The sequence below is a fragment of the Cheilinus undulatus genome, linkage group 15 (assembly GCF_018320785.1).
Source record: "Cheilinus undulatus linkage group 15, ASM1832078v1, whole genome shotgun sequence".
Taxonomy (NCBI): Eukaryota; Metazoa; Chordata; class Actinopteri; order Labriformes; family Labridae; genus Cheilinus; species Cheilinus undulatus.
Window position 1 is genome coordinate 36,150,706 of NC_054879.1, and position 267,493 is coordinate 36,418,198.

Here is a 267,493-nt window from a genome sequence, read left to right on the forward strand (position 1 = left end):
TATATTCTTGTCAGACTTTACCAGAGCTTTTTATAACCAGGATGCAAGAAAACTTGTGTTTTTCTTCAGGCAGGCTAGACTACTGTGGTATTTACACAGGTCGCATTAAGAAATCATTCAGCAGCTGCTGCTTGTCATACGCTGCTGCCAGAGTCCTCACAAACACAAAGAAAGTGGAGCAAATATCCGTCCTTAATCACTTCTTTGGCTTCCTGTTTTGGTTGATTTTTAAATCATACAGCTGGTCTTGAAAACACTAATTGGTGTTGGAAAGGAATTCCAACAACTTTACCCCTTAGATCACTTTGGACAGGTGCACTCAGTAAATCAGGATCATTTATGTTTTATGCTCCCCACGTTAAAAAGTTACTTGAATGCTCTGCTAAAATTGTCATCTCAGTGAAAAATAAAACATAACTTATTTCTAGGTTGTTTTTGTTTGGCTCTTTTTTCTATTTAATCTGTAGAATCTGGTTTTACTGGTATGCACACTGTTCTCTACAGTGAAATGGAGTGGTCATGTGGTGCCTGAGGAGGCTGGTATACTCCTAAAATGATCCCATGTTTTTTGAGTAGCCCATCCAGCAAAGGTTAATTTCCCTGTGCTATAAGAAAAGACATGTACAACCATCCTGCATATTGAGTTCACCTTTAGCACTTACTCGTTAAATTTACAGCTAAAGAAGAGCAGTTTTTACCCTCACCACTGGCCCACTGTCAAAGGCAGAGATAATTACATTAATATGCATTTTCAGGTAACTATTCCATATTCCTCAGCAGTGTTGGGGTAATGCATTACATAGCACTGCACGAATGTACTCACATTACTTTCTTGTTGCCTCTGCTGTCCAAAGAGACTATACTCTGTGTAGACTAAAGAATAAGTTGGTATTCTTATACCTGTGTAAAATCTGCACTACATTACTGGTGGCATGTTTTCCTAAATACAAAGTCAGATTAATTGAAAAAAAAAAAAAATCCAAACTCAAGGTCTGTTTAACTGCCTCAATTAAAAAACTTTTGAAAATTTCAGCCCAGCAGTCATGAAAGAAAGTCATTCTAAAACAGTAATATCCTGAGCACATCCACGTTTGGCTCAAAGATGAAGTACTGCCAAAGTCAAGAAACCATTGTTTTGCCTTGGTTTAACACCCCCACCCCCCATTATTCTTTTTATTAAGTGTGTCCTATTGATTTGTACCATTTTAATTGTTTTTCTTGATGTACAGTGCCTATTCAAAATATACACCCCCTTGGATATTTTACCCTTAAATTGTACATCTTGTACAGTTAAACACTGTAATTTTACTCCATTCTTCAACTGCTCAAGTTCTGTCAGGTTACATGGGGATCAGGCATGAACAGTCCTTTTCAAATCCAGCCACAAATGCTCCATTTGATTGAGTTCTGGGCTTTGACACAGGATTTAACTGAACTCTGGGGGCATTCAGTGCCTTGGAATTGGTTTGTGTCCGTCTTGTACTTTTCAGTAACATTTTCTCTGAGTTGCATGGTGTGTTCTTTTGACTTCATGGTGTAATGGTAGGCAGGAATACTGATTAACCAGTGACTGGACCTTCTAGAAACAGGTGTCTGTAGTACAATCACCTGAGACCATTCACTGTGCTGATCCCCATTTCACTGAAATAAAAAATAAAATTTGCATTTTAAAACATCGATAAATGTCATTTCAAATTACTTGTGATTATTCTTTTCAGTCTTTCACTCTACAGCAAAAAAAAGATCAAATTAGGATTAATATGAAAGGTATGGATGCATGATATTACCAGCACAATATTGGTATTGGCAGATATATAGATTTACAACCAATATTTTGGCTATAAAAATCGGCTTATATCAGCTGTAGCTATTGGTGGTATGGTAAGTTGGTGGGGTTTTAGGCTGGATCAACAGACCTATGTCAGCTGAAGATGTTTTTTTTTAATTTATCATCATTCCTTAAAATCTAAAGTGTGTTATAAGGACTGAAATTTGTTCATCCTAAAACATTAAATTGTATGTTTTTAGGACTGAAGTTTTAAGTCTAAACAACATTTGAATTTTGATATTAAAATTAGCATTGACTAAAATTAATTTGTAAATATCAGCATTTTGGATATCAGCAAAATCCAATATCGTACATCCCTAATGATGCTGTCTAACTTTACTAAACAGTCTGTTAAAGACTGTCACTTAAAGCTATTTAAACTGCCTTAGCTGCAATAGCAAATCACTGGTTTACTTAATAACACAATGATTCCTTAAATGTGGTCAATTAAAGTACTACAAACAGCCTGAGGTGAGTTACAATATATAAAGATTTTTTAAATCTTGAAATAAATGTTAGCTCTTGCTCTTGAAAGGTATTTTTTACATCAACGTTGTGGGTCAGCATGCACTATCACATATGTCAGTGTATAAATTGGGAAAAACTTGGCACTGGTCTCACGTGTCGATCAGAGATGAGTGATACGATGTTTGGGTGGGCCCCAGAGTATTTTTAGATCTCAAACTGGGTCATGGTGCTCTTAAATTTTAAATGTCTGTATTAACATATTACATAACTAATGGATTTCTGGCATTTCTGTAAAGCACCAGTCCATCTACTTAATTCTCAAACACGCATTATCAACATATGATACTTTCTGTAACCTTGCATGACCAGATGCTTGTTTTTTAGTTGTTTTTGAATAAAGAGAAGCAGTAGTGGCAGTGATTTGGAGTGTAATTCATGGTCACACATTAAGGTACAATCTTGTGACCTGAATGTTTTTTACCTTCACGATATACAATTATGTGATAAACATCTCCTCATTAAATTTCCATGGGAAACTGTTTGTTTTTTATAATGAATGGCTTCCCTGCTTAGTACAACTGTGATCAGCTTATGTATCGGCCTTAATCTCGATATGCATGGTTCTCATCTGGGCTCAGAGGGCAAGAAAATATAATCTGTCAGAAAACCACATGAACCACTGTTAACCTTTACTGTAAAAAACAGGGGTGTTTCTCTCTTCCTGTACGTGAGATCAAGTACTGCAGTTTAAAGAGGGGGATGTGCCAGATATTCCACTATGACCACACTTCAGCCTCATTAATTATAAATCAGCCATAATCACATTAAAGATAAGATAATCTTACACACATATTGCCTCTTTTGTGTAGATTAAAGGCAATAAATCCATGAATGGGGGGAATTAAACAAAACCACATCCCAGACTCTTATGTCACTATGCTGGGCCAACATGCTGCATGTGGTTGGTGGCGTGTAATCCAGATGTCAGCGGCTGGGTTTATACACTGGTGGAGGAGATAAGGATTTGTGTGATGAGGAGCCTCATCAGAGCAGCCACACGCCCAGACGCAAAAAATTATGAGAGGAAGGTTTGCGTTCCTCTTCCAGTGGCCCTCCCTCTCGCTGATCGTAGCCCAGTGGCCTAGATAGTTTGAGCTCCCATCTGTGGATATGATGCTGTGTGGATGTGCAGAAAGCTGGATTTGCTGTAGCAACACGAGGATCATTTTCTATCAGTGAAACCAAAGGGTGTGGGGAAGACATTTTTGTACCAATATTAGTTTCTTTTTGACTCTCTAACATTATTTTCAGCTCTTATCACACAGATTACAGTAGATAATTTGAGCAAAAGTGCATCAAAAGTCACTAACTGAAATGTTAACAATATTTAGTGAACATTTCAAACACTTTTATGTATTTCTGATAGATTTTGATGGAAATGGGTGGGCATGCAATGAACTTTGCACATTCCTGCACAAAATTTCTTTTCCACACTTAAGACATACATTGTGCATGCTTTATAAAATGTCTTTCTACATAAATATTAACTATTTTATTTTGTTAAAGCTTTTTTACAATAGAAGTGATCTTGTTCATTGTTTTATACTGCTTCAGTCCATTTTATGGTGACAAAAATGCAGCTTTAACTGAGAAATTCCCTGTATTCATAAACCTCCTTTAAAATAAACCCTGATTCTGAAAATGCAAAATTCATGTATTTTGCAACTGTAAAAGATTATTTTTAGCTCCACAGTCTGGTACGTGTATGATTTAAACTCTGGATTGCATGTGCAGGGAGATGCAATCCAGAGTTTGGTGTATGGTGTATTTCTGGTGAGTGGTTTCATTTTTTCCCCGTTCTTGACTTAATTTTGAACTTCTCAGGACACATTCACATACCTAGCCCACCCTGTGGTCCACCAGGGGGGTAAGCAACCTGGTGTAATGTATAAACACTTCTATGAGCTGTAATTCCTGTCCTCTTTCCAACTGGAGCTTTATTTTTTTCCCTCTACTCTCATTTCTGTGCCTAAAATCAGGTTAGCGTTTTATAAGGAGCTTAGCGCAGAGGGCCACAGTGTGCCACTAATGTAATAGAGTATCTCTCTCTCTCCAGCTCTCTCTCTCTCTCTCATTCTCTTCTGTCCTCTTTTCTCTTTGTGCATTTGCTTACCCTGTCGTGGAGTGTCCTTCTCTCTCTCTCCTTCTCCCTCTCTCTCTTTCTGTTTTTTTTTTCTGTCTCCTTCCACTTCACCTCGCTCCCTTCCCTCCGCATCTCCCTCCGTCTGCAGATGTGGACGACGCACGCCTGAGGTTTAAACATTAAGACACAGCCGGGACAAGACAGAGGAGGGCAAAGAGGAGAACGAGAAGCAAGTTGAACCTTGGGTAAGTTTTTTTGCACTAACTGGTGTTTAAATGAGTGTGATTTCACAGGTTTTCATGCTTAAAAATTAGAAATTTCTCCATGAATGTCAGGTGAATTTAATCCTGCGGTATGTGCGATGGGAAGTTTGTGCTTTAAGCTGTTGTTGTGGATTATGGTGCTGTGAAATCTTGCAAGGATCTCTCTGCAATGTTAATAATCCACCAGATTATCCTCCTTTTCTGCTTGACAATGCATGACAAGACTCAGCAGTATGGACTAATGTGTGATTCATGAAAGCTAAGTTGAAATGCATGCAGGGAAGGAGGCTGACTCCACCATGCATATTATTTTATACTATCCTTTCCAATAGTGTGTGCTTGCATTCTCAAAGCAGGGCAGGTGATGTGAGAGGTGATGGTGGACTTAACACATCCTGTCTTATTAGGTGCACACGCTTTACAGGACTGTGTTGTTGACAGCAGTTTTCAGGGATTCTTAACAAAAAGGGTGTTCCTTAAAGAAAACAATAGCACCAAGGAAGGCTGCAAAGCAAAGTATGTGAAACAAAAGAAACAAGCAGCCCATTCTGATGTTTGTCAATCAAGTGTTACACAAGTTAAGCCATCTAAAGCAAGATTTTAATACTTTACCCAGGATGCACTGCTTTCTCTTCATAAAACTTCTTCTTGTGAAATATTTTCTGGAAAGATAATGTGTTTTCTTACATTTAAATTGCAAGATACCCTCTTGCAACAGCCTGGAGATGATATAAGTCTGTTTTCTAAGTACGCCCCACCTAGTTACGGCTGAGGTTTGCACTGTTCCTAGCAATGCCAATAAACCTTTGAACCTCAAGTCCATTGTCACATCTTCAGGGCCTCACTTGTGTGCTTTGAGTGCATATGCGTGCCTGCTACAGGACTTACAAGTTGCTTATATTTACACCATGTTAGCAGCCTCAAGCATGTAAAGACAACCTAAAAATTCTGTCTGCCTGAGGCTCTTCTTGTCACAAATGATTGGTGTGTTTCTTCACACGCCTCTTCTGCACTTCTTTTAGGGATCAGACTGATGGCGTCCTTCTCTGGAGATGCAGAAGGGAACACTGAGGACATTCCAGGTGAGATTATCTGTCATTTAGTTTCAAACAAAAGTGTTCCTGTCAGAAAAGCTACCGGAAGCAATCAAATTGAAGCTCTTAGTCAGCAAAACATAGTCACACGTGACTGAGGACTTTTTATGGTCAATAATAGATCCTAATCTACATCAGCAGGTGTCTGATATAGATAATGAGAGTATATAGAGACTTTGGAGAGTACTTTGTGAGTTCTGCGTGTGTATGAGCTGCTGTGACCTGGATATGTCTTCATCTCGTTCCATGTGAAGAGCGTAAAAAGTCCAAGCTCAAGTCTCTGAAAACTCGTCTCTTTGGGAGGAGTAAGAGAGGAAGTTCGAAGAAAAACCCCAAACTCAGCCAGTCGGAGAGTGATATCACGACAGGGAAGGGACTTGGATCAGAGGAAGACTTGGTGTAAGTGTCCATATGAGAATAAAACCAGTAAATAATTGCTTTAAGACCCAATTTCATTCCTTTTAAAGATCTGCTTATGTGCTTTCATGCCTTTATTTTGATAGGATAGAACAGTCAGTAGAATCAGAGTTGGGGCTAATTAGGGCTGCAAATATCGCTTTACTCATACTCATGTAACACTGCAGATATGATACTCTCATCATTTAAAAGCATTATGTGAGTACGTAGACAAAGTTGGAGGCATGTTTTTGCAGTTTGGTGACATTTTGGTGTAAAAGAGAATGAAAATTATTCATTAATACATTTTCAAGAGGAGGGATGGGGAACATGAAAACACATTTTCAAACTAAACATAAGAAAAATTATGGTATTATTTACCCATGTTAGTAATCAGTACCTGTGATTACCCAAATATGAGCATTTCTACTTGTGTTTGGTGTGGAAAAATGTGGTATCTGCATCATTAGGACTAATATATGAGAAATGAATCACAGGCCAGATTTGAACTGTTTCTGGTCTATGGATTCACTTCTCCTTTTTCCCTTCCCTCGTCCACAGATGTTCCCAAGGAACAATGCCGTCACGAGCACTGTCCCACGACAGCATCTTTCTGGATGATCAGGCCCTGGAAGAAGCTGAACCAACCAGGGTGTCATCCCAGGAGAATGTTCAGAGCAAGATAAAAGTTTTGCAGGTATATCCTTGTTTTAATATTTGGGCCTTTAAAATGTGGATCTGTTTAAGATCTCCCATACTCTCTCATTTTAGATGAAGCTCCAACAGCAAAAGATGCACCTGGGTCCACCACCTCTGGTTCTGCCAATCAAACGACCAGAAGATTCAGAAAACCGCTCAGATGATGAAAATCTTTCCGTCAGCCCGCCTGATATCTCAGTAAGTACAATCCCTACATATATATATATAGATATATCTAATCGTACTGTTTAATTTATAATTGTTCTCACCACACAGTAACATGCAAATGAAATCTCTTCAAGCTTGTTCAGGAGTCTTTAAATGCACATTTTTCTGATTTGTGGATTCATAAGTGATTTTAGCAATTAGTAATACACATACTGTAGCCTCCTTACACAAACTCTTCATTTTGGCTCAACTCAATCATCAGTCAATCAATCTTGCCTCTACCACTGAGTTCTACCCCAATGTTTTTCACAGTCATGTCTATGGTTTGGGTGTACTAATTGAAATGGAAGTGTAGGGTGAAATGCTAGAGATGCATGGCTCTTCAAACAGATTTTTCCAGAGGTTGACTCCAAACCGAATTTAATGGGAAATCTAACAGTACGTCTTGCTAATCATCAGCAAGACAGTCCCTCAAGAAATGTATAAGTGTCATTAGTTTCTTCATAAATAATAATAAACCATCTAATATCAAAATTCAATGGCAATTCAATTAGGGGCCTTTTGATTCAAACCAAGAAAAAAGAAAAATGTGCGTGAATACTGTTGACAACTATTGATGATGTATCAGGAACTCGTCCCGTTTCGTAGGTGAAGCATTCACCACTACTCCTTACAGGGGGGACCTCAAAATTGAGGTAAAAGTTAAAAATGGGACTGAATGAAACAGTCACCAAGGGCACAAGCCCCTTACTGTGGATAAGTAGTAAAGAAGAAAAAGCTACATCCACTAGTTTGGTTCAATAGTCATGCACATTTCTTATCTACGCTCTGCAGTCAGAGCAATAGTGAATGTTGGGAAAGGTAATCTACAAGCTGGAAGAAGTTAAAGTACAACCAGGCTCTCCTGGGGGGAAATTTAGCTTGGTTAACTTAAGACAGTTTAAAACAGAAGGTATTTACTGTAAAGACAAACTGAAAATCTGAGTTTACTAGGGAGACTCCCTATCATATGAAATTGTAAGGTAGTTTAGATGGTATATTAAAAAATACACCTATTTTTTTTCTTTTGAAAGTCCAAACCTGTATATACAGTTGTTCATACAAATAGTTAAAAAAATACATACGATACTAGTCATGTCCATAAGTGACACACTGGCTGGCAGAAACTGGGGTTCAGGTTTGAAAAATAACAAGCAGGACCATTCATTTAGAGGGGAATTTCTAAAATAGCATGCAAGACATCTCAATATTTTTTAGTTGACCTAAATGACAACATTTTATTTTAGCGGGCTCCAATAAGCTAGTAATTCTATAGCAGTGAGTATAATCATCTAGAAATTTCTCACGAATAAGGTAGCATTTACCAAGTAATAGCTTGGAATGTTACCAAGCAGTAACTCAGAAGTCTAGTAAAATTAAGGAAATATTTACCTGTAATATTGTATTTATTATAAAGTAATTCTTCATAGATATTGTGCTAATTCTCTGTAATTAGTCAATATTTAACCAAGTAATTTCTTAGAAATAAGATGATAGTTTTTCTATAAAAGTTGCTTTATAATTACCAGGTGATTTCTTCGTTTTTGCCCACTGAAATGAAGTGGGTCTTTTCTGAATATTTTTTTGTTATAGAGGTAGGAGGCATTGTGTCTTAAATGTTATTCAAAGAAAGCCAGTTTTTTAGATTACATAGCAATTAGTTGGGAATTATGGGGTGTCATTAGTTTCTTCATAAATAGTAGGACTCTGAATTATCAAGCAACTTATAAAGAAAATTATCATCTTATTTCTAAAATTATCAGGTAAAATACCACCTAATTACCAGAGAATTGCCACAAAATTACTTGGTAATTATTTGGTTATTAGAGCCCATTATAATTTACTGTGAAAAATAAACAATACCCATAATTTTTCAGGTTTGAACCAATTCAGATCAAACAACTACAACTAAAGTGACACTTTTTTCACAGATGAACTGACAATTCAACATCTCCAATTCCTTTTGAGCCCTTAACACATCTAACAATCTGATCGAGGCTTTTAAGGAAGAGCGATAAAGGGAAACATTGTTTCTGTGTTTTTTTGTTGTAAACTAATCAAGATTTTGTATTTTCCAACAACAATGATGATAAAATGTTTAGCCTGCACCTTCATTTTTGTATTATGGCAAGAGTAGTACGTAGTTTCTGCAGTCTATTGCATAAGAAAGGACCAACGCTTTTTTTTTAACACTTACATGCCACTGCACAACCTACAAACAGACAAACCACCAGTTTACTTTCATTACATGTTTACTGCTTCTGCTTGTGTTATTGTGCTCATGCCTACTGTTCTGTACGCCTTTTGTAATTTCAAAAGGATGTTCTGCTGGATTGTCGAAATTTGGTCACAACCTTCATCCTGGAGGTTTAAATCTGAGATTAGAGGTATGATTGGTCTTAGTTTAAGGCAAAGGTTCAAAGAAAAAGTTGGTGATATATGGTTTTCTTGCTGTCAACAATTCTAACTAAAACAATGCATTAGTTTGTCTCCTAATATTTTCTGACGTCCTAACCCTGTCTGCAGGACTCAGCCCTAACAAAGCTCATTTAGTCCTACTTAAGGCATTAATCTTAAAAAAATGGGTCACAAACAAACGGTTTCTTCTTTTTAAAGCCATTGTAATCCCTAAACCTTTGTGATTGTAGTTTGGAGCGAACATTACAAAATACTAAATATTGCATTTGTGGAGGGCTATACATGCAGATTAATATACCCGTCTGAGTACTTGCAGTAGCAGGACTTAGTATGTGGGACAACTGAAGGAAAAACAGTTTCCTGCAATAGTGTGGTACATTGCTGTGTAAGAATTGGAGGTCAGTATCATAAATTAACTGTATAAATGGACAATAGTTGCTATTAGGGCCCCTAGTGTTTGTTAGGAGTGGAATTCACCTGGTAAAAAGTGAAATCAATACAGAGGTTCCAAAAAAGCTGCAGTTTCTTTAAAACACTATTTAGACATGTTAATTAGTGCATCAACAGGGATTTTTTATCAGTTTTGGACATTCAGATACCAGTGATCCTAAATGCTGGACTTGCCTTAATACATGCTGCAAACAATATGATTCATGATTGCTCAGACTGCATATGGTGGTGGTCTGGGATGACTTCATGTGAAGAAGAATGTTGTATAGACGCAACACATACTGGCACACATAAAAGACCATTAACTGACATGAGCTGTGGCTATAGTGAACATAATCATGGTGTTTTTTTTAATGACTGTTCAGCCATGCTTGGAATGGGAACTGTGCATCTTTCTAGAGATACAGATTATACGTCTTAGCTCGTTTGGTAACATTTTGCCTTTTTTTTTAAATCTTTACGGAATAAAAAAATGGAAAAAAGGAAACCCCATCTCAAGTGGTTATTTCTAACAAAACATTGCCAAATAGTATATTGCTGTGTCTTGTAGAGCATGTCTATGTCAAAATTAAGGAGACAAGCTGTTAAAGATGCACCACTAGCCTCTTAGTTTGTGGCTAATTCACCCCCGTTTATTTGTATTACCAACCAGCCTACAGGGATACCAGGCCACGAGAACAGAGCCATGAAAATTATACATGGGCTGTTTTTTGTATAACAAGTGGCTAAGTGAGATGTAATTTCAGGTGAAAACTGAAGTGATGTGTTGTTAATACACAGTATGGACACTCATACTGAAGGGCAGTCATTTGGTACCTGAATACCAAAATGGATTGTTAATGCAAAATGAAAACAAGGCCTGAGTAAATCCCCATTAGGCTCCATATCAAAATGTCTAACCCTCACAGCAGAGTTTTAACAAATTTGCAGGTACAAAAACCATGCAATTGGTCTCTGGAGTTTATTCTATTATTCATAACAACTGTGTGGGGGAATTTAATTTAAGTAATTGTCTAAATTATAAAGGGCTTAAAGTCCATTCAACCTTGAAGGTAGTTCAACACAGCCATGCACAATCAAGAATAGTCATGTGCAGACAAGGCCGACCACTGGGGGGCTTTCTGGGGCCCAGCCAAACCGGGATAGTAGAAATAGGGTAGAAGTGGCAAGAACTGACATAGACCGTGGTAAAAGGGGTTAACAGTGGCGATAGTGGCTTAATCCCGCCAGAAATGGTGTTGAAATGGGATTAAAAGTGGCCAAAGTGGGTGGAAAAGGTGGTGAAATGAGATTAAAAAGTGGGTTAAAAGAGACAATTAAAAAAGGCAGAAAGTGGCAGTAATGGGCTGAAGTGGCAAAAATGGCCATAACAATGAGTGAAATGCCATTATAATTAGCAATATGGATATAAGAAGTGGTGAAAGAGGTTAATTATTGGGGAATTATTTATGCAAATACAAAGTGATTCTATTGTGTTGCTGTATGATCTGCTTCAAACAATTCTACTTTTGTTAACCAAATGATTTCAAGAATAGTTATTTAATATTATTTAGTACTCATATTTGTACACTTGATCAGTGAGTACCCAAATTTAAGTACTTGTACTCAGTCTGGAATAATGAGGTATCTCTGCATACCTTGTAAGAACTGAAGTCTGGGCTTGCCAAACATGACCTTAACCACTAGACTAGCAATATAAAACATTTAAAAGCACTAGCAGGTGATGTGGTTGTGATTGCCAAACATGTATTCTTTAAAGTTGAAGAGAGTATTTTTTTAAAGAGTAGGCGCATGCCTACATGCACATGCACTGATATAAATATCCAAGATTTAAGGAGGGCCCTTACACTGAATCTTTCAAAGGCCCTGTCATTACAGGGGGCAAGCCTGTCAACCAAATGTTTCTCTTTTGAAATCAATATTTAACAAGATGATTCAAATGCCTAACTGAGTCTATTTTAGTTGATGATCAGAAAAGTTCAAGACTAAACGGGAAGATTTATGTACTCAGTGCGTACTGGGTACATAAATCTTCCCGTTCTACTAGTGTCTTTTGCTTTTGATGCATTTTGCCTGTACTACGTATGGATTGCGGGATGGGTTGGTTTAGGGGGCTGGGCGGCATGGGTTTGGGTCATACTTCCTGTTATCTTCTTTTAATTCAACTGTCTGTTTGTAAAGCACTTTGTGCTAAATTTTATTGTATGAAAAGTGCTTTATAATAAAGTTTGATTTGATTTGATACACAAAGGGTGTTTGATCTGCTCAGCTCAGGATTATGTGTCTGCAAGTGTTATATTTCATTTTTCATGTTTTTTTTCTTTTCAGACTACTTCTCAGCCACTATCACCCATCCCCAAACCTTCACCCACCAAATATGCGCTCCAGACTCCTCAGCCTTTGCCCGTCTCTGTTACTTCCAATTCTTCTGTTGACGAGTCACCATCAGACTTCAGCTCTCCAGCCCAGTTAACCCCTCGCTTAGACACCTCTGCTGCACGCCACCGGATGTCTGTCAAACCCAGAAACCAGCGGGCAGGCTCCAAGAAGAAAATCAGTGATGCTGAGGTGAGTGGACTATTATATTTTTCCACTTGATTTGTTGTTTATTTAAACAAATACAGACATCCCTCTGAACATACTTTCCTTTTATCTGTTTTTTAGACTGACTATAGCTCAACTTTAGACTCCGTGAACAACATTGACCATGACTCTGATAGCGATAAAGAGCAGCAGCCTTGTAAGAAAGAGGAAGTAACACTGGAATCACAACACGTAGAAACTGTCAGTCCTAATACAGCCCAAGTTCCTCCTCCAAAACCACCAGAGGTGTCAACACACATATCAGAGGTTGAAACCAAATCGGTGAGCTTAACGTCTTCCCAACTGGACCAAACTCTCCCAGAGACAGCCCCCCCTGTAACAACCCAGATACTCAGAGTGAAGACTCACACACTGCCTAATGAACGGCCACACTCCTGTTTTTTACCATCAGAGCTAAAGGACAAAAAAGACACAGGTTTTGAAATAGAAGCAATGTGCCATGACAAGAGAAATACAGGCACTCCTGCTGGCCCAGAGGTGGCGTTAAGATCCACCTCCGTTCAGCAGCAAGCTTTGACAGAAAGCACAACAATAATAAAAAGATCGACCCAAGGATCAGGGTCCTTCCACTTATTTGTTGGGACACCCAAAAACAGAGATGGAGAAAGACCTCGATCGGGAAGTTTTGCCGGGGTGCTTGAAAAGACAGAAACCAGGCACAGATATGAAAAGAAACCCATTTTAACCATGAAGGAAAAGGAAGAACTAAGAGAATTACAGTTAAGAGGGGCGAACGCTGCAAGACTTAGACAGGAGGGAACTCCACAGAAAAGCCCAGGTCTTCAATGGGACAAGAGGGAGAGTCTCAAAAAGGTGGAAACACAAACAACATCAACAAGTTCTACCACTGACACAGCTGCTGTGAAGTGGGAGGAAGTGAAGGAAGAAATGGAAAAACAGGAGGTCCAGGAGGAAGAAGGAAAGACGACATTTGGTGTCAAGCTACGCTCCACATCTCTGCTGGGAAGATCGAGGTCTGAAGCCCCTTCAAACCAAACACAAGCACCAGTGGGCGAGGAGCCTTGTGACAAACAAAAAGTACAGGATATGAGCAATAACACAAGCAACAAGCCTATAAAAATGTCTACAGACACCCATAGTACAGCCGTCACCCCTGGAGACAAACGACAGGCAGGTAAGTCCCTTACAAACCAAGCAGAAAGCTAGGATATGTAATAAAGGTGTACTTACTTTGTAAAAATGAGCTTTGTTCCTTTATCCTAAGTCCCCTATAGGGTTAAACATTGCACAGACACACACTGAAAACACATAGTAAATAATTTCTCTAGAGTGATAAGTTTTCTACTGATTACAGAGAACCTTTGTACTTTTTTAAAATTACCAGTGAGGCTAACTTTACAGTGTGGCATAGTGTATCTGACTGAACTGTCATTCCTCAGATCCAACCTCATCTGGTCTCTCCTCACCGTTGAAAAAAACCCCTCCACCGGCCCAGGATCCTCACATCATGACAACAATGGACATCCTAACAATCTCCAAATTGGAACCGTTTTCTATCACCTTCCAAGAAGTTGAACCTATCCCTGAACCACCAAAGGAGCCCCCGCCGCCTCCACAGTCTGCCTCATCTGAGGTGTCCTGGATGAGTCTGGCAATGGAAAAAACCAAAAGTATTCAGCAACTTTTTACAAGATTTCCCAGAGATTTGACAGGTGCAGCTCCCCGACCACAAGCACAATCACAACCAACATGTCCAGCACCGACTCCAGCTGTGGTGCAGACACAGACTGTGAAAATGCAACAAAGTGCAGCACAACCAGAGGCCACAAAACAGCAGCAGAGTACAGCACCAGTAGAGGCTGCAAAACAGGTGCCAGCTGATGCTGTCAAAGCGGAAACAGCACAAAGTACAAGTCAAACTCAAGCTGTGAAGCCATCAGTGGTGGCCGCACAACAGAGGGCATCTATCTCATCTCCCATTATATCAAACACTTCCAGGGAACCACTACCATCAAAACAAACCAGTCAACCACAGCCACAACCTACTACAACTCATCCAGCTGTAAAGACAAACCCAATGACAACCCAGCCCCCTGTGCACTCTGCTGCAAAAACTCAGAACCAACCTCAGACGTTCCAGCCCCCTTCATATTCTGCTGCAAAAACTCAGAACCAACCACAGACGTTCCAGCCCCCTTCATGTTCTGCTGCAAAAACTCCAGCCCCATCTCAGACAATCCAGCCCCCTTCATATTCAGCTGCAAAAACTCCAGCCCCATCTCAGACAATCCAGCCCCCTCCATGTTCTGCTGCAAAACCTCCAATCACATCTCAGACGATCCAGCCCCCTTCATATTCTGCTGCAAAAACTCCAGCCCCATCTCAGACAATCCAGCCCCCTTCATATTCTGCTGCAAAACCCCAGTCCACATCTCTGTCTGCACAAGGGAGTGCCACTCAGTCTCTTGCACAATCTTACCTTTCCTCTGGCCATCAGCAACAGCAGACCCCCTGGGGCAATCGGTCCACTAAATCCACAACTCCAGCTCCTACTTCAGTTTCTACAGCCCCATCAGTTGCACCAACTCCTCCAGATTTTGCACTAGAAGGAGGGGAAAAAGAAAAAGAAACCGCCCCCCAGGAAGAAGAGAACGTGCCCATGTCTGTAAGTGAGAGGGCTGCTTTTTTGGAGAAACGGGCAGAGCGGATGTCTTCACCAACCACCAAGGGGGTTCGTAGTGCTTTATTTCTACCACCAATACAGTGTGTGTCTGTAAGTAAAGATAAGGATATCAGCTACTTTTATTGTTATTTAGCTTTAAAAGGGGCTAATGGCACTTTTCAAATGTTTGCCACTGCCATTCTAACCAAAAACTACTGAAATTAGTATTTATGGCAATGTATTCAAGCCCTGGCTTTTGTTAGCTTGAGAGTTTTTACTGTAGGAGTGAATTCAAAATTCATTTCTGCTGTGATCATCCTAATGCAAGAATATATTATGAAAGTGGTGGCTTACCAATGAGTTTTTAATGTTTTTGGGACACTCTTGCTGATCTTTCTATGACGAAGGCTACCTCAGATTTGGCTAAACAGATGGTTTTGATAGCAGGATCATGTTGTATTTTGTCTTTCTAATGTTGCATGGAATAAAAAACAACTACTCTTTTCTAAATTGGCACACTTTCTCTGAATAAATTACTAAACTCCCAGCTTTTTGTTCAGGTTGAATTGAGGAAAGCTCAAACAGAAGCACAGACATCAAGTGAAACCCCAGCTTCAGCCAAAGCAGCATCTTCAATCAAAGACACTAAACCAGAGGGGAGACAGTTGGTCAAACCTGCAGGTATGTTTTTCAGTTAAATCAACGTTAATGATTAATTTTTTCCAGTCTCACCATGTGTAGCAACATGACAAGTTTTTGCTTTCAGAGTCGAGTCCAACCAAAATTCCAGACCGGCCACGTGAGGACAAATGGCTGCGGAAAAATGTGTCATCTCCGGCACGCTCAATGTCACCCACAATGCCATCATCATTACAGACCATGTCCGACAGTGGCCAGCCATCCTGGATGGAACTGGCCAAAAGAAAGTCAATGGCCTGGAGTGATAAATCCATGGACTGAGAGGGAGCACAGACAAATTGCCCTTCAAACAAAATGCAATGTCAGATTTAGTTGAGTCTGGCAGGAATGTGTTGATTCAACTCAACTTAGGCTTGTGAGTTTGAATACTGAATTTTATTTAATTTTAAGTATTAATATATTATTTAGAGTCAATCTGAGAGTATATATAGAAAGTAAATTATAATCATAAATGCAATGAATGGTACTTCTGAATAAAGTTTTGTGATTCAGCATGTCACTGCTGTTTATAGTGATGTTAAAAAATAAAATTTCTAAGCTACATTTTGTGTCAAGTGCCTTAAGGGGAGATGACAAAATAAATGGTGTAAAATAACTACAGTAAAATCTCCTTACACATCTCGATACATGTATTTTTAACCCATAAGGACCAATCGGGACACAGGTGAACTTAAAGCCCCTGAGTGACACCCACTGAACATCCTGATGTGGTCATGTGACTGCTCAGGTGAATTTGTGTTTCATAGCAACAGTTCCAGGATGTGTATATGCCAGGTTAGCACATGTGATGGCACTAGGACATTTAGAGCAGCTTGTCTGATGTTGCTAAAGGAAAGAAAGATGTTATATTTAGATAATATGTCCTTTAAAACATTTCACCTTTCTGACTACATTATTTCAGTAAATTGTAATCAGGCAAATATCACTGTGCATACATGTCACACTGGACCTGAACCAACAAAAAGCCCCCATGACTGTGTAACAGTGTGACATATTTGTCACAATAAGGAAAAATGTCAAAAGAGCTGGTTATTTAATTTAACCAAATCAGTTATATTTATTTTAAATATTTCACGATGTGTCATCCAAAGCATATTGAAAGAAAAATAAACAAAAAATGATGTTTTATTGATTATATTCTTATCGTCAGCACAGTGTACATTGTGCACAGGCAGCCATCCAAGTAGGTGACAGTGATTATAAGGACTGTAGAAGAGTACTCTGAGAAGAGAAAACTAAACCTGCTTAAAATTCCCTCAATTGATTACAAGCAATTGAATCAAGTTTTTTCAACACAAGTTAACAAATTAAAACTCAAGTCAAATTCATTCAACTTGAAATTTGAGTCAAAAATTAATTCAACTTCTTGTTACCAATAGAAGAAATCCCAGAGATCTCTTTTTTTTATTTTAAAGTGTAGACCCTGCATTTATTGGGAGGATAGACCACCTTGATGTTTCAATCCGTTGTCAAGTACAGGAGCCATATGAGGTCATGGAGGTAGTGACCCTATCTTATCTGGTAAACCAGAATGACACGCTGGATGTGGACTGTTCACTGCCTGATATCCGCGAACCATTCACAAGTAGGGCTCCCATTAAAAAGAATTAATTAAAGAAACCACTAGCTCCTGTGAGAAATGTGATGTGTGATTTTACTTCACTAAAAAAGAAGAATGTTTCAAATATTAACATTCGGCCAATACTAAACTTCCATAGGTACTGAAAATAGTAGTGCAAACCTGGCACAGATGGATTTATTTTGAGACTAAATGCTTTTCACTGTGTCATTTATCAAGTCTTCAGGTCTGGTGCTCAGTTTGCCAAAGACACAGTTACTTTTTAAGAAGACAGAGAACATAAACCAGTCATATTTATTTTTATTCAGTTTTCAAAAATTTGTGTTGGAAAAAAAACACTAAAAATGTTTTTTGTTGTTAAATGTAATTAGATTTGATCTATGCTGTATAAAAAGAAATAAAACACTAAAATTGTGTCACCAAACTATCAAGACTGGAAAGTAAATGTATTTTCCAAGAATAAATAAGGATAATAAATTACCACAAATGCCCATGTGAAAAGTATGTAACATTTCAGATCTTTGACATGGGGAATAGGTGTTCTGAAAATATGTCAGAAATGTGTTTGTTGTATGTGGTCTATTGAATCTGTGCTATGCTCCCCATAATTTTCTCATGAGGAGAAATGGATGCAGGCTCTTATGGGTTATAACATTTAACCTGCAATAAGGCGATAAAGAGTAACTTTGGAAAACCATCACAGTTTGAGTTATAGCCTAAAGGCTTTTTTCAAAATAGATAAATAAAAATTAAAAATAAAATAGAATTATATAAGAAATTGTGGGTGGACGCTAAAGTGAGGCCAAGGACATATGTCTGACTGTAGTCCCAGTTTTACCTTTGGTTTATCTCTAAATCAATTCACTTGTTTACAGGTCTGACCTCATTCAGCTGCACAACAACATACTATACTGGTCTTTAAATGTCAATTTCACCATTTATGGGGTTTGATTCATGAACGATTACAGTCTTTTGTATTTTAAAAGCTGCACAGTATCAGTTTGGACATACCAATCTGGCCATTAAAACAGATAACTTGTATTTCTAAACACAAGTGTTTGATAACTCCTACTTTCATTACAATGCCCTGTTAGTGCTTTAGTTATACATGTGTTAACCAGATTTCTCAGTAGGGGGCGCTGCTGTTACAAAATCCACTTGTGTTACAAAACCATTGTAATGTGCCGTAACTGTGCTTTACATCGTTACAGGAGGTCATTTGCAGGTAAACTGTCCTTGTTCTAGACGGGAAAATTCCATTTATCGAACGGTTCCACTCTTTCCGATAAGGTAGTTTTTTCATGTGCAGCCTCTCTAAGCAGGTCCGGATGAGTGCAGTGTCGCAGCACACGTGAAACAGTGGTAACAAACACGAGAGATTGTAAACAAGTCTGTGGAGGAGCTGAGTGGCCATTGCCCGAGCTCACTAATATGAGGGTCCCCTACGTCTCCCTGGCAGTCGTTGCCAACGTCCTCTGCCTGGGTCTGAGTTATACCCTGAGGAGCTCCGTGTCCTGGGTCGTCTCCTCAAACGATGTGGTAGAGCCCGAGGACGCCGACCTGTCGGAGGAGGTCGCCCCGGCTTTGCTGGTGGACAGTGCGGGGCTGTGGAAGCAGGCTTACCCGTCTTCGAACGTCCTCGGAGACGGCGTGGAAAGCCCTGCAGAGCTCGTGGAGCAGGAAGACGAAAATGTGGCGCAGCTCTCATCTCGTCTGTTTTCGTATCGGCTCGATAAGGTGAAAAAGTCCAGTAGTGGCGGTCCTCCACCGCACGAAGAGACCGCCAGGACTGCCAGATACATAGCTCATACAAGTGAATGGGGACATCTTGCCACCATTTCAACTCAAGACAAGGTAACATACTGGGGGGGGGGGGAGTGGTTCTTTTCAGTGACAACAGAAGCCAAGTAACCACCGACATGTTCGCAAAAATACCCTTAAAAATGATTCTTTGCAGTGCAGCCTATTTAAACCCTTTAACGCTTTTACATTCGCTGTGTTAAAACTAGTTGTGGCTGGCTTAATTGTTAAGAAACGACACACAATATCCTATAGTTTGAAATAAGAGGGAGAGTATAGTATGGAATTCCTTATAGTTAGTTAAAATAAGAAAAGCTTCAATTTACATGTTAATAGCTTGTATTAATGTTATGTCTACTTTCTGGTCAGCTATCAAATAGTAAATTAAGGCAAAAGAGCTATTTGAATTTATGTCGTTACACTTAATATAGTAGAACAGTCTGAGGGAAGGTCAATACACAACAAGCTGATGTTAATAGGAAAAGGGCCTCTGAAGTACCATGGCTGCAGTTGATAGTATTTATGGTGCTCAGACATTTTTGCAGTTTGCTTGAGTTTTTCTGACTGAAGCATTTCAATATGTATACTTCACATCACATGAAATGAAAACACTGAAGCCATTATTTCTCCTTCACCTATTTAGCAGTCGTTATTCTGAGCCAGACATTGTTTCTAAATGCTCTGATTCAAGCAAAGGTGCATTTGACATTTATAAAACATGATCTCTATGGAAGCTATCACCCTAAAACTATTCAAGAACCAATATACCAATCTATTCATTTCACTGAATAAGACTGGACAAAATTATTAATTTATCATAGCTGGATATTCTGTAAAATTGTATTTTTTGGTCAATATCATTGCACAGATCAAAGGTCTTCCCTTTGGAAACATCTTCTCTGTCAGTGATGGACCACTGGACAACAGCACTGGAGTTATCTACTTTTACGTAACTCCAATGGATAACACTGTAACAGACCTGAAAAATAACCCCCATGCCTCACTAACATTCTCTGAGGCTGAGGGAGAATTTTGCAGGTAAGCTCCAATGTTTTAATATAATGTTCTAATAAAGCTCTTTAGACTGATCCACCTGAACAGGGGGGCCCTCAGCTCCAGGCTGTACAATAGGTAAGGAAAGCAGGTGCTTGACTTAACACAAACTGAAATATGCACTGGTAGTGATTCTTAACAAATCCATTTCTGTAAACCAGTTGTCACACCTGGATGTTTTGGCCAAAGGCAGCTGCTTGCTTTGCCTGGTTGGTGATCTAACCTTGACTAAATTTGATGACTGCAGATTACCCTTAGGCTCAAAAAAGAAAGAACACCTGTGCACAGTTTGTTATAATACTTAAAGTCTTTTGGATTTTCAGGCAAATGGTGTATGATCCAGAGGATCCGAGATGTGCTCGACTCACATTAACAGGAAAGATGGTGGAAGTGGCCCCAGAAGAGCTTGCATTTGCAAAGGAGGCAATGTTCTCAAGGTAAAGTGGCTGTTGAAACCTGCAGGAACCCTGAAAATAAGCATAAACAAAACATATATTCATGTGTTCCCTCTTTTTTGCAGGCATCCTGTGATGGCAAAGTGGCCCGTGGGACACAAGTGGTTCTTCATGAAGCTGGAGTTGATCCAGGTCTGGTTGCAGGACTGGTTCGGAGGTGTATCACTCATTCCACTGGAGGACTATTTCAAAGCTACGCCTTATTGAGAATACCAGCTGCATCATATCGGCCTACCAATATGACCAGTTCAGCTGTGTACCCCTTAAAGTCTCTCTTATAAGGGGGAAGAAATCCCAAAGCAGAAATGTGCGCGGAATATTTTCAGTAATGTTGCTTTTTGACATCTTGAAGTTGAATATTTGTTACTTGGCTTGTCTCACAGTATTAGTTCATCAGATTCCTGTATCTGACGTTTGAATGTATTTTTCAGAGTTAAGATAGCAGTGATGAGATAATCACACCTGCCACTGAAAATTATTCAGCAAGTTTAATGTATTCTTTTAAAACTTTTATGACTATTTTGGGGTTTGATTTAAAGAAATTTGTGCAGATTGAAAAATAAATTTAAGTGAGCACACAAGATTGTTGCAGCTGTTCTATAAAGATTTTTTTTTTGTCATATAGTGCCACAAAAAAAGGCAAGCTTAAAAAGTCTTTTCTCATTGTCTATGGTTCCTTTTTGTCTGAGCGCTTGAGAAATTTCACTCCGAACCCCTTGCAATGTGACAGAACTGATTTGCAGAGGAGATTTTTTTAATTTTTAAAAAAGATTTACCATGATTGACTTAAAAACCAATAGAGGGGCAAAACCTCTAAAGGGGCTTAGAGGCACTGCAGGACAGCTACATTTATACACTTGCAAGTATTATCCACTAGATGGCGCGGTTCCCACTTGTATAATAAAATCACACTGCTTGAAAGCTAGTCCCTAAGACAGAAGTTAGTCCCTTTTGATGCTTCTGGTTATGTCATGGCACTTCAACCAGTTTTCTGTCTCATTTTGAGTGTTTGAAAGTATAGGAATCTGAACCTAAACTCTGGAGTAGCAGGCCCTGCTGTAGCAGACTTCAAGACAGTTCCTTCATAGAAAAAATCGAGTTGAAAAAAAGCACTTGATGTCAGATTACAGGTGTGCTGGAAATGTAGTTGCTTTATTTTGAAAGGATAACTGGAACACTAGCTTCTTAATGCAATTTTTAAAAAAAATGGCAAATGCTAGAGAAGAGTTTGAAACGTAAAACAACTAAAGACTAAATATTAACAGTCTGTGGCTTAATTTTCGTTACAGAGTGTGTTAAATGAAATGCATAGCCTTAAAACTCCGCCGAAGTTTTGTTCCTCTTGCAGGGTTAGCAAGCTGAGTTTTAACTGTATGCTAGCATTGTAGCTAACTAGTTTACGCAGTTTCAGTGTCAAACATGCACTTGTTTCACGAGTGTTACGGCAATTTTTACCTCAGTCTTTGCCATAGAAAGGTTAACAATGAAAGCGTTTTTACTGTTTTTATGGTGTGTGCCAGAGAAAACAGGAATCAAACAAGTGTCGATGTATGGTCATCTTAAATTAAAGCAACGTCACACACTACAAATGGATATGATTTGACCTTTTACGGCATTTAAAGTTAAAACTAAAGGCTTCAAGCGCCAATGAAACTTTAAATGCAAGAATTTATCTATCAGCAAAACGTGCAGCAACCAATAATGACAGAAAAACACCTGTTTAAAGCCATCGATACTATTTAAACTCACCGCTATTCACCGTCTTCACCCCCTCGAGCCACAGCACTGGTGCCAAATATCGCGCGAGCATGCTGTGTGAATCAACTGAAGCTGTTGAGAATATTGATGCATCACGGATAAAACATTGCTGCCTGTTGACGCATAGTTCAAAATATGTGTTTCACTTTTGCTATATTCACTGAAGTTTTTGTATGAACGAAATAAAGAGGTTAAACTAGTTAGCTTTTATATTTTAAACTACTCTGTTGCCAGTTGAAGTGGATTCAACGTGATGTGAGGCGTTGCCTTTCGGACACCGTCACAGACCAAGCAGCCTATCCCAGTAGATCAACCGTCACACACTCGAAATGCCTTCTACTTGTAACTTGTAGCTAACGTCTGGCTGCAAATAATTACAATGGCTTGTATCGGCAGCTAGCCTCTTGTTCCTTATCCCACCATGTAAGCTGTCTTGACACGGAAGGCAGTTGACTCGTGACTGAACGCCGTAGGACGACATAGGAAGACCCAGTCCTCCGAACAACGATAAGGAAAGACGCACGAAGACTGAGGGTACGTCCGAGCACTCGCCCCGCTCAGCACAAGACCGTGTTACCAGACCTGTTTACTGGAGCGTTTTCATTTTAACGCCTCCATATGCCGGCGCCTACGCCCGTATCGACACCCTGAAGGCAGCGAGAGAAGGAGGGAGGGAGGCAACGGCAGCTCCGGGGTCCCCGACACTCAGCCGAGGAGAGGCATCGCTGAAATGAGATGAGGCTCAGAAATGGAACTGTGGCCACTGCGATTATTTTCTTCACGTCTTTCCTCAGCCTGTCCTGGTACACAGCGTGGCAGAATGGCAAAGGTACGGCGAGCGTCACTGTTGTAACCGCTAACACACATGTAAAAGGTGTTATTGCCCATCAATAGCGACGTTATACAGGCCTGGTGTATGAAACTGGCTGGTACCAAGCTCACGGGGGTCCAGCAGCGTGTGGTGGGGCAGCAGGTGTTGGTGTTCAACTCGCACCCATCCTGTTTCCAAACAGTACGTTGTTTCAAAACGTAGTTGCTTCTGAGACTTCATCATACAAGATACTTTATATTCCGATTAGTTTAATTATCCACTGGATGGGGTGTTCTTAATTCTACAGCCTGTATTTCTGAGCAATGCCGCCAATAAGGGGGGATTAAAAGGGAGAGCTTTCAGGGGCCCAGCCAAATGGGGGGCCCATGGAGGTCAAGAACATAACTGTACACTGTAAAGTTAAGATGTGATAACCTTATTTTACATCTAACCTAAACAGCTACCACTCTTATCAATTCAACAGAACTTATTTTTATTTTTTTAAATGTCTTTATGCTAAAGTAAAATATAGCATTTTAAAATGCAAACCCCTTTTCTTAAACAGAACTGAGTTTTGATTTGTGATGGTAACAATGTGGATGGACACATTGCCTAAACCATTTGAAAAGTAATGCCTGACTTCATAGCTAAGCCATGATTTGCACAAACATCAGAATACCAGAGAATACAGTAGAAGGAACTGAAACAACTTAAAGGGATGAATAATTGAACAATGGCAATATAAAGGGTTAAAAGTGGCAAAAAATGGTCGAAATAACTGGTGAAAAGTGGGTTAAAGAGGGGCCAAAACGGGTAGAAATTTGCAGTAATCATTTAAAAGAGGCACACATGATACAAAACAGCAAATATGCAACATGCAAAGGGGTTGAAAAGTAGCAAAACTGGTTGAAAGAGGAAAAAGTGGGTTTAATGGGAAAACATGGCAAAATAGGTGGAAACAGTGATAAAAAGGTATAAAAAGTGACATTAATAAACACTTTGAACATCAGAACCCAAGTTTAGCTTGAAATGTAGTTACTGTTTGCTGTGGGCAGGCTTGTTTCTGAGCTAGTTATTTGCCAAAAGATGTTCCAGTACTGTTGATAGAGAGTAACCAATCAAAACACTTAGATTTTAACTAAACCTAACTCAGGGCTGGGCAATATACACAAAAAGTCACATCTCAGATATGTAGCTAAATGGCGATTCATGACATATTTTTAATGTATTTTTTGCAAATAAATAACAAATGCAAAGTCAGTTTCAAGTCAGATCAACATGTGATAAGGGCAAAATGTCACTGAGACACTTTTATTAACAGCTAGCTGCATGTCAACATATAAATAAAAAGAGACACAAGAGTAAACCTGATTTTAGAAAAAATGCTCCTTTAAAAAAATAAAATGAATGCAATAATAATTCCATGTTTGGACTTAACATTTCAAATAGATTGTCTCGTGGTTAATAAGCATAATGCTTTTAGTGAATCATAAACAATCTTTTACAGAACGTTAGGCCTTGTATCTGTATATTTAATCAACATCAGCCTAAACTATATCTTATATCTTCTTTGAGAAAATTGATATATCTTAAAAACTCAAAATATTTATCCTGGCCCTACTCTGTTGTATGCTGTTAATATTACACCATCTGTGCAGTTAATTTGATTGGACAAGAGGTGTGCCATTGCTGTCAATATATACAGTAGTAGAGTATCCAAGCATTTTGACTCTATCTGCATGTGTAACTCTACTGTAGTTGTTGAATTGCTTTATTTATTTCAATGAAGTTATTGAATAGTCACAAATGCCACTACATTAAACTCTTATTTCATGGCATGATAGATACAAACATACAGGTGAATACAAAACAAAGAAGATGGTCTGCAACAAAGAAAGTGTCAACAGAGCAGCACAGTATTTTGAGGGCTTAGCCACTGTTTAGTTCTGGGCCAGCCACAAAGCTAGCTGTGCTCTAGCCACAAAAATGAGCAGATAAACACAGTATAATCTTATAGTGTTGCTGATTGCCTTTTCAACTTGTAGGACCATTTTATAGAAGCAATATAGCACCTGAAGCTGTGCTGTTGTGCTGAATATCAGCACTGCTGCTCATTTATCTTCTGCAGTCAACTGAATCAGAGCTGTACTTCAACAACAGCACCCCTCATCATGTATTCCAACATTAATGGTCTCAGCTTTGTATCCTTGCATTTCTGGTTTGACAACCTAGCCAATCACCATTCAGTATTATCTCTCACTCCTCACTTGTCATTTCCACACTGTTTGATTTCCACCATGGCACAGTCAGTTAGGGATCATTTTGTATGTCCTTGACAGTTCTAAAACTCCAGACAGCACAATTTGCAGCCCTTCTCCATAAGTGCACCATTCAATGTTTTATTCCCCTTCTTGCAGAAACAATAGTATGAGTACCAACCACAATTTTACATGTCCTGTCCAACATCTGGGCTCTGGCATATTACACAAGTGTGGCTGTGTTTGAGTAGCACGCAAGGGTCGAGTGCTTACTGACTTGCCAGGGTTAACTCAATCCATGTTGGGGGCGGGGTCTTAGGGGCTGTTATCAGCTGAGTGTAAATAATTGCAGCCTTTAGATAAATTCCAAGCCAAGGCTTCATGTTGTGATTACCATGGAGCTTATCAGCTTGATGAAATATTTTCCTGTAAATGGAGTCCAGTGAGTGCCCCTACTTAGGCAGGGAGTGACTAGTTTTGGAATTGATGAAAGTGTCTGTGTGATAAGCAGAGGTCAAGTGTCGATGTCCTCTGTTTTGTTACTGTTGCACCTGTTGATCCAGTCAAACAGACCTGCATGCTGCACAGGAGTTTAGGGGGTATTATCATAATTATCAAAAGGCACTAACTGGATAATGTAAGGTAGTCGTTTTCTGTTGTTTGGATTAAGTTTATTTTATCTATACCTTGAAGCTGATTTTGTTGTTATATTTAATAATGCAACGGCATTAAATTTAGAATCTGTCAATATGGCAGTAATCATGTCATCAGGTATAAGTGTGAGAGAAATATGTGATGTTTACATTCATTTTGACCTTAGATTGTGACCTAGATATATCAGACATTTTTGTCCTACCACTCAAAACTACTTAGGTTCCTTAAGCTGGTCAATAGATCCCTTTCTTCAACAGGCAGTTTGACTTGTACGCATTGTGAATAACATTCACAGTGCTTCTGTTATACTAAAGTGTATTGACCAGCCTTGAGTGTGCTGGTGAGCCAGCAGCGCAACACAGAGAGTCTAAAACTGAAACAAAAATGGAATTCAAGCATTGTCACTTTTATTATTTATATGTGGTTTCCTACTGCAACGTGTCAAAATATCCTCAGTAGAAGGAGCCTATGAGCAAAGAAACACTAAAGCTCTATTTAAAATCTGATACGCAGACCTGTATGACGCCAGAGAGTGCATCAAAAAGGAAATCATGCAAATACCTCAAACACAAGCAAATGAAGCAAACTTAGGGTTTTTCTGAGTGGATTTGAAGGATTGGTATCAGAGCTGATCAGGGCATATTTAAGTGGATCAGCGTCAACTAACGTAAAACTGCTCAAAACAAATCCCTCCTTTACTCTCTTCTACCTTAACCTGCTTGTCTTGCAATGACATCAAGGCTGCTCTGCAAGAATTTGGCTCTGTATTAAAGGGAAAATTAAAGTTTAAAACTATCTAGTGGCTCTGATCTTTAATTGCTCTGACACTCGTGTTGGCAGGATGAACAAATTAGCTTAAATCCAGCATAAACAAATTGGTTTCCTTTACTAATACCAAAAAGTTGTGACAGCATCCTGTTTACTTGGCTCCTCAGCTCTCAACTGTATAGTTTTAGATCAGAAACATGAGCACTGGTGAAATCAATTGTTGGCCAAGCTTTAGACTCACAGCTGTTATTGTTGTTTCCTATATGCAGTAGTTAATATTGGATCAATTTTTAAATGAATAAAGATGTAGTCTTTTGTTGTATTTAAGAGCACTTTTACATGAAATGCAACATTTGAACTCGATTTAAATCCCAAAAGACCCCTTCAGAATCTTTGCAGGCTGCTTATGAGCAGTCAGTGTATGCACAGCATAAGTAGACATGCCCTTCATGAAGCTGCAAGTCATGCTCAATAACAAAGTGATGGGACATATGGATAAACTGGCATTAGTCAAGGGGAAACAACAGAAAGAGCGTGGACAAAATCTCTCAACGGATTCTCAAATGAGCATTGTTTCAATCATTTCAAACGCTATACGTTTTGGTAGATTTCTTGACTTTTTTTTGTGGTCATGTTTAGAGGCTGGGCGTTGCAGAATTGGGGGGTAGGGGGGAATGCTAGGGCTAGATAGCCCTTACAGTAGAGATTTTCCAAAGGCACACTCCAGACTAAGTATTATGGGAAACGTCCTAGAATGCCTTGTGAGTCATTGTCAAAAAATGAAAAGTACAGCAACAATCTTAAATTATTAATATTTAATGTTGTTTCAATGCATGATGGTCCTTTGTGTTTTAAACAAGTCTTAAACAAATTGCACATAGTAGAAATGTTTGAGTTGTCAACATGTTTACAGAAATGTCATTGACTGGAGCTAGTCGAGAATGGGAAAAACTACTCTTCCGGGGGTCCACACTGACAAACACTAAAAATCCATATAAATTACAACTATAAAAATCCAAACAGGAAAAGCATACAAGATGTAAAAATCCCAATGTGTAAATATTCTTTAAAAACAATATTAAACCCTTAAAAATCTGAGGGCCCACCTCCAGGCTGGCAGATTTTAAAAACTTTTTTAACCATTTCAGGATAAAACCACCACAGCAGCCATAATTAATACATTTGTTACATTTGCTACAAATAAACAATAATAGAATCGAGACAGCTCATCATGAGAAGCTATCCTGTTCTCTCCTGATCATAATATTCCATCAAAAACAGTCTCACTGCATCAGAAAGAGTCCCCACAATCTAAATCCAGCCAAATATTTAGTCTAAAAACAGGAATACATTGATAAAGATCCATGGACTGGTTTTGTAAAAATTCATATCTCCATTGTTTTTCTTAATAGTTGGTTGTATTTGCTTTAATAATGTCTTTTTCCAGGCAAATGTATGGAAAAAAGTCTGCCAATCTTGATCCTTTTTGGAGTCTCTGGTTTAAAAATTCCTGGACTTTTCCCTCATAAAACAGTGATCATCAACTGGAGTCCTGGGGGCCACATCAGGCCCCCCCCACAGCTTCCCATCTGGCCCACAGAACAATATCAAATTCAGAGCATGTGCAGAGAAAAAAAAATATGTTGTGGTATTTCAAGTATTGCTTTTTTTTTTTTAAAATAATCTCCCTACAGCTATTGAACAACTCCAAAAACAACTGAGATTGAAATAGTTTAATCAGTTTCATCATTTTTTTCAGAAATGATGGAGCCAGTACATGACTACAAATTCTTAAACATTTCTGAGATGTGACAAAATCAATGAGTAAAAATGTGCAACACATATAGCATCATAGTCATTTAACCTCGATTATCTTGATTTCACGATCGCTGAATGACAACATTTTAATTGAAACATAAACCGAGTTGATTGCACAGCACTGCTGTCGACAACTACAGACGACTTATCAGGAACTTGAAGGGCATCCCATGCCATAGAAGACTTCCCCACTGCCACTTTAACTGTTTCAAGGGACAAGAAGGCACTTGAAATTAAGAGGTAGGGGGGAACAGGATTACTTGTCACACTTTTTACTCTAGTGTGAAATGCTCATCATTGAAACATCCGTCAGTAGTCATTCCTGTATTGGCTTAGAATTTGTATCGCTTGGATTTTCAAACTTAATGAAACAAAGAGGTAGTTTACCATCAAAGACACTCTGACACAATGTGACAACCAACCCCATCGTAGAGATGGTTGTCACACACTATGGGGTTATATGTCACAATGTTATTTTAATGGGAAATATCTTAAAAAGAAGGCAGAAATAAATATGAAACTTTAATTGCATTGACAAGTTGACAAATAACATACCTTAATGCATCTGAACACAAAATGAGCAAGAGACATTAACAGGAACATCTTTAGGCCAGCCTGTTGGCCTGTAGCAACATAAAGAACAAAACAAACAGGCCTAACGATAATAGCCTACCCAACTAGGCTACATGCATTCACTATCTAAGTTACAGTGATGGCAAATGTAGGGTAAATGCCAACTAAGCAGAGCTTGTGTGCCCACTGGTTGCACATCAAACAATCCTTCCATACCTCCCCTGAATGGCTGTGAAAACCAACTCCAAAGAGAATGTGACGACCAACCTCAACTGGAATTTCTTGTCAGCATCAAGACTAACAATCATCTAACATCTTGTTAGCTAGCTAGCTAACAGCAATCTAAACTATAGCTTTCCCTTCTTTAAGAGTAACAATAGTGTAACAGCCTAGAAGAATAAAGGAGCAGAAATTTTTCAATTTGACATAAAAAAACACAAAAAGTCCTCACACCTTAAATTCAGCCGTCCTACTCCAGTGAAGACTATGGGATTTTTGGTCTCAATACTGGAAATTTCCATACCAGATTTTTTGAGACAGCGCCCTCTTGTGGTGGGATGTAATACATGTGACAACCAACCTGTGTGACAACCAACCCTGGTCTCCTCTATAAAGGGTAAAAGTTAAGCCTTTCAGTCTGGTAATCGACAGTTGGCTTTTGCATTTTCTGGATTTGTCTGTGTATGTAAACTAGAGCTGGGTGACACGGATTAAATTGATATCCCAATATATTTTTGCTATATCCCGATACACGATATATATCGCAACACTTTGAAATATCCTCTAAGTGGCTGTATAATGTTTAATTCAGCTCCAAATGACACCAGTTTGGTGATTAAAATAGACTGTTCTATTGGATTTTTAATCAAATTGTTTGCAGAAAAGGTAAAAATCAATATAAAGTCAAATTTAACACACTGTTTTATTTTGAAAAGGACTTCATTCAAACTTTTACTAATAAATCAAACATACATAAATCGTGAAATACTCAGTCTTTTATGACATATGGACAGTCCTGAAATGTTTTCTGTGTTATGTGCACTATTGCTGATTATAAAATGATTAGCCTATTTTCCTCATCAAGGGTGAAGCAAACCTTCAACAAAACTCACCAATCCTGCATGCAGCCAACGGTGAAAAACCCAGCTGTCTAGTCCTCCATTCAGGCTTACACCTGTGATTATATTAGTCCATTATCTGTGCTGATGAATGCTGGACCGGTTTCTGACAAGTTCATAACATGGGAGAATCTTTAGAGCTTACTGAAGAAACTCTCCTGTGTGATCATGGGGAAAAAGCTTGTTTGGAGGCAGGAACATTTTAACTCCTCGTTGTCAGTGTTTTGAGCTGTTAGACTGAGATAAGGCTAAGTAGTTGTGGAGAAGTGGGTCACATTTGTCCGCGGCTGGGCCATCTTCTCTCTGACATGTGCAACTCTGACAGGGAGTTTTTAGCACAGTGCTCATGCCCAGGCAAATCACGTATTCTGGGTTACGTGAAATTTTTAAATCCTGGCTTTTCAACAACACTGGGCTCACATCTTTAGCGGCGTGTTGTGTTGCTGCCACCGTTATCTCAGAGTCATCTTGCGGCATATTTTAACGGTTACCGTGTGAGTTCAACCTCTTCCTTTTAAAGCTGAACCCCTGGCAGATGACAGACCCAGGGCTGTTTCTCGTTGTCCGCCTCTGAACGCAGATAACTAGCCGCTAACTCGCCACGCTGCTCTGTTTACACATAGTGTTTACCTCTCTCTCCTCCGCTGATACAAAAACGGGCATGTGCGGAGGAGGGTTTTCTGGATGGGTGGGGGAGTGAGCTCTCTGCTGTGAGAGATGCGTTCAGGGACAAAGGGAGAAGCGAATCTACAATGAGAAATGCACGCTGACGGCTCAAAACTTCCACATAACTCATACTCGGAAGTCCGCGATATAGTCATATAGTCATATACATCATGCGTGGCAAAAGCTGCGATACATCGAGTATACTCTATATATCGCCCACCCCTAATATAAACTATCCCTACATATTTTCTGTGCTGGTTAAATAATCTGCTCCTTTATGAAGTTTTATCAAGCCTATTTGCTGCATTTACTTCCTAATTGCGTAATGCAGCCCATGTGTTGAAAAATGTGATTACTCTCCTATGAGCACTATAATGCATTTAGCAGCATAGTATTCTATACCAACTGTCAATTTGTTAAAGGTTAATTTCAGTTTCGACCACAAATGTTTCTCATTCTCTGTTGAAAACAGGGTGTGAGATGTAATAAAGGTCTCTTTTTGGCTTTATGGTGAATCATCCAATGTTGATTTCTACTGTAATTTAAATCTGCATTAGTTTCTATGAAGCCAAGTTACTGGAAAAGATCTTTTTCTTTCCTGTAAAGTTACATTCTCTTTACACCAGCTGTAACTCTGAAGTAGGGGGAGGGGGGCAAATAGAAGTGCAAGCATTTATTTCAAACGTCTCAGTGTTTGTTTACTTCAAGGAAGCAGAAACGTAATATGTTTAATTCTTCCTATGTTGTTTTGAAATCTGATAAGTGAAGGCTTTGCAAGCACGAAACATGTACTTTCTCTTGTATCACACATGCTCCTTGCCTTCTGTGTCATTCCTCATGTTAACAGGCGAGGTTTTAATACAGCCTTTCTTTCGTTCTTTCTTACACATAAGCCTCTTTTGTATCTTGTTTCAGTTCTCCCTGCAGTTATAGATGGCTCCTCCGCTTGATGCTGCCCAGCGTGGGTGTTTTCAGAGTGTACTTCGCTACAGGCAAATTTAGCCGTTCTGAAAATGAAACGTTTTTAAAACCTGTTCTGGTAGTTGTACACAGAGAACATTTGTGTTTTGGCTCATGGCTGTCTTTCATGATTGATTATCAGAGGCTATAGGACATGGTTTTGTTCAAAGAGCCCGTCGAGGTGGAGAGGTTATCTTGGGCAAAGTTTTTTTTAATTTTTATTTTTCATTTTAAACCCTTTGCTTCCGACAGCCTATCTTGTTCCCGGTCACTCGACTGCTGTGAATGAGAGCTGTGCCAGTCAGCTGTCCAAACACTCCATGTTGAATGACTCTCCAGAATGTGTACTTCTCTGTCAGAGTCGGCCTCGTCCCCTAGTGAGAGATGGCTCTCTGGTATCTTCGTAGTTAGATTAAAAATAGGCCTTAACAGTATTGACAAATGGTATGAATGTAAATAACAATTGTGGGGTTTGAACTTAGGATAGAAAAAATGATGATGCAGCCATACACTGACAAGCAACACATATCTTTATTCCAATGAACTTGTGCTATAAATACATCTTCTCTAAATGAGGCTGTTGCCTGTTAGGCTGAGCAAAGCTTCGTCCCATGATGACTCTTCATATCTGTATTTATGAGTGATAGTAAAGTCTAAATGTTCTTGTGGTGCACAAGAACATTTAGACATAAAGCTTATGAGTTGGTAACAGCAGGAAGCAGATTAAAAAACTGCAGTCTCAAACAAACTTGATTAAAAACCTACAAAATCTACAAGGCCTGATTATAAAGTTAACTGGTGGTGATGGCAAACATGTATCAGCAACCGAGTTATACTGAAGTAATACTACTGGCGCCACATAATTTTATTACAATTTATTTTATATCAGATTTTTTTTTCCAAGGACATGATTTCCTGTCTCCTTTAGGCAGTCAGAGTCGCCGAAGTCAGGCTGCAGGAGTTTTAAAGCATGCATTTCACATATGTACTCCTCTTTAACCTCAAGCATGTATACACTACAGGGTTTGAAAACAATGGTGCATTCCTCACCGCAGGATAGTATGAAGATTATCTTGTGTGCCAGCAAAGCACCACCTCACATGATCTCATGTGATCCTGCAGGAAAGCAGATGTAAATATAAGGAGAATTATGAGGCACTGAAACCGACCACTCTGCAGCGAGGGAAAACTGAAGCTGTGGGCTTTCATGTCTGGGTAAGAGAAGGGTCAGAAAGATGCAGTCAGCATGGTCAGCTTTATTCTTCAGAGAAAGCTAGAGGTGAGATTTTGACTTAACAGTGGGATGCTAGCTAACCGTAACAAGGGCTTTGATGTTTACTGTTGCTTGGCTTCACCACCAGCTACTCTTGGCTCTCTGTAGACTTCTTCTCTTATTTGTGGTGCTTCTTTCTATTCAGGATAAACTGATTTTATCATCCTGATCTTGAAATCGATCAAATGCCTAAAAAATAGTTGGCCAGGTATGTTTGCAGGCCTCAGGGGGTTTAGGGCCGGATTGGTTCAGCCTTCACAGAAAAAAAAAAAAAAAAAAAAAAACTGGCACAAGAAGTGGTACTGACGAAGATGCCAAACCAGATTTAGCTGAGTCTTTTGGGAAGGGTAAAGTAGAAAAAGTCCCAAATTAGGTCTGTCAGCATTAATGTAATAATTGTGATTGATTAAGGTCATGATCAGTGCATTGTCTGCTCAGAGGCTGCCAAAATTAGATTTGGAAATATTGACTAAAACCATGATAAAGTAGTTATTATATAGTTTATACAACAGTCTTTTGATAAGAAAAGAATGCATAGGCCTTTTTTAGGATTTTAATGTTTATTTTTGACTACAGTGTTTCACTTTTTCTTCTCTCTTGGGTCCTGGGTGGGCTCTGCTTTTCTTAGGTACATGTAGGGAGAGACTCCAAGGAGAAATGGTTTGGAAACACTGCTTTAGGGTACCAGTTTTGTTAACTTTGATATGATTCTTGATATGATTAATTTTTTTTTTTCAAATAATTGCCAGTAAGTCATTTTCTCTCATAGTTTGTTTGCTTGTAGCTTGATGGTAGCATGTCATGGAAATTGCCATTAATAGACCAACAGCTTTAACAGTGCAGCCATTGTATCTTTACTGTATGGTTTTATTAGTTTATCATATTCAAAATGAGCTGAACACAGGACAAACTCAGATTATTTGAACTTTCAAAAACCCCTCTTTGTTCATCCTTATCATCACCTGTTTCAATACACAAATAAGCAAGTGACATTTGGCACTTCCTTTTGCTGTTGGTTTAAAATAAGACAAAAGGTATCTGTTTTTTTAAATCTTTTTTAAATATCAAAAATAACCTAAATAAAAGAGGTTATATTTTTACAACACTACATATTAAACAAATGCAGTGTCACCTACTTTGCGTCTTTGTTTGACATATGGCAGTCTTTTAAAAGATAGCCTTGTGAAAACATATTTATACAGTATCATACCAAGACAGGTCAGAGACACAAGCAGCCTTCACAAACACAGACATTTATTCAAACAGTCATAAATATTATTCAAATACCAGGAAGAACCACCCATGGCGGTATGACTGCCTCTGTGTCCACTTTGTTTTCCGTCAGTCAGTCATGTCAGTGGAGTGTCTCTTACAGTTCAGACTCAGTATTAAGAACTGTTCAAACAAACCTGAACTGTGATTGGTTGTTCACTTTAACCTTGTCTATCGGTGTGCCCTTACAACTTAAATCACAGCCGAATGAAAACATGGGCACTGTATGTTAGAGTTCTATTTTTAAAGCATGTTGATCTGACCTCCTTTGTATAATCTGATAAATGACTGGGATTTTCAGCCCTAGTTTGCCTCATGGCTTTGGCAGATGTGCCAAACACTTTAAGCACTGAGAACTTCCTCTTTCCAAATGCAACTTCCTCCTTGCCTTCCTTGAGCCCATGTGTTCCCCTTCCTCTGTGTTAGAAGCCATGGTTTTCTTCCATCATCACATCATTCTCTAACACAATGGGCCAAAAATAGCAGCAGTGATTGCAGAGAAGGAGGGTGTCAATGAGGAGGCAGATAAGGAAGCTGCTAGGCAAGATACATGGCTTATTAGTTGGAAAAGGGACAGAATATGGCTTGCACATTCTCACTGATATGTCTTTTTATGCATGTGCGTACTGTTAGTTGGTGTGCATCCCGAGGCAGGGCAGTCTGCCAGACAAATCCTAAGTGGCCTGGAAGGAGGAAGAGAGTATAAAGGCCAAGTCTTAAAAAGAGAGAGGATGAGAAAAGCCTGAGGTGGGCTGCATGTTGCAGAGAAAGGATGTAAGTGCTGACATGGCAGGTAGACTGTGGGATAAGTTCTTATTCCAGTGTTTTGTACTGTGCTTAGTCAGACACATGCACACACCCATCTCCCTTTATACGAGACAGCCGTGACTCTCTCCAAACAGGAACAGGCGTCTTCAGCTGTTAGTGACCTAACAATGATTGTTTCCCTCCGCATGCTTCTGCTCACTTCCTGTGTCCCACACAGCTATTCATTCATTAATTCATGTATGTTCCTCTTCTACATCTGGACAGAGTTCCCCTGACGGCACACAGTTCTACAAGACGGTGATTGTTGAGCTCTATCTGCTCTCTGCTGATCAGTCTGTGATGCAAGCTTCGCAGTATAAAGACCTTTGTGTGCATTTTAATTTTTCTGCGTGGCCATGCATGATAATTCCTTTTTACTCTAATCTAGTTTGGGCTTTTTGCTTGTCATCATGCTTTATCCTTGAATGAAGGAAACCTTTATTGCACAGAGGGGAGTTTGCCTGCAAGAGCATAAAAACACAAGATAAAAAAACATGACTAACAAAGACAGCAACAACCACATATGATGTCACATGATAAACATCAGATTAAAGTTCTCTAACTTCCTGTTATTGCTGCCCAACATTAACCCAACATCTTTCTTCTTAAGTTACCTTTCTCTCAGCTTCTTCTCCAACATATAAACTCCATTCACATTACTCTCAGTCATGTCAGAAGCACCACTGTGATACAGTGAGTCAAAATGGCAGCAAAATCTGTATAGAAGGCAGTTCCTTTTGTTAAAATATTAGTATTTGGCAGCAGTTAATTGACAATTGACTAGTCAGGTTGACTTTAAATCATCTGCTTTTGTAGATTTTGTCCAACCTCTAACAAAGACCCTCACTAATGCTGTAACAGAATTTTAATGCATCATAAATATTTTTCAGTGTCTTTCTCCTTCAGTGTACTCCCCTTCTACATCAGCACACTGCTGCATTCATCTTTCACTGATCAAAGCAGTGCAGTAGGTCTTCGTCGGACAGTTGTCTCAGAACATCTGTCGTTCTTCTCTTAACTTCTGACAGACTTTAAAACGTGTTCCTTTGAGCACAGACTTGATCTAAGGAACAAAAAGAAAAAGTCACAAGGTACTAGAAGATCCTTCAGTTTGTTCATAAATGCTTTCATAAATTTGCTTGCGTTTTTCCTTTCGATCAGTCAAAAGTTTCGGGACAACTTTGGCATACACTTTTGTCATGCTTAAATTTTCGTGCTAATTTTATCCAACCATCTCTCTATCAATGGAGATTATTTCTGCTATCATTCTTACACTGAGCTGTCGATCATTTCTAATGATTTGTTCATTGAATTTTTTCAATAGGGATGCAAATAACGACTATTCCTATAGTCGACTAGTCACTGACCACTGGAGTGATTGGTTGACTTGTTGGTTGGCGCACAGTGGGATCCCTCGATGGCTTTGGCGGCATAATTTATTTATTTATTTATTTTTTACTAACAGCTGAAAAAAAGAACTTTGATGTACTTACAAACATGTATGAACTAAAAATGAACTCAAGAAATACTATTAAACTTTTATTTCAAGCAATATTTTTGTCTTGGCTTTTAACATAATTAGTGTTGAAGTAAGGTTGAATGGTTTTCTTTTACAACAAATGTAAAGCCTAATTATTGTATGTTGGTTAGAGTTAGCTCCACCGTTTAAGTGTTCACAAGTAGTGAAAAAGGTGCCGTGCATCACTCCCTATGTAATGTGTAAACATCAGAGGTAGAAAATGGGATGAGGAAAAAAAAAAAGCTACCGTAACGTTATAAGTAAAAAGGGAAAGGTGTCGGGTTCTGTCTGCAGCACTGTAGTGTTACATTAATGTTAAAAGCCAGGACAACATTGCCAGTGGATGATTTGCAAGCATAGAAAGTAAAAACATTACCTGGCTGAGCTCGCTGCATCACTCATGAGTCCCACGTACCGTCTCTTGAAATGCTTGTGCATTGCTGTTGTTCTCTCGTGATATTTATGGTCTGCTTTACATATTTTACAAGCAGTCTTTCTTGTTGAACTGTCAAGTGTGAAATATTCCCTGACTTAGCTTTTGATGTTTTAAATTTAAATTGATCTCCCTCACTAAATTTTCCATTTTTATCATAAAATTCTGCTGTTGTGAAAAATAGTCACTTGCCGTAACCTCTGACAGCAAGTGGAAATATACATCATTCAGTATGTCACTTCCTGCCCTACTATCGAGATCGTCCCATTGTAGAGGTCTGCAGTGAGATCTTCTTCCAGGAGTTTGCTTGCCTTTTTTTCGCAATTAAAAACAAAAATTTGACAAATAAAGGGTGCCCAGGAATTGCGTTTTTTTAATTACATTGAATAAAATTGTTGGAATTTTACTAGAATTGCATTAAAAATTTGGTTTTGTGACAATCCTAGTTTTGACTTTTTGTCGTAACATTTGATTACATTTAAATTTGGCTATATAAATTTTCCAGAGTCAGTGGTTGTGCTTTAAAAGTTCTGTTTTTATTTTAGCAATGAAAAATGTGATTTTCTTTTTGTTCCTTTAACAAGGACAGAAAATAATCCTCACATTGGACAAAGTCAACTGTAGGTCAACAATAAATTGTATAAATTTATGGAAAAATGACTGAGTATATAGTCTGATTGTTTCCCACTAATCTGTGCATCCCTGATTCTCTTATCTGTAGAATTAAAATTTTGTCCTGGACTCCCTCCAGACCACCACTGAATATCATTTGAAAATTGATGGGTGACATCCCGAAAAGCAGAGTAGAGATAGAGGGTCAAAAAAGAGCGACAGTCCTGGCTGATAGAAGCGTCACACGAGCCAAGTGAATGAGCCAGAGCAGTGGAAATGAGCAGAGTGGGGCCTCGCTCTCAGCTCAGTGCTGTCAGACAGCATGCGCCACCGCACAGTGACACAGCAGACTGCAGGAGCTTAGCATGACTTAGAGCACAGGCGAGGAGGAAGAGTGGGCTGAGGTCAAAAGAAACAGCGAGGCGACGGTGAAGAAGAAAAGTAAGGAATCTGAGTTGGCAAGTAGCCTATGGGGGGCAATTATAGGTCTGGTTCACTCTGATGCTATGCTACTTTTTGACTCTGCAGCCCTTTTACCTTATGGTTAAAGTGAAGTAAAGGTACAAAAGGTTGTGATGTATTGCACAGCAAAATTACAGAATGGGATAAAAGTGTGCATTTTTCTTTTTGCAAACCACACTGACGATCAGGGAGGGAGTATCACTCGCCTACTCATCGATCGACTTGCACTCCTCTTCAGGGAAATACCACAAAAAATCAATACTACTACTCTGTGCATATGCAGAAGTACTTAAATGTATTGGTGTGGTTGTTATAGAGTTAAGTGTTGCACATTGCATGCATGGACTGTTTAACCAAAAAAAGTCACTTAAAAGGAACACACTGATTTGACCTTTTCTGCTCCATGACTGTGCGTCATAGCACAGTATTGAGTTGTAATAATGCATTTATCAGTGAACAGCAACCATATAACCAGTCCTGTATTCATGCAATTAATCTAAAGTTCATCTTTCCACCGTCTGCCCTACTTAATTAGATAACAGTGTGGTTAAGTGCTTTATGTTGCACATAGCAGCTGCAGTGTGGGACCACGTGGCGAGCAGGTGCCCCACATGAGGGTCTTTATACATGCATAATGCATTTAGACATGTTTTGCATACATGTGCATATTATTCCCATGTCTAGCAGGTGGAATCTGTGGCTGTGAGTCCTAAGGAAAAGGATCTGTTACATGGTGTACCATTGCAGTAAAACCGTTAAGGTTGCAGGTTAAACAGTGTATAAGAAAAACAGCTGAGGTGCTTTGAAGCGCTGAAGGGCTTTCCGTCAGTACACAGAGACAGTCTGCTGAGGTTTTTTTCTTGTTTAAATGGTACTCCTGGCAGAGTGCCCTATTCACAGTTTAAATAGGATGCATTAAAAGGTAAGACAGAGTTTAAGCTGATTTGAACTCAGACGTACATATTTGGCTAGAGCCGCGCTTGTATGAAGAGAAAAGGAAGTGCAATCACTGTATACATTGAGAATACAGGTAGTTGTATCAAAATGCCATCAACTGTAATAATGACAGACTTTTTTTTTACATAATGCTAACAGCTTGGACTGTGATTCTTGTGACATGCTTTAACAGCTCCTCTTGACTTGTTTTGACTTTTTTTTTCCAAGTCGTGCCAAGTTGTGTGGTACATAAGTCTAGACACTTGGCAGGCAGATAGACTTTAAAAGAAAAGTTAAATGTTTTTGGCAGATAGTGAATATTCTTGCTGAGAGTAACTTGATAAGATTGTTAATACAGCATGTTTAAAAAAAATCACATTAAATCAAACCTTCCAGCTTCACTACTACAGTAACCAGGTAGGGATGTACGATGGGATGATTGTGGGTCATTAAGAAATAGAATGTACCAATGATCTGTCGAAGCTGGGGAATCGTAGAGTTCCATTTAATCATTGCATATCTGTGCTCACTCATCCCTCTCCTTCTGCTTCCTGAGAAAGCAGAGTTTCATGGCTGAAAATGAAACTGAAACTGAAGATTTTGTCCTTTTCTAAAACTCATTGAACCATATTGTGGTTTTCTGTGTGAAAAATATTTATTTGCAGCACAATCTACAGCCTCCTAAATGGTCTGCTGAGAGTGGGACAGGGGAAGGGAGATCAGACATGCTTCTTTGTCAGCAGAGGAGAGGGTAGCAGACAAAGAAGCAAATCTTTTTTTTTTTTTTTGTTGTTGTTACAGCCAATATTATTCTGCTCTCTCAGTGTTTTATACCACCTTATTTTTAATTTAGATTTTTTGGGGGGAGAAAATTGGGTGAAGACACACACCAAACATGCACCAGTGTGCCGTGACTGCATCCTCTGCTTATGGGCACCTGCTCTACCCACTGAGCTACACCAATGCCCAGTTTTATACCAAGTTAAACAAACCTCCTCAACTCACCACACAAGTCAGGGTAATGGAATCACGAGTAAAACTTTATGATAGCTGAGTGTGTTTTCACAGAGAGAGGTGGTGATGTCAGAGAGTGTCTTAAACAGTGCAATCATTGATTTCCAGCAGCTTGACCTCGGTCTGCGACTCTCTCTCTTCCCTCATCCAATGTACTGCAGGCAGGTGTGCGTGTGATACTGACGTCACCTCTCTGTGTCCATCAATAAACACTTCCCTGACCCCTTTATGAACAGAAATCAGGATTACATTAAAAATGAAACAAAGTCACTAATTCACTGCATGACCATGTGTCACAAAAATTAATCACATCCTGGATTACATTTGAATTTGTTCATTATGTCGTTTTCACCCGTCTTAAGGCAAAGCTGTCATATAAAATTACACAGGACCAGGCTTCTTGCAGCTGTAGGAATTCTCCTTACAGTTAATGTTTTAAAATGAATATTAGTGTGTAAAAATCAGAGGTGGAAAGAGTGAAGGGCTATTGTACTTAAGTAGAAGTACAGTTACTCTGGTTATAATTTACAAAAGTAAGAGTCTACAAGTTTACTCAAGGAAAAGTTACAAGTATTTAAAGTTTACTTTAAGTACTGAGTAGCTACTTGTGCTTTGTAATTGTTTAAGAAAATAGATGATATTGCAATGTGAGGTACTGCAATTTTGAAATTGCAGAATTGTTATTCTCAATCACTCTCCTCCTGCAAGCTTTTGAGAGTTAATTTTTTCAAAAAATGTGTGCAAAAAAATCCTACTTTTGTAAATTTTCATACATTTTTTCTCATTAAAAGGGAGTCCGGCATAAAAATGACCATTCTCTTCAATACAACAGTTCATTAGGAATTTGTGAAATGAGTCAATAGGTTATCAATTGATAGCCCAATTGATTATTTACCCAAATCTTTCAGCTCTAGTAGCTACTGAGGAGTTATAAAGTAAAAATATGATGTTTCCTTATTGAAAATAACAACATATAGATCTCCAACCAGGTTTCTCAGGTAAAGTCACACCTCTATATTAAAGTGAAATCATCTCTCTATGTGCTACTGTGTAGTCAACAGAGGTGGAAAAAGTACAAGAGTATTGTATTCAAGTAAAAGCACAATTACTCTGGTTAAAACTTTGAAATAGAAGTAATATTACTGATTTCAAAATATACTCAAAAAAGTACAAGTACCCAAAAAACACCACTCAGTTACAGTAATTTTAGTAAATGTGATTAGTTACTTTCCACTTTTGGTAAAAATGTGCCTCATGAACGCTGAATTTCAAAACGCAAAAGAGGACACACATTTAACTCAAAATTCTAAGGTGGTGCAGAAACGGCACATATTGGTTCCATAAAAAGATCATAACACACATAACACACAACATGGCTTGATTTTCAGTTTGAGTCTCACACGCCTGATATGCAGATGTCACGTGTAGAGAATCGAGAGAATTGAGGTCTGGCCTGTTTTTTTCCTGTGCAAAGAACACACTTATCAGCCACAATAAATCCTAAAAATGATAAAGAGCGTTTTTTTTTACCTTGCAATTATGGACATCCACATCAGTTAATACTGTATATTTGCAATCTGTATCTTGCAGACCCTGATAGAGGCCGCAAGCTTAAATGCAATTTTTTAATAAAGTTCTATAACCTCTTATTTGGGAAGCTCCACACCAGTATAACATGTCACAGGACAGATTAACACTTCAGTTGTGTGCTTTTCAAAGTAAAAACCTGTTTAGCATTTCTTTGGAGAAACTCCCTTTTTCTAGCATAGCTACCAGTATGGTTTAACCAGTAAATCAAGTCACCTGTAGGGATGTTTATTTAGGTAAAAATTGTGAAGCATGACAGGACTTTAATAGCTGAGAGAAACTGCACATTGCAGACTTTCCTAAATGTAATGGAAGTAGTTTCACAGGAAGACCGTTTAAACCTTTTCTACCACTGGGAACCCCCCAGAAAGAGACCACATTTTAACTCATTATGTGGATATTATGGTACCACTTGCCAGGCAAAAAGCAATGTAGACATGATCAGTCCATGTGCTGTTGGTTTTGTTTCCCTTTGTAGCTCATATAGAGGCATTCATTTTAATATCACTCAGCTTTATTATCAAACAAAGATTCCTCCCACAAGCTCTAAGAAATGTCCTCTTTTACAGTTAAATATACTGATAAAGGAAAAATATGCTCCAACAGGGACATCTGCATACATGCTGCAACTTTCTCTCTCCCATGCAAACATTAACATCACAAGCCCCTGATCAGCACTCACAAACGTGCAGTCAGCAGCATGCATCAGCACAGGAGAGGGAGGTCAAGGACAAGATCACTGAGAGAGCTTTTGATGAGCTAATGGATTGACTGATAAAACTCTTAACACTCTGGTGGATTCAGGGTTGGGTTTATGTGAAGTATTTCTCAGCACTTAGATCATTGTCATTCTCTTTTAAACGGTGAAGTTCAGAAGGTGGTCGTTTGAAGATCTATAACAGAAAAGCTCACACTGTCTGTCAGCTCTTCAGATTTACAAATGCTATTACTGAGGTCACAGAGAGTAAGTAGAGAGTCACAGTAAATAAAACTAAAAGTCATGTTGTCACCATGAATCACAAAGTGCCTTTGAACAAAGTTTATAAGAAGAGCTTTTAGTTTGAGAATGAGAGACAATAAATGACATCTTCAATGTAGCTCAGATTATTCTGGATCCTGTGCATTCATCAGAAAACCTACAGCTGTTTACAGTTTATTTCCACTAGTTTTCCTCTTTCCCTGGGAGAAAAACAAAAGCTTTCTACGGTGTTCTCTCTTATTTTCCGAGGACTTTTATGACTCATCTCCACAGGTTGAAAGTGCATTGGTCGATCTGCATAATAAATTCAAATTAACTGAAAAAATTCCGGGTGGGCACATCATAATACCTACTCAGTTCTTTGCACCAAGATTTATACGCACTGATGCAACCTCCGGTGTTCAAAAAAGAAGCCAATGGCAAAATGTAAAAATCAGCATTAGGACTGGCTCCAACCACCATGAAAGCAGACATTTTTACAGCTAAAATAAACACGCTTGCAGCTTGATTCAAAAACTGTTCTGGCTTAAGATTTTATTCTAGCATTTGAACAGGAAGTGAATCTTTATAGGTCATGCTTGATGATTGTAATAATGTTTAGGGTTATGTATAATCATGATTAATCACTTGCTAAATTGTCCCTTTCATTCCACTTTGATTAAGCCACTACTGCATGTCCCTGTAGCAGATCAGTAGATTGGATCCCTAAAAGAAAAAAGGTCTGTATCCAGTATTGGATTTTTGCATGTCTGGAAAAACCTCTCTGTTTCAGCCCTGCTCCGAACAAGCTGTTTCTGTGTCTGTGGCTTTAAATCTTACTGAGCTGTCTTAACCCGCCCCTGACTCCGCCCCTCTCAGGAAATGGATGTGGCTTAAAGGAAGCGGTCAGCTGAGAGGAGGATCAGGAGAGGAGGGCGGAACTTCCTCCCAAGTGGAAAGAGCCAGCCAAACGTGGGGGTGGTTCTAACTCCCCACATGACATCATAAGGGGAAAATCTGAGAACGGCTTGTTTCAGCACACTTTTTCTGAAAGGTGGAGAAAGAGACAGGGGAGGGAATTGATTTTTCTGATTTTTGGGGGGATTGAGGACAGGCCAGAGACACATATTTAAGCCTGAAAAAAGTATTTTGCATAATATGTCCCTTTTAAGACTGACAAAAATCCATCTGAAATAAAAAAAAACAAAAACAAAAAAACAGTTCAAATGCAAAGTAGTGGAATTTAAAAATGCAACAAAAAACAAATAATCCAGTTTATCAAAGACATTTGGAGATTAACTGTGATTACATATTTGATCAGTTTACTGCCTTAATAGTTTTGACTTACTAAATTTGACCAATTATGAATTTTTAAACTCATAATGATTTTTACCAGATATTTTTTTTAGAGCACAAATATTCCCTCATCTAACTTTTCACCGATTATAAAGCCTTAAATTTGACTTTCTATTTTGTGACTTTTTTTTTTTTAAATCAAATTCTGGATTTTTAAAAAATCTTTTTTTAATGCATATACTCTATATGGATAAAAGTATCTGGCTGCCCGGCCAGGGACTGTAATTCCATCGTATTCAAATGCATGTACTTTAATATGGAGTTGGCTGCAGCTCTAACAGACTCCACTCTTCTTGGAAAGCTTTCCACACGGGTTTGGAGTGTTTTTGTGGGGATTTGTGTCCATTCATTCAGTAATGCATTTATGAGGTCAGGCACTGATGTTAGACGAGAAGGCCTGGCTTGCAATCTCCGCTACAGTTCATCCCAAAGGTGCTCGAAAGGGTTTAGGTCAGGGCTCTATGCGGGCCAGTCAGGTTCTTCCAGACCAGACTCAAACCATGTCTTTATAGTTGTTACTTTGTGCACTGGGGCACAGTCATGCTTGAATAGAAAAGAGCCTTCCCAAAACTGTTGCCACAAAGTTGGAAGCGTAGCATTGTCCAAATTGTCTTGGTATGCTGAACCATTAAGATGGGTCTTCACTGGAGATAAGTGGCCTAGCCCAAAACCTTCAAAAACACCCCCATACCATTATCTCTTCTCCACCAAACTTAGTTGGTATAATGCAGTCAGGCATGATTCATCACTCCACAGAACACTTTTACATTAGTCCATAGTCTAGTGTCCGTGTGCTTTACACCAGTCTATCCAACGCTTGGCATTGGACTTAGGGATTTGAGACTTGCATGCAGCAGCTCGGCCATGGAAACACATCCATGAAGCTCCTGCCGCACAGTTTTTGTGCTAATATTAACGCCAGTGGATGTTCAGAAGTGTTGGCAACTTTTACGCACCATGTGCATTAGCGGCCATTGACCCTCTCTTCACTTCACTATAATATCACTTATAGTTGATGTGGAATATCCAGCAGGAATGAAATTTCATGAACCATCTTTATGTAATGGTGGCATCCATCACAGTAGCATGCTTGAATTCACTGATCTCTTCAGAACGACCCATTTTGTATCACGTTTGCAAATGGAGTCTGCATGGTGCTTGATTTTATACACCGGTGGTAATGGATCTGATTCAAACACCTAAATCTAGTAAATAACAGATGTGGCCAAATACTTTTGTCCATATAATGTATGTTTCTATTGCAAAATTTAAAAAATGTATCTCATAAACATGAATTTCAATGTCATAATTTTGACTTTTTCCTCATAATTCAGACTATCTCATAATATTTCATAGTTATGGCTTTTTATCCCACAAATTGAACATTTTCATAATTCTAGCTTACAAGGCTTTTTATTTCAATACAGCTTACCTTTCATAAATTTTCTTTTTTGTAGTCACAAATGGGCCTTTGTGTTTTTGCTAGTGGTCTGTATTCAGATGTCTTGTGTGTGTGAGGCCTGGTGGTGTTTTAAAGATCAATTTTGAGGGTCTGTATATATACACAACCCCCCACTTCTTCCATATATGTCATTAATAAATCAAAGAAAGGCAATGTATTCAGGCAGCATATCATGAGAAAGGAGGCTCGATAGTAACACAGAAAGCACAGAAAGACTAAAGAGCATATCAGAAACAGCAAAACAGTATAGGTTAGAAGGATGGAAATGCAAAATGTAAAATTAGTAAGTGGGGATGATACAAAAAAAGGTTTGATTCAAGCATAAGAAAGAAAAGGGGAGGTTTTCAAGCTTAGCCTCAAAGCATATCATCTTAGCCCCTCCCCCATTACTCATGCCTCTAGAGAGCAGAGAGGAATAATGTGATTGTATGGATTTACTCCAGACCTCAGGTAGGTGTAATTGCTTAATGCTGTTTGTGTGCCAATAGAGTCATCCAGCGGCTCTATGCCAGGAGAGTAGCTTAGACAACACATCTGAGGCCTATCACTTAAATTCTGAAATGATAGCATCAGGAAAAAATTTTTAAAATTTAGATTCTTGAATGTTTTTTTTCTGTGAAGATAAGGTCAAACTTAGTTCAAAATGACCTGCACATAAATGGTGACATTTACTCAGAATGTCGTCAGACTTGTGTAAACATTACCTAAAATATGTTCTGTTTAGGCAATCAGGGAGATTCTTGTTTGTAAGAGTGTGATGTCCAAACAACAAGAGGCCTAAGGATTCATCAACGGATACAGTACTGTGACAAAGTACTGGCCCCCCTCCTGACTTATATTTTTTTCCATCAAACAAATTTTGATATTAGACAAAGATAACCAGAGTAAATACAAAATGCAGTTTTAAAATGATGATTTCATGTATTAAGGGAAAAAAGCCATCCAAACCTACCTGTTCTATGTGAAAAAATAATTGCCCCTAAACCTAATTACTGGTTGTGCCACCCTTGGTGACAACAACTGCAAGCAAGCTTGTGCACTACCTGGCACTGAGTCTTTGACATGGCCACTCCCACATATGTTCCTGTTCTATTTACCCATTCAGCTAAATGCTCATTTCAATTGCGTTTAACCGACTTGTCCAAAGAGAAGAAAATACTTAGAAAACAGTCAAATTCATCACAGTATATCAGGCTCATATCACACTGCTAACATGACCAGCTAGCTCTGCCAGCCTTTGTTCCTCTTTACAGATTAATATCCTGCTTTGATATGTGGTTTTTTCACTTCAGTTGAGTAGTTATACTCAAGTTCAACCCTCGACAGCCTACATACCACTTTATTTCCATTTAATACTTAAAAAACTGTCATACCGCGCTGTTTCTACTACACGCAAACTGCTAAGCTTCTCATATTTACATCCGGTGAAGTGCCAGGACAAGTGTGTTTCAGATCATTGTCCTGCTGCATAACCCAAGAGCGCTTGAGCTTGAGGGCACGAACTGATGGCCGGACATTGGCCTCCAGGATTTTCTGTTAGAGAGTAGAATTCATTGCTCCATCAAACACAGCAAGTGGTCCAGATCCTGAAGCAGCAAAGCAGCCCCGGACCATCACACTGCCACCACCATGTTTGACTGTTGGCATGATGTTCTTTTTTATCAAATGCTGTGTCATTTTTACGCCAGATGTAACCGGCCGCACACCTTCCAAAAAGTTTAAATTTTGTCTTGTCAGTCTACAGAATATTTCTCGATAGGTCTTGGGGATCATCAAAATGTTTCTTGGCAAATGTGAGACGAGCCTTTGTGTTCTTTTTTGTCAGCAGTGGTTTTGGCCTTGCAACTCCCCCATAGATGCCATTTTTGCCAAGTGTCTTTCTTATCGTTGAGTCATGAACTCTGACCTTAACTGAGGCCAGTGAGGTCTGCAGTTCTTTGGCTGTCGTTATGGATTCTTTTGTGGTCTCCTGGATGAGTTGCCCTGTTAGAGTAATTTTAATTGGTGACCACTCCTGGGAAGATTCACCACTGTTCAACTGTTTTCTCCATTTGTGGATAATGGCTCTCTCCATGGTTCACTGGAGTCCAGCAAGCTTAGAAATGGCGTTGTAACATTCAGTAACTTTGTCTGTCACCTGTTCTTGAATTTCTTTGGATTGCAGTATGATGTGTTGCTTTTTGAGCCTACTTCACTTTGTCAGACCAGTTCTATTGAAGTGATTTATTGATTCAGCTAGTCTGGCAGTAATCAGGCCTTGTTTTGATGGCTTTTTTCGTTAATGAATGCAATCATCATTAAAAAAACATGCATTTTTTTTTCCTCAGGTTGTCTTTATCTAATATTAAAAACTGTTTGATCATCTGAAACAATGAAATGTAACACATATGCAGAAAGAAAGAAATCAGAAGGGGAAATACTTGATCACAGCACTGTAGATGTTTGTATGAGGAAGTTCTAAGTGGAATCCACTTCATGTTTTTGTTGCTGTGGTTCTCTGATGATCTTTGTTTCTTTGCACAGTGAGACTACAGGTGCGGTTTCATTTCATGTCAGCTGGCCAGGGGTCCTCCCAATCAAAGGACTGGTGTGAAGATGAAAGTCTGTTGTAGTTTGAAGCTGACCTTTCCATGAGGTTTTCAGGCCAAATGACAGCATCTATCTGTGTCTCTCAGAAATCAACATTCAGGAGGAAAAACACCAGGTCTGTGTGATCAGAGGAGCAGGGGCAGAGTGGACGGACAATAGTTCAGTCAGACAGGAAGAGAGAGAGAGAGAGTGAGCGAGCGAGAGAGAGAGAGTGATGGCAAAGGGAAGATAAAGGGAGTCTGGGTTTTGTTGTAGTGAAGGGCTCCTCGAAAGGGCACAATAAATCTCCCCACAGAGGAAGATCAGAGACCGGACAAACCCACAATCCCAACTCATACACGCACACATATTCACACACAAACAGTCTCATGTAAAAATATACACCTGAGATGTTCTTTGTGCTATTTTTTACCCTTGAATTTTGTAAGTATTGATAGTAAGACTTTACAGTGCCTATTAAACAAAAAAAAACCCTCTTTCTTGTCAAAATGGAAACAGATTTCCACAAAGTAATGTCAGTTAAATAAAAATATGTAAGGTGAAATAAGTGACTGCATAAATATTCACCCCCTTCAAGTCATTATGTAGTAGATGTACCTTTGGCTGCAATCACAGCACTGAGTCTGTGTGGATAGGTCTCAGTCATCCTTGCTCATCCGGATACTGCAGTTTGACTCCATTCTTCTTTGCAAAACTGCTAATGCTCTTGTCAGGTTACATGGGGATGGGGCAGTAAACTATCACCACAGCATGATGCTTCACAGTGGGGATGGTGTGTTTGTGGTGATGTGCAGTGCTTGGTGTCCGACAAACATGACGTCTTCTCTGACAGCCAAAGCACCATTTTGGTCTCAGACTAAAGGACTGTCTTCCACTTGACCATGGAGTCTCCCACATGCCCTTTGGCAAACTCTAGTTAAGATTTAATGAGTTTACTTCAACAGTGGATTTTTCTTTGCCACTCTCCCATGCTGAAGCTGCTGAAGCTTGTAACTCCTTCAGAATAGTCAGAGATGTCTTGGTGGCTTCTCTCACTAGTCTCCTTCTTGCACGGTCACTCAGTTTGTGTGGACACCCTGATCTAGTCAGATTTACGCATGTGCCATATTCCTTCCAATTCTTGATGATGGATTTAACTGAACTCTAGGGGATGTTCAGTGCCTTAGAAATGTTCTTGTATTCATCCTCTGACTTATAGTTTTCAATAACCTTTTCTCTGAGTTGCTTGGAGTGTTCTTTTGTCTTCATGGTGCAATGGTAGCCAGGAATTCTGATTAACCAGTGACTGGACCTTCCAGACAAAAGTGTCTTTATACTACAGTTACTTGAGACACATTAACTGTGCTCAGGTGATCCTCATTTCACTAATTGTGAGACCTCTTGGCTGAAACTCTGTTGAATTAGGTCAGTCACTTTAAAGGTTGGGTGGGTGGGGGTGCATATTTATGCAGTGCACTCTTATTTTACCTTACATGTTGTTATTTGGTTGATATTACTTTGTAGAAATCTGTCTTCACTTAGGCATTAAAGAATTTTATTGTCAAAAAGCCAAATTGTATTGACCATGATTGATTTATAAAATCAATAAAAGACACTGTATGAACCAATGAAAAAATCCACTAATACAGCTTTAGATAGCAAATATAATCCCTGTATGATATCACCTTGAGTCTTTGGACTGGTAAAAGGTTACCTGGTAATGATAATTTAGAATTAAAAGCACATGATAAAACTATTCATCTTGTGCAGGTTAATAATTGTTCATTCATCATCAGAGTCAGGTTGAAATAAACGTGCATCATTGCAGAGGACATGTATGCTTGTATTATACTTTACTCTGTGTCCATGATAACGTACATGTTGGTCGTTTTGTAGAGACATGTAGAAATCAACATGCTATTATGGTGAAAACAGCTTTGTTATACTAGTGAGATGAATAAGTCAAGGTCTTTGGAAATATAAAGCTATTAGTTTACGTGACAAATTGGATTAAAATAAAATGTATGTCCACTTCAGGCTTCCATACATTATTTACTTTTTTACACATTTTTTCCCCACACATTTTATTACCCACTGGAAATAGCTCTGTGAGCTCTTCTGAGTCTCGACTAGGGCTGGGCGATTATGGCAAAAATCAAAATCACGATTAATTGGGCTTTTTACCTCGATTACAAATAATGAACGATTATTCCACTCCCAACCTCCGACTCTGTTTGTTCTGTAAATATTTGTATAATTTCAAAACAAACAACTGAGAGGAACATGCAGAGATGAAAAATTTATGGTTATTTATTGAGACAACTGAATCAAAATACACAGCTAAAATGAAACTACCTGGCTGCCTATCACGAGACTACACAGTTACACAGTTAGTTTTTAAGGGGATGGTGCATTAGTAGAAGGAGATATTACAAGTGAAAAAAACTGAAATAATTTGGCTTGCAGGTTTTTGTCGGTTAAAGGCTCTAAATGTTGTTTTCGATTATTTTTCAATTAATTTCCAGCTTTAGTCTTGACCCACCAGTTGAGAACCACTCTTCTTGACGGATTTGTTGTTGAACGCCTATTGATAGCACTTATCAAAAAAGAAAAGGGGACAAAGTACATGTACTGTATTCTAATAAAAACCATAAAACATTCTGATTAGGCAAAATACAGAGATTAGATTACTTTCAAAGAACGAAATGTTGAAACTGTAAAAAAATCATCAAATAATGTATGAAAAACTTTAAACTGACTCATGTTTGGCTCATTTAATCCACCTATGATCTAACCCCATGAGCGCCGCCTCCCTTTTTCTTAGTATTCTCAGCTTCTCGTTTCTGACTCCTACACCAACCACTAAACTTCTGTTTCTTGATAAGAGTTCACCAAGGACAGTTTCACTGACAGCTTCGCTGTAAGCTGTCTCTTGACTTCAAAAAGTAATTTCCAGTAAGAACATGTAGCTGGTATAGCCGATAAATTCAGCGTTCCTCTGTTGTCGACAACACTGTCGTGTGGCACTGCAGTAACTCAGAAGGTTGAAGTGTTGTAAATGTCTAAAATATGAGAAAACTTTGTCGGGAGATTGTAAAAACTTGCTCTCTCTCCCTCTTTTGGCTGCTTGCTTTAAAGTTCCCTTCAGATGCCCTCAGCTCAAAATAGCTCTTTGAATATGAAAAGGATGAAATTGGACTTTCTGCGGTTGGAAACCCTCAGATGTTAATGTTTGGCACCATATGAAGAAAAATATAAAATCAATGATCAATTAACAACAGCAGTGAAGACATCTATATTTATCTTCTTGTATCTGTACTTAAGGTGCAGAATTAAGAAAAGTTTTCTCCCCTTTTAAGGGTATCCATGTGAAGTTCTAAAAAGTGGGCTTGATTTGCAAATTAAAAGAATACTAATCAAGCTGTCCTGATCCAGGTTTTTGCTCCTATGTTAGATGCAATCAAAGTCCTGACTTAAGGAGATTAGCATGCATCATCCTGGCTAAACCTCTAAAAGTGGAGAAATGATGAAATATAAGCTACAAAATCTGCTTGTGATTTCTCATATGAGTCATTGAAATTCAAACATCAAGATTTTTTTTTTTTTTTTTGCGTGATTCGGAACAGAACAGTACAAGTGAAGAGACATTACATTGATAGATACGACAAAACCAAGTGTAAAAACGTAAAACAACAGGGACAAAAACAAACAAACAAATTTTAAAAAAGATAATATTAATAATAATAAATATGATGAGTGCAAAGAAAAGAGAAATGAACAGAAAAATAAGATAAACTATTATTTTCAAGCACAGCTCCCATACACTAAACTGTACTGATAGACTTCTTACAATGTGTGTTTGACCTCTGAGTGTCTCTGATAAAGGGTTTAATGTCACAGGTCAGATTTCACCTTTTGTCAAATGTCTTTTCCACTCATTGACCCTTATGTTAATTTTTTTTATTATCTGATATACAGTCCATTCTATGGTAGTAGAGCTTGCAGTGATATTACTCATGCCCATTTACATAAGGCTCATAGCTCACTGATTTTTGTGAACCTGTTGGCTACTTACTTGTTTTAAGCAGAGTACATACATAAAGTACATAACTATTGTACTCAAGTATAAGTACAGTAACTCTGGTTAAATTCACCCAAAGTACTGGTCTATAAACCTTCTCGAGTAAAAGTGAAAGGTAAGTAGTTTAAGTTAACTTTAAGTACTGAGAAGCTATTACGTAATTGTATTGTAAAATGTGATCTTTCCTTGTCTGACAAAAAACCAACAAGAGAATAGATCCCCAATCAGGTTTTTCAGGTAAAGTCACACTCTATAATAAACTAAAATACACTGAAAAAAATGACGGTGTTAACAGCACTCATATAGAGTTGAATTAAAAACTTTAAAAAGTGTCTATATCGTTCCACATTAAAGCTGTAGTAATTGATTTAGTTTTATTTTCGTATGCCCACTAAAACAACACAACCTGTCAGAGTCTTGTTATTGAAGCCATCTAACAGAATAACACAGTTCTGCAATACCTCCTCGCACTGCACTCTTACTTGAGGAAAATTAGCAAGGGATGATGCTCCAGCCAATGAGGAGGCTAGTAAGTTGATAAAATTGCAGAGTAACTGGCAGTGTTTGGTCCTATGTAGAATTTGTTCGTGCTGTGACAAAGTGTTTTCTTGTCTGTGATTCGGCCATTGATTTCAGTGGAAAAGCAGAGCAAAATAACTCCATGAGAGCTTTGCCACCATCAGTAATCGTTTCAGCGGACATGCACATTCGCGAGGAAGTATGTGAGAAGAGGGGTGGAGCTACGGAGCTCAAACAGGGAGAAGAACAGGAAGGGTGAGGGAGTGGAGTTGATTCTACACGGTTCTCATCGAATGTTACATACTCAAGCTTTAAACTACACTCAAAATTTACAATATGACAAGAGCTGCAATAACTCCAGAAATATCTGTGGCAAGGTGGGTCTCCTCTGGCAGAAACAAAGCAAATACTCAGCCTCATTGTAAGGCAATGCATACTGATGACAAATTCATACTATGCAACCTTAAGCCTCACCTCAAGTCATGGAAGGGAACTCTAACTCAGTTGATAACTTTACTCATGGTGCAAATGTGTCTCACATCAAAAAACATACACCAGCTACATCATCTGCTACATTCAAACCCATTAGTTTTGGGGTTTAAAGTATTTAGTTAATGACTGAAACTTTATATGATGCATTTTGTCAAACTCCTCTATTCTTTTATTCTTACAGAGAAGCTGATAGCATACCAGCGTGAGTTTCATGCTTTGAAAGAGCGCCTTCGAGTGGCAGAGCACAGGACGCTGCAGCGCTCGTCTGAGCTCAACAATATCCTCGAACAGTTCAGACGTGCAATCGCCGAGACAAACAGCAGCAAAGATGCCCTCACAAACTTCTCAGGTAACTTTTGTGCAAAAGCGTTTTTTTTTTTTCTTTTTTTTTTTGTCTTGTACACTTTTAAGGTGTTTTTCAGGTACTTGTGTAAGAAAGATGTTCCGCCACTGCTATTGAGAATTTCCTTTTACACTTGCTCTCCATCATGTGTGTAAGATGAAGAACAGTGCTCCTAGATGTAACACATGCTTTTTAGGTTATTTCCTGCTTTGAGATTTGGAGGCTTTTTAACATGGTGTCATGAAACAGACCTTATCTTTATGAGTTCAAACAAAATACCACAAGGGGAAGTACCTTTACTAAAGTCAGGTCATTTCTAATAAAAATGAAATGAAACAAGATTTTTCCTGTTTATTTCCAGAGTGCTGGGATTCATACAAGCTTCTATTGTTAAATCTGTCTTATCGAACCCTAAACCTCTGGGTGGGTTATAAAATGAAATTGGCAGTAAAAGATTACGACGCTCTAAATAGCACAGAATAAAATCAGATCGTACAAGTCTAGTTTGCAATTCAGTTTTTAAGCTTATGGTGCACTTCATCTGACAATTTTAAAAATGAAAACTGCTTTTTATATTAAGCTTCATTGACATGATGGTGGTACTTCACATTTGAAACTGTTGCTTATGTCAATTTAGCATTATTACAATCTCAGCTATTACCACAATCCTGCTTTTTAAAAGCTCTTTTACATTTTCATTTTTCATTTATCATGCGCACACAAATGGGAAATGAAAAGCCAACATGATTATGTAATTTTATGCTATTACAGGCTGCAGTGGGCTGGTAGAAAAACATCCAGAACCCTGTGTAAGGAAATACTGTATTAACTTCACAGTGCAGTACGGTTAAACCCACAGGAATAGACAAAGCCTGCGGCAAGAGGGTACTTATATGGCTTGAAAGAAGCCTGTTTCTGTGCTGTGACTAAGTCAGCATATAGGTAAATATAACTCTCCTGTAGATACAGCATCACTGTTATTTCAGAGCATTTTAGAGTTAACAGGTGGTGCTTTTAAAAGTCAGCACAAATTTCACTCCTGTCATCACTTCACAAAGCTGAAGCTTTTACTTATTTCTGTGATTCTGCTTTCAGATGAGACACAGAAACTACTGAAGGAGCTGGCTAACAGAAAACCTCTCCAGGTGCCAAATATCTACCACCACCTGCCTCACCTGCTCAACAATGAGGGCAGCCTGCACCCCGCCGTGCAGGTTGGTCTCGGCCGCACAGGAGGTGAGAGGCACATTTTACACACACTGCTCATTCAGTACAACTGTAACGTCTCTGATTAATGAGGCCTCTCTCTACAATATGTATACTCATCCCACACAAACACAGTGGAACCTCCAGGGACTCTCATTACATTGGGGACAGAGTCAAGTCTCTACAAGTTTCAGTTGATGACTAGTTCACAACAAGAATCCCCCCTGGACTGAGTGTTGCAGTTGGATGATTCCAGAGAACATTTGCAAGAGAAAGATAATACCCGCATGTGTGCAATAGAGCTCTTTATTTACTGTGCATGTTGTGTCCTGTCTTGTAACTTGACTCTTTTTTTCAGTTCTCGATCTCACAGCTAAATATCCAGAAATTTAAAAAAATGTCAGGTCAGGCTGTATGTGTGCACATGGCATAGTTTCTTTCACCTTGACCTTCTCTGGATTTTTCAAGCTAGTCTCTGAGTAAAATTTCACCAAGTGGTCAGAGTGAGCTAATGTGTGAAAAAATCAGGAAATATTCAGAAAATTTCACCCAGAGCAAGTAACTAGGGTCAATGGACTTTATATCTCACTGTTGCTGCATGACCTGTTAGACCTATGTTCACATAATGATGCTGCTTCATTTTTCATGCTTGAAAGCATGCTTTTTCCACTGATACGTGCAGTTGCACATATAAACATAGCCCTGGACTTTGTTATGTGCGACATCTTGTTTATATTATAAAAATGGCTGTGCAACAAATCACACTTACTATCATCTAGGAGTATTCACATCTAATATTTGCATTAATCCTAATTTATTGTAGTAAATTAGAACGTTTTTACATCTTGAATGCTGGCTTGTCTATGGAGTCATTGCTCTCACACTATTTTGATAAATCAGTGCCTAATTGAAGGTGGGAAAAAAGATTTGGAGATTTTTTTTTTTTTTTGCTTTAAGATAGAGCTCAAACCTGTGTATAGAAACCCATTTCTGTATTTTTCCAAGCCCAGAAATCCAGAAAATTTGAGTTTATCAGTACTGCTATGAATTCTCACAGGTTCTGTGATGTTAAAGGATTTTGTCTTATCACTGGTGCAAAAACATAAAACAGTTTTTGCAAGGGGGGCCATGAGCTCAAAGCGCATCAGCATTGTGCATCGTCTTGAACCAAAATGAGAAACCTTCGACTATCACCATGAGGAAAAAAAAAAGACTCTGGTTGTGCTGGGAATAGCATGCACTTATCACACTGGCTTCGGACGAGACGGGACAATTTTCTTACCCGTCTGCTTAGATAAGGGCTGAAAAGTGCTCCCAAACTTTTGTTGCAAGTTTTGTTAATCAAAAACATTCAACCACAGCTGAATCGGCAGAATAATAGTTAATTAGCAGACTTAACAAATGGACAGGAGGTCATGATGTGTTCAAGTTAATCCCGTAAATACACTGTGATTAATCCTGATTATTTACACATTTAGAATACAACCATTTACTCGCATTTGGTTTTAATTAATACAAGTACAAGTATGGTGTCTGAATAAAGAATTATTACACAAACTGGAGTTTTTAAACTTTATTTAAAATCTCAGCTTAGTTGCACAGGTTGGTAAATTATGTCTTTAATTCTCTGAGTAATAATATTTATAAACTTTAAACTAGATCAGCAGGGAAAAATTAGATAAAAAATAATTTATTCTACAAAGTGAATGATTAGGTGTGCTATTACCCCAAGGTAGTTGTGATTGATAACTGATGTCCAGTGGTCTACCGCCATTGCAACTGCCTTTTCACTGCCATACAGTTCATGAATTCTTGTGTCAAGTTCTCCTTGTAAGTGTTTCGTAGGATGGGTCACCAGAGGTTGTCTGGATGATGTCTTGAAGCTGCTTGTCTTCAGCAATGTTATTGGGTCTGCAAGCTTTGGCAACACATTTAGTGATTGTTGTTTTTTTTTTTTTTTTTTTTTTTTAAAGATTTATTTTTGGCCTTTTTTAGATAGGACAGTGGATAGTGTGCGCCTTAACCACTCGACTACCGGCGCGCCTAGTGATTGTTGTTTTGTTAAAAATTCAGGTCTGCTGCACTCTGGTGTAGCTTGATGACTGCGGTTGATGCTTATGTCAACTTTGACTTTATCTAAACTTCCATTTGACAGTTTTTAAAAAGAAATTTGCCGTTAAGCAGACCTGGGTCTGTCTCCTCACTTATCACTTCTGGTTGCGTTTGACCCGCCTTTCACCACTTCACCTCCAGGCAAGTAAACAGTCAAGCTGGAAGTTTACGGGAGGAAGTTTTGGTCAAAATGTTATGTGACCTTTGCTTGTTTACAGGTGACTTTCAACCAAATGAGGTGTGTGAAGGCCATTTTGTGCCATCTCATTTGAAAGCGTTTAACAAAGAGATGTTCTTGTGGAAAGCTTCATATGCTTTGAAAGTGTTGCCTGTGTATAAGGAGGTGCATCTTACATTCCTTTCTTCACAAGTTTCTGAGAGCGCCGTTGAAGTGACTCATTCCATTTGACAGAGTCACTGACATCTATGTTAAGTAGGCTAATTCTATTTTGTCCTTTTTTCTTTAATACTCTTTTTTCTAGCACACCTTTTTTTCTCACTTTATCAGTACTAAACAATAATGCACATATTTTTTTTTCTTATACCATGCAAGCCTAGGACAGACATTGTGGTAAATTGATTGTAAGTTATGATTCTGCAATGTTAAATGCCCAATTTAATCCTACTTATACTGCATTTATTTGGAGAAACTTCCTGTTTTTCTCTTGTCACAATAGTGTCCTTTAGTATCTTTTTATTTACACTTTGAAGACCAGATTTACTTATCTGTGCTGAGCAGCACAAAAATGATTGTGAAAGTTTTCTTAGCATTAGTGTATCACTAGGCAATTTTCAACAGACCCAACACAACCATTTAACTTTAATTTAACAGCCTCTCATTACCCCACTCTTTACTGTACATAGATTAATCCTCTGCTAGTCACTCTCTTCTAATAAGTCCTATTTTCAGTTATCCCAGTTTTATTTTTAAATGTCTTCCTTTCACCCCCAAGCAGCAGCATACTGCGTGTGACCTCTGCCATATCAAGGTCACTCTAAGAGGATTACTTATCTGGCTTTGCTAGTGTGATAGGTCTGTAGTGAATTTGGGCCGCAGGTTTAGGGGTCTGAACAGCTTCAATTGTGTTTCCACATTCCTAATGACAAAGAGAGGGGCGAGGAACAGAGGCCCTTGACAAATTAAAGAAAAAGAAGGAGGGACAAGTCTGGAACAAGTAGGTGTTTCTTGTCCCTGGTCTGTTAGATCAATGAGTGCAAGGTATTCCCACGGGAAGCAGAAAAACATGGCCTATCATTGCCATCTCCTACTCACTGCCAGTCTGTCTGCTTTTTTGACAGGTGGGTTGGTATCTATTACATGCAGACAGGGGTTTGAGACTCTCTTTTGGCTTTCTTTTTGAAAACCTAGAGAGATTCCTGCCCCCAGATAATGAACAGTTTGCTGCTGCCTACGCCTTGTTCTCTCAAGCTTCCCACCCTTAAACACTATCAGTTGTGCTCACTGGAATGCACCAACAAGCTGGAGGTACCGCCACTGTGAAGTGATTGTGGATCTTTGGGGCTAAAGGTTACTGAGTCACAGGATCGCCTAAGAGGAGGTTTGCCCACCACCCATGCATGCCCCGTGACTCGCATAACCATTTGTGTCGGGGCTCCAGAAGTTCTTTTTAATACCCAGTCATGCATTTTTAATTCATTCCCCCCTATTTCTCTGCTGGTATATCTGACACTGGACTATTTATAGATGTGCAAATTAGGATAGAATCCTTCCATTAATTTGAAAAAGGATAGTTTAGACATTTTACACTTAAAACTGACAAAGAACATTAATGTAAATTAGGGCTGCTCAGTTCCTAACAATTTCATGGTAATTGTGATATGAGAATTCACAGTTAAAATGCAGCAAAGTTCTGATTTATTGTCACAAGGGATGGGAATTAAACCCCAGTTTCATAGGGGCATGCTTCCACATTTTTAAAGCCCAAAAATCAGTAGCATTTGAGCTTATCACCAAGCTTTGTGAGTCCTGTAACATGACATTTAAATTTTGAGTCAACATGTGCCTTTTGAACAAGATCACTGGAGAACAGTACAGTACATCAATTGTCTTAAAGCAGAAATGCACTTTTAAAAAGCAGGTTGAAGGAAGTCTGTTAACTCTAGCTGCTGTTGCAGGACACTTCCTTTCCTTATATTTTTACTTGAGTACAGTACTGTTGTACTTTTTCCACCTCTGTTGACTATACAGTAGCAAATAGTGAAGAGGTGTTTCCACATCATATCTGAAAACAGCTGTTGCACACAGCAAAAACTAGAGTGTTGACATTCTGGAGAGGATTTTAAATCCTAAAGTGTAAATTAAACTCAGTCAATCAAAGCTCCATCCACTGGAATTTTAAATCTGGGCAGATGTGTCGACTGAGTTTCCATCATCCCCTTGGACAGAGTTTTTAGGTGTGTTGTATATGTGAACAGTGATCCCTGCTGGGGTTCTTTTGGTCATGCTTCTGGTGGATTGTTGTTTTTGATGTTAGACACGTTTGCACCATAAGTGAAATTCTCCACTCAGTTAGAGGTCTTGTCTGTGACATTAATGAACATGGTCAATTGTTACTGTATATTTTGCTTTATCATAGGGGCTTGACTTTACCTGAACAACCTGAATGGAGATCTAGTCTCTTGTTTTTGCCAATAAGAAAAGATAATCTTTTATGGTAAAACTCTGCAGTTGTCACTCAGTACTCAGTTATTAAAGTAAACTTTAAATTAAACACTTTCTGTGTTTACTTGAGTAGATTTATGAATCAATACTTTACTTTATTAGGTTTTAACCAGAGTAACTGTACATGAGTATAATAGTCATGTATTATTTCCACCTTTGAATGCACCTTTAATCGGCAGGTTGAAGGAAGTCTGTTAACACCAGCTGCTTCTTCAGGACTCTTCCTTTCAAAGCAGCTGAGGTAAGAGTATCTTGCCTTACATGCCTGATAGACTGTTTCACATATCCATAGCATGATGTAACAGTTCAGGTCCTCAGGTCTCTTTTTTAGTAGTTGGGCTTCTGTATTACCTGGATTTGTCAAGGTTATTCTGTGTTTTTATTATTATTATCAGTGCTTATGTTTCTGTGTTTTTAAGATGCTTCCCTTAGGTGATATGTTTTTGAGTTTTCATAATGTGTCTTCTGCATTATTATGATGCTTGGCGTACAGTGCTGGCTGAATTTATTAGTTATTTTGTTGTTGCGGTTTTATCTTTCATGTTGTCTTTCTATGCTTGTGTTATGTTATTATGCTTTGTATTGTTTTTGATTCTGATTGTCCAAGCACTTTTATACCTCTGTTTTTAGAGGTGCTATGCAAAAAAAGTTATTGCATTATCATATATTACACAGGGTAACAACTCCTAGATAGGGATTTGAAAAGACAGGACATTTCAAAAGAAAAACCGTGGTGAATGTCTTAATGAACACTCTGTCAAATTAATTACAGGCAAATCAGAGCAGAGCAAAAACATTTTTTTTCCACCAAGAAAAGCTTTCAGTGAGGTTCTTTGCTCTCCTTTTAATAAAGAAATGGTGTCTCACTTCTGATAAAACTGCTGCTACAGCTGCATCTACGTTAATTTCTCTACCTGTTGCAGTGCTGTTAAATCACGGCAGTAGTTACTTCCTCTTTTTCCTCAAATGACGCTGATTGGTTCAGCTGGAACAAGCATTTCAGCTGGAAGCTTTGCGAGATGGATCCACCTGATGACAGGCTTGCCAATCCATTGGCTTTGCAAGGTTAAAGAGTACACAAACTTTGTTCCAAGTCCTGTTAGTTAAAAATAGTAATCCAGTGTTGAAATCGACAGGATAAAAGAAGTGAGAGAAGTTTGGTCAGGTTAATATAATGATTAATAGCCAAGTTGAATGAATGTCATCATGTTTTAAAATTTGACACCAAGATAATGAAAGCTTAGGTTGTTCAATCAAGTTGAGTAAACAAAATGGCAATATTGAATAAATATACCGGTTGAAAATAATTTCATCTCAACTTTCAACCAAATAATGGAAAAAAGTATTTATAGTGGTAACAATTAAGACTGGGATAATTAAGGAGTATATAGTGGTGTCAGTATCACAGTTGCCATCCCTAGTCTGGACAAACAAGAAAATTACGCTGTGTAAATGAGCAATGCTTCCACACTTAGATTGTCATTAATTTCATCATTGCAGTACTGAAAAATGTTATGGCATATTTCTCTTGCCTGTAGTCAATACAGCCTTGTGTGTTACAAATACAGCCCTCCAACTTTTGCCCTTTTACACAAAGCCATTACTTATTTTGTAGCCAAGCAACCCCAGCACTTGTTAACACTGTCACATGCTACAGTTGAAGATCTCTCTTTATCCCCTTTTTTTTTTCCCTCAGCATTCCTCGCTCTGCAGTCTTTGTCTTTGCTGACTCTTCTGTTAGCCTCAAACACAGTGTAGTCAGTCATGCCTCTGCTCAAATGTACGATCCCAGCTGCTGCTTTGCTCCTTATTGCTGAAAATCTCCCTGCAAAGGCCGGACACATGTGACGGTTCATTCTGTCTCTCTCAGATCCCACCTGTCTCTGTGCAGGTTTTCTGACTAACAAGTAGCAGTTGCCAGCGCCGTGTCAAGAATATGACCCCTGATCAGCTTCCCACTCACTGCTGCTCATTACGCTGCCAGTGGTGCTTTTTATTACACAATAGTTTTTTGTTTCTGTGGCATGAGTAGCTAAATTACGAGCTGACGGTTATGTGAGGAACTCAACATGTTAACCTGTGCTGTATTCTTGTTTCTGATATGATTGCTTATTCCCTCTCAGCAGAGAACAATGATTCTGCTTTACTCATTCAGTGTGATCGTTAAAAGTGTTTCACTTTATTAAACTAAACAATGTAATCGACAAGATCTAATCTGAAAGTAATTACTCTCTGTGGGCACTATGTAGGATTTGCACTGTCGCAGATGCTGGCTCACTCTTAAATCTTCTATGGAGCAGAAAAAAAGCCAAACAAACACGTAAGACTTTGCTATTTAAAATTTATCTGGGGCATTTTGTGTCTAGGAGACAGAGACATTTCTCATTTTTTTCTCATTTTTGTTGCATTTCTTACCCTTTAAATGAGTCAGAGCCAAACTTGCAAGATTTTGCTGCTGTCACCCATTAGTCCATGTTGGGTGACTTTGGGGAGGAGCTGTGGATCAGCGGTAGAGTCGGACATTTCTCAAATGCTGTTCAATCTCAGTTCAAGCTGCCGATATGTTGAAGCATCCTTGGCAAGTTGCTCGCTGTTGCATAGCCAGCAGAGTGTGAATGTTTATGAATGGGATAAGATAATACTATGGTAATGGTATTTGTACTCACCTCCAAACATCAAGGATTTCAACGTCACATCTGAGGAGAGACAAAAGACATATTCAGCGGTATTGTTTTTATATTGTCTTCTCATTACTTGTATATCATAACTGATACATGACATGATGAGGTTTGATTATAAGCTCTTCTTGGGTTTCCTTACCTCACCTGTACAGATTCACTTTTGTACTTTCCTTGTGAAAGTTGTCTATATTAACTGTAATTTTCTCTTGTGCAAACACAAAATAAATGAAAAAATAAACACCCCACTATAGATGGGAACCACTTTAGCTCAGTTGGTAGAGCAGCCAGTCAGCCATATTTGTGACATACAGGCCACAGGCTCCAATCCTGATTCTGGTCCTGCTTCATGCATGGGTAATGCTTGCTTGCAAAGAGCCTTTAACAACAAAGTAGAAGCAGATGCAACAAAACACAACATGAAGAGTCATAGTTAGACAAAATAGCCATTACAGGACCTCCCTGCATGATGAAATCAATTGCAGAGAGGGTCAATGAAGTCATGGTTTCTATGTTTTTATGGCTTTTCATGTATGTCCCATCCTATGCATACATATTCAAGTCTGTGGTTCATCTTATACAGTTTCCTACAGGCACATTTTAATTAGTCTTATGTTAAACATTTTATTTGTTTCTTTCAGATCAGGGGATGTTACTCATCTTTGTATTGCTTTTTATTTTTCATTGTTTTGTTTTGTTTTTCTCCCTTTTATCATTCACCACACACTTTATTTAATCAATAGCCACTTTAGATAATTATTTTGGGGAAGGAGGAAATTTTAAGCCATCACTTTTCATCCTCATTGTCAATTCCATCAGATGTTTATCAGATAGATATTTTAAAACTTGACATTTATCATGAATAAGTAAAATAAAATTAAATACATTTTAGTGTCTGGCGGAGCTGACAAAAATTAAGATCTGATGAGGGAAAAAGTCAAATCTTGGAAAAGATGTTGATGTAAAAATCTGTTCCTACATTCAACTGCTAAAACCTCAACTTACAAAAATCCACACTTACTATTATTGTAGTAAAGCATCAGTGATATTTGTCTTGCATTTTTTACTTCTTGCACACATCTGATGGAAATGCAAAAATAAAGGTTGGCAATTAAACTTGACATTTAAAGCTTGCTGTAGAAGTGTGGGATATAAATTAATGGATGTTACTTGCGATGGATCATTTCTGAGGTCAAATTTTCCCTTTTTTAAGGTTTTCTAGGGGAATTATTTCAAGCAAGACTTAAAGAGTGACAAGTGTCACAAAAGAGACACAAATGGCTCAAGAGCCACAGGTGAAGTGTCTCTGGTTAAAACCCTTCTCCTGCGTGTGCCACTCTTTCACTGCCATGTTTTCACCTTGTAGAGTTTGTGCATCTACTAACAATAATACGGGTAGTTGAACTCTTACCCTGTGCAGACTGTTGTGAGACAGACCCACGGCCCACAATTTACTTCAACTTCCTCTGCCTGAACAGTAGCTGTTCCTATACACATTCACATGCCACTGACACAGCAGTAGGAGGATAGTGGGTTTAAGTGTTTGCCCAAGGATACATCATTGTGTAACTGCAGGAACTGGGGATCAAACCCCCAACATTCCAACTGTAAGACTGTACAACTGTTCCAACTGTACGACATAGATTGTAAAAGTGGACAGTAGGGCTGAACAATTTATGAAAATAATCTAATTGCGTTTTTTTTTTTTTTTTTTTACCCAATATTGCAATTGCGATTTGAAATGCAATTATTCCTTAAAATCTTCATCTTATGTTTTTTCCAACAAACACAAGCAATAAAGCATTCTACATTACAACCAACTCACTATTAGACTACACAAGGGCTGAACAATTTTGAACAAATACCCATTTTTGATGATTTTTAATTTTATTGCAAATTGAACATGAATTGTTTTATTGCTATTCTCATATTTAATAAGAAAAAAGTATAGAAATGAAGTAAGTAAGATTTTTTGTAGACTGTTCTTAAAAAAGGCCCTTGAATGATTCCATAATTATGTAATGCATAACCCGTATTTTGACATGAATTTCAGGTAAAAGAAATATTGCTCCTTTTGCGATTTGAAAATTGCGGCAGGCCATAATGCGATTTAATCTAATTTTCAATTAATTGCCCAGCCCTAGTGGACAGTATATTTACTACAAACATGTAAAATAACTCTCATTGCAGTTCACTCATAAGAATACATGAAATGTGTAAACAAGTTAAGGAGCAGTCAGCTGAAGTTAAATGATTGTGTCTCATTAAATATTAGTCAACTGGAGCCAGCTCCAACTTGTAACCGCTTACTAAATACTCCTGTTCCTCAGCTTTGTACCCTTTAATACCTAACCTCACCCTACACCAAGTCAAAAGCTGTCAACAGTCTCTGGTTTCTTTAAAGTTTAAAAACAGCAATCACTTTACACTGCTTATTTGTAAGTCAAACAGCGTAGATAAACAAATCCTGGCTCTTGTTTTCAGCAGCAGACAACAGCACATGTCAAAGCACGTGAGCCATGGATGTTACTCTTCACCTGCTGCTGTCTGCTCTCAGGTCCAGATTGTGACCTATAGCCTACCAATGTTTACTTTGGAATATAAGAATAAGGTCTTTTGTTTACACATGCACGAGATGTGGGTGTTCTGGGACGACTGTCAGACAGTAAGTCACTAACAGGTCTGTCTTTATTCATCTTTAGGTGGTGGACCTTGTAACAGTTTTTGTTTTGAAATAGAATCGTGTGAATTTCTTAATTTATTGGTGAAGCAGCATTGTTTGGTATTCAATTTCACACAAGGTGGTTTTGTAATGAATATGTCTGTGTGTTGGTAGAAGCCCCCTTTGTTCAGATGATATTTATTGACAGACTGTACTCATGTAAAACGATACTGCAAAGGGAGTATGAGAGAAATATGACTGTTTTTCCATACCAGCTTTTAAATGGATCCTTTTTAACAGGTCCTCCTCTCTTGTCATTAGTTGTAGGACTTCCACTCATTTCAGACTTACGGATTTACTGACTGACCCTGTCACTTTTCTCACTTTTCTACAAATTCACTCACAGTCTCAGCATCCCTCCCCTCAGTCTTTGTAATGCCTTGAACTTCTAAATGTCCTTTAAAGCCTCAGTGCTAGCCACCACAATACCAGGTTAACAAGGGTCATGATTTCTGGCAGCAATCCATTCTAGAAAAAAAAACAGAATTCTCTGCACAGAAGTGGGTTTAAAGTTGACAACAAGAGATCCACTGATGCCTGAACTACCTCGAAGCGTTTAAATGAATCATTAAAAGAGGCTTCTTTTTGAAATTGTTAATTAAAAATCAAAAGCGAACATGTATATACAAAAATAAACCAAGACATCAAATATGCATCAAAGCTCTGCTTCAAACAAAAAAACAGTACAGACTCCCCAAACTGCTGTTTTGAAGGGAGCAGATGGACATAATTTTATATTTAATTCAAATAATCTTTATACATATGCCACAATGGCAACATTTACTGTTCTATTTCAGTATTGTTTTACATCATTATCATAATCTAAACTTAAAACAAAAAGTAAAGAAATTTGGGTTTGGTACATTATTTCTGTGTTGTAACAATGCTTCTTGGCAATAAAGTTTATACCGTTGGAGAGCCTGTTTATTACCCTTTTAAATAGTGCCACATTTGTAAGGATCATGCATTTGTGGGATGAGCAGCAGAGCTGAGTATTTGGGTTGCACCCATGAAAAATGTGCCAAATCTTCTCTGCCAATGCCAAACAGGTGATGCTGCCATTGACTCTTATTGGTTGTTTGGTGGATTGGATGATTGAAGTTTGAAGAAACAAGACATGTTGACAGTTTAACAATTTATTCATTTAACAAACAGGAGCCTCAGTAGCGTGTGGAAGCACCATACACAGCCAAACAACCTGGCACTTCCTCCTCATGCTGTTCACCAGCCTGGTCACACACTGCTGTGGGATGGCATCCCATTCTTCAGCCAGCATTTGTCGCAAGTCAGCCAGCGTGGTTGTGTTGGTCACTCTGGCACGAACAGCACACCCAAGCTGATCCCACAGTTGTTCAGTGGGGTTAAGGTCAGGACTGCTGGCAGGCCATTCCATCCTCTCCACTCCCAAATTCTGGAGGTAGTCTCTGATAAACCTCGCTCTGTGGGGGCGAGTGTTGTCATCTTGGAGGATAGAGTTCTTGCTGACAGGGTGAGAAAACAGTATTCTTGGGGTGTTGTCTTCTTGGGACGCCCACTTCGCAGCCTGCCTCTGACATTCCCCGCTATATGGAACTTGGCCTTCAGTTTGGAGATGGTACTAGGGTTCACTCCAAACAATGCCGCAACTTTGTTTTGCGGAACAACAGCTTGAAGTTGCCCAACCGACGGGCCCTATCCAGATCAGTCAAACATGGCATGCTGATTGTTGAAGCAGACATCTACTGACCACTGTAGCAGGGCCCATGCTCACAGGTGCTGCCAATCAGGTGCCTGATTGGCAGCACCTGGAGGTACCAGAAGCTCAAAACAAGAGTCAGGAGCAACAGCAAAATAAGCTGTTTAGCATTGGCAGAGAAGATTTGGCACATTTTTCATGGGCGCAACCCACATACTCAGCTCTGCTGCTCTTCCCACAAATGCATGATCCTTACAAATGTGGCATCATTTAAAAGGGTAATAAACAGGCTTTTCAACGGTATAAGATTTATAACCAAGAAGCATTGTTACAACAAAGAAATAATGTACCAAACACCAATTGCCTTATTTTTAAGTTTATATTCCAACTCAAACTGAGCAACTTTGTTGTCCCTCTACATTTTATAAAACATGATATTTTTTTCATCATTACTTGTAAATATAGTTATATTAAAGATTATCTAATGGTTTATTTTAATGTATTTTGATGTCATATGGTACACTCTCTGATGGCCAAAGCTGGGGGAATTATGTTTTCAGGTTGTCATCCATACAGGCCGTTCTTGTGAATGTGATATCTGAAGAACACCGCGATGGAGTTTCATCAAAACTTGCACAAATGTTCTCTCTAACCCAAAGATGAACTGATTTAATTCCAGAGATCACAGGTCAAAGGTTAAGGTCATGTTCATCCATTGCTTTCCAGGCCATTCTTTGAACATATCATTTGTATGCTTTGAAGGATATTTTTCCAACTTTGAACTGTTCACTCTCACAATAAACTGATCAGCTTTTGGAGGCTAAAGGTCAAGGCCAAAGGTCTAATGGTCAGTTGTTGCTTGTGAGGAACACTTATAAGGAATGCACTGAAGCACTCCTGACACACAACTAACACACAAGATCCTTTCTCCCAGGAGCCATCAGACTGTACAACACCATACTAGGGACAAACACAGTCAGACTGAAAATTAGCCAGACTTCCAAGTGGTCAAAAATTTGTGTCTGATTCGTCTGGAAATTGCATGGTGTATGCCTGGCTTAAGAGTCACAGGTGAACTGGTTAGATTTTGGAGGTCAAAAGTCAAGGACATTTTGCCTCATAGTCAGCCCTCACTTGTGCCTGTAGTATCTCAGTAATGCTTTGGGCAATTTCCTTCAAATATTGCTTAAATACCACTAAGACTGAAGGATTAACTTTGTCAAGGTAAAGGTAAATGTTGTTAGGCCTCATGGTCAGCCCTTGATCACAACATTGCTTTTTGATCTACTACTGCCCTTTCACTGTCCAGCAACTGGAAAACTCATAGAGACATAAAACTGCAAGGTGGTAGTGCTGGTTGAGAATGTTTTTTTTTTTTTTTAAATTTAGAGGATATGGCAGTGAGCACACAGCAAAATCATCAGTGTCATTTCAAGTCCCATAGTGTTTAAGTTAACACTTTATCAGAGTTTGTTTAAGTTTCACAGATTCTGAGTTAAATTAACTCTTTGGAAATTGTTAATATTTTAACTCTCTTGTAATGTTAGTTTTAACGAATCAGGGTTAAAAAAGTGTACTTTCAACACAATTTGTTATCTCCTTTCACTTTTGGTGTAAATATGAAGTATTTTCAATTTGAATTTTTGACAAATTGCAATGCACTTTAAATACTTAAGGATCGCCACCTATTTTGAACACCTATGGCAAAGGCTATTGTTGGACTAACTCAATGGATAACTTCACTCATGGAGCAGAAGTGTCTATCATTTAAAAAAACAATAACACAGTGATCACTGCACAGCAACTTCTGAAACACACATGAACACTCTGCCCAAGGGCATGATGGGAAAACGTCACGCTGATTCGAAATGCCAGTTAGCAGTTTAGATCAGTAAACTCTCTACAGAGTTATCCAGCACTGTCATCCTTTTCCGTGGCACCAACTTTAACCCTAAATAAAAAGAAGCTTTTGATCCTTTATCAGGAAAATGAAAAAAATTATCATGCCAAGTTCAAGCAAACAATCAAGTGACATTTTGTTGGACGTTAAAATTACAGCCTCTCTCTGTGTATAGCATCCTAAATTGGCTCTTTACAACAATGTGACAGAGACACAGACAGATATGTAGATTGTTTTGCCTTTTTTTCCCTGGATGAGATCAAAGGATGGCAGAGCGAAGCGGGCAGGCTGATCAAGGGACACGGGGAGGGGGAGTCTCACAGTCAGTCCTGCTCACGCTGCACTTGCATGCATTATCACTCACTCACTGTCTCGCCCCCCTCCTCCTTATTCTGTCACTCTCTGTCTCTTTTCCTTCCTCCCACATTCTCCTTTCATCCTCGACCTACTTTCTTGGTGGTGGTGGGTGTCGCTATACGACACGGAGCTCAGTGTGCGAAACACAAAGCGAAACTGGGACAGATTCTCCACGCTGCGTAGATCACTCTGGAGGATTGCACCCTCGCTCGAGTCCACTGCGCTGCTCACTCGTACTGCAACTTTGTTTTGTTCTTTTGTGCTGTTGGAGCCCCTTGTGTGCCCCCACATCAGCTCCGTCAGCATGGTAGCCCTTTTTGAAATGAACATGCACACACATAGGGAAGCACATGCACACAGTAACCTTGCTCCATGTGTTTTAGCCTTGCTCGCTTCTTGAGGAAAATTTGTTTGTAACTCATAAAGAATTCTGTTTAAGTTTTCTTTGGGAAAGAAATGTAAATTTTATGTAAAACATTATGCAAAATTGTCTTCTTCAGGCTACTTCACTAGGATTTAAAGTCAGTTAAGGGCAAATGCAGCCACATTAGAAGAAGAGGACTTAACATGGAAAAGTGAGCACACATTTGATATGTCTCACTACTCTGTTGTACAGTTGTCCTGATACTGGAATTGTAAAATATGCATTTTTAGTTCAAATTGAGCACATTTAAAAAAAATGGCTACAAAGAACTGTTCTAGGCCCCCAATTTATAAGAAAAGTCCTGCACAAAGACTAATTAAACAAGTGTACAGGTTAAGTTTCAGTACTGAGACAGAGGTTGCATTGTTTTTTAACACTTGGTACTGTAAAGTATCACGGTTTGGAAAATTTATCTGGAGGTTTGATTTCGTTGCCAGAACTATATGAAGTACGGAAGCCCTTGAAGGGCATAAATCTACTAGGAGTGTTATGGTATTCCTCATGCAAAATCAATCACAGTTTGGTCCATGAAGTTATATAACAAATATATAATGCAGAAAAAGGCAAACACAGGCCCTTCACATGGTGTCCACAGCCAATCCAGATTGCCGTAATTCTCCAAACCATTCGCTAACTGCCAGCAAACAAACAAAGAAGCAGACAACAAAACACACCAAGAAGAAAAGTTAACATGTAGTAGCAACTTGCAAGAAGATAAGACTTGCTGGCTCCTTGTCCCTCTCCACAATCTCTCTATGTGTTTTTAAAAGCTGCTGGATGTGAAAGCGGAAAATGTCAGATTTTACAGATCATAATTTTTTTTTAGTTTTTATTTGGATTTTCAAGAACAACAGATCCACCATTTAATTTACCTCTTTTTGTGGTACGTTTGGGGAAAATGTGAAAAGGAGAGTGAGCACAATATAAAAGAGTTATTAAGACCAAATAAAAAAGGGGAACATATTAAAGTAAAAGGAACAGAAAGTCAAATAAAACTCTCACAGCTGCCCACCTCACCTTCCCAGTTTGTTTATGCACAGCCAGCTCTCCATATCATGCTGTACACAGTTATTATTTTAGCGCTACACAATAATGACATCAGCTTAATTTATAATGGTAATATATCACATATAAATGTGTCACTGAGAGGTAAGTTAATTCTGAATTTATCAGGCCATGTTAAGAGGAGAATAAATAGATTTTAGAGAGGGACTCTAATGAGTTTGTTCCAAATGTGTTTGTCTATTTTGTAAAGCTTTGGCCCCTTAACACTAGCTGAGTGACTTGGGAATGCACAATCCTTGTGGCTTGGTATGTCAGTTGTAAATATCAACTGTACATATGAATAAGTTAGTGGAGTTTTACGGTGGACCAACAGATGTACACCAGCTTAAAATGCATTTTAAGGACTGAAATTTGTTAATTTGTTCATGATTACATTTTAAATTGTGTGTTTTAAGGCCTGATATTGGGATCAGCTAAAATGAATTAAATACTTCTCATTAGTCCTCAGTACTGCATTGATTCTTTTGTGTGGGAGAACCCACATACCTCCCTATACCACAATGTAGCAGTAGGGGGTTATCTTTGATCCAATTAATCAAAATACATTTTCTAACCAACAGTAGGTCCTAATACGTTTTCAAGGGGACGTGCGGGTTTACGACAGTAGAGGAGCCCTGCTTCGACTGTGTATTAAAAGTGCTAAAGCCTTATCAAAGTGTCTCTTCCTTTGTTTTCATAAACTAGTCAACAGTCTAGCTCACATAAGAGGTGATTTAGCATGAATAATCCCCACAGCTGCTGTTCTTTAACACCTATGTGACCACACAGAGCATCAGTCATAACATTAAGTTGTCTTTTCTGCTGCATTTATTCTATAACTTGAAATTAGTAGATGATGTTACCTAGCTCTGCGTTGCTGTTTTTAGTGGTAAGACACTAGAGACCGTACCAACTATCACAGGTAGTTCTAAACAACACAAGGCAGAACAAGTTGTTGACGTTATCCGTACTGTCCATACGTTTTATTTTACTTCATTTTGCCATAATAAAAAGGTAATTTATGTTGCTTTTTCAAGAACTAGACTTATTTATTTCATTTTCCTGATAAAGTCTCAAGATCTTTGGAGAAGAGTACGTTACTCAGTTACAGGAAAAAAAGTACTGTATTTCTCTTTTAGTTTAGTCATCAGGAAAAAAAAAAGTAAATCTCTAAAGCATCTGCACAGTTTCTGTTTCTCTCTGACTTCTGAGCAGGTAGCTGTATACCAGCAGAGAGTAGCCCATGGTGTCAGTGTGCATAACTAGCTAATTGAACCAGCAAGATGACAGAGATCGCAGCATTTACTGTTTTTGTGGTCAAATGTGAGAGAAAATGTTGGTGTAGTGGGAGTCTTACACCAAAAGCAGTAATGAAAATATTATCAGCGCTTGTTTTATCAGCTCAGAGCCCATGCTTTATTCTTATTTTTTTTAAACAACTGTTTAGTGTAATAAGTCAGAAGTGGCAAAACTTTAAGTCACGTAAAATTTAAGTTTCATTATGATGCCATTATTAGTTCCATCTTTTTGTGTAGTTTTTACGTTTTGTTCCATCCAAGGCCCAGACTGCAACATTTTTCACCAAATAAATCTAAGTGATTAAATTTTTAATTTTTATTTATTTTTTTTTTTTATTTGTTCTTTTTTTTAATTTTATTTTGGTCACTGTTTCTCATTAAGGACACGGTTGGTCTTGAGGCAAGACCAGTTGAGAACCACTGATTGCCACATTTCCTTTCACACAAGCATGGGCTCTGCGAACACCCGCCACTTTTCTCCCTTGTGAAAGTGATCCTTGTAATCCTTGTGAGTAAAATGAACTGGTTTTATGTCTGCAACAGTCTATGGGGCTCTTTCAGCCTGGTGTACTTTTCAAGGAATCCTCAGACAATAAAGAAGAGGCCGTCTGTTCGGCCACTCCACTCTGAGCCTCGTACAATGGGAGCGATAAGGAGACGACAATAGCCACTCTCTCTTTTCCTCTCGTTTTGTTGTCTCACTTCAGCAGTGCGTCCTCAGCTGAATGTCATTTGTTTCCCACTGGTGACCTTTGTTTGAACTTTTTCAATGATGCTTCTGAGCGTCATTTCTGCTATCAGCATGTTTTGTTGGACTGTAACTTTGCGCTGCTGACTGAGGAAATTAAGTGATGAGATTTAAGATTATTTGATGACTCATTTAGTCATTCTTTTTTTTTTTTTAAATGTCAGAGTTGCTGTTTTCTGGATGTACTATGCTGTGAAACTTTTGGGATTTTGCCCCATTAGACAAAAAAAACCCTCAGCTTACCAGTGTTTTTGGTTGCAAGATCTGCTCTGAGACGGTGGTGTTAATTTTCCTCATCTTGTTTTTCTTTGGCGTGCCTTGCTTTGTTTATTTTGGCTCGTAGCAAAAGCTCATAAAGGAGTTTTAATACCTTTGCTGGACAAAGATTGATGTTGAGAACATGCCAACTGTCATAAATCTTTTACTCAATTCAAAGTCCAAACATTGCACCACGTGATGAGCCACCTGTATCTCTGTTTGAGTCAGAGAGAATAGATATAATCACACTCATTATTCAAGAGTCTTTAAAGACATTTTCTTTAATATCAAGCAGAATGGTTTTGTAGATAGAGGCATTAAAAACTACCTCCTTCTTCCCACTGCCATCTGTGAGCCTGGGCATGAATTTCTTGTTCTTGTGGATTCAGTCCCATGTAATCTGCCATCATCCAACAGCAGAGACTATTTGGTTTTGGATCCATTTGATTAAACAGGCGCCCTTGTAGCCCACCACACTTCTTCTCTCACCTCACATTTCTTCTCTGTCTTCCTTTCAGTTACCATGGTGATGGGGATCCCCACAGTGAAGCGAAAGGTGAAGTCGTATTTGTCAGAGACGCTCCGTTCGCTAATAGACAAGCTGTCGCCAGAAGAGAAGCTGGACTGTGTCATAATCGTCTTCGTCGGGGAGGTGAGATCTCATGTTCGTCTTGTATGAGTCATAGCAGGATGTTTCTGGGCTGAGAATAAAAAGATAACGCAGAGGCCGCACATCTTATGTGTCTTTCTTGTGTGATCCCTGCAGACTGATTTGGACTATGTTCACAGTGTGGTAGCGGGCCTGGAGAAAGAGTGAGTACACTTCCTTGCTTCCTGACAGACTCACAAAATGGTTGAAAAATCTTGAAAAAGAGAAAAGGCTTTGGATTTGGGGATACACTCAACTCATTATATGATATGTATTACCATGCTTGGTTTGGGATATGATTTTATCATGATTTTCTTTTTCTTTTCTTTTTTTCCATCAATATTTTTATTTGTATTTAAGCAACATTAGTTGCATCTTTTACATTTACAACATACTTATCCAGACATGAAGGTGCTAATTTTTTGAATAATAAATGTGCAGCACAAATAGGGATTTTTTTACAACACCAAATCCAAAAAAAGTTAGGGTGCTGTAAAAAATGTATGTAAAATGTAAACAAAAACAGAATAAAATGGTTTGCAAATCTTAAAAACCCATATTTTATTCACAATAGAATATTAACAACATATCAGATGATGAAAATGAGACATTTTACCATTTCATTTACCATTGAATATCCCAAAATCTACAGTACGTGGAATCAGATTCAAAGAAGCTGGAGAAATCACTGCACAAGGAACAAGGCTGAAAGTTAATATTGAATGCTCATAATCTTCACGCCTTTAGGCAGCACTGCGTTAAACACAGGCATGATTCTGTACTGGAAATCACCACATGGGCTCAGGAACACTTCATGAAGTGTTCGCTTAACACAGTTGACCCCGCCATCCACAAATGAAAGTTAGAGCTGTATCATTCAAGAAGAAGCCCTATGTGAACATAATCCAGGAATGCTCCTGTCTTCTCTGGGCCAAAGCTAATTTAAAATGGGCTAAGGCAACATGGAAAACTGTTCTGTGGTCAGTTGAGTCAAAATTTGAAATTATTTTTTGGAATTTATTCCCATTTTACAATGCCCCTTAACTTTTTTGGAATTGCAGTCATAAATGGGGGGCGGCCTAACCGCTAGGTTATCTGCACTTCTGTTTTATTTTTGTATTTATGCAAAAACATGTCTCTCAATTCGAGCCAATATGTTTTGGTGTTGGCATGGTACCATTTAGCTCTTCATCAGTCACTTGTGACATTTGAACACTGTTTTTGTCTCATCTGTTATCTAATGTTGAATAAGAGAAGTCAAAAGTTACTTGCACCTTCTGGTATTTAAAACATATGCATCACAATTTATAATTTCTTTCCAGTCCATTTAAATTGTCCATGTCTGTATTGATTGTTATTGCGATGCCTCATTACATCCCTGAAAGACACTGTAACTTCCCTTTTTCAGGTTTTCTACAGAGCTGAATTCAGGCTTGCTGGAGGTGATCTCCCCTCCAGCCACCTATTATCCCGACCTCACCAACCTCAAAGAGACTTTCGGAGACTCCAGAGAGAGAGTCAGGTAAGCAGCTCTCTCAGGCATCACATCTGTGTTATCTGTGTTCAGTGCTCTGCCATGTAATTAGTGAAAAACTGTGATAGAAATCAGTATGGAAATGATGGAGAAATCAGCCCTGGGAGAAATGAAATGCAGGCGAGCTGTGATGAGGATTGCAGAAAAAAAAAGTGGAAGGATGAGTCAGGGGGAAAGTGGGAGGGAGCGAGAGAGAGCGGGAGCTTTTAGGTAGGCTGCCTGGGTACTTAGTATTCCACAGGCATTTCTCAAAGTCAGATCAAGGTCATCAGCAGCAGCACCCTCTATCTCTTTCTCTTTGTAATGCTCCCTCCCATTATCCTCTGGACTTATCTTCTCTTTATAGTCAGCTAACAACTGGATTCATTAGAAATCTGTTTATGGTGCAGTTTGTGACGACTCCTTACAGTATGTTCTCATTTAACAGCCTTTAGGCCCAGAGGAGTAAGTGTGATGTTTGTATGTATGAGCACAGATGCTTCTGATGGCAGTCTAAACTGTTAATATCTATCTTAATGTGGATATAAGGCTGTTATGTTTCCCTAACACAGAAAGGCTCACTATGTTTCCTCACCAGTGACTGGCTGAGTTTAAGTGCATCCATGCCTTCAAATCTGTAGAGTCTGTTCGCTTGAACGTTGAAAATTTGTGTGAGTGTCGGCATGTGCGTGTGCATCTGTGTGCCAACTTCCAACACCTGCCAGGAGCATCATGAACACCTGCGACCTGTGAGTCACACGGCAACAAGGGCAGATCATTCAGATCAAACAATTAGTGACAGCACTGCTTTATAAATTATTCAAGCAGCGCCTGCTGTTGTAACACTCAGTATACCTGGGAGGACCTCATTTGCACAATTTAGGTTTTGCATGTTAAAAAGTGTCTCTGACAGGCTTCTCAAAGGTGAAATACCCCAGAGGATACCTCAAAATACACAAAGATTGATTGTTTTTTGATGTTTATGATTTTTTCCCCACTTTGTTCAGATGGAGAACAAAGCAAAATCTGGATTACTCCTTCCTCATGATGTATGCTGTGAACAAAGGGGTTTACTATGTCCAGGTATGTGCATAAAAATGTTCTCATTAAAAGAATATTGTTCTTCACTGCATCAACTCAGAAATAATCAAGTGTTTTGTCAGTTGAAAATGAGGGAATGTCCTCAATGATTTCTCAAGATTAAATAAAGGTTGAATGAAATGAATGAATGAAAACTATAAAGTCATTTTAAATCCTCAATCACCTTGAAAATCCTGATAAAGACCTTATTTCATGGTGTAAAAGGCAAAGAATAAGGCCTTAATTGTTGGAAGTACATTTTTTTGCCACTTTTAACCCATTTTACCACTCTTAAACTATTTTTGCCCCTTTAAATCACATTTTACTAATTTTTGCCTATTTAAAGCCATTTTGACATCTTTATAACCCATTTTAACACTTTTAACTGATTTTTGCCACTTTATAACCCGTTGTCACTACTTTGCCCACCCATTTTTGCCACACCTCTGCCACTTTGAACCTATTTATGACACTCTTAACCAATTTTTGCCACTTTTAACCCTATTTCACTAATTTGTCCACCTATTTTTGCAACTTTTTTGCCTTTTTTAGTTCATTTTTGCCAATTTGTCCTCTTTTTACCACTTTTTAACCTTTTTTGTCACGTTTTAACCCCTTTTCACCAATTTTCCACACAGTTTTTGCTTCACGAAAGACCATATTTTATATTTTTATCCAATTTTTGACACTCTTTAAGCTCTTTTTTGCCAATTCTTTGCATCTTCACAATTATTTAGTAATTTTCCATTAAAATTTCAGTTTCCTCTACTTTATTTTCTGTCACCCTCTTGTTGTGTACAGCATGGCCAACTATGAATTCTGACATTCTGTAATTTTGTTTTGAGAAAAGGGGTTATCATTTTGTGAAGGGCTATATTGTACTAGAGAATAAAAAATGAATTAATTGTTTTTTGATTTGAGTGGTTATAATTCAGGTTAAATATGAAATGTGTTTATCATAGATTAACTTTACAATGGACCATGATTTTGCAGACCTCCGTGGGCCCCCAGTTTGGCTAGGCCCCAGAAAGCTCTTCATTTTATCCCCCTTTATGGACAGCTTAGTAGTACCTAATTTAGTCAGCAAAACACTGAACTTAAGCCAATATAAACTGCCTTTTAATGTGTTTAACATAATGCTGGTTATTTTAAAAAAATTTACACACATATTTACCCTTTTTCTGCATTTAATGATGGCTATAAAAGATATTTACAGCACTATTTACAAACAATATTATCTCTATTTTCTTACAAAGAACCAAAAATTTACAAATAATCAAAGATAATTTTTGAAATGTTTCTATTTGTTATGTTTCAATAGCAAATATTATGATGTTTTCTTCATGTTGATAGTTTATTGATTTTTTTAAATCTACTGGAAGGCCTCATTAATTGAGGAAGGGGGCTGTTCCATATTTCAAGGCTCAAAGAAAACTTTTGCTTACCACATTGGCCTAATTTTTTACTTACTACCAGCAATACAGGACTTATTATTTGCTCTTTCTTTCTTAAAACAAGATTTTTATCTGAACTTGACAGGCAGTTTCTTAGTAAGTGTGATTGGATATTTTTCTCAAAAAAAGAAAAAAACTTGCTCAGATTCAGTCTTTGCAGTGTTCTCATTAAGCTGTCTTTATAAACATTTGTGCCCACATATGTCACAGTAGAACAGTTGTTTCAAGCTAACCCATGTCTCAATTGAAAACATGGCTTGTGCTTGAATTAAATGTGTTGTTTCTGTCATTCATCAGAGCCACTTCCAGTTTCACTTATTCTTAGCCTAATCCTCTTAGACTTCTACAGCTCTTATCTGTCCTCTTGGCTAAATTAGGCGTCCAATTTGGGACTGTTGATATAAATGTTTACCCTCGGCAGATTTGACATTCACAATTTAGTTTCACTGTGTTTTTAATCTTCCATCTTTCTGCTTTACGCACGGGGTGTGTCATTTCCATTCTCTGCTCTCAGCCAAAGGAAGGAGGTATTTTCTTGTCTGACACCTACTCTAGTTTAGTGTAGCAGCACAGAAGTTTCCCACCTCAGTTCTGAAAGTTTCTCCTTGTGTGAACATAGAGAAGTCTCCCCTTTATTATCCCTGTATATCAACAACAAATGCAAACTCCCATACTTTCTTGTGTCTTACATTTAATTCTTTTTACGCCCTTGTTCTTGCAGCTGGAGGACGACATTGTGGCAAAACCCAACTACTTTGCCACTATGAAGAACTTCGCCCTGCAGCTGTCGTCAGAGGACTGGATGATACTTGAGTTTTCTCAGCTGGGCTTCATCGGTATGATCCATTTAGCCCTGATCAATTTGTTACATACAGTCTCATTACAGACAAAGTAGGAACAAAGTGGTTAGGGTTAGGTCAGAAACACTTTCTTGATAATTCTCCCCCATCATGACCAACGCATGAACAGTTTAAATGAAGATACAAAGGAAATGGTCGGGCCTTCGCACCTCAATCTCAGACTCCATGTACCACTATCTTCCTTAAATAGGGACATGGTGTGTCCTCTAGTAAAAATCACTCCCATACTGAATTGCTGGTGCAAACATAAAGCTGCGTAGGTAAAGAGTCAGCAAAGTAGGTCCACCCTAAAATGATCCAAAGCAGTTTTAGGAGTGACAAAAGTGGGAATCAGGCACCAAGGTGGAATTTAGTGTAGAGCAGTGCTTGTTTTCTTAGTCATGGGACCTTTCTAGGTAAACACAGTGAAGCAGTTTGCATATATTATCATGTTGTACTTTTTAGCATGCTACAATGCCTATAAAATTATTAACCTTCTTGGATGTTTTACCCTTATGTTGATTTTATAAATCAATTGCAGTCAATATAATTAGGCTTTTTTTGACAAAAAATACAATACAACTTCTTAAATGTCGAAGTGAAAACAGATTTCTACAATGTAAAGTCAATTAAACAAAAATACGGAATGTAAAATAAGGGGTTGCATAAATATTCACCCCTTTCAAGTCGGTATTTAGTAGATACACCTTTGGCAGTAATCACAGCACTGAGTCTGTGTGGATAGGTCTCAGTTAGACTCACACATTTGGACACTTCAATTTTACTCAAATTCTCTATTGGACTGTGGTTCAGGCTTTGACTCGTCCACTACAAAACATTCAGCTTATTATCTTTAAACCATTTATATGTAGCTATCACTGTATGCTTCAAGTCATTGTCTTGCTGGAAAATCAATCTTCTCCCACGCTGTAGTTCTCTTGCAGACTGAACAAGATAGTCCCCCAAGATCTTCCTTAATTTTTGTGCATTAATTTTGTCACCTATGTTTATAAGCCTTCACGCTGCTTCATAGTGGGGATGGTGGGTTTGTGGTGATGTACAGGGTTTGGTGTCCACCAAACAAAATGTCTTGTCTGATGGCCTAAAAGGATCATTCTGGTCTCATTGGACCAGAGTCCTGCATGCCTTTTGGCAAACTAAAGTCAAGATGTAATGATCTATTGATCAGTGTCTTTCTCTTTGCCACTCTCCTATAAAGCATTGACTGGTGTTGAACCTCTCCCATCGTCTCTCTCCCATTAGCTGCTGAAGCTTGTGACTCCTTCAGAGTCATAGTATCCTTGCACAGTCACTCAGTTTGTGACTTACAATTTTAAATAACCTTTCCTCTGGGTTGCTTGGAGTGTTCTTTTGTCTTCATGGTGTAATGGACCCTTCAGATGATGATTTCTTTTTATTACAATCATTTAAGAGAAATTCTCTACACTCAGGTGATCCCAGTTTCACTAATTGTGAGACTAGCACTAGTTGGCTGAACCTCTGTTGAATAAGGTGAGTCTCTTTAAAGGGGATGAATATTTATGCAATCACTTATTTTACCTTATATGTCTTTGTGTAATTGACACTAATTTATAGAAATCAGTTTTCACTTTGACATTAACTTTTTTGTCAGAAATTAGAAATATTATATTGACAGTGATTGATTTATAGACTCATTAACTGGCTAAACAACCAGGGGGTGAAAAATGTTTAAAGGCACTGTAAATTGCCAAATTTTATTCTGATTTGATTTGGATCATTCATTTTACATCTTGTGGAAAATAATTAGCAAAGATGGTGACTGCTTCTGTGTGGGTGGGCAGGGATGGAAAGAGTACAAGAATACAGTGTCCATATAAAACAAAAGTAGCTTTGATGAAAACTTACTGCTCTCTACTCAAATGAAGGTAAAAAGTAATACATTTAAAGTTTACTTACTGAGCTATAATATTTGATACCAGTGGGTGTTAAAGACTGAAATATAGTTTTGCCTTCATGTGCACTGCAAAAACAATATCTGAGTATGAATGTCCAAACAAGATGTCGAATTACAGGCACATTTTCTTTTAAATTAAAGGAGATGCAACAGAAAATTTTAGATGTGCTGCTGAACGCCATGTCACTGTTGTCCACTGGCCACTTTCATGTAGGGAACAGAAAGCTTGGGCCTCCTCTCTTTGCCTTGTGGTTAAAACAAAATCAAATTAAATGCAGGCTTTGGATTAATTTGTTGTGGTTAATCACATATTTTGATGATATGAGAAGGGTTGCCTTACAGGAAGATTTAATGCATAACCTTTTGTCTAGTTTGTTATTTCTAACTTTAAAGTTTGAATTGTATTCTGTTGTTCAGCCATTTAGAGCTCAGAGAAAAATGCACATCGGTAGGTGCATGATGTGGTTTGGGCAAACCTCAGCACCTCTCTGTGCACATGTTGTGTCTCACTATAGGCAGACAGGCAAAGGAGAAGGAGACGCTAAGGGCAGATTGTCCACCTATTGATTGAGCTCAGATGATGTTCATCTTTGGGATGTATAAATTAATAAAATTAAGAGCATGTCGGATTTTTGGCATGGTCTTTCATCAAATATACAATGCCACTGATTTTGAAAACTACTCAAGTTAGTAAAAGTACACAAAAGCTACTCAGTTACAGCAACTCAAGTAAATAAAATTTGTCACTTTCAACCTCAAGGACTGTCAAGGATATTTGTATCATCCCCAAGAGGCATAAATAGGATTAAGTAAAAAAAAAAAAAGTTCAGATACATTAGACAAAAATAATGGTGGATAAATATATTTAAGTTGAGCTATTCAAAGGGTTAATGGCAGTCAGGATAAAGGATTTTTCATTCTGTTTGTCTTACATGATGGAAGGACTTGTTTGTCCAAATGGAAGCAGAAAGATCTTAAAAAGTGGATGGTCTGGCTCATCCAGGATTGACTGGGCTAATCTAGACCCTCTCTCCTTTTCTCTGTCCTGCAGGAAAAATGTTCCAGGCTCCGGACCTAAACCTCATCGTTGAGTTTATCTTCATGTTCTACAAAGAGAAGCCCATCGACTGGCTGCTAGACCACATCCTTTGGGTCAAAGTCTGCAATCCGGAGAAAGACGCTGTATGTAATGCAATCACTGTGTAGATGCAGTATGGCTGTCTCTGTAATGTGATTTAATCTCACTGTTACCCTTTACATTTTTAAAGAAACACTGCGAGCGGCAGAAGTCCAGCCTTCGTGTGCGGTTCAGGCCCTCCCTGTTTCAGCATGTGGGACTCCATTCTTCTCTTGCTGGGAAAATACAAAAACTGACAGTGAGTCACACACCCCTACAGTCATTTATTTGCTACAGCAGAAGAGTCAACTTCCTGTGAAGATATACTGGCCTTACCTCTGTCTGTGTGTGTAGGACAAAGACTTCCTGAAGCCTCTGCTTCACAAGATGCATGTCAACCCTCCCGCTGAGGTTTCCACTTCAATGAAGGTGTCGTATCAGGGTTTCAAGAATATATAATCTCTGGCTCTTTACTTTGCATTTTCTTATCTATTTTTATGCATAGGAATTGATCTAAATGCAATTATAAAAGAACATAGAAATGATTTGAGCATGTTTTGTTCCAACAGGTTTATCAGGGTCACACACTAGAGAAGACGTATCTAGGAGAGGACTTTTTCTGGGCCATCACCCCGACTGCAGGAGACTACGTCCTCTTCAAATTTGACAGACCTGTCAGCATAGAACGGTAGGTTTTAATAGCTTTAACCATTGTATGCTCTGCTCCTCTTCTTTTACATTCAAATGATATGTTTAGCAGGCAAAGGAAAGTCTAACTTAAAGTATGTTTCGTCAGAAAGGTCTTAGCCTTCCCACATATAGACACATGCAAAAAATCTCTTTTCCTTTTCTTTCTGCTTGCTGCCCTTCAGTGATTCAGGTTTAGCTCCACTGTGTGTGAGTGTGTGTTTGAATGTGTGTTCGCTGCATGTCTTCAGGGATCAGGGTGAGCTAATGAGAGTGCTCTAAAATAAGCATTCACAGCCCAGCCTTCTCTCTGTGGACACCAGGGTAGAGAAAGGGCAAGGCAGTGAATATAAAGAGATGTGATGGGGAGACTGACGGCCTGGATCAAAGAAGACTTCAAAATGGATTTTTAATACACAGGAAAAAATATAACTCTGAATTTGGAGGTTTGGGCTTGGTGGAGCTGCATGTGATGTTTTGCTGTCAGGCAGGCTGGGTCATAGATATGCTGACACAGTGCACAAAATGACATTAGAGACACTTCAGGGCTGAGAAATAAACATTCAGCCGATTCATGGACATTTCCTACAATTAACATGCCTGTTACATGCTATCTGAAAGCTCTCATCGTCTGTAGCAGTGTCTTATACTTAAGCTATTAGGGGACAAAACATTGATACAGCATTATATCTTAGTCCTGACTTGTGTGGGAAAGCAGAATAAAGAAGAAAACAGCTGGATACTGTCAAACTACAGAAGAGAGGTTAAGATATAATGTGCGATATGAAGTGAGACTGTCACCAAATTGCTGTGAATAGATACAGGAATCCTCATGTTATCTTTTAAGAGGCATTTTTTTAACCTTCAGTTTATCAGTTGTCGTCATGTGTCATTATATGATTGTCTTGCAATAGATAAATCAACACAGAGTCATGGTATTATGATATTGTTATACCACTCATCCTAGTGTGTATCATATCCAGCATTTCCAACAGAATGATGCTGTACTTTTGCAGTCGGACTGGCCATTCTGTCCTGCCTAATTCTGGACATTACTTTTTTTTTTTTTTTTGTATTTCTGCTCTTTAGACTGTATTCATGAGTAGTACATTGTAGAGAGACACTCCAATAGGTTGTTTGCAATCACGTGATCCCGAATGTTGGTTTGGGGTCAGGAAGTTGGGGACAACCATTAGTAAGGAATGGTAACGGAGTAAAGATAGTACTTAACAGCTCTAAGTGGATTTGTATGCTGCAGTTATCAGCAGAAAATTTCAACATACTTTGAGTATGATCACAACACTTTACAATTAGGCAATATTGGAAACAGTGATATTGTATTAAGCGAATAAACCTCGTGTTATGAACAAGCCTGTGCTACAAAACGGCTCTTTAATGAGAACCACTGTAGCTTGCGCCCGCTTGATTGCCAGTTTCCTTTCCGTCATCCTTTTTCGTCATTTTGTCCACATTTAAAAAGTCAAACTGTGATCAAATAACGAGCTGGTTGAAAGCTAAACAACCAGCTCTACTGAGCTGAGCAAAATTATCAGGATCCCCTAGAGACTGATTTCCTATCGCAACGAGTGAGGCTGGGCAGACATCAGCTGAGGATATTCAGACAAGAAGTGAGTTTAATGTGCTAAACTGCAGTAAACTGCAGTGAACCAAACTAGACCGCTTTGTAGAAACAGATCATTGTTATTGTTGACATAGTGTATCACAGCAATCACCCTTGAAAGCAAGAAGCTGCATAAAAAATGTTAAAACATACAGTATGATTAAAGAAATAATAATAAGAAAAATGCCTTACAAATGTATTTGGGTGGCTGGAAGTACAGCTGGGTGGCCCACCCATGTACTGTTAGTGTCAGTGTGAGAAACAGATATCATGCATCAAAGCACATATGAAAGGGAAGGTTTTCTCGGTGATATAAATTTTAGGCCACATTACCCAGTCGTGTGTATCTCATATCAGATTGCCCATCATATTATGTTTTATCGTGTTGTGAGACCCTGGGATTCCCAGCCCTTTTAACCAAACATATTTATTGTAGTAAGGGGGTTGCAGTGTGACAAGTCCACACCTGTGAAACAACCATGCTGTTAATTGTGCAAATGAAAATATTTTAAAAGAAATTGTTAACAAATTTTAGATTTTGAGGACTAAGCCTTTTACATGCAAAAGATGTGACAAAATCATTATAGCATTTACAGTGTTTATTTACTGTGATTGTTGTATTCAGTTATATAAAGGTTCATTTTAAGTGGTCCGTGTTTCTCCTACTTAAATAAAGATAGTATTCAGAGAGCGTGACAAGCGTGCCAGACTGCAGGTCACTTCTCAATGAAGTGGCAGGGATTTGGACCGGTGCCACAGAGTGTTCCACTGTCTGACTCTGAAGTGTTTTGTCTGCTTTTGAATGACACCAATTATGTCGGCTTGGACTCTTTTAGCCTTGCTGATTAGACAACATCTCATCAGAAGTCAGTCAAGAGATACAGCACACTGTGTGATGTGTTAGTGTCACTGCTTTTAACTCTCTCTATGTCTCCTGATTTCTGGCTTTGAAACATTGAATTAGGGAAAACTTTGTACCCACTCAGAAGTTAAAAAACAACCTTTTATGGATAAAGTATGGAAACAGGATTATGTTTTTTCTTTAAACTGGTCAATCTTAAAGGTGACATATTTTACCCTTTTAATACAAGTTTATATGGTTCTCAGAGGTCCCTAAAGTATGCCTGTGAAGTTTGTTGCTGAAAAAAACACTCCAGTATTGGATTTTTGTGTCTCTAAAAACCCCTCTTTGTCAGCCTTTCTAAGAACGAGCTGTTTCTGTGTCTGTGGCTTTAAATGGTAATTAGCTGTCCGACTCCGCCCGTGACCACACCCCTCTCAGGAAATGGACACAGCACTTGTGATATTACGGACACTTTTTTTTCCAAAGTTCAGACTGGGATTCGAACCATCAGTCTCCCAGACCAAAGTCAGCAGGGTAACATACTGAACTGTCCAGCATCTCAGCTGGTAGCTGAGAGGATCAGTAGAGGAGGGCAGAACTTTCCTCCAAGATGTAAAAACTGAGAACGGCTTGTTTCAGCACACATTTTCTGAAAGGTGGAGAAAGAGAGGGGGAGAGGGAATGGATATTTCTAGTATTTTAGGGGATTGTGGACAGGCCAGGGACACATATTTGTGTTAGAAAAGCCTGAAAAAGTGATTTTTGCATGATATGTCCCCTTTAAATGTAAAACTTTCTAGCATGTGACTTTACTGATCTTATATAGTGCTCGGTGGATTTCTTAGAAATATGTTAACTATACAATTTGTATGTAGCTTGGGTAACAAAACCAGATTTCTACCATTTCTGCGAGTCACGACTTTCAAAGAGTTATAAGTCAAAAGCCAAAGGTTGTAGAGACTTGCAACCTAGTAACCTTGCAAAGCAGATGGATTTTCCAGACTTCATGTCTGTCATCAGACAAATCCATCTTGCAAAGCTGCAATCTGCATCATTAGTGCTGCACTGAAAGTGGTTTTACCAATCGCCGGTTGCTACAGGCAGGGTTAGGCCATGAAGCCGTTAGCAGTGGTTGCCACCATTGTAGAGATTAGCTTGGAGGAAGCAACATTATTGCGTCAGTTTTATCAGACCTCTATGAAAGAAAAAGCAAAGAACAGCGCTTAAAGCTTTTTGTGACAAAAAAAATGTTTTCATTCTTATTCCAGTCTGCTTCAGCACAAGTTTGTGATAGTTATGGGAGGGATTTAGTCGCACTACAAGCTGGTATAAATAGTGGCTGCTGTTGGTGCATCGATTAGCTTGGAGCAGTTTTTACAAAACTGGAGTACATTTTTTTTTACAAAACATCAGCAAAGAGTGACACTAAAAGCTTCTGAGATATTTTTGCTCTTTTTTGCTCCAACTGCTCCAACGAGCCCACATCAAGCTCCACTGTTCATTAACTACAGCAGCGTTTGCCTATTGAGCACAGGTTTGGGACAGTGCTGAGCATGTATACCAACTTATTTTGTCTTGTTGTGTTTGGCCCGTAATGAATGTGACAGACAGAACGATGCCCAAGCATTTTTTGACAAGTCCTGCCTACCCCAAATGATTTGTGGGGGTTTCCCAAATGCATTGGGAATATATACATACAATGGATATATAAACAGTCTATGTGGCTAGCAACCTAGATCAACCTGCCATAATTTGGAGCTGCTGAACACCCCACTCTTGGTCCCATGTCTCTACAACTTCCTTAAATTGTGATTTGATAACATTGTGTTATCAAACATTAACCGTTGTTTATTTCCTTTTCAATCGCACCAAGTTCCTTTTTCTGAATAAGTTTGTGTCGTAATCTTGGAAAGACCTGAAGTTCATTATTTTTTTTTTTTTCATAATAAAAGCAGGTCCGTATCCAAACAGAAAGTCAGTTACCTTCAGTTTTAAACAGTACAAAATTGAATAAAAAGAAAGTAGAACAGGTGTAATTACAAAATAAGGAAATTTCAACCTGCAAAAGCAAGGGAGCTCAATTGTGAGTAACTACAATTTTTTTTAAAAGTTGTAATCATTTTAGTAATTTAAAGTATCAGAAAGGACTATAAATTTTTAAAAACTGCATCCATTTCATCGTATAGCAGCATAGGAGAATATAAATCCATGACAAATTTCATGCAAACACCATGACACTGTCCCAAACAGCTTTTGGGGTCGCTGCAATTTTTACATTTTATCCAAGTTACTTTTTATATATTGAAAACAATAAGTTAGAAACAGAGTCAGCTTTTTTGTCCTAGGATGCTTATGTAACAAGAATTTTGACTCCGATTAGCTTTACTCTCAATATGCAGGAGTTACATTTAAATTTAAACCTAAAAGTTTGGGGGTGGGGGGTCAGCTTTAACATGTTCAAGCTCTTGTTAGGTGTTTTTTTCTATCAAATACAAGTTATTGAAATTTCCCAATATTGGGTGTCAGTGTCTTCTTTATTTGTGGCTGTGGTATCCTCACAGGTAGTGACATTGTTCAATATTTACTAGTGTCATATCCTAGTTTAAAATGCAGGTATTATGACAACCCTGGCCACATGGGAAGCAATCAAAATGTTGTCCTTGTAAAGTTTTGCATTTAAATTTGATCATTTGTATCCAGCTGCCAGAATAAGCTCTGATGAAAATGGATATGACTACTCAGATGTCCACAATCCACTTCTAAAAGTGTGTGTGGCTGTTGTCATCCAGTAGAAGGACACAGGCATGCTTTTACTGTAGATTCAAATGTTAATAAAGGCTCATTTTGATTGGCAGGTTTCTGTTTCGCAGCGGTAACCAGGAGCACCCAGGGGACAAGATCGAGAATACCACAGTGGAAATACTGCCTGTTTCGGTGAGGAAACACCTACACATGCACTCACATATCCACCCACACCCCTACCCCTACCAGCAGTCTGTCACCCCTTTGTGGTCTGATGTGCAAACGGTTTTGATTAGATTACATTGAGCGGTTGCTCTTAGGAACGTAGCATATTGATTATTGACAGGAATGTAAGCGTGACAGAATCGTTGCGGTGCCAGAGGCGATACATCCTCACTCTGTGATTCACACCACCAGTGCAGACACAGCTGCTAGCATGTGTTCAAGTGCTGCTGAAATGAGAAATCGTTAACATTTGTAGCTCATATTTAACTGTGCTGCTCATCGTCCTTTGTTGTCTCTTGTTAGGAAACTAGACTGCAGACCAAAGACAAGTACAAGCGAAGTGAAGATCGCTTTTACAGGATCGGTGAGTGGATCAGACAGTCTCACTTACTGTGTGTGTTACAGCATACAGACACACTAAAGCATCATGATCAGATTACACACTCATGCTGGTGGTGCCTGCAGTAAAAGACAGCACAAAAGTGTGTGAAATGTTCTCAGTCACAGTATTTTTACACTAATTTTCATCTGAAGTTGTCTGCTCTTCCTGCAGTCATTTCTTACTCTTTACACTTTAACTTTAACTGACATTTTAGATAAGCCTTAAGGGAAAAAAACACTTCCTTTACGTGTCAAGTTATGTTTAACATTTAGTCCTCAGCCCCGGAGTAATGGGTCATTTATTAGCAGGGACTTCCACTCTACAGATAGGATGTATTTTACTTCATGAATACATTTGTGTTTGCTGGAATTACAGGTCAGTTTGTGAAAGGAGTGGCAGAAGGCGTTGTGGATCCTTCTTTCAATCCCGTCATTGCACTTCGACTTTCAGTTCTCAAAGATTCAGCTGTGTGGGCCATCCTTAGTGAAGTAAGCCAATCACACGCCACACTTGTAATCTTTGTCCTCTCACATGATAAATAATACTCTCTCCAGATGCTGCCAGCTGTCTTCTTGTCTTTTTAATGCACGTGATGCTCTTCTCTCCTCCTGCAGATACATATAAAGAGGATAGCTGGCTGACTCTTCTGGCCTAGGGGACATGAATCACGGCCCTACAGGGACCAAAATCTCCTGGACTGCTTACGCAGGGGCCTCTGGCACCCAGCAACCAGCAGTGAAGTCATTAGAGTAGCTCGTCTGAGCTCGTCTGAGGAACGCCGCCTCTCTGTCCCTGCTCTTCCTAATGTACTTTATTTTGCTTCCCATCCATCAACCTCTCTCTGCATCTCTCCCTCACTCTTGTGCTCTTAATTCATTTTAGTGAGAATGTGAATACTACTGTCTAACAAACAACAGTGAAGTATGTGAAGACATCTGCTCCCAGCTCTGGCTCTCAAAGTGACTGTTTTTATTCAGCAACTTTGAACACAATCAGAAAATCGTCTGGGATGAATGAAGACAAATCATTACTTATGGGGAGAACCAGTCACCTGGCCACTGGTGTACATGCTGCCAAATCCGTTGTCTGTTACTCGATGCTGCCACCTCTGGGCGAGCTGGGGCATTGCACTGTCACTAGCGCCTCAGCTCAGCCTGTGATGACCAGGAATGTTGTCATCACTAATGGCCGGTCGCGCTCTGTTCTCCACACAGAGAGGTGACGGAGTTCTTGATCAACACCAGCCCAAACAAAACAAATGTTCCCATCACTTCCAGAGTGTCGCCAGCCACACTCAAATACTCCTGAAACAAAAAAACACTCAGGATGAGCCAGTCTGTAACAATGTTGACCAATAGACCAGATTCAGTGGCAACTATCCCTATCCATCAGAGAAAATATAAACCATGACACCTTATCTATTTCACCTCCTGTCTGACAGGCCGTGTATGACCTCAGTGTCCATCTATAGTAAATGAATCAGACATTGCCTTGGCGTCATTTTCCCGAAGGAATATATTGTTATATTGATATATTATTACAGCTATGACGATCTATGAAGGTGACTTAATTTATTTGAAATAAATCTTTAATTTGTACAAGAGGTAAAATATATTTTTATTCTATGAAGAGATGTTTATGGTAGTTGAGAGTCTGTTGTATTTGTTTGTGTTGGTTTTTTTTTTTCTAAATTGTACATTTTCTTTTCATTTTACAGCTACTTGTGAAGAAGCTGTTGGTGCAAGTAGCTGTGCCTATTTCTTTTCACTTAAACTGATATGTTACAACTAAAACAAATAATTTCAAAGCTAAGAAGCTGAATGGTTGGAGGTGTGATGAAGTCAAAAGTTAAAATATGTGCCTTACACCTAGGTCTCTTGATAATAGTCTCAACAATTATATTTCCAATCTGATCCCCTTCATTTTTCCTAAACTTTGATTGCTGGAAATACTAATATTTTTAACATACACAGTCATATAAGTGAAGGAAGAATATCTGTGTTCTCACCTGAGACGAGCTGATTTGCACTGTTTTTTTTTCACTATTTTTGTTACCATTACATCCTTCACCATTGTGCTTAATTATTTTGTCTTACCATAGTAGATGCTTATTCTGCTAATTCCTCCAAATCCATGCAGCGATTCATTTTGTCCGATCAAAGTCTGTTTTTGAGATTTGACAGAACATTACGACTACTGATCTCTGCAGAGTGGGCCTTTTTGTTGTATGATTTGGCTGAGGATGTGTAGTGCTTTCACTGATTGTAAATATATAAAAAGCAACAAGGATTATCTGTCTTTCCCTCACTCTCTTTCTCTCCTCCTTTACTTTGAAGAAATTCACTTGACATGTTTTATATTTGTGTGTGAGGCCAATGTTCAGAGTGGAACCTGCTTTAAGTGAAACCTCAAAAGTTTTACATTGTTGTGGTGAATTCCAGGGGGGTAGTGAAGTGCCTTTTGGTTGAATCAGTGTAAGAAAGGAATTGCATAATCATATTTGGTAAATTATGAATAATGTATTTTGGTAAAGCAGGCACCTCCACCTCCTGCTGGAGCTGCCTCTTCATTAGATTCTTTTCTTAAAATAGGGAGCAGTTAATAAGCAAGTCACTTTAATATTGGAAAAGACACTGCGTCGAGAATGGCTTATCCCTCATGCTCTGCATCCACATACAGGAACTGAATGCATGAAAACAGCATGAAAGGTCATGTTATCCCCCATCCTGTATTTGCTGAGTGGACCTCAGACTATCCCATACACCCATGAGTTCATGTGCCTTCATCGTTCATACGTGTATGCCTGCCTCTGATGTTTTTGACATCATTTTCATGGACATCTTTGAAATAAATGAGAAAAGTTGATAGAACTCATGGCCATTTTTGTGTTGTGATTTTGTTGTATTTGCATCACTCATCCATCTGCATCAACAGCTTTGATTTCAAAGTAAAAAGAAAGAGGATCTATTTTAACAATGACTTTCAACCTGATAAGTTACAATTTTTCTTACATTTTCTCAAAACTATGATCTTTTCGGCTATTTATCTATCTTAGAACCGCGGTTTACGCCAAAAAAAAACTACACGTTCTCCCAGCGTGCACTTCTCTGAGCCGACTACTTCCGTTTTCCCATCATGCAATTTTACAAATATGGCCGAAGGACTTCATAACAACACTCATGTCACTGCAGTTTTCTCGTCGGTGATAAATTTGATTATTTAAGGCATAACAAGGTAAAGTTGGTGTTTCAGAAGATTTACCACAATGCCGAAATATTACGAGGATAAAGAAGAAGATTACAGAGCATGCGCCGGAATCAGAGAAGACTTCAAAGCCTGTCTCCTTCAGCATGACTGTGTAGTAAAGGTAAGTAAACGCCCTCAGTGACAACTGATCTACAGAAACTAGCGACAAGACTTTACAGTCTGAGGGATGTAAACAAACCGGTGGTGTTAAAAATATTTAATTCTTGTCTATGTACACGCATATTTATTGAAGAAGTGGTGGACTCGGGATTTTTCAGGGGCGGAAAGGATGAAAGGGCACCTGCTGTATGCAGTGGGGCACCATTGGTCAAACACTTATAGTGAAATAGTTGAATAACCTGTTTTTTAAATCATGATCATATCTACTACACCTATGTGAAGCAGATGGAGAATTACAAACCAGTTTACCACCAATTTAACAAAGATACACAGAGAAGGATGTCAATGGAAATTAACTTTACACCAATGAGATAAAAGCACTTCATTATATGTCCTGCACTGTTGGGACATGTGGTTTTGTTCACTGGGAGGACGTCCTGCCCACTGATAGACAGTCCTAGAGGACACTCTGTAATGTCCACTGGAAAAGCAGCATGGAAACCAATATATAATGCATTGTCCTTTTAAAAGGCAAGATACGGATACATTGTCATTAGGGCTGGGCAATTAGTCGCAAATTAGATTAAATCGCAATATGGTCTGCTGCAATATTCAAATCGCAGAGGGTGCAATATTTTTTTTAAGTGAAATCTGTGCCAAAATACCAGTTTACACCTCTTTTTTTTGCCGCAGAGATGTTATGCATTTCATATCATGCAATTATTCAAGTGACATTTTTTAGAATAGTCTGCAGAAATTCCTACTCTCTTCATTTTTGTACATTTTTCTTACTGAATATGAGAATGACAAAAATAAACCCCTTCAATACAAAAATTCATATCAAATTTGCGGTATGAGTCAAGATCAGCACAACAAGTTTTGGAAGTAAATAACATGAGGAACTTCAGGAATAATCGCATATCAAATCACAATATTGGGGGGAAAAAATCGCAATTAGATTATTTCTCCAAATCATCCAGGCCTAATCGTCATGTATCCACTTAAAGGGCACTAAACCAAATTTCCTCCACATATAGTGCTCTTGAGGTTATTTTTTCTGTTTAGAAGGCACCAAGAAGGGCACTTTGTTAAATTCTGTCCACATAGAGGGTAACAAATCAGGTAAATAGGCACCATAGAGGGCCGTATATTCATCCTTATAGTGGCATACAAGCACTTTTTCAGCGATTTTTCAATTATTAGGGCACTGAAGGTCCACCAGTTCTGAGAAGGAGAGATGCTGTAAAACAGAAAAAAATACCATGGTCCCCAAAGTATCTTTACACTGCTCCAATGTGTGGGAAATTTTATTATTCTATTGTAAATGTTTATTCTAAATGGCATGTCCCATGTATTACAGTAATTATAACACATATTCTGTTAAAGTATCACTTTTTTATGATATATGCTTGCTTTGGTTCATCATCAGACTGAACGGGGGGATTCCACTTCATCTCTTTGATGGTTTATTGCCAAAAATTTTTATTCGACTGTATTCATAATTCGCTTCCAACTTAACTAAAACTTAGCCTTGCAAAGCAGATGGATATACCTGTTTCCAAGTTTCTCACTGGCCAATCCAGTCGGATGTGGGAAACAAATCCTTCTGGTATGCCAGGTTAACTAAAACTCCAGTTCCTGCATAATTAAAACAACTCCAAAGCATGATGCTGCCAGCCAGGGTTGCCAGGTCCACGGTTTTCCCATGGAATTGGACTACTTTTAACGTACTGCCACAGGTAGATTTTTTTGTCCACGGGTTGAGCAGACCAATTTTTTATGTCTTGTGTATGACTATTTAATTTCTGTAGCAGAACAAACTACTCTATTTACACTCAAGTACAACTACAACAACCAGCAGAGAGGCAGGAAAACATGGAACATGGCACACAGACATACAAGCCACGCACAGAGAAGCAGAATGTCTGCGGGCAGTCAAGCAATATATGCAGTGTGGCAGAGGTTTTACTGTATTATTTTGAATTTCAGCATTGGGCTTGGCTTTGGGCTAGTTTTTTATCGGCCACTGGGCTGGTTTTGTCACACAGACCTGGCAACCCTGCTGCCAGCACCATGCTTCACCATGGGAATGGTTTATTTATTTATTTATTTCGGACAAACAAAATACAAAATAAAACAACAATAAAATAATTAAATTCCAGCGATATAGAATCCCAGAATAATGCCATAAAACCAATAAATAGCCTAAAGCATTTCATGAGTCTGAAAAGGAGTAGGAAGAAGCAAAAGCTTTTCGAGTCCTACTCCCCCTCTTACTCTCCTTTTATAATAACCACAATGTGCTTATATTACTTTTTACCCCAAACCCCCCTAACCCACCCACCTTCTCATTAATTCACTCACTCACCCATCCTCCCATTCACTCTGAAGCGTAGTGAAGGCAACAGAGACAAACATGATACCACATGTGTATCTCAATCCCCAAGTCTAACACGGTGCTCTCTTTGTTGATGTTGCCTTTGTGTTGAACACATCTTTTTGACTGATGGTCAGAAAGTTCAGTTGTGGCTCATTAGACCACACATTCCCATATGCTTTTGGGAGACTTGATGTTTGTTTTGGCTAGGTTAAATTTAGCCAAGCTTGGATATTTTTCCTCAGAAAAAAACGGGCTCAATCTTGCCAAGCCACTCACTAGCCAGACATATGAAGAATATAAGAATAAAAGGGGGAAAATTACATCATAACCAGCATGGTTTGGGCTGCATCATGCTTCTGGGTTCTTTCCCTTCAGCTGGAACTAGGGTTTTACTGAAAGTAGAGTGAACTTTAAACAGTCAGTTTTGACACAAAACCTCAGGTATCTGCTGAAAAGATAAAGAAGAATTTTACCTTACAGTATGACAATGACCCAACATATACAGCCATATATACAACAGAATAGCCTCAGAAGAAAAATATATAGTTTTTGGACTGGCCCAGCTAGAGTCAAGGCCTGAATCCTACTGAAAACCAATTGGGTGCACAGGTAAAGCCCGACAGATCTAAGTGCCAGATAGAGATTGGTTACTTTGACTCCTGGCCAAAGACTGTTATAAAATCAAAAGATGCTTTAACAAAGTATAAGTCTATGGGTGAATACTTATTCCAAATGTGTTTTATTTTCGATTATATAGTTCTTAAAATGTGGTTGTCCTTTTCAGTTTACTTTGATATGTTATAGGTTACATTAAAGTTAGTAAAAGTTCTGAAATTATGTATCATGGCCTTTTATTTTAATTTTTACACCTCAACAATATGGCGTGTCAACAGGAGTTTGCAGACTTTTACACTTTGTATTCATGTTAGTTATTCCACTTTTAATAAACAAAGCAAATGACTGATTGAAATGCATTTACATTACAAGCCACAAGAGACATTTTACTTTGCAGGCTTAGTGTTTTTTTTTCTTATAATTGTGAGTTTTAGCCACAAAATGGGTTTTAAATGTTAGATCTGGTATAAAAATTTGTACAGCTATCACAGAGCTAGATACATTTAAAAAGTGCATTATTATTTTCCCACATCTAAATGACTGGGGCCATGTGATTTGCTGCCAAAAAGTCCAGGCTTAACATTTTAAGTGTTTAAAAACCATGAAAAGCAAGCCAAATTTACCCAGCAGTGTCAGATTATGATTTTGCTGTGTGTTTTGTCCTCCTAGGGGAGAGTACAACACCAGAAAACTATGAAAAGCTGCAATTTCATCATTTTGCCACAACCCATTCTTCCCTCTGAAGAAATACTTATCTGACTTCTGCAATACTGCTGTTAGACGTTTTTTATCATGGGATGTAATTTTTTACTGTTCCTCTTAATTTGTCAGGAGGGGAAGCTGCCCAGTGAGTGTTTGAAGGAAGGCCACTGCAAAGCCCTGCAGACGTCATTCTTTGAGTGCAAGAGGTCAATGGTAAGCCAGCCAAAGACAAAGAAAATCATTGTTGAAAAAAGGAAGTGGAGGGAGAGTTAAAGAAACATGGGGATCTTCCCAGAATGACCAAAAGTGGAACAAAATTTTGGACTTGTAGAAAATTAACCTTAAGAAATGTTTAAACCACCATTAATGTGTTTTTTCATTTAACAGCTGGACACGAGATCAAGATTCAGAGGACGGAAAGGATACTGAGGAAGCAGAACTCTGCCGTGTGGTTGAAAGACTTGTGTAAATTTTTTTAAATGATTAGAGCAAAGAGTGCCGCTTGCTGATCTATGCAAGTGCAGCTTTACAACATCATCTGGCTGACACGTCTCAAGAAGAAGAGGGATTAAACATGAGAGAAAAGGACCCACAATACATCAGCAAAAGATGATGCACTGAGGTTATAACAGGAGTCGTCACTGGTTTGAGCTTTTCCTGGATGTGTGAATATGATTTGTGCTTTGAAACACTTGTGATTAAAGAAATGATAAACATAAAACCCTTTGTATTACATTTAATGAGGTGCCATTAAAGTACAAAAAACATCAGGACATTTCTCAGATAAAAACGGTTTCTGTTATACAGTTGAGAAATGCATGTGCAGTATGAGGTCTGTCACTGGTATTTATATCACAGTGTCAAAGTTAGTCTTTATTTCTACTATTTCCTGTCAGTTACTTCACTTTTTTGTCTTATGTAAAAAACAAATGGGAAAATGATTCTGTAGGATTAAAGAACCACAAATATTCAGCCAAAAACAATAGATGGTACAGTACAAAGTTGCTATATTGCATCTCTTCAGCATGTTCTGTTATTTTAAAGCAGCCATCATCATCTCCTCAAACTTCTTCATATCTACCTTCTTCATGATGAAAGCCTTTTTTGTGGTCTTCTTTATGAACCCCACAGTATCTACTATCATCATGCCTCGGGTATGAGTGCCTGTCAGCTCCACGCTGACCGGATACTCGTCGCTCTCCAGGATGAACGAATCATCCACAGCAGCTGCCATGGCATACGAGTCACAGGAAACAAAACCAGAGCCAGCGACAAACTCTTTCTCGATTTTCTCGCTTTGTGAAGCCTTGATGCTGTGGCGGAAGATCCTTTCCATAAAGCGAGCTTTGACGGTGTTCTGAGCTAACCAGGCATCGCAAAAGTCCTGTCAAGGCAAAGATGCATGCACACAAAACTCACAGTAAAGACACATGAACAAAGCAGGAGCAATTAACATTTCCTATTTAAGATTTTTACAGGCAGAAATTTTTTGTGTTAGCAATGCAACCTTAATTAAGGAAGAGAAGATTATTTTTCTACAGTGCCTTGAAAAAGTATTTGCCCCCTTTCTGATTCCTGATTTTGTTCCATATTTATCACACATATTTCTGATCATCAAACCTTCACAAAAGTTCAACTTTTGTCTTGTCAGTCAACAGAAAATTTCTCCAAAAGTCTTGGGGATCATCAAGATGTTTCTTGGCAAATGTGAGGCAAGCCTTTGTGTTCTTTTTTTTTGTCAGCAGTGGTTTTGGCCATGATGCCATTTTTGCCCCATGTCTTTCTTATGGTTGAGTCATGAACAGTACTTTGAAAGGATGTCATTTTGGGTTTTTTTTGTGACCTCCTGGATCCACTCTTGGAGTCATTTTGGTTGGCCGACCACTCCTGGGAAGGACCACCACTGTTTCCAGTCTTGTCCATTTGCGGATAATGGCTCTGACTGTGGATCGCTGGAGTCCCAAAGCCCTGGAAATGGCTTTGTTACCTTTTCCAGACGGATAGATTTCAGTCACGTTGTTTCTCATTTGTTCTTGAATTTGTTCGGATTTTTTCTTTTTGAGATCTTGTAGCCTACTTCACTTTGTCTGACAGCTTCTATTTAAGTGATTTCTTGATTCAACAAATCTGGCAGTAATAAGGCCTGGGTGTAGCCAGTGAAACTGAATTCAGCTTTCCAAGAACTGTGGTTAATCACAGTGAACTCATGATTTAACAAGGGGAGGGGGCTTACTTTTTCACATAGGGCCAGATATGTTTTGATTTTTTTCCCCTTAATAAATAAAATCATCATTTAGAAACTGCATTTTGTATTTACTTGGGTTGTCTTTGTGAGATATTAAAATTGGTTTGATGATCCAAAACATTTATGTGTGATAAAAATGCAAAAAAAATCAGGAATCAGAAAAGGGGCATATACTTTTTCACAGCACTGTACATGCAGTGTTGTATTCAGCTTTTTTCTTTTTTTGACACAAATAAAAGTAATAAATAGACAAAAAAGCCTTCCAGTAAAACTGATTCATCAGACAATATATGGATGTATTAAGACATAATCTCTATGGGTGTCTACACCTTAAGACAAGTTCAAACTAAAGGTGGGATGTCAGGAGGCAGATCATGATGTAAAAAAGACAACTTAAAATTGGTGGGTGAACCACGATCCCCTGATGACTTTGCCTTTTTATCAATGCTATGTGTAGTACAACATATTTGCTGTATGGCTAAAGAGCAGAGAACATAATGAAGCTGCCTCTTTACATCCCCAAAGACCACGCCTGTCACTTGCTTACTGATTTTTCCTCAATATTTCCTGCTGCATTCACACATCATCTCAATCCAACTTCACGCTGGAATGTTCCTAGAGGCTGGCAGGAAAACTTGCACATGAAGATGGGGTGAAGCATTCAGCCATTTACACTCACACATGTAAGTTACCCCATAAATCTAAGAATACTTGTGAAAGCACCATCTGTGTTAAAATGTGTAAGTGGAGGCCTTACCCAGGACAGTTTGCTGTGGCAGGTGAACTCCCAGCAGGCCAGGTAAGTGGGACAATTGTACTCGTTCAGCACAATGTACGCGGCTTCTGGGTCAGCAGCAAAATTGAACTCAGCACACACAGTGGTGTTTCCTCGAGCTGAAGGGGCAAAAAGCAGAATCTTACTGAACACCTGGATTCAATAAGGACAGTAGGGTTGACACAATACTAGAATTTAAAGTCTTTATGCAGTCTGGACAATGTCATCTCCTCTGATCTTTATCTGTTATTAAAAGACATGAATGTAACTTCTACATCTTTATGAGCTGATAAAAGGACAAAAAAGGACTGAAATTCTAAAGCTATGATAATGTTCTGAACTTTTTGATACAATTAAAGGTCAAGAGAGTGGATATCCTATTATTCTAAAACATGTGGCATCGAAATACCCAAGTACTTATCATGCTGACAAAACTACAAACAAGGTTTAAGGCAAGTAATTTGAATGCATCTGTCATACTGGCATCAGAGAAGTCAGCTACTCATTTAAATTTTCTAGTTTGACAATATTACTGACATTCAGTGTTGCCTCCCATGATGTAAAGCCCTCGCAGTTTGCTGGGAAGAGATGGATCCAACTTCACAGCCAGAGCCAGGTTGGTAAGCGGTGCCGTGGCGACAAGAGCCACCTGGAGAAAACACTCAGACTTGTTATATGAACAAGCACAAAGAGAAAGAGAGAGAGCTTTGTCCTCCTTCTCACCTCTCCTGGGTTCTCATTGATGATCCTGATCATAGCTGACACAGCGCCCTCCTTCTGAACCAGGTCCAGACTGGGAGCATTGGGGTCAGGAGCGTCTCCCAGGCCATCCAGACCGTGGAAGTGTCCTGCACTGATTGTGTTTCCAAGGATGGGCTTAGCAGCTCCTTTAAACACTGGGATCTGGAACCAGAAAAGAAAAAGAGAACATAGAAACACTCAATTAAGAAACTTTTTTTTAGCTGTTCAAAGTTGATATGGCTATGCACACCATGTCACAACAGAAACTCTTCCATGGTCAGATTTTGGGATCACTTTGTACTGAAAACTGCAAACTACACAGCTGTGCTATCTTTAAAAGAGGTTTATTTAGGGGCTCCAGTCTTTTTTGTAATTTATACAGGATCTGGCAACTTTTGCTTGCTAAAAGAAATGTTCTAAATGTATGAATGTGTGTATATGAGTAAGTCCATTTATATTAGGACTGTGAAAACTACGGATGTTTCCTTAGAGACATGAAAAAAACAGAAGTAGCCTAAAGGAAAACGGGATTGTTGGCATGCATGACCCACTAATAATAGCTATCAGTACTAGCGCTGAATACTCAGTATCACCCCTGGCCAGAGATGACTCCAGGGAAGACTGACTAGGCGCCCCTAAAATCTGATTGGCCACTCCAAAAATACCACACAATGATTGGCTAGCTTGCCCTGTTAGCCATTCATGGAAACCCATGATGAAGGCTGTTCTTCTCTTTTAACATATTCAAGTACAATCTCAATTCCAAAAAAAAATGGGGCGCTAAAAAATGTAATCAACTATGGAATGCAATGCTTAGCAAATCTCAGAAACCCATATTTTATTCACAATACATAATAAACAACATACACAACATAACAGACAGCAACTCATCTCAAAAATGTATGGCCAGGGCCATGTTTGCCATTGTGTATCATCCCCACTTCTTTTAATAACAGTCTGGAAACGTCCAGGAAATAGGAGACCAGTTTCTGGAGTTTTGATCAACACAAGGACTTTTCTACTGCAAAGTGATGCTGTTGAGATGCATGTAGTATGGGATCTAACAATGTTTTGCTGCAATATGCAAGGTCCTTCTTAAAAGATACATTGTCTGGACAGGAGCCTACATTGCTCTAAAACCTCTTCATACTTTTCAGCATTGATAGTGTCTTTCCAGATGTGTAAGCTCCCCACACCACAGACACTAATGTAACCCCATACCATCAGAGATGCAGGTTTAGGACCTATGTGATGATAACAAGCTGAACGGTCTCTCTGATTAGTGATTAATCTGACCACAGAACAGTTTTCCATTTAGCCTCAGTCCATTTTTAATAAGAAATGGCCCACAGCAGACAGCAGCGTTTCTGGATCGTGCTCACAAACGGCTTCTTCTTTGCATGATACAGCTCTAACTTGCATTTGACGATGGCATGACAAAGTATGTTGCCAGATAATGATTTCTGGAAGTGTTCCCAGGCCCATGCAGTAATTTCCAGTACAGAATAATGTGTTTTTAATGCAGTGCTGCCTGAAGGCCAGAAGATCACAAGCATCCAATACTGACCTTTGGTCTTGTCCCTTGCACACAAAGATTCCTCCAGATTAAGGTTTAAGGTTTAATTTATTTAACAGGACAGTGTGCAGTGTCATTGATTATTAAAAAAATAAAAAGATGGCTGCACCAGATTTAGCATAAAGCTAATTTCTATCTGTAGTCTTCACATTAAAGACAGACATGTACAGAGTTCTAATAAACAAGATTCTCTGAATCTTGTGATGATATTATGCACTGTAGATGGTAAGATATTCAAAGTCGTCGCAATGTTCTCTGATATTGTTCCACAATTTTTAGATGGAGGTTTTTCAGATTGGCGAACCTCTGCCCAGCTTTACTTCTGATAGCCTCTCTAAAATGCTCCTTTAATACTCAGTCAAGCGACTAATCTGTTGCCAGTTAATCAAATTAGTTAAAAAATGCTCCTGGTTTTTCATTGGTACCACTCACTTTTCCACCTTTTTTGCCTGTATTTTTTTAGTTGTGTTGCTGCTATCAAATTCAAAATAAGATAATATTTTTTAATGAAATGGTCAAATGTCTCAGTTTAAACATCTGATATGTAGTTGTTGTTCTATTGTGGTTAAAATTTGGGTTTATGAAGATTGACATTAAGTGCGTTCTGTTTAATTCTTATTTGTAACAGTGCTCCAACTTTTTTTTGCAATTGAGGTTGTATAGTTTAACCTGTAATGGATTGCTCTCACACACTTTAATAGACATAAGGTGGTAAAGTGTCCCTGTCAGCCTTACATTTTTCTGTATGTGGCCCCCGTTTAAAATGTTTGGACACCCCTGTCACAAAAGGGCATCAGTGTTAATTTTGTCTATTTTTACTCAGCTCAAACCCCCCAACAGAAGCTTTCATATGGCAGAATAATGTCAAATATTTGGTTTCAGTTCTATATGTTTCACTTGAACTCTTTAGTGGTAGTTTGTCAAGTTCCTCCCTTAGGTCATGTGGCCTGAGGAACAAAAACCCACTGTTTACCATGTATATAAAGCACCCTTACACATCACATGATACCAGAAAATTTCAATTAAAATTCCAATTAATTAAACTCAAACATGGGAATGTTGATCAGAAAAAACTAAATACACCAATAAAACAAATCAAGGTAATAAAATAAATATCAGTGCTGTACCTACCTCCAGTTTATTGCAGGCTTGTAGAACTCGCAGTGTGTTCTTGCACACATTTTCCACTGTTGTGTTTCCATGCACACATGTGACACCAAGAAGCTCCACATTAGGGGCGGCCAGCGCCAACATGATGGCCTGAGCATCGTCTGTCCCGCAGTCGACATCTGCCAGCACCTTCCTCATTGTGGAGCCTAAAAAGCAGACAGAATGAAGGACAAAATGCTGCAGGCCTGACTGATCATCTGCAATAAATCTTTGAATAAAGTTAATCTCCTTTTGTTAATCAGTAAACTTAAGCTAACATTTTACCTCAAGAGACAGCAATGCTGAAGTGTCTTCAAAGTAAATCAGTGAAATGTAAAAAAGCAGAAGCATATATATATATACAGAACCAGTCAAACCCACCTGTAGCTGACTGTATAGATGAGCTTAAGTGTTGACAAGCTTGTGCTCTTCCTCCCACAGACCGCAACAACTGATGGTCAGATGCATACAACCTTTGAGCAAAGAGGGACATAAAAATCTGAATGGGGACTAGACAGAGTGGGAGGAGTTTAAAACAAAGGTCAAAAGTTAATAATGAATGTGTGCCGTGTAGATCAATGACTTTGGAATAAGCACATACTTGAGACAGTTTCTCTTATATAAAGCATTCAAACTGTAATTGACAGAGAAGAATTAAGCAGAAGGCTTGTCATCAAAACAAAAAATGTAAACTTCTAATTACATGATAGTAATAAAAGTCTACCAATACTTATATATATTCTGATAATATAGCAAAAAAATAGAAGTCCTGGGCAGTAATATTGGGTAGCTCCTTATTTCATTGAAAAAATTTCAGTTAAATTCCTGTATGTTGTCTAGGCTGCACAAAAACATACAATGCCAACAAAAATGTATTTACCCCCTTGGATGTTTACCCTTTTTTGATTTCATAAATCAATCATCATCGTATAATTTGACTTTTTTGGCAAAAAATGGCTTTGGCACGGCTACTCTACATCATTCACCTCGTCTTTAAACCATTTCTGTGTAGCTTTCGCTGTGCACTATAGGTCGTTGTCTTGCTGGAAAACAATTCTCATAAGTTGTAGTTTTCTTGCAGACAGAAAAGATTGTTCTCCAGGGGTTATATATAATTTGCTGCATTCATTTTATCCTCCACCTTTACAAGCCTTCCAAGACCCGCTAAGAAGCCTCACAGCATGATGCTGCCACCACAGTGCTTCACAGTGAAGATGGTGTGCTTGTGGTGCGTCTTTTGTCCGACGGCCAAAAAGCACCATTTGGATCTCACCAGAAAAAATAACCTCCTCGCACTTGACCTTGGAGTCTCCCACATGCCTTTAGATGAATTCTAGTCAGGATTATTATGACTTCTCTTCAACAGTGGCTTTCTATTTGCCACTCTCCCATAAAGCTTATGGTGTAGAACCTGGGCAACAGTTGCTGTGTGCAGTCTCTCCTATCTCTGCTGCTGAAGCTTGTAACACCTTCAGAGAAGTCATAGATGTCTGATGTCCTCTCTCACTAGCCTCCTTCTTGCATGGTCACTCAGTTTGTGAGGATGGCCAGATTTACATATGTGCCATATTTCTTCCATTTCTTGATGATGGCTTTAACTGAACTCCGAATGATGCTCAGTGCCTTGGAATCTTTTTTATTTATATCCATCCTCTGACTTATAGTTTTCAATAACCTTTTCTCTGAGTAGCTTGGAGTGTTCTTTTGTCTTCATGGTGTACTGGTAGCCAGGAATACTGATTAACCAGTGACTGGACCACCTAGATACAGGTGTCTAAATACTTCAGTCACTTGAGACATATTCGATGAACTAAGGGGATCTTGTTTTCACTAATTGTGAGACTACTACTGGACCTCTGCTGAGTAAGGTCAGTCACTTTAAAGGGGATGAATATTTGTGCAATCACTAACTTCACAGATGGTTACTCAACTGGCATTACTTTGCAGAGATGTTTTCACTATCAAATTTAAAGGGGTCTTTTTTTGTAAAAAAAAAAAAAAAAAAAAAAAAAAGCAAAAGAAAAAGAAAAAAAAAAGGCAAATTATATTGACCATGATTGATTTATAAAATCAATACAAGGGTGAAACATGCAAAGGGGTGAATACTTTTTCAAGGCACTGTAAGCAATGCTTGCAGTTAAAGACTGATATTCTCCCAAACAGTTTTCTGGTGAAATAGATATACTATTTACAGGTTTTGTAGAGCTGTATTGTTTCTAACATGTGGTATGCAAGTACCGAAAATATGTTATAGTCTTACCACTTTGTAAAAATACTTCGATTTATGTCAGCTGTTCAAATGTATTGATGTTTATATGTATTACCATATGTATTTTAGATTATTTTTTTCCAAGTTATTTTTTCCCCTAATACATGATTAAAACAGATTGTATCGTTCTGATATCGGAAATGATAAAAGTTTTACCTCGTTTTTTTTTTACGACACTAGCAGTATCAAATGTTTACTTCCGTAACTGAAATCTATTTTCAACAGTTAAAGTACTTCTAATAAAATGTATGTGTAGAAGCATTTGAACATTATCTGTAAAATACTTCATCTGTTTTGTAAGTAAATATTAACAGGGAAATTAACACGTGTCGATAACTGTTGTTGTTCATGTAAAACATATAATATTGCATTTGAAAAGTGGTCTGTTTTGTACCAGTACTGGAATGGATAAATTTAGCGTAATAAACTAACTCCTATAAAAATTTTACCACTAACCTTGAATCATCAGTTACGACAACATACTATCGGTGTTTGTGTAAAACCAGTCTAACATCTGCGACATAATTTAACAACTTCCTATGATGCATTCCCTCCTTGTCTGAAGACGCAGCGTTCAACAGGAAAGGACACACACAAGCTAACGCGATAGCTTTGACAAAGACGTAAATAATTGACCTTTGGACGTTTGTGTCAAATTTAACATCATCCAGAATCTTTTCAATTAAATGTGCAAGCACTGCATCCCCTCACCTCCCCACACCGCGGCAGAAAACGTGCGATTTTAATCCAACATATCGGATTATCACCGCCATGCGAGCAAACTAAGACTGTGAGCATGTAAAGAGGTCTCACTTTGACGTATTGTGTGTGCACCAAAACCCTCATCGCGACCTAGGACAGAGCGAAGCAGAGACACTTCAGAGATTTGTGGGCTGGTCTTACAACTTAATATTGGAAAATTATGAATTTTAAAAATGCCATTCGAAGCAAGAGGCTTGAATTCGACTTGGGCATATTTCCATCTGGGGGCGGCTGACTTTCGCCGGAAGAAGCGGACCACAAAGTTGTTGTCGTAAGGAGAATTCTTCAGTACAATAAACGATCTATGGCAATTGCGTCATGTCCGGGGATACTACAGGAAAACGCGGGTTTTTATGATTCGGCATGAATATTCTTTTGTTTTGTTTTATTTATTTATGTATTTATTCATTTACTTTTAGATACGAATGTCATTTTTTAGTTTTAATTGTAAAAAAGTATACTGTTTAAGAAATGTCAAATGATACAAAGCAAATATTTTTTTGGCCATTAATAACTAAATTTGATTATTTCTGGCACATTTAATGCCTCTATTCTATCAATATGCTGTATGGTGTTATTTTTTTTAACACGGGTGTGCTAAGCTGCTTATAAACAGATTAACTATGAAAAAGCAAAATAGGGCTTTTTGTCAAGGAATATTGGCTGAACAGGGGCAAGCTGCTGTAAATGTAAAATATGTTGAAAACAAGCATTATACACAAAAAAGAATGATTGAAATTGCATAGAAAACAATGTGCCTTCTAAAATTTAAGATATGTCACTGATAAAAATAAGACTTTTTAAGGCTAAGTGGTAACCGTGTCAATATGTCCTTTTAGTTTTACAGTCCATTTTTATATCTTAGCTTGTTTTAGAAACTGAATAATTTAGGGTCACTAAAGTCAATTTTTTAAAAATAAGAAATAGGAATAAAATAGGAATAAAAGCATGAAGATCATGGTGACCTTCTATGAGTTGCTTCTCTTTGAACCGCTTTTTTAAAGTCATATCTATGAGGGCCATTTTTTATTGCTCTATTTACAAACTATAATGTCAAAATAAATGTACTCAATTTCTCCCCACTCATTTGCTATTGACAAGCCTTTATTTGTCCAATTTTACTTCATACCTCTGTAGGGGTGCAGACGTCTCCCACACTTTCACGTCCAATCTGTGCGCATTAACATCTGATTATAACAAGGTCATGATTTACTCAATAACAATGGATAATGGCATTTGGCAACAGCAGCCATATCAACATAAATACCTTTGAGCAAAATAACATTTACAAAATAAAATCCACTGTCTCTGTAAGTTCTGTACAGTAAGGTACATTGTAGTTGGTAAACTGAGAACAGAAAAGGTGTAGTTGAGGCTCGGAAGAATAATGCAATATGCATTATTTCCTCTCCAATGGGTTTCATCATCAGTAAACAATTCCAGCAGTATAAAGCAATAGCATTTTCAGGTCTCATGCAGATGAAATTGATAAAGCTTTTATCCAAATTTGTGATAAATTCTGAACACATTTTAATGAGTGCTTCAAAACTGGAAACATACACTTTTAATAAATAAAACCCAAGTTTGAAGGGCTATTAAACCATTATAGTGCTGCATACAACCTGGAGAATAGTCTTAAATATATGAACATATGTAGGAGTTATAAATATTCTGACAAATCACTTCTGAAGCCCAAGTGTTGAGATCAAATCCTCATTGATGCTTCTAGCTCATCAGAGAAGCATTTAGAGAGTAGTGTGAGATATGTACTTCTTTAAGGTCTGTGCTTATTGTAGAGTGATGTGGTGTCAGTGATTATAAATGTGATTAAAGAAGACACGTGGAAAGAGTAAGAGACAGTGGAAGGGAAATAAAGAACAGTCTAAAAGCTTTGAAATTAAATCAAAGAAGTGCTTTGAGTTAAACAGCTTTCACTCTGCAGAGCAATTTAGGTCCAGAGAAAAATAATAACAGGCAAAGAAGAGGATCCTCTTGGTGCTACGCTGAATTAGAGATGGTAATAGATATCTTTGTAGCGTAGCCTTTCAGATCAAAGCTCTTATCATGACAGTATTATTCTTTTATTGTCAACAAATTTCATTAAAAGGCCAAAAACAATGACCCAACACGAACAACACTTAATTTTTTTAACTACTTGTCCACTTTGTTTTAAGAAAGGTACGAGTTATGTATAATTAGGAGCATGGCTAATATGAGCTAACCAGCATGTCAGCACAGTGCAGCTGCCTCACAGCTCTACTTTTTTGTCTGTTTCTTGGTTGATCTAAAGTTAGTTTGAGACATTATCTCAGTATGGTAACTGCTGTGGATTGGCTTCAAAAGCCTCCTGTTGCCAGATAGCTGATGTCATTCTGAGTTCATCAAACACGTTCTATGGGCTGTTTGCATCACATGATCCTGAACATCCATTGGGGGTCAGGAATTGGGGGACAGCTGTTAGGAGTGAATGGGAATGGACAGTAGTTAGTACTTGGCAGTTCAAAATGGATCTGTATGCAAAATTTCTTCAAAAATCGAACACGACCCCTACACTTCGCAAAAAATGTTATGGTTTTTTTGTTTGTTTTTTTTTAAACCACAGTTAAACTAATTTACCAAGTCTGGAGGCGTTCACGATCACAATAGCCTTAATCCTGCAGATCCCCTAGCATCTGGCGTCGTCTAGTCAGATAAAGGGATACAGGAGACTTGAGCAGTGGTACTCAACTGGTGGGACGGGACCCAAAAGTGGGAGCAGTTTTCAGTGGGTCATAAATACGTGTCTGGAAAAAATGGTGGCAAAAGTCTATGAAGAGTATGCATCCATACCTTTTATTTTACTCTGTTTTATTGTGATAAAGGGTAATGTAAATGTTTTAGCAATATTTAGACTCATTTATCTCCTTTTTTTATAATATAAAAAGCTGCTTTTACCAAGATAATGGAGTAATTTCTGAAGATCTCTGGAAAATTGGCTAAAATTTACACATTATCATGGGGAAAGAGGAAGTAAAGTAATGGAAAATTTCTGGAAGGACTACGGTGCAGCTCACTGACAGATGTTAAAAGTTTTCATTCACGTTTTTGATCAATAATGGAGCTGTTGTCATACAAAGTGACAACCCATTTCAGGCACAGGCTTGCAACACCAACTTCTTCACAAGTTCTTTGTGTTAATGATGGCCTCTACATGTGATTTGTTGACAATACAAGAATAAAGAAAACCCACTGCCTTATTACCTCATAAATAAATTGATTAAAAAAAAAAAAAAAAAAAACACAAAAGCAGCATGGACAAGTACAAACATGTCCCAATCCATTCGTCTAAAGGCTGAGATTACACATCTTTTTTCAAGGGTTTAAATGACTTTCTGGTGCTACAACTGGCACAGCCAACAGTGTGGTCTGCACAGTGGCTACAATGCAACATAGAAAGCCACATTTTTACTGGTTTTGGATGTGAAAAGTGTGAATTGAGTACATGAGGAGGGGGGGAAACCGCTATAAAACAATCTACAGTAGCACTGGCACTTGGACATCTTAATAGTGACTAAGCACAAAACAATGGGTTGTTGTTCCAGTTTGTGTTGGTATTTTTGTTTGTGTGGTGCTATCATCATTATTCCATTAAGTCTTTTGGTTAGGAGAGTCTGCTTAGGTCTCCACTTTCCCGTAAGTTCCCTCTGGAGGGCGATATTGTTTTGGGAAGGCTTTGAGCTGCAGGGAGTTAAAGGCGTATTTACGACATCCCACATTCTTCATGGTGTTTTCCCTTCTGCAGCCCTCACTGTGGAGAAACAGAAACAGTGCATTAGATATTTTTGCCACACTTTATATGAACAAGCTTTCCATTCAGGGTTATTATATGGTGGCCAAAGGCACAGCAGTGGCCCAAAGCATTTTCTTAAAGAGATACAAACCACTAAAAACTTCTAACTCCAAAATCATCACTTGGCCCGATGCTAACAAAACATACAAATAATTGCCCATTCTCCATCTATCCATTATCGATCCTGCTTGTCCCATGGAAAGGGAGAAAAGTGCCCTTTCTGTTTTGCACTGCAAGCTACTCACGAAGATTTCTGGGTCAATCACTTCACAAACAAGGAAGTGTAAGGACTCAACAAAAAAATGTATATAAAATAGTAGTCATTTAAAAAATGTATATGGACATTTCAGTGCAAAAATCTTGAAAATTCCTTATTGTATAATCGCCCTAGATGAATGGTGCTCTAAAAAGACTCTCTCTCTTGTCCTATGCAGGATTTCCTTGGTTTGCAGCATGCATATTCTTTTTGCAAATGACTTTGTGATGTGTTTTTAACCTGCAGATTTTTAGTATTTGCAGCTATATCCCTTGGCAAAAATCTTCCAGACCAATGTGGCACATTTGCACTTAGCTGGCACCATTGTAGTACTATCTACGAGACACTCATTATGATCTGCTGACCTGCGCATACAGTCCAAGGCCTGGTAGAAGACCTGTGGGGCGAGGGCGTGCTCCTGCTGCAGGATCTGACACTGCTCCAGGGTCAGGGACATGGCCGTGCGATCTTTGGCGCTCTTACAGCTTGTGAAACGCACTCCATTCAAGCGGCGGCATGCCTTCAGAGTTTGGAGAAATAGGTCGGTTAGGAGAGAATAAGAGTGTTTAAATTCAGACAGAAAAGCATTCCTACCTCAGCTGCTTGCCATAGAATCTCCACGTTCTTGCTCCTCTTGGCGTTCACGTTCTGGTTCAGCTGTTTGAGCAGATCAGGCAGACTGGTGGTGCTGCGGGTGCGAGGCAGGCCTGAGGAGAGCAGATGAATACAATTCAAGAGCAGTCACATTCATCATTCTAATTCAAGGTTGACTATGCATGTGTTCAAACTCACAGTCTTCTGGCAGGACTTCTTTAAATTGGTCATAGTATGAGTTTAGGCGAGCCATGCTCTCCATGTTGATGACATCCTGAAGTGAGGTGTCTCCAAACCTGAACAAAAAGTACAAAAAATACAGTTTAAATCCTTAGTTTCCACAACCCCACAAGGGGCTCCTTGTGTTGCACTCATGCATCTTAATAGTAGTTTGAAATGGGGGTTAAATGTTCGATCACAAACTGCCTCTGTCTAATATTCATTTAAACCTTTTCTCTTCATTCTTTTTCAAAATTTTCTCCTGTTTCATCCTTTAAAACTGTGTTAAGCTGAGGCTCCAGGGTCAGGAAACAGGAAGGTAACATTGCTGCAGACCCAGACACAAACTGTTTGAACTCCTTCTCTCTGGCAGGCCTCACAGACTGCTGCACACCAAAACAACCCGACAGTGGGACAGTTTCAGCCCCCAGGCTGTCACTGTGATGATCTCTCTAAAGTCACAGAGCATCAGAAAATATGACCTTCATCTCACATGTATCTTTGCACTGTTTTAATATGTAAAAAAATATATTTGCACTCTCTTTTTAGCTTACTGATAATATACAGTATATAGCTAATAACCTGTGAAACAACACCTCACCTCATATGCACTTTTGCAATGTTTAAATGCAACATGTCTCATCTACATTATGTAAATCTGCAACACCATTACATATTTTATCCATCAATCTATCTAGCATATCCCTCTCCCCAGCATTCCAGCTCTTCCTGAGGGATTCAGCTTGGATATATAATCCCTCCAAAATCCTGGGTCTCATTCCAGTTGGATGAAAACCTCCACAGTGAGGCGACCAGGAGGCATCCTGATAAAATGCCTGCACCACCTCAACTGGCTCCTTTCAACACGAATGAGCAGGAGCTCTACTTCAAGATCCCTCCGAATGTCTGCGCTCCTCACCCTATATCTAAGGCTGAGTCCAGACACTCTCCTGTAGAATCTTATTTCAACCGCAATCTCAGTATTTCAGCCATTAAAACTCATGATCATAGGTGAGGGTTGGAACAAAGATCAACCAGTAAATCTAAAGCTTTGCCTTCTGGCTCAGATCCCTCTTCACCACAACAGTACGGTGCAACGTCTGCGACACTGCCAATGCTGCACCAATCTGCCTGTCATTGCCATTCTACCCGTACTCGTGAATAAAACCCAGAGATACTTGAGCTCCTTCACTTGGGGCAAAGACTCACTCCACATCCAAAGGGAGGAGCCCACCATCTGGACATTGACAGCAAAGTCTGATTTTGAATGAAACTGGAAAATTACCACTTAACACAAGAAGAATGCCATGATTTCACAGCCTCATCAAAGTGTAAACAGTTTCTCATTTACATTTTTAAATAGTTATATATTTATCTTCTAATGAAAGACCCTGCACATGCTAAGCTAAGCTGAGAAACCATCGGACCATCAAATCTTTACAACCAAAATTTCTATATCCTGCTGCTTTGCCCCCTTCTGCCCTTCATGCTTTTTTTCATGCCCTTTAACCTCAAACCACTTCTGTCGTCACATCTCAGTGACTCACTTCTCAGCCAGCGTCTGCTGTTCATTGATCCCCACATTGAAGAGGACTGGCTGCACACGCAGCAGCATCCCGTTCTGGATCTCTCGAGGCAGCGTGTCAAACATCACCCCGGGCATTGGGACTCTGACGTTAAAGCCGCTCCTGTTTCCTGTGATCACTGGCAGCATGTCTGGGGCGAAACCAGAGGTCGCCTGGGTGACTTTGAAAGTGACATTTCTCAGGTCCATCACTCCGACGCTCATGTCCTCCAACATGGCTAACTCCTCACCTGTAAGGAAAAAGGAGTCATACAAACAGTTCTGATAATAATTCAGAATTCACAAACAAAATATGTCAAAGAGGAGAACACTGGCATTATTATCTAAAACAATCTCATATTGTTTATTTCTTTGATTGTCTTAGAAATGTCAGATGAAAAGAAAAACAGTATACGCTAATATCTGAGCATCTAAATCTCTGCATTTTCTAAGGCCTTTGTTATTTTTTTTTGATGATACATTCCTACACAACACACATGCCCCCACACAGAAAGCGACACACGCTCATTACCGTATGTGCTGAGCAGGCTCTCATACTGCACCAGCAGGCCGATGGTGTGCAGCTGCCTGAGGAAGCCTGAGTCACACAGACAGTTCCTCAGCTTGATGACGAAGCCGCAGATCAGCGCTGTCAGCTGTAAGCAGCACATCAAATGTTCATGTTGTTAGCGCACACTCTTATCTCTCTGAAAGACAGAATGCTTGTCAAGGCATATAAGGTGATGACAGACCGTCTGACAGAAGACGACATCACGGCGGTACTGCAGGGTGAGGCTCATGGCAATGGTGGGAGCGCTGTCCTGCATCAGCAGAAACACCATGGACTTCTTTGCTTTGTCGCTCATTAGAGACACACAGTCTGTCAGCGTGGTGAGGAGGGGGTACAGAGCGTCGCTCCATTCACCTGTAGGCACAGAGACGGGTTAAATACACACATGAAGATACTAAAGTGTGTGTGAATCAGTGTCAGTAATATATAACAATATTATCTGATCAGTTGGTGATGCAATAGTTGTTAGCACAAGGCAAAACTGATGGAAAACAAGCTTTGCAGTTCTCCATAATGTGCCTGTTCTTTTATTTAGACATTTTTCTAATTTTGTGACATATTCCACAACTAGCCAGAAGGATTTCACAAATCTAAACCTTCTCTTGGGTCAGATTTAAAATGTTCTTTTGTGTGGCCAGTCTAAGCAGCACAAAATGTTAATGAGAAATAGCAAGAGAATGGCAGCTTCCAGTAGCAGTTCATGAGTGCTGTGTATTTTATTTATCTATTTATTTTTTAAATTAACTTTTATTTAATCAGGAGAAAATCTCTTTTTCAAAAGTGTCCTGGAACAGAGAACATAGTTCCAGAAAGACAAAAAAATAGTCATACACATACAGCATAATACAAGATATGTAGTCCATACGCATCAAAGGCACATGATAACAATTTAAGTACCAACTATTTACTAGAATCAGCCATATTTATGAATCAATCAAAGCATCTGAAGCCAGATGTATCTGCCTCCAAGTCCTTCAAAATTCTCTTAAAAATGTCCAATGAGATCAGTTCATTGAGTTTCAACCCTTTTTATAAATCATTCCAGGCAGAGGGAGCAGCAAATTTAAACACCTTTTTTTCCCAGTTCAGTTCTGACCTTTGGGACAGACAGCAAATAAAGATCCTGGAAACGAGGATTATAAGATCCTGCAATCTTCTGACTGATGTAGGTCTAAAGGTAGGAGGGGAGAAGGCCAAGAATAGCCTTGTAGACAAGAATATACTAGTGTTTTAGTCTAAGTGTAAATAATGAAAACTATCCCACATCATACAACACACAGTGATGAGCGAGGGATTTAAAGTTAGTTATGAACCTCAAAGCTCCATGATACATGGTGTCTAGAGCATGCAAACTCTGAGACAAAGCATGCATGTACAAAACATCACCATAACAGTGTTCATTTTGACAGCTATTTTTAATGTTAGTATTTAGATGAGATGTATTTTAGTTTTAGTCACATTTTAGTCATTTCTACCCTTTATAGTTCAAGTCTAGTTTTAGTCGATGAAATATCAAAAACATTACAGTCAAGTTTTAGTCCATAAAAAAGTTCTCACATTTTAGTCTTTACTTTTAGTCAAAGTAAGTGTTCTCTTGCCTAAATCTGGTACCAAGTCATGGTAGTGTGTTCTATGCATCCTGCCAAACCTGGGGTCCTTGCTTTCTACAGCTGAGATGCAAAAGAGATACAGATGCATTGTTTTTTGACAGATTTACCCACAGTGGAGAAATATCATGGATTTTTAATGTTCATCAAAACTAAATTACATTTTAGTTTAGTTTTTAGTCATCTTGACGAGAACTAAACTTATTTTTGTCAGTTTTAGTCATCACAGATCTATCTTTGGCTAGTCTTAGTCTAGTTTTCGCCATGGAAAAAAAAGGCTGTAGACGAACATTTAGTCATAGTTTTAGTCAACAAAATGAACACTGCACCATAATCCAACACTGACATAAAAGTGTCACTAGCAAGTTTTTTTTAGATTTATAAACCAGGCAGGATATGATCCAAAAATAAAAACACAGCTTCAGTTTAGCCATTTTACCAGCTGCTGAATATGAGAAGTAAAACGCAGGGATTGATCAATCAAAATACCAAGATATCTGTAGCTCGAAACAAACTCAATCTGAGCACCCTGAGAAATAGAAATTGAAAGCAGTCTTTCATGTAACTTTTTTTCATGGCCACTATAAACATATCTATCCGTCACCTAAACTGTCATAGCAACAAACAGATCAGTCCCCCTTCTACTACAGGTTAATTTGTAAAGATACAATTTCTCTCACCTGGAGATGTCTTCTCTACTACCTCTGGGCTGCTGTCTGTAAGTAAAAGAAAACATTGTATATCTGGATGAGAACAGAACTGTATTTCCTGTTACATAATCACATTACAAATATAACCTAATGTTATATTAGGACTCACACCATCTAGAAACACCCAAACACAGTGAAAAAGACTGAACCTACAGATGTAAAGAAGACAGTGTAAAGGCATGCTAGAGTATGGTGAAGGAATGAAGATGATGATGTTAATGTATCCAGCTTCTAATCTCTGTATTGGCTGTGGTTCATGACTGTGCCTCTTTCACACATCAAACAGGAAAACCCTCTCTACTCAGAATGTATGTTTGCACCTTTCTTAACACTGCTCGGCTCCTCGGTGGCGAGCTCAAAGACGTCCTCAGAACTGCTGTCGCTCTGCAGTGTGCTTCTCACCAGCAGCCTGTCCACTCTTTGAATTACACACTCCAGACTTTTGTCCACATTCAGCCAAACTTTCTCCTGCACACAAAACCCATCACAAAATAGTTTGATTTCAAAGAATGCTCATTTACATAGATAAAGCACATGGACTCTTTACATACCCATTCCTCTTCGTGAAAATCTGCCTGAAACGATGCACGCTTGTTTTTTATCCCCTCGCTGCTGTCCGTTGGGGAAATCCGGCGTGACGGTGAGGTGGCAGAGCGAGACGGTGAGGTTGGGTTGGGTCGGGAAGGGGAGCGTGATGGGGAACGAGAGGAGGGTGAGAGGGAGGAGGAGGAAGGGGACGGGGTGCTTCGCTGGGTGAACTCTGGGCGAGCAGCTGCCAGGGCGATGATGGCTGTGGACAGCAGCTTAGAGTCGCACACGGTCACCAACTGACGAGTCTGCAGATGGGCAAGAGACCAGAGAGAGGATAAAACATAAGCAAGATTTCATTTTGGCTCCAATATAAGGCATGAAATACTTAGGCTTCTGAAAAATCTACTTCATGAATTTTTTTAAATACATATGTTTCTGCATATGTAACCAGCAATGTATAAAAAGGTTTGTAAAAAAGTGACGTCAAAATACTGCTAACCACTAAATACTCAGAGATTATCATTACTCAGGGCGTCACGAGTGGGATGTTCAACATGGGAGTCAAACTCCTCTTGCCTGTGGCTTCATACCGCTGTGTAACTTCATAAACTTTTCTGCAGTTCTAGCATTTTCCCACAATTGTCTCTGGAACAAAACCTGACTCCTTGCTGTGACAAAAAGCCACATACGGAGTCAGGTACACTATCTTCTTGATGCTATCCATTGTTTTTGCATTGGACATTGCAGCAGTTTCATACAGCTGTGCTATGACAACCCCACCTACCGTATGTGGAGGAGGTAATATCAAGGTATTAAGTGTAATGGGAAACAAAGTGCCAGGTAGTGTTAAAAAGTGATAGATTATTTCCAAAAATCAACATCAGTTTTAATTTTTTCATAGACAGAACCCAAAGAAAATACGTTTTTATATGGTTATTATACCAAAAGCCATTTGTATAATCTATTTAAGTAAGGCTTTGCTATGATCTTAGTTAATATATGCCAATCTAATTTTGACAAGCTTAGAGGAGACAAAGCCCCACACCTCCCCGAGATCTCTGCCCCCTCCCCTTAGGGGTCCCAGTTGCGGACCCACGGCCAAGAGGAGGGGCTTCAGGTAAAGAGGAGCTGTTTTTGATGTTTGGTGAGTGAATGACAGGATTTTGAATTTGATATGAGCGGCAATATGGGATATGAGTTGAACACAGTCATGCAGCTGCAATTTACTTATGGAGCCGGGAGCGAAGTAGCATGCTCTTACAGGTAAGGTTTGTGATTTTCTGATGTTGTACAGGACAAATCTAAACTGATCAGTCCAGGTCACATGAACCTTACAGATCAGTTTGTGAAGGTGTATTATCCTGCACAGCTTTTTTTACTATTAACATAGCAATAGTCATTTACTGTATCTTTTTAGCAAAGAAATGTTAGGTTGCTAATGTATAAATGTAAGTATTACATGATTATTCTATTCACTCTTCTTCAGTGCCTTTTTATTGCTACTAACACATTTACTGTTGCTGTTATTATCCCATTATTACGGCTTGTATTTCAGGTTTTCTCCCTGCCTTTCTGACCTGATCTAACTAATCTCTCCTAATTAGAGACCATCTGAGATGGTCTTATCCCATTTTCTTCAAATTAAGCAATTATTTTGGTGCATGAGTGTATGTGTGACTCAGAGGTTTGCTGACGATGCTGTTAGTCGAGGTCTCTATTTGGATCCAGACTGAGAACACGTTCTTTCATCAGCTGTACAGTATTACATTTGTCCTTTTTTGACTTCACATGACTGCTGGTATTGATTTTAAAGATATTTTTAGCTCACAAGAGCACACTGTCTTTATCCAGGAAATAAAAGCTGAGATAAAAAGTCAAAGAATTAGTAAAAGCCTCGAAGAAGAGGATGAATAAAGAAAACGATTTAACAGAGATGAGACATAATAGCATTTTCCTCCTCTCTCACCTTCTCTGTGAGGATGGCTAGTGTTCTCTCCAAAGCGTTGGCCGATTTCTCCTTGGCAGCTCGAGACAGACGCTCAGTGTAGTAACACACTTGTGTCTTTAGAGTGTTTATTTGTCCAATCAGCTCCTTTGCTTTCACAATATCCTGAGGCTGGTACATCATTCCTTTTGGGCTAGAACTGCCAGAGCTCTGAGAGCTGGATGATGAGTGAGACAGAGAAGACATAGTAGAAAGTAAGATAAGGAACACAGAAATAGCAAGCAAAAAAAAAAGAAACAAAAACAAAAAACTGTTAACACACCACAAATAATCTCACCTTTCATCCCCATGAGTCCTGGTTGAGTAATGGAAAAATCACAAAAGAAAACTATTATTTGTGAAAAGAAAAACACCATGACATGATGCACAGTATTCTATTTAGTTTTTGTTCTACGCACTGTTTTCTTGCTTCTTCCAGCTTGTGCAGCATTTTTCGGAGGCCGCAGCCTTTAAAGCCTTGATGATGTGCTGCAGGAGCCCCAATGGTCACAACGTCATAAGTCCGGTCTGAGCAGAGGACAAGAAATAAAAATAAATAAATACACAGAATAAATAGATTTTTTAATCAGTATGTGCAAACATGAATTTGAGTATAAATACTGACCATAGCCGGTCTCTCCCTGTACTCTCATTCTCTGGACGTGCAGGTTTGTAGGAATAAACTCCAGTTTCCTCTCAGCTTTTAAGGTACTAGACTTAAATGAAGGACCTGGGAGGGAAGAGAAAAGAGGAAAGGAGTTCTGAATTTGGATAACTAATGGTATAGAGGAAATGTAAACTTTTCCATACATTTAAAGCTAATGGACTGGTTATCTTGTTCACTTTTCCTTTCTCAGTAGAAGGGTCATTCACCAATTTAAAATGGCACATCAGGTTACAACTGTATGTTACGTTAAAACCAAGCTTTTGATCCCTTTCTGACCATGCTCACTTGAATACAAGAGAACAAATGCTAAGCCCATATTTCAAGATACAACAACTTTTGAGAGAGGTCTGACTGCAGACGGCAAATCACAGATGCCCCCTCTTGCAGACAACAGCTGTGAGATGCTGCTTCTGTCAGAACAATATTGCTACTATGGTTTAGATTTTTTTTAAATTATTTTTATCCAAACACAAAGTCTGACTGTTACATTCATTAAATCACCACATTGTAAACATTACCGACCAAGCAACATTGCATAAATACGGAAAAACCCCAATGGTGGCTCACTTTAGTTCTATAGCTTTAGCTAGAGTAAAAGAAGATTTGCTAACTAGATAGTTAGCATTACTACTAGTGAGACATAAGCTGTAAGACAATGAAGCAATGACAATTTAAGCTAAAAAAGCTAAAACAAGCCAGCGTTCCTGAACTCCCTCTAAAACAGGTCTGGCTTTAGCAAAAGAAGCATAATCTAAGATATGCTAAGATAGCTTTGTTTGCTTTAGCTTTACCTATGTTAGTTATGTAACTACATTGCTTGCATAGTAGGCTTGTTAGCTTTAGACTTAAGTACTTTAGCTGCATTAGAGTGTTTTAACGGACAAGCATTTCTCCTGGAATATAATAATGTAATCTCATTTCATTTTGGGGGTGTATTTCTGTTCTGACAGTCTGTGCCCATTATTCTTGAGACCAACCCTTCTTTTTTGTTTTTACAAAAATAACTACTACTTGGCTGTCAAAATTTGATATAGATTTTAAATTTTATTGTTGATATCCCAACAGAAAAACACCTCACAACACTTTTTTTAAAAAACTAATATTTAGGTAGGCTAACATACATCTGTGCAAATGTATATTAACAACCAGAACATAAAAAAGTCATTCCCTAGGGAGGACCCAAACCTCAGGTTGGGAAACAATGAGCTATAAAGCGACTGAAAACTCATATAATAATTTGAGAGTATCACATAATGCAATAACACAATCAGATATGCATGCGTTTGGAAATTATCATTAGATTGTGTAATGGTAGCCAATGAGAAATCAAATTAGATTATTACAGAGGAAATTAGCTCCTATGTCAGCTTTTATTTCACAAAGTTGTCTTTCCTAATACTCATTACTGAGAAAGAGTGAATTACACCGATAGACATTTGACGTCTGAAACACAGCATAAACAGCATTTTGAAGTTGCCTGAGAGAGTGATGTTAGAAGAAAAAAAGCCATCTTACAAATGATAATGGTCAAACTTAAAAATAGTGGACCCTTCACTTACAAAAAAAATGAGCATATAGCGTTAGTTCAGGCAGGCCACGGAGTCAAGTGCTGCCATATAATCGTGATCAGCTAATCTCACGCAAGCCCTCATCAGCTGACAGCCAGCTGATATGCTTCTGAACAGGCTATTGGCTAATAACACATATGTTTCCTTATTTAAGCTGCTCTAGCCTGCCTACTCATTGCTGCTCCTTCTACAGACCAAATTTTTTTCCAAGCCTCCTCCACCCCAGCTCCTCCTTTATTCTGCATCAGACCTAATCAATTTCATTCTATTGTCATTAATGCATGCTCTGCTCTGGGTTTATTGCTGCTTTTCTCTCAACCTCAGGCTGTAGGCACAAGAAGGGCAGCAACATTTGCTGTTCCTACTTGATGGGAGGGCAGAAACAGCCACACCACCGAATAAAATAATGGCAGTACGTGCAAAATTAATACATGCAGAATTAATAACAGCTAATAAAGAGAAATATTTATAACTGCAAATCATATGTTTTTTGACAGGTGCTCCTGACTGAAATGAGAAAGCACATAATTTACATGAAAAGCTCAGATCTTAACAGGCAGTACAACACTCCAAGTTGTCAACTGCTTCTAACAATTTAAATAATTTGGGCTCTACTTTCATATAACATGTCATGAGCTGTTTTAATGATGTGTTATGAATGTCTGTGTTTCTAACCTTTGTATTCGTGCAGGTCACTTATGGTCTCCTGGTAGGTGAGGATGATGGTCTGATACTGAGTGATGATCTGCCTCCTAAGGTTCTCCCAACATGCAGACAGCTCACCTAGCTCTTCCAGCTCACACACCCTGCACAAATACACATTCATTTACAGTAAAGACACCCAACGGATGCAATGATGAGCTCACAACTTACAGTAAGCACTGATTTTTCTGTTATATTTAATGCAGCACACATCACAACTCCTGAAACACCAACACTATAGCAGCTTTTAGTAAAATTAGCATCATTGAGGGTCCTGAAGATGTTTCTTTGCTTAAATAAATGATAAAATACAATATAGAGAGTATATAAAGGTAACTGTAGTGCTTACAAAACAAGCATTATCTGCACAAGGTCACAAAATATAAACAAGAAGGAAATTCTAAAAAAAATACAAAATTGTACGGACCTTCAACTTAGGGTTAGCAAATGAGATTAAAAGAAAAAAAGCAATAATGACTGTCATTTGATCAGCAGTTTAGAATGTTACCTGACAGCATCTTCCTCCAGCAGCAGTTTGACAAACTGTCGAGGAATGTGCAGCGAGAGCACTGACTCCGCCATCTGCTCCAGGATCCGGAGATGGTTGCCGTCTGTGGTGGGGAACCGATAGGTTCTCGACATGACGCCCCCAAACACTAAAACAAACAAAGAGTCACAGCTGTGAATCATTGGATAGCAATCCAGATGTCACATATGATTAAACTCTGACAGAGTCATTCAGAAGGGTTATTTATAGTCCCATTAGACACTCACCAGCTTTCAGCAGAGGGTCTTTACACAGGGATGAAGACTTGGATTTGATGCCCATGGATTCAGTTAGGCTTGCATCAACAGAGAGAACCATCTGACAGAAAAAAAGTGTATAATTCTTCAGTCACTGATCACAACACATGAAAAGGAAAGAAGTTTAAAAAGATGGCGAGTGAATAATGCTATGCCAGTAGGAGAAATGGCCAAGTTTCCCGGGCTGCAATCAGAGTCATGACTTCCTGTGAAGACTTCCATTTTCTGTGCATTGCCTTTTTGTTTGAAGTTCGATTAGCAACTTATGAAGTTAAAGTTGAGAGTTGATGAACAAGGGCATTAATTTAATTTAAATTGCTATCAGATGACTGAAAATAGGTTGCAGGCTTGCACTGTAGCAGACAGCTGCTGAGAAGCAGTGGCTGTCTCTTTGCCACTCTCCCATAAAGCTTTGACTGGTAAAGAACACGGGCAAAAGTTGTAGTATGCAGAGTCTCTCCATTGTCTTGAAAACATTTCTGTGTAGCTGTGTCACTGTACACTTTGGGTCATTGTCTTGCTGGAAAATCAATCTTCTCCCAAGCCGTAGTTGTCTTGCACTTGTCTTGTCTGGCTCCTGAGAAGCATCCCAATAGAATCATGCTGCCATCACCATGTTTCACAGTGGATATGGTGTGTTTGTGACATACATAGTCTGATGGCCAAAAAAAGCACCATTTTAGCCTCATCAGACCAAAGAACTTTCTTCCACTTTACCATGGTGTCTCCTAAATGCCTTGTGGTTAACTCTAGATGAGATTTAACAAGTCTTCTCCAACAGTGGCTTTCTCTTTACCACTCTCATATAAAGCTTTGACTGGTGAAGTCTCTGCCATCTCATCTGCTGAAGCTTGTAACTCAAGAGTAGGTGTCTTGGTGGCCTCTCTCATTAGTCTCCATCTTGCACGCTCACTCAGTTTGTGAGGACGACCTAATCTAGACAGATTTATAAATGTGCCATATTCCTAACATTTCTTGATGAGTGTTCAGTGCCTTGGATTTTCTTTATCCATCTCCTGAAATATACTTTTCAGTAACCTTTTCTCTGAGTTAACGGGGATGTTCTTTTGTCTTCATGGTGTAATGGTAGCCAGAAATACTGGTCAACCAGTGACTGGACCTTCCAGACACAGATGTTTTTATACTACAATCACTTGAGACACATTCAGTTGTGATACTAAAGCACCAATCGGCTTGACCTCTGTTGAATTAGGTCAATCACTTCTAAAGGGGAACGATTTTTCCTTACATATTTTTGTTTAACTGACTTTTTATCGGCACTCTAGCTGCCTTTAGTATTAAAGGTTATAAAGAAAAGCTATTTAAAGTGCATCTGCAACCTGGTAACAACTTTAAACTTTCCATATTTTTTCTCTGCTTCATTGGAAAACAAAACTTACTATATGAACATGGACAAAGGAGACTGGCTCCTGATTTGGTCAAGTAAATGTGTATATTTTACCACTCATGTGCTAATTGAATTAATACATGTTTTTATAGACTAATAGCAATACCATTTATAACCTAGAGCTCTTGTTCCCCCCACACAGACTGTTCTCCCTTCCAGCCAACGTGAGCTGAAAAAATACTAGCAGCAAATTGATATCAGAACACTTCACATAAAAATCTCAGTCTCCTTGCAAATCTTAGCCATTCTGACTTGACTCACCCTTCCATTAACCGTGTCTCCCCTCTGTAATCTGGCCACAGGAGCTCTCTGCTCTCTCTTCTCCTCTATCTGCCAGGCGATGACGGTGATGTTCCCCACACGCTCGTTCTCCGTCGACCTGATCCACAGTGACAACCAGTTAAATTAAACGTCCCTGAGCCCAAATCCAGAAAGCAGTGGCTGTCTTTTTTTATCACTGATGGAAGATAATGAACAGCATGTTGTGTCTGCTTGTTACCTGAGAGTCAGGTGTAGTCTGTGGTGTTTGTCCTGTAGCAGCTCTTTCACAGAAAACATGGACGAACCGAGCATGTACATCTGTCACATAAAAGCACACACAACCAGAGGATTTAGAGGATTTCATCCAGATGAGTGTAGACTGTAAAGGATTTAGTATATAAAACTTCATTCCCTTCCTCAGGGGATATTTGAGGACAAGATGATTCAAGATTTTGCACAAATTGACTCCTGTGTTTGGGCTTACCGTGCCTTGTGAGCGGTCTTTGACATCATAGACAGAAAGCTTGACCTGAGTCTGCTGCGTGATCATGGAGTCCTGAAAGAACGCTACACTGCTCAGGAAGATGGGGTTACTGGTGCCCTGAGGACAGAGAGAGGGAGGTAAAAATGATTCAAAGACTAACAAAGGACAGTAAAGAGGACATAGGGGGTGGTCATATACCTCTATGATTTCAGTCTGAGCATGCTTGGTCCAGAAGGCCTGGGGCGGAGTGGTGCAGCTGACAGCGACGAAGCTGGTTGGCTTACGGTCCAGAGAGGGAGTAACCAGCTCACTACAGGCTGCAGTGACATAAAAAAAACACAGGAGGAGATTACAAACCACGGGATTTAATAGTGGGCTGGTCACTAATCCCTGGTAATGGGAGGAATGTAGTACAGTAGTTTGGAGTTGTACCTCATTTGTAAACATTAATGCTATCAGGCTGAACAAGACCTGAATTGTAACAAAGTCATTCCATATGAATAATGAAGACATCTCTTGAGCCGAAGACTGATACAGCACATCATCCCTCATCCCTAAAAGCATCTAATTTATTTTTAAGGGAATTTGGGTACAGCTAACAATCAATAAACATAACATTTACACAAAAATGCCTAAAAGTCAGTAAAAAGCCCCTGCTTATTATTGTGTTTAAGTGTTTTGGGCTCCCTCACTTGTAACAGGAGAAAATCCAGTGCATATACACTTAAAATATCCATAGACAAAGACTGGCACAGTCAGAAGATGCAAGCTTGATCTCTGTCTGGGCATTAAATTGAGTATTTCAGATTTATTGATATGTTTTTAAATGTAATAACAGGTAAGACAACATCATTTGTATGATGATGTTGATTGAGAAAAAAATAATGCCAGACCCAATGCTGGGGGAAAAGACATTCATGAAGGCTCACTAAAAGTTACATGTTTATTCATCACATAGTAAGCCATTTAAATGTTTAGTCTATATGACTCAATGTCATTTAATTCCATTTTTAATCAATACAGTTATTGATTTTATACCTATTTTGGTAACAAAACATCAGATCTCCTGTGTAAATACCAACGCACCAGCTGGGAGGTGCACATTGCTCTCAAAGGGAATGACAGACTGGTTTGAGTGATGCTTTTCTACACTTATTTTTGGGGGATTTTTGCCTTTATTTTTGATAGGACAGCTAAAGAGTCACAGGAGACAATACACAGAGAAAATGGGGAAAGATGTACATCAAACAGCACAAGAATCGGGATTTAAATGCAACAAGTGTGTTGGGGACTATGGCCTCTGTATATGGGCACCTTCTCTACCAACTGTGTACCCTACAGCCCTTAACATGAGCACACTTCTACACTAAATAATCAACGAACAACATCTCAGACTAAATGCAATCGTCTGTACAGACTCAAATTAACCATGAAGTTAATCTCTTCTTCTTCATCTGACAAATCTCGATTTTGTTGCAATAAATGGTCCATGTATTTTTCCAACATTCCTGTTTTCCATTTCTTAAGTATGTCCCTCTGTCTGACAAAAATGTGATAAGTATTTGTCCAACCCTGTGTGTAATATCTGTAACCTGACATGCCAGATAGACTGTTTCATATGCCCACTGCATGGATAGATTTCATATTAATCTGGGAAAGCTCCCATTCAAAGTATCTGGGAAGGGCAGGTCTTTTAAAAGGACTCTTGGAGGATGACTGAACAGCATTCTGTCCGTCACAAGTCATTACAGGCCAATCAGAGTAGCAAGACAAGCAACAGGCATGCACAGCTCTGGTAGTAAAAATGCTGCTAAACTATAGCTACATCTGACTACCTTGCTCTCCTGAAATGATGCTGATTGGTCAGGTTTATCAGAGCTCTGTGTGATGACAGACATTGAATAACACCAATCTATCTGCTTTGCAAGGTTATAACATTTGGTCTTTTCATGTTTTTCCAAAATATTGCTATAGACTATGACTTTTTTGGTGGTGGGGGCATTTTAAGCGATGTATTTAGTTCAGGAACATCTATATTATTAGAAAAATTCTAATGATATTTATATCCATTAGATACCAAAGCAAAAGCAATGTAATCCTAACCCTGCCCATATTCTCTTCAGTAATCAAAAATTGAAGGCAACGTAATTCATCATTCCAAATTGCACTACTGAATGGCAACATCTCTGTTTATTTTAGGTCATCAAAACGTTCTACACTCAAAAAAACCATGTGTTTCCATCATTTTAATCTGTGGTATCAAAAAGTAAAGAAACTTAATGATCTACATTCAAAAATTTGCCTGGTTGGAACTGGTGAGGACTGAGGGGTTCCAACTATTTTTTCAAAGTTTTTTTTAGGAGTGTCAATCTCTTTTTCACAAGACAATTGGAATCTTGACAATCTGATTCATTAAAATATTTTAAACGATTTCATTCAATCAAATTGACCTCTCAAACCAATTGGGTTTTTTTATGGAAATGAAAAGGAAAAACAGCTTTCATTTCTTAATATCATGTCCTTGTGTTCATTATTTGCCCAAGATATAAAAGAAAAGAGATACTGTGCAAATGTTGTGACGTCATTGATTGAAATCTTTTTTGTTGAGTAAATTAGATCCATACTCTTAAATTGAGTTGGGGGGAAAAATATGAAAATGTATCATTGTTGCATTTTAGACAATGTGAGTGAGTTAAGTGCAATTTTTCAGAATTAGAAACGGTTAATGCATTAAATGCACTAAACGTGAATTTAAAGAAGTTTGCAATCTTTTGAATAAATAAATGACTTTTTTGTTGCCATGGTGTCAAAAGGGTTGTTTGATGTTTACTAGAATCACATCAAAGTGTCTAATTCTGGTGTTATGACTAGGATTTGATATTTCTTTCCACAAAAAAACTAAATTTAAAAAATACAAGTATATTTCTATCCCCATTTGCCTAAAAAATTCCAAGATTTGATTTTTGGTCCAAGTCACCCAGCACTAGTGCAAATATTGGGAAGTGGAATCTGCAACACACAACAGCAGCTCAGCCATAAAGGAGAGTACCAACCAGAGCTAAATGCCTGTCATCTTTTGTATCACACACTAGAGACCTAAACTGCCTCTGGCTGCATAATCAGCTCACAAACTTTGCATCTGAAGTATCTGAAATCGACAGTTGCATGCAAACCTCACATCATGATGCACATAGCCATTAAAGTTGTGCAAAGCATGCCAGAAATATGAGTTTTCATCGACATGATGAACCATTCTTCATTAGAGTATTACAGTATCTTCATCATAGACGATTTAGGATGTGGAAAGTAACAGGCTAGTGAGCGAGATGCTTAGTTTAAGTAAAACGTGTTCTTGTTGAATAATAAATGACATTTAAGGTGACTGAGCACTTAAAAATTTGAGGCAACAGCATGGCAAGGACTTTGTTCTTGTTCTAGAATAACTGTCTACCTGTGCACAAGGTGAGGACAATAAAGTCATGACCACTTGAGGATTATTGTAATTTAGATGAGTCTGATGCTAAAGAAAATGACTGGCCTGCACAGATCCCTGACATCAACCCTTATGAACATCTTTAGGAGGGAAAAAAGCAACTTTTGGTAGCCAGCCAGGGCCTATATATGGTTTATTGCCAGGAAATAGGAATTGTCCAACCCCATTTCCAAGGAAGTTGAGGCACTGATTAAAATGTACACAAAAACAAAATGCAATGATTTCCAAACCTCATAAATCCATACTGTATTCACAGTAGAACATTACTAACATATCAGATGTTGAAATTGAGACAGTTACCATTTCAGGAAAAACAAAAGCTTGTTTTAAATTTGATGGTGGCAAAATAACTAAAAAAAAGTAATAGGTAAAAATGAAAAACAGTTGGAGGAGCATTTTGCAACTATTTAGGTTTATTGGCAACAGATCAGTAACATTACTGGCCTGTTTACCAGGCCTGCCTGCAGTCCAGACCTTTCAACGATAGAAAACATCTGGAGCATCATAAAACATCAAACTGCCAAAGAAGACCCAGGACTATTGAGTAGCTAGAATCCTACATCAGAAAAGAATGGGACAACATTCCTCTCCCAAAACTAGAAACTGGTCTCATTTACCAGATGTTTAGAGGATGCTACACACAGTAACAGGAAACATGGCCCTGTCCCTACTTTTTGAAATGCATTTCAAATTCAAAATGAGCTTATATTTCTCCTGAAATGGTAAAATGTCTTAGCTTCAACATCTGATGTGTTGTTTACATTCTATTGTGAATAACATGGGGTTTTATAAGTTTACAAATTATAGCATTCTGTTTTAACCTACAGCGCCCCAACTTTTTTGAATTGGGCTTGTATAATAATTGTAAGATTTTATCTCTTCAGTAAATAAAAAAAGAGTAATCACAATTCTCTTGAGTGACCCAAGAGAAAACTGGTCACCATATGAATACGTTAGACTGAGGCTGTGATTGAACACTATGGGTTAGTGTATGGGCTTTTTAAAATAAAACACTTTGACCATTACTAATCTTATCACAAAAATGATTCACATGCAGGATGCAGCAGTATTTCCAAGCAGACCTTCTTGGACTTACCCACGCTAAACTCCAGCACAGGCTCGTCTGGATCCTGACTGTTGCCTGTAGGACAGAGAGAAAGAGGGGAGGATGCTCTTCTTTCATGCCAAGCTTTTTCATCATCAATGAAGAAAAAGGGTTACCATGGCAGCGGTTACTTAGTTACCTGAGAGAGCCAGCCCCATCATCTCAGATGAAAGATCAAACGTGTTTGCCCGGTAGACCGACCATGGCCGATGGCGGGGGCTGCGCTCCTTCCCGGACATGGTGGGTTCACGTCAGGGCTTAGGGTTGAGGATTTTAAAGTAGAAGGGCTGAGGAGCCAAACAGTGCTGGGCAGACTCAAAATCTAAACTTGTGAGTCACTTCAGTTATTTGAGATGTTTGTCCTTGTGCACTGATAAGACAGGTCACGCGTTGGTCATGGATAAAACTGAAAGAAAGGCAGAAAAAAAGCAACAGTGATCATCTTTGTCCCCATGGAAACTGCCTAGAAAGACTGGACATCTTTAACTCTGATGTGATCTTTTTATCAAGATGGCAGCTGAGCTCTGCAGAAAAGACAAAATTAGAAAACAGCTTGTAACTGGCTGTAAATGGCTGCAATCAAGCAGTATCACATATCAGTCTTCAATATACAGCGTTAACGCAATGAATACCTAAGATGCTTGTTCTCAAGACCACCATAAAACTCAAGGCTGGGATGAACCACATATGAGAGGCTGAGCAGTTTTCTCAAAGTGCTTGACTTCTTTGATGAAGTGCTAATATAAGCAAAGGAAAAAATCTGTGAGGAAAAGTGTGACTTTTCACACAGCTGTAGGATGTGAAACAGTGCAGCAGACTGAATCCTCACCTTCCATGTCATGCTGCTTCTTGTACTTTTCTTAGCGTTGTGATGTGACTCATGTCACAGATTAAATCCTCAGATAATGAGATAAATGTAACACTATTCTTTTTTGGAGAAAAAGCCACTCTAACTGAGGCATCTTTGTAGTAAGAATACACAAAGAGACAAGAAATATTTCAAAGGTAGCTTCAAGGACGTTGTTGAAAAGATTTATAGGTTTTTGGAAATTCAGACCAATAATTCTAGTTCCTCATTCCTTTTAATTAGAGATTTTTCTATAAGCATGGGTCCTTGCTGCTGTATAGCCAAAAGTAAATCCCCTCTAATAATCCTTAAAGGATCAACTCAAATGTTTGTGTTTCACTCAAGAAACAATGTCATCTTAATGTCAAAGTGAAAACAAATTTCTACAAAGTAATGTCAATTAAACAAAAAAATTTTCACTCACTTTAAAGTGACTGAACTAATTCATGAGAACTCCAGCCAATTGGTGCTAGTAGTCTTGCAATTAGTGAAATGGGGATCACCTGAGTGCAGTGGATGTGTTTAAAGTGATTGTAGTATAAAAAGACCTGTGTCTGGAAGGTCCAGTCACTGGTTAATCAGTATTCCTGGGTACCATTACACCATGACGAGAAAATAACACTCCAAGCAACTCAGAGAAAGGGTTATTGAAAAGTATAAGTCAAACAAAAAATGTCGAAGGCACAGAGTTCATTTAAATCCATCATCAAGAAATGAAAGGAATTTGGCATATGTGTAAATCTGCCTATATCAGACCGCCCTCACAAACTGAGCACAGTGCAAGGAGGAGACGAGTGGGAGAGGCCACCAAGACACCCATGACTACTTTGAAGAAGTTACAACCTTCAGCAGCTGAGATGGGGGAGACTCTGCATACAACTGTTGCCCAGAATCTTCACCAGTCAAAGCTTTATGGGAGAGTGGCAAAGAGAAAGCCACTGCTGAAGAAAATCTCGACAAGAGTTTGCCTAAAGGCATGTGGGAGACTCCATGGTCAAGTGGGAGAAAGTTCTTTGGTCTGATGAATCAAACACTGCACATCACCACAAACACACCATCCTCACTGTGAAGCACAGTGGTGGCAGCGTCATACTGTGGGGATGCTTCTCAGGAGCTGGCCCTCGAAGGCTTGTAAAGGTAGAGGGTAAAATGAATGCGTTAAGACAATGACCTGTAGTATACAGCGACAAGACAACAAGGCCAAATTTCTGGAATGGCAGAGTCAGACTGGCATTTGAACATCAAAAATGTTTATTTGTTCATTTGCAATTTTCCTGTGTTGTTTCAGATTTTAATGCTTTGTTGTTGATTTTTCATTTTATTTTAACTGTCGTGAAGCATGTTGTTCTGTTAAAGGTGCTTCACCAATGAAATTTACTCACTTACTATTTACAAGTACTACATACAACCCCCACTTTCTATATCTGCAGACTGAATATGCATGTTCTAGCTGATCTTTCCTTAAGGGGGGCACACTTACTGGCATCTCTTGTGGCAAATAAACTTGCTATTCAGAAGAACCTCAAACAGCCCCAATTCAAAAATACTAGACTATCCCTTTAAGCAAATATAATTTGCTCCATAACTTTTGTTTCAGAGCTGACAAGGACACAGGAAGGAGACAGAGACCCCCTGGTTTTACTCTAAATGCACTGCCAAGGTCAGTGCTTAAACCAAAAGGCCACCACAGGAAATCCATATTTTACACACGTGATATATTTTGAGTAGCTGGAGGATTCTGCCTCAAACGGTCACATAAATGTTATGTGAATGGCAATGTAAGATAAAACACTCTATATTAACACAGACTTTTCCAGAATCTTGTAAGGACAACACTGGTATTTCAAAGACAAGGCTCATAATGTAAAAGCAACAGTATAGTGAGCTGCTCTACTAACTCTGCACCTGCCAAATTAATGTGTAACAGTGAGAGGACAGGAAGTTATGGCTGTGCCAAGTGTGGCACACTGTGGATGCTGGGAGGAAACACTAATGCATGAGTGTGAGTCAGTGACAACATGAAAAAGCTGTGAGTGTGTTGATTTAGCTCCTCCAAAGCACTATCAACAGAGGAGAAGCACAGAAAAAGAAATAGAAAACCAGGAAGAAAATGCAAAAGGTGAAGAAGAAAGAAAAAGGCGGTCTGATGACTAACCTAAGCTGAAAGCTGCTTGAAAGGGCCCTAAGAGATAAACGTAAACATGTCCTGTGGCATGTCAGACTCAGTTAACATTTATACTGTAGTGCTTTTAGTGTGTGTGCTACACAAATACCCACCTGCCTTTGCTCAAACCATTTAGGGAGAACACATTTTCCTCTTTTCTTATCCTGAATGTTCACACAAAGCAGGGCTATATCTGGTACTGTAAGTCTTGAGTGAGTGGATGTTTGTTTTATACAACACTAACAAAAGGAAAACAAGTGAGTGTGGGGCACTGTGCATTCATGTGTTAAGATTTCTGTAATGGAGGGCTATTTTTAAATGTGGATCTGTTTTGACGTCACATGCCACGTGCTAATGAAAACAGTCTCTCAGGGGCAAGCAGGCATACACACAGGTGTTTGCTAATGTGGCTTTTGTGGGCATTATTTTCATTTGCATTTTTTCCTGAAGATTTACAGTATCCTGACTTAAAGAGTATCTAAACCTTCAGGAATTTTTTTTACAGATTAAAACCTACATATACAGGATTAAGTAAGGGGTCTGGCTGCAAACTGCAGCTCTCAGGCTCCCCTCTTGCAGGCCACCGTGAGATGCTGCCTTTATCAGAATGGAAGTGGCACATAACGAAGTGTAGTAGTTACTTTAATTAAACTAGAAACATCGCAAACATTACAGACCAAGCAACATAAGTAAATACAGAAAAAGCTCAGAGGTTTAATCTGGGATGAAATTATGTATAGACCCGTTTTAGAAGTAGATACACAAACGGTGGCTCACTTTAGCTTCGCTAGCATTAGCTAAAGCTAACATAGCTAAGCCAACTACATAATTAACATTACTACGTAAGCCAATGTAACTAAGTTAGCTTAAGAAACAGGAGCTTTAGCTAAAGCTAATGTGCTATGTAGATAGCGAATCTAAATAGCTTACAAAGCTGCTCTGTGAGCTTAGCTTTAGCTACGTAACTCTGTTATCTAAAAGAAGCTAGCTTTGGATGAACAGCCTGTGAGAGCGGCCATCAGAGATGATCAGTCTGCAGTCAGACTGTCTTGGGTTAATGCACGATTAAATTATGTATAGGCCTGTTATAGAGGTAGTTATGCCAACAGTAGCTCGCTTATGCTTTGTTAGTTTAGCTAAAGCTCATGTAGCCACACTTGCTACATAGTTAACCTTACTATGTAAGCCAATATAGCTACTTTAGCTTTAGCAGTGTGAACGTTGGCAAATGTAGTGAAGTTAGTTTTAGAAAATGAGGCATAAGCCAATGTAGTTAATGCTGCTAACATAGCTCAGTAACTTAAGCTACAATGGCTACATAGCTATTTTTGTGAAAAATAAGGGTTTGTGAGATCTGCAAAACTGTAAAAGGTGTACAGTCCTGAGCTACGTTACCTACATAGCTTGTGTGGGTAACATAGCTTTGTTAGCTGTATTACACTGTTTTCATGGAGGACAAGCTTTGTTCCAGTAATCGGACGGTTTAGTCATCTCAATAAACGTTTGGTTATCAAGTTTTACAGTTCACGTTTTTAATTTTCATCTTTTAGTATCCTCCTTACCTTAACCCGGCCCTACTGCTAGGCTATCTGTGCCCCACACAACTGAATTATTGGACAAATTTCGACTGGCTGATCTGGTGGCAGGTGACTACCTGGGGCTGTCTGTCATCACCATAAGATGTGAGCTATTAGCTGGCTAAACAGTTAAAGTCAGATCCCTTTGCAGTCGGCACCAGAATTACAAGTTGGTTTGACTAATAACCAACATTCTTTATCTTTTCAGGCCCATGACCCTGGTCAATGCCCTGTCTAAACTGTAACACAGCTGCCCACCACTAGCAGCACGGTTTAGGACTATTTTCATCTATAAAATAGAGAAAAGTTGTACATAACCTGTCAGGTTAAACTCATAAATAACCAAAGCAGTGAGTGATGACATTCAGCACAATGATGAAGATGCTAACCTGCAAAAAGGACTGAAGGCTGGTGGTGCTAGCACTGCTAACCTTAGCCACATTCTGTAAAGCAACTTCATTACAGTGTGAAGATGCTTTGTTGCAGTGTGGAGTTGTGGCAGATGTTCTCATTTGGTCCCAAATTAGCAAGTTTCAAATGATGGTTAAAGTCAGACAAAATACAAACTTTAACTTTTACATTATTACACTGCCTTGCATCAATTTCCTGGTAACTTAAAAAACCTAATCAGGCTCAACCATTTTTTATATCCAAACTGGCTACAGGTCTTTAATCTGAGTCCCCCAGTGGTATGAACACAGCACAAAAATGATCAGTAGAGCCACAAAGGGAAAACCCAAAGTGTGAGTGTGACGCTTTTTGCCAATTTAATCACTGTTTTGGCTCTTCATGTGAGACCAAACCAGATGACATTACAGCGCCTCATTAAGCCGTGTGGGCGTCATTGTGGGAACAATCCATAACATGCTGTAAACTATACGGCCTGGAGCACAGTGGGAAGCTCTCTGCGAAACCCTCAGTGGATCTAATGTAAAACCACAGGGAGGCGTTGATTATCATCATTGCATCTGTCTGACAGTCATAAGCGACATTCCTGATGGGAGAGGGAATGCCCGGGAGTGGTGATGAAAGAATTAATCAATAAATAGATTTATCAGCTGTAGTAAAATTGATTAGCAACAACCAGATGACTGTTTATCATTAAAGTGATTTAACATTCAAAATTAAAGGTATACTCTCATTCAAATATGTCAAATGTGGGGTTGATCCACATAGGATTTGGATTTTTGAATGCTGGGCAGACGAAAGCAGACATTGGATGATGTCTGGGTAGAAAACTGTCATGGCTGTCATTGTTTTTGTTCAAAGGAGGTTTTTTTTCCGTTTTGTCTGCTTATTGTCATCTTGCTAAATCAGTTTATCTCACAAGACCAGATAATACAGGAAACGTTTCCACAAACCCACACTAACAGTCCAAAAGTCTACATTTTCAAACACATTAAGATCTTTAACATCTGAACATACTTGTGATTAGACAGATGAAGGAATTGGTAGCCTAATTAACAAATTAATGAATTAGTTATTTGGCCAGTTAATTGATACAGAGTGTTCACACACAAATATATGTTTATAAAAAACCTCAAGTGCTATGGGATGGAATTTGGCACATTAATATCTGTTAATGTGCAGAAGAGTAAATCTATGGATAAGGTTTACTTCAATAGCGACATATGTGTGTATATTGACAAAAATATTTGGCCACACTTGTTAATTATTGAATTCGGGTGTTTTAATCTGACCAGTTGCCACAGGTGTTTAAAATCAAACACCTAGCTACACCTAGTCTCCATCTGCAAACATTTGTGATACCAAATGTGTTGTTCTGAAGAGCTCGGGTTCCTTAAGCGTGCTACTATGATGGATGCCACCTTTGCAAAAAGACAGTTCATGAAATTTCATCCCTGCTGGATATTCTACTGTCAACTGTGATATTACAAGAAAGTGGAAGCATTTAGGAACAACAGCAACTCAGCTATGAAGTGGAAGACCATGTAAAATCCCAAAGTGATGTCAACGATTGCTAAGGTGCATGCATGGTGTGTAAGCACTCCGCTGATTCCAAAGCTGAGGAGTTCTGAGCGTTCACTAGCATTAATGAAAGCACAAAAACTGTGTGATGGAAGCGTCAAGGAATGGCTTTCCATTGCTGAGCAGCTGCATGCACACCTCAGATCACCAAGTCCAATGCCAAGCATTAGAATGGACTTGGAATGGTGTAAGGCCTCGACACTGGACCATAAAGCAGTGGAAATGTGTTCTGTGGAATGACAAATCGGCAGTCAGATGCATTGTGCCAACTATGACGTTAGTGAAGCAGGGATAATGGCATGGGGCTTTTTTTCAGGGTTTGGGCTAGGCTCCTTATCTCCAGTAAAGAACAATCTTCATGCTTAATCTGGACAATGCTATGCTTCCAACTTTGTAGCAACAGTTTGGGAAAGGCCTGTTTCTATTCCAATATGGCTGTGCCCCAGTGCACAAAGCAAGCACTATAAAGACATGGTTTGATGGGTTCAGTGTGGGAGAACTTGACTAGCCCATACAGAGCCCTGACTTCAACCCATCAACCACCTTTTGGATGAATTGGGACAGAGATTGGGAGCAAGGCCTTCAAGACCTCATCAATGCTCAGCAGAATTAATTTGCAAAAATTCCCACAGAATTACTCAGAAGCTTGTGGAAAGCCTCCAAAGAAGAATGGAGGAGGTTATAGCTGCAAAAGGGCCAACTCTGTAATAGAACACATGTATTTTAATACAATGTCATTGCAGTCCCTGTTGGTGTAAGGGTCAGGTGACTGAATATACCCATGATTTATGAAATGTATCTTATATAAAATTTTAAGATTTGGTAACAAAATATATAAATTAGTTCGATTGGTGAGGATTCATATTTCATGTGTTTTTCACCATAGAATGATGATGTTGAGTGTCAAAAAAATACATTACATTTGCTGTCTAACTAGTTGCAATTGAATTTTGACCAACTATTCCACTAAATGACTTGTTCTCAGCTCCACATGTTCAGCTTATGAGTTTATTTAATCATTATTAATTGTGAAAAAATATTAAACAGGAAATATCATGGAGGCATTTTCTATTATAAAACTCTTAATCCAATATGTGGCCTTGGGCAGCCAGAGAATGGCTGTTACTCTTGCTTTAAAAGAGATTATTTGATTCACTGAATTAATATTCTGTTCATTAACTAACTGTTTTACAGTATTCCCATATTATTCAGTAGATTCTAATATAATTATCACTGAAAGCGAGCGTCCAGTCATTATAGTGCTCAAGCCGTTTAACAGCTAACATCCCCAATGACAGAGTGTAATTAGTGTAAGATAAAATCCATAAGCTCCACAGCTGCTGTTCTTTTAAAGACCTCTGACCTCCACAGGTCAAAAAAGGTTGGGATAGTCCTTTAAGTCTACTTTTAAAGGAATAGGAAAAGGGGTTTAAGTGTAGTTAGGAAGCATGTGTAGCTGTGGTGTAACAGGACAGGAAGGATTCAGGTGGTCCTCGTGGTAGACCGTCCTCTAGGGAGGGCTGGAGGCAAAAATGACCCAGTTAGTCAGGCTGGCTGGCGGCTCACAGCTGGCACCCTGCAGATGCTGTCACTACCGGCTGCACTGCAGAGCTTTTCTCCCACATATCCTCTTTCTTAACTCTCCTCCTCCTTTCGCTTTAAATCTCTCTGAACAACTCGTACCCCCCTTTTATTCTGCTTTGTCATCAACCACCCCCTCTACTCCAACTATCTTCCTTCTTCGCTGTTTCCCCCTATAACCCTGATGCTCTTCTCAATTTTAGTGTATTGATCCTGATTCAGTCCAGAGCTGAGCTGTTGTCCCTCGAGTCTGATCTGCAATCGTCAATTTGACGTTGTAGCCGTGGACCCATTGACATCTGACTCCATCCTTCACAACTATAGATCCTGATCCCACTGAGGGAAACATGCAAAGCAGGCTTTTTTACAGATGCACAAACATTAAGGGAAGGAAGCATCATGCATAATGAGGCTCTTGTTACTCAGACAGCAGTTAAATGAGCATGAGATATAAACCATTAAGCAGAATAATTCTTGCTCATGATGCTACAAGACCACACATGGAGTTAGTGTGCCTGTCAGTATGCCTGATCCTTAGCCATAAGGAAAATAATTATCCTAAAGCAAAATGGGAAGGTTTGTGAGTCTTGTCAATTCATTCTTTGTCAAAAAGAAGCACAGATGCAGAAACAATCAGGATTAGACTGTTAAAGTAGAGTTCATTGGTATTTTGGCCCTCATTTTGATTCAAAAGAGTGAAAACTATGATTCAACAGATCTAATCTAATCCTTAAAGCTCTGTTAGGGGCATCTGGGTTGCCTGAGCATGGCGTGACACGTTGCTTTATGAACACCACGTCAGGTTTTGGAGGCATTTTTCTAAAAACACACATGTAACATTATTTTCCATCATCCTGAGCCAACACCACCTTGGCCCTTCATAACCCTGCATGAAACTGGGTGTCATCCAGTCTGTTTACCAGCCAAGAACCGTAGATATAAACGGACACAGGCCTAAACGATTCACTGTGCTCTATTTAAGGCGGCGTTGGATAAAAATACAGTGATTGTACTTCAGTGTGGGAACATTTTTTTCCTCTGTCACACGGACAATAACAAATATTGCGTCATGATATCTGCTGATGCTCACTCAGTGATGCTGCTGCATGATGCTGCAGGATGCACACCTCGTTCAACAGCATTTAAAACATACGCTAAAACAAAACTCATCCATCGACATTAGAGTCCATGCTAAAGGCTATAAACATGTCTTATTATAACTCAGGATGGAGCTTACTGCTTACTGTCTCCACGGTATCGTCTGATAACACGCCCTACTCAAACAGAACGGTGCCATGTCAAATTAGAAACAACCAAAAATAAAAAGAACATACCGTTTAGAGAAATACGAAAGGTTCTTTTCATGTTGATGGACATCCTCGAAACATACTCGACGATGTCTGCAGTCCAGACTCGCCCTGAATCCCTCTGACACATCCAGACGTAATTCCTCCTCTGGGTGAAGCGCCTCCTCCGGCCACTAGGGGGAGCTGACGATCTTGTCTGTGACAGAAATTGCCCCAATAAAGAGATAACCAAACCTCAAGGTTTTTGGTGTTGGGTTGGGGTAAGACTGTACGTTTTCGTCACTATATTCTATTTTCTTTTGGAATAAGTAGATGAAACAAGGAGGAAATATAAGAACTAAGAGATTACGTTGATTAGTAGTCCTAGTGGGGCAGTGAATTTTAATAAAATATAAAATATGAGCTCCAGAAGATACCAGACAGGCCTACCAAAAGTCATTGTTTTTATTCTAGGCAAAGTATTTTAAAAAAAAACATATGTCCCTCATAAAGTCTAAACTTCGGAGATCAAAATCAAAATTTTTAGTAGTTTAAAGTCAGATTCCTGAGAAAAAAAAGGCAGAACTCCAACACTGACATCAAAACACAGAGATTTAAATCAAAATTCTAGGTCTAAAGTCAGAATTCTGAGATTAAAGTCAAAATCTAGGATAAACATCTGAATTCGGGGGGGGGCAGAATCCTGACATCAAAGTCTGAATTCAGGAGCCTTTTTTTTTCTCGGTTTTGGAAAAACTTTGCATCTATTGTTGATGGTCTGCGGTCTACCAACCAATATGGCAGAAAAAATGATTTTAAAAGTGGGGAAAATCATCTTATTTTACACGAGACCTTTAGTAAAGAGGGAAAAACACATTAAAACGCCTATTGACGCATGAAGTTCGCCTCATTGTAAGTGCTTAAATCATGTTTTTACACCCCATGTTATTATTACCAATACAGATAGGCATAGCATTAATATTTCTGCATTTCATTACTTCAGTGTACCATATTTTGAGGCACATTTGTGAAGTATTGTTGACAGGTTAGGCATGACATGAATTTATTTTTACCAGTTCGTTAATGTTCTGAAAACAAAGAATCATTTTTGACTATATTTTTAACTATAAGTTCTGGATATTACATTAAATTTGGAGGTAATTTTATCCATGTGTAGTTGATTAGATCACTTTGTCTGATAGCTACCCCAGAGTTTCTGATTTAGACATTTAAAAAAAATGCTGTATAATTTATTAATCTTGTTTCTGATAGTCTTGTTTGCCATTTAGCTCATTACAAACTCCAGTCTTCATTTCTGTACGTCTCCTAACCAGTTAAGAAACCTTATTGGACATAGCATGAAAGGATGCGTAATCCCGTCTACTATTCTGGCCTCTTCTGTTGTTCAAACATCACTGGAAGACAGCTTCCTGAAAGTTGAAACAGGAAACTGGTGTCACCGAAACTTCACAGTGGGCCCTGAATGTCCCACAGAAACACCTCCACGTCCCACCCGTTTGATGTGCTGCGGATGACATCCAATCAGAGCCGCGCTCGAGGCCGCGCCCAACCTGTATCGGAACTCGTGAACGCGCAGCAGGTAAAGCACAGGTGTGCAGTACCGCAGTTTAGAGGAGACTCATCCAGATTCAGCAACTTTTGAACCAGGGAAAGATTCAATTCAGAGATGTTTGAGAAGATGCGAGGACAATTACATCGTCTAATTTGAAGTAGAAGTTGATTTTTTTTTTCACTTCAAATTTCTTCAAATTACATTTTCTCTTTTTTTTAAAGTTGGACTTACATTGGCGTCCGTTTGTTTCCCGTTTCCGTTGTTTTCGTGCTCCATAATGGGTTTAAAACGTACCAGACGGACTGGAGTGTTACTCTTTATTTTAGCATTTTTATGTCTTCTTCGTGGCTCCGAAGGAGAAATTCCACCCAAACCAACAAGCAGCGGTGTCACGATTGTGCCCCCCATTAAGCCTGATGTACCCCAGGCTTATCCAGACACTGGTAAAGATAATCTACCAGTGTTTACAATGGATTACCCAAGAATACAGATTCCCTTTGAGATCACTCTCTGGATTCTGCTGGCTTCCTTTGCAAAGATTGGTGAGTAACAGAAACATCCGCTCTAACTGTGCTCATAAAACCCTTTCTAACAGGATGCAATTAGCTCTCTGCAGGTAGTGAGAGCTTAATTTTCATCATCTCTGTTACTGCTGTTGAATGAAACTAAAATGTTCCCTATCAGGTTTCCATGTCTACCACAAGATCACCATCTGGGTGCCGGAGTCATGCCTTCTGATCAGTATTGGTCTGATTGTTGGAGGCATCATGCACTCAGTCCATGAGGAGCCCCCTGCTGTGCTCTCCAGCAATGTCTTCTTCCTCTACATGCTGCCTCCGATTGTCCTCGACTCAGGCTACTTCATGCCAACAAGGCCTTTCTTTGAGAACATTGGCACGGTCTGTTTCAAATCAGCCACAATTTCCTCAAAAAAACAGGTTCAACTTGTTCTTTCCTTCTACAAAAATCAACTCTCTGTTTCTATTTTTGCAGGTGTTGTGGTTTGCAGTGGTGGGGACTTTGTGGAACAGCATAGGCATCGGTATGTCTCTGTTCGCCATCTGCCAGATTGAGGCGTTCGGCGTGCAGGAAATCAACCTCCAGGAGAACCTGCTGTTTGCTACCATCATCTCTGCTGTGGACCCTGTGGCTGTGCTGGCTGTGTTTGAGGACGTTAATGTGAATGAGCAGCTCTACATCGTGGTGTTTGGGGAGTGTCTCTTCAATGATGCTGTCACTGTGGTGAGTACACTGAAAGGGGAACTGTGGGATTTGTTGGGTTTTAGACATTTATTCTGTTTGGAGTGCCATTTACTTTAAAGTGAAACCTGCAGCAACATGTCAGTCTGCTTTGGATCACTCCAGGCTACTGCTTGTTATGAAAACAAGTGGAGCAAGGTGCGATTACACACTTCACTTTGAGTGTTGATGCCATTGTTTGAGATAATTAGGCTCAGGTGAGGAAAAAACAAGAGAAGCACAAAAGAAAACAAAAAACAAAAACAAAAACAAAAATGGAGTTTCCCCCCATTTGCTGCAAAAAAAAGCCTCCACTCTTCATGGAAGCCTTTTTACAATATTTTGTTGTGCTTTGTTGGAATTTTTGCCCATTCATTTTGTAGAGCATTTGTGCGGTCAGGCGCTGATGTTAGACAAGAAAGAATGGCTCACAATCTCTGTTCCAGTTCCTCCCAAAGGTGCATGATGGTATTGAGGTCAGGGCTCTCTGTGGGCCGGTCAAGTTCTCGTATACCAGGGGGTCGTCAACCACATTTGTACAAGGGCCAGCTTATGTCTATGCACACACTGTGAGTGCTGGCATGTTAAATGGACTAAATAAAAGAAACATTTTTGTCTAAATAATTATGTTTTCTTTGAAATGCACTTTATTTTTAGCCTTTAGCAAGGGACTCTGTCCCTGTTCAGACAGTTAAATCCCAATACTCCAGCAAACCACAAGGGGGCGATTGATATATTTAAGCCATATATTTCTGGGTCTGCCATGTAGTTTGATGTGAAAAAGCTGCATCCTCATTGGTGAATAAACTCGTTAAGGAGAAATATATTTTGTTTTAATTCTTAGGCAGGGAAATATAAACTCTCAAGCCCCCGAACTACTAAATTTACTCAGAAATCTGCTGCTTTAATCAAGAATGGACTTATGAGTGAGTTTTTCATGCATCTTATTTGCTTATAATGGTTAGTAATAGTTGGATTTTTGTAAAACTGATCAAACATTAAGCCAATCTTTAAAAAAATGTTTCAATCTCACTTTTTTGAGTCACAAAAGGAAAGAAAGAAAAGATACCCTAAATGCAGCAATATGTTTTTTACACCAAATGTATCGACCATGTCTCTGTAGACCTCGGTTTGTTTTCTAGGGGAACAGTTATGTTGGAATAGAAAAGGCCTTCCTCAAAGTCATGCCACAAAGTTAGAAGCACAGCATTGCTTTATTGTTTCTGTGCTTACATTAATGCCAGTGGAAATTAAGAGCTCCTCAGCCATAGAACCAGCAGAGCGTTGGCAACTTTGAATGTCCAGCAGGAATGAAATTTCCCGAACCATCTTATTGCAAAAGTGGCATCCATCACAGCACCATGCTTGAAGTCGCTGAGCTCTTCAGAACAACCCATTTTGTATCATAAATGTTTGCAAACGCATGGCTAGGTGCTTGATTTTATACACCTGTGGAAGCACCTGAGTTCATAAGAACAGGTGTTGCAAAAATACTTTTTTATATAGTGTATATTTATAAGAGCTGTCAAAATAACATGTAAATTTAATAACTGGATAAAAACACAATTGGAAAAGCGATATTATCGCCTTGATATTGGTATCAGCAGGCATCAGGTTCAAAAGTTAAAATCGCTTATATTTACAACCATATATCCACTTTAAATATCAGCTTTTATCAGCAGTAAATATTGGCCACAAGTGTGAATACGTCTGTGGTGTTTTAGGAAACAGACCTAGATGAAGTCTTTTTCATCGTTCGTCCTCATTTCTTTAAATCTAAAGTGTGTTTCAGGGATTAAGGATTTTTTCCTTTGTTCTTCCTTAAACATTTATATGTGTTCTAAGGAATACAGTTTTAGGTTTGAACCAAAATTATGGTCTTGTGGTTTTTCTAACAGTATCAATCTTAGAAATTAGCACCATCCTGGACTGATTGATAAAACAATCAATATATTCTAAAGTCTATGACAGAGCAGGGCCACATTGTTATGAAACATATGGCATTAATTAGAATTACCAGGTACATATCACTTTCTTTATGCAAATTCAAGTAATTATGCTTAATGTAATTATCTTAACACAAAATTTAGGCCAATATGAAGAGTTTTTTAGTGCAATGACATTAATATTAATGGTTATCTTTGTATATTTTACTTAGTTTTTTTAAAATCCCATTCAATGATGAAAACAAAATATTTTTACAGTGACACTGAAAGCAATTTATATCTGTTTTTTGCTAACATACACCTGTTATCAGAGATAATAATAGATTAGTTCTAATTGCCATGCTTCAAAGGCAGATTTGATCATGCTTTCCTCATTTGTACAATTTTTAGATATTTAAAATGAACAGCATGTGGCCCCTGTGGCCCCAGTTGCCCACCGCTGGTCTATGATCTCTGTGTTTGTGCATGTGTTTTTGGGTTTAGGGATAGGGTTCAAACCACAGTACTCAACCTGATCAGGTGAAATGAAGTTGGGAATTCACTCTTAATGTGAGGAACAGAGTAAAAAATGGCATGAAAGCTATAATCATTACCTGTAGTGTAGTTCTTCTAACATTATCAATACTTTGTGAAGAATCTTTTTTTTTTAAAGATTTATTTTGGGCTTTTTGTGCCTTTAGAGAGTGGGGAGGGACATGCAGGAAAGGGCCACAGGCCGGACCCAAACCAAGGCCACCTGCGTACATGGGGTGCACCCCAAACCACTGGGCCATCTGCACCCTGTGATGAAACATAATTAACTGGCGTGAAAGCATGTTTTTTTTTAGACTGTTTGAAGTTTAAAAAAGGTAGATTTCAGTTTTTTTCTAGAGATCCTGAGAAAGAATCTCATTATCACTCATTATGACAGCAATGTTATGTAAAGAAATGAACATGATTAGGAACAGATCTCAGCAAAACAACCAGAAATTACATTATTACATAAAATAAGGCAAAACAAAATCACTGAAAGCCCCATAGTCCTCAAAGATATTCCATAATTTTGTGGCTTTGCCTCCACATTTGTACAAGACCATGAAAAACATATTCATTGGTGTCTTCAATTACCTCTCATATTTTCCTTGGTTTCCCTGGTTTTATGCATTTTATTGTTTCTAGCTTTTTCCTTTTTGTGCCTCTCTTGTTCCTGTAAACTCAAGGGGGTAAATAGGTAAAGTTTTTTTTTTTTTTTAATTCATTTAAATTAGTTTATTTTGGAGACCCTTGAAATTCCACATTAATCTGAGTCTGGTCACTTTATTTAAAGACTGTTATATGAAAAACAGATCCAGTATGGAGTTGTCTGAAGCTTTTTCATTCTCTTTCTAAAAGGTTCAGCTCAGGTTTCAGCAGATACTGTGTGATCTATTTATTCTGGGTTAGTGTGCTTTCATGAGGTTATGACAAATGAGAAGCAAATTATCTCTGCAGAGGTGAGATTGAACTGATAACCTGCTCAAAAATGGAAGTAAGGGAATGTTGCTTGAGACATTAAAACGTTTGTGTCCGCAGATCTGAGCTGTGCTTCTTTTGTTTGCTCAGATGCCGCCAAACCAGTTTCTGAGGTCACTGTTTCATTTGTTTTTATGGGAGGAGTTAACACACACACACACACACACACACACACACACACCCCCACACACACACACACACACAGACACACATCATCGTCAGAAACTTGACTGAAGTGAACTCAAATTTCCCCTGCTCTTCCTCTGTCATTGTGTTCAAACACACCCACCCATCCACCCCATAAACCGGCTCTAAACTTTAGTGTGGTGCTGACCTCTTTGTTTAGTACACAGTAGCTGAGCTTCTGCAGAAAGTAAAGACAAACATTGACCCAGGAGACCAGGAAAGCCCAGGTGTGGTCTAAGCAAAGAATGAAGCATCGAACAAGCATCCTATAAATGTGATGCTGATTATAATCTGTATCTTGGATATGTAAATTCCAAAGAGGCAGCTGCTACCACCAACTCTACATGTCCATCTGCTTTTAATGTGTTGAGAAGAGTCAGTGCTTTACCGGCTCCCACAGTGGAAGATGCCATTAAATGAAAAAGTGTGGATTTATTTTGTGTTTTCTTAAATGTGATAAATCTATTTTAAAGCAAGAGAAAACATGAGTGAACTAATGGTTGTTTTCTTTGAAGCCTCATCCTGATGTTGCGTGTACCTCAATGCTTTGTAGGCTTGTCTTCCAAGTAGGCAGTGACTTCAAATCCAACCTGTGGCTCCCTCTAAATGAATGTAAATAGCCCTAATAATAAAGCTAATTATATTAAGTAATTATAACAGTAAAATGTTGGTCTATAGTCCTATAATCTCAAACTACAGTACTGTGCATAAATTTTAGGCATGTAGGGCGCTCAGGATTCATCACAGGGCCCCATGTTCTACAACCCAGGGCTGGAGAGGGGTGGGGGTCAACCAGAATCAAGTTTGACACATGCTAAAACACATACCTGTCACTCAGCAGCCAAGGTCAAGCTTGACGGCATCTCTTTTGCCCGGGCCTTTTCACCCATAGTGATTTGACTGGGGACCGCTGGTGGGCATTTGGGACATCCACAGCACAACCAGGGGCACATGATGATCCTACTTCCTGCCCAGACAGCACCCTACGCTATACTTAATCATCATATCCCTTACTCCGCCCTAAAGATGTGGACTTTGTATGTAATATGCAAGGACATCCAGAACACTACCAGCATTGTGTCGATCCTACTTCACGCTCCATGGTGCCCTGAGGCAGCTTAATTGCCATATTGCCTTACCTCAGCCTCAATTTTTCTTCCAAACATGCCTAAAATTTCAGCACAGTACTGTATAATATTTAAACCAGTACTATAGAATGAATGTAATGAGACTAATGTATATTAAAGCTCCTGTGAGGAGTTTTAAAGTGTTTATGAAACAAACTAAAAGTAATATTTATTTCACTTTATGACCTATGAAAGCAAACAAGACCATCATAAAGAAAATGTTTAGTTTTTTCGTTTATTTGATATGCCTGATACATACATGGCAGGGTAGGTGAGACTAGGCAACTACTAGTACGATGCTGAAACAGACTTTTTTTAAATTTTTTTTTTATTTTAGGCCTTTATTTGATAGGACCGTTGATAGAGTCGGAAACGGGGGAGAGAGCAGGGAGAGACATGCAGGAAATAGTGCCATGGGCCAGATTCGAACCCGGGTCGCCTCCGTATATGGCATGCGCCTTAACCACTCGACTACCGGCGCGCCTGCAACAGACTTTTTAAAAAGTTTTCTAAAGTTATTGTCAGTTGCTGGGTAGACATTCAAAACAAACGACAAGGATGAGTATGCACAGGTAAAAATAAGCAGAAATAAGTCATCTAGCTTAAGCTAAAGCATAGGTAAAAATATGTTTTAAGTGCAATTTAGCATGATATGGCAGACAACGAGTTTTAGGATCTGTCAGCCCAAAAGTGGATATTTCTTTCAGTCTACCTAAATTAGTTTCTCTTGTCACATCAGTGAAGTTGACCTATGAGTGCACAGAGTGCCAAAGTAACAAATGTAAATGAACCAAATGGTAAAGAATGATAAATATATATTTTTTTTGCTGTGAAATGGAGGTATGGCTCAATTTTTTTGCAAAATAAAAGCAATTATCTTAAATTTTGATGAAGTACAACTGCGCTTTTAATGTGTTGAAGGGAGTTTTGGGCATGAGCGTCGCAATTCTCTTAAAAACCATTCTCGTGTGACTCCGCTGCAAGGAAGTTGGGCGTTCGAAACCTGTTGCATGTTGGTACAGTTATGATTACATCTACAGCGGTTGCCTTAATAATTTTGAACAAAAAACTAAGGTACTGGATGATAGGTCAGAGACAAAGTCCATATGTATGGCAAAAGCCACGTATAAGAGTATAGGTATGATGTTAAGAAAAATCTCTTCTCTTCTTTCCACATGCACCGTGCTATGTTGTCTCGGAGTGAACAGGTCATGTGACACAGCACGTTACATCCTGTAACTTGTAACAGAAAAAGTGTTTTCATTGCACTTTTGCGATATATTTCTATATCGAAACGACTGAAAAACCTCCTCATGAGAGCGTAAAAACTTTTTAGTGATATTTGAGAGGTTTTTCGAAATTCAGGTTTATCCATTACCAGTTTTTATTGGGCTATTTAGATTTTGCGCTTTTCTAACGGTAATGGAAACGCAGCTACTGGCAAGAAACAGCTTTCAAACTTCTGCATCCTAGTTTGGAACTGATATAAGCATTTGCATCAACCAAGCTACCTGTTGTTAATCATTATGCTTGGATAGACTAAAGCAGTATAATAAAGTCTTAAAAAGTTTGATGTTACTTTTATAGGTTTTGTTTAAGTCCCATCTCCGTTCCTCAAATGGCATCACTTTGGATGGGATGATTGGTTAGGTACCACATGGTAGTCTGTCAGTCAAATTAATGAATTTGTTGTTCTGTCATTGTTAAATCTAACACAGAGAAGATCGGAACAGACAAAAATAATCTTGCAAAGCAGATGGAATGCCCAGATTCCATGTCTGTCATCAGCTAAATGCTTACAAAGCTTCTATCGGAAACAATTGTGCCAGGTCTGCTGACTAATCAGCATCATTTAAGGAGAATGAGGCGGTGGCTATGGACAGGGAAACAAAGACATGAAAGTGTTAGACTGGAGGAAAAAAGTTTCTCTGCAACATCATCTTTAATACGGACATCATGGAAGCATTAGGAAAAAGCTGTCAGCTTCAGTGAAGGCTCTGTTTTCAGGGAGTCATTAGTATGTTGGGTGAAATGAGATTATCAAATTGCAAACAGTGCAGAGTAAATATTCTAATAAATCACTGTTATCTAGGAGCTTGTCATTAGAGGCCAGAGCCCCTGACCCCACCTGTGATCCCTCACTGGTGTAGGTGGGCTCTTTGTGCAGAAACATGCCAGGGACAAAGACTGCAAATTAGCCATGGCTAAAAGTCTTCTATACATTGCACCGGTTGCACTGTAATTAAATGCAGCAATGCTTATGTATTGTCCCCGATAAATAAAAGCATTTAAAACTGCACATAAACAGCTCTGTATAAACATGCATCTGTATACTTATTTACAGGTGTTGTACAACATGTTCAACTTTGTGGCGGAGATGCCGGTGGTGATGCCGGTGGACGTTTTTCTTGGGGTGGCGAGGTTCTTCGTGGTTGGCCTCGGTGGAATGGGCTTTGGCATCCTGTTTGGCTTTGTGGCTGCTTTCACCACCAGATTCACCTCAAAGGTCCGGGAAATCGAGCCGCTCTTTATCTTCATGTACAGCTACCTGGCCTATCTGGTGGCCGAGCTGTTTGCCATCTCATCCATCATGGCGTAAGTACACTTCAGCATCTGTCCAATACTAAAAATTTCAATGTTTGACAGTCTGAACATCAAAATGATTTGTGTATTCTTTGTTTTTCTGCAGCATTGTGACCTGTGCCCTCACCATGAAATACTACGTGGAGGAAAATGTCTCCCAGCGTTCCTGCACAACCATCCGCCATGTTGTAAAGATGTTGGGCTCCATCTCTGAGACCCTCATCTTCTTCTTCCTGGGTGTGGTCACTATAACGACAGAGCACGAGTGGAACTGGGCCTACATCCTGTTCACACTGCTGTTTGCGTTTTTGTGGAGAGGTCTGGGTAAGCAGAGTGGGGGTATCTGTGTTATGCTGGGTTTGTCTGACTTTGCATCGGTCAGCATTGTAGCAGGATTAACGACGTCTTTGGAGGGCTGTAACTGCTAGTAGCTCTCTAGAGTAATGTTTTTCTCAGTGTGTTTCTGTTTTGTACATGGAAATTAATAATTAAGACTCACATAAATTCTTTTACAAATAATATCAAATAGGCGATCTTTAAACTTGCTCACTGAACAACTCAAAAAACAACATTCAGATGTTTTTCATCTTTTCCCTCTCAGGTGTCCTGGTGCTGACTCAGATTATTAACCCTTTCCGCACCATCCCATTCAACCTTAAAGATCAGTTTGGTCTGGCCTACGGTGGCCTGCGAGGTGCGATATCATTCGCCTTGGCCTTTACTCTCCCTGATAACATCGAACGTAAACAGCTCTTCATCACTGCCACCATCGTTATGATCCTTTTCACTGTCTTTCTGCAGGTAAGAGAAGAACATATCATGTTTTTCATGTTAAAAAACATGTTTACATGTTTTTCTAAATTTCTGATATTAGAGTTTTGTATGAATGAAAGAAATGAATGTAAACACTACTCTAATCTTTCAGCATCTTGCGCTGCTACAATTGTAGTTCATCATTTTCTTAGCATGCTGTTCTGAATACTATTTAAGTTATATTTATTACCTCTGCCAAGGAGGTTATGTGATCAGGTGGGTTTGTTTGTTCGTTTGTTTGTTTGTTAGCAACATAACTCAAAAAGTTGTGGACGGATTTTCATGAAATTTTCAGGAAATGTCAGAAATGGCTTAAGGAAGAACAGATTAGATTTTGGGGCTGACCCAGATCACCGTCTGGATCCAGGGATTTTTTTAAGGATTCTGTACTATTGGGAGATAGGGCAAATGGTGGAGGTCTGCGCTGTTACCACTTTACACCAGGAGATGGCAGACATGAGTAACTTCAATCCCAGCAGCAGTTTTTGGGTGTGTTTCTATTCAAAGTTTTGGTGTTTATAGAGTTTGAAAGACGTACGCCCGGTCGAGGAGACGAGTCAGAGCGTAACAGAGAGAAAGACAGCGAATTGTAGTGAGAATACTCACAATGCTGGGAGGAATAGAGGAATATTCACCCTCTGCCATGACTTCCAGTCGTTCGGTGAGACCATGGGTGAGACTGTCAGTGCATCTGTTGGCACACGTAGTGAAGCCAATGCTTTGCCTCACTGTGTTTCCACACGGAGGTCTGCGCTCTTCGAATGCTTTTCTAGTTTCATTTTGGAATGGACAAGTTTGTTGCATGTACTAAAACCAAAAACTACAGAATTTGCACCCACATGTAATTTGCAGTGTTCTTCCTAACGTGCAAAACCTTTTTTGGACAACCAGCTTTCTCTGTCACAGGAGCAAAACTCTGGAATAGACTACCTACTGAGCTGAAAATGGATAACCTTGCAAAGCAGATAGATTTGCCTGTTTCCGTGTTTCTCACTGCAGAAACTGATCTGAACAGATTGGGCCCGGTTAGAAAGTGACAGGACATATCAGAAGTAAGAGGCGGAGCGAACTTGACAACATTTTTTTCGTAATAAAAGAACAAAGAGCAGCACTGAGTTGTTTTCTTTTCAAAAACAACAAAAGTTGTGTACTGACATGTCTACAGTCGCCATGTTTCGCGTTATGCAGTTCTGTGTGGAGTTTACTCCTCGGTAACATGTTTTGTTGCTCTAATTGGCCTATAAAGATGTGACAGACAGAATGTTCATCCTATCGTCCTCCAAGTTTTTTTTCAATGGCTCTGCCTTTTCCCAAACACAGTCTATGGTAGGTTTTCCAGATGGATGTGTGAAACAAATCCCTCTGGTGTGTCAGTTTAGAAAATGGACAGGTCTTAAAAATGAGCGCTTTGATATAAACACTTACAGCAGTGCATCAGGGACCTGTGCATGATTAAATGACACAGCATAAATGTTACTGTGTGTCCATGTTAAATAAATGTTGAATAAATATGTCTCTAAGACATACTAGTCAACTTTACACATAAGGGCAGTTCTGTTTTTTTGCACCTATCCCAGCTTTCTTGGAACCATTGCAGGAATCAGCTCAAAATATGTGCATGTTTCCAAATAACAAAGGTTCTCAGTTTAAACATTTGATATCTGTGACCCATAATACAATTAAGAATAGGTTGAAAAGAATTTAAATTGTCTTCTTGTGAGCAAAATTATCTTGTGAGTACCAGAATCTCAGTCCTATGCATGCAAAACTATCTTGTGCACACAAAGAGACTATCGTATGAGTTTTGCACTAGCATCAGAAATTGCTTTTTTTTTTTTTCTTTTCAGAGACCCCATAATTCACAAATCATTGCATTCTGTTTTTATTCACGTTTTGCATCATGTGACAACTGTTTTGGAATTAGGGGATATATACAACACTTCATGTGTAATTTCAACCAGAGCATCGGGTCATTTATTATTACACGACTGTGTACTCTTCTAGAAGTTAAAGTTTAAGTTTACATGATCTCATTTTAATATGATCCTGTTTGAGTAAAAGAGATTAAAGTTCTCTTTGGTTTTAGGTTCTTCTGCCTTTCTACAGCTGTCCTATCAAATACATACAAGAGCCCAAAATTAATCTTGGGAGGATTTAAGGAATAGAAAAATTTTAACAGCTTGTTCAAAATACAAATTCACATTTACCAGTCACTAACATGATCATACATAGTACAATCCATGTCACATGACCAGCCAAGAATTTTACTATTTTTTTACTTAATATTTGTAGGATACAGTAAACAAGTGTTCTATAAAAAGAAGCAACTACTAAAAATGAGGAGAGATATTGGGTAATATATATATATATATATATATATATATATATATATATATATATATATATATATAAACAGCTCTAGTCTGTTGCATCCTGTTATTTCTGAGGCTGAAATGAAGTGAAATCACAAGGTCACAGAGCACCTGAGCATTAACAGAGGCTAAGACGAGTAAATTTAATAAAGTAATTGAAGGATCAAAGCCGACTAAATCATATCATGTGGGCATTACATTAATGTGAAATGTAGTGAAGCATGTTTAATCTTTATAGACAAAATCATAAAGGTTGGGTATCATTTTTGTTTTCTGCTATCTGCTAAATTTGTGATTATTCTCATTCTCCTCAGGGCATCAGTATTCGACCTCTGATTGAGTTCATCAACGTCCGCAGAACAAACCGTGATCTGGGCACCATCAATGCAGAGGTTCACTGCAGGGTAAGATAGATTCTTGTGGTGTTATTTGTGCTGAACATTAGGCTTTTGTTGGTCAGGTTATTAAAAGGATTCACTTTCCTCTCAGCTCATGGAGCACACCATCGCTGGAATAGAGGATCTGTGTGGACAGTGGAGCCACTTCTACTGGAAGGATAAGTAAGAAGTTCCCTTCTGATCTTTCTGCTCAATGAAATGCTTTAATGTCCCAAAGTTAGTCATTTCATCTCAAACTATGTACATTTTTCTGCCTTTTATCACAAGTTAAAAAGGTATGACCTGCAGTGAAACAGGTTGAGAGACAGTAGTTTTAGTTTACATTTCCCGAGGTTTCCTCTTTGTGGTTTTGTGTGACGAAGCTTTTGTTCACTGTGGGGCTGTGTGGAAATGTCTGCAGCTTTAATCACACACTGGAGTCGTGTTCAGGTTCCTCCACAAGCAGAGTCACAGAGGATTTTCTTCGTTAAAGCTTCAAATGTGACTGATTACTCATAATATCTTTTTTATCTTTTATCCTCAGACCAGCTTCTTTCCATTAATGCACAAAGTCTTGATGCTTATTTTGTGAGACAAGTTCCATTGGTCTCAGAATATAGATTTAAAGTAAAGATTTAACAAGTCAAAACAAGTGTTAAGACTCTTAAAAACAAGGGCAGAGAGCTGTAGTGAAGACCTGACTTATCAGAGAACCATTACACCATGGAGATATTAAACTGTTTTTTTTTTCTTTTTTTTGTCAAAGAAGCCAAATTATATTGAACATGATTCATTTATAAAATCAGAAGAGGGTAAAACATTAGGCGCTGTATAATTCTTATATAACCAGATCAGGGCCACACCACAACATGATCAACCATACGACAACCACAAATAGCTTGTTTCTCTTTTAATTCATTTCAGATTTATGAAGTTTAACAACCGAATCCTACGTCGGATCCTGATCCGGGACAGCCGAGCTGAGTCCAGTATTGTGGCTTTGTACAAAAAGCTGGAGCTGCAGAACGCCATGGAGATCTTGGACTCGGTGTCTGGAGACATCAGTGCCGCTCCATCCATTGTCTCTTTGTAGTAAGATGCCATTTTGTGTCTGTTTTTGATTTTCACATGCTGTTTGGTGAATTTCTGTTCACATCTAAAAGGTTGTGATTAGTTTTATTAAGAAAATCTGCTTTTGTTTGTCTAACAGTGAGGAGAAGAAAAATGCATCCAAACCTAAGAAGAAGTTCCTGGCTGCTGATCTGAAGAACATGCATGACATCCTGTCCAAGAACATGTACAAAATCAGGCAAAAGGTGAGACAGCTTTCCTTATGCTATCTTGCTTTTTTTAATCTTACATCACAGAGTCAAACTGAATTTATTACTTTTAATAGAAGTTTACTGTTCTCTATTAGAGTGGAAGAAAACAGCAACAAGAGTACTGGGAAGCACTATTTTTGGAGTGAAACAATGTTGGATACAAATACTATTTTAGTTTATTTTTATAAAGGGTCTACAAAAATGGCTGAGACACAGTTAACAGGAAGCACAAAACAAAATCATTGCACCAGCAGTCACTTAAACTAGCTTACTATAAAGCAAAGAGACTGAGAGACCAGGGGTGTGTACCTATCCCTAGACTGGACTGGTGAAAATGTATTTTGAGAAAGAAATCCAACTATTGACAGAATTTTTTTGATAATGCATTTTTGAGGTGCATGAAAACATTTAAAATCTGATAATTTTTATCATCTGACTATTCCTAGTTGTCAGATTAGTGTGATCATTAGATTTGTTGAAGTGAAATTAAATTACAGGTAGATTAACTCTAAGTTTACTTTAATTTGAGTACTGAGTAGATACTAAGAGGTTGTTATGTAAAACATGATCTCATTGTTAGAACAACATGAGAGTAGAGCTGCAACCAGGTTATTCAGGCAAAGTCACACCTCTATAATATAGTAGCACAGTTGACAGTGTTGATTGAACTTATATAGAGTTAAATTTAACACTTTAAACTGTCTAATTTGGGCCACACTACATTTAGTTTAATTACACTTAATTACACACTGAAGGTGTTTTATCAATAGGACAGAGCTGCAGTAACTTGAAAATCTGTGGCAAGGGGGGTCTCCTCTCGCAAGAACTAAGCAGAGGGTCAACGGCATAGCAAGGCAATGCACACCTGTGAAGAATATGCACTATGTGTCCTGAAATAACACCTTAAGTCACAGGCAGGGGCTCTAACTCGGTGGATAACTTCACCCATGACACGAATGTGTCTCACATCGAAAACAACAATTAATCAGGAACACCATTCTCTCTATATATCTACTGTGTAGTCAACAGAGGTGGAAAAAGTACATGAGTATAATACTCAAGTAAAAATACCGTTACTCTCGCGAAAACTTACTTGAGTAGAAGTGTGCTCTAAATGTATTCTAAGAGGAACAAGTGCACAAAAAACTACTTAATTCCAGTGATTTGAGTGAGTGTCTTTAGTTATTTTCTACCCCTGGTGGATATGTATTCATACTACCTGCCTTTGCTGGCTTCGCCACCCTGTGTTTGCCAACAAATGCATGCTCTGAGAACTTCACAGGGTGCAAAAGTGGACCAAAATAGACTCCTATATAATATTGCTTGAAATTCTTAAATGCAATCAACTTTTAAGTTGTTCAAGTCTCAAATAGCTTAAAGCATCCTTTATTTCTGAAATAGCAAATGTTAAAAAAGCAAAATATGATGATTTAAGGACAGAAAAACGTTGACTTTCACTCATAAAGTATATCCCAGCCCCTCAGATTTATCCGGTGCAAACAAACCGTGATGTTTTAATGAAAGGAGAAAAATATTACAAGTATTCTTATGTGCATTGGGATGTTGCTTGAGTTACCCTTCATTAACTTGCAGTAGTAATAGTATTGTAAAATTTGAGAGTGTGTTGTCAAATTTAACACACTTTTATACAAAGCTGCTGATTTTTTTTTAATCGCTTTATAATAAAATCACTTGAACATATATCATCCTAGCTTTCTTATTAACATGAATGTAGTTTCTACAACGCCCTACAACGCTCACAAACAAAGATGCGAATACTCCATCCTCTGAAACTCTGAGCTGTTTTGCATACCCACAGACTGTGGCTGGCTGTACTCTTCCATTAGTGAAATGACATCACCATCTAAAAAGTCCTCAGAGATGTTTTAATGTGTAGACAGTTAAAGTGCATGTGCTCCTCTTCTTTAATAGCCCCTTACTGCCAGTTTCTTTCCCGCTGCTCTGCATATAAACTGTCACCTTCTGTTTCTGATGTTCACCAGACTGGTCTTACTTCTCAATTTAAAAAGAATGAAATATTTACTGGGAAAAAACAATCATTTGGATTCTCTTCTCACACATCATTTGAAACATATGAGTACATTGTCCACATGGGACATTTCTTTAAAGAACAACAGCAACCTTTAGTGTTTGAGAGGCGGTCATGTTTATTTTAGTACTTACTAATAGCTGCAGGACAGAAGGAACTGTGTTGACAGTGTTCACTGCATGCAGGAGGTTAGTGTTGCGACTCACGTGTCCAAACAGAGACATGGACCCTCGTAGCTCAAACAGGTGTGGCCTGTTTAGGTCGTGTAATCTGAGCTTTAAAGAATGCTGTCGCTTTCTCACCCAATCTAAACTGTCTGATTGTCCCTGCCTTTGTTATCTCCACAATAAGAGAATGTGAGGGTGACGCAGTGCGCTGGCTTGTGGGCCAAGTTATTTACAATGGGAAAGGTCTGAAAAGGAGAAATCTGTAAGCTTCAAGTGTTTTGTAGCCATCTGCACCAGCTTTTTATAGCTGAAATGTTGAATACTGTATCCTTTTTTATTTTTTACCAGACTGTGGCATACACAAATAAGCATGCCCTTCCAAATGACAGCCACACAAGAGAGATTCTGATCAGACGCCATGCCAGCATCCGGAGAAGCCTCCGACCAGGAAGCTTTCAGACTTCGGTAAGCAGGAAAACCGTCATAAACACTAGTGTTGCATTAAGTCCCAGCTCTCAGAATTTAATCCCATTAAAAGCATGTTAATGCCCAATCACAAAACTGACTTTAGAGAATCCAAAGTCAGACATGAGGTTTCTTTATCCCATTCTTCATTCATCATACTTTTTATAACCTGGTGTTTCCTCCACATTTATTCTGTTGATTTATTCCTTTGTTACACTCAGGCAGTGCCCAGATCTCATAAATACTTCTCTCTGCCTGCTGGGAAAAGTCTGGACTCAAAGTTTCCTCCTGGAAGGCTGAGCTATACAGGTAAGCTTCTTAAACTTCCTTCAACCCTCCAGGAATTAAAGTTGCATCTCCCTTCAGTAGATTCAAGTTGGAAAGGTCATCCAAAGTGCAAGAAGGATTTTTAGTTTGTTGACATATTTTTTAACAAATCACACTGCTGTTTGGAGAAGATTGAACTTACTCATATGTTAGTTTATAAGCATTTTGCATTTCTTCATTAAAGCTATACTGCAATATTAGAATCAAAGACTCATTGTTTTCATGCCATGCTAGCCCAGTGTTGAGTAAACTAGATAATACTATAACTGCTCTGTGACCTGATCCTCCATTAACTTCAGCTGAAATATCTGAAAAATACCACAGATTAAAAATGACTTGAAATTTGGCACATCTGAGGTCATCAAAAAAAATTAGGCCAATATGAGTTTACCCATGGCTTTTACCTCTTGCACCACAGAAGGGTAACATTTGTGCTTATAATAAAAAATTCAAAGAAAATATGTAAGGAAATTTAATATCTAGGCTGGACATTTTTCCTCCTAATGATGAATTTCGATCACTTCTGTGAGCCTGACTACTTCACAACTGTGGGACGCTGTCTCTTTCAGAACAGATGTGCCAGTACAATGAATTTCCAATTTTAGATTCTTTTAAATTTAACTTTATTCATAAACAAAGTCTGGCAGTTCCGTTCATGAAATAACCACATTGCCAACATTACAAACAAAGCAACATTTTATAAATAAAACAGAGAATAAGATTAGAGTTCTAAACCCAGGGTAAATTATGTTTAGACCCGTTTTAGAAATAGATATGTGAACAGTGGCACACTTTAGCTTCAATAGCTCTAGCTAAAGCTTTAACAATGTGGGAGTTTGCTTTGGCAACGTGAGCTTTGGCAACGTGAGCCTTAGCAAACATAGCTATGTAGGCAAAGTAGCTAACGTTAGCTTTATAGCTTTGTTAGTGTAGATATCCATGAGCTTTCTATGCTTTCTACGTTAGCAATGTAGCTCCATTATCTACATACAGCTAATGGAGATACATGAGCTACATCTTAACCTAACCAAAAGTTTAAAATGATTATATCATAAAAGTTTAAGCGTGTTTCTCTGGCTTGACAGATGTAACGTCTCACACTAACAGTCTGCAACAGTAGGCGTCTGAGAGCTACAGTTTACAGTTTGCAACTAACGTTACATGGAGATGAGAACTGCTTATTTTGTTTTCAGTATTATCAGTTTTTAAATTTTGTATTGTTTGTATGAGCTTTAAAGCCTTTAGCCAGACAGAACAGAGATTTACAAATTGCAGAGAGTGAGGAAGGGGAATGACACACAGAAAGGAACCACAGGCTGGACTGGCTGCAAACCATACATCTCAGACAGCCACTCTCACAGACCATTCATATGAGACACTGTCTCTGTCAAACAGAAATACATGCTAAAACTTTCCAAATAAAATCAGTTTAAAGTTCCATTTAGAACCTGGGTGAGGGTGAAGGTAACGGTTAGAATACCAAAAGTTTAAGGTTCCATTAGCTGTTTAGCTGTGTTAGCTGCATAAGCTACGTAGATAATGTAGCTATGTAGATAAGAAACACAGCTATCATGAGTTAAGCACACAAAGCAGCTATGTAAACTATGTAGCTACATTAGCTTTAGCTCCATCTGCTAAGCTCATGTTGCTAAAGCTATGTTGCTAAAGCTAACTTAGCTACATTGATTTATGTAGTAACGTTAATTATGTTGCTATTATAACTATGTTAGCTTAAGCTGAAGTTAACTAAGCTAAAGTGAGCTACTATTCATGTAAGTACTTCTAAAAGGGGTCTATGCATTCAAGTGATTTGTGAGAGTGGCTGTCAGAATTTGGGGTCTGCAGCCAGACTGTGCTGGGCAAATAATACCAAACACTAATGTTTTCATTAGCCTCAGCTGCACTAATGTTTTTGACTCATTTGCAACATGCAATCATGCTAACATGCAAACAAAGGGGTTATTAAACAATATTTCTGCTGGCATTAATTGCTGTGAGCTGCTTTAGAGACTTTAACATTTCCAGCTGAATTTTAGGGCAAGGCAGGGATACTTTATTTAAAGAGCACTAGTTATACATACAGCAATATAATGTGATTTAAAAAGAAAAAAAAAACAAACAAAAAAACCAAAACCCCCAAGACATTCAAAATGCCAAGAACATCAAAGACATGGCACAGAGCAAGAACAAGACATTATAATACAAAATATATCAAGACACAACATAAAAAGACCATTAATATAATTCTAAATAATAAACTTTGCTTTTTATGAACAACAAAGGTTAGTGAAAGGGGACCTACTTACAAATGAACTGGGGTTAAATAAGGTCATCTACTGTGTAATATAGTTGGATAAAAAATGATCTGGTATCATGGCATTATATTTTACCATTATCTTCACTTCTTCCAGATGATCAGGAAACCATGTCAGAGGTGGCCTACCCCTCCAGACGCTCTCGGTTCAGTCAGCCTTCACGCTCCTCCTCCAGAGCCATGATGCCTCTGCGCAGACTGGACACGCTAAAGGAGGCACCATCTGTTCGCGTTCTGGATGAAAGCACCACAGGAGAAGACAGCTCTAGGACCGGGGGCGGCATGCCCAGAACAAACTCCTCCTCCAGTGATTCCCGTGTTCCTGCTCCACACCGTCCTTTCATCAGTGATGATGGCAGCTCAGCTGATAACTTGAGGAATGTACATCATGAAGCAGAAGAGGAGCAGCAGGAGCCCTCGTCTCCTCCTCCAGCCTGGGCTGCTGAGCCCAGAGACAACACAACGAGAAACCCTCTCCTGAGGAGGCCGCAGTGGAACCCCAAAAGGCAATAAGTCATCTGAGCTTTTAGGAGCAGCTGGACTGCCACTGACTGAATTTTAGGTTCTCAAGCAGCTTTCAGATAAAACTGCACATTCATACCGCCATAAATGCGAAAGATATAAACATGGAGGTTCATGTTTTTCTTAGTTGACGTAATGTCAAAGCCATATCAGAAGTATAGTGCACTGTAGTGAAGGAAAGGTAATTTCTGCCATTTTGTGGGAAATAATTTCAACCCTTTGCATGTGATTTTAACATTTAATTTCTTATTTTTTTTCTCAAGATAATGTAACTTAAACTATTTTATCATAATGAGTTATGTCTTTGTCCTTACATGTAAATATTGCCCTTTTTTATTCCGTTGCCTTTGTTCGTGATAGTTGTACGATATGATTTAGGATAGTTTTTTTAATATAGGCCAACTTAATTTCACCTGAGGAAGTATTGCTGTGCAGTACAATTACTCTTTGGACTTACTGAGGCCTCTCTGTCTGTTACACTAATGGAGCTCATGAATCAGTGCCCATTTTAATAGTTTTACTGCAATAAATTTTTAATATTGTTGAAATCTGTTAATGCATTCTTTGACAGTTCGTATAAGTAGCCTATAAATACGCCACTGGAACACAAACATTCTTGTTAGTGTTATAGAATTTTAAATAAGATGGACAATGTGCTTTGCCTACTCAAGTTGCACAAAGATGAAGCCAAAAAATCCCTGTGACAGGTGATGACATACTGCTCACTTGGACCAGTCTGTGTGGTAGGGATGGACAAGAACAACAGTGGTATTTAAGCACATTATGCTGTACATGTACAGATACTGATGGAGAATGTCCATATTCTGCATTAATTAAGTCTGTTTTTCTGCACACTCTCTTGATACTATGGAGTTGGACCACATGAACCACATGTTGCAAGTGTCTTTGAGTTTCCTTGAAAAGCACTATATAAGTCTGATGTATTATTATTATTATTAATACCACCAGTATTCCTGTGGACAGTGTTGAGAAGTAAAGCAAACAGTTTGATCCAGAGCAGCAAGAAAAAAGCGTAGATAATGAGAAATATAGCCAAATATTGTGTGAGCTGTTAAAAACTGTAAGCATGTGATGTGAGCCTGCCTGGGCAAAGGGAAAACCTTCAAAATGTTTTGTCTGAGTGTCCAAAGATTTTTTTCCCAAATTGTGGGGACCATCAAGATGTGTTTTTGGCAAATGTGAAATGAGCTTTTGTGTTCTTTTTTTTTTTTTTTTTTTTTTGGTTAGCAGTGGTTTCGGCCTTGGTACTCTCCCATGAATGCCATTTTTGCCCAGTCTCTTTCTTACTGTTGAGTCATGAACACTGACCTTAACTGAGTCAAATGAGGCCTGCAGGTCTTTAGATGTTGTTTTGGCTTCTTTTATGACCTTCTGGATGAGTTGTTGATACTCTCCTAAAGTAACTTTGGTAGGCCAGCCACTCCTGGGAAGGTTGACCAAGTTTTCTCCATTTGTGGCTAATGGCTCTCACCATCATTTGCTGGAACCTTAGAAATGGCTTTGTAACGCTTTTACAGACTGATAGATGTCTGTGACTTTGTTAGATGGTGCCATGATGGGTTACTTTTTGAGATCTTTTAGCCAACTTCCCTTTGTCAGACAGGTTCTATTTAAGAGATTTAAAATTTTTTTTTTTTTCTCTCTCCAGCTGTTTTATCAGAATGAAGACAATACGCCCCAAAACAGTCTTAAAACAAAAAAGAAATCAGGAAGGGGCAAATACTTTTTCAAAACTAAAACATAACAGACTCCAATACAAAAAGTTCTTTATTCATTTATAAGATTCTGGCTCTTACGTCATGGATTTTCTGACATCTTTACATTCATTTATACAAGTCTGTTTCCGACATTTAACAGTGTAAAACAACAGTAGTGCTCAGAGTAAAAACTAAAAAGTCCAATCAAATATATTCAAATCTCCTTTAAAAACAAAACCCATTATAAATAAACAGATCTGTGTAGAAGTAAACTAGCAAGCTTTGCTTTTGTACCACAGTAGGAACCATTTATGGTACATTTCTGGAAGAAAAATACCTGGATTTGAAGTTTAAAAAAGTGTTTTATCATGGCAAACTCCAAAACCAAACTAGTGTTACCAACTCTCAGGAATCCCGATTATCTAACCAGCAGCTAAAGTTTGATTGCATTTATTGATATAAATTAAGGGATTTTACTTGTCATCATCAGCAGGGACAGACTCTTGACAGTGTGGTGGTTACAGAAATACATTTAAATAAAAACATATTTCCACATAAGCTGTTGCAGGCAACATGAGCCCAAACTTTGTCACTGGAGGATGCAGATTAAACTTTATCTCTTATTCCTGACTTCACCTAAAGCAGGTCCCAACGGAGAAACTGCGATGCTGGTGATGAAGTGCCAGTTTTAGTCTGTGATTTCATCTCATCTACAGACTTGTTTTGAGCAGGATCTACTTCTCACTGCTCATCTTCACAGCTGGCCTCTTCAAAGATAAGAGCACTTCTCTTTCTGGAAGATATGCTTTGATTGATTATTTTACATTCATCCAGTTACTCTGACTTTCAGAGTTTGGCTTTTGTCATCCCCCTCCCATCCCATTTGGGGATCCTGATAAGTAGTAAACCTACAGCTGCTAAAGCTAACACCACTCCCAGACTAGGGGGACCACACGGGCTGAACTCCTGGGCCAGACCAGAAAGAAGAGGGGCCAGGACCCGGCCAACGGCTGTGACCGACTGCCCTGCTCCTATCAGAGTCCCACTGGCCTGGACCCCTCCTCTCTGCAGCTCCAGATCTGTGATACACGTCCGTCCGATAGAGGTGGAAATGGCAAAGAAGGTGGAGGTGAGCACCACCAGCCACACTCCGGCTGCAGATGCGTACAAGAAAATGAGCAGGCAGGTGAGAACTGTTGAGTGAAGCAGCAGAGCAGGCATGTTGTTTCCATACAGCTGGGTGACAGGACCCACTAGGAACCCAGCCAGGGCCCCTAAGGTGCTGCTGTAGCTGATGAGGTACCCTGTCACCTTTGGTTTGAGAGAGAAACGCTCCTCCATTGCCAAGGAGAAGTTACTGTAGTAAAGCATGATAGATACAGCCATGAGGAGGCGCACCAGGAAGAGGTCCCACATGTCTGAGGAGGCCACCATGTGGATCTTTGAGCCCACTGAGGAGAGCTGGTTCCAGATAGGCTGAAGCAGAGACACCTCCCTCCACCTGATGCCACCTGGGTGCTTCCCTGCAGGTCTGGAGCTGTGATTGGTCTCTGCTGCAAACACTGGGCGGTGTTCATTTGCATGAGAGCCATTCTGAATCAACTTCCTGCAGTTGTTGTCATGACAACCTTTACTTGTGTTGTTGCTGGAATCAGTGTCATTACGGCAATTTAGGGCTTCACTCCAGGGTAGCATCCACACCAGGCCTGGAACCATAAAATCATAAAAGTTATAAAATATTCAGATTTCTTCTCCATTAAATCTTTTTTTGTTTGTTTGTTTGTTTGTTTTTTACATTTTCAACACACCTGCATTAATCAGAAAGATGGTGGCACACATAAAGGAGGAGGTATAAAAACCGCCTTCATGCTCTGTTAGGTAGCCACCAACAACTGGACCCAGGATGAAGCCAACACTAGAGGCTGCATTAAAGTATCCCATCACCAGGGGGCGCTCTGAGTCTGACACCAGGTCAGACAGCAGGGCTCTGCAGATGGATAGGGAGTGCTTGAACAGCCCTAAAACAGAAATGAAGCCAATGCAGTCAGTGCAATCAGTGAGAATGAGAAAATTTCAACTTAAAGACAAAAATGCTGTGTTTGCACAAAGTTGCACACTTTTGTTATTTGATTTAAAATTTTACATCCATATTTCTAATATTTTTATAACCAAGACTGAAATAAAAACAGGGTTATGCACATAAGATTTTTAGAAAAACCTAAACAAAAAGTTGACCCATATGCACAAATTTATCTGTAGCCTGTTGCACCAGCTATGCTTAAGTTTGTCCTTAAGTTATGGTGTAAAGTCCACACTAAACACTGCGTTGAAACCAGTTAAGTTCTAACTTAAGTTGTGTCATTGTTCAGTTGCACCAGAGATGTAAGGTTGATCTTACCCTAGTAGAGATTTACTTTAAAACTAACCAAAATATTGTCACAGATATGACGTTATCTTTTTCTACTTTAATCAATCACTAAAAGGCATTCTTTACAGAGCGTTTGCTACAAATGCTAACAGCTAAAAATTGCGTATGCTAACTGCCATTAATCCTCAAACAGTGTCCAGGGTGGATGAAAAATAGGAAAAGGCATTTTGCATATGTGAGTATTGAAGCCTGCAGCCTAAATTTGGAGCCAGTATAAAACAACACTGACACTGAGTGGTGAAATCACTAATAACATGAGATAATTTCACAGTGCACAACGGAAATCATCTCCACTCATGGAAAAACAGCAGTGTTACTTAGAGAACACATTGCTGACACGAAATTGCCAGTAAAATCCTAAACCTCTCATCATCCTCTGGCGGGTTATCCCTTCTCTGAGAACTACACAAGATCATTAAAGGCTGGGGTCTACCACGATAGGCAGGACCAGAGATTCAGACTGTGTAAAGAAGCCCCTGAGACAGTACAGCACATCACAACAGGATGTAGGATGCTGGCAGGCAAGGCAAACATGGAACGGCACAACCAGGTAGCTGGCATAGTGTACAGGAACATCTGTGCAGAGTATGGGCTGGAGATAATACTAACATCATGTTGATATTATTGTGTATCCCTAGTTTTTTTTATTTTGTGATATCAATACGCTCTCAATGTAAAAGGGTTTATCAATAAGGACTCACCCACAGGTATCCGTGCGAGGACAAACAGAGCAATGCTGGTGGACATCCCAAGCAGGCCATAGCCGCATGCACTTAGCAGCAGGCAGGTTAGCAGAGAGTACCGCCGTCCCACAACATCACTCCAGCTGCCCTGACCATCACACATATTAAATTAACAACAACAACATGAGCTACATTTTATAATTTCAAACTTACAGGCTGATACAGACTCAGAGGGTAAAAAACACAAATAAACAACATATTACCATCAAAGCCTGCAAAATTGTTTTTTTTTTCATGGTTGGAATGAAATAAGACCTTTGCTGTGCTCAGATTTTGTTCTGATATGAACACTTTAGACGCACTAACATGGCTGCTTTCACAAAAACCTTATTAAAGATTAAATAATATTTGCATGTTTTGATATTTTAAGCCGCATGCAGACAGTGAAGAAAAACATAAATGCCAATAACTGTATGATAAATAAAGGAGCACTAAGAGGACATAGTACATCCATACAGTTGACTGTACTACATGTTTCTGTGAAAACATGTAATTTCAGGTTGTTTAATCCTATTTTTGTCTTAATTATGTCAGTATCTTGAGATCTGAGTTTTACGTCAAAAAATCAGCCAGGTTGAGAACATTCAGCTTCAGGGCAGACATAACAAATCCACCTGAATTTTAAACCCCGCAACCTGGCTGGGTTCCACTCATTTATGAGATAATGTCATAAATGAGTGGAGATGTTGAGAAAACAACAATTAAAAAATAAAATAAAGTGTATGACTGCATGTCCACTTAAGCCTTCTGTAGATACGCCCATGTTGGAACAATAGGACTCACTGAAAATGTCTTAAGGCTCAAATTTGAATTCTAATGTGGGTTTACAAGCTGAAGTATCATTCTACATTCTTTGGAACAGAAAAAACAGAAACTTAACTTTTCTCTCAACCTAAGCCTTGAAAAACCCTTTATTAGATTCTCACCCATCCTTTTTTTCTGCTGCACATTCACGTACCTACAACTGATGGAATAATGAAATTAGGACCAATTGAGTTCGCTGTGTGTAGGATGTAGCCTGGTGGGATTATCATAGAGACCCAGCTGTTCAAGTATCCCAACGTTTATCAGGGTCCAGCCGCTCTGCACGCGGGAGCACACAGATGACTCTTTATCGCTTTAATTTGTCCCATGACCTCTGAGAATTTAACCAATTTCAGGAGCGATGGGCGGTGGTGTGTGGGATGTGGAAGGCAGAGAAACTCGCAGATTCTAATGTTGAAGGAGTGTGGATTTTTGAGTCGTTTTCAATTATGATTGCTCTGATTTTCCATCATAGTGTTCAATGAGTACTTTGTTAGGAAATGTCTGCATTTTTAAGACTAATACAGACAAATCTGCATTGAAACAGTGATAGGTGTGTGACTCCAGATAACTACAACTAGCTGGTGTGTGTAAATGTGCAGCCACAACCAACCTAAAAGAGGCAGTGTTTATTGTTTTCATGAAATACCAGAGATGACAGAGCCTGCAGCCATTTTGCTAACTGTGAGCATGCCGTTTCCAGCATGAGAGGCAGAATGGAGGTTAGAAAGAAGTCAATACTTACAACTATTGTGCTTGAGAAGAGCTGTAAGATCCCATATGTTGATCCTGCAACACATTTATAAAAAAGGGTTCATTATTAGGAGCCTGATTTGACCATGTTAACTTGATAATGTCAAATAATCACAGAAAAATGCATCTAAATACTACTGGGAATGCTATAAAAGGTTTAACTGTGAGAGCTCCATATGATCTGTGCCATTTGCAAGGATGACTCCACATTACATACTATGATGCAACTTATATGTTTGCTTTGTGCAAAGGGCACAGTATGGTTGTTGAAACTTTTAAAACTTTTGTCCTGTTCAACACAAAGTGTTGCCAAAGTATCTGTACATAGAGAGAAGGGAGTTTGACTGCATTTTTTGGCAATTAAAAACAAGCAACTACTCAGTATAGGACTTTTATCTTAAGTGGGTTACATAATTCAAGATAACTGCAGATTTTGGGTCAGATTGCCCCCATCTGACCAAAGTCAGCAAAGGCTGGATTATAATTTAAGTTTTTAAAAATATCTTGACTATTTTCCTGCAGTGTTATGTGTCTTAATAGTGGTTAAGAGTTAAGTTTCTCTCTTTGATATACTTAGAGGATGATCGGAGCTGCTCCAGCTTGAGATCGTAAATATTAAAAATGTTAAATATTCACAATTAGATCATCAAACACAGCTGAGCACACACTCTGTGGATTATTATGTAGAAAGAGAGGATGGCTAATCAGGATGCCAGCTGACTGAAGGAGGAAGCACAGCAAACACAGCCATGGCATTGATTATATATGTGAAGCATAAAGTTAGATGGACATCATAAATGGACAACCAATTTGTTGATTTGTGGGAACAACATGACTGTTTGTACAATGTGTCCTGTAAAACATACCACAATCAAACTGGCAAGGAGGGAACTGGAGCAAAATTGCTATTGCAATGGATGCTGCAGGTAGCCAACAGCTGAGCAAACAGTTTCACTCTAGAGTTGTGATATACCAACAAAGATTTGGAGTTTTGAAAGTGGACCCTTTGGTTGCCAGTGAATTATTTTTTTTAGTGTGTGGTAAACTCTGCAGGTCGTCTCTTGGACACCACATTCTATATGAACAAAACCATTACGTCTGCCATTATTTGTTGTCACTTGTGGGGTGTCTGTTGTTAGAACAGACTGAAACAGCAACTCATTTGTATTAGTATGATATATACGTTTGAAATTCTGCCATTGTGAAAACCCAAGAACACAGCTTACCTACTATACCAGCCACGGTGGGACTTGCTCCAAGAGCTTTCACATGATGGCTCAACAGTGGGATGATCATGCTCACCCCAAACAAATCCTACAGAAAGCAGGTGGAAGAGAAAAAGAAGGAGCAAAGTTGAGCCTTCGTAAGGTTTGGTAAAACGGCGTAAACAAAGTCACAGCAGTAGAGTGATAGCCAGGGCCGGGAGTATTATAATTTTGCTTTGTCAGTCTGTCCGGGACATTATTTTGAACGAGAGGTATTAAGAATAGTTTGAGGGATTTTCTTCAAACTTTGCAAATATGTCCACTCTGACTCAAAGATAAACTGAATTGAATGTGGAGGAATAAGGTCAAAGCCACTGTGACCTAAAATCTTGTGAACAAAATATTTCAAGAATGTATTAAGGGATTTTTGTCATATTTGGCACAAACCTAGCTTTGACCCGAAGTTAAACTGATTAGAATTTGCAAAACAAAGGTTATTATTTTATGCATCAATATGACCCTCATATATTTGACTAGCTCTGTAATCCAAAGTTTATTACAAAACATGCACCCACTCCCTAAAAAAATAGATTTCTACCAGTCGCATGACCACAAAAATAACCCCAGCACTCCTTCATGACCAAACACTGTATTTTATACAGTCCAGAGCTTGTGTACCTAGTGGAGGCATATAGCCGCCAGACAGTAGTTGCAGTTTTTTTGTAATACTTTGGCCTAAAGGTGCCCTTGAATTTCATTATGCATTTGTCTTTATGGTCACTTACCAATCAGGAGGGGTAATAACGACAATATCAGCTGTATAAATTTGGTATAAATCTGCATTTAAGATCAGGATTTTTTTTATTTCTATTGTTCTCTTTAGCTTGCTATTTAGGTAGTAGCCTTTGATTGATTTTGCAGATCTTTTGATACTTGGTTGTTTTAGCAATACATGGTACCAAGCAGCCGGTTCTACTGCATGTACCGCTGTAGTTAGAGAGCAAGCAGAGAGAGTTCGGGATAAATGCACCAGTTCATCCTGTTTTCCTGGTTTCATACTTCAGAGCGACTCTTGCTAAACTCCTGATTAAAGTCACACAGCAATTCATAAAGTGCACTGACTTCACTTATTACACTAACTGCTTTACTCTCAGCAAATGTACTGTCCACTGTCCATTTTCTATCAGCACTCTGTGCTTCAAAAAAGAGCAGCATTTATTCTTACAGTAACCTGAAATTAAATGAGCTTATCAAATAATAGGCTCACATGTAAAGCTAGTGGTTGGAAGCATGGAAAACCTCAAACTGGTAGAGATATTTGATGAAACTGTACTTAAAGATGATTGATAAACAATGCTATCTTTTTGTTGAGCATGTAATACCAACATGTTTAAAAATCAGGAACATGTCAGACCACTTTGCAACATATTTCACTGACAGCATTGAAGAGCAGCCACTCAGACATGTCACAATAACCTGCTGTATACATCTTCTTTTTAGCTACATCTGATCCAATAAGTGTGACAAATATAGTAGAATTACATTCAGTCAATTTTCTTTGTCAACTTTAACACAGTTTAGTAGGCCTAAGGGTATTATTAAACCAAAGTTAAATTATGTTGTCAATAACAAATGTTGTACTCAGATAGCAACTGCAGGTAAACCATAAAGGTAACCACTAAATTTTTAAACTAATATGAACTTTAACAATACGGTAAAAAAAAAAAAAAAAAAAAAAAAAAAAAAAAAGAAGAAGATGCCATTAAAAAAACAAAGGTTGAAGCTGTCAAATCTGTCTGTCGGTTCATTGAAAATTTAAATATAATTTACTGGCCTACTTTATTGTATTCTGATTAAAATCACGGGATTGTACCCTGTTCAAATTTTATACAAGTCAAGTTTCAGCATGGGTTAAAGACCACACTCTCTTATGAAATGTATTTTTGCACAGGTCCTCTAGGTTATGAAAGCAAAAATGTCACGAGCACTTTATTCAGGTCTCTTGTCGGAGCTAACTACTCACCATGAAGCCCACCACGTAGATACATTGTATTATTCTCGTCCGTCCCCTCGGTTTCTGAAATAAAGTGCTACATTTCTGGTTGTTCATCCTCCCTCTGTGACAGCACCTCTGTTGCAAAGGCGGTAGCGCTCTTCCGCTCTACTGTAAATCATCCAAACAGATCATTTTACTGTGAGACGTCCCGGTAGAGGTCTCACGAGAAGGGGGATGCAGGTAAACGGCCCGGGATCTACCGCTGGAAACTGTGGCAGATTTAAAAGGCTGCGGAGTTTAAAAACCGATTTAAATTGTTATTTCTGCCAGGAAGCCAAATATTTTCGACGTGGTTGGTTTCTTGACGTTGAACTGCAGTGTTGTCTCCTTCGACTCCCCCGCCTTTGCGCATGTAGTTGGTATCGTCCTCTGACGTCACAGAACTGATTGGGAAAAAATCTTTATTATCAAACAAAAAAGAAAATATGTAGGCTTAATATACAGAAACGGACGAGCTCTTTAATATAGCTAAACGGTTCATTTCGTGAAGTTTACTTTAACTGTAATAACTCATGAAAAAAATGTATTTTTAATGACGTTTTTTTTTTGAATAATAATAATAATGCCGAGCACGTGCCTGCACTGTTTTTAAATCAACATAAATAGAAAGAAAATACACAATAGAATGATCAAGTTTTCTCAAACTTACTCAATGTGCCCATCTTATAAGTGATATCTTTGCAACTTTTAAGCCAATCGTTGTTACATAGTTTGATTATATAACCAGCATTTTAAATCCTTAAAATCATGTCCACCCTTGGTTTTGGGGTATTATAAACATCTGTCTATTTCATTACATGATTAGAATGCTTGCTAAACCACTATTATAAATGCTTTATGTGATTGTGAAATAAATGCTTGCCACAATCCTAAAACTCAGCTGGCTGAGATTTTAGGCTCTTTGGCACCATCTGCTGGACATTTTTCAGACTTACAGTAACAAGTAAGAAGCTCTGCTTTTCGGCAGATTGTAACTCATTCAGATTTTGCATAGCAATACAACCACCACAACCCCACTTTACACTCGTTAATTTTGCCTGAAAGATGGGATGCAAACAAAAAAGACTTAACATACAAAATTCTGAATTCAAATAAATGCAGTTGTGAGCCCAGTACTTTGAAAATGTGGTTGCTTCATTAGTTAAACTGGTTAAAGCTCTGGTGAGCAGCTTTGGCAGCTTATGAAATAAACTGACATTAAACCGGTGTTTCTTTATGAGCTGCAAATTCAAAGGGGACCGTCTGCAGAGACTTATAATTTATATATCAATGCCCCCCCCAAAAAAAGTGCTGCAGACATAGTGAATCCACTTCAGAAATGCTTTTTTTTTGACAGCAAAACAATTCTCTGACTTGACTTTATTTCTCTGAAATGACTTTAACAAGACATCAGAATGCCATTCTTTGTGTGATGAAATATTGCTGACTATTGCTGCATGGTGGTGAAGTGGTTAGGGTTGTTGCCTCCTGTTTCAAATCCAGGTTTGAGTCCCAATTGCATTTATTGTTTCTCTTAATGTAGTCCAGCTTTAGCTTTCTTCCACAGGGTCACTACTAAATCAAATGACACTCTAAATTGCCCGTAGATGTGAGCGTGAGTATGGTTAATTGTTTTTTTGCTGTGTCAGGGTGTGCCCCACCTCTTGTCTAATGACAGCAGGGATCTGCTGCAACCCTCCACATCTAACCTGACATGCCATACTGTTTGATATATCCATTGCATAGGATACATTTATCATTCATTGGGGAACCCTCCCATTCAAAGCGTTTGGGTCCAGCAGGACTTAAAGAAAAAAAAATCTCAGAATGAAACTGGACAAACGTGCTGTCTGTCACATCTATAACAGGCCAATCGAAGTGATGAAGTGATGAAGTGATGAAGTGATGAGATGAGAGAGTAGGCATGTGCAACTAAGGTATTAGCCTAACCTTGGCAGGCAGACACTGCCATAGCTTATGAACAGTGGAGCTTTTTTGTTGGACAAAACTCATGTCAAGGCCGGTCGGGAGAACTGCAATGCATTTTCTTTTCCAAAACTGTTTTAAGTGTCGCTCTTCTTTTGATAAATAAATGCAGCCCAGTTTTGAAAAAACTTTCACTACACTATCGCTACATCCAAGCTAAACATTACGCTCACAGCAATCATTATACATATCGCTTACAGTACAACTTAACCCTCCTGGCAGCTGCTGCCTCAGTCTCCTGTGATGTTGATTGGTCAGGTCCACTTTCAGAGCTGGCACAATCATTTCAAATTGAAGCTTTCCAAGATGGATTTTCCTGATGACGGACATGGAATCTGCCAAATCCATCTGTTTTGCAAGGTTACCCCATGTCTGCTACCTCAAATGGTATGAGAAATTTTTAAAAGTCAAATTCAAATGTAGGCCTCTATTGTAATGCAATGCACTCTGAAGTAAAATGTGCAGGGTTAAAGCATCACACCAACTCACCAATTCACTCAATCTGAGTTTTAAGGTACACAGCTGTGGATGGAAAATAAATCACTGCCATGGCAAAGTTGCTCAGATGTTTTTGGATCACATGTGGGTGCAGTGCTACCAGGTCAGCGTGTCCTGGGTCACATCACTGTGTTAATTTGCTGAAGCTTGCACCAAGACTCTATTAAATATGCCCCTTAGATGCTAATAAAGAAGCGGCTCCTTTCAACTGAATCTGACTGTGCTAAACCCAAAAAATATGACTAAAAAAAGATCAAAAATTTATAGATCAAAATTTTCCCACAAATTTAAATGCCACGTTGGAGTAATTTTAAAGTATAATTGTATGAAAAGCTACCATGACTTTTTAATGGACAAGCTAATTCATAGTTAAAGTGTTGTTTTATATTATAATAATGGCTGTTTTTGTGACCTTTTTCCTGGAAATACTTTCATATTTTAAGAAATATTAGTACCACGTAGAGTCACTTCTACTATTTATAAAGCTTCATTTGATAACATCCCAGTGAAATCCCTCAGAAGCACAGAGAAAGCATTTATGATAATTTTCCCCACCCTCATTTACAGGAAACGATCCTGCTGGGTTTATGTGTTTACAAGTATGCTGTCCTGGTGAGGCAGAAGCTTCAGACATGGTGTTGTGGGACGCTTCTTCGCCCCTTTTCTGTCCTTTCAGTCCCACCCTGCCCTGACATTCCCGTGCAGACGCTAGGTGTCCAGTTGCCGCTGGTTATTTCTGACCCCCTCCCTTCACACTCTCCAACTGCTCTTCACACTCTATCCCACAGTAGAGAGGAGCAGCCGCCTTCAATCAGACCCCCAAAATAGCCTGGGGCGTTTGGGAAGAAGGGAGGGTGGGCTGACTGGCTGGCTGAAGACCCCAGCAGGGTCCAGAGGTGTCATGTGCTCAACTTCGTCCTCCCATAACACAAACTGAGAGACAGGAGAAGCGTCAGGATCTGGGAAGCCTGCATAAACCAGCTAGAACACAACCCACTCTGTGGATTTACAAAAGTGCAAAAGGAGCTGTTGTTTCTGCCTCTTTTTGTCACATGCACTGGCAGTAGCTGGAGTTGTGACACTCAGTATCTGAGAGGCTGGTGAATCCTGGAGCATGAAGCTCAGTGTGGCGTTGTTTTTTGCAGGGTTCTTTGGAGCTCTGGCTGCTGTGTTCATCTTGCTGTCATTTGGAACTGATTATTGGCTGCTGGCTGCAGAGAGCTGCCAACCAAACCCTGAGGAAACTGTCAGCCCTGGTGGTGTGACCGTAGAGGTGGGTATAGCAGATTATAGAGATAGCAAGAGATCATTTCTTATGTACATGTTAAATGTTTGGTTAATTTTTTTCAGTTTACAAAATGTTCACATTATAGGACAGTTGTTTTTATATTAAGGCCAAAATTGCAGCATCGTTCCAGTAATTGTTTAATATTTGAAGTACCTGTGCTGTGACTGGTTTGTGTTCTATATGACCTCTCACATAATAATAATTTCAAAGACAAGCTTTCAAGACAGCTCAATGTGTGAAACAGTGAAAACATGTATATCCAAAGGATAACATTTAATGTATTGCATTGTGTCCCACTGCATCACACTGTATTATGATGCGTGGCATTGTATCGTATCGTACTGTATCGAATCGTATTGTATTTTATCGTATCATATCGTACTGTATCGAATCGTATTGTATTTTATCATATCATATCGTACTGTATCGAATCGTATTGTATTTTATCGTATCATATCGTACTGTATCGAATCGTATTGTATTTTATCGTATTGTATCGTATCATGTCATATTATATCATATCATATCGTATCGTGTCATATTATATCGTATCATATCGTGTCTGGTTTTAGCATTGTGTTGTGTCGTGTTGTACTGTGTTGTACCGTATTAAATTCTTTAGTATAGGTTGGTATGCTATGGTATAGTATGGTATGGTATTGTTTGGTAAATTACTTATCTTACCATTTCAAATCGATCACATTTTTTCCATATTCTTTTATATCATTCAGTATTACATAGAAGCTCACTGTACCATATAATTCCTAATGTTATGTACCAAATTGTTTCATATCATACCGCATTACATTAAAATGTAGTGTTTCATGTCATTCTGTGATGATATGGTATTGTATCATACCATATTATATTGCATCGCATTTCATTGCGTTATCATATGATATTGTATCAGTCGTATAATTTCTTATTCTATTGATCACATCTCATTCTATTCTATTGTGCCATACCATTTGTTTTATCTTATCTAATTCTATTGTACCGTTTCTTATTGTATCAGGTCTTTTATCATGGGGCAACTGTGGCTCAGTAGGTAGAGTCAGTTGTCCCACAATAGGAGGGTTGTAGTTTCGATCTTCTTGCAGTCACATGTCAGTGTGTCCTTGGGCAAGACACTTAACTCCAGTTTGCTCCCACTGTCTCTCCAGTGGCGTGTAAACAGGTAGGGGAAATACATGAGTGGGATAAGGTAAATGCTGATGGCCAGTTCTCCATGGCAACCTCTGCCATCAGTGTATGAATGTAGAGAGAATGGAGTAAAAGAGAATGAATGGGTAGGCGAGACCTTCAGTGTAAAAGCGATGACTAGAAAAACACCATACAAGCTCAAGTCCGTTTTCAATTGACCATTTATTATATTGTATCCCATCTTATTCTATTGTATCGTATCATGCCTTATGGTAACGCATCATATCATGTATTGCTGTATGGTATGGTATGGTATTGTGACTTATCGTATCGTATTGAATTGTATTGTATAGTATTGATCATTTCCTATTCTATCATATCATATCATAATATCTCTTGAGTTATCTTATCTAAGTCTGTATTATTCCACTATCGTATGGTATCATAATGTATTGTATCAAATCATGTTGTATAGTATTGTATCATATACCATCTGGTATTGCCTAATATTGTATTGTCTCTTATTTTCTTATAGTATACCATGCCATACCATACCGTATAGTATAGTGTCTTATATGGTTATGTATTGTATTGTGTTGTATCGTATCTTATCATATCATATTGTATCGTATTGTATTGTATTGTATCATGGTGATGTTTTGTATCATGTCTCATCATTTTGTATCGTATCATGTCTTTTTCTGTCATGTATCCCATTGGTTCCCAACCTGGGGTCCAAGACCCCCCAGGGAGGCGCAAAAGGAGGGGTGTGAGGCCTTGTCTGCTCTGAGGCTGCCAGAAATAGATTTGTAAATATTGACTAAAACCATGATAAAGCAGTTATTAAGTGGTTTACACAAAGGTCTTTTAATAAGAAAGTATGCATAGGCCTCTTTTTAGGGTTTTATCAGTGAAATCTATGTTGATTTTTGATGGCAGTGTGTCCCTTTTTCTTTTGACTTCTGTTCCAGGGGGGCTTCACTTTTGTTAGGCACATATAGGGGAGGCTCCAAGGAAAAATGATTCGGAAACACTGATGTATCAAAACATCTCTTATATTATCATATCTTCTCTAAGTCTATCTTGTACTTTTGTATCGCAACACATTGCATTGTATCATATGCTGTGTTGTATCCTATTTTATCATGCTAAGTTGTATCGTATCGTATCGCATTGCATTGATTTGCATCACATCACATTGCATTGTGTTGATTATTTGGTATTGTATTACATCATAACATATCATGTTGTGTTGTTTCCTATCAAATTGTATTAGGTCATATAGTATTGTATGGTATTGTATCATGTTGTATCCCATTTTTCGGTATTTTGTGCATGTGAAGGCTCAAACTATGTATAAATTGGTTCAGTTGTTCTTGTTGTAAGGCCACGGAAGAAAACCAGTCCCAGTAATTTTGTCAATAGGTAGCATGTTATTTCTATTCCCTTCTCTATATTCCATCCCTTTAATAATAGTTGACAGATCTACCTTTAAACCTAAAATCAAGTTCCTTCTTCTGTTTTTCTAAGCCCCTCTGGTCATTTTCCCAGCACTGCAGGGTGGAGAGGCATCCCTGCAGGAGAACATCTTCATGTAATCAGACCCTGTTTAATGTAGCGTGTGTGTGTGTGCAGCTATGCAGTAGTTGAGACATAGCTTATACCACGTGGCCCTATGATAGAAATACAAATACCAGTAGGCTCAGTGGTATGTTGCTGTATTAAATATCACCGAGTTGAACATACTTAGCTTTTCATAGTGGGCACGGATACTGGAATCATCACATGATAACACTACAATAAAACCTAAGTAGTACTATATACTATAATACAAAATAAGTAAGTAGTTTTTCAAAGTATCTAATACAGGATATAACTTTTTCTCTTCGGTATCAGATGTTTTAGTCAGAAATAGCCCTTTGTTCTAAACTTTTTTTCACAAAAAGAGTAGGCCTGTCTGTACTCTTTGAATGAATGTTGACTTCTTTAAAGCTCGCACCTTCTATGGTATAACAGAGGGTAAAATATTAGAGAATAGGATACATTTATTCAGTAAAAATAGTTGCCACCAAAGACAAATGTTTCCTAAATGGGAACACCCTTAAACTGCACGTTCACACGGCACCAGACCAAACCTGCATGAGGTTGGAGGTGCTTGTTCAGCTCAACCCTTGACCTGAATTAGCAGCTGCTCCGTGTCACAGTGGCATCACACACCTGCCTCTCAGATTGTGAGACTGCTCTCAGACTTTTATTACACCCACAGATAGCATAGACAACCCTTCTGTGTAGATTAAAAAAAAGTATTTTAACTTTTTTTTCCCTTTGCTCTGTCTGTCAGCGTGGAGATGTGGTGGTGCAGCAGGAATCCACCAGTGACGTCACTCTGTACCATGAAGGATTTTTCTGGAAGTGTTCGTTTGGTGGGAATGAGGACGATGAAGATCTGCTGTGGAAGCTCTGGTTTAGTAAGCAACACAGATACATGAAGCTGTTCTAATAAATCTGTTTGTTTCACTGCTCTGGCTTTACTTTACTTTGTTTCCATTGCCTAGTATATAAAGCGATAGCAATAACTATTAATGCATGCCTTTATTTTGAATACTTTGTGTCTTTATCTTTTGAACATATTCAGATCCAAAGTGGAGAACAGTATTTAGAAAAACAACACTTCCCCTTACTTTAAACTTTGCCTGTGCTATACTAAAATGGCCACAGAGTACTGCATGTAAGGAAATATTTTAATTTCTCTAAATGCTATTGGGTGTGAATTAACAAATAATGCCTCTGTTGGAATGGAAATACATACTATAGCTCTCAAAATATAACTGAAATAACCTTCTGGTTAGGGTTAAGGAAAGGGTTAGCTTACCAAAACGTTGACTCATAAACCTGACCTTTGAAAAATAATCGCAAAACATTCAATAAACAGTCTGCTAATGGGAAAAAAAGCATGGCCTCCATGAAAAAACTCTAATGCAGCTAATGTAGCTAAGGCTTAATGTAACAAAGCTATGTTAGTTACACAAGGGACATAGGAAATATTGATCTAGCCAAAGGTAAAGCTCATAAAACTATATTATTACGTAAGCTACATAGGAAACATAGCTAATGTAGCTAAAGGTAAAGCTAATAATGCTACATTTGTTATGTAAGCTACATAGGAATAAGCTGACACAGCTAAAGGTAAAGCTAACAAAGCTATGTTAGTTCAGTAAGCATCATAAGTAATGTAGCTAATGGAGCTAAAGGTAAAGCTAATGAAGTTATGTTAACTTATGCTATGTTTGCTAAAGCTAAGCCTGTTTTATAAGTAGTTACACAAACACTGGCTGACTTTAGCTTCAGTAGCCTTAGCTAAGATTAATGAAGCTACTCTGGCTTCTGTAGTATTGTTACCTGCGTAGCTTGCATAGCTAGCATAGCTATGGAAGCTTTAGCAAAAGCCTATGAAGCTTAAATGGGCCAGCATTCGTGTAACTACTTCTAAAACAATCCAATACATGATTACCATGATTAACCAAGGAGGTTATGTGATCGGCAGGGTTTGTTAGTTAGTTTGTTAGTTTATTTGTTAGCAACATAACTCAAAAAGTTATGGATGGATTTTGACGAAATTTTCAGGTAATGTCAGAAATGGCATAAAAAAGAACTGATTAGATTTTGGGAGTGATCCGGATCACCGTCTGGATCCAGGAATTTTTTAAAGGATTCTTTACTATTGGGAGATAGGGCTAATGGCAGAGGTCTGCGCTCTCCGAATGCTATTCTAGTTTCTTAAATGTTTCATAGTCTGTCAAACATTCTACTGGAAAATTATGTCACTTCCATTCTGACAGAAGCAGTGTCTCACAGTAGTGTTCTGCAAGAGGGGTTGTCTGAGAACTGCAGTCTGCAGCCAGACCCCTCTTGCAAACTTTGCTACATGACACATTGCTCTACTTTAGAGCAAATGTAAGGATCCTCGTTGATTTCTGTGTTGAGCTGAATGTGTGATCTGCCCCATAGCTTAATCCAAAGTTGACACTTAGCTGTGTTGATATGACATTTCAGGAGCAGGATGAAGCGCGCTTCATTTTCTAGCCTCTCAGGATACCTCCTATCAGTGTTGTCTTAACCCCATGCACTTCATTTGACCATCTATTTTGTTCACAGCTGTTGCAGTTCAGTAAAACTGCAGAGAAATTTCCAATGCTTGGATGCCTGAGTGCATCATGTATCTGCAAGCGATAAGACTAACTTATGGGGTTGGAGGGTGGAAATAGTAGTAGGTCTGTCCTATGAGAGATGTCATTTCTCAAGCACTGTCAGGGTGCCCTTAAGCAAGGCACCGACGCTCCAACTGCTGGACGTGACGGTGCTTGTGCAGCCCCCTCACTCTGACAACTCTTGACAAATGCATGTCTTTATAGGTCCTGTTTGTGCCTGAGTGTATATTGGGCCTATATGCTTGGCATGCCTGTCAGTATAAGTTGAATTTCCCTTGAAAAATGAAGCATAGAAAAGTAATTTAGAAGCTTTTGTATTGTTTGGCTGTCAAAAATTAGAAACAGATCAGTACCATAAAACTATAGCTCTATTGTTTGTGGCAGCATTTATCTAACAACTGATCCCATTGCCCTTTGTTCCAAAATAAAGACAATCATTTCTTTACCAGCGTGCATACAAAATTCATTGGCGTCAGATTGGTGCAAACCTCCCATGTGACTGTTTGGAGTCAGAGCCATGTGATGTTATTTTGGTCGTCTGTCGGCTGATTGTGTGTCATCTATTTTCTGGAGGGGGCTGAATGGTGGGTTATTGTCGGAAACAGCCTCAAGCAGTAAAAGTACCTTGTGAGGGTCAGTGGAGTTTCACATGCTGGAGGAGAAGTGAGCAGGAAAGGAACGAAGAAACACAATAAGAGGGCAATCTAGAAAATGAGAACTTTATTTTGTCATAGCCAATATATTTAGGAAAACTTTTTTTTTTTTCTTGGAAAAATAGTTGTTTTTTTTTTCTTTAGAGTAGGAGGTAAAAGCACAACTGTTTTATATAAAGCTCAGAAATCAGATCAGAAATAAAAAATGACTCGATTTTTGTTAATCTTTAGTGTTATTTTCTCTCTTTCCTCAGCGAATCAGCCCCACTCTAAAGAGTGTATGCACGCCTACCTCTTCCCCTTCCCTGTGTCTCATCAGACCCACAATGCAACAGAGTATGATACTGCTATAAGTAAGTATCTGCCTATCTTAGTGTGATTATATTTATGTGATCCAGCTTCTGAACACACACGATCTTATTTTTGTTCTGTGTAGTTTACAGAGGCTTCTGGAGCATCTTCATGCTGATTGGTGTGGCAGCCGTTGTTCTTGCTGGGTTCTTTATCATCTGTGCTGCTCCGTTTGCCAGCCACCGTCTGTATAAAGCAGGAGGAGGCCTCTTCCTGGTTTCAGGTAAGATGTGAAATGTTTAATTTCTGTTGTCAAAAGCCAAAGCCAAAAAAATAAGAATTGCATTTTATATTTTCTCCTCGTAATAGAAGCCCTAAGCAAGTGAGGTCTAGCACCCTAGAGTCAGGTGCTGGAAAGGAGACTCTGGCTGATTGCCAAAACCTCAGATTCAGGAGGGACAGCGGGCCAGTGGGCTAGCTCTCTACCCTTGTAGATCTTCTTAGGGTAGCATAGGAGTCTAGTCCAGTCTACATGTTTTGTGGACTTGGACAAGGCTTACAATCCTGTCCTTTGGGGAGTCATGTTGGGGGTACTGCAAGAATCTGGGGTATACCAGGGCGGTTGCTATGAGCCTGGTCCCTGTACAACCAAAGTGACAGCTGTGTCTGCATCCTCTACCCAAAGTCGGACAAACTCCCGGTGCATGTTGGCCTCCACCAAGGCTGCCCCTTGTCTCTGATTCTGTTTGTGATTTCGCTGGACAGGACCTTGAAGCACAGTCGAGCAACTGGTGACCAGAATTTAATCTCTGCTTTTTGCAGATGATGTGGTTCTGTGGGCTTCTTCATCCAGGGGCCTTCAGCAGGCATTGAAGTGGTTTGTAGCTGAGTGTTAAATGGTCGAGATGAAGGTCAGCCGCCAAGTCTGAGGCGTTGTTCTCTGCTGGAAACAGTGGATTGCTCCCTCTGGATGGGTAGTGAGTCTCTGCCTCAAATGAAGGAGTTCAAGTATCCCTGGGTCTTCTTCACGAGTGAGGGTAGAATGGATCCACTGTGATGAAGAGGCAGCTGAGCCAGCAGGCATAGCTTTCAGTTTACCTGTCGATCTTAGTTCCAACCCTCACCTATGGTCATGAGCTTTAATGACTGAAAGAATAAGATTGTGGGTTCAAGCATAAAAAAAAGATTCCTTAGGAGGGTATGTGGACTCCACCTTAGAGATAGGGTGAGATATCCAGAGGGATGTTGAAGTAGAGCTGATGCTATTTCATCTTAAAAGAATCCAGTTGAGGGGTTTTGGCATCTGATGCCTCCTGATCCTGTGGAAATTTTCTGGGCATGTCCAACTTGGAGGAAACCTCATGTGAGGTCACTTAAAAATTGATAAGATAAAATGAAAGCTTGCATTATTGCTTTGGGCCTTCCATATTGTCAAGACCCCTCATATTTAATTTTAAATATCTTTAGCTACTAGCCACAACCAACAAACGCCAAAGACCAATACCCCATCAATCTTATAACAGCAATCTTAAACTGCCACATAATGTTATACTCTTAACAGGTGCCAATTTTGGTCAAAACACAAGCTTTACTTTTTGAGTCTTTATTACTTTTTACTTTACAATAATGACTGTAGGAATGTTATTAAGACTGATGAGATCTAAAGACTGTAAGTTTTTCCTCTGGTTCAATTGGTCTGAATTGTATTGTGTCTGTTATTAGCTTTGAATCCCCACTGTCTTATCTCTTTGTTGCTCCCAGGTCTGTTCCTGCTGTGCGTGGTGGTGATGTACGTTCTGTGGTTGGAGGTTCTGGATGTGCTGGATCTCTACGTGGACCACCAGCGCTCTGCACTGTGTCCAAACTTCCAGCTGTCCCACCACTACGGCCTGTCCTTCATGTTCGCTCCTGTGGGCATCTTCTTCTGCTTCCTGGCTGGCCTTCTGTTCCTCCTCATCGGCAGAACTGTCCAGGTTCAATACCACTGAGATAAAAGGAGGAGAGGGGGGTTTGGATGAAGCTGTTTTTTGTATTTAACTCTGTGATCGTAATTTTTTCCCCAATTTTGTCTACCATGATGAAGGGGGACTATGCAGATTTCAAAATGTTGCTTTGACTGACTACTTTGAACACTTTGTTGCAAAATTAAACCTGTTTAAATGCATCTATAGGTAGTAAACTACACTGCAAACCTGAATTATAAATACCAGCTATTGGTGCATATCACTGAAGTTTGGATCTTGGGTGTTGATGCTTGTGTGGGCAATGAGTGTGTATTAAAAATCCTCTGCACCAGTTATTAAATATAAAAGGGGAAAAAAAATGTTGATTTAAGCGCTTTGCCTGCTGAAAAATATGCTGAAAGGCTTTTAAGGATGCATGATTATTTTTATATTCTGTATATACAGTGATAAGAGTCAGTGTTTTGGGCAATGGCACCTAAGCTGATGATTCTGCTGTTAATTTAAAGGCTTTAACTGTTGATACCCTGTACTTGTTTTTAGTCCATAAACTCAATAAAAAGGCAAAAACTACACTCCATATCTCCAAGTCTGTCTGTTTATACTTATATATATATATATATATGAAACTCAGGGATGCATGATATTATCTGTGGGATATTGGTATAACCAGATATTAACTTTAAAAGGGAACTTTTGTGTATCTGCAGATATCAGACGTCCCCTCTTGCAGACAACAGGAAGTCAAGAGAATGAAGATTGACAGTCGCAGAGACACAAATTTGAACTTGACTCGAAAAATTAAGCTCAGAAAAATCCTGATTGTTCTCAGTTATGTAATGTTTGTCTTGCTATATATACTCCATGCTGTCAAACACTGTCTTGTGCAGCATGCCAGGCCTATTCAGTTAGCCATCCAGGGGCCACATGTGACCCAGAAACAACCCCCAAGTGGCCCAGCCTGTGGTCATGCCAGAGATGAAGAGGGCAACCTGTTTTGCAAGTTTTCATAAATTCCCACAGTATTTCAGACTGTGAATGCAACACTCCGTGGCCAGCGATGCTGACCGAAGTAGCCCCGAGATACTGAGTATAAAACATGTCCCTTTCAACTGTAGCTACAACTGTGCAAATCTAGTTTTTATGCACTTTAAGATATGCCGGGGTAAGATATGACCAAAATTATTTATGCATTTTATTTTTTAATTTATTTTATTTTTATTCAAGTGAAAAAACATTTCTACAACCTCAGATTATGTCCAAATACAGCTCTGTTGTTGTGCGTTAATATCGCGTTAACTCAAGTTACTTTTAACGCCGCTAAATTTTTTGTCGCACGATCAACGCATGCGCGTTCTGTATGACCCTCGACCCATCCCGTAGTTTGCCAGACCAGGAAGTGGCGCCGTCGTGATGCGGTACACGCTAGCAGAAATGGGTAAAGGACAGAGACCTCTGAATGACAGGTTCAGCTTTCAGATCATGTCAGATAAGACTAAAGTTATTTTCTCTTACTGTCGACATGAACGGAGTTACAGGAAGTTCGTAGAGTCTTATATAGTCCGCACCACTCGCTGGCCACGCACACCGCTAATGCAGAGAGCCGCCCCCCTCGCCATGCTGGATTTGTTTACAATGGAGACACTCAGACAACTCTGCAGGGATGGACTCGCTATCCGGCATACCGGGCATTTCCCGGTGTGCCGACGCACTTTTGGGCCAGTATGATTTATTCATTTATTTAAGCTATTATATCTGCCATGAACCGGCACCACAGCTGCGCTATTGACTGCTGACTGGTCCGATCACGTCTCCTAAAGGTCCGCTGTCATCCACACGCAGCTCCTGCTTGAAAGTGAAAGTATTCGGAAAAAAACGAAACTTACTAAAACGATCGACTGGAACTGTGAATAAACGCCAAATTTAAATAACAGTCAATCAAGATGCTGCAAAACTGTCAAAGACTCTGCAGTCCCTACAGGAGATTGTCTGATGCTGGTGAATGTACAGCTGCATCATGAGGAGGAGGAGACAGCAGCAGAGGCTGGTGTGTGACAGGAGAGCAGAGGTTAGTGAATGAGCTCTGTAGAGTATCATAATATAAGCTGAAAGCATTATTAGACTGTGGGTCTCCTTTATTTAGGAGGAAAAAAATGGTTTTAGATTAAATCTGTAGCTCTTCTATGATCTGAAGAATGAAGAGATGGTTAAGTCCTCTTAGTACACTGAGACTTCTTTTACTTTGTGTTCATGAGTTTTGAAAAGAGGCTTCACATGTGTGTTTATTGACATTCCAGTAAATCTACTGGACTGATGTCATTTCTTACTGTCAGCATTTATTTTACATTTGGACTAAATTTTTTAGTTTGAAAGTAAAAATATGATAAATAATAGCATGCATTTTTTAAGTAATTACTTGCTTTTTCTCTTGAGCAGGGCAGATGTGTCCACCTTACTCACATCACAACAGTGAAACACCACTAGATGTGTCAGCAGAGACATGACTTCTTTATGTCCATGTGTGATGATGAGATCTGTTGTTTGGTGTTCAGCTGCTGAGAACAGAGGAGTAACTTCTAGAAGTCTAAAGTTTGACCCTACATTGTGGTATTATTCAGTAATGTTACATTAAGGTCAGTATCTCCATCTGTTGTGGCTTGAGTTTACCATGTTATGCTCTCAGCATATTTTTGCAGCGTTCAGTATCTTTGAGCTCAGACTAGAGAATTTTCTGGACTTTATCTGTTGTTGTTCTGGGTTGTTGACATGAACAAACATTTGCATAAAGAAGGCATTTTTGTCCACTTGTGTTGATAAGGGTATTTAAATCTTGAGAAATAGTACTGTAAGGTTAATTTAGAATAGACAAAAAAAGTGCGATTAATATGTGATAAATCGTGAGTTAACTATGGAATTTGTGAGATTAATTGAGATTAAAAATTTTAATCTATTGACAGCCCTAATAAAAAGTGTACATTTTTCATCAAACTGATCTGTATTGGTTCGGAATTTGACATTACCAGCTGCTTACTGGGCACCGGACATTTCTGGCCCGGCTACGTTCCTTGATTATAAAATTTGGCCCAGTTTAATTTGTAATTGAATAGCTCTGCTGTAGGCCAAGGCTCCAAGCTGCCCAGCTGTAGTTGGACCGGCTTTGCAAAATCCGTATGAATGCCACTCAGGTGGGGCGAGTGAGCAGGTTCCTGGAGGACAGAGAAAAACAGAACAGAAACTGGTCAGTGCTCAAGCTAGATATCATTCCAGTGTAAGAGCAGAACCATGTTATCATCTGGGTTGTCCCACAGCCAAAGTCAGTTATCCTTAGGTGGGGTTTCCCAGGGTGTCATTCCTGTTTTATGTATTTTCCTGTTTTAAATCTTTGTGGTATACACCTTTTTGGTGCATTTCTGAGGCTGAGTTCACCAGCTGAGCAATGAAGGTCTGACAAGAGAAGAAGAGGGACACTTCTTTATGCTCATACTCAGTTAATAAAAAAAGAAAAAAAATGTTTTCCTGCATGTTTGAGATCTGCAACACCTCAGCAATGGACTAAAATTATCTCAGTAAATCACAATGTACATGAAGAAGAATGACTTAAATCTAACAGCCAGCACTTCGTCTTCCTTTAAGACACCGGAGTGGCTCTTGAAGTAGGTTAGGAGGTCAGTAAACGGTGTGCCATGACTGCCTCTGTACCCAGGAGATACCACTCCAAAACCCCTTTAACAGCAGACTCCTCAGGTCTGCTTGTGGCTCGCTGCCATAGGGAGACCTCTTTAGGAATTTTAAATGGCTGAGAAACGCAAAGTAAAGAAAAAATAATCTGTTAGTGTGGTCTTATACTCTCTTGGTGTGGCCTAGCTTCTTTACTAAGGACCAGAGAATGATTCATAAAGTATGATCACTATTAGTTCATATTAGATGCATATTCATTGGCTTCATAGTTTGATAATGATCCCATTGTGGTGAATTTTCTTTACATAATGAATGCTTTGAGAATCCAATTGAGTTTTGCATTGTTTTCAACAGAAAAAAAAAAAAATGGTTCTGATCCTAAAAAGTGTTTGGTTGTGATCTGGGCATCAACAGAATTCCAGGTGATGCTGGAGAGTAGTAACCTTGCAAAGCAGATGGATTCGCCCAATTCTGGTTTTGTTATTGGCAATTCCATCTTGCAAAGCTCCCATCTGAACAGTTTGGGCCCGGTTAGAAAGCGACAAGACCTATCAGCACCGAGGGGATGTACTTTTGGACACAGCAGAGTCGTGACGTAAGCAAGCAGCAACAAGAGGCTGGTGCAATTATGGCGGAAGAGATTAGCAATGGATGCTGCCAAAGCGTAAGTTTATCAGAACCTGATGACATTTCTTCAGTAAAAGAAGAACAAACACCAGCATTGAGTTGTTGTTTTTTTTTTTCAAAATGACAGAAGTGACATATCTACAGTCACCATGGTTCGGGTTATGCAGTTCTCTATGGAGTTTAGTCCTCGGTTGTTGCGCACCACGTCATGTAATTTGTTGCTCTGATTGGCCCGTAAAGATGTAACAGACAGAACGTTCATCCAGTCAACCTCCGAGTTTTTTTTCAAAGGCTCTGCCCTTTCCCAAACGCTGCCTGTGGGAGGTTTACTAGATGGATGTCTGAAACAAATCCCTCTGGTGTGTCTGGTTAGGAGAGTAGTACAAGGAAGAGCGAGTTACTGTATATGCAAAACTTGTGGAAGAGATAGTGAAGGCTGGGTTCACCCGAGCCACAGACCAAATAATTTAATAACTCAACACATGACACATGTGGTGATACATGTCCATCACATCTTCCCACTTTGGTTCTGCTTAAACTGGTGTGAAAATGGGCTGGTTCACCAGAAAGCACCAAGATTCTGAGACTCCAGAACAAAAACATTCTATAAATAGCTTATCAGTGTTATTTGCATTGATTGATTTTAGCTGTATACTGAAGTATTTTTATTGCATAGCCCTAACCTGGACAGCAGAATTTCTTTATCACTGAAGTTTTAAGTAAGAATGGTTACCATATTTAGGGCCCAAGCAACAACCTCGCATGTCATTTTTCACACAGATTGGTGCATGTATAATGCACCACAATGGGTGAGAGTGGGAGAAAAACAAAGCACCTCTGATGACATTAGGGCGCTTGCACCCACTGTTGCCTGGGCCCTAAAAAATGCTTTGTTGGCTCAGTATGATTGCTCTTAGCCAAATGGGAAGAGCCATACTGGTCTTTGGCTGAGGCCTAAAACTAAAACTGCCTCTGGTCTAAGTCAGTGTTTTGTGTGTGATCTGTATGGTAATAAAATAGCAAGGTGATGACAACTTCTGTGTCTGAGAGGATTTATTTTTCATTGAACAAAGTCAGAAAACTGTGGAGAAAATTCACTGATGAAACAAGCAAAAACTACTATTTCCAGTTGCAAAAGCTGAAAAGAATTTACAAGAACAAAAGTTAATACTGTGTAAAATGCTTAAAGACCAATCAGGAATAAAGCCTTTTGCACATCTTTGAAATCAAGGTGTTGAGAAACAGTATTGCATAAACTATACTGCCACAAGGGAGCACTGTTGCATCATTTAGCCTCCACATTAACCTACAGGAGAGCAGCAGAAATCCTATTTTGCTTATCTGGAGTCGGTGCAGAGCGTATGTGGCGTTATGCATTTAATCACAGCTTCAGAGGCAGGATTTGTAGATGAAAGAATTCACACCTTGGCTGACAGACGGATGGTAATTTCACTCATGAATGGAGCATTTGATCAGGATCTGAATGGACTCCTGTGTCGATTCTCATGTGTCTGTATCAACTCTGTCAGCCTTTCTGGCTTTAAAATGTACTTATCATACACAAGGAAACGCCTCAGAATGTAGAAGGAAAGATACAATGTGGGGCATTGATTACTTTGTGAGATTGACTTTTCAGATGATGATGAGGGCAAGGATTCACACTTCCTGATTTCCAGGAATTTCAAATTGCAGAGAGAGCAGTCCCACAAAAGTTCAGCTCCTGAGCACACACACTGAGGTAAATCTGTAGGTCATAAGAGGAGGCCGCAGAGGTTGGTAGATGATAATAAATGTCAGATAAGATCTCAGGATTTGTCCTGATTCAGGTTGGAGTGGTCCTTTTTTTCAGCCAAGGCTCCCACAGGAGCAAGATTTCTTATCTGGTGGACTCCCTGGTTTAAATAAAATCATAATAAGATAAAAGAAATATTTAACAATTTCTCAGAGAGAGAGAGAGAGAGAGAGAGAGAGATGCGTTTGGTTTTAATGCAGGTGTGAAGTAGGCTTCCTCCTCCTCCTCCAGCAGCAGCGGGGCCTTCAGCAGTCAGTAATGTCATCAGAGTCCCGGCTGAATTCAGCACTGTTCTGCATGATTGCCCATGATAATTGTGTGTTGATAGGGAGCGCCGGAGATGGAGTATAATTTCCACCGAGAGATTCCTAAACAAATACCTGTGCTCAGCAGAGGGGATGGAGTGAAGCAGGAGGTGAGGAGGAGAATAGCGGATGAGGGGAAGATAGTGGATGAGAGGGTAACACTTCCAGAGGAGGGGGAAGAAGAGGAGGGACAGAGAGTAAAGGTGTCACTGCAGGTCCTTAAAGTCTGGACCTAATGAAACCACAGCACGGTGACGCCAAGATATTGTACTTAAGGTTTTATACTCAAGAAGTCAGCTGTCACTCCTGCAGTCAAATAAAATTGTTTGACAGTATTTCACCAAGAGGGTACATTTAAAGAGGGTAAACATAAGAAACTATAACCCAGGTAAAAACTAAATGCAGTTTCTAAATTATGATTCAGTTTATTAAGGGTAAAAAGTCATCCAAACCTACCTGGCCCTATGTTAAAAAAGCTGCTACAAACCTAAGAACTGGCTGTGCCACTCTTGGCGGCAACAACTGCAAGCGTTGCGATACCTGTCAAGAGTCTTTAAAGGGATACTTCAACATTTTGGCAAATTCGCCCATTGCCACAATCCCATTAGTCTTAGTAATAGGTTTGTTACCTTTAGTTGTTGGTGCAAGCTATTTTTAGATCGGTGGGGCTGAGATGTGACCTGCCTTGCCAACACAGTGGAGACATATATGGTATTTCCAACTTTCCCTCATCAAACTCATCATATACACAATCTAACAACTCCAAAATGCTCTTGTGGACAAATAACTTGCTATGACAACTTAAGGTAATGAACTTATTACTAATACTATAGGGATTGTGGCAATGGGGGAATTTGCCAAAATGTTGAAGTGTGCCTTTAACTTCACTGTGGAGGAATTTTGGCCCACTCTGCTTTGCAGAATTGTTTTTATTTTAGCCACATTTTAGGGTTTTCTAGCATTTAAGATCATGCTCTGACTCAATAAGATTTAAGTTTGGCCTCGACTAGGCCACTCCAAAACCTGCCACACAACCCAAGTATACTTGAGCTAGAGGTCGCAAATGATGGCTGGCCATTCTTCTTCAGGACTTTCTGGTAGAGAACAGAATTCATAGTTCCATCAACTATGGCAAGTCGTCCAGGTCCTGAAGCAGCAAAGCAGCCCCAGACCATCACACTACCATGTTTGAGTGTTGACATGATGTTTCTTTAATGAAATGCTGGGTTAGTTTTTTTCCAAAAGGCTTACGGACAAAGTGGTTTCCTCTTTTGAGCTCTCCCATGGATGCCAATTTAGCCCAGTCTCTTTCTTAAGGTGGAGCACTGACATAAACTTAGTCAAGTGAGGCCTGTAGGTCTTTAGATGCTGTTTTGGGTTCTTTTGTGACCTCCTGGGTGAGTCGTCAGTGTTCTCTTGGGATAATTTTGGTTGGCTGACCACTCTTAAGAAGGTTCATCACTATGGTTCATTGGAGTCCTGAAGCCTTAGAAATGGCTTTAAGCCTGTTTCACTTTGTCAGACAGGTTTTATTTCAGGGATTTCTGGATTCAGTGGGTCAGTCAGTAATCAGACAACATCAGCATTATCACTCCTTTTGTAAGATTGCCTAATTACACTATAGTTAACTACAAAAATGAGTATCCTGCCTGGGGTTCCATGAATGCTGGGACACCTTTATCAGGTTTTCTTAACACAGAAAATTACATTACAGCTTACTATTTTCATTTATTCATTTATGTGATAAGATTTTATTTATATCACTGCATGGTAAACCAAACAATACTAATAAATGTTAATGAATATAAGAGGTGACTCATAGTTGATGGACATAAACAAAGTAGTGAGAGCACTGGAGAATGTTTGGGCTACTTGTGAAGTCAGTTAAGTTGTACAAGTTGAATTGCTGGAGCTTAACTATTAATCTTATTTATTTTTCAATGTGGTCCTCTTTATGCCTGATAGTTATGCCTGTTGTACATTTATCACTGCTGGGATTCATTTGCTCATGTTTTTGGTGGCTAATTGTTGTTTATGATGTTAGACACATCGGCACCATGAGTGACATTGTCCACTGAGTTATACAGCGCGTTCCACATTATTATGCAAATGATATTTTTCTCTGATTTTCCTAAATATTAATGCAAATGAAAGTCAGAATATTTTTCAAGTCATCAGCCATTAGAGAATAATTCAAATGTTTTTGAACAAACTTCATAATGACAAAAATTATTTTTTAGAAAATAAAAACCTCAAAATGCACTGTTCCACATTATTAAGCACAACAGCTTTTTAAAACATTTTATAGGTTGTAAAGAACTGAAAATGGTCATTTGTAGAAATTGCAGCATCAGGGGGTCATATTTACTGAAATAAAAGCTATTTCAATCAAAAACATCTTAACAGGACAAGTTCCATGTTAACATAGGAGCCCTTCTTTGATATCACCTTCACTATTCTTGCATCCATTGAATTTGTGAGTTTTTGGAGAGTTTCAGCTTGAATTTTTTTTGCAGGATGTCAGAATATCCTCCCAGAGCTGCTGTTTTGATGTGAACTGGCTCCCACCCTCAAAGATCTTTAGCTTGAGGATGCTCCAAAGGTTCTCAGTAGGGTTGAGGTCAGGGAAGGATGGGGGCCACACCATGAGTTTCTCTCCTTTTCTGCCCATAGCAGCCAATGACACAGAGGTATTCTTTGCAGCATGAGATGGAGCGTTGTCATAATGGAAGAAAATTTTGCTACAGAAGGCACTGCTCTTTTTGTACCATGGAAGAAAGTGGTCAGTCAGAAACTCTATATACTTTGCCGAGGTCATTTTCACACCTTCAGGGACCCTAAAGGGGCCTATCAGCTCTCTCCTCATGATTCCGGCCCAAATATGACTCCGCCACCTCCTTGTTGATGTCCCAGCCTCATTGGGACATGGTGGCCATCCACCAACCATCCACTACTCCTCCATGTGGACCATCCAGGGTTGCACGGCACTCATCAGTCAACAAGACTGTTTGAAAATGAGTCTTCATGTATTTCTGGGCCCACTGCAACCATTTCTGCTTGTGAGCATTGGTTAGTGGTGGCTGAATAGTAGGTTTATACATGACAGCAAACCTCTGGAGGATCCTACACCTTGAGGTTGGTGGGACTCCAGAGGCACCAGCAGCTTCAAATACTTGTTTGCTGCTTTGTAATGGCATTTTAGCATCTGCTCTCTTAATCTGATGTATTTGTCCGTCAGAAACCTTCCTCATTATGCCTTTATTTGCACAAACTCGTCTGTGCTCTGAATCAGCCACAAATTTCTTCAAAGTACGATGATCATGCTTAATTTTTCCTGAAATATCGAATGTTTTCATTCCTTGCCCAAGGCATTACACTATTTGACACTTTTCAGCAGCAGAGAGATCCTTTTTCTTTCCCATATTGCTGAAACCTGTGGCCTGCTTAATAATGTGGAACATGTGGAAAAGTGCATTTTAAGGTTTTTGTTTTTAAAAAATAATAGTTATCATTATGAAGTTTGTTCAAAAACATTTGAATTATGCTCTAACTGCTGATGACTTGAAAAATATTATGACTGTCATTTGCATTGATATTTAGAAAAATCAGAGAAAAATGTCATTTGCATAATAATGTGGAACGCGGTGTAGACATCCCACATGCAGTCAAATCTTATTTTTAATGAAGATAATGAGTCAATTCTTCTAGATAAATGGTTTCCGCAACTGTACTAAGCTCAAGCCCCTATCTTTGTTAGAGGACCCCTGACTTTGCTACATATGCTCCACATTAAATAGTAAGTTGTGACAACTATCACAAATATTGTGCAAGTTTAAAATCAACGAAAAATCCTGACAATTAAATATTTATACTGACAACGACAGAAAATCTTTCATTCTCCAAAAATGTTACACTGACAGAGTAAATTTCTAAAATTGAAAATAAGTGTTGAGCAGCAGCAACACTGGTTAGTGTAAAGTAGAGTCAATTTTTAACTCTGAAAAAAGTTTTATGGTCCTTGACATCTGTGTCTTGCCTGCATCCTGATGATGTTCATGATGTCTTAGTTGTGCAGTATGGTTTCATGTCTGCACTCTGATTGATGTCTGTGATGTCTCAGTTTGCATGGCATCACATGACGTCTAGGTTTGGATCCTGCTGATGTTGTCCGCATGTCACGTTCTGTCTTCTTGTCTTTTTTGGGGGGGTTTGTTGCTTGTTCTGCTTGCTTCTGCACATGTCAAAGCACTTTGTAAACCCAAGTTTTTAAAAGTGCTATACAAATAAAGTTACTATTATTATTATTAATGACACTTTATTAGTGTTTAGGTACCAACTCTCCAAAAAGAGTTATATCAACACTGTGTGGGGTGGACCCTTAGATACACTGTAAAAGTGTTAGTATTAACTCTGACAGTGTTATTTTGAGTATGCAGGTTTTGCTGTGTACCACAGTAAATAAATGAGAACTTCTGGATTTATACGTTGATTATTTTCTTTATTCATGAATATTTAAAATGGTACATGAATGAAAAGATACACATAACCTACATGCAAACATTTATGAATGCATATATGTTCTATGATCTGTTCAATTTAATTCAACAGCTTTATTAATCTCTCAAGTGAGAATTGGTTTGGAGCAGCTTGTACATAAAAGCATAGATAAAACACAGCGACACAGACAGCAAAAATATGTGTAAGCTAAAATACAAGACAAGATCTAAAAAAATGAATGTTAGTATAAATTAGGCAGACAAATGAATAAGTTAAGTAAAAACAAATGAATCTTCTACTAAAAGGATTTATGGATCCATGAGGGTAAAAGATAAGGCTGTAAAACATAAAAACATCAAACCTAAGGAGCATTTAAGTATCTGATTGCAGAAGGAATGAATAGTTTATCTGTAACGTTACTCACCATCAGGTTAACACAGGTTACCAGGTTGAATGAAGTGTACAAACTAACTGTGTTGTTGATATTTTTTTAAAAAGCATGATATATTTACACACTAATGATATAAAATGATACAGTCTTGTAATGGAAATTAAATGAAATCAGTTAATAAAAAACTTTAAAAACAATGTGTAAGCTTGGTAGAGAGACTTGAAATGTATAGTGCCAAACTCCGCATGGAAATGTTTCAACACAGGAAATATTGAGAGAAAGAAAAAGTAAACATTTTGAGAATAAAGTCAAACTTTATATCAAACAGCAGACCTTGACTGTCTCTACAAATGCTTTGTATCAATACAGTTTTGAAACTATAGTTAAGAATTGGATTTGACAAGCCAATTCTCCATCCTTTAACCCCTAAACACATGTGGCTGTGTATGATAGAGAATTAGGAATTGTAATGTGACGTTATCACCTTGATGATGGACCACAAGCACCATTTAATAAGTTCTAAATTTCTTAGAAATTTTCCTTTCCAAAATCCACACAAATGCACTAAAATGTCAAATAACTTACCTCTAAATATCTGGGAAAGTTTTTGAACATGTCAAAGTACCCCAACAGAAGACTGCAAAAAAGGTTCACATTCTCAAAATATTTCTGTGAAACTTTATCATAAAACCTAAACATTCAAAGAAAACAAATCATTTGAAATTCCACATACATTTCTGAATATTTTTATACAAATTCCCCAATTCATTAGGACAATTTCCCCTAAATTTCATATATAATTTCCCCCAAAACATAAAAAAAAAGAAATTTCCATGAAATACTTAAACATTTCAAAGAACAGCCCCCCAAATTTGCAATTAAGTTCTATGAAAATACCTACAAATTTTGATGAAAATTCCTCCCAAAATTCCAATCAAATTTGCCAAAAATATGAATGAACTTTCAACATTTTTCTGAAAATGACAAAGCAATTTCCCCCAAAAACTTCCAAAATGGATAAAAAAAATCTGAAAACATTTTCCCCAAATTTAAATGATAAAACATTGAAAATTTCAAAGCAAATTCCTGTAAATATAAAAACGCTGACATTTTCATGAGAATAAATCAAATTACTCAAACTTTAGCAGACATTTTGGACAGTTACCTGTAAAATCCTAATAGTAGAAGTTAATACTATGTTGTATGAAAACCAAAATGAAATGTGATGTTCATGCAGGGTCTAAGGAGGTAAAAAGGTTTTCAACAGGTTTATACTCAGCTGTGGCTGCATGGTGGCACAGTGGTTAGCGCTGTTGCCTCACAACAAGAAGGTCCCTGGTTTGCTTCCTGGGTCAGAGCCTTCTGTGTGGAGTTTGCATGTTCTCCCCGTGCACGCATGGGTTTTCTCTGGCTTCCTTCTTTTCTTAAAATAGATTGACCTTTTAATTGGTTAAGTCTTTTATTGGTTAGAAAAGTTATGTCAGACTTCATGGCTAAGCTGATAGGCAAAGGCGCAAAGATGCCAGAGAATCAGGAAGAAGGAACATTGATTGCAAAAAAAGGCAAAAAAAAAAAAAAAAAGCTTCGAATTGGCAAAGAAAAAGTGCCAACATTTGCAGAAACGTGGTGAAAATAGCTATAGAGTGGCAAAGTGGCAGTGGATAACAGTGGCAGAATTGGGCTAAGAAAGTCAAAAATGAGCAAAAACAGGCAGAAAAATGGTGAAAAGCAGTTAAAAAGTGGCAACAATGGGGTTTAAAAGCAAAACTATGCAAAAAGATATTAAAAATGGTAAAAACATTGCAAAAATGGGCATCTTAAGTTGTGAAACGGGGTTAGAGTAGCAAAAATAAGTTGAAAGTTGCAGGAATTGGTTAAAAGAGGCAAAAATGAGTTATTAGGTTGAAAATAATGTTGCAAAATGGGCAAAAACAATGATAAAAGGGGTCTAAAAGAGACATTAATTAGTTATTTGAACATCAGACCCAATAATAGTTCAATTTACTGACTTACTTTAGCTTTATAATGAGGCCCCATCACAACCAGGGAAGCTCTCATTCTCTGGGTTTTTCAGGGGCCTAGCCAATTCTGTGGGCAGGCCTGAAGGCCTTTATGCCTCAAAGTAGAGGTTTTTGTGTCTTTGTTGTGTTAAAATGAAGTCATAGCTTTGGATTCAGAGTAAATAAATGTGTCCTGCTGGAGTGAAGCGATCCTAAAAGAGTTCACAAAGCAGCGGAGAGTCTGTGGGATGAGCCGGAGTCCTTCACTAGTCTGGTCGAGTAAAAGAAGAGAAGTCGGACTCTCAGTCAACACTTGTATATTTAACCTTGAGGGAGGTTTAAGTTAATTGGAAAACACTCTTTGCCTGAGTGCTCTCACCTCATGGCACGTAGCGTAGTTATCATAGCTTATCTTCCAAACGTATCATAATCCCACGCGACATGCAAGTCAGATTTCATTTAAATCAGATTACTTTCAACTCTCAGGAAAAAGCTAAGTATTTGAATTGCATGAACAATATGGCAAGTCATATTACACGCTGCTTTCCTCTTTAGAGATAGTTTTACATAATTTCCCATTCGTTTTGAAATAATGAATAGACAATGGGCTGTATAATTGTGAGGATTTACAATTCAGAGGACTGTGCGTATAATCAGCATGCATTATTCAGAGAGGGGAGCACATAGGTCACCGGTGGCGGAGGCACAAAAAGTAACTCAGGTCGTCAACAAATCAACACTTTTATTACCTCCAAACATAAAGATACATCTCTTTTATAAGGCGGCTTCTTGCAGATGAGAGAGGAAGCACAAAAATGACCAAGCAGAACATCCATCTCTGTTCCTTTAATGCTCTTACATGCTGGTTTATTACATTATTGGCCGGTGGAGCTCCACCTGTACTGAGTGGCTCCTCTCTGGCCCTCTCACATGCTCCGGCCTCACACCTCAGCGTGTGCATATAAATTACATTCCAAAGTGTGTGTGGAAAGCCCTCGTTCATGCTCAAGGTCTCTTGTTTCAAAGGCATGCTAATGTCTTTCACAGTGAAACTCCTCTCAGCGGCCCTCTTTTAACTGCCAGAGCAACTGTGTAGGAGATGATGGGGACTCTTCAGCCATCTTTTCCTCCTGAATATTCATACTTTTTTAATGGAACATGTATATCCACAAATCCTAAACAAAGACAGATGTGGCTTTCCTAGCGCAGAAATCCGTTTCAGCCACTTTTCCCTCTTCATTTTTGTTCCAGGTGTCTCTAAATTGTTAAACATATGAGTAAAACTCTTTAAAAAGCTGTATTCCACGCTGTTTTAGCACCCACTGGTCACCGTTTTCTCACTTTTTAATGCTTTCTCTGGGATTCAGTGTTTCTCCTTATTTGGGTGCAGCTTCCCCTGCAGCTATTAATTAATGCCGCAGCACAAAAAGCCGGTGGATCTGCTTCATGAATATTCAAACACACCTCGTGCATATCATTTCCTATGCAGTGTTGTAACACGGCCCGCTGGTGAGGCAGGCATCATGGATTCAGAGGCTGTCAGGGTTTGTGTATCGATGCTCGTTGACTGAACGGAGAGGGAGTCCATGCTGTTATTGATAAAGTTTGATATAACAGGACGTCAGGCTAGAACAGGACATGATACAGCTCTAAAGATGATTATTTACACATTTTATTGCTTCTTCTTTCTCTTAAGATGTAATTCCCTTTATTTCTGTTGAGGATTTTCTTTAAAAGTTTCCATTTCTATGTTGAAATCTATTTTTTCCATTCTCTATCCACTTTATTAGGTACACCTGTGCAGTCTGATGTGGTCAGATAAAAACGCTCTGACATAATTGACTAAAGCCTTTAAATCTTCAGCAGCCTCTCTTGATTGAACAGCAAATACATACACATTTAAATAAATAAATAAATAAATAAAACAATTATAAGAAAGATCAATATTGGTTAACTTAAGACTCAAGGTAAAATTGCTGAAAAAATATATATAAAGGTCAAAATATTCAAGTCAAAACTCATTAAATGCACATGTTAATTTCATTAAATTTATATGGTAATATTTCACTTCAGTGGGCCTTAACTACCTAGTGATTGTAAAGTAATAAATGTAATTATTTTGTAATCACTCAGGAATAATGTGGTAAGTACCTTGTAAGAAGTTGTCAATTTGTTACCAAATAATAACTCAGAAATATGGTTATATTAAGGAAGTATTTACCTAGTAATAATGTGTTGATTATCTATTAAATACTTTTATTATTGTGGAAATTCTCTGGTAATAAGGTGCTATTTTTTTTCCTAACCTTAACCTTTAACCCTAAACCTAACCCTAAAAATTAGTTGAACTTTATTGTAAAAGACCAATGTTAATTTAGTGGTCCAAAATAAAGAAGTTATGTAGGGATTATTAAGCAACTTTTAGTGAAAATCATCTTATTTCTAAGAAATTACTTAGTAAAATACCACCAAATCACCAGAGAATTGCCACAGTAACGAGGAATAGCCACAATATTAGGAGGGGTGGGGGTTAGGGTGTTAGAGGGTAAAATAACAAGTATTAGCAGGGAATTGCCACAGTATTACAAGGTTTAGGGTTAGGGGGGTTAGAGTTAGGCTAGATGACCCCCTAATTACCAGAGAACTGTTACACTATTACGTGGGTTAGGGTTGGGGGTTGAGGTGAGGGTAAAACACCTCCTAATTACTAGAGATTTGCCATATTATAACAATTACTTCATCATTTATACATTATTAACACTTCCTTAATTTTACAGTTATCACTTAATTAAAGACCAACTTATTCCTTGATAATTACCAACTCATCCTTGAGAAAATTACTGACAGACACTTATTACTGTGAAATTACTAAGGCCCACTAAAGTGCTGTCCAATAAATACTTATACATTTATTCCAACTGCATTTGTATGCTAAGAAAAAAGCCTGAGCTACGTACAACTTTCTGTTATATTTGAAATAATCACTAATGAGATTGTATTATTTATTTATCTTTGATTTTAGCAGGGAAGACCCACTGAGACCAGAGTCTCTTTTCCAAGGAAGCCCTGCAGTAACACAAAGAAGAGAAAAATACAGAATGAACAAATACGAATACATTCATAGTCACACCCTCAGTAGTATAATCCTATGCCCTGATTAATAAATCACATTTAGAAACAGTGGAAATCACTTTCTTTCTGCAGTTCAGACACGAGTTCTTCAAAAACAACTTATGATACCAGAGAGGGCGACCTAGCCGTCATATGGAAATTATTCTACCTAATGGGTGCAGCAACACTAAAGGCAGAAAGGCAAATACTTGATCTGTTAAACATTACCATGGTTACATTGTTTAATGTAGACAACATAGCACCATAAGGGGTCAAGTTCTGTCTGGATTTGGTTTCTGTGGGGTCACCATATCATCATCATCATCATCATTAACATCATCATCATCATCATCGTCATCATCATCGTCATCATCACCATCTTTAAAGACGTCATCTTTTAAGACTTTCTCCTCTCAATCTTTAATAAAATCTAAAAGGCTGACATTACTGCACACTCACAGAGAATATACATTGATTGTTTTGGCATGGTTGTCATGGTTACATAAAGTTTTGTATTTGATTGTATGGTATTCAAACAATTTTCTCTCTTTAATGACTGTTTCCTTTTTCATGTTCTTTTGTATATATTCTGTCTCTGCGGTAATAATGAGTGCAGCTCTGTTGTGTTTTAATGGTTTCTTCTTGTGTAAACGTGCTACAGTGAGTTTTAAATGGCATGTGTTTGCACCTGAAAATTTCATTTATTAATTCTTTCAATCTATTTGGATCTACAGCCTTTACCTTTAACAGGGTAGCAACAACTCGTCTAGGAAATTAAATTAAAACACTAAAATTTAAAAATGTATAATAGTGAAAGCATTGAAGGCAAATCAGAAGATTTGGAAAATTTCCACACACTCAATAAAAACTGATAAATGAGGGGTGCCCAAACTTTTAGCCCACAACCCATGAAATAACAGTGCCATACACTGGTGACCCTCACTGTCCCTTAAGGTGGATAAAGCATAATGTCACAGACAACCACATGCTCATTATTATTGTTTTTTGCCACATTTGGCCTACAGCCTGTTTGGTTCTTTGTGTTGATTTTGCTTTTTTTGCATTTCTGATTGAATATCTTCACCTGGATGGCTTTGATTTTTCTGTCTGTTTTAACCTGGAAGAATAAAAATGATCTCCACGTATGGACTGTAGCACTGAGAGGACATGCTACGTTTGATAATGCACAGGTGATTTCCATTTATGTCTGTTTGTGTCTTTAAAGTGCAGCAGAACCCTACATTTTTACTACTGTGAAAACTTTTGTCAGTTTTTCCACTGTAATGGGTGGTGGGGGTCATGTTTTGTAGATTTTAAATAGTTTTCCTTCTGTCTGTTGTGTTTAAAACTGCACATCTAATGGAAATGTATCAATTCACCCTTCAGGCAGTGCAATCACATAACCGCATAAAGAACAAACATTTGTTTTATAAAGTACTACTTGAAAGGTTTATAAAAGTGTAAAAAATATAAAAATGTGCCACAACTGAACTTTGTAGCACCTTTATTTTCATTCCTAGTTTTAACTCAAGATTTTGAAATACCCTAAAATTTACCTGAAAGATCCACAGTCTATTGTGACACTAATGCAGTACATAAAGACAATGGCATTTAGACAAGTGCAATAGGAAGCTATTTAGATTGATCAGAGATCGTCAGCCACTAAAGGTTTAGGAGTGAACACATCTTAGTAGCAGCTGTTGTCTTGAGCTTGAAGACAGTCAAACATGATGACATTTTTAAAGTCCTTTCAAGCTGGTTTCAGATTTGTGGACCTCCAAAGGTCACACTAAACCTTACGTTTCTTACCTATGAGGAGTTGTTATCTTGTGTTATGTGCATGAGAGGGAACACAAACTGGATAAAGATGACCTATCATTGAGTCTTTATACATTATGAGTTATACAAGTGTTTTGATAAGTGTTACATTCAATAAGCTTTAAAAGTTTGAGGTTATAAGAGGGTCAGAGGGAGCGTTTAACCTCGACCGTGATATGGCTTGTATAGCTTTCTTTTATTTCTTTGATTAATGTAGATCAGAAGGTATGAAGGAAGTAAACCTAAAATAGCCTTGTAAATAAGAATAAGGCCGTGTTTTAGTCTACATGTGGACAAAGAACTTTTTCCTTAGGGCCCCCTTACTTATATCTAAGAAAATCTAAGGCCCCCATACTTGAAAAAATTAAACATAAAATTTAATTGTTTTCATTGACAAAATCCCAACATAAAAGGCCAACAAACACTTGTTCTTAACAAAAGATCTATGTATCAAAACTATCCATTACTGTGATGGTGTATTAGAGGATTTGTCTGTTTTCAAGAAATAATAAGAAGTTCTCATGTTTAAAGGTTGGAAATTACAAGAAAAAAAGGTGTTTTTTTTCTTAAAAGCTGTTAATGTACTTGAACCAAAATGTAGAATTTCTGACACTATAAAGTCATAATTCCAATCACTGTTTTCAGTTTGGTTTCTTGTAAATTTTTTACCTTACACTGTTGTAAATTTACAATTTTAAAAACTTGACATTTTTTAACTTCTAGTGTCAAAATTTGAGACTTTGTAAACTTGTAAATGTATTTTTTTTCTTGTGAATTTCTGACTTTTTAAACTCTGAAATTCAGAGTAAAATTTCTTCAAAATTTACGACTTTATCATCTGAAAATTCTTTTGTTTTTGTCCCCAAAATGTTGACTTTTTTGTATAAAAATGAACAGATTCTCTTCTTTTTTAATCTTTTAAGTTTGTCCTAATACATTATGTTTCTAATAATGGTTTTAAAAAATAGATATGTACCTCTAATTTTGTCACTGTCAGAGCAGACAGGGTCCTGGGCCCCTCCTGAGATCTATGCCCCCAACCCCAAGGGTGTCTGGACCCCAGGTTGGGAACCAGTGTCTCAGGGCATCCACTGAAGCTGTACCTAATAAAATGGACAGCCACAGACTGTGCCGTCATTATCCATCATAAATCTACGGTGCAGAAGACTAAAAAAAGCCTCTACTGATTAAATAACCCACCAAAACTAGACTATAGGACAACATTTTGAGTGAAAGCTTTAAAACAATATATTTGCCTAAAAACCTTCATCAGTTGCGTTTATTTGACTTATGGAGCATTTGTTCACATCAATGAAGCTTTTCATTCTTTAAAACTTATAAGAAAAAGTCTTCTTTTCCCTCAAAAAGAGCTCATAGATCACAAGTTCAAGCATCTTTAACAATGGCTCTTCATTTCAAAAGAGAAATCAACAAACAGCGTTTTCTTTTTCATATCCTCACATGCAGGTTTACTTCAACACTTCTGGTTCTTCATCGTTGCGTCTCACCGCTACAATAAAAATGTTTCCTGAGCCGTTCTGCTGAACCTCAATCCCCTCAGAGTGTCTTACCATTACACATGTTTATTAATGCAATTTTACAAGAGGGCACTGTCATATCTGTTAGCCTTAAACATGTCAACGTGTGTAAATGCATTCAGCTAAATAAACAGCAGCAAACACTGTTTACCATATTTAATAGAAGACAAATATACAATTCTAATGTTACTATTCAAATGATTCCTGCTCTCTTTGTTTCACTCTTCATGTGTATTCATAAGAAAAGCCTCGTACGCAACCTCACTTCATTAGAGGAACATTTATGAAAATTACAGATTATGTATTGAGATTACAGCAAAGCAAAGCGGGCCCTATTATTAACACTTGAACTACATGTGTGCAGACATGAGAGTCACATCGCCTGGATGTCTAAAGTTACAGCAGGAGACTTAAACTGACTTTTAGACACAAATGTGCCACAAAACGATAATCTATCTGCTGGTTTATGTAACATTAGTACTCTGCAGAAATGTGGCTGTGATTAGGAGAGGAAGAAAAAGGCAGACAAGATTTAAAGTAGGTTAAAACTTCAAAATTTAAGCTTATAATTGTTGCAAAATGATCAAAAAGAGTGTTGTAAATAGAAACGTCTTGTGTCCTAAGAATTAAGAAAACTTACACCAGAAAAAAAAAAAATAGAGCCACAGACTTGACACTTTACCTTCTGATTCCCTTTGGATTTCTGCAGCAGCTTCCCTTATAAAAAAGCCCTTGTTATGTGTAAAGTTTTCCATGTTTTAGTCCTCGGTCTTCACCTCTGCAACCCAGCAGGCTTCATGTGTGTCCTCGTCCTGCATCTGCTGCCGCCGTGCTTTTATACTGGTTTCAACTTGCAAAATCATACCTTTGACCCCGAGTAAGGCTGACATTCCTTGAAAGTAAAATCTTGTGCATAGACCGTGGTGTTTGGTTTTTGCAATGGAAAGAGTAGACTTTGTATTAATTGAAGTATAATGATATCCCTTACTTGGAAAGGGAAAAAGCAGGCGGTGAATAATGTATCTGCATGCAGATGATAAATGAATATGTTCATATATTCATTTATTAATTCATACATTTGAATTGTAATTTACATTGCCCTTATACTTTCATTACTTCAACCTAAAAACTCTCTTTTAATATGCTGTTAAAGAGAAGTTTGCCTCTTCACAACTGTGATAATCTCACTTTTTTAAGATTGCAAGGACGATCCAAACATCCTCATGACAAAAACAGGAGAATTTTATGCTGCACGTCTGAGTTGAATATTTATTTTTCCTGACTTTGTCCTTTTTCTGTCTCCTTCTTCTTTGAACTTGTATTGACTGAATTTCTCCCTTCATTCCTTCTCCTTCTTCTTCGTATCTGTAGACGAACCGACGAGGAGAAAAGTTGTGCAAAGTTTCACAAAGTAGAAAAGGAAATGCCATGTGAGGAGACATTGGCGGGCTGCAGGCGGTGGAAGTCACATGCCAGAGGGACTGTACGCAGGCTGGTAAATGTTACCGGTGATAAATAAACATTATTTAAAAGATGTGTCAGGCCGTGTTAGAACGAAGCCGTGGTTCATTTGTTTCGCTGCTCTGAGGGTAAAAGGAATATTTAATCACTCCTCTGAATGATATGAATAATCACAGATACTTTTTCCTGCAAGCCACAAGCATCCACATCCATGAGGTTTGAGATTTACATACTGACAATTTACATTTGTGTGCATTTAAAAGTTTAACAAGATTTCTCAAGAAAAACCCGAGCAAAGGATGAAGTTAAAAGATTAAAATGAGAACAAAAATGTATATTTAAGCTGTTTTAACCTCGGATATGTCTGATTATCTGGCAGAGAGTTTTTACTGATAAAAAGAAAAAAGACAATAATAATACAATGCTGTGAAAAGTATTTACTCCATCCTTATTTCTTAGTTTTTGCATATTTGTGTCACTTAAATGTTTTAGATAATCAAAAAAATTAGAATATCAGACAAAGATAACCTGAGTAAATTCAAAATGCAGTGTTTAACCCATCAAAATTAATTCATTTCTGCCACATTGGGGGTGTTTTCCTGTATAAACGGCCTGTTTAAGGTCATGCCACAGCATCACAATTGGATTTAAGTCCAGACTTTGGCTAGGTCACTCCAAAACCTTCATTTTTTTCTTTCTTAGGCCATTCAGAGCTGGATTAACTGGAGCGTTTTGGATCATTGTCCTGCTGTATAACCCAAGTGCGTTTGACATTGAGGTCATGAACTGATGGCCGGACATTCTCCTTCACGATTTTAAGGTAGAGAGCAGAATTCACGGTTCCATCATTTAGTCGTCCAGGTCTTGAGGCAGCAAAGCAGCCCCAGACCATCACACCGCCATGTTTGGCTGTTGGTACGGTCTTCTTTTATGTGTTAGCTTTATGCCAAATGTAAAGGCCATACACCTTCTCATCAGTCCACGAGACGAGGCTTTGTGTTTTTTTCGTCAGCAGTGGTTTTGGCCTTGGAACTCTTCCATGGATGCCATTTTTCCCCCAATCTCTTTCTTATTGTTGAGTCATAATCACTGACCTTAACTGAGAAAAGTGAGGCCTGCACGTCTTTTGTGACCTCTTGGGTGAACTGTTGATGCCTTCTTGGAGTAAAGGCCAGCCACTCCTGGAAAGTTTACCACTGTTCCAAGTTTTCTCCATTTGTGTTTAAGGTCTCTCATGGTGGTTTGGAACATACTGTGGCTATATGGGTAAGCAATGGTGACCAGTAAAGAGCGTAGCCCTGATATCACAAAATCACCCTAATTAATCCCCTGTATTGCAAGTCAGCCTTGTAAACTTCTGTGCTATCTAGTCGCTATAGTGGTAGTTGTAACAGAGCTGGGCAATTCTCTTTGGGCAATTTCTTTGTTATGATTAAAAAAGAGCAAAAAAACACACTTAAAGCTTTTCTTGGTGGAAAATGTGTTTTTTTTTCTCATCTCCTGACTCGCTCCAGCAAGAATTTGATTCAGAATCTGGCTTCCTTGATAGTGAACAATGATAATAGCTGCCAGAGCAAACAACATTTCAGATGTTGAGCTGAGACATTTTACCATTTTATGAAAGATGTTAGCTTATTTAAAATTTTATGGCAGCAAAATGTCTCAAAAAGTATGGATGGGGGAAAAAATAGAGGCTGGAAAAGTAAGTGATACTAATGAAAAATAGCTGGAGGATCATTTTGAAACTAATTAGGTTAATCTGCATCAAACTGCATTTTACAATTGTGGAACGATTTCAGAAAAAATATTCCTCATTGTAAAATTGTGAAGACTTTGAATACCCTACCATCCCAAGTACATAATATCATCAAAAAATTCAAAGAATCTGGAGAAATCTTTGTGTACAAGGGACAAAACCAAAGTCATATTAAATGCTTGTGACCTTTGGGCCCTCAAGCGGCACTGCATTAAAAAAAGCATCATTCTATAGTGGAAATCACTAACCTTGCTAAGCAGATGAATACGCCCATTTCTGTGTGAATTCATCTTGCAGAGCTCCTGTCTGAACTATTTGGGCCTGGTTAGAAAGCAACAGGACCAATCAGTGATGAGGGGCAGTACTATCAGGCACGGTGGAGTCGTGACGTAAGCAAGCAGCGACAAGAGGCCGTGCAATTATGGTGTAAGACATTAGTGTGGATCAGGGCTGGTTCTAGCCATTTTAGTGCCCTAGGCAAACTTACAATTACTGAATGTCATGCTGGGCTCCCAGTGTGCGTATGCCGGGGGCACGCAAGGTTAGGCTGGAAACACTAGTTTTATCAGAACTTGACGACATTTCTTCATTAAAAGAAGAACAAAGAACAGCAGTGAATTTTTTCTTTTCAAAACCCACAAAAGTTGTGTACTGACATATATACAGTTCTTGCTCGCAGCTACGTCACGTGTTTTGTTGCTCTGATTGGCCCGTAAAGATGTGTCAGAACGTTCATCCAATCACCCTCCGAGTTTTTTTCAAAGGCTCTGCCCTTTCCCAAATGCTGTCTATCAGAGGTTTTCCAGATGGATGTGTTTCACACATCCATCTGGCTTGTCAGGTTAGGAAATCACTGCATGAGCTCAGGAACACTTCCAGAAATCATTGTTTATCAGTAAAATTTGCTGTACCATTAAAAAATGTAAGTTAAAACTGTATCTCCTGCAAAGAAGAAGACATATGTGCACAGAATCCAGAAACGCTGCTGCTTTCTCTGGGCCAAAGCTCATTTATAATAGACTGAGGCAAAATGGAAAACTGTTCTGTGGTCAGACGTCTCAAAATTTGACATTCTCTTTGAAAACCATAGATGCAGCATCCTGTGGATGTAAGAGGAGAGGGAATATCCAGTTGATCTGCGCACAGTTCAAAGCCTGCATCTCTGATGGTATGGTGTAGCATTAGTGCTTATAGCAGGGGCAGCTTATACATCTGGAAAGGCACTATCAATACTGGAAAATATGCTGAGGTTTAAGGGAAACATATGCTCCGACCCAGACAACGTCTCTTTCAGGGAAGGCTTTGCATATATCAGCAAGACAATGCTAAACCACATCACATCACATCAGTATGGCCTCACAGTCCAGACCTTTCACCAATAGAAAACATTTGCAGCATCATAACACAAAAAAATACGACAAAGAAAGCCTGGAGCTGTTGAGCAGCTAGAATCCTACATCAGACAAGAATGGGACAACATTCCTCTCTCAGTTTTTCAGTCTCAGTGTTAACATCTGATATGTTGTTTATCTTCTATTATCAGTACAAAATGGGTTAATGAGATTTTCAAATCATTGCATTGTTTTTATTTAAATTTTACACAGTGTCCCAACTTTTTCAGAATTCAGGTTGTAAGATGATTAAATATGTAAACCAGTGATAATAAGACTGGCAGTAGTCAAACCTACATTTCTCATTATTACACAAATAATTTGCATGTGAATCTCTGCTAAACATGACAACTTTTCAGACAAATGGATTCACTTGTGGCCATGTATAAAGAATTAATACATGTTTGGTTCTAATTAAGACATAATTAATCAAAAAATAAACTAATGTTTGTTCTGATTGTCTTGTTTGAAAGTGCATCACCTGCAGTCTTCTCCTTTTCAACCTTCACTTAATGCTTAAGCAGCATTTTATTCTCATTTCAGTCCCTGTGAATACATTTTCTCGCAGTGAGTTTAATATCTTTTTTTGCATTATGTGCCAAAATGATGGATTATCTTGATTGTAGATCCGAGCGCTGACAAGAGAGGGAGGAGGGGGAGGAGAAGGGGAATAAACCATTTTTTGGTGGCATTTGTCCAACTTCACAGAGCGATCAGTGCAGGACAATAAATCTTGTGAATGCATATTTAACACTGAATCAATGTACACTGCAGCTTGAAGGTTAACCTGCTTTTTGTTTGAATTTGTTATTCTAATGCAGGCTGCCTGCTAAGGCAGTCTTTGTTCATTCGGAGCACTTATGCATACTTTACTGATTGTCTGTGAGTCATAGTAAAATATTCAAATAACAAACATTTGACCTTAAATAGAATGGGGAATCTCATCTGTGTATTTGTAAATGTTGTTTAGTTAAAACAAAGAAGTACGGCAGAGCTCTCAGAGGAAGAGAACATGGCTGACCTCAGACCTTTTAAATACACATTGTGCCTCTTTTTACTTATAATATAATTTTGTAATAAATCTTTAATACTGAGAGGTTCACTAGAGACCACACATGAAAATTATAAGAAAAGAAACGTTTAATATCTAAGAGATCTCTTTTTTTATCAAAGAGAACATAGACTAAAGAGATTGTTTATTCTGATTTCATTGTTTCAATTTCCTTCTTTAATGAAAGCAGACCAGGCATTAAGAGCAAGTATCATAAATGTCTGTGGGCTTTTATTTGGAAATGCACAATATTCTTTTAACAGAATTCTAACTGTAAATAGAGATTACAGGATGTTTAAATCACATTACACTACAGTATTATTTTTCATGATAGTAAACCATTATTTGTGGTTTACAGTAGATAAGCTGTAAAAAAAAAAGTAACATAAAATTCCATACTTGTCTGTAGTTTACTGTAATCTAACAGAAAAATCTGTAATAGTGTTTGCTAGAATTTTCTCCCTGGCCAAAATGGCCGACGGTCCTCAAGAATTTTGGCCGTTTAGAACAACTACTGGACATTTGCTTTAGATAGCAGTATGTGACCAGTAACTTGCATTTAACAGCAGTAAAACATATCAAAACAGAAACACTGTGAAACATGTTCATGTCTGTACTATAACGGGACACATTTTTATGTCCAAACCTGACTCAAGACCGACCTAAACTGAGCCTGCTTCTCTATACATATTACACATGACCAGACCTTAAAATGACTAAGAAAAGACATCCTATTATTTGTCTTTGTGAAAGTTATCTAAACAAACATAATGAAAATTGTGAGCTTTTCCTTACTCGTATGCAGTCAGTTGTTCGACATACACCTAATTTTAACACATAAACGACAGCAGCCCTTAGCTTCACATTAGCACGTTAGCTCTGAGTTAGCCCATTAGCTGCCACCATAACTTGGCAACTTACAACAGCCAAATACCAACAAATCATTCAAATGAATAACCGACCTGTGCTCTGTTTACTAGACACCACCTTTAAACTTGCATAACAAGTAAAAACATAGTCTTGATGTCTTAACATAAGTTTTCCTTCATTAGTCTCATAAACTGATGATCTCAACTGTAACCTCAAGAAAACAGTAAAATTCAGCCATCATGCTCTGTTTGGTGAGTTCCTGAAGACAGACAAAAGTGTCCACTGTGGATAGTTCAGTACAGTCCTCCTCTCATTGATGGCTCTTCCCAAACTGCTGCTGATTAGCCAGGACGCCCAAAACATGATCACCCAACCCTCAGAGAGTCAAAGTCTGCGGTTCATCCCAGCAAGAGTTGATCAGGTGGTTTGAACATTGCTGGTGAAGCTGAGGTGTGGTCGAGGTTATCAACTATTTTGGCTTAACTTCAGGCAGTCTGTCCGGGTTGGTGAGTGGAACATGACTTCTCTAAGTGTACAAAGCTATTTAAAAAGGAGTGTTACAGGAGGTGCAGGTGGCCTAATGGTTTGAATATGGCCTATGGCACTTTCCCGCGTGTCTCTCCCCAGCTCTCCCATCCCTGTTTCTGATTCTGTCCTCTGTCCTCCTCTGCCCCCCCCCAGATCCTAGAAAGTTGACTTAGAACCTGGCAATAATGAAAGCTGGTGAGAAGCACACTTAAATAAAGGTTGTGGGTGCTTGGTGCAAAAAATGGCAGCTATGGACACAGGTATTTGGTAAAAAATATGACTGACTGAATGAACGACTTAACTATTCACAAAAGAAGATGACAACAATTAAATATTATTTGTTCAAAATTGACAGATATTGACTCTGACATTAATAGAATCTGTTGAAGTCTGACTTTCCATCCAGACTGAGTGTATTTTTCTCAGAAACACACATTACACATATTTGTGATTAGTTAATTTTCAATAAGCCTTTAAACTCTCTTTTAGTAGAGCATATGAACATCATTTACAACTGAAGACATGTTGTTTGTTTTTCAGCCTGAGACCTTTTCACAGCTTTTTTTAACAGTTGCATCATTCTTCTTTTAAGGCTTTCCTTACATAAGTACTCTAAATAAATATTTTTGTAATAGGAAAGCACACACACTATTAAAATGGGAAACTAGACCGACCTTACATTAACACTTTGACTTTCACACTTCAATTCACACCTGCAGGCATTTTAGATCTTCCAATTAACCTTACCTGCATGTCCCAAAACTGCCTCACCTACTCAGGAAACACACAAGGTTTTAAAAATATTGATTATAAAAAACAGTGTTGTAACAAGACATGAATAATTTGGCTAGGAAGATGAAACATTCAGATGCATGCTGTTTTTTAGCTTAGCGAGGTTAAGTGTTCGTTGGTGTTATATTTTTTTTGAGTTTAAACTAAATGGCACTTTTAAGGTCACTTTTCATTGTGTGTTCCAAATATTCTTAGTCAAAACATCATGATGCTTTATGTACTACAACTTTTAATCCAGACGTTGCACTTTGTCATCAGTCTGTCTGACCAAAACACCATAGTGGACAAATGAATCACATATGAATATGACATACTTCACATATGAATTCCAGGTGGTTCCTTGCCATATCAGACATTAAAGGAGAGAATCTTTTTCTAAACACTTAAAATTCTCAGGTGATTTTTTCCCCCTGTGTTTCAAATTCAGGGTCCAAATGTTTGACTTGCATTTGTTAGAAGCAATGAAAGGCAGTAAAGACCTATTTCTGTCCCGTTTTATCTCACAAAAAGTGTACCCAAAAATGCAAACATTCCTGCTACAGCAGAAGTTCGTATTCCTCCTGTTTCCACAGCGTCATGGGTAAAATAATTCAGTCTGATACAGTAGCTGCACACTTAGTAAACTGAACTGATTCCCATTTGGACTGGCGGGACTGCTCCGCAGCAGCAGAGCATCTTGTCTTGGGATTATGAGCCCCTGTTCTGTTAACAAGCTGCTGTGGCTACAAATCAGAGCTGCTAATGACTTAAAGAGCATATCGTTTGTTGAACCACGGAGGAGCACAGCGCTAGGAGTTACTACTTTAATTAGGGATTGGCTAAAACACAGCTCCCTGTGGTCTTGACACATTACCAATACTCATGCATGAGTCTATTAGTGCTTAAAACAACTCCACTAGGACTGCATGTTATCCCACAGCTGTCCAATAATGTAACGCCGTAGAGTCGTCTTTCTCATGTATTCAGATGACCTGGTCATGTACACAACACCACAGCGGTGTGATGCGCTTCCTGTGCTTTGCTTTCAATGTATGCAGGTATTGACCGAGCTCTGTTTGGAGGTCACAAGTTCACCTTCATCCCCAAGCAGACTTTCCTTCACTGAGGGAGAAAAACACCAGTCACAGACCCTCTCAATCAAACCCTGATCAAACCCAAAGGCAGATCTGACTTTAAATAATACATGACTCCTTCACAGATACTCTTCCCACTGGGACACTGAGAACAGGGTGCAGGTTCAAACAGCTTCAAACGCAGGACTCCTTCAGCTTACAGCTGCCAGATTTTCTGACACTGCTTAGACCTGGAAGCACCAGGAAGGAAGGACTGTTAAAGGAGGATGCCACTCATTTCTACAGGTTTGTCCTTGTCCTGAAAGTCGCTCTTTGATTTGAAGAGCATTTATTAATATCGTGAAGTCCAGACTGTGGAGGAAAGAAAAAGATGGCCAACCAAACTTCTAAAGAGTTTTGGGATATTTACAGAAGGCATGGTTAAAATTTCAAGTCCATCAGACCACTCAATGTCCATTTTTTTTTTTTTAAATTGAGCGCTACATGATTTAACATGCTGCAGGTCAACTTTGCAGTTGCAGTGCAGGGATGCAATAAAGGAGTATCTGTGATGATGTGTAAGACAGGTTCTACTTATCTAATTCTTGATTCAACAGGTCTGGCAGTAATCAGACCTGGGTGTGGCTGATGAAACTGAACACAGCTTTCCAAAAAACTGGTCAATCAGAGTTGATTTATAGGGCCAGGGTGGCTTGGATGGCTTTTTTCTCTTAATAAAAATCAGCATTTAAAAGCAGTATTTAGTATTTACTTATAGTCAAGCCAGTTTAATGATCTGAACCCTTTAAGTGTGACAAATCAGCAAAAAAAATAAAGAAGAACTATAGAAGGGGCCTAAATAGTATTTTTTCAACAACAACAACAAAAAATGTAAATCACTCATATGACTTTGTTATGCAGTCCTTGTCCCAGTACCAAACTTACCACACCTATTTCTCTATGTCGGTCAGTGTTGTTTCAAGGTAGTCGCTAATTCACTCTTTGACAAGGAATAATAATAATTCGTCCGCACTTTTTCAATTTGATCTCCATGTGCGCCAATTGCTAAGCTAGCTCTTCTGATCATACTTCAGTCAGGAACTCTCTTGTCATACATTTTATTGCATATACAGTTCTGCTTGGCAGAGACGGCTTTTCTCAAAAGATGCTCCCTGGATTAGTCAGGCAGCATAGAAACTCCCATATGGTTGGATAAATTAATGACAATGTGCACTGAATACAATAAAATTAGTTCAAGAGCAATTAATGCATAGTAGCATGAATCTCAATATGGATGCAACAAGCTTTATGCTATAAACGAGGAGGCTGGGGTGGAGGAGGTTAAGCTTTCCCATCAGCATTAATGCAAGCAGGGATTAGTGAGATGTACGTCATATTTAAATACACCGCTGTTTTGATAAAAAGAGCTGCGATTGGCTGTGGGAGCTAGGAGATGATAACCGGGATCAACTGGCATGTCAACTGACCACAGCTTGGCTTATGACTACCATTTCCTGCATGAACTAACGCTGAGCTTTATTGACAGGATCTGCAGTGTAATGTCAGGAAGCATAAAGGGAGTCAGCGTTCAACAAAAAGCTCCAGGTACAGCTTTCCTCGAAAAGTATCAGGCAATGACTATGATGTATTTTGTTTCTATTTCCAGCTGGCCATTGTAGAAATGAAAAGCCATGTTAAAATGAGCAAACACATATGCTGGATACAGGCTGGAAGTAGCACCATTGCATCAAATTTAAGTGAGCATTGGTCTTGGCTGACATGATGTTTCCACCTGTGGAAGTACTTTCCAACAAAAAAACAATTTGGAATCTACTATTTTGTCTAATTTCCGGCCAATATCTTAACTTCCTTTTGCTCTAAAATCTCAGAGAAAGCAGTTATTCTACAACTCCAGTCTTATCTAGATGTGCATGGTATGCTTGATAGAGTTTTCAGTTATTTTGTAATCAAACACCGATTCTGTTTTTTTTTTTTAAATGCTTTGAGATCTATGGGCAGCCTTGGACAGTTGATCACACAACTCTCACTGCTCGCCTCAAACACTGTGTCAGTTTAAAAGGTACAGTCCTTACTTTGTTCAGGTCCTACTTGTCTGAAAGATGCTTTAAAGTTAAAAATGGTGGTTGTTTTCTCTTGTGCTCCCTACACTGTGGAGTTCCCCAAGGCTTCATTTTAGGGCCTGTACTCCTCTCTTTACCTCCTCTGTCTTGGGTTTATTTTTTTAAATTCATTGTATTTCATACAGATGACACTCAAATATACCATCCTTTAAACAGTAATGATGGTAATTCTGTCTAAATGTTTAATCTTGGTGTAAAGACTGACAGTTAAATTCAGTTGTACTGTAAGCTGCAATAAGATGAAATCAAAATTTCCCTATTTAGAAAGCAAATACACCACTGCTCATTTCCTTAAAACTTGATGGCTACCAAAACAAAGGCTGACCAGACACTGTTAGGATTTCCACCTCCATTATGCCGTTGTCATTGGGACTCTAAGGCTGTTATGAATAGTTATGAGGTGATGTTACTGAGCCTAAGTCAAAACTAACTTTGAGTGCTGGTGAATTATTATCTCAGCTCTTTCAGCAGAGTGATTTTGCCAAGAATGCAAAATGCTAATTGAGCTCCATGCTAACTCTTCTCATCCAAATGGTGGTCATTTGATTAGAACTAAATAATATTCCCTCTTCTGTGACTGGGACTGCAGACACAAGCACAGACGGCAGAGCGCTCAGTAGGAGTCACAGTGCTGCTGCTCTTTGGCGGGTGATAAAGATTCTGCCGGTTCCTTTAGCTCCAAGTGTAGTCATGTGTATAATTGCTCTGGGACTGGAAATGCACCGTGTGTGAATATAAAGGAAGGGCCATTTAATAGGAAGCACTGTCCAAACAACATAGCTCCAGTTTGTGTAAATGTCCCATGTCACAGAGACGCCACGGAGAATGAAAGGAGGTTCATGATAGCAGCAACAAGCAGTGAGACGGAGGGAGCTAACAGGGAGGAACGAGAGTGGAGATAAAAAGTGACAGAGTGCTGCTAATAACAGCACACTGTTAAATAAGATTTTTCAATCCAAATACATTGTTAAGCTTTAGCCTCATTTGGATCATATTTACATTACAGAGTGAGGAGAGGATTAAACTATGGACTGTGCACTTTGGTAATTTAACTCATCGTTCCAGGCGGAGGAAGTGGTCTTTAATACAAATACATGTTCAAATGGACTGGACTAGGACTAGGATTGTTTACATACGGCTGCTTTTTTTCTCCATCCTGCAAACGGGGCAATTTTTCATTTTATTTCAATCCAATTGTTCCAACAATCTTGAAGATCTTACCACCTGTCCTTCAGGCACCTCCATGATAAGCTGTAATTACGTAAGTGCTTATGGATGGTGGAATTTGCCCGGGATTCACAGTTTCTGTCCCATCATTTCTCCTTTCTGTTAAAGGGGTACACACTACAGTATAGTCAGACACGTTTTTGGACCCTTCTTCTAGACCAGTGGTTTCCTTTTTATATTAATCACAGGCCCTGACGATACTTATTCAAAGTCACAGTGTTATGCAGTGTTATGTAGCCTCTTTTTCATTTCTTTCTCTATAACACACTTACTCTTTCTCTCTCAAATCTTAAATCTCCAATTTATAAGTCATACTAGTTAAAAAGACTATTTTTGGCATGGTACCAGTTTCTCTACAATAAAATGAATTTTTACTTCGTTGTGGACAGTAATCCAATGACAATTGTCAGTGATCTTATATTTCAATATACTGTTAATTAAGGGCACAGAAAAATTTTGGTTCGGTTTGTACCTCGGTTTTGAAGTCACGGTACGTTTTTGGTACGGTAATCGAAGCAAATAAATAAAGTTTAATTTTGATTTTTAAATTAAATTGTATTAAAATAAATAGGCTGAATAAATTATATTTATATGATTAATAATGCTGTAACCTTCTTCCAAAAGTTCTTCAATGATTAAAAATATTACTAAATAAATACATTTTTGAATTACTAGGTTATTTTCATTGATATATTGACATACCCATTCTTTAAGCTCCAAAATTTCCTAACCAACTTGAACGCATCATCATACTACCGTGTGTTAACTTGTTAAGTATGCAAATTAACGTATAATCTGACGATTTCAACACTGGATTACTTTTTTAATCAGTGGGACCTACTACAAAGTTTGGGAGAACTTCTCACCGCCCATCTTGGCAGATAAAGAGGTTAGAGCCGTGTGAAATCTGAGGATAACTACCTAGGACGCAGCTGCAGAGTCCCTCTCTCCCTCCTCCGAGGCTGATAGTTATAGGTAACATTAATTTGATTCACAGAGCGAGAGCACCAGTGTTATAATAAAAACAATCTTAAAGAAAAAAAATGTATAACTGGCTGGTGAGACTTCGTTGTTCCTCCTTGTTACAGTAACGTTCTTGTTTGAGTGGAGTTTTTTTAAATGTTTTGATTGGTCCGCTGGAGGACATGCTGTCCGCGGCACAGCTGCCCACTGTTGTATTTTACTGGGAAACAAAATGCTCCTAAACAGGACACTTTTATCTGGGAATATTCAGGCTGTTGCTGTCCTTTGCTGTGGTTGTGTGGTTGTCAGGACAATGTGACAGAAGCTGGGTTTCCATTACAGTTTTTCACAAAATAAAAGCGATATTTCTTAAATTTCGATTAAGTACAATAGCGCTTTGGATGTGTTTCCATTAAAGCAAATTTTGGGCATAGGCCTTGCAATTCTCGTAAAATCTCATCTCGCGTGAATCCGCTGCAGGGAAGCTCAAAACCGGTTGCGTGTTGGTACGGTTCTGGTTATATCTACGGCGGTTGCCTTGATAATTTTAAAAGAAAGACAAAGGAAACAGATGATAGTTCAGGGGCAAATTCTGTATGAATGCAAAAGCCATGTATAAGGGTGTAAGTATGATGTTAAGAAAAGTATCGTCTCCTCTTCTATCCACACGTCCCGCGCCATGTTGTCTTGGAGTGACTGGTCATGTGACACCGTACGTCATGTCCCGTGACTTGTAAATGTGGAAAAAATGTTTCCATTACACTATTGTGATACACCCCTACTGTTAATCTAGTTCAGTGTTTCAGTGGGGGGTCCCGGACCCCAGGTTAAGAACCAATGTTCTAGTTAACATATCAAGCTGGGATATGGAAATGTGAAGGGGATTTTAAGGGAAGAAATGAAGCATAGGCATGCCCCATTTTGATGCAATTTCATCCTCTGTAGGCTCCTTGTTTTACATCCAAATACACTAGCCTACATCTGCTGTTAATGCACATCTACTATCAAACGTAGGATCGGAGCTGTAGAACTTTTTCTTTAGTATAATTAATCATTCACAGATCTCTCTGCCTCTCTTTTTTCTCCCGTTATTATCTGATGACAGAGGTGTGTTTGAGCATCGTTTGAGCACAGAAGTTGTGCTTCACTTATTAATAGGCCTATTATTGATTTCCCAGTGATGAAATCATGATGAAAACACACACATTAATGAACTTTCTCAAGGTTACTGACTTTTGGAACAATAAGAAGACAAGGTACTTTTCTATCTGGATATATGATCATTCCAACACCCTGCTCTGCTCTTTGTATCGCAGGACCGGTGTGGAGAGAGAGGTGGTTGGGGGGTGAGAGAGAGAGAGAGTGTGGTGCACAGTAGGAGAGAAGTACAGGAGTTCACAACCTCTTACTGATACTTCATTCAAAATGTGGCAGTTACCTAGGGGGTGGCGTCTCTACCCAGAACCAGCCCTGTGTTTACTATCCTTGCCCTGGCTGTGTTTGCTGTGCTTCCCTCTTCCATCAGCTTACCTCCTGATTGGCAATCTGCATCAGTGTGGGAAACAATAAGTAGATGACTTCAGGAGGGGAGGCCACACACCCTTTACCCTCTTCATTAGAAGAACAGCTGTGGAGATGGTGACCACATTTAAATACCAGGGCCTGTACATCTCTGAAAACTTAATGTGGGCGCCAACACAGCCAGGATTATAAGGACGGCTCACCAACACTTCAGGTAACATTTTATTTGAAGGGGTATGACTGACATTATACTGCCATAATCATGACATGACACCTGCCATTCACATGAAGGAGGCTATGAACATTTATGAATGTTGTCATTAAGTGTCACTCGGTCAGTTATGCCACCTTTGATATGAAGCTGACATTGTTTGGTCAGTGAGGTAAGGCTGTTAGCCTAGCATAGAGACTGGAAACAGTGGGTGAGAGTGGTGTAAGATACAGTTTTGACTTATGTGGCTCTCCAGGACAGGAAAAAAGCTGCAGGGCAACCAGACAGAGTGCAAGGTACACCGACAACTTCCACTCTTGATTTAAGGACGTCCAGTGTTGTAGTGGTGGGTATAGTCTTAATTTATTTGGCATAATTGACTGAATGACACTTAATGAAAACATTCATAAATGTTCATAAGCTTCCTTCAGGTCAACGACAGGTGTCATGTCATGATTATGACCCCAGTCAAAAAGGTGTTACCTACCTCTACTTTTTAAGGAGACTGAAGCAGGGTGGCCTTAGTCCTGTGGTACTAACCTCTTTTTTTTTTTTTTTTTTCTTTTTTTACCAGTGTTTGGTGGAGAGCATACTAACATCCTCCACCTCTGTCTGGGACAGTAGCTGCTCTGCAGCTGACAAGAAGGTGCTGTAACGAGAGGCTAAATCTGTTCACCAACACAACAAACTGCAGCCTTGCTGCCTTGGAGGACATTTATGTTGGCAGGTGCAAAAGCAGAGCATTATGTATCATGAGGGACACCCACCCACCTTTCCTCAGGCAGAAGGTTGTGCAGCCTCAGAGCCAGAATGAGGTTCAAGGGTAGAGGCTGTGAGAATTATGAGGTAGGCTGCTCAGTTTTATCTGTATTTTATCTGTTTGTTATCACATGCATTTATATGTGCTTGTAGGTTATATATCATCTTTTAATGCTGGACGGTGGTAACAAATTTGTTTCTGTCATGCTTGACATGTTGAATGACAATAAGGTGAACCTTGAACCTCAACTGAATTTATCTTAGCACCAAGGAACTAAAGACACGATGTCTGACTGTTTTCTGTAACGTGTGATTCTTGATGAGATCTACAGCAGCAACCCAAGTATTTACCTGATTGGTTGTTAATGTAAACAATGTTAAACAATGTTAAACAATGTTAAAGTCAAAGAAGCTTGTGTATACCTTAGTCATGAATACATATGGTGTACTGGCCATGAATACCAATAACCCTGCAGGACTGCACTGTGCTGTCTGCTGTATGGATGATGACTCTGTTGAAAGGGCATCCAGATGCACTACACTTCACTTCACGCCATTCATACTAAGACTTTTTTCAACATCTCATTAATGAAAAACATTTCATGAAAGCTTGACTTGAAGAACCAGAGAAAGAAACTCTCATTCTGATTAGATCCTGACTTTCAGGCAGACATCAAAGAAAGGATTTTACAGCCACACACTCATAACACAAGAAAAGCTACATAGCCATCAGATAGGTGGTGTGGTGTGGGTAAAAATGGGGGTGATGGGGTTTTGTGTTTGAGTGACTGACTAAATGTAAATGTCCCATTGATCGCAGACAGAGACCCTGCTCCTATTGATCAGCTCAAGGCCAAGGGCACAACGAGGCTGACAGCTCAGACAACGACCTCTGACACCTTGACCTTGGCCTGAAGCCAGAATATTGACCTTTGACCTCTATCCTGTGACTTCTGACCTCCAGAAGGAGCCATATTTGACCTGTACTGAGTTTCCAGTGCTTTTGTATCCTGGCTGTTGGAAAAAATAAGAGACAGAGCCAAAGGATCATCTCCAGAGAGCTGAAAGAGAAGGTGGAGGTTAAAAGAAAGGTTTCAACTGAATGCAGGTCCACCTCAGAGGGTTGGGACAGAGAGAGAGAGAGAGAGAGAGCTAGGGATATTTTCTACACTATAAAAAAAGGTTGTAAGTCATAAGGTTAGCAGCAGCTCAGTGGTATTGATCTGCTAATCTAATTACATGAGTGCGCATTAAACACACAGAGTGATGGATCACAGTCAGACAGTCTTTGCTTCCTTTGTTTCAATTCACAGCTGAGAAGTTTCCTCAGAACTTCTTCAAATAACCCTTATTTCAATCCACAGGGACATATAAACTCTTACAGCAGTGACACTTAATGTTTTCTTTGTTTTGCTCTTAGAGTGTTTTTGGGGGGGAAATTTGACCCTTTAAGGAAACGTTGTTTGCTGTTCATGTTCTAAAACCTCTTGCAGGTTTTTAAAATAAAAAACATGACTTACCTGAATATCCCAAACTCTAAAAAACACTTATCGAAACCAAACGTTAAAATGTGTTTAGCTATTTTACAGAGTTACTTCTTCCTTTCTCCCTAAGTAATGTATGCGGTTGTGAGTTGCTAACACAGCTGAAAGGGGGTTAGCATCCCTTGCCTCCGGAGCCTCGGGGCTAGGGGGTTTGCACCCCCACGCTCCTAAACTACATAGCATGTAAACACCAGTGAATGAAAGATCTGTGCAGGGGTTGAACTCCTGACGCTGCATTGATCACATGAAGATGGGCAAAGGCCTTGGGCCCTCGTTGCCAGATTAGGAGGAAATCCCTGCGCAACTAGCGTTGATCAGGTAGGTTGAAAGTTGCTGGTGGTGCTGGGGAGTCGTCGACCTGTTCTTAACCGTTTTGGCTCAGCTTGAGGCAGTCTTTCTGGGTCCACACCTGGAGTGTGACTTCTCCCTAGGAGGACAGTTGCATACTTGAGATGTTGACAGAGGTGGGATTGCTGCCTTGTCTGAGATGAGGTGCCCTGGCACTGGCGAAACTAGTGTGAGTGGATACACTTTCTACTGGTCCTGCTGCGCTGATAGGTGCCACACTGAGGGGGTGGTGCTGGTGATTGCCAGCCAACTGGCCCTCTTGATCTCTTGGACCTCTTGGAGGCAAAGCCTGTTAACGAGGGTTTACTGCTGGCCCATTCTTTGGGCTTGGCCTCGTTCATCGCAGACCGCTCCAACAGGGGTGCGTGAACACTCTGCAAAGGAAGCGTTCTACACCAGACTAATCTCGGTGGTAGATTCGGTTCCTTGGTCATTCTTGGTGCTAAAACTAGCTCTAACAGGGAGAGCTTGAGGATTGCTGGGTCACGGTGCCAGAGACCTACTTTACAGTGCTGGACTTTGCATTCTAATGGTGGCGTCACAAAGAAGGAGACTGACCAGGTACTTCTTGGCAGACCCTGGAGGCTGCAAAGGGACTACAAGGTTTTCAGGTGTGCCCTGTTGTTTAGTAGTGACCATCGGCTTCTGGTCACAACCTTGACAGTGTAGCTGAGGTGCCCCAGGGAAGCGGACTCTGGTCAAATCAGATTGGATGTTGGTCACCTTGGAGCCAGGTGTTGCACAGGTGTATTTGGCTGGGCTCCTCGTCCCTCTTGGAACACCAGATGCCTTTCAAGATTCTGAGTCAAGTCCGTTACCCTGGCCGCTGCCAGTGAATGCATCCCAAGGTTACCAAGGGGGAGCGGTGGAATTCATCTCTGAGGAAGCCATTGATATCATTGAGGCGGTTGCAGGGCAAGACTTGATGGCAAAACCGACTGAGGTGTGAGGCTACAAGGGCGATGCAGAGGCCAGGGTTTGTGGCCTGTGGGAGATGGTAGAGGGCCACCTGGGCACAAGACAGGTGGTGAACAAGCTGAAGGCCAGGAAAGCAACGGGTGTAATCAAGGCTGAGATGCTCAAGGTGGGTGTAGAAACCTAACAAAACGGAGGAGTCAGCACTAAAAAAATGTCCCTTTAAGTAGATTTATTTAAGGCAATGGTTACGGGCATGTCCACAGCCAGGCTCACTATTTCCTTCCTTTTTTCAGTTGGCTAGTTTAACAATCTGCTCGTGGTGTAATGTAAACTTTTCTTCAATGTCTAACTGTTCCTTTAATGTTTTAAACTTCCTCAAACAGCTGAATGAACCCAGCTAAGGTCCTCTTTCTTGCTGGTCGTGGCATATCCAACTCGGCCAGACATGATCAATAGATCACTGGGTTAAAGACGAGAGGTCATGGTCATAGCTTGCCTGTGCGTGTGCGTACATGGACACACATAAATTATGAGGTGGTATAATGAGTCAGGGTGCTCTGTTGAATCTGGGTAGTGAAGACTAAGCAAACTTCTGCCTCTTTATTCAGCAGATATCTTAGATTTTTTTATTTAAAGATGAGAAGCCAGAATGTGTGCATGTTTTGGGGGTTGGGTGTGTTATTGATCACACACTTGGACAGCCACAGAGAACACCTGAACCTCCTATGAATCAGTAATTACATTAACAGTGAGATAAAGAGAGATAATAACCACATAAGACATGAAATGTATTTCACATAGAGGAATGATTCACTATCAGTCTACCCTTTGATTATCTTCAGCCTCACTGCGTGGGGTTTAAGGTAATAATGACTAAAGCAATTAACTCCTCTGATCTTTACCATAACACCGGCAAACCAGAGAGCTCAGTCACATCTTTTTTTTCCCCAGAACAACAAGGAACAATTTCCATACGGCTAATTGTCTTGTTATACAGTCCTGCTGTGTTTCAGCCATGCTACTGTAAGTTAACAGCCCCGTCCCGTCTCCAGTCGCTCCACATTGTGTGCTTATTGCCTTTATCAATCTACCCGAGCCCAGAACAAAGACCTCCGTGTTCAAACAGCAATTACTCTCTCATCTCCCGAGGCATCGGCACAGGCCTAATTGGATTTAAATGAACCCCCAAATTTCCCTTTGTTACGGCAAATAATATGCGAGGCTTTTTAATTAAGATCCGATACAAGCCCACGTGGAGGGTCTGCAGTCGGCTTTCATGTCCTGCTCCTCAAGCAGGGGCTGAGTCGCGTGGCGGACAGTGAGGTGTAGAGTCTGGCTCAGCAGGAGGGTGTGCATGTTTTTCAGTGTGTTAGGGGAATAGAGTTGTTTCAGTGTGCTGTGATTGATTAACTTCTTTCAGGCTTGTGAAAACAAGTTGTTTCATTTCAAACTTGTAATAATATGAAAAACAGACTTAAAGCTCCCGTGAGGAGATTTAGCTGGTTATAAAACAGTCTGAAATGAACACTAAGGACTTTATGTGGCCAACAAAAGAAAAAAAGATTTAACTGAACCAAGGGGATGTTCAGTAGGAATGGGGTCATACATTTTTATAGATATTGATACCCTTATCGGTACTCCTTATTGATCCCAGTCCTTATTGATACCTAACCTGACATGCCAGATGGATTTGTTTCACACGCCCATCTGGAAAACCTTCAAAACTAAGCGTTTGGGAAAGGGCAGGTGATCCAGTGATTGGATGAATGTTCTGTCTGTCACATCTTTATGGGCCAATCAGAGCAACAAAACACATGACGCAGCCGCGACAGTGGTGTGTGTCTGCATGTTAGTACACAACTTTTGTCGTTTTTGAAAAGAAAACAACGCACTGCTGTTCTTTTTCTTCTTTTAACGAAGAAATGCCATCAAGTTCTGATATAACTGGCAGTTTAGCAGCATCCACGCTAAGCTCTTGTGCCATAATTGCACCGGCCTGTTCTTGCTGCTTGCATACATCACAAATTGCTTGAAGGGTTCTTTTGACTTCATGGTGTAATGGTAGCCAGGAATACTGATCAACCAGTGACTGGAACTTTCAGACACAGGAGTCTTTATACTACAGTCACTTGAGATATTTTAGTGTTATTTACTTCACTTTGTCGAAATCTGTTTTGTAACAGGCCAATGGTCATGGAGAAAGTTGAAAGTCACTGTTGCCGTGGGGATGAAAGCTGGCCCCACAGATGCCAGCAGAAACGTTTAACTGAAATCACTAGGTTTCAACCTGGAGAGGGCTGTTTCTGTATTATTTCTAACATAAAATGTAGCATTTAAATACTTTTTTATTAAATGTAAGATTCAGATCTGACCTGGTAAATAATTCTACTAAATATGTAGGGTTTTCATCTGAAAGAAGTGGTTTTGGGGTGTTTAAAGTGTTAACAGGATGATATGAGATAGAAAGAGGAATACTGTTGCCTGTTATAATGTAAAAATGAAAGGATTTTATATTATACCCTTAGAAATAAAACAAAGTGTGTCCATAGCCATGTTTGCCAGGGAAGTTATCCATTTGCTGATTATGTAATTAAACATCGTCACCCTTGGTGGTTTGGTCAAGAGTCACCAGTTTTGTTTGTTTTGTTTCATTCAGTCTTTATTTAGCCAGGTGAGTCCAACTGAGATCAGAGATCTCTTTTTCAAGAGTTGTTTGGCTTAACTCAGGCCTACAATCTGTGATACTCATTGATTAATGAATTTAAGCACCTTCTACTAGCTGGGACTGTAACTCCAGTCAATGGCTTATGTGTTACTTCCATAACACTCTAAACCATTGGTTTCCAACCTGGGGTCTGGGACCCCTGGGGGAGTGCCAAAGACCTTAATATATATTTTTTCAATATTTGAAAATATTGACCTTAAACCATGATAAGACAGTTATTAAGTAGTTACAAAGGTATTTTGATTAGAAAAACATGCATAGGCCTTTTTGGGGCTTTATCAGTGAAACAATTCAAATCTATGTTGATTTTTGGTGTCAGTGTGTCACTTTCTCTTCTCCCTTGGGTCTTGGAGGGGCTCTGCTTTTCTTAGGTACATGTAGGTGAGTGGCTCCAAGGAAAAATGGCTGGGAAACACTGCTCTAGACCCAGATGTCCCATCAGCCAGCATGGAAGGCCACACCTTGTTGTGAAGAAGTTTGGTAGTATTTCAATATACAAAACTGAGATATAGTTGTAAGTAGGGATCCAGCCCCCCTGGGACCTGGAATGGGATAAGTGGTATAAGGATGGATGGATGGATGTTGATGTTAGCCCCACTCTGCAGAGTGATTTTACATAATTTCACTGCTGTTATCATGTATTTACCCATGCTAAACAGATTGGGCCAAATTTGGACTATTTTCTGAAGACTTTCTTATCGTGAGACCAGTCAACTTGTCTGACAAAGTTGTGTTTTATCCTCAGCAAAATCTCTTGCCCGTGCCTCATGTCTGGAATAAAAGTTTGGTTTTTAAAACCAGATCATGTCTTCTCTATGGGTTGTTGATCGCTGGGTATCTCTGGTCTCTTGCTGAAGAAATACAACACTGCCTTAATGTTCTGGTTGAGAAAATGACCAGATCAATGGTTTTTCTTTTCTTTTTTTAAGTTGTCTGGTCGACATGATAAAGAAAAGTTGCTTGGGCATCAGACAAATCCAAGTGCATATATTTTATTTGCTCTGGCAGATATTTTTGGTTCTCTTCTGGTGAAGGCACATTTTTATCTGACCAAATTGCTCCAGTCACACCTGTTTGTCTATTTATCTCATCTAAATCTATCTCAGTCTATACCTGAGGTGAGGTTGATATGATGACTGAAGAAGGAAGGCTGTTGAACTAAAAAGAACTAAAAAATGTCTTTAAATAATGTTTTGATTTACTATGTTGTCAGTATTAAACAAACTAAACAGTAGTTTAAATCATGTGAGTATTGACTGAAACATATGTGCTCAACTTCTTTATATTTTATGTTGAACTAGAAGCCATATTAATCAGATGTTTGGACTGTCCACACAGCCTAACAGGCTAATTCTATATGATGGGTTTAGTCGCTCTTATTGACTGCAGCGGTCAGAGGCCGTTCGGTCTGTGCCTCATGATAACGCCCCTTGGAATCAAAATATGAACCGAGATGTTCCAGACTAATTTGCATTTGTGAATTCATTTTGCCTTGCCAAGCGACAGCCTTGCCGATGTGTTATTTACAGTAATCAGATATGACACTTGCCTCACATGGTCACAAAGATGCAGAGCCAGCAATTTCAGATTTAAAGGAATTGTTTATTTCGTTAAGAGAAAAAAGCTGTTATTCCTTAAATGATGCATTTGTTCTTGTCTCAAACCACAGGTACATCTTTCTTTCTCAGGACTGGGCAGACAAGGTTTCAGTCATGCCGCATGTGTACCTCAGGCACAGTCTAAAGTTGTGACATGTGTTTCACAGATGCTGCAGCACACAAAGCATCCTCTGCTTTTGGCAAAGGTGTACAGAAATGTGCTGAGTCTGTCAGTACGAGTGTCAGCCTTACATTGACAGTGATCATTCGCTGCTTCAAAAGCGATTAGAGGGCGATTAAAGAATGTTCTCTCTGGATTGTCAGGGGATATTTGATTGAGTGATTGATCTGCTGCTCATGTCCTCTCAGAGAACGCAGCTTTATAACAGCAGCTGGAACAGGAAGCCATCAGTCAGCCAATTGGTGTCATGAATCATTCAACCTTTGGCTTCCTCAGTTTGTTGAGTCAGCTCCAGCCAATCACATTGAAAGATTCAGAGCAGCACCAAAGACACACCTTGTACAGATTTCTAATGACGTTTTGATGATTTTCTCTTTGATTTTAGTTTTATCTCTGAGTCTGAACCAGGCTCAAAGATTTTTAAAATCTTAGCAGATGTTCAAAATGTGGGAAACACCACATAGATGTCAGATGATGGTGGATTTAAAAGTTTTGTTTCAATAATGCTTGGAGAGTAAGGATGTGTCTAAATAGAAATGCACACACAGATCCCATTCTCAATAATACCACTGTCCCAACTCTGAGCTGGAAATCTGACAGAATCTCTCACTGACAAACACAAATCTAGAATAAAAACATGGCTGACAATGAGCCAAGTCTGGCTGCAGACCATAGATTTCAGACAACCCCTCTCACAGACGTTAAACTGAGATGCTGTCTCTATCAGAACGGAAGTGCCATAATTTGCCATGACAAGGTATTTCCATTTTTTTAAATTCAACTTTATTCATAATCAAAGTCTGGCAGTTACATTCATGAAATACCAACATTGCAAACATTACAGACAAAGCAACATTTCATAAATACAACAGAGACAAATCAGAGATCTAAACCAGGGGTTAATTAAGTATGGACCTGTTTTAGAAGTAGATATGCAAACAGTGGCTCACTTTAGCTTCATTAGCTTTAGCTAAAGCTAACATAGCTACACAGTTAATCTCTCTACAGAAGTTGGCTTTAGCAACGTGAGCTTGAGAAGACATAGCATCTTGTGAAGCTACTCAAGCTACGTACATGATGTAGCTGTATGGCCTATTTATCTAATGCAGCTACTCTGTGTACATAGCTTTGTTAACAAACGTAGATATCCATGACATGTCTGGAGAGTTGCAGAAACATATTCTCTTTCAAAAGAAGCTTTCATAGTGGCTCCTGTTTCGATAAAGAAATGTGGTCCAGTTCTGATAAAACTGCTGCTATACTTTAGCTACATCCAAGCTAATTGCTACACTGGCACCAGCCATTGCAATCGGCTTCCAGTGCAACAAAACCCCGCCCATAGCTACCGCCTCTTCTCCTCAAATTATGCTGATTGGCTAGGTCTGTTTCAGACTTGGCACAAACATATGCTTACATGCAAACATATGCTTAAGAGCAGTGAGGTATAAACATACAAAAATGACTAATTCAAGAACATTTGTATGCTACAAAGCCAGTAAAGTTCAGCTGGGAATGAGCACCATAAACAGACTTTGCAAGTCCACAATTGTTAAAATCTTGCTACTGTACTTATGTACAGCTGTCCACTGCAGCTGTGTTGCACGTGTGTTGAAGTCTCCATTTGCAAAGGCAACTCCATATTGCCAGTGACATTATAACAAAAATGGTGGCCTTTTGGGGTGCAGGTGGCCTAGTGGTTTAAGGCATGCCACATGTATGCGGTCGGCCCGGGTCCAGCCTGTGACACTTTTCTATCTGTTGTTCTACACTATCAATAAAGGCATAGAAAGCGCCCCAAAAATCTAAAAAAATGGTGGGATTTTAAAAATGTGCAATCTTAACCCAGGTTTTAGGTTTTTTTCATGTTATGTGGCAGTCTTTTATCATATTGTTGTCAGTTTATGAGGCTTAGAGTAAGTCATGCAGATCACGAAAGTCAAACACCCAGATGTAATCAGCTGATTGCCAGCTAGTTGAGTTATTGTCTACTACCACCCTAAACTGAAAGTTTTTTTGTCGGATCGGCGTTTCATCCATACGGAAACGGCGTTTTCGGTGACTATAAACGATACTTTTTGAAAATGGGTCCCAGATCCATAAACGACTACTGTTTCGTCTCTGTGTGGACGGCCAACTGCATTTCTCTTGATAATGTCACACATAGCGTAGCTCTCTTATGATGCCTGCGTGGGTCCGGCCAAAACAACAATGGCTGATAACAGGGTTGTGTTGCTTGTTATTGCTTTTACAGCAAAATCTGATGCTCCTTTACCACCACCGTGTAATGCATACACCATATGTGCTTAAATCCAACGTGGAGAACAACGAGAAGGGCAACTAGAATAAAGTTTGTGTCAGTTTTCTGTGATCTTCTTCTCTCTTTTGTGGACAGGGCCTTAAATCTGGTTGAGTTTTCTTGCAAATATGAGTGTATCTCTGAGTTTAAATGTAAAGTCAGGACTACAGTGTTGCTTTAATATCACACAAACTTCCCTGAAATACATCAAACTAAATGTATGGAATATAAACTTCTCTGACTTGGTGAATCAGCAGAAAAATGAGAATAGATGACTTAAGAGCAGAGAAAATCTCTTTTTTTCCTGACAGCAGAGCTGTCTCTGCACACAGTTTAGGTCATTTCCATTACCTCAGGTGAGACTTTGAAAGATGATTGTAAAAAGCTGAATTAAATATATATTCATTCTCCCTTTTGCCTATATGTAATCCCATAGAAACTCATTAAATATTAATATTAGGTAAGAAAATATTAGCCAGCCCAGCCAGTGTTTCAGATGGCTGTTTTTACTTCAGAGTGGAGTTCTTTCACTTCACGTGGAAGTGGATTTATATTCAAGTTCAAGCCTGTAAAACATCATAGATTTGAAGAGGAAAGCAGCACTCTTTAATCATGCAGAAGGACTCTGTGTGTAGAAGTGTTTGTGGAGAAAAAAGATGGAGCTTAAGGTTGCGGTTTCACAAAGAGAAGAGTGTGGCGTTGCAGCTGAAACTGTGCACTGAAAGACTGATCAAGAGTGAACGGAGCCGTGAGACTTTCAATACTCCTCTCTCTTTTCAAGTCGGCAGAATTCAGCTCTTATTCCAAGAGGTGAAGTCGAACAGTTCCGTGCGGTTTGTGAGTGAATTAATCATGATGATTAATTGGCTTTCAAGTTAAATATCCAGTGAGCGATGTCAGGCTGCCAGACATCAGGGCTAAATTGACAGGCCTTTAAGGAGAAGCAGATTGATTTACACAGCAGCTAATGAATCCCCCTCCACCCAGAAGGGGAGGAAAGGTAAACAAGTCTTTTCTTTTTCCTTCCTCCCATCTGCCTTGTTGGAGTACACTTTGCTCTCTGTATTGAACTCTTGTCTTGTTTTGAGGCTCTGAGACTCTTAATAAAATCCCTCTTTTCCCCTGATTTCATCTGCATTAACAGAACTGGAAAAACAAAAAAAATCTTAATTTGGTAGTCAATATGAAAGCTGCACTTCGCTTCTATGAACTGTGGCTTAACTTCCTGTAGACACTATAGAGCAAACAATCAAATGATGGTAGGTGGCAATATTAGCTGAGAGTTTGGTTGGTCGGTTGGTAGATCCGTCACAACTTTAAGTGCTTTCAAACATGCACAAAACACCTGCAAATCTCTACATTCTACAATCTCCTATACATTCTATTGTTTATGTATTAAAAGTATAATATCAAACTGGTTATGCATTGAACAAGTAATGCTTTTAATACAGTTTGTAACCAATCATTGACATATCAAAGACTGTGTTACAAAAAATCTGCCAAAGCAATTATCTATTGTACACAAAAGACCCGATCTTCTTAAACTGTGAAATCTTGTAATCTAAATGGCATTTAAAGAGCAAAAATCCTGAAAAAATGAATATGCTGTATTTTTGGTCAAGACTGAAATTAATCAAAAGATTTAACAACTAGAAATTGGAGGGCATTATAATTCTACAATGTCTTCATTTACCTTTCTCTCAAAACCTGACTGTTTCACATATCAGCTGCATGGATTTGGCTTTTTTGACCCAAAAAAGCCAAGTAAATAATTTAAATGTCAAAGTGAAAACAGATTATTAGACCCAAAAGTCAATCAAGTGAAAATATGTAATGTGAAATAAGTGGCTGCTTAAATATTTACCCCCCTTAACCCCCCTGGATTGAGGTCTGGGCTTTGACTCGGCCACTCCAGAACACTCACCTTGTTGACTTTAAACCATTTCTGTGTAGCTTTCACTGTATGCTTCAGGTCATTGCCTTGCTGGAAAATCAATCTTCTCCAAAAGCTGTAGTTCTCTTGCAGACTGAATAAGACTGTCCTCCAGGATTTCCCTGTATTTTGCTGCATTCTTTCTTTACGGGCCTTCCAGGGCCAGCTGCTAGGAAGCATCCCCACAGCATGATGCTGCCACTGCCGTACCTCATAGTAGGGATGGTGTGTTTGTGGATGTCCGCCAAACTTGTCTGATGGCCAAAAAGCACCATTTTGGTCTCATCTGACCAAAGAACTTTCTTCCACTTGACCATGGAGTCTCCCACATGCCTTTCAGCGAACTATTGTCTATATTTAACATGACTTCTTCAACAGTGGCTTCCTCAGGCAACCCTCTCCCATCTCAGCTGCTGAAGCTTGTAACTCCTTCAGAGTAGTAATGGGTGTCTTGTCATAGGTGGCCTGATCTAGGCAGATCTATAGATATGCCACTTTCCTTACATTTCTTGATGATGGATTTTCTGAACTCTAGGGGATGTTGAGTGCCTTTAAAATTATTTTGTATCCATCTCCTGATATACAATTTTCAAAAACCTTTTCTCTGAGTTGCTTGGAGTGTTCTTTTATTTCCATGGCGTAATGGTAGCAAGGAATATAGATTAACCAGTGATTGGGCCTTCCAGACACAGGTGTCTTTATACCACAATCACTTGAGACACATTCACTGCACTCAGGGGATCCCCATTTCACTTATTGTAGGACTACTAGCACCAATTGGCTGGACCTCTGTTGAATTAGGTCAGTCACTTTAAGAGGGGTGAAGATTCATGCATTCACTTATTTTACATGACATATTTTTGTTTAATTGACATAACTATGTTGAAATCTGTTTTCATTTTGACATTAAAGAGTTAGTTTTTGTCAAAAAAGCCAAATTATATTGACCCTGATTGATTAATACAATAAATAAAAGGGTGAAACATCCAAGCGTCTAAATACTCTATAGGCACGGTCCTAACATCAGTTCCCAGTACAATATGATGACGTTTAGGTGTTATAATGATGGTTATAATCTGTCTTGTTTGCACTGTTCATATCTGTGTTAAAGCCATTTCCCCGCACAATCACTGCACCTCAGTCACTCTGAAGTGTGAGTAAAAAGGCTCCACAACAGAACCGGTAGATGTTTTGTTGCTCCGTCTCATTATACAAACAGTGGAGAGGAGAGAGATGCTCATAAACTTTCATCACAGCAGGAGCTCAGAAAACAAAATATCACACTGCAGCAGGATGAGGGTCATGCCTCTTTGTGGTAAAAACAGACTGACACGTGTATATTTACAGAGTATCTCCAGAAAAAGTGCTCCAAAAAGTTGCGAGCAGTGCGGGAGCATGTGAGATATTAGAAGTTACAGACTTTGAAGGTTTTCTTTTTTGCATCCACAAGGAAATAATTGTTAGCCTTCAGTCAAATGTGTCTTCTGACTTTGAAGATCATCAGCAGGCAGAGAGAGGCAGTCTGAAGTAATTTTCAGTCCTCTTTGAGAAAACAAAGCAACAACAAATTGCTCTGATGTCAGAGCTCTAAATGTTCAGACAGTGCTTCTTTTCCAATCACTTCACATTTACCTATTATTGTCTTCAACAGAGCTTTTGTCCATCTTTGTTTAACTGTCATCGTCTTTTGTTCAGATGATTTCTGAAAGATTAGCTTCTTAACTATAAAACGATATCGGAAGGCCATGTGAGTCTGGGCTGATTATGAACAAATTACTTTAGAAGTCATTTGAACTGCCATCTAATCTGGACAATGGTTTAATAATACACAATAAAAGAACAAAAATCAGAATAAATATCACATGAATCAGTTTTGACTGAGGCATGATGCCCTTTATGGCTGCATGCTTCCATATAAGGGCACGATTGTTTCATACTGTGCCCAAGCACGATTGCCTCTTTTCGCCCATCTCACTGGTAAGCTTTACTTTATTAAAATAGTTCTGTACTCTAGCAGAAATGGCCCCTTTCATTCTCTTTTACATTGGTAACATTTTTCTGTACTCAAGCATGATTGTTCCCTCTCATTCTCCCCCTGGTAGGTTTTAACATTGTTCCTTACCTGAACATAATTGGCCCCATCACTCTCCTGCTGTATGGTTGGCACCATAAACATTATTCTGTTCCCGAGAACGATTGGCCCTCTCACTCTTCCACAGTAAGCTAAGCATAGTCACTTATTCTGTACCTGAGCATGATTGGCCCCCTCACTCTTCCACAGTAAGCTTTACTTTTGTAACTTTGTTCTGTACCTGAGCATGATTGGCCCCCTCACTCTTCCACAGTAAGCTTTACTTTTGTAACTTTGTTTTGTACCTGAGCATGATTGGCCCCCTCACTCTTCCACAGTAAGCTTTACTTTTGTAACTTTGTTCTGTACCTGAGCATGATTGACCCCCTCACTCTTCCACAGTAAGTTTTACATTTGTAACTTTGTTCTGTACCTGAGCATGATTGGCCCCCTCACTCTTCCACAGTAAGCTTTACTTTAGGAACATTTTTTTGTATTCGAGCACAATTGTTCCCTCTCATTCTCCCCCTGGCAGGTTTTTTGTTGGTAACATTGTTCTATACCTGAACATGATTGCCCCCTCACTCTTCCACAGTAAGCTTTACATTAGTAACTTTACTTCTGTACCTGAGCACTATTGTCAAGAGATCCCTAAAGTAGAACATGTCTGACAAAGTAAAGAAAGCTAAAAGATCTCAAAAGCAACACAATACCTTCCCAGGAGGGGCCGGCCTGTCAAATGTACTCCAAGAGTGTATCAACAACTCATCCAGGAGGCCACAAAAGAACCCAGAACAACATCTGAAGGCTTGCAGGCCTTACTTGACTCAGTTAAGGTCAACGTTCATGATTTATCAATAAGAAAAAGAGGCAAAAATGGCATCCATGGGAGAGTTCAAAGGTTGAAGCAACTGCGGCCAAATGGACACAAAGACTTGTCTCATATTTGTAGAAAAAAAAAAAAGAACATATTGATGATTTTCAGGATTTTTGGGAAAATAACCTGTAGACTGACAAGACAAAAGCTGAACTTTGGGGGGTGGTGTCCCGTTAGATCTGGAGCACAACTATTAGCATACCATTAAAAAGAACATCTTACCCATAGTACTTGGTTCTACCCAATGACAAGTACCTTGCACTCGAGCACGGCTGCATTCACATTTCCTACATACACATGAATCATGCCTGAGGTCAGTGCTTGAATCCAACCAGTGGTTCCTTTCCTACATGTCATTCCCCACTCTCTTCCTTATGTCCTGCACCCTCCTGTCCCCTCTGCAAAAAGGCAAAAAGTCCCCATAATAAATCTTTTAGATGGCAGGAGCATAGACTGGTGCATTATTCCCCAGGGACAAGCAATTAGACACACATGGACAGGAAGCACATTTCACCCTGTTAGCTTGATGCTCAATCAACTGAACATTTCTTAAGAGACGCTGAGCTGGTTTTTCAGCATCTCTAGAGTGTAAATCACTACAGTTGTGACACTGCTCAAAAGTCAGTTGCCTTCTGGATAACTGAACGTACACACGTGGACAAAATTGTTGGTACCCTTCTGTCAAAGAAAGAAAAAAAAACACTAAAATAACTCGAAACTAACAAAAGTAATGAAAAAATAAAACTTGACTGAAAATTAAGTAATGAAAATCAGACATTTTTATTTGATTTGTGGTTCAACAGAGTAATTTTGGCCCTGACAAAAATGACAGTATCCCTATAAGATGGAAAATAATATGACAACAGGGACATGTTAAACTAAGGTGTGTCCTATTTAAAGGGTAAAAAGTAGTCACTGTTCTGTTTCTGGTATCATGGCACCACAATGAACATGGACCACAGAAAGCTAAGGAGACAGTTGTCCCAAGAGATTAGAAAGAAAATTATAGACAAGCATGCTAAAGGTAAAGGCTATGAGACCATCTCCAAGCAGCTTGATGTTCCTGTGACTACAGCTGCACACATTATTCAGAAGTTTAAGTTCCACAGGACTGAAGCCAACCTCCGTGGACGTAGCTACAAGAGGAAAATTGATGACAAATTGAGGAGACAAATAATACAAATGGTAACCAAAGTTCCCAGAACAACTTCCAGAGAGATTACAGGGGAACTCCAAGGTCAAGGTACATCAGTGTCAGAGCACACCATCTGTTGCTGTTTGAACCAAAGTGGACTTGATGGAAGATGACGGAGGAAGACCACTGTTTTTTATTTATTTTTACTTTTTTTTAACTTTTAAGTTATTTTAGTGACCATTGTGGGTTTTTCTTTCTTTAACAGAAGGGTGCCATTAGTTTTGTCCACATGTGTAAATGACCAGCAAACAAAGGGCCGTGTCAAAAGATCTGTCAATTATATAGACAAAAGTATTTGGCCACACATTTGTTAATTATTGAATTCAGGTGTTTCAATGAGAACAACATTTGTTATTCAAAATAGGTCATTTTGAAGAGCTCAGTGACTTAAGCGTGGCACTGTGATCAGGGTGTGGCACGGGGGGAAGGGGTGCTGATTACCTGGGCTCTGAAAAGTGTAACCTTGAAAGCCTAGAATGAGAAGTGTGTTATTATTTATTTATTTATTTTAGTAATTATCATCATTATTGAATCAAAGCCACTAAATTAACTGGTCAAAAGACTGACCCAAAAGAGATTAGGAAATATGCGGTGTTGTAAGCATTTTCCTGATGTGGGGGTTAGAAAGCTAAAATAGTATACGGTGTCATACTTTGGGAAGAGGCTAATAACACATTATATAATGTGAGGTAAATAATACTAATGATTTTAATCCATCCATCCAGTGTTAATTTTAGCAGCTATTTTTCATTTTAATCTTAGTTTTAGTCTTTAAATGAAATGCACTTTAGTTTTAGTCAACATTTTAGTCATTTCTATCCTTTTTAGTTTTTGTCTAGTTTTAGTCGACGAAAACCCAAAACATTTTAGTCTTGTTTTAGTCCTTAAAAAGTCCTTACATTTCAGTCTTAACTTTTAGTCCAAGGATTTATTTTCTTTCCAAAATGTGGCACCAAATCATGGTAGTGTGTTTTATGCACCCTGCTAAACGTGGGGTCCCTGCTTTCTACAGCTGAGAGACAGCTGCATTGTTTTTTGACAGATTTATCCACAGTGGAGAAATATCACGGATTTTGAATGCCCGACGAGAACTAAATTACATTTTAGTCTAGGTTTAGTCATCTTGACGGAAAATAAACATAGTTTTTGTCAGTTTTAGTCGCCACAGATCTATGTTTTTAGTCTTAGTCTATTTTTCGTCATGGAAAAAAGGCTGTTGACGAACATTTTGTCATGGTTTTAGTCGACAAAATGAACACTGCATCCATCCTAGAAATATTGCTCATTGTTATAGGGAAATTACAGCTAAGAATACATTAAAACGTATAGATATTTGTAAAATGATGCAACGTTTCTTGGTCAGCTGGCCGGCTATCATGGCCTTGTGTAGTTTTCTTTCTCAGGGTCCAAATCCCTAGCTACACCCCTGCTGTGATGGACAGTGTTGGGTAGCATTACTTTTGTAACTAACTCCTTAGATTATGTGTTACCTAAAAACGCATTAGAGTACTTTTGCGTTACTGAATATTAAACCTTAGCCACTCGTTCCACTCGGCAAAAAAACGACAGATAACAACTGTACATCTGCATTTGAATGTGCAGACTCTAATGCCAATGTACAGCATAATTTACAGCCAATAATCTGTATCTCTGCAGCCTGAGAACACCACTAACAGACAGGAAAACCTTTACAGCTCTTTAACATGCTCACAATATGTCAACCAGCTGAGCAGAGGCAGACAGAATCACTCGAATGCTGTGCGTAATAACAGCGCATAATTGGAATCAGCCGAACAACTGATTCAGTGAAAGCAAACAGAGCTTTTAAACTTACGTTTCACCAGGATGCTGTTCTTGTCCCTTTTATCCAAAAATCCATCATAATGTGGATTATTCCACAGTGACCTGCTGTCCTCTCTGTTATCTCACTGGTTCAACAAGCTAACAATGCGCGTGTAATTGCACAGAATGTTTACCTTCCGCTGGCACGACGTTACCTGACAACGTGACTACAGGAAGAGAGAAGGACAAACATAGCACATGCCTCAAGGAGCTTCCTTTTTTTCTTTCTCTCTTTTTGAAGCCATGGAAGAGAGAGGAAATTTGTGATTTTTCTTTCAGTAACGAACTACTTTTATGAAAATGTAACTAATAACGGGATTACTTGAATTGTAAAACTAGCGCGTTACGATACTCGTTACAACACAAAAGCAATCTGAGTACTCTAAGGGATTACTTCGTAACGCGTTACCCCAACACTGGTGATAGATGCCACCTTTACAATAAGAAACTTCCTCGTGAAACTTCCTCCCTAGGGTTATTCCACAGTCAACTGTAAGTGATATTATTAGGAAGTGGAAGCGTTTAGGAACAACAGCAACTCAAGACCACAAAAAATCACAGGGCAGGGTCAATGACTGTTAAGTCACATGGTGCATAAAAGTTGCCAACACTCTGTTGATTCCATAGCTGATGAGTTCTGGACTTCCTCTGGCATGAATGCAAGCACAGGGAAGGGCAATCTTAATGCTTCAAGACCAAGACATTTTGAACAATGCTATGCTTCCAACTTTGGAGCAACACAAAACTCCCAGGATCTCAATATCACTCTTGCTCCTACCATTTAGCCCAACCCATTTGTTTTGCACATTTGTGATCTGGGGGTCGAAGTTCCTGCTGGAATGGAGGGTTGGGGTGAAGTGCTAGGTGTATATTTCCTTGAAAATGGAGATTTTAGTCCCAGGATGGCTTAATGTCTTTATATTTTAATGCTTTACGGTCCTGTTATTTCAAACAAACATTAAATAAGTTGTTTTAAGTACAAATGCTCAGTAACACTGTTAAAAGCTTTGATACCGGTTAATTTGACTCGTATGTTGTTGGACAGAGCTTTCACACTTTCCCCTTAATCTAACTCTCTCAGAGTCAGATATCATCAGTATTAAAGTCAGATAAAACAACCCCTCTATATTTAAAAAAATCTTTCATTTTATAACAAACCTTCAGCCAGTTTTGTTTCTATAAAAAGCTAAAAATTCATAATTTCCATGCTCCATCCTGTAGCCTCTGCAGCTCTGAAAGGTCATGGCTGGTGTGGAGCAGGAGCTGGAATACTGGCTGTGTTTTGATGTTCAGTACTACCTATTCCCTTTCTCTAACCCCCCTGAGCCCCTCTGATCTCCTCTGCAGCTCATTAAAACACCCTCTCCACCTCCGCATTAGCATCAGAGTCATGGTCAGACTGCTTTGTGTTATAAGGGTGGAAAACAATATCAATAACAACAACAAAAACAATAGTAGCCTTTGGTCCGGGGAGGAGAGGTCTTTGATAATGTACATCAAAGAGGGACGTGAAGTAGGCTGTGTTTTCATTGCGTGCATGCCAAGGTTGTCTCTGATCCTAGTCGTGTGGTGTTGGCGCTTTGGGCTGGTGTGCTGTGTAAGGTGAGCTGCATGTTGGACGTGTTCTCAGGGATGGAAGTCAAACGCTGAACGAAACAAACGCTGGTCAGAGGAGAAAGGTGTGACCCTTAATGGATACTGTTAACCTCAGCTGTTGCAAGAAAGCTGCTGTGTGTTTAAAGGCATTTGAATCTGGACATTTCAGCAGAGACCACTGATATAAACCCTGATGTCCAAATACCTACTCATACGATACAAAACTTAGGAGGCAACATTATGACAGGAACTGGGAGAAGAAGCCATTGAGGGTCAACAGAAAGAGAGCTTATTCAGCTGCAGTGTCCATTCAAGTAGTAAGAACTTATTTATTTTTACAAGAAATACTTGAGTTTTAATGGCCCATACATCCAACAAAATAGTTCCAGTTTCTAACAAATTTGCATCTCACACATACAAAATCATTTTTGCAACTTGGCAGCTGTTTTTTGGATGTTTTACCCTTTAATTGATTTTATAAATCAATCACAGTCATTATAATTGACCTCTTTAAATCCTTTTTAATACGAATTTGTCTCAAGTGATTGTAGTCTAAAGACACCTGTGTCTGGAAGGTCCAGTTACTGGTTAATCAGTGTTCCTGGCTACCATTACACCATGAAGACAAAACAACACTCTAAGCAACTCAGAGAAAAGGTTATGAAAAAGTTTAAGTCAGGGAATGGATACAAAAACTTCCAAGGCACTGAACATCCCCAATAGTTTGGTTAAATCCATCATCAAGAAATGTTAGGAATATGGCACATGTGTAAATCTGCCTAGACCAGACCATCTTCACAAACTGAGAGACCGTGCGAGAAGGAGACTAGTGAGAGAGGCCACTAAGACACCTATGACTCTGAAGGAGTTACAAGCTTCAGCAGCTGGCATGAGAGAGACTCTGAATAAAACTACTGTTGCCCAGATTCTTCACCAGTCAAAGCTTTATGGGAGAGTGGGAAAGAGAAAGCTGCTGTTGAAGAAAACTCAACTCAAAATGGTGCTTTTTAGCCATCAGATAAGCCGTTATGTTTGGTGGACTCCCACAAACACACCATCCCCACCGTGAAGCACGGTGGTGGCAGCATCATGCTGTGGGGATGCTTCCTGGCAGCCGGCCCTGTAAAGGTAGAGCGTAAAATGAAAGTGGAAAATTTTGAAAAATCCTGGAGGAAAATCTTATTCAATCTACAAGAGAACTACGGCTTGGGAGAAGATTTATTTTCCAGCAAAACAATGACCCGAAGAATATGGGGAAAGCTGCAGAGAAATGGTTTGAAAACAACAAGGTGAATGTTCTGGAGTGGCCAAGTCAAAGCCCAGACCTCAATTCATAGAGAGATTGTAGCTGGATTTGAAAAAGGCAGTTCACACCTGATCCCCATGTAACCTGACAGAGCAGTTTTGCAAAGAGGAATGGAGTAAAATTTTAGTGTCCGGATGTGCAAGCCTGATTGGGACTGATCCACACAGTCTCAGTGCTGTGATTGCAGCAAAAGGTGCATCTTGTGAATACTGACTTGAAGGGGGAGAACATTTTTAGCCATCACTTTTTTTTTACAAAACATTTTCATTCAATTGACATTACTTTGTAGAAATCTGTTCTCACTTTGACATTAAAGAAGTTTTTTGTCTTTTTTTTTGTCAAATAAGCCAAACTATATTGACCACGACTGATTTGTAAAACCAATAAAAGGGTGAAACATCCAAGGGGGTGAATACGTCGTATGGGCAGTGTAGGACAGGGGTGTCAAGCTCAATCACAGCAGGGGCCGGATTTAGAATTTAGGTCTAACCTGTCAACATTTAACCATAAACTGTACCAGTAGTGAATTATTGAAAAAAAAAAAAAAAAAAAAAAACACTTAGCAGGCTAAAGGCTCAAGATCTGAGTTAAAAAGTCAAAATACTGCTTTAAAGGGAAAATTTATAAAAGAGAAAGTCCAAATCATGTTTTAAAGATTAAAATGTGAGATCAAATTCAAAATCATGAGTTTTAAAGGTCAAAATATGAGTTGAAATTTTAAATTGTGAATCTTAAAGGTCAAAACATGAGATAAAAAGTCAGAATCTAAAGTTCAAATAGTTATTGTGAGATGCAAAATTGTAAATCTGAAGCGAAAACATGAATTAATTTCTTTTCCTACATTCATGACTTTTTATCTAATTACTTTTATGCTTTACTTTTTCACATTTTTCTGACTTTTGGCCATTTTAAATCATCAAGTCTACAGACCTCATATCCGTACGGCGGTTATAATTAAAATATGATTTGCTCTTGTGGGCCAGGTATAACTGTACCATAGGCCGGATTTGGCCTGGAGTGTGACACCCCTAGTTAAGGGGATGCACTTTTTAGAGAAATGTCCTGTTTGGATAATTGTGAAAAATTTGGGTTGTGTTTTAGGAGCTGAATCTTTTTTATAGCAGATATTTTCTGTAAGGCCTGGGAGAAAAGCCAGAATATATGATTTAGAAGTGAGCTGTTATAAAAAGACATGCAACTTGGTGATGTCTTGTGATGAAGTGAATTGTTGAAACACTGTTGAGATCTCTGGTGTCTTATAAATCCATGATGGTTGGGCATTTTAGCACATGCCATGAAAATAAAATACAATCAGTCAATCAGCCAACAATGTGTGAACGTGATTAATATTTAAGAGCAGTTGTGCAGTTAAAACGAGCCTCTCCTTTGAATGTGAAATGCAGTATTAAAGTGCTTCAAGTGGTTACAAGAGGCAAAGAGAACACTTCTAGAGATTAATTATATTTACACTCCAATGCATAGTGATGAAATATATCTACATCTGTATGGTGAAGTTGTTACAATATTACACAAATACATTTTTCTGTAACATTTAGAATGCATTGCTGATAATATTGAGAACATGTGAGGCAATGATTGACAGCTAGTTATAAGTCTGTCTTGTGCAGTTGTACTCTATTAACAACACTCATGGAAAAATCCTTTTCAAATGGATAACATGGTGCACAAGTGCTTGTAAATATTCAAAATGAAAAATATATCTTTTCAAACTTCCACCTTCTCTGAAATTAATCAACCAGTCTGCATGCTGTCTTTCAGTAAAACACTAAATGTGTCACTTTAACACAAAGTTAAAAATTATTAGGAGGGGTCTAAAAATAGCTTTTGTGTGGAGAAGTTTTAACTCTTGAAGTGTGCAGTGCCGATGTGTGCCTCCCCTCACTGTGCAGTGAATAAGTGTTGATACCACAGCTGCGTGACATCCTTAACCTGCTGTGTTTAAAGGTATTCATTGTGTCTACTTAATTAGATTCCACTGGAAGGTGTCTTGATTGATGTCTCAGCTGATCGGCACAGTTTCACTCAGAGCTGATAAATCCAGGATAACATCGGCATGTTCTTTTGTTATGCTGCTCTCAAGTTGCTCTCATAATTCAAACAGGATTCAGAGGAAAGTCATTATAGATTCAAAGACTTGTTTTCTGTCTGAATAATCATTGGCTGGGTGTTTTTAAACTCTGGTCTATAATGCAGGTAAAGAGACAGCAGCATTAAGCACACTGTCTCTGTGGGTAGATTAATACATGACAAAAAAGTTACTTATGATCCTACTACAATCATACATAATATAAAAGTACAGTCTTACAATTACACACATTCTACTAGTTATTTGAGCTTACAGTCAAATTGTCAATTGTCAAATTAGTGCAACCTTGTCTTCCTAGATGGATACAGACCTATGCTTAATTAATGGGTATCTTGTATTATCCTGTTAATACAGTTAATGACATCATCTGCATAAATGATTGTGTTGTGTTCACTAAATATCTTCCTGTATGCATTAGTTATCATCCTGTATGCACTATCATCCTGTTAATCTGGTTATCATCCTGTATGCACTTTCATCCTGTATGCATTAGTTATCATCCTGCATGTACTAGTTATCATTCTGTATGCACTAGTTATCATCCTGCATGTACTAGTTATCATTCTGTATGCACTAGTTATCATCCTGCATGTACTAGTTATCATTCTGTATGCACTAGTTATCATCCTGCATGTACTAGTTATCATTCTGTATGCACTAGTTATCATTCTGTATGCACTAGTTATCATCCTGCATGTACAAGTTATCATCCTGTATGCACTAGTTATCATCCTGCATGTACTAGTTATCATCCTGCATGTACTAGTTATCATTCTGTATGCACTAGTTATCATCCTGCATGTACTAGTTATCATTCTGTATGCACTAGTTATCATTCTGTATGCACTAGTTATCATTCTGTATGCACTAGTTATCATCCTGCATGTACTAGTTATCATTCTGTATGCACTAGTTATCATTCTGTATGCATTAGTTATCATCCTGCATGTACAAGTTATCATCCTGTATGAACAAGTTATCCTGTATGCACTAGTTATCATCCTCAATGCACTAGTTATCATCCTGTATGCACTAGTTATCATCCTGTATGCACTAGTTATCATCCTGTATGAACAAGTTATCATCTTGTATGCACTAGTTATCATCTTGTATGCACTAGTTATCATCTTGTATGCATTAGTTATCATCCTTAAGGACTAGTCACCCTCTGTATGAACGAGTTATCATCTTGTATGCATTAGTTATCATCCTCAATGCACTAGTTATCATCCTGTATGCACTAGTTATCATCCTGTATGCACAGCACAGACTACGACTAACAAAAATAGATATGTGATGACTAAAACTAGACTAAACTGTAATGTGGTTTCTGTTGGACATTCAAAATCTGTGATATTTCTCCACTGTGGGTAAATCTGTCAAAAAAAAAAAACAATGCATCCATAGCTTTTCTGCCTCTCAGCTATAGAAAGCACTAGTTTCTATTTGCACCAGTTGTCATCCAGTATACACTAGTTATGACTCTGTTCCTCACCATACTCCACCCAGATGCTTCTCCACTGTGAGTTGGTGCTCCTTTCAAAGACTCATAGAAGAAAATTAGGAAAATTGGCACAGTGATTGAAATGAAAGGAATAACAGCCCATATGAAATATAACTTGTGTTTCTTTGTAGTATATTTGTAGACTGATGTAATATGCAACTAGCAAGCAAAATAATCATCAAATAACTATGCCCTTAGTGGTTTTTTTTTTTTTTGTTTGTTTGTTTTTTACATTTTGCATGCAATCTTGAAACCAAGTTGTTAAAAGTAACTTTTCACATCAAGAAGCTCACTTTGCCAGCTTTACCAGAGTTTTATTCCCAGTTGCTCATAGTGGATGTGTAATCAGTGACACAACAGCACAAAGTTTTCAACTTGCATTGCAGATTTAGTCTGGAGCTGCTGTGAAATCAGGCATCTTATGCCCCAACAATCACAGAGGAGCTGCTTACTAATGGATGGGCTGTTTTATACCTGCAGTTATAATCTACTGGATCAAAGAGTAACAAGAGCAAAGCGGCCTGAATCAAAGTACCACAAAGCATTCAGCCACTTGTATCAGAAGTCACTTAATATTTCAGTATGTGATACTTCCTTCGTTCTCTCCAAAGCCACCTGAGAAATCATCTAAACTACAGAGAGCCTTTATAGGCATATGGAGCTTCACAGAGTAATCTGTCCATTCATGAAAGACTCAGCGCTGGCCAGACTGAGCTAGACCCAACCCTTCAGGGACTCACACTGTTTGCGTTGGCTCAGGATCGGGCCGGGTACAGGGCTACGGTTGTCCGGAGCCACAGGCTGCAGAACTGCAGGTATTTCCTGACTAAATTTCTCTGTCATACTGTTTGCAGACGAAATCGGAGGACGGAGAGGGAATTTTGGAAAGAGAGGATTGATAAAATCTCATTAGATGCCATAATAGGAGGACATGAATGTGATTTTCCTTTTTATTTCTATTTCAGTCATGAGCTTTTGTCAAGTCTAAAAGGAAATTAAAATCTCTTCAACTTCCTTTTCTTTAATCCAACTTCCATGTTGTATTTTCTGCAGCCATATATAGGCTATGACTTTATCTAAATACTCTAAACCTCATGAGGATCATCCCTTCTCAATTTCCTCTGTTTTTTTCCACAGTGGTGCAGATGTTTCTCTTTTCTCCCTGCATTTTGTTAGCTTAGCATAAATATGCAGGAAAGACGTCTGCTTGTAACAGGCCATCATTCCCTGAACATCTTTCTCCATTATGTTAATAGGCGTGGACACTTAGGAACGGCTGAATTTTAGGCCTTGAGCACACCTGCAAGCACCTGTACTCACACGTCTTTGTAGCGGTGCATGATTTGCGCTGTTTCTTGTCACCGTGGCCCCTTTCAGATGATCCATTGGGATTAATGAATGTAATTTCCACACATTTACTTCCCCTGTTCCCTCATTACCACACCACAGTGTTTAGTGGGTGCATCTGTCCGTCGGGTGTCATCGTTCAAATCACAGCAGGGGGCTCTAATTGACTATTGTTCCAGTGTGGTAAACACAACTCCCTCTTTCCCTTTTCCTTCACTTTCACGGCGAGTAATTCCACCACATCAAGCTCCGTTAAGAAATTGATGTCTGTCTCTTGCAAACTTTTCATGCCTGATGACTCATCTTTAAACTCCGCTGTTGACTGAGGAGCAATCTGAGGCTGCACATCACAGAGAATTCAGACATGTGGCCAAACCTCAGAGAGATCTGCCTTTAAATTTGAATATTATTGCTCATGTTTGTCTCATATTTCTCCGTCTCAATGAATGAGGACTTTGGAAATGGATGCACTTTGATCATTTTCTCTCCACAGCCTCTGTTTTCCTCTCTCTCGTTCTTTCTCCGACACACTTTGTCTCTCCGCTCTCTCTGTTTCGCTTCTCCGCGGCTGCCTCCTGCTTCTGATTTAAGCGCGCAGCAGGGGGTTGTGGGTAAGAGACTCACACTGCGAAGGATCTCTCTGACTCAGGGAGAGCTGAAGGTCAAACACGCTCATGATCAGAACCGCAGGATGACACTGAAGAGGTGGAATATAAAGAGAGTGCGGATGAAAGGCACGCAGAGAAGTTTGTGTTCTCTCAGCAGTGTGTTCAGTGTGGTTCACTCTGTAAACACAACAGTGAGCGACTCGCAACGGACGAGCCCAAGAGTCTATTTACCTGACCTTACAGCCTTAAAAATGTATGCACAAATCTACAATGATTCTAGGCAAAGACAGCTAAATCTTCTCTACAGCCCTTTCTGCAAGTCCAGAATCACACCATAGAGAAACTCACTGCTTTCCACAAATGTGTGGACATCAATACATATAAAAATGAAGGACTTGGGCCATCTGTGGCCTTGTGGCTAGGCTGCACCTGTATCAGAGGCTAAAGTCCTCCAAGTAGGCATTTTGGATTCAAGTCCAACTTGATGCTCCTTTCCAGCTTGTAAGGCAACTTACTTAACTGATTTCTATCCCCCCAAAAAGGGTTGAAGCCCAAATGTCAGTCATTAAAAACTTAAAGGACTAATTTGTAATTTCAGACCTAAAGGGACATTTGTTGCCTTATACTTTTTTTTTATTGATTATTTAACAAAAATCTACTTTTTCCCTTTATCTGCCATTTTCACAGACTGACACTAAAATTCTGGAACAGTCTTGACACTATTTTTTAGAATAAAGTCATATCAATGATGCTGTTGCTATGTTGTTAGCAACATAACTCAAAAAGTTATGGATGGATTTTCATGAAATTTTCAGGAAATGTCAGAAATGGCATAAGGAAGGTCTGATTAGATTGTGGGACTGATCCGGATCACCGTCTGGATCCAGAAATTTTTTGGAGGATTCTGGTCTGCGCTGTAACCACTTTACACCAGGAGATGGTGGACATGAGTAACTTATTCAACGTTTTGGAGTTTATAGAGTTTGAAGGACGTCCGCCCAGTCAAGGAGACTAGTCGGAGCGTAACAGAGAGAAAGACAGCGAATTGTAGCAAGAATACTCACAATGCTGGGAGGAATAGAGAAATATTCACCCTCTGCCATGACTTCCACACGTAGTGAAGCCAATGCTTTGCCTCACTGTGTCTCCACCCCACCGTGGAGGGAGTAATCGGTGAATTAGATTTTGGGAGTTATCCGGATCACCGTCTGGATCCAGGAATGTTTTCAAAGGATTCTTCACTATTGGGAGATAGGTGTGATGGCAGAGGTTTGCGCTCTCTGAGTGCTTTTCTAGTTGCTGACTGTGATCAGTAGGTAGAGTTGGTCATCTCACAGGCTTTTCTAACAAAAATATGTGCCCCTGGCCTGTCCACAATCCCAACAAGAATATGAAAAATCCATTCCCTCCCCCCTCTCTTTCTCCACCTTTCAGAAAATGTGTTCTGGAACAAGCTGTTCTCAGATTTTCCCCTCATGATGTCATGTGGGGAGTTAGCACTGCCCCCAGGTTCAGTTGGCCCTCCCTGCTTGAGAGCAAGTTCTGCCCTCCTCTCCTGATCCTCCTCTCAGCTGCCAGCTGAGAGGAGGATCAGGAGAGGAGGGCGGAACAGTGGGACGGACTCTGCCCCTGACTTGGAATCAGGGGCAGAGTCAAATAGCTCAGTCACATTTAAAGCCACAGACAGAAACAGCTCGATCTGAGTAGAGCTGAAACACAGGGTCTTTTTAGAGATGCAAAAATCCAATACTGAAGTGTTTTTTTCAGAAACAAACTTCACAGGCATGTTTTGGGGACTGCTGAGACCAATATAAACTTGTCTTAAAGGAGTAAAATATATGACCTTTAATATTGATGGCTATTTCATCAACGCAATCTCTGGCATCAGTGTGTGAATGATGTGTGAACTGGTGTGAATGGGTAGGTGTGACCTGAGCGCTTTGGGTAGCCAGATGACCAGAAAAGCGCTATACAAGCTCATTCCATTTACCATTTGCGGAGCCAGGGGTGACTTACAGGGTTTAGGCCACAAATATTCTCTTAAATGCTCTGGCAAGTTCTTCATTAAAGCCATCCATCATCAGTCTCAGAACGATCATAAGGCATGGAAATTGTGTAAATGGAGAGTAGCCTGGCTGCAAACTGCAGCTCTCAGATGCTGTCTCTTGCAGACAGATACTATGAGTCAACAACTGTGTCAGAATGGAAGTGGCATAATTTACCGTCACAGTGTTTTGCCATTTAAGATCTTTTAAGAATTCACTTTTATTCACAAACAAAGTTTGGCTGTTATCTTGAAAGTTTGAGAGTATTTCTATCCTGAAAGAGGCGGAGTCTGAGAGCTGGAATCTGCAGACAGGCTGTTTTGTGTAAATGGAGAAATATTCCCATCTTTTTCCTGTCCTAACTACTGGAGTAATTGAAAAGCTGTGCAGGACAGAGTTAATTTTGTCAAGTAAAATATGAATAAAAAATAGTTCTTTGATGATGTTTTGATACAGATAAACTTATCAGTGATTATTTTAATACAGGTTAAATGTACAATTCTATTTTTCTGCTAGGATGCTTATATCAAAATGCACATCTTGAGTTACAGAGAGTTTGAGTAAATCTTATATAATGTAGACTAATAGACTGTTTCATATATCCATTGCATGGATTTATCTCAAATTCATCCGGTAAAGCTCCCATAAAAAGCATTTGAGAAGGGCAGGACTTAAAAAAAAAAAATTCTCGACTAAATCACGTTCTGCGCATGCACAACTCTTGAGCTGACAGGCTACTGCTGTGGTAGTAAATTGATGCCAAGGCAGTCAGGAGACTTGCAAAAGCACCTTCTCTGCCAAGACAAGTTTCCGGTGTGGCTGTATGCTCTTGTTTCAAAAAGAAATGTGGCCCAGTTTCAATTAAACTGCCATTTTCTACAGCTACATCCAGGCCAACAGCTACCGTGGAAGCAGCCCCTGGATACATCAGCAAACACCACCCGTTAAGATCACAAATCCATGGGAGTGCGGATGGTCGAGTGGTTTAAGGCGCTACCCATGTACGCGGTTGGCCGGGTTTGAATCCGGCCTGTGGCCCTTTACCGCATGTCTCTCCCTCTCTTCCCTGTTTGCGAGTCTATCCACTGTCCTTCCTCTATCAAATAAAGGCATGAAAAGGCCTTCTAAAAAAAAAAAAAAAAGGGCACAAACCCATGCTGTAGCAGACCGAGAGAAGAGCGGAAGCATTTTTGTTGTCATGAAAAGCGTTCAGTGTTGCTCTCTGCCCTTGTTTTGATAAAAGACACGTTGTCCAGTATGACAAAACAGCCACTGTGGCTATGTCCGAGCTACTCACTCCACTAACAGCCATGTATACAACCACTCACACACCAATTAACACTTTTCCCACGTAACGATCACAAACTCATTAAGAAACAGGTCGGCGGAAGAGTGAAAACATCTCTAAGATCATGAAAATCTTTTGGTGTTGTTTTTATTCTTTATTTATACAGAAACGTAGTCCAGCTCTAGTAAAACTGACGCTATGCTAAAGCTACATCCGAGGTAATCACTGCACGGAGGCAGCCAATGCAAACCCCTTTGAATATGACTAAACCCCACCCACCGCTACTGCCTTGTTCTCCCCGGGTGATGCTGATCGCTTTGAACATTCATCGGCTCAGCACCAATGCAAATCCCTCTGCTTTGCAAGGTTAGCATAGCATCAGCGGAGGTCCACTATGCTCCTAAGCCGACACACCAGAACTTACGTTATAGCATCCACGCTAATCTCTTCCACCGTAATTACACCGGCCTCTTGTTGCTGCTTGCTTACGTCACGACTCCCAAAAGTACCACGCCCAAAAGTACTGCCCCTCCATGCTGATTGGTCATGTCTTTTTCAACCGGGCCCAAACTGTTCAGATGGGAGCTTTGCAAGATGGATTCGCCAGTGAGAAACACGGAAGCAGGCGAATCCATCTGCTTTGCAAGGTTACTGTGCTCCATGAACCACCATTAGATGTAAGTACTCCTCCGCTGACGCATCTCTACAGCTCTGAAAGCTTAGTCACTCACTCAGTTACCCAGTCAGGCAGGTAGGCAGGCACATACAGACTCAGGTATAGGGCTGGCCTTGGCTGTCAGCCAAAAATTATTCTAGGTAATGGTATTAATATGATATCAATAATAAGATGATTTTTCTTTTTTTTCCTACATGTTTGAAATAAACCTCACTTTACTTCATGATTAAAAAATTATGTTTTTTTTTTCATCAGGGAGACTAAAACAAGACTTAAATGTTAGTACTGAACTTTGTTGTCAAAATTCATATTTCTCCAAGGTGCATCTAAGGTATGACAGTATTTTTACCCTTGTATTTAAAGATTTAAGAATTTATTATAAATTCATATGATTATTCTATTTTCATATAAATCCTACTTTATTTTGGTTGATTAAATTAGCTCAAAGAGAATTAGTGCACCATAAGTAGTCTAAACTGTTAACGTTATTTTTAGCCATTAGCATTTGTAGCAAACACGGGGTTAAAAAATGCTTTTCAGTGAACGGTTAAAGTAAGAGATCAGTCATATCTGTGACAATATTTTGATTCAGTTTGGACGTAAATCTCTACTAGTTAAGATCAACCTTACGTCTCTGTGGTGCAGCCGAACAATGACACAACTTAAGTTAGAACTTAACCAGTTTCAGCATAGGGTTTAGTGTGGACTTTACACCATAACTTCAGGCAGAACTTACGCATAGCTGGTGCATCAAGCTGCTGAACTCTAAAGGTAAGGGTTAGGGAGAGGGTAAAATAAGAAAAACCTAAAGAGGGTTAGGGTTAGGCACCTGAACTCTAAAGGTAAGGGCTATGGTAATGAGAGTGGGATAAAATTAAGAATAACACACCACAAAGTAATAAATAAGTAATTAAAAAACCCAACAACGGTTAGTACTTCACATCCCGCCCCACAGTCAAGGTCGCCTCATTGTGGAGGTCTGCTGCCAGATGAACTCAAAACACCCCATCATAGAGGTCTGTGATTGACTGGCGACCAGTCCAGGGTGTACCCCGCCTCTCTCCCAATACAGCTGGGATAGGGTCCAGCCCCTTGCAACCCCAAATGGGATAAGCAGTGTAGAAAATGGATGGATGGATCACTTTCTGCAGCCACTTATCTCACACCAGAGGCCTGTAGACAACTTAGAACAGACATACATTTTATGCTACAGTGTAGATCTGATGCATAAATATAAAGAAAGGGCAAAACCATTAAAAAATAAGTACTGCTTAGTCCGCAGGCAGCTTTAATAAAGTAATGAAACTGTCGATTCAAGTGTCCACATCAGGGTATAATCTTTAAAACTCCCTACAAAGAAAATGAAGCAGCGTAATGACTGTGGACATGCCAACAAAAACACTTTTGCCTGCTTTTGTGATTTCTTACTGTAATTGACTGACAAAACAAAACAAGAACAAGAGCTGCAAAATCATCTGCTTCTTTGAATGGAAAACTCCTGGAGCCCAGATGAAGGGGTTTCTTTCTTTTTTTTTTTTTTTTCTTTCCTCCTTTTGCAATTTTTGTTGGAAGCATTTGCATATTTCAAAAGTCTACCAAAGAAAATAGCCGGGGGGCAGAAACGGACCGATCTGCATATTGAAGACTCAACAGGACAGAGAGAAACAGAGAGGGAGAGAGACAGAGAGGGAGAGAGGAAGTGTCTGAGTAAATGATTTGAAGGGGATCTAAAAGAAACAATAATGTCAATTAGCTTGTCGTGTGTGTCGTGTTTATTTCACTGGATTCATAGCCCTATTACTATAACTACAACAGATTCCTCTGCTCAGTTGTCGGGGCGTTTTAAGGAGAGAGAGGCAGAGAGCAGAGAGAAAAATGTGCATCATAAGAAGGCCTCCTCACCCAGCTTCCTTCATGAATAACAAATAGAGACCCAGCGCTGCGACCAGCCAGCACAACACATGAAAAACATTACTGCATTCCCCGACTCGTCTGGTTTTCTACATTGTGCTGCGAGGCTCCAAACACTGTGCTGGCTGTGTACGGCGTCTCTGTTTAACTGACTACAGAGAGGCAATTAAAAGCTTTTACCGGCTTTGGGATAAATTATCTATATTTCAAAAAGTGCTTCTTGTAACCAGCTTAAATTATTCAATTACGGGTGAGTTAGAAGTTTGTTATGACTTTGGGGTTTCAAAACTGACAGAAAAATGATGACTGGTACAGAAAACATGACGCTTAAACCAAAGTTATATATGTCTGAGAGTAACTGGTTATCAATACTGTTGTTTTTTGTTCCTCAGCAAAATATTTTACTGTTAAGTGCATTTCCTCATCAACAAATACGTGAAAAAATACTCAATTATATGTTCAATTTTAGAATAATGTGCATAGAATAACAGGACGTATTCTATGTTCATAACTTTAATGTTATAGCTGATAGAACTGCATCTCTAATATGCTGCCTCTGCATCTTTATCACTATTTAACAATCATGTTAGACCATAGCATCTGGAGCTGATCAGTTTAGACAGGCAGTTTTTTATATTTACTTTTTTGCATGTTTTGAACTGAGTAGAATTCAGTCATTGTTTTTATAACATGTAATCATAATCAGCTTTATTGGCCAACTATGCTTACACAGCAAGGAGAAAAGGCTCTGGTTAGCTTTGCTCTCTATGTACAGGAATTAAATATTTATTTTAAAAAAATAAATAAATAAATAAATACAAAAATTACAAATACAATACAAAATAAATAAAATAATGCAAAAAATAAATTCATAAATACAAATACAGTTACAATACAAATACAAAATAAATCAAACTTAAAAAATTACACATATATACATTATATCTCATGCATGAATGATAAATATCTTTGTATATTGTCCCTTGCAGAGGCAGAGTCAGATGTGTTCAATATCTGGGGCTTAGCCCAAACTTAGCAGAGCCCAGGTACATGCTTGCAGATATATATATATTTTTTTTGCTTATTGGGCAGTTATACGCATCATTTTCAAGCAATGGCAGATGTGTATCAACATTTCAACCTGGGAGTCCACAATCATGTGTGACATCATCATGTGCTATTTTTGTCATGTGATAGCATGAAAAAAAAACACGTTGCATTGCAATCACTATGTGAGGAAAGTGTTTTTTAGCTCTCTTTGAGTTTTTGCTTGTTGCCGATAGGTCAGTAAACCCAGGAAGTATGATCATTTAAATGTGATATAAAAAAATAGTTTACCTGTGGGGTACAGCGTTCCATACTCTACAGAACTGGCGCTGGGATTTTTTCCCAATTTTGGCATTTTATGACACTATTAAAAGGAAAAAGAATCTCTAGGCTATATATATTTACTATTTGCTAATTCATTTATTTAGAAAATGCAGTCCATGTTATTTAATTCTCCCTGAAATTGTGTTCCTAAAATACTGTTAAGTGGGACAGTTACAAATGGAAATAAATGCCTGTGTATATAATTTAATTTCTGCTTTTACCTTGATTTTTTCTCACTTTAACGTCTGTATGTTTAATTTGTAATATTCAGGAATCTCTTACCATCTTGGAATGGAAATATTGCAATATTGTTCTCTGTATACTTGTGTACAGATAATATCTTAAACTTGGGCATTGTTTAGTGGACAAAAATGTCCACACAATGTCAAAACACATTTATTCTATGTAAAAAATATTCATTTGTAGCTTGATATATGTAACTTTAACACTTAAGATAAGTTTGCAATATTTTCTAAATTCTAACTCATGAAATAACAATTTCATCATATTTTGATGAATATTATTAAAGCAATTTTTAAAAATCAATTTTATGAATTTTTGTGTGATTTTGGAGGCCCTATATCTAATACAGATAGATAAAGCTTTTCAATATTATTTTTTAAAATCAAAAGTTCTCAGATTGCGTGCTAAAAAGGAGCAAAATATTTCAGGATGACAAAAACAAATGGAGACAATTTTAATGAAAAATAAATTCCCTAATTGTGAAAAGAGGCAAAACAAAAAGAGGAGAAAAGGAGCACCAAAAAATGGAGAAAATTAAAAGAGTAAAAGCTGGCAAAAAGAAGTGGCTAAGTGGCAAAAATGAGTGAAAAGCAATTAAAATGGGCAAAATCAGCAAAAAAGAAATACAAATGCCAAAAAGGAGGGGAAAATGGCAGAAAGTCACAGAAATAGATTAAAAGTGGAAATAAAGGGTGAAAAAAGTAGTAATGGGTTAGAAATGGCAAAAAAAGAGGCACAAATGGGCAGAAAAGTGTTGAAAAGGGGTTAAAAAGTAGCACGAATGAAAAATTCTTACATCACAGCCCAGTAACAGTTTGACTCACTTTTCAGCTCCAGAGTGAGGTAACTGTTAGCCATTATGCTAGCGTCAATCCTACACATCCATCACACATGCATTGACACTATGAATAAATCACAACAAGGAAGGACCCTTTCTCTGTGCTTTTCAGGCCCAGTAAATCCTGTCGCAGCCCTGGTTCACATCCTCTCAAAACCAGGATAAAGGATCATACAAACAGTGCATGAACGTGTTTTACTGCTGAACTCTGCTCAGCCTGGTGTTATTTTTGCTGATTTATGGGAGTTTTTTTGTTTATGTGCTGCAGTAAAGGTGTGAACTTCCTTGTTAAAATGATTTTTGATTTTCAGAGGGGATACTCCTAATTAGAGTAAAATAAATAAATATTAAACTTCACAGCATTGTCTGATATATATTGCTGAATAAATGCACAACTGAGTAAAATATAAATAAAGAAGTAGAAAATGTACAGCTTTAAGGGAAGTGGGTTATATTAATTCTTGTGTAAGAGTACTTTGTTGCCTTCTACCTCTGAAAGCAGACGACATTTATGAATATACTTGTGATCATTTTTAAAGGATTCAGTTAGAAAGCGTCACAGATCGGCTGCAGGCCTTTCAGAAACTGCATGTATACATATTTACAGCAGTGTGGGACTGTACACGGGGATCAGCCGCTTCAGTCAGGAGGTGCTGTTGGGCCGTGAGGGAGGAAGCTAAATCTCTACTTTCATCACCATTGTACAGCTGCTTCAATACATCTGTGCTACAAAACAACAGGGGTTAACGGAACTCAAGGTAAAGACATCTCTGATTGGTTCTGTTACATCAGTCAGTGAGAGTTAAACTGAGGGTAAAGACTGAAGCTTAGAATAAAACCTAAACAGTAGGCATCTTTGACTTTTGTGTTACAAAGAATTCATTCTGATTTATAGAGTTCATTCAATGCACATTTTTGTTCATGTAAGACTTTTTATTCTAATTTAAAGCTGCCCACTTTTTGTCTGTAAGTCAACTGGCAGCATGAGGGCCACATGCGCCTCCGTCCTTACTCACTGTGGCTTTTGAGTCAATTTCAAACATCAGTGAATTGTGATCATGAAGAATCCATGATACAATCTGCCATGAATGATGGGAAACTGAGCTGAAAATGTATGATATATTTAAATAACCAGTACAGACTGTGTTCATTGGATTGAAAAGAAGTTTAAATTGACATTAATTCTGTGTTAAGTTCATTAAATTAGGCATACTTTATGCTATACATTCTGATGGAAGCTATGTAGCAAATTTTTCCCTTCTGTTAAAGTAAAACTAATATACTGTCTAATTAAGAGAATCCTACTTTGTAAATGTTTGGCCCTTTGTTGGTTTGATCACTAACGTGTCCCCTTAAGGCTGGAAGGAACAGCAGGATGCTTCATTTCTTTGGTATTTACATTGTCAAGTGTCTACTTGTCTTTGTTCTTTCAGTATTGATGACGGTGTCTGGTCGGCCCATTCAGGGTTGGGAATATTGTTTATGAGTGACACAAAAATACTCCAGGACGGCTCTTCAGTAACTTAAACTTTGAGATGATTTGTGGAGGATTCAGCACACATATGGATAATGCTGAGCAAGCTTTTTGATGTTCAAAGTGTTTTTTAACAAGAGGACATCAGCCAACGTGACATTAAAGATAATATTTAATCACATTTGACACATCATAAAAAGGCTGTCAAGATTAATCAAGTTAATGGCCATTGATTAAGGTCTACAATTAGTGCACTAATATTTTTAGTCGCGATTAAATGCATACTTTATTGTAACGTTCAACACACTTTGGTTAAGGCTGCATCTTCCTGCAGCCACAGTGAGGTAAAATAAGCCAACCACTGCTCCTTAATGTCTCATTTCACTTTAAAAACTCACAGACAGCTCAGTGGATAGGTCAAAAGTCATGTGCATCTTTATAATGTTATCTTTTTTCATTTTCGAACTATAGCAAGTTTCTTTTTCCATGGTTACATCTATGTTTAGATTTAAGATCTCTACCTCTAAAAGTAGGTTTGTACCCAACCAGGAAGTCAGTTACACTTATTTTAACCAAAATGACACAAAAACATTTTAAAATGCTAAATAGTGGCGTTTAACATGCAACAAAAAGGGTGCGATTGATCAAAATTGACAACAAAAATTCAGAGATTAATTGTGATTAAATAGATTAATTTTAATGGTTGGACAGCTCTAATTTCTAATGAATACAAGCAGGATTAGTGAGATTAGTACCACAGGGATTGGTGGATGGTTCAGAAATGTTCATTTACATATGAATGATATCTGCACTGTTACTGATAATGTAAAAATGTAATGTTTTCAGATGATATGAATCTATTTTTTACTCTAGTCAGAATTTAAAGGAACGTTTGTGTGGTGTACATGGGAGCTGGGAAGTCTCAAAATTTGGTTTGATGTTGATAAACTGTCTCTTATTATGGAGAAAAGTAAACTGATGATTGATGATCTTCTGATGTTGACATATTGAATACTTTATAGGAAAAATGTAAAAGTTAGTAGTGTTTTTATGAATCCAGAAATATATCAGATTATAGGGCTTTGCATTTAATCTGTTGCTCAGTAACTGTTCCTCATATTTCATATTGTGTGGAATTATGGGGATCTACCTTTAAATTCAACAATAAAACAGCAAAAAAAGAGCCATAGGAGTTAACCATAAGGCTGAGAACTACACTGACACAGAAACCACAAAACAATACACTGTAAAACACAACATCAATTTAACTCAGAAACATTGAGTTGAATAAACTCAGTTGTTTGTAACCTGTTCTAAATACTTATTATAAACAAATTACTTGTACTTCTTGGCCATAACAGCTAAAGGGCTCAATTTACTTTAGTTTACTTGATTTAAACCAATTAAGTAAATAGGAGGTTAAAATGGAGTAGTGTTTACTTAAAAATCCAAAACAGCTGTTTCAACTAGTTTTAAATGAACAGTACTCAAACAATTCAAGTATTTTCATTATAACTCAAATTATTTGAGTTATGACAAATCTGCAGTTTTCCCAGAATGCCTTTGGGCACTTAACCTTTATGCACTCTGTTTGCCGCTGCTGTCTTGGCCAGGACACTTCTGAAAAGAGATTTTTAATCTCAAAGAGGTTTTCTCCTGGTTAGATAAAGGTTAAATAAATAAAATGCACCATGAGTGGTCCCGCCTATGGGGGCGGCGATGTTAATGTTATTAATGCCTGTAAATATTGGATGACACAATGACATTGATGAAATATCAACTACTGGTTCAGTGGGTCACCAACAGCCATTGTTGCAAATGTTGGCACAAGTTAGTCCACCTTAGGTGAAATGATAACTTCAAAAAACTTTTCAGGAGAGTACTATGCTAAAAAATTTAAGTAATACATAATGAAAACTGGAGTGAATTGAACTTAAGTTTTTAAGCAGAACAAACTAGACGCAAAGTTGATTTAACTTAAAATCTCTTGTAAAGTCAATTGCTTTGCATAATTATTAAACTTAATCTTAAGTCCATTGCACTAAATTACGAGTTGATTTAATTGAAAATAGTTTGGAAAAATTAAATTAAATCAACTTAATATTTCAAAATGTGAACACTGTAAATGGCAGTTAGTGACCCACTGAACCAGTAGTTGATATTAATGTAAGTGTGTCATCCAACATTCATGGACATTAATATCAGTAACATCACCCCGTATGTAACTGAGACAGCAACTTCACTCATGGCGCATTTTATTTATTTAATTTAACCTTTATTTAACCAGGAGAAAGCCTCTCTGAGATTAAAAATCTCTTTTTCAAAAGTGTTCTGGCCGAGACAGCAGCAGCTAACAGAGTGCATAAAGTTTTAGTGCCCAACGGCATTCTGGGAAAACTGCAGATTTGTCATATGATGTTGTGTTTTACAGCGCAAGATGCTCAGAACCAAGAGAGGAAGACACCAGTCTTCTTAGCTTCTGTCTTAAATGCTTGAACAAGGAAATTGCACAATTTTGTTTCAAACAAGCTGAGACAAGTTTGAATTCAACCAGCTAATCAGAACTCAACACCTTGAAGCATTAATAAACCCAAAGTTTAAGTGTCAAAAATAGAAATTTCAAGTTTATTCAACTCAAAACAACAAGTACACTCTACACACTCATTATAACAGTAGAATACACCAAAATGACTTAAGTAATGCAATAAAACTTAGTTTTTTAAAGTAATAGTTACTTAAATTATTTGACCACAAACAACTTTGGGGTTAACAGTGTAAGGTGAAATGATAACTTTAAAAAAACTTTCACAGAGAGTACTATCTGACGTTTTAAGGTAATCAGTGGCTGTGATATTTTATGTTCTATGAACTTATCTGTGTTTACAGTGCACTAAAAATATCAAGTACTGCACACTGAAAGTAGATGATTTAACCTAAGTCCTGCAAACTTCAATTAACATTTGAATCTCAGGTTTGAGCAATTAGAATAGTTGATTTAAACTAGTAGTGAATACTTAAATGGTACTGCACACTAAAAATAAACAAGTTTTTAACTCACAAAAGTCAAGTGTAGTTTACTTGTTATTTTTGAGGCAACAGTTTCCATTTTTTCAATTAGTTTTACAGTGTACATGCAATATTCAGAGCAAAGTCAAAGACACTCACTGACTCTGTACATGTTCTTTTCAGATGTTTTAACTTTACTGTACAAAAAGCCAAAATAGGTCAGAAAAAGAGATGAGTTAAAATCAAGAATGATGCCAACATAAATTGAAACATTCACTTTTGGTTTTCAAGGAAATTGTTTGTAAAGCTATAAAGGTGTGACTGATTTGTCTACAGTTTCTGCACTTCTGGAAGCTTAATTTGATCAAAATAGGACAGACTTTTATAAGCATCATTAGTCATTTCTTCTTCATTTTTGTATGTAAAGGCACCTTCATTTTTGGTGCCTGTATGAGGATTAAAGCACCTCAAGTCCTGCACTCATTTACTTCCCATGCAGCAGTTTTATATTGTTTTATTCAGCCTGTTATGTCAGCAAAGTGGGTGTCATTTTTCCCTTCAGGACTTTAAATAACTTTATTTTAAACATCCTTTACTAACTGCATTACTCTCATTATTCATTAAGACTAATTCTAATACTAAGGGCTACTTTCATGAGTCATCAGAGCAGCTTTATTGAAGTGAAAATGCCACAGCATTTAAAAACAGACTCACTTTTCCAGATAAAGAATATTTATATCCCTACATCACTTTGCCAAACTTTGTCTGCCTCTAACTTTGAACAGAGTTTATCTAAATGTGTATTTAAATGTTATGATAAAAGTCTCAGTTTCACTCTCTCTTTCACGTGTGCAAATCTCAATGCCTATTTATCTTTTACCTTTTGGAAACCCTCCAACACAAATTCACTGAAAAACATAAATTAGCACATTTATAAGGCTGCACCTGGTCTCTCTCTCTCCTCTCCTCACCTCGCAAAACTTCCTGCGTCTCAGTCGATTTCTCTACTCTCTGAAGGCCTTTGAATCCGAGGAGAAAATACCCCCAAAAACACACTTATTTAACAGGCTATCCATAAACTGAACAATATGGTAACACGGAGCAAAACCTGTTTGTTATTTGAGGGTGGAAACCTCGAAATGAACGGTGCGTCACGGCACTGTGGCCTTTTTTCCTTTACCATAAGAAAAGCAGGGCGCATTAAGATGCAAGAGGCGTACAGGCCAGCCTATGTGCCCAAAGAAGACTTAAGTATCCTTGACACAGGTCTGGGCTGCTCTGTGATGTTAGTAAAGAGGTGGCATATGCATGTTTAGGCTCTCATAGGACGCACGTTTTCTTGAACATAGATTTTGTTCGTGCGTAAAAACATAACTAAGGATGATCATTCCCACTCACCCACAGTCATTCTGTTTTTTTGGACGAGGTTTTGCAATTTTGCAGGATTTTCTTTCCAAAGATTCCACTTCCCCTCCCTCTCTCTCTTTATTTTCCCCTTATTTGTATTTTCTACCTCATTGTTGCTTTCTCCCTCCAGCCGTAACTTCGTGCACCCGAGGCTGGAATGAGACACACATACACCTCTCTGTCTGCGCGTCCAATCAGCAGGAGCTCTGCAGCGCCTTTCTGCTCTAATTGGATGGAGATGGGAGAAGAATACGCAGCTTTGGCACAGCGTAAACACACATGCTCGTCTCCCTCGCTGCGCAGAGGACGCACCGGATAGAGCAGCTGGAGCGAGCGAAACCGAGAGGAGCGAGAAGTTTGTCTTTAAGCTTTGTGAACTTTTACGCGTTGATTTAAGAGAAAAGGGTAGTAGTGGAGGGTGTGAAGGCGACTCGGATCGGACTGGAGACTGTTTTTGATGTTATCAGGTCTGAGGATTACGCACAGAGGAACTCCCGGGACAGAGAAAAGTTTTGAGGATTTTTTTTTGCACAGGAATCTCTAAAAAAGTGCAGATTTTTACACCTGCCTACTGCTTTATTTCTAATTTAGCACCCCAGCCTGCACGGAGTGATTTCGCACTACTTTTTTTAACCAATCGCGTAATTTTGTCGCTCATGCTGAGCTAGACAGAATTCATTAATGGATTAGAAGAATCTGAGACTTCCTAAATATTCACATTTATGCTTTGGGACATGGCAACAGCCACCTCGAGTCCATACCTCGCCAGCAGCAGGATTTTATCCGGCCCAGTGCTCCACTCTGACCGGAGAGGCGGGGGCATGCAGCCGGGCAGCCCCGCTGTCACCACGGTGTCTTCAGGTTACAGAGGGGACCCTTCGGTCAAGATGGTTCAGAGTGACTTTATGCAAGGCGCCATGGTGGGGGGCAACGGGGGCCACATGCTGAGCCATGCCCACCAGTGGGTGACATCGTTGCCTCACGCGGCAGCCGCAGCAGCCGCAGCCGCGGTTGCAGCAGCCGAGGCGGGCTCCCCGTGGCCCCCCAGCTCCCAGCCGCAGGACGTGAAGAGAAACAGGGAGGACCTCCACGCGGGCTCCGCTTTGCACCACAGGTCCCCGCATCTGGGAGCGCATCAGGCGCACGCGGGGAGCTGGGGGGGCTCCTCTGCCGCGCACATCAGCATCAGTGAGGGACAGCAGCACCAGCAGCAGTCTCTGATTTACTCCCAGCCAGGAGGCTTCACTGTCAACGGCATGCTCAGCTCGCACACCGGGCAGAGCCTCATGCACGCGGGGCTGGTGCGCGGGGAATCCCCGGAGCTGGACCACAGCAGCCACCATCACCACCATCACCATCACAACCACCACGCGCACCACCACCAGCACCACGGCGTGAGCCACGAGCCGCACTCGGACGAGGACACCCCCACCTCCGACGACCTGGAGCATTTCGCCAAACAGTTCAAGCAGCGCCGCATCAAGCTGGGCTTCACGCAGGCGGACGTGGGTTTAGCTCTGGGTACGCTCTACGGGAACGTCTTCTCCCAGACCACCATCTGCAGGTTCGAAGCGCTGCAGCTCAGCTTCAAGAACATGTGCAAGCTCAAGCCTCTGCTCAACAAATGGCTGGAGGAGGCCGACTCCACCACGGGGAGCCCCACCAGCATCGACAAAATCGCCACGCAGGGCCGGAAAAGGAAAAAGCGCACCTCCATCGAGGTGAGCGTAAAAGGCGCGCTGGAGAGCCACTTCCTCAAGTGTCCCAAACCCTCCGCGCAGGAGATCAACTCTCTGGCGGACACTCTGCAGCTGGAGAAGGAGGTGGTCCGGGTCTGGTTCTGTAACCGCAGGCAGAAGGAGAAGCGCATGACGCCGCCTGGACTGCCGCGCACCCCGGAGGACGCGTACTCACAGGTGGGGAGCATGGGGCCAGACACGCCGTCACCCTCCATAGACTGCAAGAGGATGTACAGCGACACGTGAAAACAGACACACGGGCGAGATCTGGCCAGCAAGTGTTTGAATATTCCATGTTTCCTTAAAAATCTGATTATTAACTTTTCTTACTCCGTGCGCCCTTTGACCCACAATGATGTTGTGTACCTATTCATTTCAAAGACGGACCTACTTTTACGCATCCCCTGGTAACTTTCTGCACTCTCAGCCAGGCTTTGGGACAAAAAACAAACAGCTAAAGTTAAACAAAGCTTTCAGAACACTCCTAATCTATTTAATGCTACCTTTAGTCCAATTTAAGAGCCAACAGAAGGAGATTTTGATCAAATAAGCCCCAAAAATCTGTTTTCCTCAAATGTTGAAAATAAGGATTCCTTTGTAAAGCTGCAGATCTTCAGGCTGTGTGTGATCCTTTAATGAAAGACGGATTTAAATCAGCATTAAGTTGTTTTAAATGAGCAATAATTTCCCTTCCTTCAGAGGTGTTTCTCACTTTGTGTTGTGTGTCAGTGGATTTCTGTTGTGACACAGTTTAACATGGTAAAAGATCATTTTAAATATTTTCAGTATTGTGTTTTTCCTGCATTGGAAAGTTATTTTCAAGAAACCCAACTTAATCATGTAAAAGTTATTCTGTTGTGTATTCCTGTGTGATGATTTTGGACTATTTATTTTTTTTCCACTGTGTTTATTTTCATGGAATAGTATAATTATTTAAATAAATTTGAGAAAAAAAAAGTAAAGCGGTGCGTTGAGATATATGAGGTGGCTACTTTTTTTAATGCAAGCACACACTTATCCAAGCATGCGCCAAACTAATCAGGGAAATATTTGGAGTGTTTCCTCTTGCTTTTCAGTGAAAAATGATGCTTTAAGTCTAAATTTCACTCTAACAAAAGCACTGGTTGTCTGATAAGCAGCATGAAGAGGTCAGAAGCACTGAGTTGGATGAGATTTGCCTCTGCTTTCTTGTAGCAGCGACTCCATGATCGTCTAAGATGAGAGATCAGTGAATAGGAGGCCAAACTGGGTTATCAATCATCTTTTTTAGTCAATAATCAAGAAAAAATGCAAAATAGTGCAGCTTTAAATGTCCTCGATTCTTAGATGTGATCAAGAGATCCAAAACTGATTAAAAACTTCACTTTACATTTTATACCGTTGATCCGAATGCATCAAAAAGATAAACAGTACTGACAGTGCTTTTTTAGTTTTCTGACCACTTTCTTTCCATTTCCTACTACATTCATTAATCCAAACACTTTCACACACTCATAGTAAACACTGTTTTGCAGAGACCGCATTCACACATGCTCACTGTGACACATACGGTCAGAGCGGAGGACCGGGCCGGATGAAAGCACCTTCTAGTGCAGTGGTTCTTAAATGGGTGGGCATCAAGACCAATCAGGACTACCCCAAGAGAAATCACGATCTGGATTTTTTTAAAAATGTTCAACCACTCAAATCTTTTTAATACAAATCTGGACTCTAAATGAAAAAACATATGTACACCATTGCAGAGGGACATGCATGCATTCATCTTACTCAGTTTTGCCAAACAGAACTTTGGTAATTTCTTTGTTATTTTGGGAAAGCCAGCAGTGTTTTCCATTTACTTGTTATGATAGGAAAGTCTGAATTTACTCTGTTTCCACTAAAGGCTTCTGTACGTAGAATTTCTGCCCCCTTTTTTTTCTTGGCGTCCCACTTATGGGTCCTGACCCACCAGTTGAGAACCACAGCTGTGAATTGAACTAGGGTTGCAGCCACATCATTTCGAAACCAATACTTAAGAAAACTGCATGAACTGAATACCTGTTTGATTACACAGCAGTAAAACCTGCTGTGGTAAGCACCCAGTATTGGGAAATTTTCATGTATCCAAAATTGCAAGCAAACTCTTGCACGATGTCCAAGGTTGCATGTAAGAGGGGTAGAAGGAAGAGCTTTCTGGGGCTCAGCTAGCTGTCTATTCTAAACTAAATAATAACCGTTCTTATCAAAGCAATAGCATGTTTTTGTTGTTCCAGTGTTGTTTTTATGGGGTGCAAAATATAATCAACATAATATCAGTATTGGTAGATATGAGCTTGAAAAGTTACATAATGGGGCACTGGTAGAGCTCAGTTGGTACAGTAGGCACCCTTAAACAGACGCTCTAGCCCGCACCGGGTACGGGATCAGTCTAAGCGCTGTATGGTCCATGCCCCCCCCCCACCCTCACTCCACATATTTCCTCTCTCTTCAGCTGTCCAACACAAAGAAAGGGGAAATGAGCCTCAAAAATAATCTTTAACATGAATAAATACATTTTGGGTATCAACAACGATAAAATTTTTGCCAATTTGCAGCCGATATGGGCCATACATATGGACAGCATATACTGGTCATACAGTATATGTTGATAAAAAAAGCAAAACTGTACCGTCAGTGGATTGGGTTGTCCAGGGTGCAACCAACTCAAGGGGGCCCACTGAGAGCCCTGGACTTTCTTAATAAAGCCCCAAGCATAAAACAACCACCAAACTGTCTCAGTGTTAATTTCATTATCAAAAACTATGACTAAAAATGTGCATCGACAACCTTTTTCCATGAGGAAGACTAAACTAAGACTAGCTAAAAGAAGATCTTTAATGAAAAAAAATAGACAAAAAGTAAGTAAAGTTTTCATCAAGGAGACTAAAATGAAACTAAAATGTAATTTAGTTTTTGTCAGATATTTAAAATCCATGATATTTCTAAATCTGTCATATCTGTAGCTCTTCTGCCAGGGATCCCAGCTTTTGCAAGAACACACAAGTTTGAGTCGGCAACAGACTTAGCTAAAGAGAATATGTTTTAAAATTTTTGTCAACTAAAACTGTGAAGGGTAGAAATGACTGAAATGTGAGGAAAACAAATTTTAATCCTTGAGACAAAAGTAAAAAAATAGCTGTCAAACTCTGGACTGTTAACTTCCCTGCTCCTTTCTCAGCTCACAGGAGACACTTGGTCTTCATTTCTATAAAAAAAGAAAGGTGTGTATGTATTGGTATCAGCATTGGCAACAATTAGTTTGAAAAAAAACAGCCCATTGAATGATGCCAGAAGTCCTACATAAATCATGCATCCCTAATTTTTTGATGATACGGTATAACGTGGACAGGCACAATTAATAAACGGTAAATGGACTTGAGCTTTTCTAGTCATCTGACTGCTCAAAATACTTTTGTACTGCAGGTCACACCCATTCACTCCACATTCACACAGACGCTGCTAGAGTGGCCATCAGTGTGAGCTAATCCCATTCCTATGAATCCATGCACATGCACGCAAACTAAAACAAATGAAAACTAAACTAGGATGAATGATTTTCACAAAATGATGAACCTTAACTAAACTAAACTAAACTAAACTAAACTAAACTAAACTAAACTAAACTAAACCAGCAGTAAAAACTAATTTAAACTGAATTGAAATGGAAAAGTAAAAAAAAAATAAATAAATAAAACTAATGAAAAAACTCAAACTATTGTAATCTTGGTCGGGATGGCAGAAATGACGTGACTCGAGACTGACACAACTTTCTAAGGAACATATGTACATATGTGCAGAACTTTAAGGCATGTTTGAGGCTGCATTAAGGCGTAGATGTGGCACATAAGCTGCCTGAGGATACTGACACAACCCCGGCCTTGCTCTGGATGTCCTTGCGTATTACTAAGAGCATGAGAAAATCGTGTTAAAATAATAAAGTCTGCAGCTTAAGGGTGGTCTCTGGGCGTATCACCTGGGGTGAAAAAGAAGCTGAACCTGACCTTGGCTGCCGAGCGGCAGACGCGCGTGTGTTGACGTGTGTCAAGCTCGACTCCAGCCACTCTTCCTCCTTTCTCCAGCCCTGGGTTGTGGCACACTGGGTCCCATGATGAATCCCTAGTGCCATACATACCTAACACTTATGCACATGACTGTATAAACCCCAAAAGAGGCACATTTTAGCCAGAAGGCTATCATCAATGCTACTGAACTTGCATGCTTATGCTTCTTTATTTAATCACCCCTGGGAGGGACCTTGAATTTTCAGGGTTCCATGATCCATTTCTGCAGGCAGGTCTTGTGATTTGTTATTGCACAAAAACACTGAAACACTAGAAATATATTTTGACAATTTTCGAAGGTTTATTGGAGTTTGGTTGCAGTTTTGATGGATTCTTTCCTCTTTAATTCACCTTATGTAGCCCCGCCCACTTTACACCCCCCCCCCTTCCCACCCGCAATTGTCTTTGAACTTCCACTCTAGTGTTTTTTTCCTCTGGTTATTGTGACATCCTCTCACAGAAACAATAATACAAAAGATAACAGATTAATACTAACAGAAAACTTGTCATATTATTAAAGCTTAGGAAATTTTCTATACTATTGGTTATTAAAAAAGTGGATTTGCAGTGTTTGAATTGGATTGAATTAGACTACCCTCTCTACTACTGAGCCAGTCTCATTTTTAAAGGTTTCCCTGTCTTATTTCACACCCAAAACAAACATCTAACATAGAAATAAACAGAATAAATCAGTTGTTTAAATAGTCAAAGCTGCAGCCTTTGCAGTGCCATTGAGTAATAATCATTCATACACTCACATAAACCTGATAATCTGTCATTGATCAACATGGTTCTTGACTTCTCATTCCTTCTTTGTAGTGTAGAGCTTTGCTGACTCTTTCAAAGCTGACTGGAGTCCAATATTAAAGTTTGCTGTCACATTTCCTGTGAATCAGTCCACTCACATACATCCACCCTGTAGCAGAGCTATGGATGGACTGCAGCTCTGTGGGATCGCAGCCAGCAGAGGTCGGCTATCCCAGCTGGCAGTTCACCTCGGCAGCGGTTGCCAAGGTGACAGCGAGATGGAGCGACACGAGGCGGCGGATCTTTTGCCACAGATGATGACGGGTTTGGCAGATAGGCCGGCTATGAAAAGAGTTCCTTCTCTCTGTCTGTGAGCCATAAACACACCATGCACAACAACACAAACACATGCAGAAACACGCAGGCACATGAGATGACATTACAAACATGGCACTGATTAGAAACATGAATGGTGGTAGAAGTCAAGGAAACTTTGGAGAATGTGTACTGCTTTGAGACACACGTCTCAAGAAGTGTCCAGATTATGTAGGTGTTTGTGTGTCCTCACTGAACATTGGCAGGATTTAAAGGAAACTGTGGCCTTGTGGGTTATAAATAGCACTCTGCAGGTATGAATGGGTGGTTTTGTTACACGTCAGCCTTCGTCACTCCAAGTCAATTTTTAAACTCTTACTAAGCAGAAGGAAGGCAGGTATGTACAAAGAAGACATGTTGATGTAGATGTACCTGCATAGGGATTAGTGTGAAAGTCTTTCAGAAGGTTTGGTTTAATCAATTATTTCTAGTTTTCATGTTCATTTTAAAGCTCCTGTGAGGAGAAGCAGGCTGAAATTAATACTGATGCCTCTATGTGGCCTTCAAAGGCAAACACAACTATGAGGAACTAGACTGACTATTTCTATATTCATATTCTTATTACTAATCATTAAAACCACTGTTTCTCTGAGAGAAAGGCAGCAGGTTACGATTTTTGTTAAACAATGAAGCTCAGTGTTGGTTCATGCAGGACATGGAAGTCATAAGCTGATGGCCAGCTGGTTCCAATTATGGCCTCCCAGCTCCCACAGCCAATCACAGCTCTTCTCTTGACACAGTGGTGTATTTAGCTATGGCGTCCTTCTCACGACTCCCTGCTTGCATTAATGCTAAAGCACCACGCAGCTGCCAGCAAAGCTTAACCTCCTCCACCCCAGCCTCCTCCCTAATAGCATAAAGCTTATTGCACTCTCATATCGAAATTCATGCTACTATGGATTCATTGCTTTTGAACTCATTTTATTGTATTTAGTCGTATTGTCATTAATGTATCTATCCATGTGGGGGTTTCTAGCCAAAGCATGCTGCTCAACTAACCCAGGGAGCATCTTTCAAGCAGAGCCGTCTCCACCAAGTAAAACTTTATATCCATTTTGCAATAAAATGGTAAAATGTATGGCGAGAGACTGAACTATGGTTATTGGTCCGACATCTTGCATACCGTAAGTCGTTGCTGTCTTCTGTCCACGCCACCCACTTTAGTCCTGCTCAGGTGCATCTCGAAGGTGCAACTCCACTGTCTAGCCCAGTGGTTCTCAACCTTTTCAGCCCGCGACCCCCAAAATAAAGGTGCCAGAGACTGGGGACCCCCACTGTACCTGTATGGCCAGAAACATTCAAGAATAATCATGTGCAGACAAGACTGTCCATAAGGGGGGATAAAGGGGAAGGTTTCTGGGACCCAGCCAAACTAGGGTCTTATGGAGGTCAGCAAAACCATGATCCGCTGTAAAGTTAACCTGTGAAATCCATATTTTATTTTTGACCTGAATAATAACCACTCTTATTAAAGAAACAAATATCTTTTTTTATTTATTTAGCCTTCTTTGTATGAAAAAACTTTGATTAAAACTTAATTTAAATGGGTTTAAAATGACCAAAATTGGTTAATAATGACAAAAAATGGTAAAAAAAGGTGGTGAAATTGCTTTTTAAAGAACATAAATTGGTTAAAAGTGGCAAAATTTAGAAAAAAAAGTGGCCAAAAAAAAAAAAAAAGGGTTAAAATGGCAAAAATGGGCACAAAAATGGGTAAAATTGGATTAAAACGTGGCTGAAATAGCTTTAAAGTGCAAAAAATTTGGTGGAAATGAGGTGGAATGGAATGAAAAATTGATATTAACAGGCAACAATGGGCTAACTGTGTTTAAAATGGGCACAAAAGGGGTCCCGACCCCAAGGTTGAGAACCACTGGTCTAGCCTGTTTTTGATTGAGACACCTGCAGCAAGCTTCAAGCTGAAAAGAGCTGATGAACATGGCAACGCATAAAGCATGAACATAATATCAAAATAAAACACTACTGGCCAGATACACAAAGAGTTAATTGCACATGCTAATAGTACCAGGATTGGGTAGTTATGGTGTCTGCCAGTGCTAATTTTGTGCGCCAATTTCCTCTTTTTGCACGCTCTATGGACTGGAGGCTCTTTTTGTGTCCTTTGCACAGGTTTAGCATGCAAAAGCAATGCTATCCTTTGTACAGACTACAAATTTCATCTCACATCACTGTATCAGCATTACTTATAAATAAATGCCAAACACACAGCAACTTTGCAAATGCAAAATACTCTTCTGTTGCTATGTTGTTGTCTTTATTTACACATGATCTTGTGAACTCATGAATTGTGCTGCTCTGAGCAGCGTTTCAGACAGTTCCAGTAGGGTTAAGTCAGTGTGCATCGGTCAGAGCAAAACCAAAGCCATGACAGTGTATGGTGCACACAGATACTGTGGGTTCTGAAGGCTACACACATACAAGACAAAATCAGCAAAGAGGTTAAATTTTTTTCAAAAATGACAGAAACCAAAGTTTTAGTCATAGGAGCTTTAAGATTGAAGAGGATCCTCCTGCTATTGAGCTGATAAAAGCCTATGAATTCAATCTGGCAAAATCAAAAATGGAAATGAACTGGAGCAGGTAAAGGTCTAAAACTGCAGACAGACCAGTTCAGCACCAGGACTCTTCTACTGTGAAGCCATGCTGTTGTGATAAATGCAGTAAATATGCAAGGCCTTCCCTGAAAGAGACGTTGTCTGCATGAGAGCATATGTTGAACTTAAACCTCTACTTGGTTTTCAGCATTAAAAGTTCCTCTCCAGATGTGTGAGCTGCCTTCACTATGGGCACTAATGCAACGCCATACCATGAGAGATGTAGGCTTTAGAACTATTCACTGTTAACTAACTGGTTGGTCACTCCCTTCTTCAGTTCACAGGAAATTGTGTCCATGGTTTCTGAAAAGAATTTGAAATTTTGATTCAACTGACCACAGAACAGTTTTCCATTTTGCCTCAGTCCATTTTAAAAGAGCTTTGCCTTGAGAAGACAGTGGTGTTTCAGGATCACGCTCACATATGGCTTCTCTGTTGAATGATACAGCTTTGACTTTAGTTTTGAATGGCATGGTGAACTGTGTTGACAGACATTGATTTCTGAAGTGTTCCTGAGGCCATGCAGTGATTTCCAGAACAGAGTCATGCCTGTTTTTAATGCTGTGCTGCTTGAAGGCCCAACGATCACAAGCATCCAATACTGACCTTTGGTCTTGTCCCTTGTGCACAGAGATTTCTCCATATTCTCTGTATCGTTTGATGATATTTTGTACTATAGATGGTGGGATATTTGAAATTTATGCAACATTAAATTGAGGGACATTTTCTGGAACTGTTCCACATTTTTTTAGACACAATTTTTTGCAGTTTGGTTAACCTCTGCTCATCTTTTGACTGGTTACCACTTAACCTAGTGAGCTGTTTTTCATCAGTAGCACTGACTTTTTCAGCTTTTCGTTGCCCAATCCCTACTTTTATTTAAGATGTGTTGCTGCCATCTAATTCAATATAGAACATTTATAGAAGGTCATAATGTCCCAGTATCAACATCTGATGTGTTCTTTTGTGAATTTATGAGCTATGCAAATGATCATGTTGTGGAAACAAGTTCATGTCTAAAGGACACACAATATTAAAGAAAAAGAAAACTAAATACTCTCACCTTCTACAGTTACATCACACAGAGATGGAAGATACACCCCCATATTTCACTCTACTCATAACTATGTGTGCTCAAATGATGGGTTCCTGAAAGAGCCTGAGTTCTGTGATATAAACGGAGGCAGAATCTAAGCTTGTGGGATTGCAGCGTGATCCCCTGAAAGCTTAGCGATGTAAAGATGGGAGATAAGGCTGGAATTGGGGGATAAAAAAGCTCTTTAAAGAGGTTTTGTCATCACACGGAGTCGAGGTGTCCTCTCTGAATATTAATGCAGGGATCTGAAGGTACTAGCTGATGATGTTACAGTAACAGGAACCAAAAAAAACCTCAATGAACAGAAATATCTGAGCTTATATGAAGTGTGTGAATGGAGAGGAAAAGATGTAATGTGTGCTTGAGCACACCTGTGCTACTCACAGTCCTAATTGTAGTATTGTTTCTTGCATCACTGAATGTTTGCAGTTAAACACTAAGCATGTCATTAGCTCCTCCAATAAAAAACGGCTGATATAATAGCTCATAATTGCTCTTAAAGCCCCGTTCAGCGTCACTTTACATAAAGCAATTATTGCATGATAATCCCCTTCTCAGTGCTGCTTATTTGTGCCTCAGAGTCCCACACAGACAGACCTGCATCCATTCAAAGGAGTATTTAACAGCTGCAAAGTTTTAATCTACAACTATTGCACTGCAGGTCGCACATTATCATCCCCCTCTCTTTGGTGTTAATTATTTTCCCATAGTAGAGATTGGTAAACTAGTAAAGTCTAACACTGATTAACAACACTGAGGCTTACTCTGTGTGAAAAGTTGTGATTTTTACCTGGAGAAAAGGCAGCTGCATGAATAAACACACCAGAAAAAGTGCTTTCAGTGTGGTTTTAATGGTCTTTTCTTTGTATGTGAAGACCAACATGTAACACAAACACTGCATGCACAAAACACACTCAGAAATAATGTCATTGTTGCTTTTTTCTCCTCTGCTCTGATAATTTTAGTATTAGCTTTTTTTTTGGTGAATGATGGGCTGCCAAAGTCTCTCCATCAGGCAGAAATTAAAGCAAACATCTGTGGAATAATGGACGGGGAAATGAATTCTCTGAGCAGCAAGCTTGTTGTGTGGGTGCCACTGAACGTGACGAGCATGCATGTGCCAGCCCGCTGGAGTGGAACTCGTTTGATGGGCATGTTCAACACATGGGCATGATGCCAATTTAGACAAGCATGCCCATGAAAATAATCTCCGCCTGCGTGCTGAGTGTGTGAATGTAAGCAGGAGTGTGAGTGAAGATTGAGAATACACCAGCTTTCTTTCAGGAAGCCAAATTAGAAAACGTGTAGGTGATACTCAGCACATCTGGACTAAGAAAGCCTCTATCAGTGATGTGGAACGCACCCCCTCTTCAAAATAGAAGAATTCTACCTGTTTATAAAATCAGACCTGTTATTAAAAAACACGATTAAGACATAAGGCTCAATAAAGAGATGTCATAGCTTGAAATACTTTCAAACTACAAAAGGAACACAGTATACCCATAAAATGTAAACACACCATCACAAAAATGTCTCAGCAAGCTACAGGCCGGATAGATGGAAGGTACAATGCTGCCATCTGCTGGACAAAACATGTAATGCATGTTTTGAATGATCATTTTGGATCCATTTCCTAAAACGTATTAACTTCTGCTATTTCTGCACACATAACTGCACTCTTTGTGTGCTATACTCATTTAGAAATAAATAATGCACTTCAAACTATTCACCAGAAAACTTGGGAATATGTTTGTAACTTTTGGAGAGTTTCATTTGAAGTTTTTTTGGGGTGAAAAATTTGCTTTGAAATTTCTTCTTCATTTTTATGGGAATATGGGAAAATAAGTTAGGAAATTTTCTGGATTTTCATGGAAATTTGGCATAGGTTTTCTAACATTTTGGGGAATATGAGTTGATTTTTTTGGGGAGGAGAATCCATTTTAAACATATCCGCATTTCATAAAAATACATGAAATTTGTTTGGATGTTTGGGGAAATCCATGGATATTCATGGAAATTTGGGAGTTTGATTGTGACTTTTTTTCTAGACATTTTCAAGAATTTTGATTGAAATTTCAAGGAATTCG

At 38.9% G+C, this 267,493-nt stretch overlaps 10 protein-coding genes across 13 annotated transcripts; 7 read left to right on the forward strand and 3 right to left on the reverse strand.

Moving 5' to 3' along the window:
* Positions 1-5,735: 5,735 nt before the first annotated feature.
* Positions 5,736-16,665, forward strand: cracdla (cracd like a). The gene is made up of 9 exons (XM_041806374.1): positions 5,736-5,784; positions 6,009-6,195; positions 6,754-6,889; positions 6,964-7,089; positions 12,295-12,534; positions 12,631-13,705; positions 13,971-15,262; positions 15,754-15,874; positions 15,960-16,665. The coding sequence occupies exons 1-9, from the start codon at positions 5,736-5,738 to the stop codon at positions 16,151-16,153; spliced, it is 3,420 nt and encodes a 1,139-aa protein (XP_041662308.1). The 3' UTR covers positions 16,154-16,665.
* A 1,206-nt stretch (positions 16,666-17,871) lies between these two features.
* creg2 (cellular repressor of E1A-stimulated genes 2) lies at positions 17,872-21,360 on the forward strand. Its single transcript, XM_041807902.1, has 4 exons — positions 17,872-19,325; positions 20,140-20,309; positions 20,648-20,761; positions 20,845-21,360. Exons 1-4 carry the CDS (start codon positions 18,903-18,905, stop codon positions 20,984-20,986), a joined length of 849 nt encoding a protein of 282 aa, XP_041663836.1. The 5' UTR covers positions 17,872-18,902; the 3' UTR covers positions 20,987-21,360.
* Positions 21,361-22,866: 1,506 nt separating this feature from the next.
* mgat4a (alpha-1,3-mannosyl-glycoprotein 4-beta-N-acetylglucosaminyltransferase A) lies at positions 22,867-90,921 on the forward strand. Its single transcript, XM_041807471.1, has 16 exons — positions 22,867-23,366; positions 53,696-53,863; positions 54,953-55,093; positions 73,481-73,614; positions 73,729-73,775; positions 75,020-75,133; positions 76,132-76,207; positions 78,380-78,494; positions 81,485-81,615; positions 81,702-81,809; positions 81,905-81,979; positions 82,120-82,238; positions 87,558-87,636; positions 87,973-88,033; positions 88,427-88,539; positions 88,666-90,921. Exons 1-16 carry the CDS (start codon positions 23,273-23,275, stop codon positions 88,690-88,692), a joined length of 1,602 nt encoding a protein of 533 aa, XP_041663405.1. The 5' UTR covers positions 22,867-23,272; the 3' UTR covers positions 88,693-90,921.
* A 274-nt stretch (positions 90,922-91,195) lies between these two features.
* LOC121522173 (cytochrome c oxidase assembly factor 5) lies at positions 91,196-95,782 on the forward strand. The gene is made up of 3 exons (XM_041806306.1): positions 91,196-91,418; positions 95,244-95,327; positions 95,502-95,782. Exons 1-3 carry the CDS (start codon positions 91,317-91,319, stop codon positions 95,541-95,543), a joined length of 228 nt encoding a protein of 75 aa, XP_041662240.1. The 5' UTR covers positions 91,196-91,316; the 3' UTR covers positions 95,544-95,782.
* A 53-nt stretch (positions 95,783-95,835) lies between these two features.
* On the reverse strand, positions 95,836-104,674 carry si:dkey-4e7.3 (uncharacterized protein LOC402865 homolog). Of its 3 annotated transcripts, none has more exons than XM_041806303.1 (7): positions 104,581-104,674; positions 101,982-102,073; positions 101,583-101,767; positions 98,858-99,037; positions 98,672-98,783; positions 98,117-98,253; positions 95,836-96,498 (listed from the first exon to the last, which is right to left on the reverse strand). In XM_041806303.1, exons 1-7 carry the CDS (start codon positions 104,640-104,642, stop codon positions 96,148-96,150), a joined length of 1,119 nt encoding a protein of 372 aa, XP_041662237.1. In that variant the 5' UTR covers positions 104,643-104,674; the 3' UTR covers positions 95,836-96,147. The 3 variants fall into 3 exon arrangements, with proteins under 3 accessions (XP_041662237.1, XP_041662239.1, XP_041662238.1); XM_041806305.1 differs by lacking the exon at positions 104,581-104,674 and adding an exon at positions 104,506-104,560; XM_041806304.1 differs by lacking the exon at positions 104,581-104,674 and adding an exon at positions 104,326-104,427.
* Positions 104,675-105,750: 1,076 nt separating this feature from the next.
* On the reverse strand, positions 105,751-136,595 carry inpp4aa (inositol polyphosphate-4-phosphatase type I Aa). The gene is made up of 24 exons (XM_041806420.1): positions 136,481-136,595; positions 127,128-127,394; positions 126,980-127,024; positions 122,589-122,707; positions 122,391-122,507; positions 122,145-122,224; positions 121,907-122,024; positions 120,208-120,298; positions 119,942-120,089; positions 119,407-119,537; positions 117,122-117,226; positions 116,916-117,024; positions 116,795-116,812; positions 116,479-116,674; positions 114,533-114,817; positions 114,302-114,449; positions 113,952-113,987; positions 111,846-112,018; positions 111,626-111,749; positions 111,077-111,344; positions 109,509-109,606; positions 109,311-109,423; positions 109,082-109,236; positions 105,751-108,418 (listed from the first exon to the last, which is right to left on the reverse strand). Exons 2-24 carry the CDS (start codon positions 127,225-127,227, stop codon positions 108,286-108,288), a joined length of 2,910 nt encoding a protein of 969 aa, XP_041662354.1. The 5' UTR covers positions 127,228-127,394; positions 136,481-136,595; the 3' UTR covers positions 105,751-108,285.
* Positions 136,596-138,018: 1,423 nt separating this feature from the next.
* Positions 138,019-158,158, forward strand: slc9a2 (solute carrier family 9 member 2). The gene is made up of 13 exons (XM_041807689.1): positions 138,019-138,547; positions 138,690-138,904; positions 138,999-139,247; positions 146,339-146,589; positions 146,684-146,901; positions 147,179-147,378; positions 150,077-150,166; positions 150,252-150,322; positions 151,064-151,231; positions 151,350-151,455; positions 154,027-154,143; positions 154,365-154,452; positions 156,882-158,158. Exons 1-13 carry the CDS (start codon positions 138,283-138,285, stop codon positions 157,295-157,297), a joined length of 2,454 nt encoding a protein of 817 aa, XP_041663623.1. The 5' UTR covers positions 138,019-138,282; the 3' UTR covers positions 157,298-158,158.
* A 941-nt stretch (positions 158,159-159,099) lies between these two features.
* On the reverse strand, positions 159,100-167,111 carry mfsd9 (major facilitator superfamily domain containing 9). 2 transcript variants are annotated; one of them, XM_041807305.1, is made up of 6 exons: positions 166,981-167,105; positions 164,979-165,066; positions 163,745-163,788; positions 162,154-162,283; positions 160,833-161,042; positions 159,100-160,730 (listed from the first exon to the last, which is right to left on the reverse strand). In XM_041807305.1, the coding sequence occupies exons 1-6, from the start codon at positions 167,065-167,067 to the stop codon at positions 159,871-159,873; spliced, it is 1,419 nt and encodes a 472-aa protein (XP_041663239.1). In that variant the 5' UTR covers positions 167,068-167,105; the 3' UTR covers positions 159,100-159,870. The 2 variants fall into 2 exon arrangements, with proteins under 2 accessions (XP_041663239.1, XP_041663240.1); XM_041807306.1 differs by lacking the exon at positions 162,154-162,283 and having other exon boundaries at positions 166,981-167,111.
* A 3,241-nt stretch (positions 167,112-170,352) lies between these two features.
* tmem182a (transmembrane protein 182a) lies at positions 170,353-179,589 on the forward strand. Its single transcript, XM_041807576.1, has 5 exons — positions 170,353-170,749; positions 174,249-174,375; positions 177,023-177,121; positions 177,205-177,342; positions 178,821-179,589. Exons 1-5 carry the CDS (start codon positions 170,591-170,593, stop codon positions 179,045-179,047), a joined length of 750 nt encoding a protein of 249 aa, XP_041663510.1. The 5' UTR covers positions 170,353-170,590; the 3' UTR covers positions 179,048-179,589.
* Positions 179,590-255,477: 75,888 nt separating this feature from the next.
* Positions 255,478-256,740, forward strand: pou3f3a (POU class 3 homeobox 3a). Its single transcript, XM_041807620.1, has one exon. It carries the CDS (start codon positions 255,478-255,480, stop codon positions 256,738-256,740), a length of 1,263 nt encoding a protein of 420 aa, XP_041663554.1.
* Positions 256,741-267,493: the final 10,753 nt, after the last annotated feature.

Coding starts and splice junctions, on each gene's coding strand:
- cracdla (XM_041806374.1), top strand. CDS start 5,736: ATGGCGTCCTTCTCTGGAGATGCAGAAGGGAACACTGAGGACATTCCA. Junction 12,535..12,630: donor AGAAAATCAGTGATGCTGAG/GTGAGTGGACTA, acceptor TCTGTTTTTTAG/ACTGACTATAGCTCAACTTT. Junction 15,263..15,753: donor CTTCACCAACCACCAAGGGG/GTTCGTAGTGCT, acceptor CTTTTTGTTCAG/GTTGAATTGAGGAAAGCTCA.
- creg2 (XM_041807902.1), top strand. CDS start 18,903: ATGAGGGTCCCCTACGTCTCCCTGGCAGTCGTTGCCAACGTCCTCTGC. Junction 20,310..20,647: donor GCTGAGGGAGAATTTTGCAG/GTAAGCTCCAAT, acceptor TTGGATTTTCAG/GCAAATGGTGTATGATCCAG. Junction 20,762..20,844: donor AAGGAGGCAATGTTCTCAAG/GTAAAGTGGCTG, acceptor TCTTTTTTGCAG/GCATCCTGTGATGGCAAAGT.
- mgat4a (XM_041807471.1), top strand. CDS start 23,273: ATGAGGCTCAGAAATGGAACTGTGGCCACTGCGATTATTTTCTTCACG. Junction 73,776..75,019: donor GTAGCGGGCCTGGAGAAAGA/GTGAGTACACTT, acceptor TCCCTTTTTCAG/GTTTTCTACAGAGCTGAATT. Junction 81,810..81,904: donor GGAAAATACAAAAACTGACA/GTGAGTCACACA, acceptor CTGTGTGTGTAG/GACAAAGACTTCCTGAAGCC.
- LOC121522173 (XM_041806306.1), top strand. CDS start 91,317: ATGCCGAAATATTACGAGGATAAAGAAGAAGATTACAGAGCATGCGCC. Junction 91,419..95,243: donor AGCATGACTGTGTAGTAAAG/GTAAGTAAACGC, acceptor TTAATTTGTCAG/GAGGGGAAGCTGCCCAGTGA. Junction 95,328..95,501: donor TTGAGTGCAAGAGGTCAATG/GTAAGCCAGCCA, acceptor TTCATTTAACAG/CTGGACACGAGATCAAGATT.
- si:dkey-4e7.3 (XM_041806303.1), bottom strand. CDS start 104,642: ATGGCGGTGATAATCCGATATGTTGGATTAAAATCGCACGTTTTCTGC. Junction 101,768..101,981: donor ATCTATACAGTCAGCTACAG/GTGGGTTTGACT, acceptor TCTGCTTTTTAG/GCTCCACAATGAGGAAGGTG. Junction 98,784..98,857: donor TCAATGAGAACCCAGGAGAG/GTGAGAAGGAGG, acceptor TGTTTTCTCCAG/GTGGCTCTTGTCGCCACGGC.
- inpp4aa (XM_041806420.1), bottom strand. CDS start 127,227: ATGTCCGGGAAGGAGCGCAGCCCCCGCCATCGGCCATGGTCGGTCTAC. Junction 127,025..127,127: donor GATGGGGCTGGCTCTCTCAG/GTAACTAAGTAA, acceptor TCTGTCCTACAG/GCAACAGTCAGGATCCAGAC. Junction 113,988..114,301: donor GCCGAGCAGTGTTAAGAAAG/GTGCAAACATAC, acceptor TTTTACTTACAG/ACAGCAGCCCAGAGGTAGTA.
- slc9a2 (XM_041807689.1), top strand. CDS start 138,283: ATGGGTTTAAAACGTACCAGACGGACTGGAGTGTTACTCTTTATTTTA. Junction 146,902..147,178: donor GTTTTTGTGGAGAGGTCTGG/GTAAGCAGAGTG, acceptor TTTCCCTCTCAG/GTGTCCTGGTGCTGACTCAG. Junction 150,323..151,063: donor CACTTCTACTGGAAGGATAA/GTAAGAAGTTCC, acceptor AATTCATTTCAG/ATTTATGAAGTTTAACAACC.
- mfsd9 (XM_041807305.1), bottom strand. CDS start 167,067: ATGAACAACCAGAAATGTAGCACTTTATTTCAGAAACCGAGGGGACGG. Junction 163,789..164,978: donor CACCGTGGCTGGTATAGTAG/GTAAGCTGTGTT, acceptor AATGTGTTGCAG/GATCAACATATGGGATCTTA. Junction 160,731..160,832: donor CATCTTTCTGATTAATGCAG/GTGTGTTGAAAA, acceptor TTATGGTTCCAG/GCCTGGTGTGGATGCTACCC.
- tmem182a (XM_041807576.1), top strand. CDS start 170,591: ATGAAGCTCAGTGTGGCGTTGTTTTTTGCAGGGTTCTTTGGAGCTCTG. Junction 174,376..177,022: donor GCTGTGGAAGCTCTGGTTTA/GTAAGCAACACA, acceptor CTCTTTCCTCAG/CGAATCAGCCCCACTCTAAA. Junction 177,122..177,204: donor AGAGTATGATACTGCTATAA/GTAAGTATCTGC, acceptor TGTTCTGTGTAG/TTTACAGAGGCTTCTGGAGC.
- pou3f3a (XM_041807620.1), top strand. CDS start 255,478: ATGCTTTGGGACATGGCAACAGCCACCTCGAGTCCATACCTCGCCAGC.